Source organism: Megalobrama amblycephala, linkage group LG14 (genome assembly GCF_018812025.1).
Source record: "Megalobrama amblycephala isolate DHTTF-2021 linkage group LG14, ASM1881202v1, whole genome shotgun sequence".
Taxonomy (NCBI): Eukaryota; Metazoa; Chordata; class Actinopteri; order Cypriniformes; family Xenocyprididae; genus Megalobrama; species Megalobrama amblycephala.
In genome coordinates, this window is record NC_063057.1 from 22,531,101 (window position 1) to 22,819,458 (window position 288,358).

The 288,358-nt window shown below is 39.7% G+C and overlaps 6 protein-coding genes and 2 long non-coding RNA genes across 13 annotated transcripts; 5 read left to right on the plus strand and 3 right to left on the minus strand.

The window, feature by feature from the left end:
* The first annotated feature begins 14,927 nt into the window (after window positions 1-14,927).
* LOC125244361 (stonustoxin subunit beta-like) lies at window positions 14,928-57,697 on the plus strand. The gene is made up of 8 exons (XM_048154450.1): window positions 14,928-15,019; window positions 17,126-17,195; window positions 17,502-17,544; window positions 42,089-42,181; window positions 42,341-44,044; window positions 53,501-53,536; window positions 53,761-54,295; window positions 57,628-57,697. The coding sequence occupies exons 4-8, from the start codon at window positions 42,091-42,093 to the stop codon at window positions 57,695-57,697; spliced, it is 2,436 nt and encodes an 811-aa protein (XP_048010407.1). The 5' UTR covers window positions 14,928-15,019; window positions 17,126-17,195; window positions 17,502-17,544; window positions 42,089-42,090.
* Window positions 57,698-81,450: 23,753 nt separating this feature from the next.
* LOC125244362 (NACHT, LRR and PYD domains-containing protein 12-like) lies at window positions 81,451-142,839 on the plus strand. Its single transcript, XM_048154451.1, has 10 exons — window positions 81,451-81,511; window positions 81,586-81,720; window positions 81,923-81,964; window positions 98,982-100,791; window positions 100,971-101,144; window positions 120,396-120,569; window positions 122,041-122,214; window positions 137,947-138,120; window positions 142,017-142,063; window positions 142,156-142,839. Exons 1-10 carry the CDS (start codon window positions 81,451-81,453, stop codon window positions 142,668-142,670), a joined length of 3,306 nt encoding a protein of 1,101 aa, XP_048010408.1. The 3' UTR covers window positions 142,671-142,839.
* A 29,957-nt stretch (window positions 142,840-172,796) lies between these two features.
* Window positions 172,797-175,051, plus strand: LOC125244363. The gene is made up of 4 exons (XM_048154452.1): window positions 172,797-172,857; window positions 173,013-173,413; window positions 173,503-173,622; window positions 174,642-175,051. The coding sequence occupies exons 1-4, from the start codon at window positions 172,797-172,799 to the stop codon at window positions 174,900-174,902; spliced, it is 843 nt and encodes a 280-aa protein (XP_048010409.1). The 3' UTR covers window positions 174,903-175,051.
* A 7,197-nt stretch (window positions 175,052-182,248) lies between these two features.
* On the plus strand, window positions 182,249-229,040 carry LOC125246016 (neoverrucotoxin subunit beta-like). The gene is made up of 5 exons (XM_048156860.1): window positions 182,249-182,385; window positions 210,476-210,568; window positions 211,555-213,261; window positions 228,433-228,468; window positions 228,694-229,040. Exons 2-5 carry the CDS (start codon window positions 210,478-210,480, stop codon window positions 228,996-228,998), a joined length of 2,139 nt encoding a protein of 712 aa, XP_048012817.1. The 5' UTR covers window positions 182,249-182,385; window positions 210,476-210,477; the 3' UTR covers window positions 228,999-229,040.
* A 1,457-nt stretch (window positions 229,041-230,497) lies between these two features.
* On the minus strand, window positions 230,498-232,782 carry LOC125246051. Its single transcript, XR_007179691.1, has 3 exons — window positions 232,695-232,782; window positions 231,532-231,569; window positions 230,498-230,706 (listed from the first exon to the last, which is right to left on the minus strand). It is a non-coding gene; the product is annotated as an uncharacterized LOC125246051 (long non-coding RNA).
* A 4,069-nt stretch (window positions 232,783-236,851) lies between these two features.
* LOC125246052 lies at window positions 236,852-245,019 on the minus strand. Of its 3 annotated transcripts, XR_007179695.1 has the most exons (4): window positions 244,687-245,004; window positions 244,242-244,366; window positions 238,725-241,035; window positions 236,852-236,911 (listed from the first exon to the last, which is right to left on the minus strand). It is a non-coding gene; the product is annotated as an uncharacterized LOC125246052 (long non-coding RNA). The 3 variants fall into 3 exon arrangements; XR_007179694.1 differs by lacking the exon at window positions 236,852-236,911 and having other exon boundaries at window positions 237,838-241,035; window positions 244,477-245,019; XR_007179692.1 differs by lacking the exon at window positions 236,852-236,911 and having other exon boundaries at window positions 237,838-241,035; window positions 244,679-245,015.
* A 12,465-nt stretch (window positions 245,020-257,484) lies between these two features.
* LOC125246047 (complement C1q-like protein 4) lies at window positions 257,485-260,071 on the minus strand. Its single transcript, XM_048156898.1, has 3 exons — window positions 259,837-260,071; window positions 259,175-259,306; window positions 257,485-258,041 (listed from the first exon to the last, which is right to left on the minus strand). The coding sequence occupies exons 1-3, from the start codon at window positions 260,018-260,020 to the stop codon at window positions 257,758-257,760; spliced, it is 600 nt and encodes a 199-aa protein (XP_048012855.1). The 5' UTR covers window positions 260,021-260,071; the 3' UTR covers window positions 257,485-257,757.
* A 16,403-nt stretch (window positions 260,072-276,474) lies between these two features.
* On the plus strand, window positions 276,475-279,505 carry LOC125246031. Of its 4 annotated transcripts, XM_048156879.1 has the most exons (6): window positions 276,492-276,532; window positions 276,617-276,656; window positions 276,781-277,012; window positions 277,145-277,280; window positions 278,592-278,649; window positions 278,744-279,505. In XM_048156879.1, exons 2-6 carry the CDS (start codon window positions 276,633-276,635, stop codon window positions 279,362-279,364), a joined length of 1,071 nt encoding a protein of 356 aa, XP_048012836.1. In that variant the 5' UTR covers window positions 276,492-276,532; window positions 276,617-276,632; the 3' UTR covers window positions 279,365-279,505. The 4 variants fall into 4 exon arrangements, 3 of the variants coding, with proteins under 3 accessions (XP_048012836.1, XP_048012835.1, XP_048012837.1); XR_007179680.1 differs by having other exon boundaries at window positions 276,475-276,532; window positions 276,734-277,012; window positions 277,387-279,505; XM_048156878.1 differs by having other exon boundaries at window positions 276,509-276,656.
* Window positions 279,506-288,358: the final 8,853 nt, after the last annotated feature.

The window sequence follows — 288,358 nt, forward strand, 5'->3', positions numbered from 1 at the left end:
GAATACGAGAACCCATACCACCATCGGCCACGCCCTACCTCTGTTGAGTAGGCCTTAAGCAGGCTTCTCGTGGAGTATGGCGGCGTAATGTGCATTCCTTCTCTAAGTGGTGTGAAGGGAAAGGTTAGTTCCACTTAATTCATGACCAGTTGGTTGATATGTTCCTGGACTGGCTGATGCCATATGTTTACTAGGGTAGGCCCTAATAAGGCCTCCTTTTAGTTTACATGTTGGCACAGTGTGTGTTATATGGAACAAACGGGCTAAATGCCACTTGTTGCTATAGACTGTAGGCCTTATAGGCCTCCTTTTTAGCTGACATGCTAGCAGGATGCTTGTAAGTACATTACCACCATCGGCCACGCCCCACCTCTGAGTAGGCCTTAAGCAGGCCTCTCATGGAGTATGTGGCGTAATATGCATTCCTTTTAGAAATAATCTTTGAATGCAGGGCCTCTTGAGTGGTATGGTTATGGCAACAACTTTCTGATGCCACGTGTTTACTAAGGTAGGCCTACCTCGGCCTCTGGTGTGACATGTGGAGTTCAGTTATGTACTCCTCTCGCTGTGAGAGTAACAGGGTGTTTTTTACCGAGTACTCTTGAGTGGTTGGCCCCTCATATGGTAGTGAAACCTTACTGAGGTTCAGTTTAACCTACCTTATTTCTACTCTAGTTGAGCTAAGAGCCACCTAGAGCCTAGGGTGGATCTTTTGTGCTCCTAAAAACGGCCACGAAACTTACGCCGTGTGTCCTAGAGGTTGCCTTTTTTGAACACACTGGAGTATGTTTGGGTATATTTCTCTTTGAAAATTATCTGTATACATTTTCGTTGGCCAGAGGCCCAAGTGATAAATCCAACCTCCTCTGTCAGGTTCTTTATCGTCCTTAAGGTCTAAACACTGCCACGAGCTGATGCCACGTGTCCGTTAAGGTTATAGGCCCTTCCAGACCTTCCTTAATACATGTTGGCGTAAGTTGTACTCATCGAGCGCAGCGTTAGTTCAGTCAGGCCACATAGGCATAGTGCTGCGACCAGCTGACGCGGTCAGCTGTCAAATCGCTCCAATCACTACCATTCTCCTATTAGACACAGGACATATATACGTGGCATTACTGCTCGGTAAGTATGCTCAAACTGCTCACAAGCTTTGCGGTACAGTGACAAACAGCATGAAAATTATGTTCACGTTATTTCTTGCACATCTTACCTGCTGCTTTCTGGTTATGGATACTTCGGACATCCTAGGACAAATCTTATCTGAAGAGTCTCCGGGTGAGATCCTGGATCATTACACCGAAGACAGCGATCCAACCCAGCTAGTGAGACAAAGCTCTTGGATAGCAGCAAGGAATCCTTTTTCCATCAACGAATGGCCCAAAGAAAGGATCTTGGCCACCTTGTACCTTCTCAGTGTACAAGTGCCACTGAATCTGAATCACAATCATGACCCGCAGCCCGCATCCACCAATGTAGTATCTTCTCTTCCCCGATTTACCAGCCGTAAAGCCACGGAGAAAAGAAAAAATACATCCTCTGATCAAGTGTCTCCAACTCCAAAGAAGGTAAAGCCATCCAATCCTTCTCAAGCTCCAGCACAACACGGAGACAACAGGGTTCTCACAGCGCTGCTGTCAATCCAACGAATCCTCTCCGTCATGGACAACAGGATCCAGGAGCTGGAATTGCAGCACTCGGCTTCTGCACCTCAGACGTTGATTGACGGGCAGACTTCCAGCTCGACATCAAACTGCGCCCTTACTCCCGACTTGGCTCTTCCCAGAAGATCTCTCGGATCAACGCTACCTGCCGTTTCCACCGGGGTGCCCTTTATCTCCCCAGCAGCTGCTATTTCTCCCCAACTGCGAGCTCAAATCCTATCAGGTAATGACATTAACTTGGTTAAAATATTGCTATGCTCAGAAACTAACGAAAGAAGGTTTGTGGATTGTGGGGACATTTCTGTTATTCTTAATAACACAGACATTATCTGTGAAGTGTATCCAGACAGGAGAAAGGAATTAGATACCTATCTAGCCATCATTTCGGATCTCGCAATGTCTTACGGAGGTACTCTTTTCTACAAATACCACAAATCATTTTCATCTAAAGCAGCAATGTACATTCAACGATTTAATCAGCGACTGGACTGGTCCGTGGTCGAGGCCACCGAGCACTGTTGTGCTCACTCTGTGGTTCGTTTTCCCACACCGCATCTCTCTGCCTAAAGCAGCTTCAACTCAGAACACTAGCGCTTCGGTGCCAGAACAGGTGAAGCCTGAAAGACAAACCCCTCTTTGCTATAATTTTAATGAGAATTTTTGTACTCATAATAATTGTAAATATTTTCATGCTTGCAGCTATTGCGGGAACAGTCGCCCAAAGTTTTCTCCACACCAATCAAAATTCCAAAAAAAGAAATAAACACTCTGGTGAACACCCAGGAGCTATCTAAATCCCTGGAAAAGCATCCAAATCGCTGTTTTGTGTCTTACCTCATTCTAGGGCTCATGCATGGGTTCCTAGCTGGTCTTTCCTATCTGCCCACCTTCTCTTTCACTTGTCAAAACCTCCAGTCGGCTATCAAAGATCCACAGGCCGTAGATGATCTGATGGGGAAAGAAATTGAGAAGGGCTACATGATCGGACCTTTTGATCAACCTCCTTTCAATCTTTTCCGTATTAACCCTTTAGGAGTCGCAGTTAGGAAATACTCAGGGAAAAAACGTCTAATTATTGATTTATCAACTCCCCACTCTATAGTAGGGGTTCCAAGTATTTAAAGTTTAATTCCTTCAGAACCATTTTCCCTGGCTTATTCCACAGTGGACAACATAATTAAACTCATCAAATTAGCCGGCAGAGGAGCGTGGCTCAGTGAAGCGGATATTACCGATGCCTTCAAAATCATGCCTTTGCACCCCTCTCAGTGGCATCTTTTCGGGGTCATTTGGCGAGAGAAATTTTATTTTTCAGTCAGACTCACTTTCGGGTGTGAAAGCAGCCCAAAGATTTTTGATACACTGTCCGAAGCACTCTGCTGGATCTTAAAAACGGTCGAGAAAATGCATGACACGGTTACGTTAGATGAAGGCTGCAGGTCTGATTTAACATTCTGGTCTAAATTATGCGACAGCTGAAATGGCATTTAGTTTTTCTACGAAGAAGATATAGAAACCTCAGTCAAACTACAATTCTTCACCAATGCAGCTCCTTCCGTCGGGTTCGGGAGTATTTTTAACAATCAGTGGTTCGCAGAAAGATGGCCAAAAGAACTTAAGGATCTGGCTCCCTCTATCCAATCGACAGCACTTATGGAATTATATCCTCTAGTTATCGCTTGCTTATTATGGGCAGATCAATGGACTAGGAAAAACATCCTCATTTTCTGTGACAACGAAGCCACAGCGAACTTTATTAACAAGGGTCGCTCCTCTGTGCCTTTCATTAACCGTTTTATTAGGCGCCTAACCTGGATCTCAGTCATAAACAATTTTACAATTAAAGCTACTCACATACCTGGGCTGGATAATAAAATAACTGACTCTCTGTCTCGGTTTAATTTCCAGGAATTCCAACGCCTGTGTCCGGGAGCTGCTTAATCACGACTGGACTGCCCGGACTTCAGTCAAACAGTCCTAGATTAAATGCAAAATTACCTTAAATCAGCCGCACACTACAGGTCCTTCTCAAAAAATTAGCATATTGTGATAAAAGTTCATTATTTTCCATAATGTAACGATAAAAATTAAACTTTCATATATTTTAGATTCATTGCACACCAACTGAAATATTTCAGGTCTTTTATTGTTTTAATACTGATGATTTTGGCATACAGCTCATGAAAACCCAAAAAAATTAGCATATTTCATCCGACCAATAAAAGAAAAGTGTTTTTAATACAAAAAAAGTCAACCTTCAAATAATTATGTTCAGTTATGCACTCAATACTTGGTCGGGAATCCTTTTGCAGAAATGACTGCTTCAATGCGGCGTGGCATGGAGGCAATCAGCCTGTGGCACTGCTGAGGTGTTATGGAGGCCCAGGATGCTTTGATAGCAGCCTTAAGCTCATCCAGAGTGTTGGGTCTTGCGTCTCTCAACTTTCTCTTCACAATATCCCACAGATTCTCTATGGGGTTCAGGTCAGGAGAGTTGGCAGGCCAATTGAGCACAGTAATACCATGGTCAGTAAACCATTTACCAGTGGTTTTGGCACTGTGAGCAGGTGCCAGGTCGTGCTGAAAAATGAAATCTTCATCTTCATAAAGCTTTTCAGCAGATGGAAGCATGAAGTGCTCCAAAATCTCCTGATAGCTAGCTGCATTGACCCTGCCCTTGATAAAACACAGTGGACCAACACCAGCAGCTGACATGGCACCCCAGACCATCACTGACTGTGGGTACTTGACACTGGACTTCAGGCATTTTGGCATTTCCTTCTCCCCAGTCTTCCTCCAGACTCTGGCACCTTGATTTCCGAATGACATGCAAAACTGAGCAACAGTCCAGTGCTGCTTCTCTGTAGCCCAGGTCAGGCGCTTCTGCCGCTGTTTCTGGTTCAAAAGTGGCTTGACCTGGGGAATGCGGCACCTGTAGCCCATTTCCTGCACACGCCTGTGCACGGTGGCTCTGGATGTTTCTACTCCAGACTCAGTCCACTGCTTCCGCAGGTTCCCCAAGGTCTGGAATCGGTCCTTCTCCACAATCTTCCTCAGGGTCCGGTCACCTCTTCTCGTTGTGCAGCGTTTTTTGCCACACTTTTTCCTTCCCACAGACTTCCCACTGAGGTGCCTTGATACAGCACTCTGGGAACAGCCTATTCGTTCAGAAATTTCTTTCTGTGTCTTACCCTCTCGCTTGAGGGTGTCAATGATGGCCTTCTGGTCGGCAGTCTTACCCATGATTGCGGTTTTGAGTAATGAACCAGGCTGGGAGTTTTTAAAAGCCTCAGGAATCTTTTGCAGGTTTTTAGAGTTAATTAGTTGATTCAGATGATTATGTTAATAGCTCGTTTAGAGAACCTTTTCATGATATGCTAATTTTTTGAGATTGAGAATTTTGGGTTTTCATGAGCTGTATGCCAAAATCATCAGTATTAAAACAATAAAAGACCTGAAATATTTCAGTTGGTGTGCAATGAATCTAAAATATATGAAAGTTTAATTTTTATCATTACATTATGGAAAATAATGAACTTTTATCACAATATGCTAATTTTTTGAGAAGGACCTGTACATGAGATATTGTCCCCTCACAGCCATGAACAGGCTGGTTAGCTCATGCAATAATTAAAACCCACAGATCCACTTTTCATTACAGAGAAAGGAGAAGCTATGTCCAAGCATTGGTTTGCCTCACGTCTCCAAACCGCATGCCTTCATTGTGGCATGGACCCCACGCTTTATACCAACCATTCATTCCATATAGGCGCGGCAACCACCGCAGCTTCAACAGTCTCCATACCCATGCTCAAAGCCATGGGCAGGTGGTCATCATCAGGGTATCAATTTTGATTTTTCAACTTTATATATATATATATATATATATATATAAAAAGATAAAAAAAAAAGGGACTGCTGTTTTCTCCCGCTGGAGAGAACACCCTTTGCTGCTATATTTGCAGGGGTCTGCTGTTCATCCCTCAGCAGGGGATGAACACCCCTCGCTACTTAAATAAAAAGAGGGGCCTGCTATTCTCTCCCTCCGTCTAGAGGGGAGAATACCCCTCTGATAGTCAGTAAGCTACATTAAGAATATCTTAATAACATTGACTTTTCTCTTTTGCAGGGATGGAACAAGTATGGTTTTGGGGGGTTCTATTTCGGGCAGGTAATACCATTATGTTTAGGGGGTTAATGTTAAAGCTCTTGTATGTTCAATTAATATTGGAGCAAGAACCCCCATAAGGAACCATACCGCCAAAGATAATTGTGTTTAATAAACTCAAGTAACTTGCCAAAGTGGTCCTGTCTGAAATCGAGCGCAACGTTAGTTCAGTCAGGCCACGTAGGCATAGTGCTGCGACCAGCTGATGCGGTCAGCTGTCAAATCACTCCAATCATTACCATTCTCCTATTAGACATGGGACCTATATATGTGGCATTGCTGCTCGGTAAGTATGCTCAAACTGCTCGCAAAACTCCCTCCCTCCCCATTATAAGCATGATGAGCATATTACTGTGCACCTTCTGGTTGTCGTCTTCTTTTGTTTCAGATCACTAAAGCTTTCAAGTCCCGGCCGGCATGGACCTCAATGTTGAGACACTCATCCTCATAACCAAGCTACAGTATAGACGTCCAACTGCCATATCTATATGATACCATGTTCGCTCTTAAAGACATTACTAGTATCTTAATTGTCTATGTATTTCCAAGCTGATGGTTCCGGGGGTTAATGTTAAAGCTCTTGTATGTTCAATTAATACTGGAGCAAGAACCCCCATAAGGAACCATACCGCCAAAGATAATTGTGTTCAATAAACTCAAGTAACTTGCCAAAGTGGTCCTGTCTGAACTCTTGTTTAAAGAGTAAAAGGTGCTTTTACTGAGTACACTGCTCGTTGGATTGTGTTAGGTAAGGTAAACCACCTCAAAAGGCCATGCCCCACCCCGACGGATAGGCCCTAATCAGGCCTGTTCACGTTGGGTGGCAGCGCTCTATATATTTCTTCTGAGGAAGTTTTTAATACATGGCTTTTTGGTGGTCTGGTTATGGCAGCCACTTGCTGATGCCATATGTTTATTAGGTAGGCCTACTTCGGCCTCCAAGGTAACATGTGGAGTTCAGTCATGTACTCCTCTTGCTATGAGAGTAACAAGGTGCTTTTACTGAGTATTCTGAGTGGCTATAGCCTCTCAGGTGGAGTATGGTAGAAAAACCTTACTAAAAGTTCGGATTAACCTACATTTGCCTCCCTGAGTCTTACTTCTGCTCTAGTTGAGCTAAGAGCCACCTAGAGCCTAGGGTGTATATTTTGTGCTCCTAGAAATGGCCACAACACTTACGCCATGTGTCTTAGAGATTGCTAGGCCTACGGGCCACCTTTTTGAAACACACTGGAGTATGTTTAGTATATTTCTCTTTGAGAAGTATCTGTATACACTTTCGTTGGCCAGAGGCCTAAGTGATAAATTCAACCTCCTCTGTCGAGTTGTTTATCATCCTTAGGGCCTAAACACTGCCACAAGATGATGCCTTGTGTCTGTTGAGGTTATAGGCCTTTCCAGGCCTTTCTTAATACGTGTTGGCGTAGTTGTACTCCTCTTGCTTACAGAGTAAAAGGTGCTTTTACTGAATACACTGATCATTGGATTGTGTTAGGTGGATTGTTGTGAGGGCACTTTCAGCCTTTATGAAATGGCTGTGGAAGTTTTCTGTCTAACCAGAAAGATATATGACAGCAGGTGGTCTTTAAATTAGGCCACTTTTCTGTTTAGACTTCTGTTTCTTACATAACTATTTCATGTTGCAGGCCCCTTCTCGGCCTCCATGAATATGTGCCCATTGCATGTTCTAGCTATTAGGTGAGCTTTGTACTTCCCTTTTCAGGGTTGTGGTTGTAATAGTGCTTAGCTCCCTAAGCTGATCATGGTGGTAGGCCTCCTCCTAGTTTCAGCCCTAGGCTGGTTTGTGCTGGTTTGTGTGGGTTTGAGTTGTTCCTGCCTCTTTGCAGTCACTCTTACTTACTTCTATGAAGAATGTGTTTTAGAGACTCTGTATTCAGACAGGTTTAGTCTGTACTAAGTCTGCTTCATGGCAAGACCAGGATGGCCTCCCTGGTGGCATTGAGGGTGACTTTGTTCCCTTCTAAGTGACTGGCCGAGGTTCCCTTTGATTTCTTGGCTACATTCCCTTAAAGGGACCTCTTTCTCTTCTGAAAAGATGGTCCCAGACACCTTAGCAGCTAAAAGTAGGCCTTCTAAAGAAGGCCTTCTTGAGGCTCAGCTTGGGCTGTTGGCCAAAGGGAATGCTATAACTGACAGCCTGGTTTGACCCGAGGGGGAGTTGCAAAGCAGTTTGAGGACTGCTTTGGGGCTTATTTGACACTCCTCAAGCATGGTGGAGTGGGTATATCGTTCCCCAATGCATATTATAAATGCAGAGTGGAGTTCCCTTTTGAAATGGAACGTCTCAGTTTACGTATGTAACCATAGTTCCCTGAGAAGCAGGGAACAAGACTCTGTGTTTCCTTTCCATGCTTCGGGCTGCCTGCCTACAGAACAGTCCCTGAAGATGATAGATGTTTTCTGTTTCTACAGGCGCTCCTTTTATACTTCCGGGTTGCACCATATTACGTCATAGGCGGCCAATAGGGATTGGAGTTATTGGATAGTTGCTTTCAGACACCTGGGTCACGTGACGTTTCCCCATTGCATAATCAAACGCAGAGTCTCGTTCCCTGCTTCTCAGGAACTATGGTTACATACGTAACCTGAGACGTTTCTAATACAGTTGTTAAAACAATTCACCTCAATCAATAATTTTAACGCTGTATTTCACCCAACATATTTCACTCAATATATGATATACACATTCCTTGGCATTGAGTTCAATTTTTAACCACAAAACAACTAGTACTCACCAGCAACGAATATCCAATAGCAGAGAAACAGCCGAGACGGTCCTTCCATAGATCGGACCTTCCACAATCATGAGAAAATGACGCCAACGGCCACACGAGTGTGTTGTCTGAGAAGAAAAGAAAAAAAAGAAAAAGAAAAGTGAAAGAAAGATATATAATATTATATAATGTATGTAATATTAAGATAGAAGTTACATGGGCCAGATACACAATTACAATTTAAGGCTTACTCTGTCTCTCTTTTATATACATTTTCTACTCTAGGAATGTCTATACCATGAGTTTCACTTGCACTGAGAGCAAGATTGTTTCTTTTATTTGTCCTCTTTCATGGACAAGTATTCTCTTTAGTGTAATGCTATGTCTCCTCAAGATCTTTCACATAAAGGCTCTAACGCAGAACCCATATTCACCCACACACATAATGCAACATACGCTATCTTTACAGGATGTGGTATACACACAGCGCACAGTATGCGGTTTTGTCAACTTTGGCCCGTAGAGAATCTCCAAAATCCTTAATTATAGTTACAATATTAACTCTATTATATGTGTCAATGTGCCAACACTTTCAAAAGTGTTATAATAACTCCAATTGTGTGCCCATATTTTGCTGTGTACAATCTACTTCTGATTCTCTGTAGATGGCATAAATGAATAATCAAAGATTATTTATTAATTAATTATTTATTTTTATTTTTCTATGACTCGCACATCCATCGTTTGTCTGGTAATTTATTCAATTAATTTAGCATTTGAATTGTGACGCTTTATAATATAATAATCGTGTCTGTCAGATCTTTCTATTAGACGTCACATCAGAGCCTACTAACCAATAGCCAGTACAAATTAGGCTATAGCCTATAATTTGTTAGCCACAAGACGATTCTTGATGAATCACAATGCATTTTCCTCCAAACCTTTAATAATAATTAGCCTATAAATATAGACACATATTTACACAAAATATAGTTCTTTTTGTTATAAAAAAGAACAAAGATGCGAATAACAAACAGTAGCTAAAGTAACTATAAGAAAGAAGCTAAGATTTTTTTGTCCTTTTTCCTAAATATTGAAATTGAAGCATGTCTTTAGTGCTCAGCGGTGTTGTTCTTCAGGCAGAGTGGTGATAATCTCAATATTTTAAATTTTTTGCCTACTATCTTTGCTAACAAACCTCTTCAGGCACTTTCCATCTTCACAGGTGCTACTGTGAACTCCTTTGCAGATGATACACAGGGTGGTGTTAATCTTGGTCATTTAAATTTTTCTCCTAATCCCAGCTTCACAGATGCTACTGATGCAGCCCCACAAAAAGGTTTTCGCAGGGAGCTGACTGTGGACATGAACAACTTCCTAGACCCAGGGTTTGATTATGATTTCACAGATTTAACAGATGACTCAACTTGCATGCATGGAAATGAGCCATACAAATGCCCTTGTGAGTGGAAACGTATTGCCATCAAGGTCCTGGATAAGTATCCTGATGGAAATGCCTGGTTGGGGTCAGCTGGATGGAGGAGTAATTATTTCTCTTATCATGGAACCAGCATAAATAATGCTAAAGACATCATTAAGTCTCATTTCGTACCAGGTCCTAAACGAATGCACGGCAGAGGAATCTATTCAACGAATGACATTAATAACAATAAGGGAATTTCCTGCCTATATATATATATGTGTGTGTGTAACGAAGGCGGGACTTTATTAGAAGTGAACGTGGTAGTACAAGCAGGGTCAAACAGGAACAAACAGGAGCAATAAAGAGCAGGCAGAGTCGTAGTCAGGGTACAGGCAAAGGATCGAGGCAGGCAGCAATGGGTCGTAAAACAGGAATCAGGCAGAAACAGTAACAAACAGGCAGACAGGGAAATAACGCTTGGAATTGTACACAGAGGCAACAAGACTTCGCGATCAGGTGATGAGTGTGTGAGTCTTTTATAGTCCAGGTAAAGCGTGGCAGCTGGGTGTGGTGATTAGTGTAGTGATTGGTGGAGTGAGTGCAGGTGATTGGCAGAGAGGATTATGGGGAATGAAGTCCAGGAAGTGACAGGAACAGACGGTGATCATGACATAACGCCCCCCCCTCCTGGAAGGCGCGTCCTCGCGGCGTAAAAGGAACAGCTAGGGAGGGGGAGTGGGTGCATTGGAGACTAGCATGTAGACAGGAATGGGGTCCCCAATGCAGATCCAGGAACTCAGATGCCACGGGCAGCCACGGCGGGTCAGGAGCCTTGGGTAGCCATGGCGGGTCAGGTGCCACGGGCATCCAGTGCAGGTCAGGAGTGCCATGAATCCACATCCGCTGTTTTGCGGCGACAAGCAGCTTTAGCTCGTGTCCGTGTTATTGTGTTTTAAACGTCTTTTAGGGTTTTAATTCCCCTCTGTGGTGTGCTGTTTTAATGTTGTCTGTTTTATGAACATTTGCTGAGTATCTGAGGGATGGAAGTCATTTTTTACGCCCTATTTTTAGTGTTTGTTTTAAACTTGGTTTGGAGCGACCAGCAGCACACATTACGATACACCCGTGAATTCCTATTGGGATTACAATGGAGCCATCCTGCCGTGACAGACTTCAACATCAATTTACTGACTGGGAATCTGCCTTTGGAATTACTTATTGATAGAAACATTAACTTTACAAAACAAGGCCAAACCAGGAAGCGGGGGAAAAGGGGTGGTGTGAAACAGCGAACCAGGAAGCTACTGAGCAGGAATCGCATCCCTTTGCCTTCAGTCATACTGGCTAATGTGCGGTCCCTCAGGAACAAGACTGAGGAACTACGGGCAAATGTTTTGCATCTGCGGGACTACAGGGACATGTGTCTTATGGCTTTTACAGAGACTTGGCTCACTGAGTCGGATTCGGACTCGGCACTGGAGATCAGCGGCTTTGGAGCCCCTCTGCGCCTGGACCGGGACAGTGAGGTGACACATAAAATGCTGGGTGGAGGGGTCTGTTTGTATATAAATCGCAGATGGTGCAACAATATTACTGTGCGAGAGCGGATTTGTCACCCTGACATTGAACTGTTGTCTGTCTCACGACGGCCGTACTATCTCCCCAGAGAGTTCCCCCAGATTTTTGTGACTGTGGCTTATATCCACCCCAAAGCTGATGCCAAATCCGCCGCGGACATTGTTTTTAAAGCCGTAAACAAACTTCAGTCTATTTCCCCTGCTGCTCCTAATTTTATTCTTGGCGATTTTAACCATTGTAACTTAAAGAAAACACTGAACAGCTTTTATCAGTATGTAACATGCCCCACACGACGTAATAAAACTCTTGATCTGTGCTACGGCTCCATTAAAGGCGCATATACGTCCAAGGCGGGGCCAGCGCTAGGCGCCTCTGACCACAACTCTGTCCACCTCTTACCCGCCTACACCTCGGTGCTGAGGAGGGAGAAGCCTGTCAGAAAACAGGTGAAGGTTTGGACTGAGTATAGCTCTTCAGCGCTACAAGCCTGCTTCGAGTGCACAGACTGGACAGTGTTTCAGGACTCCTGTTCTGATATTGATGATCTTACTGACGTTGTCTGCAGTTATATCTCTTTTTGCAAAGACTCTGTTCTTCCGAATAGGGAAGTTAAGGTGTATCCAAACAACAAACAGTGGATCTCCAAGGACATTAAAGAATTGCTAATCAAACGAAAAACTGTTTTTAATGAAGGTGATGTGAATGCAGAGAGGGCTGTGAGAAAAGAGATCAGGGCTGAAATTAAAAAAGCTAAATTAAGGTACAAGGAAAAAATTGAGGCAGATTTGAGAAGTAATAATTTAAAGAAAACCTGGAGAGGAATGAAAACATTGATTGGGTCTAATGATAAAGCCAATAGAGTTGTCCTTGATGGCTTTTCATCTGATAAACATTTGGCTGATGAATTTAATGTATTTTATTCTCGATTTAACAATTCAGAATTTAATGATGAAATGAAAGGTATCAGGGCTATCACAAAGGCAGCTCCATCCATTACTGTTGACAGTAGTTCTGTGGCTAACATTTTCAGGCACATCAGATCAAAAAGTCCAGGGGCCAGATGATATTTGTGGGCAATTATTAAGAACATGTGCTGATCAACTCTGTTATATCTTTCAGTTCATTTTTAATTTGTCATTGTCACAACAAAGAGTCCCCAGAAGTTGGAAGCATTCCATTATTGTGCCTATAGCCAAGTGCAGCTCCCCAAAATTCTTGAATGATTATAGACCTGTAGCCTTGACCTCATTGGTTATGAAAAGCTTTGAGAAAATTATCAAAGAGGCTGTCCTACTGCAGGTTGGAGATCAGTTAGATCCACTGCAGTTTGCATACAGGTCTGGCAGGGGCGTGGAGGATGCTGTGATCACACTACTGCACTTTATTTTTAGCCACCTGGATAGAGCAAAGACTCATGTTAGACTTTTATTTGTTGATTTTACTTCTGCTTTTAACACCATTCAGCCCTTCCTGCTCGCTGAGAGATTGATTGCGGATTTTAACCTTGATTTGAATTTGGTGGGCTGGTTATTGGATTTTTTAACAGACAGATCCCAGAGTGTAAGGGCCAACAGCACCCTGTCTGAAGTCACTTTTACATCCACTGGTTCCCCCCAAGGTTGCTGTCTGTCTCCTCTTCTGTACATCCTGTACACAAACCAGTGTCGCAGTTTGTACCAGGACAGATACATACTTAAGTTCGCTGATGATTCTGTCATTGTCAGCCTGCTATCAGGGGATGAGCGGGACCATGGCCCAGTCCTCAGTGAGTTTGTAGAGTGGTGCGATAGCTCTTTTTTACAGTTGAATGTATCTAAAACTAAGGACATGATCATTGATTTTCGTAGGACACCACCTCCTCCTACAGTCACGGTCATTAAAGGCACGGACATTGAGCTTGTGGAGACATACAAATATCTTGGAGTCATTTTAGACAACAAACTGTGTTTTGAACCTTTGGTTGACGCTGTCTCAAAGAAAATCCAACAAAGATTGTACTTCCTTAGGAAAATGAACACTTTTAATGTTTCTTCAGAAATGATGTCTCTGTTTTATCGTGCTTTTATTGAATCGGTTTTATCTTTTTGTATAGCTGCTTGGTTTGGTAGCCTCTCCCTGACAAATAAAAACAGACTTGGTAATCTGGTCAAAGTGGCGAGCAAGATTTCCAGGAGAAGTCAGGCTCAACCTGGGGAGTTATACATAAAACAGGTCCAGAGGAAAGCTAGAGTTATAGCTCAATCACAGGATCATCCCCTTAGAATAAAGTTTGAGCTTTTGCCCTCTGAGCGGCGCTATCGAGTTCCTAGCTGCAAAACAAAGAGGATGCAAATATCTTTTATTCCGTCAGCTGTGAGGCACCTTAATGGCACTTAGCACTTTGTAATAACTAGCACAAGTTGCATTTTTGTACTTGATCGTGTCTTGTATTTATTTATTTATTCATTTGCACATTAAGTACATTGGGCGTTTACTGTGAATTCCTTCTCTGCTGGTTGGTTTTTGTTGGTGAGTGTTGTTGTATGTTATGTGTTTTATGTGGAGCATTGCTGCAAATCCAATTTCCCCTTGTGGGACAATAAAGGTACTTTGACTTTGACGGCAGGTCAGGAGCCTCGGGCAGCCATGGTGGGTCAGGTGCCACGGGCATCCAGTGCAGGTCAGGAGTGCCATGAATCCACGGCGGGTCAGGTGGCTCGGGCAGCCACGACAGGTCAGGTGGCTCGGGCAACCACGACAGGTTAGAGTCCATAGATGACCACGGTGGGTCAGAGTCCATAAACGGCCATAGTGGGTTACAGTCCATGGGCGGCCATAACAGTTCCAAGGCCGATGACGGCAGTGGCCAGGCAGGGTCCCCACCCACAAGCTCCCCACCCTCAGGTATACTGCCCCCCCCCCCCCCCCAACGGGGGTCCGTAGCGGGTTCGTGGGCAAGGAGTTTGGGTGGCGCCGGCAGGGCAAGACGCTTGAGTGGCGCTGGCAGAGCAAGGAACCTGGGCGGTGCTGGCAGAGCAGGGAGCTTGGGCGGCGCTGGCAGAGCAAGGAGCTTGAGTGGCGCTGGCAGAGCGAGGAACCTGGGCGGCGCTGGCAGAGCAGGGAGCTTGGGCAGCGCTGGCAGAGCAAGGAGCTTGGGCGGCGCTGGCAGGGCTAGAAGCTTGGGCGGTGCTGGCAGAGCAAGTAGCTTAGGCGACACTGGCAGGGCTAAGAGCTTGGGCGGTGCTGGCAGAGCACGACGCTTGGGAGGAGCAGGAGAGACCTCTGGAGTGGTCTCCGGACCCACAGCGGGCTCGGTGAAGGCCTCCGAGCTCTGAAGAGTGGAAGAAGCCTCCTTCTTCCTCCTCCTCCTCCTCCAGTGAGCTTGAGTGCGTAGCGACCGGTAGGCTTGAGAGTGAAGAGTCCGGCTGGCTTGAGAGCGAAGTGGCCCGCGGAGGCAACAAGACTTCACGATCAGGTAATGAGTGTGTGAGTCTTTTATAGTCCAGGTAATGCGTGGCAGCTGGGTGTGGTGATTAGTGTAGTGATTGGTGGAGTGAGTGCAGGTGATTGGCAGAGAGGATTATGGGGAATGAAGTCCAGGAAGTGACAGGAACAGATGGTGATCATGACAATATATATATATTGTTGACGAATAAGGAGATTATGCAATTAATCTGTTTATTATGCAATTGTTCTATTTAGTTAAAATTTATTTATTTTTTTTGTAATCTTTATGTAATCCAAGTAGTGATGATGCATAAAAATGTATTGATTTTATGGAATATTGAAAAGAAACTATGTACAAAAATCATGCAACTGCTCTTATGTATGCATGTTATAGACGTCTCTCCAGCCTTTTTACTTTTATGTGTATGTAAAGAAAAACTATTTAACCGTGGTGAGTTATTTAGAATTTGTATTAAGTAGAAAGCATTTATGTAAATACCCTGCAATTGTACTTTTATTATACTAAATTGGTATATTTAAAGTCTGTTAAACTGGAGCAAGTATTTTTGTGTTGAGGTCCAACTAAAGACATACTTAAGTATATTTGATTGTGCTAAAGTGGAACTATTGCAAGTATACTTTAGTACAAGTATATACAGTGGGTATGGAAAGTATTCAGACCCCCTTAAATTTTTCACTTTTTTCACATTTGCTAAAATCATTTAAGTTCATTTTTTTTCCTCATTAATGTACACTCAGCACCCCATATTGACAGAAAAAACACAGAATTGTTGACATTTTTGCAGATTTATTAAAAAAGAAAAACTGAAATATCACATGGTCCTAAGTTTTCAGACCCTTTGCTCAGTATTTAGTAGAAGCACCCTTTTGATCTAATACAGCCATGAGTCTTTTTGGGAAAGATGCAACAAGTTTTTCACTGGTTTTCTCCACACCTACCGCTTAGAATTAAGGCCAAAAAGTTCTATCTTGGTCTCATCAGACCAGAGAATCTTATTTCTCACCATCTTGGAGTCCTTCAGGTGTTTTTTAGCAAACTCCATGCGAGCTTTCATGTGTCTTGCACTGAGGAGAGGCTTCCGTCGGGCCACTCTACCATAAAGCCCCGACTGGTGGAGGGCTGCAGTGATGGTTGACTTTCTACAGCTTTCTCCCATCTCCCGACTGCATATCTGGAGCTCAGCCACAGTGATCTTTGGTTTTATGTGATATTTCAGTTTTTCTTTTTTAATAAATCTGCAAAAATGTCAACCATTCTGTGTTTTTCTGTCAATATGGGGTGCTGTGTGTACATTAATGAGAAAAAAAAAATGAACTTAAATGATTTTAGCAAATGGCTGCAATAAAACAAAGAGTGAAAGATTTAAGGGGGTCTGAATAGTTTCCGTACCCACTGTATATCTTGCATTCAAATTATACAGTGATCATACTATCCTTACTAATAGTGATATTAAACTCATTTTAGGCTTAATATTAAGAAATATACATTATGCAATTAAGAAGAACTCCAAATAAGGTTTAATTAAAATAATTATGTCAGTAAATATAGTAGTCAGCATTTGAAGCGGATCAAAACCATCAAAGTTGTCCTAAAACCTTCTTCTAAGGACAATTTAGTTCTTAGGACAACTTTGATGAACTTTTTTGATCCACTTCAAATGCTGACTACTGTATATTGATGGGTGTAATTAGTCTGAAATGGATCTGGGCAGTGACTGTTATAGGACCTGTGAAAACATTCTTCTGAGGCAAAATACCTTTAAAATGTGAAGATCTGGGAACCTATTCAGAACTGGTTCCATTATTAAAAAAAGTTAATCTGTTAATGAATGCAATCACACAAGCAGATTCATTCCTTCTATAATATACTTTTATATAATTTTGTACATTCTCTCTAGATTTCTTAAATTAATCATCATCTTTTGCACAGTGATATATTCAATTAATTGATCATATGAATTGTCCATTTAGAATGTTCTAATAGATGTGACATTGATGTTCTTTAGTGGTCTGTGAATGCCTGGCAACTTCTTATAAAGCCTTACAGTTACTGGAATAAAAAACTGAAAGTAAAGGTTTTTTTTTTTTTTTTTTTTTTTGTGGGGAGGGGCAGCAGTTGGGCACTATAAAGACAAACGCAGAAGCTTTCTGCAGGTGCAGATGAAAAGGAGACCAAATTAACAGTAAGTCTATTTCCTAGTATAACAGATATTGATTTACAAAGACTCAATTTATAATATTTGACTGAAAAAAAAATAGATCCTGCTGATTCTTCATGTGTCCAGAATGACATCTTGTATAGTAAAGTTGAAAAAATCTGACTGACATTAATAAAAGTAAATTTAATTATTTTTCAGTATAGTGGTAGTTGCAGGTGATAGATTCAAAGGCCAAAGTGTAAAAACAATAAATTTTTTATGTTTATTTTTAATAATTTGACTAATATTCAATAATAATCACACTTTTCTTTTTCAATCATAATTTTTCAGGACAAACAGGCTTCTATCACAGAAAAAACAGGACATTATCCAGGTGAGTACATTACCAGGGTGATTAGACTTGACTTAAATATATTCAAAAAGCAAATATATTTGAAATATATTTTTTTACAATTGTGTTTTTAGAATTTAAGTGTGATGAATGTCATTAAAGCTAGAGGAATAAATATATACACTCTATAACAAAATGACATTTTATGACTTGCTTTCCAGTAAACATATCTAAAAACTGTTGATACATTTACAAAAATAACAATACTATGTAGAATAGTAAGACTACCCTAGTGGAAAATAAATATACCAAAATCTATTTGAAATACATTTATTTTATGCTAAGTGTACTACAATTGCATTTACATTTGCATGTACTTAATATAAATACCCTGCAATTGTACTTTTAGTATACTAAATTGGTATACTTAAAGGTCCCGTTCTTCGTGATTTCATGTTTCAAACTTTAGTTAGTGTGTAATGTTGTTGTTAGAGTATAAATAAAATCTGTAAAATTTTAAAGCTCAAAGTTCAATGCCAAGCGAGATATTTTATTTAACAGAAGTCGCCTACATCGAACGGCCAGTTTGGACTACATCCCTCTACTTCCTTCTTTAATGACGTCACTAAAACAGTTTTTTGACTAACCTCCGCCCACAGGAATACACAAAAAAGGGGGCGTGGTCTTGTTGCGCTCCCACGGAGAAGAGCAAGAGTTGCGTTTGTAGAGTGTTTGTCGCCATGTCGTCGAAACGCTGTTATTTTCATCCTGCAGTCCAATCACCTTTGTTTGGCCTTTCCAGGGACGCTGTACTTAGAGATCAATGGTTACAATTTATGTTTAACTCGGTTCCCGAAAATTATAATCCACATGTAAAATTATGTGCAGCACATTTTGCTGAGGACAGCTTCCTCAATCTCAGTCAGTTTAATGCCGGATTCGCACAAAGATTATACTTGAAAGCAGGAGCAGTTCCCTCTTTGTCTGGAGAAGGTGTTGTTTATGGACCACAACCGGTAAGTGTATTTTATTATTTAAGTTGGTGCGTTTAACAGTTTCTGTAACTTATCACACAAAGGGCAACGCTGTTTAGCTTTGTTAACTAGATGGTAATTGAAACTAATCCGACCAAAATTTTTTAAAAGTGTAGTAATTCAACCGGACACCATCGATTGTTGGTAATTGTAACCAATTCAAGGTAACAGCCAAACGTAAAAGTATGACAACTACTAAATAAACAGCTTACCATTGTGAAACATCCTGCAAAAGACGTGTTTGCACAGGTTCTACTCGATCCTCTTCATCTATGTTCTCCGGGTCTGATTCCGGCTCAAATTGATAGGGTAAAATTAAAGACATGTTTACAATAACACTGAGCGCGTGCATCTCCACGTTATGGTAAGAGGCGTGACCTTTCCGGGCAAGGTTCGCTAAGCTGCTGTCGAATCACAACACAGGAACCGCTGGCACAATCAGAACTCGTTACGTATTTCTGAAGGAGGGACTTCATAGAACAAGGAAGTCATCAGCCCGTTTTTATGACAGTGGAAACAGCGGCATACAGATAAGTAAATTATGTGAAAAATACTGTGTTTTTTTACACGCGAAACATGAACACATGTTATATTGCACACTATAAACACAATCAAAGCTTCAAAAAAACACGAAATACGGGACCTTTAAAGTCTGTTAAACTGGAGCAAGTATTTTTGTGTTGAAGTCCAACTAAAGATATACTTAAGTATATTTGATTGTGCTAAAGTGGACCTATTGCAAGTATACTTTAGTACAAGTATATACATCTTGCGTTCAAATTATACATTGATCATGCTATCCTTACTAATAGTGATATTAAACACATTTTATGCTTAATATTTAGAAATAAATGAATAAATGTAAATGCATATGTAATTGTGCATTGTGCAATAAAGAAGAACTGCAAATAAAGTTGAATTAAAATATTTATGTCAGTATGTCTCTAAATAGTCAACATTTGAAGCGGATCAAAAACCTTCATCAAAGTTGTCCTAAAATCTTCTTCTAAGGACAACTTTGATGAACTTGTTTGATCCACTTACAATACTGACTACTGTATATTAATGGGTTTTCATGATGAATGTAGGCCTATTGTACAGTTTGGTAGGGTTTTTTCATTAGGGCAGACTCTGCATCCATTGCCTCTGACATGTTTTCTCACCATCAGGTACTTAACTTGGAAACTCTTAGGAAATTACCAGAGTTACATAAACTTATAAATATGAGTTGTGCTGATGTTCATGTGCATTTTAAATACACTCTTTCTGACATGACTTGACATGACATGAAGCTAACATTTTGCTGTACTTTTGCTAAAAAACCGAGCTCTCTGGAGTGCATCTGTGTTGCAGAGATTTTGGCACATTTGTCAGAAGGATTTTTTAGATGAGACTTTCTTTTTGTGCAAACCACAGAAAATTTGAGGTATGAACTGAAACATCTAGTTTGTTTCTGCTAATTGGCTGTAAGGGCAGAATTTTCAAACCCAACTTTTGCCTACAGCTCAGACGTAACCATGAGAAAATTGCAAATAAAATGATTTCATTTGTTACATTTTTACTTCAGTAATTTATTTTTGTTGAATACTATGTTGCCCTGTTATGATTAAATACAATTCAGTGAACAGTATTTGAGTTCTACTTGTTTAGTATAAAAATAGTATTGGCCTATAGATAAAAGTTTACAGGAAATGCGTTTTGAGTTGCAAAAAATAATCATAAGTAAGTTTTATAACTATGACCTTTACCTTTTTTAATAATTTGCTCACACTTTAAATATCAGGTTGGCTATTGTTTAATTTAATTCAATAGCACTTTTCACAGTTTTGCATAGTTGCAAACAGATATAGCCTACATACATATAGAAAGTAGTTATAGTAAATATTTGTAATTATGACAAATAAAGAAAACAACATATAGTCAGTTTGAAATGGTGAAAGAATTTCACGTACCTGATCAGAAGTTTTATTACATTTGTGTATTCCTAATGCACTTCAATGCACCTACTGTAATACACTTCTCCCATTAATGCTACTTTAATAGCCTTTATTTGCACTTCGAAATATGGACTGTAGCACTTTGGGCTGTCAAAATATTACGAATTATGAAATTAATTAATTAAATTTATTAAACTGATCCTGAGCAACAACAACAAAAACGCAGAAAGTTCATATGAGTTCAGAAATGTCAAATAAATCCAGAAATGTTTACTGCATGAAAAGTAAATCATTTTAATTTATGCGTCACATCTAAATCCGCAGCTTAATACAAGACTGCCAAATCATTTAATTGTGTTTTTGTCAGGAGCAGTTGTGGTGCATTGAGAGTTGAAGCGCACAGAGACAATCGGCAGAGGAATGTTACGGATGATTATATTTCATCCGCACACACGGAAACACAAGCAGTTCTGCACATTCACATTTTCCATCAATTACAGAACTGTCTGTGTTTTAGTGCGTGCACAAGATTAAAACTAATGTGCTGGTTTATGCATTTGCTTCATGTTGCGATAATGACAGATCATGTCAGGTAAAAGGGAAGCAAAACATTCTTAATATTTAATGTTGCGTCTAATGGTTTTATTTCTTCAACAGCTTAAAGTTTAATGCACGTTCATGTTGTATAGCAACAGGCCGTTTAACGTTTATTTTCACACTCCACTTACTGTGTCTCTATTAATAATTTTGTCGGCAATTCACAGTCTTTTAATCCATATAATTTGTGCAGTCATTAATATGTTACCAATATGTCCTGTATTGTCTGCACCTGTTCTCGTTAGTCCCTGATTAGTTAAAGGTGATAAAGAGGATCTTTTCGTCGACTGAGAAACCAAAGACTGTTACTGAGTTTTTGAAATGAGCGCATGCGTAAGAATTTCGAGGGTATTGGATATTTCGAGGGTATTGTATATTTCGTGCGCGTGTATTGGAACACGAGTGTTTACCACCGGCATTCGCTGTGTCGTGTTAGTGGATTCATTATGTCGAACTCACCGCAGGTAACTCATAATCTGCAGTTGTTACTCCTGTCTCCTGACAAAAACATCGCATGTGGCGCCTGTGGAGTGTGGAAAGTTACTGGAGCGCGCAGCCGCGCACGTCTCGCACAAGGAACGTCATGGCAGTAATTGACAAGCCAGAGGGCCAATCGTTTACGCGACGATTGGCTGATGTTTTTAAGGCCCTACCTCGTGCACAGATGATGTATATTAATATTATTCCTTTCAGTGCACCTAATAAATAGTCTTTTATCAGTTAGTAAAGACAGTTTCAAGTAATATTGCAAAAATGTATAAAACAAAACATCCTCTTTAGCACCTTTAACTTCCTCCTCCTGTGCCTGTTTAGCTCCCTGATTACTCTGTGTATTTGTACTCCCCGTTCTGTTCTTCCTGTGTCGGTTATTGTATGTGTTACGCTGTATGCTAGCTGTTATTCTTCCAGTAAACTCGTATATGCTTCGTATCTTGCATCCCTCTCCTTCTTTACACAGGGGATCCGTAACAGAATAACTGACCCTCTAAAAGAGTATATATATATATTTAAAAGATGATGGACTCACCTGTACTGCACCTCCTTCTTCGCCCGGAAAATCAACGGTGGCTGGAGTATCTAGCTTTGTCGCTCCAGAGTGGTGGGCTCTCTTTCGTCACTCGAGAGCCAGAGGCATACGCCGTTCCAGTACCAGAGCCAGAGAAGATCAAAGCGCCGGAGCTTCGGCAGGCAGGTCAGTCCATCGCAGAGCCAGGAGCAGACATTGACTTTATAGATCTGTGGTCGGCGGATCCTATTCCCACCCTAGTTCCCACCCTTGTATCTTCAGTCTCTTCACCGGTTCCATCCGGAGACCTTCTTCTGCCCTCTTCCAGTCCTAACATCCTGACCCCACCTCCTTCGCAGGTTCCGGCCAGTCTCATGGATCCGTCGGCTGCCCTGGTGTCATCAAGCTCCTTGGCTCTGCCACCACCGCTAGCTCCGTGTGGCTTACTTGCCTCGCCTTGGTCCCCTCCAACACCAGCACGGCGTGAAAGAGAGTCTCCGGCCACGCATTGGGCCTCCGGGCCCACGCCTTCCCTTCAGCCTGTCAACCCGTCACCTGCACCTTGCCTCACCACTCCCTCGTCACTGCCACGGCTCGTCTGCCAGGAGACTCCGCTGGGCTCCATCGGGACTCTAGGTCGGCCTTCGGCGGTCGATGCCCAGCTGCTGACACGGACTTCCGGTGTTCCAGCAAAGCCTACAACCTGCACCCCTACGTCATCATCAGACTCCTCCTTTCCTCTGGCTTCCCCATCGCCCTCTCTCACCACATCGTCGCCCCTGTCAGCCAGATCCCCGTCAGTGCCTCAGTCCCGGGAGTCAGCGGCTGGTCTCCAGGCTTCCAGCGCTTCGGGTTCATCCTGGCCCGTCAGCCGGTTACTACCTACACCACGGTTCCGCCTCCATTGTCCGGACCCTGGATTCCGTTCAACCCGTCACTCAGGTTTCCACTTTGGCTCCTCCCACCTTCTGCTCCACCGCTTCATCACTTCGCCGACGCCTCCACGCTATTGAATCACAATTATGTCACCAAAATAAATTTAAAGTTTATGCTGAGTGAATCCTGCATTTCAAAACTTAAATACAAGAGTATATTTAAAGTGTACTTAAGTATACTTGGAATAGTTCCACTTTAGCACAAACAAGTATATTTAATACAACTTTAGTTGAACTTCAGCACTGCTTTTGGACAACTAAAATGCATTTAGTACAAAATTAGTTGTTCCAATTTAGCAGACTTTAAGTATACCAATTTATAGCGTGCCACATGTACATTTAGTTATACTAAAGTACATACAAATAAATTGTGCTTAAGTATACTATTTTTTCACTAGGGTATACAGGTTATTTAAACATATCTTCTATATATAAAATGTTTTTCCTTTATGTTCTTTAAACTTTCTGTTCACCACAGCATTCTGAACAAACTTTTAGTTTTACAAATGGGGACAATGTATTTAGGATGAACAAATAAAGTTTTGGACATCACATTAAAAAAACATTCAAATTGGGCAATATTTAAAGCTTTGAAGTGCTGGGAAAAGTTGTGTGAAGCACTTAAAAGCACTTGAAAACATTAAACCATTTCTGCCAAAAGTTATTTCCATTAGTGTAATTACACTTAGCATTCATGGCACAATGTTTCTCATGGTTTCCAGATTACACAACGCTGTGAAGAAAGTGCTGGAATTCACTGCAGAATTAATAACACCGCTGTGAAATCTTGTGAAAAGCGTTCACATTCGTCGCAGAATCCGTCTCTGTTTAATCACAGACACCAAACAGTTTCCATGTATGTCAGCACTGTTTGATCTGATTTCTGTGCTTTAAAGCGGAACTAAGTAACTTTTTTTACCTTCATAAATAGTTTTCTAAGTCCTTACGATGGTTAATTGACTTGTAGTGGTGTGTTTGAGGTGAGCACTAACCCCCTCTGGCATGTCTGTCTACGCCAGAAAGCAGCACTTGCAAGTTGAGCTGCGCCGACCCGACACAATCTCGCCTCATGTTCACGTTCACGCGAGAGTGACAAAATGCTTTACGGTAATTCAATATACACATAGAGACCTCAGTTTATAAGACAATTTCGAAAATTACCCACCTCCATCGAGATTTCTTGTACTGTATTTGCAAAACTACTGCGCTGGTGAGCGTTGTACTCGTTGTAGTCCAGAGCTGCGCTTGGAGTATTTACGACAGTGTGATTCACTAAAGGAACCTGTAGGGGGAGCTTCGCAAATCTTACTGAATTCCGCTTTAATGCAAACTGAAAAGAAGGTTATTCGGAGTGTCTATTACTATATGCACATTTACAGTAGACCCTCCCATCAGTGTCACACATGGTGAAAAACATTGCTCTAATATAGCTCAGTGGTGTAAGCAGTAGAGTGTTGAGTGTGGAGAATTAACTTGTGATGCGATTGACCGGGTTCGAGTCCGCCTTCTGCCGAGTTCGCTAATCTTCCTTTTCCCATCACATCAGAAAGGCATTTATTTTCAAAAAAAATTAAGAAAATGTTGTAAAAGTGAAAGTAAATTGCCTAACGAGTGTGTAATAATGATTATTGCTTATTAAACTTGCATTTGTATGCAGATGTCCTTTTGTCACGTGCTGTTGCCATGGTGAATCATAATATGATGATGGCTTTTCATAGTCCTGGTGTATGCGCTTAACTCAGAGACAACCTACTCAATTGAGTTGATTGAACTAACTCAATTCAGCTGTTCTGAAACAGAAAACTCAAGAGTTTCCCATCTCAGGGTAAGTCAACTCAGAGTTCAAGTTTTAACTCAGATTTGGTTGAACCTCTTTATTGAAACGGGCCCCAGATGATTCAGCTGTGCACAGATCCAGACGTTAATACGGGCTTGTCTAATGCCTTGAACATGGGCTGGCATATGCAAACATTGGGGGCGTACGTATTAATGATCCCGACTGTTGCGTCACAGTCAGTGTTATGTTGAGATTCACCTGTTCTTCAGAGGTCTTTTAAACAAATGAGATTTATATAAGAAGGAGGAAACAATGGTGTTTGAGACTCACTGTATGTCATTTCCATGTACTGAACCCTTGTTATTCAACTATGCCACTTTTGGTCACTTGCTGCCATCTAATGTTGGTTTAATTTCATGTTTAAAAGTGTAAATTTCCCACCCGCATTTCTTATTTTTATATTAGAAAATATTTAAAGAATCTCATAACATTATTGAATGCAGTTCCAGTGTAAATTATTTAATTTGGTAACGGCCCTATTGTCTTACTATTTAAGTTTTATCAAATGTAAGAATTTGAAATAAAAGATGAAACATAAATATGATTAGATTGGGGGGAGGGGGTGGGATGCTCTAGCAAATTAGGCAAGGCAATTTTATTTGTATAGCACATTTCATACACAATGGTAATTCAAAGTGCTTTACTTAAATAAGAATAATACAAATAGAACATAAGAAATAGAAATACCAGTAAAAACAGAGAATTTTGTTATCTGGATGGAAGGGCTAGGAAGTTTCAGGGAGTTTTTTGTTGTTGTTGTTGTTGTTGTTGTCCATCAGAGAGGATCTAAACGGATCTTCTTTCTTCCTAATTCTCCCAGCTCTTTCAACCAGACAGCAATATTTAAGATGCATTATAAGTCAGGAATAACAAGATGATACATAAAAGAAATAAAATACATTAAAAATGAAATAAAAACAGGAAAGGAATTAAAAGAATAAAAAGATAATACGTATAAAATAAAATGCAAACAGTTCGGACATAGCACAGTGCTCAATCAGCAAATGCATAGATAAAAAGATGTGTTTTGAGTCTGGATTTGAATGTGGCTACTGTTGGAGCACATCTGATCTCTTCCAGCTGCGGCTGGCGTAACAGCTAAAAGCAGACTCTCCTTGCTTTGAGTGAACCCTGGGTATTTCTAAGTGACTTGATCCTGATGATCTGAGTGATCTGTTAGGTTTATATTCTATGAGCATATCTGCAATGTATTGAGGTCCTAGGCCATTGAGTGATTTATAAACAAGTAACAGTACTTTAAAATCAATTCTAAATGCAACTGGAAGCCAGTGCAAGGACCTGAGGACTGGTGTGATGTGTTCATGTTTTCTGGTTCTGCTCAGAATCCTGGCAGCAGCGTTCTGTACGAGCTGCAGCTGTCTTATGGTCTTTTTGGGAAGACCAGTGAGGAGTCCATTACAATAATCCACCCTGCTGGTGATGAAAGCATGAACAAGTTTCTCTAAGTCTTGACTGGAGACAAAGCATCTAATTCTTGCAATATTTTTGAGATGATAATATGCTGATTTAGTTATTGTCTTTACATGGCTACTGAAACTCAGGTCTGATTCCAAAATCACACCAAGATTCCTGACTTGATTTTTAGTTGCTTGACCCCTAGAGTGAAGGTATGTGTTCACTTTGAGAACTTCATCTTTGTTTCCAACCACAATGACTTCAGTTCCCTTTTAAGGGAACTCGCGCTGCGTTGCCACTATGGGAACGCCTCTGCGTGATGTCGTTGTGAAGCACGTATGCAATCTGTCCAATCAGGAGACGGAACGTCATAGGTGGGTGACGTCACCGACCAGGAGGGAGCTGCCTGTGAGCACTGTGAGCAGTTTCCTATGAGGACGCTGCGCTCCCGCTGAGCCCTCTTTGAGGAGGGTGGCTCGGTTTGCGCGCCTCAGGGCTCGGGCCCCATTTCTGCCGAGGCAGGGCGGCGTCTCATGTCCTGGGGCTCGCAGATGGATGTAGCAGCGGGGTTAGAGACGGGCCCAGCCTTATCTCTGCCCTCACCTGCTGCATCCATTGTATCAATTCGGAGGCAGGAAGCACGCGTTGCGGTTTCTTCCGCTCCGGTTGATACTGTCACATTAATGGCGTCTTGTTCTGAGTAGGCATGTGACGGCATCAAATTTTCATGTTGCGATTAATTGCTGAAGCTTTTATCACGGTATTGAAATAAGTTGCAAAAAAAAGTGTTGTCATAGTATAACAGGTTTAAGAACTCTTTTTGTAATAAAAATAACTCTGAATGTTTAAATACAATAGTACAATACACAAAAAATATATAAAGTCATATTTTCAAACAGATTAAAGTGCAAAAGAATTAGGCTATAAAGAACAACATATAACACTTTACAATAAGGTCTCATTATTTAATGCATTAACTAAAGATTGAGCAACAGCTACATTTGTTACAGAAAGTAGGCTTATTATCTTTTGTTAATGTTAGTTAAGAAATACAACTGATCATTGTTAGTTTTATCTCAGGTCCATTAAATAAGTTCTTTTGATTTTAGTAATGTTATTAAACAGTAACTAAGAAATTAACATTAACTAAGAATAATTAATGTAATGAACATTAATATATTTTAAAGTATTTTTCATTGTCAGTTTGGTAATAATGAATTAACATGTTAACTAATGAAACCATATCTCAAAGTTTTACTGAACAATAACAAATAATCAGAACATTTCTAATCATTAGGGCATGTTGTAGTCCAGATTAAAATACATGTTTGAGGCATTTTAAAAACGTCACCAGCGCAGTTGCTTTGTTTATGGGGTTTCCAGGGTAACAGTTGCACTCTGCTGTTCCATCAGCACCCTCTGCTGTCAGAGAGTGAAATACAACTGATTCAGCGCGTTTCCTTCACTCGTTCCGTCATGTGCTTCTCATGCACTTTGGGCTTGTTTACATCTGAGTGCGTGTCCCTTTGAGGCAGAATACAGCGGTGTTGTGCATTTTATACGGTTGATGGGGAAAGTATTCTTAAATGCATTAGAAAAAATTTAATAATTGGTAATAAATTATTATTTACGGTATTTTGAAATGCCCACGATAACAATATTGTGCATATTCATTATCGCGATATATCGCATTACCGAATATCGGCATAAGTCTAGTTCTGAGGAATTAGATGTTGTTAGTGTGGCAACGGGAGAGAGCGAAGATTCGCCACTTCCCTCTCCCGCAAGCGAGGAGCTTATGGAGGTGCTTACTCATGCTGTCGCTAAACTGAATATCGAGTGGCCAGCCGAGAAGCAAGAGCAGCAGACCCACAGTAAACTTGATGAATGATTCTTACCATCAAGGTCTGCTCAGCCTCCACGTCGGGCACTACCGTTCTCTCACTGAGGTGTCGAGATCGTGGAAAAGACCAGTTTCGTCCCGTGTTTTCACACCCCAGACATCTACTTACAGTAATGTTGTGGGGATGAGGAAACACGGGTATGGGGCGATGCCAAGAGCGGAAGAGACGCTTGCGAGCCATCTCTCTCCGCAGGTGGCATCGTCCCTGGAAGCCCCGACATTGCCCACTAAACCGCTGAAGACTACCTCAGCATTAGTGGGCAAAGCGTACTCGGCAGCAGGTCAAGCTGCAGCATGCTTGCATACAATGGCGATACTCCAAGCGTATCAAGCAGACCTGCTGAGAGACTTGGGTAACAGTGATGAAGTGGGGGCGGAGTTCATCCATGAGCTCCGGCAGTCGGCAGATTTAGCTCTCCGTGCCACTAAGGAGACGGCCAAATCCATCGGCCATTTTATGGCAGCCCTACTGGCCACGAAGCGCCATCTCTGGCTTAATCTGTCCGACATTAAGGATAAGGACAAGTCCTTTCTTTTGGATGCCCCACTGAATCCTTCTGGCCTTTTCGGTGACGCTGTAAACACGGTCACTGAGAGGTTTCAGGAGGCGAGGAAGCAAGTTGCTGCTCTGCCGGGCGGGGGCAGCCGAAGCTGAGTACAAGCTCCTCGCAGCAACAGCAAAAGCAGAGCGTTGCTACCCGTGCTCCCCCTCCGAAGAGTTGGGAGGCAGAGCGACGCTCTCAGCCGAAGTCCTCAAGGGGCAAGACAGATCTGAGGGCTGTCATTGCGGCTAAGAGGGCTTCGGCGAAGAAGCCCTGATGCCAGGAGAGTCAGGGTCCTGAGGGTGGTCCCCTCTGGAGACAAACAGTGTTCATCGGTGCCCATGAGTCTTCAGTGCCCTCAGGGAGGCGCTCTGCTAACCCCGCTATCACACCGGGCGCAGTAGTTCCTCGCATGTCACCTGAGGGTGGCGCGCTTTCTCTGCAGCCAGTCCAGTTGTTCCCTGCCGGGGTGCCGCTTCAGGGCACTGCACTGGCTGCCCATATTTCACCAGAGGCCAGTCTCGAGAGACTTGTTCCCTTAGTAGATTTTTTGTCAGAGTGGAAAATCTGTCAAAAGTATCTCAAAGGGTCCTGCACACAATACAAAGAGGGTATGCGATTCAATTTCGCACACGCCCACCTCAATTCAATGGGGTTCTACCCACAGTGGTAGATTCAGAGCAGGCTATGGTGATGGCACAGGAAGTAGAGACTCTCCTGCGAAAGGAGGCTATAGAAAGGGTTCCTTCTCCCAGCAGGGAGTCAGGGTTTTACAGCCGCTATTTCATTGTGCCAAAGAAAGACGGAGGATTGCGTCCAATTTTAGATCTGCGTCAGCTGAACAAGTCAGTAGCAAAGCTCAAGATGCTGACAATAAAACACATCGTGTCACAAATCAGGTCCGAGGACTGGTTTGTCATGATAGATCTAAAGGACGCGTACTTTTATGTATCAATCCTTCCGCAACACAGGAAGTTCCTAAGGTTTGCTTTCGGGGGCGAAGCTTACCAATACAGGGTTCTTCCCTTCGGCCTAGTGTTGTCACCTCGAACCTTCACGAAATGTGTAGATGCGGCTCTGGCGCCCTTGCATATGCAGGGCATCTGCATACTCAATTATATCGACGATTGGTTGATTCTGGCTCAATCAGAGCAGATGGCGGTTCAACATCGAGATGTTGTTCTGGCCCACATGAGAAGGTTGGGGTTGAGACTAAACGCGAAGAAAAGTGTGCTTTCTCCAGCTCAGAGAACCACTTATCTAGGCATGGTATGGGATTCGGTGATTATGCGGGCCCGTCTATCTCCGGTGCGCATAACATCAATCCTATTGAATGTCTCACACATAAAGCCAGGCCAGTCACTCACTGTAAAACAGTTCCAGAAATTGTTGGGTCTTATGGCAGCAACGTCCAACGTGATACCCTTCGGCCTGCTGAACATGAGACCGTTACAGTGGTGGCTCAAAACCAAGGGGTTCTCACCGAGGGGGAACTTATTTTGTATGATCAGAGTGCTCTAGACATATGGAAGAAACCTTGGTTTCTGTCCCAGGGACCTGTGTTGGGAGCTATCTTTCGTCGGGTCACCCTGATGACAGATGCATCCCTCACAGGCTGGGGGGCGATCATGAGTGGGCTGTGGCAGGACCATCATCTCTCATGGCACATAAATTGCCTGGAAATGATGGCTGTATTTCTAGCATTGAAATACTTCCTCCCAGACCTCAGAAATCAACATGTGTTGGTCAGATCAGACAACACAACAGTGATTTCATACTTAAATCATCAAGGGGGTCTGAGATCACGCCCACTTTACAAGTTGGTGAATCAGACCCTCTTGTGGTCCTAAGGGAAACTGCTCTCCCTCAGAGCAGTTTACATCCCAGGGTACCTGAATGTGGGAGCAGACTTCCTGTCGAGGCAGGGGCCAAGGCCCGGGGAATGGAGACTTCACCCCAAGGTGGTGAAGCTCTTATGGGAGAACTACGGCGAAGCCCAAGTGGATCTGTTTGCATCTCGAGAGACGACTCACTGTCCACTGTGGTTCTCGATGTCAAGCCCAGCACCTCTTGGGCTGGATGCTATGGTACAGCCGTGGCCAAGGCTACCGCTGTACGCATTTCCCCTGATTGTATTGCTCCCGGGAGTTCTGGAGAGAGTGCGCAGAGACGGGGCCCGTCTATTATTAATAGCCCCGTTCTGGCAGGCCCGAGTGTGGTTCTCGGACCTGATGTCCCTTCTCGACGGGTCTCCAATGGAGATTCCAATCAGGAGGGACCTTCTCTCTCAAGCGGGCGGTCTAATACTGCACCCCCACCCGGAGTTATGGATGCTGTGGGCGTGGCCTCTGAGGGGGCACAGCTCATAGATTCAGGTCTCTCAACTGAGGTTGTTGAGACCATACTCTAGTCCAGAGCTCCCTCCACGAGGAAACTTTATGCACTGAAGTGGAGATTATTCACTTCCTGGTACAAAGATCGCCGGTGGGATCCTGTCAACTGCCCAGTTAGCGCAGTTCTGGATTTCCTGCAAGACAGGTTTTCTTCAGGGTTATCCCCCTCCACACTAAAGGTGTACATGGCGGCCTTAGCTGCTTACCATGCTCCTTTCAGTGGAGTATCTCTGGGGAGACACCCGCATATAACTTGTTTCCTCCGTGGAACTTTAAGACTCAGACCTGCAATACGTACGAGAGTACCGGCTTGGGATTTTGCCGCTGTGTTACAGGGCCTATCTATGGCACCCTCCGACCTTATCGAAGAGGTATCAGAAAAGTTTTTAACACTAAAGACAGTGTTTCTTCTTACTATCTCGTCTCTCAAAAGAATTGGGGACATTCAAGCCTTATCGGTCTCTCCATCATGTCTGGAATTTGCGCCTGGGAATGTGAAGGCATTTTTACATCCCAGGATAGGGTATATCCCTAAGGTCTTCACTAATCCTGTGAGACCCATTGTGCTGCAGGCTCTCTGTCCGCCTCCATTTCAGTCACCGGACCAGGAGAAGTTAAATCTGCTGTGCCCAGTTAGGGCACTAGATGCATATGTCCACAGAGCTGCCCTGTGGAGAAAATCTGATCAATTGTTTATGTGTTTCAGAGCGCCGAGAAAAGGGCTCCCGGCATCTAAGCAGAGAATGAGCAAGTGGGTAGTTGAGGCTATCTCACTTGCTTATGAGTCGGTTGGACAGCCTTCACCATTGGCTGTTAGGGCTCACTCAACAAGGAGTATTTCTGTCTCTAAGGCTTTTATTTCTGGGGTTTTCTATCTGACATCTGTGATGCAGCAGGTTGGTCATCGCCACATACGTTAATGCGGTTCTATGAACTAGACCTCGGCTCCACTCTAGGGGCGCAGGTGCTTCTGTAGCGTGTGCACCTCGGCTTCACATGTACGGCCACTTGCTCATATGGCGGAAGTTGGCATTCTCGTTCCCATAGCGGCAACGGAGCGCGAGTTCCCTTGAAAGGGAACGTCTCGGTTATGTATATAACCTTAGCTCCCTGAATAGGGAACGAGACGCTGCGTTACTATGCCAAACACCCTGCATGCCCATAAGCGACTTGCTTCAGACCTTTTCAGAAGCTGAATGTGAGTGTGTTTGGGGCAGCTTTATGGTTCCTGGTCGTGACGTCACCCGCCTATGATGTTCTGTCTCCTGATTGGACAGATTGCATACGTGCTTCACGATGACATCACGCAGAGGCGTTCCCATAGCGGCAACGAAGCGCGAGTTCCCTTAAAAGGGAACTAAGGTTATATACATAACCGAGACGTTTTGTCTTTGTTTAACTGAAGGAAGTTTAGGCACATCCAGTTTTTAATTTCATCAATGCATTGGCACAAGGAGTCAATGGGGCTGTAGTCGTTAGGTGATAGGGCAAGGTAAATCTGGGTGTCATCTGCATAGCTGTGATATGCAATTTGGTTCTTATTATTTGGCTCAGTGGCAGCATATATAGGTTGAACAGGAGGGGTGCAAGTATTGAACCTTGAGGGACTCCGCATGTCATGGATGTCCACTCAGACTTATGGTCACCGATACATAACCTCTCCCTTCTAAGTATGACCTGAACCATTTAAGGACCATCCCAGAAAGCCCAACCCAGTTTTCCAGCCTGTCAAGAAAAATGTTGTGATCGACAGTGTCAAACGCAGCACTGAGGTCGAGAAGAACCAGCACTGATAATTTACCTGAATCTGTGTTTAGGCAAATTTCATTTATTATCTTTATGAGCACTGTCTCTGTGCTGTGATGTGGTCGGAAACCAGATTGAAAGTTGTCAAAGTATCCATTCAAGCCATATGAAAGGAAGATTTTAGATTGGCCTGTAGTTGCTCAATATGGTGTTATCCAGACTGCTCTTTTTCAGGAGGGGCTTAACAACTGCAGTTTTCAGGGATTTTGGAAAAGTCCCAGAGAGAAGTGAGGCGTTTACCACTTCTAGGAGATCTGCTTCTAAACAGTTAAACACACTTTTGAAAAAAGATGTGGGAAGTGTGTCAAGGGCGCAGGTTGATGTTTTAAGGTGCTGTACAAATTTTTCCAAAATTTACCATCAATTTCTTCGTAAATAGACATAATAGTGATCTGTTTTACCCCAGTGCAGCTCAAGGATGTGCTGATCGCCTTTCTGATATTATTAATTTTCTCAGAGAAGAAGGAAGCAAACTCACAGCATTTGCTGTCTGAGAGCATTTCACTGGGTATCTGACTTGGGGGGTTTGTTAGTCTCTCTACAGTATCAAAAAGAGTGCGGGTGTTGTTTAAGTTTCTGTTTATAATATTTGAGAAGAAGGTCTGTCTAGCTTTGCCTAGTTCCACATTGAAAGCATGAAGGTTATCTTTATAGATGTTATAGTGGATTTCAAGTTTTGTCTTTCGCCACATGTGCTCAGCTTTTCTGCATTGTCTTTTCATATTTTGCACTGCTGCTGAGTTTCTCCACGGTGCTTTTTGTCTGCCACTCTTCTTCCTGACTTTCACAGGAGCAATGTTATCAATAACATTCTGTACTTTTGAGTTAAAAGAATCAAGGAGAAAATCAACAGAGTCTGCAGATATGCTTGGTGTTAAAGATATAGCCTTCATAAACAGTACACTAGTATTCTTATTTAAGCATCACTTTTTGACCGAGACAGATCTAGCTTCAACAGTCAGAGAGATCAATATATCAAAGAAAATACAGAAATGATCTGATAGTGCTACATCCTTTAGACCCTTACTGATAATTAAATTTAGGGTATGTCCACGATTGTGTGTGGGTCCATGTACATGCTGAGTCAGATCAAAAGTATTCAAAACTGTTAGAATTTCTTTTGCCATACTGGATTCTGCATTTTCTATGTGGATGTTAAAGTCCCCAGTAATAGCAAAACAGTCAAACTCTGAGGAAATTGCTGATAACAGTTCTGTAAAGTCCTCCACAAAGGCTGGAGAATATTTTGGAGGCCTGTAAATAACTATAAGTAGAATGCGAGGAACACCTTTTAACACAATACCCAAGTATTCGAAAGACAAGTAATCACCAAATGACACTTGCTTGCATTGATAGACATCTTTAAATAGAGTAGCTGCACCTCCACTTCTCCTAACAGCTCTGCAGACACTCATAAAAGTAAAGTTAGGAGGGGCTGTTTCATTCAGGATTGTTGAACTGCAACTGTCTTCTAGCCATGTTTCAATTAGAAGCATAAAATCTAGGTTGTTTGGTTGTTTGTGGTTATTAAGTCATTGACTAGAAATGATTTATTTTTAAGTGAACGGATGTTTAAAAGTGCTAACTTAACAGTCTTACTTTCTGTCTCTACAGTAATCTTAGTTTGACTTGTAATAGGCAGCAGATTAACTGGGTTTGCCAAATGGTTTGAGAAGGCCTTAGGCTTTCTATAACGTAATAAAACAGAAATAGAGAAAGCAACAGGCACACTGGGTTCCCGCTTGTTCTGTAAACATTTGATAAAGTCACTGTTATCATAGCGGGGACCCGACACACATCACTGAGAGCTGTTATCGGTTGTTTTTGGTTCACCTAGAACAGACGGAGGAGATTGAGGGCCCTGCCGTTGTGGCAGGGGCCGAAGAGCTCTCGCAGGAGGAGGGGGAGGTCGAACTGGGTTATTAGTATCATAACTAGTTATAATTAATTATAAATATTTGGATCAGTTTATAAAATGAACTTAATGTAATAAAAATAATGAGTGTTTATTAATTCTAAGAAATGTTCATTTCCAGGTTATGGGAATAACAATCTTATTGTACAGCACTACTCAGAGCCTGTAGTCAGGATCTGCATGAATAGAGACTCCAGTATATGAGCGTGAAACACTGACAACTTTATGTGTGACATGAACAAGACTTTATTAACTAGACTAAACACTTAATTTGTATAGTTGGCTGGCCCAAATAAAATTTAAATTAGCAGTCTTTACGTAGTTCAGGCACCAGACAAGCTCAGTCTTGTAAAATAATAGTAAATAAAAGTACAGTTTTCTTTTTCCTTTTCCCCAAATAGCTTGATAAACCACCGATTACAAACACAAAGAGTCCCACACAAAGAAAGTTCAGTTTCACAGTTGTATTTTCACCAAATTAACAAGGAAGCAACAAAAAAAATTAAAGCAAGTTCAGTTTCATGATTATATTCTCACCAGCCATCAAGTAGGAATTAAACAAAAACAAGCAAACAAAAAATACTTAAAGCACATTCAGAGTATTTTTTTCACTAATTTGTTATTCAACATGAAGGATAAGCAAAAAAATAAAGAAAACAGAAATAAAAAACAAAAATTGGTGCTAATGAGGTAGAAGTATCTCTGATGTTTGAAAAAACTTGGCTGATTTAACACTTCATTTCTCAACAAGAGCGAGAGAAATAACAGGAAGCCAAAGAAAAACACATAAAACAGTTCAAAAGTTCTTCTATATCCTTCTTCTACATTTGCATTAAATCAAATGAAACATCATAATCAGAAAATGTCTTGTGAATTTGCGTGTGTGAGGTAAATCATATTCACTATGACCATTGTCTCGTCACATGCTTGCTACTGCTATGGATTACAGAAATTCAAAAATTTCCCCCATTTTTCAGAATAAATTTTGAATCTCCCGTGTAGACTATAGGAGAGTTATTCAAGGGCTGCCACCCGTCCTAAATCCGAAAGCCACACTAAAATCTGAGGCCTTCCAGAAGATTTCCAGTTTTTTACAATCACACATCTGCCCAGCATGATGCAGATCTGTATTCATTCTGATTCATTTTTTTAACATGACTTAAAGACTGAGGGCCACCAAGAATATATAAACTAGGACAGAGATCATACTGGGTCTGTGATATCTTTAAAATATAATCGTGCACCTCCCTCCAAAAATACTGGACTTCTGGACATTGCCATAAAACATGAAATAGGTTGCCCTCCTCTCTTCATTCAGGATTATCCTTAAAACCCGCTCTAAACAGCCTTCTGGGTGTCCAATAGAATCTGTATAATTTTAAATTGTATGAGACGTGTTCTAATATCTCTGGACATCAATTTTAAATTCCTCATCCCCAAATGTCCATCCCAAATCTTTTTCACAAATTATCTTAACCGCAGAACACATATTTTGGCCCATCTGGCTAATAAGTAAGGAATAATATTTAGACGCCTCATGGCCAGTACCCACAATCTTCTGATCATCTTGAGAGTGTTTTTACCCCTGGGAGCATATGAGGGGGAGGTAAAGATACTTGTGAGCAAATGTCTCATCTGTACATATTTGCTTAAGTCTCTCAAAAGATATTAAAGCATCATCCTCATAAAGATCTTCCATAACATGGGTGTTCCACCTATTAGCAATTTTGGATTGGCCCAAATAGCAGACGAAGGGCTTAAGAAAGGGTCAACCCCTAGAATACGACAAGTCTTCTTCCAAACTGTTTGGAGATGGGAAATTATTAGATGATTACACACTGTTAGTGGTAGTTTTGTTATCAATATGGACTCAAAAGGTACGGACAAGTGGATTTTCCCATAACTAACCATGGGGAGCTTGTTCTGGAGGTAACATCCGTTGTCCCAGGTGTCTCAATCCAAATGCATAATGATACAGAGATAACTTGGGAAGACCTAGTTCGCCCCTCTCAACTGGAAGCTGTAATTTCTCTAGCCAGTTTCTTCCCATTCCACAAAACTGCTTACATATCCTGTCAAATAAACTGAAATATTTTGAATGGACAGAGACTAGCTGGGAGCTTAAGACATAATTAATTTTAGGTATGGAGTTCATTTTTAATACATTGACTTTGCCCCAAAGGGAAAGAAAAAGGGGTGCCCATCTAGATGTGTCAGCTGAAATTTTCTCCAATAAGGGTTCGAGACTGACTTTAACAATATCCTTAAAGGGTCATGAAAGCCCAAAACACTTTTTTTGAGATGTAAACAGATATGTATAGGCTGCACATCATTGAAAACACTAAAGGTACTCATTAATGTTATTCATAAGTGAAAAATAGTTATTTTTTTCATTTTTGAGAGCGATTTCTGTCTTCCTGTTTGAAAAGCTGAGTCGGAGCAACGTCACAAAATCTGACGTCATCGTGTACTTTCGTATGCTGACGTAGACCGTTTCGAGCGAATCACGACATATATTCATGACATAAAGCTCATTTAATCCAATCACTGCGCTGTAGTATGCATACGATATGAGGAAGTATCACTTCTCTCGCCTTGGTCTCTTGTCATTCAGAGACATATCGTTGGTGTTCGTTTCCTCAGTGCTACAACACAATGTGTTTTCCTGAGACTCGACCAGAGCAGAGGTTTGTGTGCATGTGGATTGTTTTGCTGTAATCTACCAGCACAAATGGAAAATATGTTTGCGTGCGATTGCATTACAGCGGAGAATTCAAATGTCACAAAAGTGCGGCTCATTCACCTCTGTCTGCTCTAGTTGCATTCCCTCAGCACAGCAGCACGAGTCGTGTTTGTATTTTGCTCGCCATGCGGTCAGAACTGGAGTTTGAATACGAACACATGAAAAATACGACTGTTTTTATGATATAGACACGGAGCGCGCATATGCTCGGTTTCAGAGCGGAGCTCCGCGATGAGTTTAATAACACTAGCCACGTGACACATAGCTCATACAGAATAAAGTATCCATGTTTAAAGTTTTTATTTCACACATTCTCCTGCACCAAACATTTACCAGCACGGTGTAGTTATGCACACATATTTCATCAAGTCTTCTTCAAATGAATTATATGTGCAAACTGGACACTGATACAGTGGTGTAGCCTATCTGAACACGACGACACGATTATTATAAAAGACTGATTTTGAGACTGCAGTGCTCGTAAATGTAATCAAAGTAGCCTATTATTAAATATTCTTTCACATTTCTCCCTTGTGCTTGGGAGTTTGTTGTCATTTTCTCCGTGCTCATATATTAATATTTATTATATTGTATAATGAGTGTGTTGTATGTCTGTGCTTCATTGGTTGTTCTCTCCCCTCTTCTCCCCCTCTACACTCCCACTTTTCCAGAGCTTTACATGCCCATTTTCTAAGAGTTTTTTCAGCTCAGAGGTGTGAACGACCAGGGTAAAACAGGGGGGTTTCATGACCCTTTAAACTGACGGGGAAAGGTAATTTCTAAATATACAATGCCCTTGACAGGCCATTTAAATGTACAGGTCTGAAACAATGATTTTGGACAGTAAGCAGTCAGGGGTAGAGCCTCTGATTTGGACCAACTGACTTTGTACCCAGACAGTTTTGATAAATTATTTATCATACTAAGCAGTGCTGGAAGTGAATTAATTGGATCTGTGACAAAAAGCAAAATATCATCTGCATAAAGCATAATTTTCTGAGTTGAGCCCCCCACAACTACCCCAGGGAAGTTGGTATTTCATCTAATTGCCACAGCTAAGAGTTCCAACGGCAAACAAAAAAGTCAGGACCTATAGCGGTACTGACTGCTTGTAACTGCAGTATGGGGGTTACAGATGTAACTGTGTCAACCCCTTTTGCCCTACTCTGAGCCTTTTGTCTCGCTCCACACACTTCAACTGCATTTACATCTTTATCCATGAATCCAGTATTGCTATTGCCCTCTAGTCTACAGAAAGACTGTAAGTCAGGATAGCTTTTGTTACGTCCCAGGCATAAAGTTTGTCTAGGGAAAAGGGGAGTAACAGTGAAAAAATAAAATAACATGGAATGTTGGGGTGAGTGAGTGTGCCCGTCCCCTGCCCTGCACGACAGACAAGTTGAAGCTCAACAAAAGGGTTTATTAACAAAAGATATTTTTAGACAAAGTAAAAAGTAAATCAAAAGGAAGCAAAAGAGACTTCAGGAGGGGGGTATTGCCAAAATAACAAACAAAAGTACCCTCTGACTAGTTAAGGAGTAAAACTACTTAGACTACCAAAAGAAAACAAATAAACAACAGAAAAGTACACTAACTCCCTAACTAGCCAAAAACAGGAGAAAACTTATTACAAAAATCAAATAGGCACCCACCTCCCTACAGCTTCCAACACGTTTGAGCATGTAGATGACAGCAACAATGACTAGATGACCAAAACTCAGGCTACAATAAGCCTATTAGCTTTGTGGAAAAGCTTCACCGTCTCACAAAACGGAGGAACACAACACTCTGAAAGGCAGGCTTCAGTTTGAGTAGCTCTGGGAGCTTCTTTTCAGCATGCAGCCACAACGAGCCCCAGGTGTGACCAATCAACTAGATCTCTCTCTCCCCAGCACCTAGTAGAGTAGCAGAGAGACACACAGAGAAAAGGAAAAAAAAACAGCACACAGGACAGAATATATACACCAATAACACAATCATGGAACGTAACACTTTCATCTGACTGTCGGTCTTTTGAGTCACATTTAGTTAAGGCTTTGTTAACCCCCTGATTTGGGGCTTGGAGAAGTTTTGGCATGCCCTGACATTTGTGCTTTTTTCAGTTGTTCATAAACATATAAATGACAAAAGTGTCATTACACTGTATTCAGCACAAACTAGGCTACAATAATATGTGAGGAACATGTATGTACATGTTTGTATTTTTGAAGGAATAATGTTTATGCGTGGTTACTGAAAAAACAAAAAACTTAAGTCACTGAAATAAGGCCAAAAAAAGTATGTTAAATCTGTGTTCACAAGACTTCTGGTTATTGGAGGTTGTAGACTAGAGTTTTTGCTTCAGAATTATGTAAAAATTATGCTGACTACTCTTTCATATAAAACAGTAGAGAGATTTAAATTTTGTAAGACACTTTTTGTCAAGAAACACAGTATGCGTGGAGGCGTGAATCTGCATGAATAATGGGCCATTTACACCTGAGAAGACAAAAGAATTGCATAATAATGACCTGAAATGACTTGCATATTAATGAGGCCTTTCAGTCAGGTAGGCTGTGAAAAAAACCCCTCTGTAATAATGTCTCAGCTCATCATAAACAGCAATACTGTGAAATATTATTACAATTTAAAATAATTGTATTCTATTATATTCTTTAAAATATAATTTATTTCTGTGATGCAAAGTGTCTGAACAATTATGTTACCTCTATGGCATTTCATATAGGCTTTTAGCTTAAAAGCATGCACATTTGGAGAAATATTGATGGATTCTTATATATTTATGTCAATTTTCTATACTGAGAAGTAATATTTATTGTCATCACTATGAGTGCTGGATACTGTGTTTTTAATTCATACTTGCAGCCGGAGGGCGCTCTCTGCACATTTAGTCCACAAATTATTCTAAAGAAGAAGAGGACATTTCAGGAATGGTGTTTTTAATTCATACTTGCAGCTGGAGGGCGCTCTCTGTACTTCTTTAGGCCACAAATTCATATAAAGAAGAAAAGGAACTAGGAACTAACGGCATGTCTTCTAGAGATCGCTAACCATGGCTTTACCATCCAAATAAACACTTTTCAAGACAATAACTATATGATTGAGACGATGTATGCATGTATTGCCTCTGAATTTGCGTCTGAATAGCGCTCCCTCCGTGGGCGTGGCCGCATTAGCGGATAATGAGCTGAATCACAGACTTCTGACATGGCTCTTATTTTCATACAGATTACATAAACAGAGAATATTTGTTTTTGATTTGACTTACACGATTTAAAACCTGACATGTCAACGTTTCTTTAGACATAAGTGTCATTTTTTTTTTGTCATTAGTATTCATAAGTTACAGTTCATTTTCTGAGAACTATCAGATTGGAGTTCGTTCAGAGGGAGACGAGAGATCACGCATCATGTTAGTTTTCTTTATTTTACAAAAAGCACAACATTGTGTTTTTACTCTGAGTGTACACAAATAAAAGAAGACATTCTATAGTTTCAACTGATATGTTACTTATGTCTCTATGACAAGAAATGACGGAGTATTTTAAGTCTGTTTTGCTGCAATGTGAAAAAAAATCCTGCAAAACGCACCGGCATGTTTTCAGACCTCAGGGAGTTAAGGCCCAACTTCTGAGTGAGACGAGACACTCGAGTGTGCAACTGTTTGTTCTGCTCTTCTAACATAGCAATATGTTGGATTTGTTCTTTTGCAATGGATAGAGTAAATTCTCTGTGGCTGCAGATAATGCCCTTCATATTTTTCTTCCGAATACAAGCACCAAGTACATTTTGCATTCTTCAATGGACCAAACTTTTTCTGGATGAATCCCAAATTTCTTTGTCAAATCCAATCTGATTGACTCAGTCACTATTGAGTCCATGTGCTTTCCTAACAATGATTTGAACTCACTATCTGTCCATAAAGGGATAGCTAGTCCACCTTTCTCAGTTGTTGGAATTAGTCTAGCATTCTTTCTCAACATTTTGTAATGTCTTTCTGGCACAACAATACACTTCTACAATACACTATTAACCTAGTTAATACACATCATAATGTATTCAACCTTCTCTGGTGAGCAGAGTAGAACCAACTTGCTAACACACTGTAACAGTTGTAACCTTCCCTGAATTAACAGAAGACAACACAAATTATTAGCACTTTACACTAATTCTTCCCTGCCTGAACAGAGGATACCAATATTAGCATGTAATGCTAATCTTCCCTGCCTGAACAGAGGTTAACCATCTCTAAAAGAACATTTTTAGAGGATAACTTAGTTAACCAAACCCTACAGCTGTCTGTTAACTCTTCTCTGACAGCACAGAGGATAACAACTTTGTACTGGTCTTAAAGGTTCTTATGATTGGCTCCCATCTGAATTAGATTACATTTAAATGTTTTTTAAAACAATGTGAGAACTTAATGAAATCAGTAACAAGTAAAACGAATTTTAGAATGATAAAATGGTTGTTATTAAAATTCAAATATATAAATATCCCCATTTTTCATTATTTACTGCAGTCATGGCATCAAAACCCATTAAAGTGGCAGCTCTGGGAAGACCTCTGTATCCTGGTATGCTGTATGACTGCCGCAGTGATACCTTCATTCCAGGTGCTGTAAAATGATGTTTATTCCCTTTTTCATCCAAATGTGAATCAACAAAACAGTACATGTGTGGTCATTTTGAGACATAAGATGAAGCACAAAATATTACCTTCAACAGTACATTGTGTCCTCATGCGTAACTGTTAAAGCCATTTCTAATTTCAGCTGTTACTCTGTGGGATAAGAAGTCACTGAGTGAAGATTTGGACAGTCGTCCACAGCCCATGACAGATGTGAAGTTCAGTAGCTCCGACTCTCTCTCTAGTAAGTCCAGTCTCCTGGATGTAAGTGCTTCCCTGAAAGCCAGCTTCTTGGGAGGGATGGTGGAGGTGGGAGGATCTGGCAAGTTTCTGAGTGACACCAAATCCTCAAACCAACAGTCCAGAGTTACAATGTATTACAAAGAAACTACCAGATTTGACCAACTCACCATGTCCCATCTGGGCCCAGATCAGATCACCTACCCTGAGGTGTTTGACCAGAAAACTGCGACTCATGTGGTCACGGCTGTACTGTACGGAGCTCAGGCTGTCATGGTGTTTGATCGGACATTTTCAGAAGAGGAAGACAAGCAGAAGATTGAAGGAGAACTGAATGTCATGGTCAAGAAGATCCCTAAATTTCATATTGAGGGAAAAGGAGCTGTAGATATGGCAGATGAGGATGATAAAGTGGCTGAGAGCATCTCCTGCAGATTTCATGGTGACTTCCGCCTTGATCAGAACCCAACCACTTACAAAGAGGCCCTAGATGTGTACAAGAATCTCCCCGTTCACCTGAAGGAGAATCCAGATAATGCAGTTCCAGTAAAAGTCTGGCTCTATCCTCTTTCTCGTCTGGATACAAAAGCAGCTCAGTTGGTGAGAGGAATCACCACACATCTGGTTTCCAACACTGAAGATATAATAGAGGGGCTGTTAGAGGCAGAGAGGAGATGCAACGATCTCTCCAGAAAACCACTGGTAAATGTTTTCAGAGACGTCAAAAAGAGGCTCAGTTTATTTCAGGGCTCTCTTAACATTTACAAAACAGTGCTCATGAAAGCAGTGGCCAGAGTCTTGCCTGCTATACGAGGAGGAGAGATGGAGGAGAAGTCATTGGAAGACATCCTGAATATCCACTACAACTCTCCTTTTAAAGCTGACATGCTTAACCAGTGGTTAGATGAAGCCAAGTTTGAACTTGACCTCTTGAGTTCTCAAACCAAGAAGCTGGAGGGAATCAAAACTGAAGACTCAAACCATCTCAAGATCCTCCTCTCTGATCCTGATATTGATGTTGTGGTGTGCTTGACCTTCACATCTCTGAAGTATGAGGACCAGGATCTTTCAAACCTGAAGGAGTTTGTGGATTCTGAAGAGTTCAAGAAGCTAGAAGTGGTAGTGCAAAAGTGCTCTAGCATGTTCATAACAGAAGAGTGGTTCAACGATCCTGGTGTTGTCTCAAAGATGAGAGAGAACTTGCGTCTTTTCAAAAGTTTTTCTGAGTCTAACAAAGATGAAAAGAAATATTGTTTCATTATTTCTGCCATCTCCGATTCATCCAGTCCAGGCTCCTCCATCTATCTGTATGAAAAAGGGAAGCTGACAGACACACAGTTCCAGCCCGTGTCGAAGCCTCCCCCACCAGAAGTGAAGGAGGTCCTGGAGCACAGTGTGTCCCTGAAACTGCAGAAGTCCCCGACTGGAGAAACTGTGCAGTACAGAGTGGAGTACCAGCAGGTGAAAGAGGAAGAGTGGCTTGTCAAAAACACATCTGATGAAGACTTTACTCTGACTGGATTGGAGTTTGGACAGCAGTACATGATCCACTACAGGATTGTGGGTAAAGTGGGAGTGAGTGAAGCCAGTGACACTATCGGCCCCATAGGTAAGTGCCATATGCACTTTTTTGCATTAATCTTTATCTTCTTTTTTTTCCAGTTCTCTGCATGTGTTTTTGACCTACCTGAGCTACCGTTTGTACCAATCTTATGCACCAAAAGCATGCTTTCATTTAATTTCAATATGGGTGGTGTCCCATATTTCATATCCCATATGAAAAAAATAATTACAAAATTAATAAATGGAGCCAATTCACAGAACCAGCTAAGATGCGTTGTTGTGAACCCACGTGCAGTTTTATTATAGATCCAAAACATGAATAAGAACAAGAACAAAAACAAAAACAAAAACAAAGACAAAGACAAAGACAAAGACTTGACTACTGACACTCACCAACAATGGGTTAAATAAAAAAAAGGTAGACAAGAGAACAATGAAACATGAGGGCTATTTATACAAAGGGACTAATGACAAACAAGGAACACCTGTGAACAATCAAGACAGAGGACCAATGGCAAGACAGAACTGAAATCACATGACAGTGACAACCAATCAGAACATGACACATGAGACAGGGGAAGCACATGACATGAACACATGAGGGCAATGGAATCACATGATACAAAACACATGGCAAAACAAACAAAGCATAACTATGAAAACAAACCAAAAACCATGAACATGAAACAAAACCAAGACATGACATGACATTACAAAATCACAGATGTTGGGTGATAAGAATTGTTACTCAATTCTAACTTGACATTTATAAAACTAATCTTGTCCAAATAGAGATATAGTGTCATAGTTCAATTTCAAATGAGTGTGAAGTTATCATTTGGAGTTCAAATTTTTGTACATCAGTATTTATCTTGAGAGAGGGAGAGACAGACTGAGATTGAGAAGATTTAACAACATTTTAAACAAAAAATAACATCTAAATTGTGACAGAAAGTTGTCTTTGATAATGTTTACATATACATGCAAATACAGTGTGAAATAAAAAGAAACTAGTACAATCATTTTAAATTCATTTAGTCTCAATTATCAATCGTACAATCTTAACTTAATTTAAACCAAACAATGATTTTACAAGATATGAGACCATTCCCGTTTCCCTTTTTTGTCCTTACTTTAAAGGATGAGTTCACTTTTAAATAAACTTTTGCTGATAATTTACTCACCCCCACGTTATCCAAGATGTTCATGTCTTTCTTTCTTCAGCGGAAAAGAAATTAAGATTTTTGATGAAAACATTCCAGGATTTTTCTTTATATAATGGACTTCAATGGTTCAAGGTCCAAATGACAGTTTCAGTGCAGCTTCAGAGGGCTTTAAACAATGCCAGACGATACCAGACGATGAATAAGGGTCTTATCTAGCGAAACAATTGGTCATTTAAAAAAAAAAAAAAGAGTTTGAGTTTTATAAGCACAAATGCTCGCTTGCTCTGTTCTGCGATGCGTGTTCATGACGTCACGTAACACACAATTTTGTTAAAAAGGTCGCACTTGACGTAGGCAGAAATGAGTTGGTATTTACACGTTAAAAGTACACAGAGGAAGAAATTAGGCAGATGGAAGAGACTGCTGCGGCGACACACACCTCTCAAGCATCGGGCAGACGAAGATCTAACGAGACGTGGTGGTGCACATGTGGCAAATGCCAACCATTGCCAACAGAGGAAGAATCTCAATGCTGCCTCGACTGGACCATTTCAATCCCACCATTAGAATCAGTCGATGAGTCCCTGTTTCCATCTCGCTGCATTAGCGGACAAAATACTGAGCAACAGCGTTTTAAGGGGGTCGCACACCGGACACGAAGCTCAGCGCCGCACCACGCCACGCCACGCCACGTCTTTAAAATTTGAACGCATTGTTTTCTCTGAGTGTACATACACCGGCGGCGACATTCGGCACCTGTCTGCAGCGCCCAGCTATGACTCAAAATCCTGCCGCGCCACAGAGTGCAATGTACATTGTTTTACATTAAATGTATATTATATTTCTCTCAAATAGTTGTTAATGTATATACTGACATACTGATACATCAGTTTTATATTCTTAGTTTAACAGCTTGAATAAAGTCTACAAATGTATAATAAACATAGCCTTTTCTTTCCTTTTGCTTTGTTGTGCCATTTTCCATGTACACTAACCTTAGTGCGAAATATTAAAGCATATGTAATGTTTCCCTGTTGACATAAAACACTCCCATTGTGCAGCTCTTCTATCAGGAGTCGATTCAAAATTGAGCTCGCACGTCTATAATGTGCGCGGACGGTGTGCGACCCCCTTTAGAGGTGTTTTTGTTCTGATGGAGAAGGGTATGACAGTCTGATGGTACTGACAACACAGGATGGAAGAACCATTAGTTGTTTTACCTTTTTTTTTTTGTAAATGGCGTTTGACTTTGTATTTGCACTTTTAACTTGTAAACAGTACCAACTCGGTACTTCCGCCAACGTCAAGCATGACCTTTTCAATGTGATGTAACAAATGTGCATCGCAGAACAGAGCAAGGTGAGCATTTGTGCTTATAAAACTTAAACTTTTAATTAATTTATTTTTTTAAATGCTGATCGTTTTGCTAGATAAGACACTTATTCCTCATCTGGTATTGTTTAAAACTCTTTGAAGTTCCACTGAAACTGTCTTTTTGACCTTCAACCCGTTGAACCCCAGTGAAGTCCACTATATGGAGAAAAATCCTGGAATGTTTTCCTCAAAAACCTTCATTTCTTTTCCACTGGAGAAAGAAAGACATGGACATCTTGGATGACATGGAGGAGAGTAAATTATCAGGAAAAGTTTATTTGAAAGTGGACTATTCCTTTACTCCTTCACCATGGCAATGCCGTTTGAGATATCCTATAATCGTTAACAATTTATCATCTTCAAATTCTTTGTTTCATGTTGACAGTGTTTGGTGGCGATTACATGACTCTACAAGGAGTACATAAAATCTTTGGATCTTTTGAATAATCAAGCGAATAATCACATTCAAACCAAAATATCTGTCTGTAAATTAGAAAGTTGTCTGGCTTAATGAGATCAATGTGTGTGCCAAGTTTGGTGGCTATGAGTAAAAATAACCCACTGCACACTAAAGGTGGTGCACAATTATCAGACGGTTATTTGATTATCACGACAAGCCTAATTTCTGTTTCATTTTGAGACTGTGGCGGGACAAATTAGAATGTGGCGGGCCGTCACAGTCTAGTCAATGTATGGGAAACACTGATGCTCTATCAAAGGTTGTAAATAACCGTGGTAAAGTATTGGGAGTGAAATTGCCCGGGTTGTCAGATTTGTTTGATATTCAGGTGATAAAGAAAGCGCAGCACATTATATCTGACACATCTCACCCTCTTTATGAATCATTTCAGACACTCAGGATCTTTGTATAGGGTTCCTCTAGCTAAGACAAACAGATTCAAACTATCGTTTGTTCCATATGCGGTCAATCTGCTTAATTCTAATAGGAAGAGTTAGTTTTAATGTGCTATTAATGTGGTGTATTGAACTTGTGCTATCATGCTCCAGAACAAATTGCCCCTAAAGTTTTACAATAACAACAACAATATTTGCACTACTCATTAAAGGTGCACCGATACTAAATTTCTCCGCCGATAGCTGATTATTCTGAATGATATCGGGCGATGCCGATGGTTCGGTTTTCCTTAGGGAAAAAAATCTCTCCCAAATAGTGTTGCAAACTATACAGGAACACTCTCATTTGGTACACTACAATATTAGAGGTTATAATTAACAACAGAAGTTTTATATTCAACCGCTGTTTATTTTCAGATATAATAATTACACTCAAATAAAATCTGAAATGTTTGTAAAACTTAGAATCACATAAGGTAGTTTTCATAAGCACTTGCTGTCTTCATGGCAAGTTTACACAAACATATTAAACAGTAAATAAGCTCCTCTCTCTCTCTCTCTCGATATATATATATATGGGTCATTCTACAGAAACGTCCACTTTTGCTGTGACAAAATGTCGTAAAATGCATTTCTTTTTTTAAACATTTAACATTTGACTGCATGTACCCATGTTTTTTGTCACTGGTGTTACCTTACTTCTCTGGCATTTTTACATTTACATTTACATTTAGTCATTTAGCAGATGCTTTTATCCAAAGCGACTTACAAATGAGAACAGTAGAATCAATCAAATCAACATGAGAACAACAGTATGCAAGTGCTGTGTGAAGTCACAGTTATGACAGTCAAGTGCTCATAGCAAGGATTATTTTTTTATTTTTTTAAATTAATACACAAATAGATGGAATGAAAATAGAAATCAAGGTAAGTGCTACTATTACTGGGTCAAGTGCTGACGAAAAAGATACGTCTTTAGCATTTTTTTGAAAGTGGCTAAAGATTCAGCTGCTCTGATAGAGCGTGGCAGGTCATTCCACCAGCCAGGAACAGACCCGGAGAAGGTCCGTGAGAGCGATTTTGTGCCCCTTTGTGATGGCACCACAAGGCGCCGTTCACTTGCAGAATGCAAGTTTCTGGAGGGCGCATAAGTCTGAAGTAGTGAGTTTAGGTATAGCGGTGCAGAGCCAGTGGTTGTTCTGTAGGCAAACATCAGAGCCTTGAATTGGATGCGAGCAGCTACTGGCAGCCAATGCAGACTGATGAAGAGAGGAGTGACATGCGCTCTCTTCGGCTCGTTGAAGACCAGTCTTGCTGCAGCATTCTGGATCAGTTGTAGAGGCTTGACAGTGCATGCTGGAAGGCCAGCCAAGAGAGCATTACAATAGTCCAGTCTGGATAGAACAAGAGCTTGGACAAGAATTTGTGTGGAATGCTCCGATAGGAAGGGTCTACCTGATGTTGTACAAGGCAAATCTGCAGGACCGGGCTGTTGTCGCAACATGATCTGTGAAGCTTAAAGAATCATCCATCACCGCTCCAAGGTTCCTGGCTGTCCTGGAAGGAGTAATGGTTGACGATCCAAGTTGAATTGAAAGGTTATGACAAAGTGTTGGGTTTCACCGACCACAAGCAGTTCCGTTTTTGCAAGCTTGAGTTGAAGGTGGTGGTCCTTCATCCAGGCAGAAATGGCTGTCAGGCAGGCTGCAATACGACCAGCAACCGTCGGATCATCTGGTTGGAATGAGAGGTAGAGTTGTGTGTCATCAGCATAACAGTGATAGGAGAAACCATGATCCTGAATGACAGATCCTAGTGATGACATGTAGATGGAGAAGAGAAGTGGTCCAAGCACAGAGCCCTGAGGTACCCCAGTAGCAAGATGATGTGACTTGGACACCTCACTTCTCCAAGATACCCCTGAAGGACCTACCTGAAAGGTAAGACTTGAACCACTGGAGTGCGGTTCCCGAGATGCCCTTCAACATGAGTGTTGACAGGAGGATCTGGTGGTTAACGGTGTCAAAAGCAGCAGACAGATCCAGCAAGATGAGTACCGATAATTTTGAAGTCGCTCGTGCCAGTCTCAGGGGTTCAGTGACTGAGAGCAGGGCAGTCTCAGTTGAGTGGCCACTCTTGAAACCAGACTGGTGGTTGTCAAGGAGGTTGTTCTGTGTGAGATAAGTAGACAGTTGGTTGAATACAACTCTCTCCAGTGTCTTAGCAATGAAAGGAAGAAGGGATACTGGTCTGTAGTTTTCTAAAAGTGCTGGATTCAGAGTGGGTTTTTTAAGCAGTGGGGTAATCCTAGCCTGCTTAAAAGCTGTGGGAAATGTTCCAGTGTGAAGGGAAGAATTGACAATGTGAGTGAGTGCAGGTACAATTGAGGAGGAGATGGCCTGAAGAAGAGGAGTGGGGATAGGGTCTAGCACAGTGAATCTCAACCTTTTTTGAATAATGGACCCCCGTCATATTTATAACCGTCATCAAGGACCCCAGAATAATATTGGCTCATTGTATCATTAATGTCTTTGTGACGACCAAATGCAATCAAGTATAATTTACTACTACGTTAGTTGATTTGTTCCCATAAAAGAAGATAATAGATGTATAATATAACTGACAATATGACTGAATATTGAAAATGTCAAATGTCAAAATATATCCTACAAATATTCATATTCAGATATTTTATAAGGATAATAACACCCTGCATTACGTCAAGGACCACTAGGGGTCCACGGACCCCTGGTTGAGAAACACTGGTCTAGCGGACAGGTAGTAGGGTGATTGGAGAGGATGAGTTTTGAAACATCTGCCTCGGAGAGCATGGAGAAGGAGGAGAGAGTCTGTGTGTTTTCCGTTAAGATGTTATTGTCAGTGTGTGGTGTGGAGAATTGGCCACTGATGGTTGTTATTTTATGTGTGAAGAAAGTGGCAAAGTCATCAGCTGTAAGAGCTAATGAGGGAGGGAGGGGAGGAGGGCAAAGAAGAGAAGAGAAGGTTTTGAAAAGTGTGCGGGAATCAGTCGAATTGTTAATTTTAGTGTGATAGTATGTGATTTTAGCATTGGAGACATCAGTAGAGAAAGAAGAAAGGAGTGACTGATATGAGCTAAGGTCAGTAGGATCTTTAGATTTGCGCCACTTCCTCTCTGCAGCCCTGAGTCTCGACCGATGCTCACGGAGAACATTAGAGAGCCAGGGGGCAGAGGGGGTGGTGCGGGCTGGTCTGGTTAAAAGGGGGCAGAAGTCATCTAAGCAAGATGTTAGAGAGGAGCAAAGAGTGTCAGTAGCATTGTTAGTGTCCAATGATGAGAACTGATTAGGGTGAAGAAGTGTGGATGAGACCAAAGAGGATAGGTGGGATGGTGAGAGGGAGCGTAGGTTTCGGCGAAAAGTAACATGTGGTGGAGTGTGTGTTGAGTTAGGGGTCAGGTTGAGATTAAAAGTGATGAGAAAGTGGTCTGAGGTGTGTAGTGGAGTAACCAGTGCATTGTCGGTGGAGCCACAGCGTGTGTAGATGAGGTCCAATTGGTTACCTGATTTGTGGGTAGCTGAGGTAGCCACTCGCTTGAGATCAAATGAGGCAAGCAGAGTGTGGAAGTCAGCAGCCTGAGGTTTGTCTAGGTGGATGTTGAAATCTCCAAGTACTAGCAGAGGAGTGCCATCCTCAGGGAAGGATGAGAGTAACACATCTAACTCCTCCAAGAAGTTACCTAGCTGACCTGGGGGACGATAAACAACTACAACATGGATTTTAGTAGGGTAGGTGATGGTAATTGCATGCGATTCAAATGAGCCATTGTCACAGAGAGATGGTAAGGGATTGAACTTCCATTCACTGGACATAAGCAAACCAGTACCACCACCCCTCCCAATCTGGCATGGGGTGTGAGAGAAAGTGAAATTAGAGGAGAGGGCTGCTGGTGTGGCAGTGTCCTCTGGTTTGATCCATGTCTCAGTCAGCACCATGGATCCATATATAACAATAACTGCTCACTACATCATTGAACTATGGGAGCTGAAATCAAGGGTGTTAGGCACCACTATCATGCCCGGGAGACACACTGCTGTCAACATTGCGCAGAAGCTCACAGAAACCATTAATGAGTGGGAGTTACGCATATTCTGCACAGTTCATGACAACGCAAACAATATGAACTTGGCAATGGGAATCTGTGAGGCCTTGCCCCACCACATTGGTTGCAGCGGACACACGTTACAGATTGCAGTTAAGGCAGGTTTGGATTTACCTGTGGTCTTGAAGACCATTGACGCTGTGAGGTGTGTCGTCAGTCACTTCCATCACTCTTCAGTGGCGACCTGCTCCTTGAAAGCATGTCAGGAGCAGCTATCCATCAGAGGGAGAAAACTCCAAAATGTTTGTGCTACTAGATGGAATTCCACATTCGAGATGTTGGATCGGCTTTACGAGCAGAGAATCCCAGAGCAAGCTGTACTCGCTGACGAAACGGTAACTAATGTCCAGTATCGGAAAACTCTGGCAATAAAGTCATCTTGCTGGGATCTGATTGAACAGCTGCTTCCCATACTGAGGCCGCTGGCTAAGGCGACAACAATCATGTGTGGAGAGCTGCATCTCGGCCTGTCCTTTCTATATCCAGTGCTTATCAATCTGACAGAAAACACTCTGCAGCCCAGCTCAGGTGATCTCACAGCCACTCAGGCATTCAAAGAGACGGTTCGGAAACAGCTGGTGATGAAACAGTAGCCAAATCGCTACCTATTAGCTTGTGCATGTTAGATCCACAGTTTAAGCATTTGCTGTTTCTACCAGAGAAATCAAGAGAGGATGCCAAAGCCCATCTCACCGATCTTATTAAATTTCATTAAAATTAAAATATGTAATGTAATAGATATAAATTGTAATATATATATATATTACAATTTATGTATGTTAATTGTTGTATTGGGTTGTATGACGCTTGTTGACAAGAAGTATTTTATGTCTTTTCCGAAGATGAAGATTCATTTTGTTCTTGTTATTACTGCCTAAAACTTGTTAAATATTTAAGTTATTATAAGTTATTAAATTGTTACTGTATGCATGCAGCCATGCACATAGTTTTTATATATGTGACACGAATGCTTAAAATGATTAAAGGATTAAAATGTCGGTGCAGCTATTTATTTGGCTTTACTTCGCTACATGAAAATTAAAATATGAAACATCATAATTGTCATGTTTCCATAGTTTACTTATGTAATTGTTGCATTAGGCTATGAATTAATAAACATTTATTGATTGATAAGAACTATTTCATGTCTTTTCATTTACAGTAGCATGAACCACGAGTAGTCGAGTAACTCGAGTATTGTTTTGATAACAAATCGACTAGCAGAAATCAGTGATCGTGAAACCCCCACCGTATACACCTTCTGTTGTTAAATGTCTCATAAATGCATGTTTCACTTGTTCAAGGATCTGCAATGATTAAATTTTGAGGCTTATCAAGGCTTATATTTTGACATTAATGCCGATACCTCCTTGTCTTTATACTGTTGTCACAAGATCACAACATGAACATCGGTAAATAATATCACATAGTCAAGGGAGACATTTTACTACAGCTATGGTTACACATTTATTAGTATATCTTCAAAATTATATGGTTAAAAGTTTTTGTTCACAGTTTATACAAATTAGTTCATGCCTTAACAAATCATAGTTTGTATTATTCATTAACATGGTAATTAAAACTCCTCATTGTGGATCATGATATCTTATGCATATTATATGAACAGAAAAATGACTTTATTTAAAAGTATTGTTGTTAAATATTGTAGACATCGATCTGATCACAATCCATGTGAAAACAACTTATATTTAACAAAAGAAAATTACATGAATGGGTGGTGAAACGTGACAGTTAAGCCCCGCCCCTCACTTCCTGTTCTGCGGTTCTGAAACTGCTGGATCTGCGGATCTGCAGCTGGACACTATTGTGTCAGGATTGGGCTCTGTAAACAGCATTTCTCTAAATATCTTCTGTGTTGGAGGATTTCTGCATGTGTTAGTAATGGATGCAGGGATGATTTTCTCCTGATTATAATCACACTCTTCATGTCTGTTGATTTCCTCAGAACCTGTTCCCAAGACCAGGAACGACTTCCTACAATGTAAGTCACTGAGAAAACAAGCGTTAAATTCACTGAGTGTGTTCATGTTCTTCCTGGAGAAGGAGAAAGAAAACATGACAGAAGAGTGTTAGAGTTGATCATGATAATGATGATTTAAACAGGATTAAACTGAGACACTGATGATATACTGAACATGAAGAGTTCAGATACATTAATAGATCAGATTGATCATTCCTGATTGTGATGTGTTTTATCTCCATCAGATTCCCATCAGTTCACTCTGGATCTGAACACAGTGAATAAACGCCTCCGTCTGTCTGAGAGGAACACAGTGATTACTAACACTCACCCAGATCTCCAGTCGTATCCTGATCATCCAGACAGATTTGATCATTATTATCAGGTGTTGTGTAGAGAGAGTGTGTGTGATCGACGCTGTTACTGGGAGATTGAGTGGAGTGGATATAATGTGGATATATCAGTGTCATATAAGAGCATCAGCAGGAAGGGACGGGGTGATGAGTGTGTGTTTGGACATAATGATCAGTCCTGGAGTTTGGGCTGCACTCCTGACATTTACTCATTCATACACAATAACAGAAAGTCTAATATCCCTGTAGAGCCCATCATCAGTAGATCAGTGAATGAGGAGAATCACTATAGAGTAGGAGTGTATGATGATGATGATGATGATGATGATGAGGAGGAGGAGGAGAATCTCTATAGAGTAGGAGTGAATGATGATGATGAGGAGGAGGAGGAGAATCACTATAGAGTAGGAGTGTATGTGGATCACAGTGCAGGAACTCTGTCCTTCTACAGCGTCTCTGGAGACACAATGATCCTCATCCACACAGTCCAGACCACATTCACTCAACCGCTCTATCCTGGGTTTTGGGTTGGTTTAAATGGATCATCAGTGAAACTGTGTTGATGAATCAGAACAGAGATTCTGCCCATAAAGTAAAAAAATCAAAAGTATTACTTTCTATAAAGAAATGAATAAAACATTTAAATGTGCATCTATGAAATAGTGTAAGTGAATCACAATGCTGACACGCCATGTTCAGTAACAAGTTTTGGATTTGAAATAAAAATAAGTGAATGTGTTTGTGATAAACAGTCATGGATCAGTAGCGCTCTGCAAATGCCACACATGTGAAAACACAATAGCGCGTGCTGCATATGAACTGATGTAATACTTCTCCGCTCTCCTCCGCTGTCTTTGGTCGATATTAAGTATTAATCTGTATTGTCTGTATTGTCACATGCAATCCGATCAATCAGTGTTTCAACCGCGGAAAGTCGTCAATAAAACAGCTTGTAAAAATGTCATATTTAGCTTACCTCAGAAAAGCCGTTCAATGTCCAAAAACTCATTATTCAGCTACAAAAATGAACTGCGAGAGGATCATTCTGCTAAATATATGCACTATAGGCTATTGCATATTCATTATTTGCTCTTAACATGTGCTTCGATATTGAATATATAAATCTGTTTCATGACAGCCACCATTTAAATGTTTAAGTCTACATAAAAAAAGAGTAGAAAAATAAATGTCATTAAAAATGTTTTATAACGTTATTATAAAAACTACCTTGTGTAATTTAGCCTATATGTAAGTAGCTTTCAAATCAATTTTAACCTAATATTATAATGATGTACCAGCTGTGGTTCCCTGTAGTTTACAGCATTAGTTGAGAGAGATTTATTTCTTTGAGGAAATTTGTCATGTACTGAACCTGATAGAGCCCAAATTAATCAATACTGAATCAAAGCGAATCAAAGCTAATCAAATCGCAATCTTCTGAATCAAAATCACTTCAATTGTGAAATTAGTCAATGCCCAGCCCTAGTGCCAATTTATTTTTGTTTTTTACTTGAAGCAAAAGTTGTTTTTTCCATTTACAGTATCTCACAGCAGTGAGTACAGCCCTCACATGTTTGTGAATATTTTACTGTATCTTGTCATGTGACAACACTGAAGAAATGACACTTTACCACAATGTAAAGTAGTGAGTGTACTGCTTGTGTAAATCCCCTATAAATAACTCAACACACAGCCATTGATGTGGAAGTAAATTAATGTCAAATGTTTTAGAAATAAAAAGCTTGTTGAATTGCACTAATTGAGAAAAATATGCATTACATTAGCTGTGCTTTCATTTAGATGCATTGAATTTTTAAGGCTTGCACTTTTATAGGCTGAAATTCATCATGTTCGTTCATTTAAGCTGTGAATATTTAAATTAAAAATATTTCACACACATTTTCATTATTAAAAATTCAATAATTGACCCTTCGCTAAGCCACGCCCGAAAAACCGGCACAGGCCAATCGTGGTTTAGCAACCGTAACTAGGCGCAGGAGGTCTGTCAAGCTTTCGAGCGAGGGAACATACCGAAGCGTTGTGCTTATGGATTGTGTAAATCTGATTCCCGGTATCCTAAAAGTTTGGACAGGGTGGTGGAATTTTTCTCTTCCCGAAACCTAGCGGAGATAGAGTGATGCACTGTCACGTGTAATGTCGTGGAGACGGCTCTAAATATGAACTGTACTAATAAATTTCTGCCAAAAGAACCAATTCATCAGAGAGAACCTAGGGTTGATATGGTCGATTTGATCACTCAAGGTTTGCAAAAAGAACAAGACAAAATCACGAAGAAACAGGACGAGAAAGAGAAGAACCACGAATGTGGAAGGAATGAAGATGAGATGATTACTGTGTATTCACACCGCCGGCGGCGAGAGTGTCAAAGTGAATTATTTTTATTTTTTATATCTAGAAGTGTTAAGTATTAAACTAACCAAGATCTATGTTTTATTTGCTAAACAGGAAGTATTAAGGGGAACTGAAACTAACCAAGATGTATGTTTTTATCCTAACTAGAAGTGTTAAAGGGAACTAACGTGATTAAAATGTGTCAAAATTCACAGAATGTCGCGTAGCCTGCAAAAGGTGTTGGCCACAGACTGCAGTTGATCTTTGTATCTTATACTTTACACACAACATGAGACTGAAGTATTAGGAACTGTATTCATGCTTACAAATAAAGAAATGTTTATGTTGGGAAAAGGATGTGATCAGACTATATATATTGGAAGTTGTACAACAGAAGATTGCCACACCTCGGGTGAAGACTGTACTCGCTTTTATGTTTTTGTATTTTTATTCTGTATCTTGTTATTAAACCGAAGCCATTGTATTTGGCGATTCGTAAACCTCTCTAAACAAGTCTCAGAGTGAAATTACTTATACATAAACTATTATCTGAACCTGTAATTAATTTACTTCCATCGAGCCTCATCAAGCCTCTAGACCTGACGGAGCTGGTGTGGACTCCACCTTGAAACCTCTGATCGTCACACAACGCTCTCAATCCAACGTAAGACCAAATCTTTTGATGCAGTTCAGGATTGTAGAGATGTGTGTTTGAATAACTGGAGGTGGAGGGGGATAACAAATACAACAGCTTTTGTGTAGAGATCGTCTACAAGCTATCATTGGTCAGCTAAACAACTGTATTTAAACACACAATACACCATCGCATTATCCCTGGATAACTTTTGAATCACTGTAATGAATATAGTGTATGAATGATGAATAATGAATTTATTAATTCACTATGTTCATGTTGTTTACATTACATGCACTCAGGTGCCTATAGCCAACAGACATTTGCTTTATTAATGTCTACACCAACACTAAACCTCCCCTTATAATAATGCAAGTACAGTAATTTTGTGTTATTTATCATGACAACAATGATGTAATGCAGTAAGCGCGGGTAGGACAATCTGACGGGTAACGTTAGCTAGCTATAATGACGGTTCTTTGTTCATAGTGAATATATTTGAATGTAAAATAAGCTGATTAAAGGCAAGATGGAGTAACATTAGCCTGGCTTAGGTTATTTTCACAAATTTCACTTAACCTGCTGTGGATGAACAAAGCTGTTCCTCAATTTGTGTGTTTCTCATTTGAATGGTCAGCGTATGCGGCGGCTGCTGCTCGCTCTGGGAGCTTTAACTTCACTTTTGATCAAATTATTTTCTAATCGGTTGCATATTATGTTGTGGATATATCCCTCGAATGCATACTGCAGTCCCTTTTGTCTTGCTCTCTCAGATATTTCACCTGTTCGCCAGAAATGAGCGGTGTGGTCAAGGTGGTCAGCTTCACTTTGCTTGTCCTCTAACGCACCGCCGTTTTATTGTGTTGTTGGACGAACTGGACAGTGCCTACAGAGACCTCATTCAGCACAGTGAAGTGAGATGAGTCGAGGAAACTTCTTGGGTAACACTTTCTGGCTGTACTCCTGAGATGTCCACAGCAGTATCATGCATTATGTGTATTATTCACATTTACCTTCTGTTCTCCTGTCTGATCAAATATACTTGTCTGATAAATTGTAGTTTGAATAGAGATCCTCCACCAGCCAATCAGAACTGATGTACAGCCATGCAGATATATCTGGTGTTAGTGACACTGTCACATCTGTCAGCTGCAGTACCCTTACTTACCAGCAGATGGCAGCCTCATCCCTCACTGTTTCCATAGACTCTGTTATTCCTGGACTTCATTTCCCAGAATCCCCTGCTCATTATTACAGCTGTGTCTTGTTTCTCATTTATTACCCTGTCCATTTAAATGCCCTGTATTCATGATGAAGTCTTGTTTGTTTTTGGTTGATATTTTCTGCAGTTCTGGAGTTTCTTATGTTTGTCATATCTGAGTCGTGGATTATTCCTGTCTGCCCTTCATTAAGCGCATGTATGTACGGACTGATCATATGCTTGTATGGACTAAGACCTTGGATTATAACTATTATTGTATTCTCACTCCTTCTGCTGCTTCATTCCACATGACAGACAGCGGTCAGAAACACCGAAGATCTCTGTGTCGAGTAGTTAAGCTGGACAGTAGAGACGGTAGCAAAAGAGCAGAGGAGACGAAACACAGACTGAGTAAAGGAAAATCACAGTAACACTTTCTATGAAGGCTTATAATCAATTACAGCTCCATTTATACTTATTTACAAGTATTACTATTTTATAAACATATTTATTAAGACCTGTACCTCATTATAAGAACAGTCATAGTTACATTTATATTATTTTTATAAACTGATCACATGTGCTCTCATTTTCACACTGAGACAAAATATAACTCAAAAAATAACAAAAATAATCACGTTAAGTAAAATAACATTATACACATGAATTGAGGTGACGATATGTAGATAAAAGCGATTAAGTTCCTGAATTCACACATCTCACGTCTGTGGATTGATCTGTGCTGAAGCAGAGGCTAGTTTAGTTAGCAGTTGATCTGTCAAATCCTCAGATATTTCAGAAATGTGACGTGTAACTGTGTCATTGCTGAGATCATCTCGCTCTTGTTGCTCAGGTCATCAAACAGACATTGTGAATCCAGAAAACAGTTCTTCTCCAGCTCCTCGTCACTGAACGCCATGTTTGGGAAGGAGTCAGGAAACGTTGATCATGTCTGGGACACTTTTAAGATCGCTCTCATTGTGTTCTGCTCAGCGACGGCTTTTTTTCAAGACTAGTTATCTTGAGACTCTTTCCTGAGATCCAGGGGGATATTTCTAATGTTGCATGGGAAGTGTGGAGATGTCTTTTGACATTGTAAGTTTCTCCCGGTGTTTTACTGCGGAGCAAGAGAAAGGCTGGACACCTTTAAAGGGTTAGTTCATGAATCTCTCTCCCTCATGTCGTTCCTCACCGTAAGACCTTCCTTCATCTTCAGAACTGGAGGAAAGTTCTTCGTCCTTGTGTGATAGTCATTATACTTTCATGTCCTTTACAAAAGAAAGTTGTAGGGAAATGATCTGAGTTTTCCAGGAGTCAGCGGTCAGGCCGTGATCCCTGTGTGTAATGTAATGGGATTGATGTGTGCATTATGTTCAAGCATCAATCAGAGTTCATCTTTGCGCACAAACATGATCTTATATTCCCACAAGAGGAACCGTACAGCTTTATCTTCAGGCTCTGAACAGGTGAAAGTGAACACATGATGCTTTGTGTCTCTGAATGAGAGTCAAGCTCTGATGGCACAAAGCAGTCTTTACACAGTCTTATTCTCTCTTAACATGTTAATCAACACCGTCGGTCCACGCTTCCCGCTTGTCTTAACTCTTCAACAAGAACTTCTTCAGTGCGTGAAACATCATGACGCTATTACTGCGTCATTAGAGGGTTTATATATGAATTTTGAAGAAAAAAAGTTCATTGCTGGTCACTAAAAGCTCAAAGCCTGAGCTACGACACAGGATTAGGTTTTTAACAACAGGTTATATTCTGGATATCAGGTCATGAACTGGAATTGTTTGGTTGGTCAGTGCTCAGGCCTGTTTATTGATGGGTTTTCATTTGAAACTGGACATATTTATATCATTTCTAGAAAATGTTGCTCTTGGAGCCAGCGCTGTCCAATCTTCCACATGGCAAATGGAGCTGTAGATGGAAACAGAGATGCAGATGAAATGTTGTGCACTCGTACTTCACTTCACAATGACCCTTGATGGAGAGAGGACCTGAAGAAGGTCTACCAGATCAGCAGGATCATCATCACTAATGCTGGATTGGAGACGAGTGGCGCTGAGATCCGCATCGGCAACGGATTGACAAACAACGGCAACAACAATCAGTTGTAAGGATCGTTCTCTCTCTCTTGAATTCTCACACTATTCACTCAATTGACAAGGCTTACAAAATGTGTTTTTACTCAGTCAAAAACCTGGTTAGAAAGAGCACAAACAGACGCTGTGTGTTTTCTTCATGTCTCCGTGTCCACAGGGCTGCAGTGGTCTGGAGGCACGAGAACATGTGACTTTAGGCCTGCGGAGGGGCGATACGTCAACATGTTCCTCCATGGGATGAACAGAGCTCTCAGTTTGTGTGAGGTTGAGGCTTTTGCAGGTAAAAGACGGAGAGAGAAGAAACATCTGTGATTTAGTTTGTTTCTGTATATATTAATGAGTGAATAACACTTATTACTGTCATTTTAATTAACAGAAAATGATCCCACTTGTGTTCCAGGTGAGTGTATATCTAACTTTGAAACTGCTTTTAGTAACACACACACACACACATATATATATATATATATATATATATTCTTAAAAATATTTCAGAGATATCAAAGCAGTCCAAAAGCCAATACTCCAGAGGTTTGCTCATGGATTTAAGAACAACAAAAGGAAATATGTTCTTTATGGTTTAAATGTTCTTTGTTTTACTTTTTTTCATGGGAAACAGGCAATCTTGCTCTTGGTGCCAATGCCGTCCAATCATCCATAAGAGTTGGATGTATTGCCCAAAAAGCTGTAGATGGAAGTAGAGAAACCAGACACGAGTCATGTACTTTCACCAGTGTCGGCAGACCCTCCTGGTGGAGAGTGGACTTGAAGAAAGCCTACAACATAAGAAAGGTTACCATCACTGTTAATACGATTACTAGATATATGTTAGGGTGGGGTCTGATCCGTATCGGCAACAGCCTGGAAAACAACGGCAACAACAATCAGCTGTAAGTTAGTTCATTCTCTCTCTCTCTCTCTATAGTGGTGGGAGGGTTACTTTTAAAATATATTCTGTTACAGATTACTTCATAAAAAAATATTCAGTAATGCACCACAATATAAAAGTAATGTAATCCAATTCCTTTAAGGTCACTTATGTACATAAAGTCAGGTAAGAAGCAATATCAAAGTACTATTATTTAACTATGAATTTAAAATGAAAACTAATAAAAACTATTAAAACTAAGCAATTGTCATGTTTCACCAAATTGAGATTACACACCCCATATATATATATTTCTATAAAAGGCTATAAAGACATCTAGTGGCTACAGTATGGTATTACAAATGTTTTTATTATTATTTATTTAACATGTACAAGGAAAAATACTTTATACACATAGTTTACCAATATAGTTTACACACAATATTAAAAAAGTCTACACCATCTACATATTAGTCTATTTTAAAATGCATGTTGATCAAGGCCGTCGTGATCTTTCTTAATATCACCGACTGACCCTGTGCGTTAGTTGTGGGAGTTCCCCTTTGTGGAGGCTCATGGTAATTTCTACATTTTCCAGCTCATTTTCCACTAGAAACTTACATACAACTGTGATCATACAAACAAATACGGTAACACTTTACTTGAAGGGGTGTGCATAAGACTGACATGACACGTGTCATGAATATGAAGGAGGTTTTATGAATGTTTATGACAACTGTCATTAAGTGTCATTCGCTCAGTTATGTCATTTTTAATGCAAAGATGACATTGTTTGAGATGTCCGAGTTATGACAACTTGACATAAACCAATACATCATAACCTGTCAGTGTCTTTGTCATGACAACATGACATTATTTAGCTTTATGGGTTAACATTACATTAAACTGTCATGTGGTTGGTTTTGACATTGGCTGTCATGAGGCCATTATAATAGTGTCATGAATATGTATCTTGAGCTCAAGTACAGTGGTACAAATTGAACCTGTAATTAAAATGTCATTAAGTGACAATACTCTGACAAATAATTTTATAACAGCGTCATGACTATTTTTCATTTCATGTTTTTTTTTTGTTTTTGGTTTTTGTTTTTTTAAGTTTCCTCCAACAGAAGGTCAGATTATAGACAATTTCAAATTTCTTAAAAAAGATGACACTGTTATAAAATAATGGTAACACTTTATTTTAGGGTCTTTTAACTAGTTGCTTATTACTATTAGCATTCATATGGCTAAAATATTGGCTGTTTATTAGTACTTATAAAGCACATATTAATGCCTTATTCTGCATGATCTTATTCTACATTCTTAATCCTACCCAATACCTAAACCTAACAACTAAATAACTAACTCTGCCGACAACACTGGTTTTATTTAGGCAATCAGACGCTAAACAGCACGTCATATTATGTTGGGCGCTGCTAATAATTTCAAATAGTTTTTATATTTTAAATAGTTTTAGTTAATGCACTGTGAACTAACATGAACAAAGATTAACAAATACTGTAACAGATGTATTGCTCATGTTAGTTAATACATTAACTAATGTTTAACTAATGAACCTTATCGTAAAGTGTTGCCACAAATTCAACACATATAAGATGCTTGAACGCGCATGTAAAATTCAGACTGGTGAAACAATATTTTTGTAAGTTGGATTCATAAAGACTTCACTTGTTTCTAAAAGAATGATTCAGTGATAGATATATTTTTAACAGTAATTTGTGGCGTAACAATGCAGTCAAAACAGTGGTTATTAGAAGCACTTTCAAAAGGTGATTTATTCTATTTTGATTGGTAAAGTAGACATCAGCGTATCTGAATAATACACTTTTTGTATACTTACTTATCATTGGAATATTTGTAACAGAAATGACAAGATTGTTTGTGAAGCTGTTTATATCTACACATGACAACTCTCTCTAGATCAACAGCAGCGCGAACGCAGATTTGAACGTTACAATTTTATTTTTGTCAAAGGTTTAATCAATATACAAGGGCGAATCATTGTCATTTAGGAATTAAAACATGTGGGTGATGAAATCAAGAATCAAGCATGCATTTGTGCACCCCTCTCTCTCTCTCTCTCTCTCTCTGCATTGAAATCTGACGTATATATGAGTAGCACGAGGGCTTTTCAGTGCATTCATTGCTATAATATTCATGAGGTGAGACGTCTCTATTAAAGGATACGCTCCTCGCAATTAGTCTACCCATCACACCAGAACCGTTTTCAGAACCTGGCTGAAAAAAAACCTGCACTTTTTGCCCAGAAGACGTTTCGTTTCATACAGTCATGTGACCACTATAATTTAGAGACAATTTTGCTATCGCGATACTACGATATTTATAATATCAAGTGTAGAAATGGATTTCCCACCGAAACCGTGACCCCGCCTGCGGTGACAAATCTGGTTGAGATCTGTATAAGTAAAGTAAGACACAGAAAGAGGTTGTTTACTGGAAAACAAGAATTATTGAAGATAATTCTCACAGATCAGACTGTGACTAAAGGGAGTGAGCTGAGAAACCACTGGGTGTGTGTTTCCTATTCTCTGTTGAAGAAACTGCAGACGTGGTCTGCCAAAAAACCTCTTGTTGGTGTTTCATTTGAGATGTGCTACATGCTCTTTTACTGCAGATGTGACTGTCAACATAAAGATAGATAAACAAAACACTTAAATTGTGTCATGTGTGCAACATGCCCTGTTCTTCTACTGGAACAAACTCAAAGTCTGTTTCCATCTGAACTGCTGTGGTGATATTACCAATGATTCAGTGACACACCAAAGAGATTCAAGGCTTTCAATGTAAAACTGCAGTTAAATAAGGAAAAAGTATATAATTGATTTTGAGAAAGAAAATATTTCATTTTTTGTCAAAGAAGTGTTTCAGTTTCAGTCACTGTTTTGAATAATTTGATTTCATATATTTTCTTGCATATATGAAGTTTACCTGAACTTTTGTCAGTTGGTAAAGGTTTGCTTTTGGTGTTATTTTTACAGTTTTATCTGTTTCACTTTACAATTGAGACATGTTTGAGGATACTAGCAAAGACTATTTCAGCCCTGTGAAACAATCTAATGTCACTTTTCCATTGCCAGGGGTGGTGGACTTGAAAAGTATTGCATGAAATGTATAATTTCACACATTGCCCAGACCCGAGTCTTGCTATGTCTTTCCAGTTTAAGCCAGTTGAGAAGTGGAGCGCCGCTGAGGTCCAGGAGGGTTTGGATAGTCATCAGGGAGATCAAAGGAGAGTCTCTTCAAGGACGCAGCACACAATGTCTCTGTCAGCTTGCAACCAGTGCACTGCCATGACAGGCCCCAATTCTGTGCCCAGTTCACCCATGCTAGCCCAGCCACAGCCACCTGTGAGTCATCAAGGAAGCCCACCCTCTACCCCATCCAGTGCCCTTTTCAGCACCATGGACTTAACGGTAACACTTTACAATAACAGTACATGAATAACCATAACCATTACAACACATAAAGTATTAAAAAATTAAAAAATAAACCTGCAATTTCACAGAAAATAAAAATCCCTGCACTCCTCCAGAAAACATAACTGCAGGAAAATGAAACTAAGCTTTTGCAATCTGATATAAAAAAATAAATTTCTGTAAAGTTTAAACATTGCTGAATAAAAATTTACCAGTGCCAACACTGGATTACAGGAGTGCCAAAATACAACAAATAATGTTTTTATAAAACAATAATAATGTAAAATAAAATATTTCACAGTGTCAAAACTACCTCGGTACTAACTTTAAAACATTAGAGAACAGCAGAAGATCACTGAACCTGTAAATCTCATTTATAAAAGCTTTAGAAAGCATAAACAGTCCTCACTTTAGATGAGCTCACAAAAATAGTTAAATAAACACTTCTAAATGTTTTATAATTATCTGAATTAATCATGACTTACACTAGGAATGTGTGTTAATAAAGCATTTACTAACACACTAAGTAACTATTACTATATGTCTAAATAATATGTATAAATGTATGTTTAAATAGTTTATTAATCATTTACTTACACTTCCTAAATGATCTTATGAACCACTGACAACTCCTAAATAACTGATTTGTGAATAATGTAATAATTAATTTAGAAATGATAAATTGATCATTAATAAAGTATGAAAATACAATTATTAAACACTTTATAGATATGCTTATAAATCAAGAACAAAGCATTTATAGCTGTATTTATAAACTGCTTACTAATGTCTATTAATGTTTTATAAGTGATGAATTGACTATTTACTAATGCTTCATAGCGAGTAGTTATTATAAAGTGTTACACAATTTTCAGCTAAAGGTTCACTTTCAGACACCGGTGAGTGTTTGAAATAAGTTCCTTGTGATCCGACGAGATTTTGATCGCCGTATGAGGCAGAAATATACTTATATGTGATGCTAAAGTCTACTTATACCAATCATTGCGATAATAAATACACGTTTATGGAAAATACCAGAAACTGCTTGAGGAACGTAGACAACTCATATATGATTCTAATCGTGTATTTATTTGGTTTATTGTTTTATCTGTCTCTTCCCTGTGCCTTTGTTGATACCAGACTAATGCATACGCATATCTGTCGCAGATTCACACACTCCGGTTAACTCGTATAACCCATAACTCCTTTTTTCCTCTGGCTGAAAGGATAACAGTATAGAGAGACGGAGAGATTGCTCGAACCTCCTCGGATTGCAGTCATTGCATAATTTCGGGGAAAATTAATAGAAATGGTCAGAAATGTGATGTAAACATATGATATTTTATCAATATAAATGTGAAAGCCTTTGGATTTAAAAGCCTTAACGGAGTTGTTTTGTGCATTCTTGCGTTACTGTTACTGTAATGTTTTTTTTATTGTAAAACATTGGTCAAATATTGATGTTGGAATCTTAAGCTTAAAAATTAAACAGTCAATTAAACTTAAGGTATATCAATCAATAATTGGGAATCAGTTTCACCTGGTTAATGGATAATGGTTCACCTGGATAATGCCCGGCCTCATTTGGCTAGAGTGTGTTGGCAGTTTTCAATGATGAAGGCATTGATGCCATTGAATGGCCCTCACGTTTCGCAGACCTGAATCCAATTGAGATCCTCTTGGACATTATGTATTGGAGCATCCAAAGATCTGATCCAGGTCTAGGAGGAGATCCCCCAGGACACCATCCGTCATTTAATCAGGAGCCATACTCACTACTAGGGCTGCACGGCTATGACAAAAATAATTGTTGATTATTCCCTTGAAATTATAATTGTAATTATTAATTACGATTATCAGAGTTTACACTGAATTTAGCTTTATACAATTGTTTGAAGCAACTGCATGCCATATTTTTATATGAAAATAAGCAAGCTGAAAAAACTCCTTTTGAAAAACTTTTACTTTTCTATAGCATTAAGCCTCAAATGTCATTGGTTTGGTTTGTTTTTTGAATAAGTAAATATATATGTGACGGAGCTGGACTCAGGCAGGGATCCATTTGCAAGCTTTATTAAAAGCGAGCGTGGTCGTACAGGCAGGGTCAAACGGGAACAAACAGGAACAGCAAGGGACAGGCAGAATCGTGGTCAGGATACAGGCAATGGTCAGGACAGGCAGATATCACTCACAGGACGGTATACCAGGCAAGGGTCAAAGGCAGGCAGCAACGGGTCGATAACAGGTAACAGACAGGAACGGGAACGGACAGGCAGACAGGAGAATAAACACTCAGAAATGCAACAATAGCTAACAAGACTTCGCAATGAGGTGGTGTGTGAGTGAGTCTTAAATAGTCCAGATAATAGGCTACAGGTGTATGTGGCAAATGATGATTGGTGTGGAGTGTGCATGTGACAGGCAGGGAGGATTATGGGAAGTGTAGTCCAGGAACTGACAGGAATCGTGACAATATATGGTATAATAACCTGTAGAATTTTAAGCACACAAAATAATGTTGTGTAAGTGGACTTTTGTTGTGTTTTTTTTTTTTTTTTTTTTTGTAATTGCACTTTTGAACGATTACATAATTGTGGCATCCGTAATTGTAATAACGATTAGAAATTTGATTCACTGTGCAGCCCTACACACTAGTGACTCACATTATGAGCTGCTGTGATGAACTTCATGCAAGTTGGATCAGCCTGCAGCTTCAGTTTTACATTGATTTTTGATGTGATTTTTGAACCCAGCCCTCTGTGTGTTTATTGTGTATATTATAAAGTCAGATACTGTGATTTCCTCCTCACGTCACTGAATTCACCATCACCTTTTCTGTGTTATCATGTTTGATTCAGAAGATATGATACAAAATGCATATTTTGGTTACGGCGGAAAATAAAATGGTTGTCATGGCGACCACGAGGCGTTTTTGTGATTGCTCCATTTCTGAAAATGTTCAGGGCCCCAATCTGTACAAGTGTAACAAATTTCATGTTTTTATGAAAAGTGAACATTTTTTTCACACATCATCTGGACTATTATTTACACTGTTAAAGAGTTGGATTCTCATGCTAAACATGGCCAAAGTTTCAAAACATGAGTTGGACGTATTTCTGTGCCAAATACACTACTTCCGGATCCGTTTGTAAAGTTACTTTTGATTATGGCCCTTTATCACGTAACAGAGGGTGGAATTCCTTGTATAGGCGTGCACACACACATCACCCAGAGCAAGAGTAAGAGCACGGCCATCAACGCGTTTCGTTCGGGATACAGAAGCCGAGAGATTTTTTTTTTTAACAATGTCACCAAGGGAGTGTGTTTTTGGTTATGAGGGAAAGATTACCTTTTTCAGCTTCCCAAAGAACCCAGCGTCAAGGGAACAGCTAGAGGATGAAGTTTGTTTTTCCAGGGCAGCAATGGAGTTGTGCATGTCTGTTTGTTTGTTCCCGGGATTTTGGTGATGAATGTTTTGTAAACAAGTCCCAGTCCGGTGCTGGATTTGCAGATCACGGGCGGTGAGTAAAGCTGCATCAGATGTCTGTGTTTTGATGGCAATTGTTGTGCAAGTGCATATAATGTAAACAGCACAAACACTTTTGTTCCCTTTGCGTTTATAATGATGTCGCAGCTAGCAGACGATCTTAACACAAAAGCTGCGCACACTCGTGACTCTTTAGCTCCGCCCACAGCACTGACGGCAGACACGCCTCCAGGAGCGTTTCTTTTTTCGGAAAGACTCGGAACAGTGTATCTATCTTTTATAAATATGATAAAACTAAAGACTTTTTGGAGATAAGAAGGGTGCAGTAGTATTCTATAGGCACTCAAGATTAACATGAGATTGACAGAAACTGTGTGTGTTATGTACCCTTTAAGATATTTTTGATGAAATCCGAGGGTATCTGATACACACATAGGCAGTACACTGCAGGCCAATACTGAGCCGTAAACACTGGATGTAAACACAGAAGCTCTGCAACGAAAATAGCGTAGCAGTATGAGAGGGGACAGACAAATTTGTGGAATAAAGTCGTTATTTTTGTTGTTTTTGCGCACAAAAAGTGTTCTCGTTGCTTCATAACATTAAGGTTGATCCACTGCAGTCACATGACTGTTTTAATGATGTCTTTAGTACCTTTGTCGACCTCAAAAGGTACAATGACTTTGCTGCCTTTTTGTGAATCAGATACCCTCAGATTTCATCAAAAATATCTTGATGAATGAAGATGAACGAAGGTCTTACGGGTGTGGAACGACATGAGGGTGAGTAATTAATGACAGAAATTTCATTTTTGGGTGAACTAACCCTTTAAACCTGTCACTCATATCCTTTAAGTTGTTGCGCTTGTGATAACGTCGTAGGTCACATGATAACATCAACATGGCGGATGATGTCCGGATCACATTCATACTTAATGTGATCAGGCTATAAAGTATCTACTGTTTTAGCGCTCGTTAAGTAAGTACTTATTGAAATGAAGTACCTACTCAGTAAGTATGCGGTTTTGGACGCAGCCATTGTTCCTCTTCCCTTTGGTGATTGTGCTTGGTAACAGCAGGTGTTCATCACTAATGCTAAATCAGCACCTAATTATGTCATTACCATTTTTACACTCTGAGTATGGATTCATATAAGCACCAAGCAGCGTTAATTTAACACTGTAAATTTTGCTGTGTATGACCTTTCTTCATCAGTTGCTGACATGTCAGTTTCACACATCATGTTTGACCACAGCCAAATTTGCAACATCTACATACAGTAATTTTCATTTTAGTGCAGCAGGAAGAGTGAACATAGAATAATATTGTTGTTGCGCTGTATTAATAACATTATTGTGTGTGTTCCTGTACCTCAGACAATAGCACATAACAGTAAACGTTTCTCAATGCACATGTAAGAGGTATCAAAATATACTGTTAAATATATGTATTGTGAAATAGATTTCACACATCACCTGATGTAGCTGCTTGATCGAAATGAGTGCTTTCCCCTTTAGTTGTTGAGATGCCATGAGCCAACATAATTTCCTGTTCTGTCTCTTCCCTTTTGCATTGTAACTGAATGGCAGAGAGAAAGAGCAATTCACTCAAAGAGGATGCTTACTTTTGCATTCGTATCAGGATGAAGATACAGTGACACTGCTGCCCCATGTCTGTATCCAACAACTCAAAACTACACAACATAGATTAAGTGTTTCACATATGTGGTACCGTGACCCTTCGGATTTCGCATGATCGGCTGTTCACCGATCGCTGGAGTTGCTGCTTCAACAGACGACGGTGTGCTACAGATTGCTGCAGGTCTGCTCTTATCCTTTAGGATGGTATAGATCGAACTTTTGTGAGGTATGGTGGAAAACTTTTTTTGTTTTTTTGTTTGCCATCTATGCACTTTCATATGTGTCAAACTGTTCTTCGTACTGCTGCATGCTCTTTAATGACAGAGTTTTTGTGATCGTAACATATGGAACTTTTTCTCAGTGCAGTATCATACTGAACTGTCTTGTTACATGTGTATTTCTGTGAAGTGCATGTGTTTATTTACATATTAGTTAGTGATTTTATTTCATTTATCTGCAGCTGTTGTCAGATTTCTCTTTGTGTTTTATTTTAAGCTGAGTCGTGTTCGAGGACATTGTTAGTATAATTTTAGCGTGTGCAACAGCCCAGTGAGATGCTCCCAGCAGGCTGGGGTAGTGGGGCTATACTTAATCGTTCTGACAAAAGGTCTGAAGTTTCACCTCAATGTTTTGGGAGGGGGTGCCCATATGAAAAAAAAAAAAAAGGTTCATATACAGCAACCATATCACATACAGTCCAATACATGTCATACACATAATCAGACCATGTATGGCCACTTTTATACTGAAAAACACACATACAACTTGTAGGGGATTTTTAGGTCATATATGAATACTGTAAAGGTATTATACTGTATGAGTTTTATATGACAACAGTATGCAATGGTGTATGGTTTTAGTAGGAAATAACTCATATTCCTATACAAATCATTTAAAGATCTTAGATTGAATCATATGCTAGTTATATAGGATTTATTTAAATTTTGCATTATTTGTTTATATGAATTTAATACAGATTTTGTGTTTTTAATATGGAAATGGTGTGCCTGTTCTTCAAGCTTTATATGTTTCCACCTAATTCCTCATATTACAGCAATGATACTATTGATATTGATATGATTGATATTATTATATCTCTACATATAATTATCATACATGATTTTAGTCAACCCCCAAGTCAGAGCTGACTGATGCTGACGAACAGAGACTTCAGGGCCATCTTCACTTCATTTATCAGATTTGGTAGCTCTAGCAACAAAAATATAGCAAAATAAAATATGATAAAGCAATCTCTTACACCTATTTACTATGTGTACATATGGTCATCTAAGCTGATGAATTTAATGTTAATGATGCGTTTTACAAAGCCATCATGCCAGATGTTAGAGGTTGGATAACTTTCAGGTTTCTTGTCATATACTTGATAATAATGCAATTAATTACCAATAATTATTAAATTATTTGTCTTAACTTTCCATAGCAAGTTGAATAATAATATTGAAACAATAGCAGTTCTACAATAATGTTGAAAGTTTGAAGTGCAAAGACAGTAAAAACTACTAAAGTAAACCACCAAACAGTTTGATAGCTGGCTGCTGATTCACCACAACAGTAAAATAACTAGTACGTGCATTTTTCTTACTTTTTTGTCATCATTTCTCAATTTTTCGTTTTCCTCCATTTTTTCAGCCTCTTCTGAGTCTCTGTCGAGGTTGTGCTTGATACTCATCAACAGTCATTCATTTCTCTGTGGTTTGGGAATCACTGAGATGGAAATGATACGCATTCATTTTCTTAGATATTTGTCTTCTTACCTCTATAAATGTAAACAGATGAATATAAATGACTGTACCTGAAGGGGAGGGAGGCAGATCTCAAAGGAGATATGTTAAAACTTTTTTTGCATGTTTTTTTTGCACAATTATGCATGTGTTATGCACATACACACTAGTAATTAATAATTAACTTAACATATAGGCTAGTAAGGGCATATTAGCCATTATTTAAAATTTATTAAACATTTGAAGGATCCACAATGCAATAAATAAGCAAAAATAAGCTAGTAATTAATGATTAACTAAATGTACAGTAAAAACCCATTTAGCCATTATTTACAACTTAGCAAACCATATTTTTGTGTAGTAATGAGATTTGTGTGTACTTATCTGAATAGCATACTCGGAGAGCCGCGTCACAGCGCGGGGAGGGACAAGATAAGAGCGAGGGCATGAGTGAAGTACAGCCTTATACTGATGCACTATGTTTAATACACATCTTAAGAGATATGGTGGACATTCATAGGCCTATTAAATTTGCATTATTTTCCTGTTTTTACATCATGAAAATTTATAAGACTTTAGTTATATGTGGGACATATATGACACGTAGGATTGAAAATACATAAATATTAAGCAATTTGTATATAGTTTTTTTGCAGCATATACATCCCTTATAATATTCTGTTGGAACATATAATGGTGCATTCAAGTCACGTCAGAAGGATCGTATTTACGAGCTAAATGCACAGTAACGCCACCACAATGTCGTTAATACGAGTGGGAAGTTCGGGATTTTCTTTAAGCCCCGATCTCTATGAGTTGGGGCGTGTCAGTGCGAAACATGGCAGAATACCACGATATTATAGGTATTTAGCAGCGACATTGTCCAGCTTTTATATTTACAACGAAGTAAGCTAATTGCCTGCACAAAATATGGTAGCATTATAATATAACAATATAATATGTAATGATAAAGTTTACACTAAAGTTTTCACTAAAAACATAAAAAAGCAAAACACAACTGATGCACATTCTTTGGTCTTCATTTTCAATAAGTAGAAGTGTTGTATTTATGTGTAATTAATTAAGAGAACGTATGCCGCCCATCTTATTCTGACGAAAGTGACTTGAACGCACATGTAAACACGACTTCCCACCTCGTAAATATGAATTTCCCAGAGTTGAACGCACCATAAGAATCACAGATGTTTTTAACAAAACTTTTCCATATGGGTGGGGGAGGCCATTCTTTAATGCAGAAATTGACCATGCACATGCATGAATTGGTACCTCTGTGAGCCCAGCTGCTTGTTCTACTCCTTTTACATGCACTGTCTTTAGGGGGATTATTTCTGACCTGTCACAGAAAATTGGTGAGAGCATTTCAGCCAGTCTCAGTTTATATATATATATATATATATATATATATATATATATATATATATATTTTTTTTTTTTTTTTTTTTTTTTGTCTACTCAAAACAAAACAAAAACACATAATAAATAAACAAATTGGAAAAAAACTAAATGGAAAAAACAGAATCTCAAATTTCTGATATTACAAGCATCGAGGAAATTGACATCGTTGTAAGCCCATTGTCTGATAGATTTATTTGGTCAAATGTGCACAGGCGTTCATCATTTAGTTTGGGGGAAGAGTTACACCATTTTCAAAATATGTGCTCATTGGAGTCCATACAGAATAAAAATGTTAGGTGGATCCTCTAAGAGAATATTTAATTTTCTCTAATTTCAAGAACAGCATTACATCACTAAGCCAGAGTGAAACTAAAGGTGGTTTCTTTGATTTCCAAGTTTGACATGCAAAAGCACAAGCATCTTGACAATTTTTGATTTTTGACATGACCACACCTTGCTCAGATACAAAAACAGCCATTTTAAAGCTAAGTATGATATTCTTACTATATTCCTCAGTCAAAATGTTTAAATATAGTTTAGTCCAGTAGTCCAGTAATGAAGCAGTCTGGAGCAAGCCCAAAACATATGAGCCAAGTCTGCTTTAGCAGAGCAACATTGTTCACACGTGTCTACTACATCAGCGTAGATCTTGGACAGTCTAACCTTACTGTAATAAAGTCAGTGGAGGACCTTGAACTGAATTAAACCCAAGCAAGTACAGGATGTTTTTCCATTCACTCTAGATATTGCATTATTCCAGGATTCATCTGATATATCCACTGCCAGATTGTTTGTCCAGTCTGCACAAACTTTGTCTAGATTAATACTTTTTATTGACATTAAAGTATTATATACATTGGAAATTACTCCCTTCATATGTAATGGAATGTTTAAAATTGCATCCAATCCTGTACTGGGAGGAATGGAGGGATAAGTGGGACAATGATTTTGGATTAGATGACGAACTTGAAAATATCTAAACGTGTGATCTTGGCAAATTGTAAAATCTAAAATTGTAAAATTGTAAAAAATCATCAATAAAAAGATCACTAAATTTGACAAGACCTGAATGTTGCCACTGGCTGAGTCCAGCTGAGCTGGAAGGAATAGGTGATTCTTGCATATAGGGCTAGCTATGGAGAAGTCTTTAAAACCAAAACATTGTCTGAACTGAAACCAAATCTGAAGAGTGTTTGCTACGACTGGGCATTGAGTATACAATGAAATACCAAGGGGCAATTTAGATAAAGCTAAAGCAGGAAGAGATGATGAAGTACATGATTTTGCCTCTGAAATACACCAGACATCATTGGAGTTCTGAAGCCAGTAAAGTATTTTTGAGATATTTGCAGCCCAGTAATAATACCTAAAGTTAGGATGCGCTAATCCACCTTGAGTTTTCTGTTTTTGGAGAAATTCCTTCCGAATTCTAGGTGTTTTTCAATCCCATATGAATGATGAAATCAATCTGTCTAAATTCTGAAAAAAAGGACTTTGTTAAAAAGATTGGGATACATTGAAACAAGTACATGAACCTTGGTAAAATGTTCATTTTTACACAATTGATTCTACCTGCAAGAGAAAGAAACAACAAATCCCATTTTCTGAGGTCTAGTTTTAACTTGTCGATTAAAAGAGCAAAGTTCTCTTTGTAAAGGTTAGGGAATCCCTATGTGATGTTTATGCCTAAATATCTAAAACCTGATACAGACAACTGAAAAGGTATATCGGTGTTCGAAATATGGAGGCCCTTACCGTTAATGGGAAAGCAAACACAATTTATAGCCTGAGAACGTTCCAAATTGTTTCAATATCTATATATTGGATAGCCATCAGGGCCGGAAGTTTTTTTACTCTGCATTAATGTGATCGAGATTAAAATTTCTTCTATTTGTATGGGCTGATCTAAATTACTTTTCTGCACAGAATTAAGGGTGGGTATATCTATATTGTTTAAAAATTGTTCCAACATTTCAGAGTTAGATTCAGGGCTTTCAGAAGTCTATAAATCTAAGTAATAGTTCTTAAAACTGTTATTTATTTTAACTGGATTAACTATTAAATCATTATTACTGTTACAAATTTGAGGTATAAATTGAGAGGCAGCTTTAGATTTTAACTGGTGTGCTAAAAGTCGTCCTGCTTTTTCTCCATGTTCGTATATACAGTATATCCTCTAGAATGTAATAAATACCATTCAGTTCTATTTGTTGATAACAGATGATGCTGCTGCTGCAATGCCCCACTTTAAAGGGTTAGACCTTGGTTCATCTTCGGAACACAAATTAAGACATTTTTGATGAAATCTGAGAGTTTCTGAACCACACATATGCAGCAACATCACTGCACTTTTTCAGGTCCAGCAAGGTAGTAAAGACATTGTTAAAACAGTCGACGTGGCTACAGTGGTTCACCTTAATGTTATGAAGAGACAAGAATACTTTTTGTGTGCAAAATAAAAATAACGACTTTATATAACAGCTTGAACTGTTGTCATATGCAGTTGACATAGTGAACGCAGTGCAGGCTTCCGTGTTCTACATCCGAACGGCAACTCATTATTATTATAATTATTGCTGCTACAGTGCCCCACTATAGCTCCCACAGGAGCCATACAGTCTTCCTTTCATTTTATCTATTCTCCAAGTGTTTGGGCGGTCTTCAAGATACCCGGGACCGACCCGGGCCCGTCTATTATTTGAAAGCTGGACCCGAACCCGGCTGGGAAGACACAGACCCGACTGGACCTGATCGGCACATAGGTCTATTCCACAGCAAATTGCTATTAATAAGTCAATAAACAAGTTGCGAAAATAAAATGTTTTGTCTTACCTATGTTAGTAGCCTTCTCCCTTATACCTGACTGTGATGCACAATCCTCCTTGCCAAGAAAGTTCATCCATGTTATTCCTCTCTTGCCGACTGAAATGCTTAATCCACTCATTATTCCAGCTTTAAAAGTCCACTTGCTGTCACAATGACAAATGTGACTTTGCAGTTTTGCATTTTGTTGTAACTCGAGTCAACTCATATAATAAAATAACTTTGACTGTTTGCCCTTTTGAACTATAATAACGATTGCTTGTTCAGTGACATGGCCGCTGACGTTAGCATTATTTATTTGTGATCATTTCTGTGCTTTCTGAGCCGAGTCTGACCAAAACTTTAGATATAACACGGTTCATTCATAATATTATTATAAAAAATAAAGTGCGCTCGCAAGAGACTGTGAGTGTGCAAGGCTGCAAGCAGATTTTGAAATTTGAAGTTTGTTTGCATTACTGTTGCAAACAATAGGAATAGTAAAACTCGATGATCACCTTTCGTTTGCATTAACTCTGCCCGCTCTGCTTCTGATGGCTGGGGTCACTCGTGTTTTTCTTTCACCTTCCTGGTCATACTTTGCAAGTTACAAAACACACACAGTGCTGACTGACTCCCAACACGGCCGGGTGATCTCCGAATCAGATCGGCTCGGGTATACACACAATGTTAATCAGACCCGGGAACCGAAGTAATAGATTGGGACCCGACCCGGACCCGTCTGACCATTTAAAATATAGACCTGGGTCCTTGGGTCCTCTTTGTAGACCTCTAGCATGTACACAAAGATTATATGGGCACACAAATTCGTGAAACAAAATTATGAAGCTGTAAATGAGCATAATAGGGGCCCTTTAACAAAAATCACTATATCACATAACTAAGACATATTTTCGTATATTCAATTTTATGTGTAATATTCATGTGAATGAAAAGGTGTGAATGAAATGTGTTGTTGAATTGATTTTATTTGTATATTCAATTTAATTCCTGTGAATAATTGTGGGATATATGTGTAAAGTAAGACACAGAAAGAGGTTGTTTACTGGAAAAGAAGAATTATTGAAGAGAATTCTCACAGAACAGACTGTGACTAAAGGGAGTGAGCTGAGAAACCACTGAGTGTGTGTTTCCTATTCTCTGTTGAAGAAACTGCAGACGTGGTCTGCCAAAAAACCTCTTGTTGGTGTTTCATTTGAGATGTGCTACATGCTCTTTTACTGCAGATCCTTTTTTCATCCTCTTTATGTGACTGTCAACATAAAGATAGATTACACAATTTAAGTGTTTTGTTTATGTGTGCAACATGCCCTGTTCTTCTATCAGAATCAGAATCAGAAAGAGCTTTATTGCCAGGTATGTTGTTTACACATACTAGGAATTTGTTTTAGTGACAGAAGTGCTCCACAGTGCAACAGAGTGACAGCGACAAGACAAGACACATAATAAAAATAATAAAATAATAATATACAAATTTACAAGTGCAAAAAAAGCAAAAAGACAATATATATTATAGACAATTGTATGTACAGTTATGTGTGCAAATTGAGATATAAATAAGCGTTTTAAGTCAATAATGTGTAATAGTGTTGTGTGTTCTGTGTTTGTCAAGTGACCAGTCACCAGATGTACAGCACAACAATCAGAGCAGCTGAAGCTCCAACTGCTGAAAAACAGAAACAAATCAAATGCAGTAATTTATCAGTAAATATGCTAATAATTAAGTATATGCCTCATTAACTCACACATGACATCACTGTAATTATCTTCATGCTAAATTCTGGAGCCACACTTATATTGTCCACTGTCATAAGAGAGCAATCTGGAGATGCTGCATGTCAGAGTAACTGAATCACACTCCTATATTCCATTATATGGACTTTTGACTGCAAGAGCCTGTTGTGGAGGATCTACTGTAAAATTGTTTATTGTTTAACAAATGCTATTCAAAAATATGGACCCACTTTATATTAAGTGGCCTTAAGTACTTACATTTTAATTAATCATTTGATACAATGCACTTATTGTGTACATACATGTTTTTATATTGTACTTATATTTTAAAAACACCTGCATGTAATTACATCTGTAATTAAATTCTGTAATTAAATTCATAATTACACTGTTGACCCATCCCTTACACCTTACCCCTACCCTTAAACCTACCCATACCACCAAAGCTTTCCCTAACCTTACCCGTATCCACCTCAATATCAGCAAAAGTGTTTTGCAATTCAAAATGAACCCACTAAGTACATTGTACTTATTTTTTGATGTAAGTACATAGTAGTTAAGGCCACTTAATGTAAAGTGGGACCAAAAATATGACTAAATACATGCTCACATGAGACAGCAGGAGAGAGAGACTGTGTCCCTCTTCTGACTGACTGCAGCAGGAGTTTAACATTGACTAGAGCTTAATCTCTGAAATTCTCTAGAAGTATGGAAGAAAGTCAAACTGGTTTATAATAATGAGTTCATGTGTCTTTGTGTGCATGGGTGTGTGTGTGTGTGAGAGAGTACATGGCCGCATCATTGTTTGGACTATTCTCTGTTTTTGTGGCAGGCACTGAAATCTCCCCTCTCTCTCTCTGAGTGGATGTGGCATGCAAGTGTGCTGCGAAATGAACAAGTCTCTATTATTTCATTTTAAAGTTTCTCTTTTCAATTTTTATATTAAGCCTGTCACCAGCCGTGAGTTGGGGCAGGTGATCAAAATATTCATCCACTAGAAAACATAGGACCCCGGTTACAATATATTATTGTTTATATAGAGCTCTATGTTCCGACAGTAATGTAATATTGTAGAGATGCAGACATTGAATCATAGAGATGACACAGGTCATGATTTGCAAAAAATACTAATATTAGTGTAGATGGCATTCAATTTTCGGTTCTAGCAGATCTGAATAACAGCATAACCATGAGATGTAAGGTATTAATAAATGAATTAAGTCTATGCTTGACTGAAAAAAATAGGTCTTAAGACTAGTCTTAAAATGAGAGAGTATGTCTGAGTCAGTGCTAGGAAGGCAATTTTGCCTTTGTTCGCAAACATCATTTGATCAAAAATAGTCAACTCCAGATGATTGAACTGTTTAATTTATATATTTCTCTGTCAATCATTGCAATTTCATCAGTGTCTCACACATGGAATTCAACAGATTAGCAGTTGTCACTCCTTAAATATGCAGCATGTAAGTGGACATTGGTCCTTTTAGCACGATGAAAAACAAAACTTTTATCCAAATTGTGAATGGGTTATATACAGAAAGTGAGCTGAGAGTGTTCCCTTTATAATTACTGGAGCTGTTAATCAACCACACTGCACAATGAATCTCTTATTTACATCATGTCTGGACTTAGTCTATGAACTCACGTTAAGAAAACTGCAGTTTTGAGGTGAATTCTTCTGTGCAGTGACTATAGCATTCATGCGCTCGACTGCCCCGCTTATTTTCACATTACCTTATATCCAGACCAAGCATTTAGATGTATTTACAGAGACCATATACAGTGTTTAGCAAATTTATTAGACCCTAATTCTCTATTTTTCCTGCATAGAGAATTACAAAGCGGCCGCCTCCATCAAATTTCATGCCGCCTCCGGCTGTCGAGTGTCGACAAAACTCAGGCAGGCAGTCACATGCTTAGATACCCCTTTACCACGGTTCATTAATGTGTTGATTTTTAAATTCTCCCTCATGTCAGCCAGGGTCAGCCATAGGTGGCGCTGCTGGACTACTAGTGTAGCCATCACCTGACCAACGGTGGCGGCGCGCAGCTCCCCCAGCAGCTGTTGGTCAAGACCACCCTGGGGCCTGTCCATGAGCGCTTTGGCCTGGTAGACCTGTAGCAGGGCCATGGCATGCAGGGCGGTGGCGGCCTGTCCGCAGGCTCTGTAAGCTTTCTCTGTCAAGCTCGATGAGAATTTACAGGCCCGGGACGGGAGCAGCGGTTCACCGCGAGTGCATCCGCTTCCCTATTTATACCAACCTAGCGGGGGCGGTGCACATTATGCAAATATCGCACGCCAGTTCCATTGGCTTGTTTAGTTTCACTTGAAGCTGATAGGGCTCTCTGGTGATATCCCAATTCGTCGGTCACTACTGAGGTATGTCGAACGTGACCGACTGAAAGGGAACAAATGTTAGTTTAAAACCCCCCTTTTTCATGAACAGTATCAGCAACATATTCAGTGTAATCAAATACAAAGATTCAGTTGAATTTACAAGTGAAATGGACAAAATACAAATAAGTTTCAGAAATTTTTCAAAAGCATTAATGATAATACAATTTTTTGCACTTGGGTAAGAATGAGAAATACTAACATACATTTTGATATTGAACTTGGTGAGACAAATTATAGCTAATCGATTTATAAAGTCCAAAGAAAAAACAAAACAAACAATAACTGGATGAAGTTCACAGTTATAGTGAAGTCTAGATGTATGCATACATTTTGTAGATTTGACTTTGTGTGTGGCTATATTTAGCTGTGGCTATGTGTAAATTCAATCATGCTCCAAACAAAGGTGAGGAGGTTTTACAACTGTGATGCAAATTTGGTCCTGTTTTTGTAAAAGGGAGCCAGCATGAACATGTGAGTATGAGGTGTGATCTGGCTCAAAATCTTTCCACACCAATGTTTTTGTTAAAGAGCATGATAAAGTGCAAAGTTCAGAGTTACTGAATCCTGTTGTGAGGAAAGCATTTTCATGGTTAATGCAACCGTGAATCACATTGTAGCCACATGGCAATTCTGTGCTCCTGTACATGTTTTTACTCCAGCTATGTTTTATTTCCCTTTATTTAACCAGATAAAACTTTCTGAGATTAAGAATCTCTTTTACAGAAGTGACATGGCCAAGATGAGCAAAAAACCCACAAAGACACATCATCAATACAAATCAAAAACATTTACAAATTATTTCTTCCTTTAACAGTTCACTAACAAAAAAATTGAAAGTGTTCATCGACACCGGAATATGCAATTTCAGGTAATTTTGTAAAAAGATTCAGTCATTGTGTGCAGCATACCGAAGTCATATTTTCCAAATTCAGTTTGTGTGAGTGGAACTGAGACGATGTACAAATCCTGTGAGTGCAAAGAATAAGCTCCAAAAGGTTTGTGTTGGGTAAGGGAGCAAAGATATGGAGGCAACTGACCCAAAATGGATTTTTAAATAAACAGGTACCAGTGCTTACGTCTGTGAGTTTATAGTGACGACCAACCGACTCTATTGTACAGCTCACAATGGTGAGTGCTGTAATTACAATTTGATATAAACCTGAGTGCACCATGATATAAAGTATCCAAAGAGCTTAAACGTTTGGTAGTTGCCGATTTGTACAAAATATCTCCTTAATCAAGGACAGGCATAAATGTAGCAGAGACTTATTTTCTTTTTGCCTCGAATGAGAAGCAGAGTTTATTTCTATAATAAAACCCCAGCTTTATTTTTGATTTAGTCCTTAACTGATCGACATGAGATTTAAAAGATAAGGACTCATTCAGGTAACTGGGAACAAGTAGGTGGAGCTGGTGCTGAGGGTGTGTTTATAAAACAATAGAAGCATGATATAAAATGTGACCAAGAGATGTTGGAAAGCTATTGACGGTAATATAAATCTATAAGTGTGTTATGACATTAATACATTTAAATGTTGCATTACCAGTAGCAGTCTTGCAGAAACCAGATATTCAGAAAAAAAAATCTGGAACATAATTATTATTTTTTATTTATCTATTTATTTATTGATTTATTCATGCTTTGAAAGTGCCCGGTAACAGTTAATTTCTTATAAACCTTTTTCTTCATGTCCAACAGCAGTGAGTCAGTGAAGAACAATGGCATCTGTTGAACAGCATTGTGACACACTAGAAGAGGAAAAGCTGAAACACAAGGAAGGTAATAAGTGAAAGAATATCAGTAATGTTAAAGTTGTCATTGATAAAATGCAATAAATCTTGTCTCTATTCCAGTTCAGATGAGCAGCAGCGCTCACACTGGAGTCAGTGTTGATCTGAATGCTCAGACGGGAGCAACTGTAAATGCTCCTGTACTCGCTGGAAACACCATCACATCAGTGATCTTCAACTACAACACTGCAGGAAACGGTACTATCACCATACCTGTGATTACTGATACACACTGCTCATTAGCATTCAGTTAATAGCTCATTAATGCTGAACCCTAATGAAGTCCATTGTAATGCTATTGTTCACAGACATGCTTTAGCTACATGACAGACTTTTCTTCTGTATATCTGTATATTTTGTCTCTCATTTTTTATTTATTTCCTTTTCTTTCTTCTTACAGAATCACAAAATTCCTCAGAAACAGAGAAAGCAGAGAAACAAGGTGCAGCAGTTGTATTATCTTAAAGGGATAATTTACCCCAAAATGAAAATTTGCTGATGAATTGCTGCTGCTGTTGATTATTGCTGTTTTTGTGTTTAAATATTTTTATTAGAAATGTTAACAGCAAGTCAATTATAATTACATTTTTTTAAATGCAAACAAACCTTAAGTTTTAACAAATAGGCATAATAAAAAAAATAAGTTAAGAAAAGGAAAAAAACAATAGAGTATGGAGCACATTCCTCCTGTTCCAGCACCAACCAACTCTCCCACACCGGAGTAAAATCTATCCATGAAGTCAAGAACCTCAGATTCGCAGCCCAATAGTAAAAAAAGAAAATTAGGTAGGGTGAGCCCTCACTGTATTTTGGATTTACATAGGTGGTGGGTCGAAATCCTGTGGGCTTTGTAGTTCCAGACAAATGGGACCAGGATAGAGTCCAATTGTTTGAAAAAGGATTTGGGCAGAAATACAGGAATGTTCGCACCGTATACAAAAATTGCGGGAGAAATATTATCTTGGTTGCATTTACCCTTCCCACAAGAGAAATAGGAAGTGTTCTCCAGAACATGATCGTGGATTTAAGTTTTGACAACAAGGGTTGAAAATTAGCCTTGACTAAGTTGGAAAACTTTTTTGTCACCTCAATTCCTAGGTATGTGAATTGTTCTGAAGTCAAAGTTTATTTATAAAGCACTTTTTTAAAACAACAAGTGTTAATCAAAGTGCTGTACATACAAAAAAAGAAAAAGAAAACATATTCAATAATACAAACAGTCAGCACCATAAAAGAAAAACACTTAAGACACAAAAAAAACTGTAAAAGGAAGCAGCTCTCACACAGCATCGAACGCCAGAATGTAAAAATAAGTTTTTAGGCCAGATTTAAAGACCTCAAGTGTTTGAGCCTGTCTGATGTAGAGAGGCAGACTGTTCCAGAGCTTCGGGGCCGCCCCTGCAAAGGCTCGGTCCCCCCTGCTCTTCAGTTTTACCCTTGGAACAACTAAAAGCAAATGGTCAGCAGACCTTAATGCTCTTAACGGAGTATACAGATTAATCAAATCAGAAAGATAACTTGGTGCTGAACCATTAAGAGATTTAAAAACAAGCACCAAAATTTTAAAATGAATTCTATAATGGACAGGTAGCCAGTGAAGAGACACGAGAACAGGAGTGATATGTTCCCGCTTTCGTGTGCCCGTCAATAGGCGAGCTGCCGCATTCTGGACCATTTGCAGTCTGGAGAGAGAGGCCTGACTAATGCCTAAATAAAGGCTGTTACAATATTCAAGGCGACTTGAAATGAATATATGCACAACTCTTTGAAAGTCTTTAGAAGACAAGAAAGGTTTCACCTTGGTGAGTTGTCTCAATTGGAAAAAACAAGATTTAACTACTAAATTAATCTGTTTATCCAATTTAAAATCACAATCCATAACAACACCCAAATTTTTTACACAGGGTTTCACATATAGATTCAGCTCACCAAGGTTTAGGTTTACTGACTCACGTGTTCCCCCTGGCGTAAACAACACCACTTCTGTTTTCGGTAACACTTTAGAATAATGGTCCGTCATTAATAAGTAACTATGCAGGAAGTAATGCAGGACTAATGAGTAGTACTACATTAACACTTCAGCTACTACCATTAACTAATATAGAAACAAGCTTAACTAATCAGCAAGTAATATCGAATTTAGGACTAAGATAGTTCCTTATTAGCTAATCAATAATTAGAGAATGAGATTGGCATCAATAATAACTAATAGGTAACTATGAGAAATTATAAAGAATTACTAATTAATTACTAATCACAACATTAAAGTGTCTGAGATGTGAGCAATTGTCTTTTTTTTTTACTCTCAACGTGGTCATGAAATGCATAATTAATTACTCAAGTGTTACCTAGTCACTATGCAGTAACTAGTAGTGATCTGGACCATTATTTTAATGTGAAAAACATCTTTTTCACTTTAAAATAATGGTCCAGATCACTAGTAGTTCTTGAAGATTGTCCTTTTTTACTCTCAACGTGGTCATAAAATGCATCATTAATTACTCAATTACCTAGTCATTCTTCAAGAACTACTAGTGATCAGGACCATTATTTTAATGTGAAAAAGATGTTTTTCACTTTAAAATAATGGTCCAGATCACTACTAGTTACTGCATAGTGACTATGGTAACACTTGAGTGATTAATGATGCATTTTATGACTATATTCAGAGTAAAAATTATGACTGATTACGTCTCAGACACGATAATGTTCTTTACAATTTGTCCGTTAGTTAATAGTTATTAATGATGGTAATTTCATTAGGTATTTATTGATTAGCTAATAAGGAACTATCTTCTTAATTTGATATTACTTACTGATTAGTTAAGCTTGTTTCTATATTAGTTAATAGTAGTAGCTGAAGTGTTAATGTAGATCTACTCATTAGTCCTGCATTACTTCCTGTATAGTTACTTATCAATGACGGACCATTATTCTAAAGTGTTACCCTGTTTTCTTTTCATTAAAGTTAACAAAATTTAGTGCCATCCAGGTCTTCATTTCTTCAAAACACTGCAAAAGAGACGCTAAGAGCAGGTATCTTTATGTTTCAAGGGCAGATAAATTTGTAGGTCATCTCATCTGCATAACAATGAAAAGAAATACCAAATTTCCTAAAAATATGTCCCAAAGGGAGAACAGAATAGGCCCTAAAATGGAGCCCTGGGGGACCCCACATGTGAGTGCAGCAGTTGAGGAGACATAGGGCCCCTATTTTAATGATCTAAATGCAAAGTGTAAAGCGCACGGCGCAGGTGCACTCAGGGCGTGTCAAAATCCACTTTTGCTATTTTAACGACGGAAAAATGGTCCGTGCGCCGGGGCGCATTTTTGAAATGGGTTGTCCCTATTCTCTTAATGAGTAATGGGCGTAACGTTCAATAAACCAATCAGAGTGTCATCTCCCATTCCCTTTAAGAGCGAGATGCACTCGCGCCATTGCGGATTGCTATTTACATGGTGTACACGCGATGAGTCAGTTAATATATATGTGTGTGTATTGGCAGGATTGTTCAATTAATTAGCCAATTTCGTTCATCATTATAAGTAGTAATAGGCTGAATTGAAAATAGGTAGCCTAATTCTAATACACGCAATGACTATTCATCATTACATTTTTATATTTATGTAGCCTACACAATAATATTCTTTTACACTGTAATCCTTTTGTATTTAATATTTGGCATGTTTGTGTGATGCGCATCCCTGTGTGTAATAAGCAAAGTCAACGCGCACTGTGGACGCGCCCAGAGGTGCAGTTTCTACCAACGCGCTCTAACAAAAAAATATTGCGCCATTGACTTTAGACTTTAGACCAGGTTTGAGTTGGTCTATGGCGCAGTCTATTTTCAGCTCCTTAAAATAGCAATGCGTCGGCAATGCACCTGAACACACCTCTTTTTTAGACCAGCACGCCCATGGGCGCACTAACTGGCGCAAATGCATTTACTAATTTAAGGACGTGGCGCTGAACGGGAAAACGTGAACGGTGCCGGACACAAACTAGCAAACACACTTGCGCTGTGCCTTGCGTCGCATTGCGCCGGGTGTATTATAGGGCCCATAGTCTCCAAGATGAACCGAAAAAGTTCTTTCAACCAAATAGGATTTAAACCATTCCAATGCAGTACCCTTAATACCAACACATTGTTCTAGCCATGAAATCAAGACTGAAACACTTCATGAATACCATGTAAATCTAAAAATGAATTCAATTGTCCAAATACAACCTTCTCCAATAGTTTGGATAGAATGAATCTTTAAGAAGACGGAGAGGAACAACATCCATACCACATGAGGATGGTTTCATTTTAACAAAGGTCTCATTCAGTGAGTCAAGAGACACCAACTCAAACTGATCAAACACAGCAGAGCACTCAGTGGAAATGGATGAAGTCAAAGGGAGCAAAATATTCGCTCTAACAGCCTCAATCTTGTCAATGAAAAAGTCAAAAAATTTCTCACACATCTCAGCTGAAGGCTCTAAACAGGTTGCCTGGAGAGTGTTTAAAACTGCATTATAGTACTAAATAGCACAGCTGGCTTATGGTAGTTATTACAGATGATGCTAGAAAGATACTTTGATTTCTCAGATCTAACAGTTTTTTGATATTTAAGCAGATTCTCCTTCAAAATATCAAAGGAAATCTGCAATTTATCCTTCTTCCAGCGGCGTTCCGCCCTTCTACACTCGAGCCTTACAGTTCGAGTAGTAGCGTTCAGCCATGGTTGAGTTCTAGGTTTTACTCGAACCATCTTAAAAGGAGCCACAGTATCCAAGATATTAAGACAAGTTGAAGAGAACAATGAAGTCAGATCATCAGTGTTAAGTCTGTATGAAGACCTTGAATAGTCATCGTCAATAGCATTAAATGCCTCTGAAAATGATTGAATGGTTGAAGAATTAATCGTTCTATGATGGCGACGGGTTGGAGCAGTCACTTTAGGATCACAGGTAATACATATCTCAAATAAAACAGTAATGATCAGAGAAAACAGCATCACAGACTCCAATAGTACCAATTGACAAGCCATATGATAAAACCAAGTCTAAGATATGACCACAAACATGTGTGGGACTAGCCACAAGCTGAGTTAAATTAAAAGACTCCACCAGATTAAGAAAGGCTTTAGCCAAGGGTTTGACAGGACAACACACATGGATGTTAAAATCCCCAACAATTAAGACCCGATCATATTTTGGCATAATTTCAGCCAAAAAATCAGAAGTCTTATATATAGTCTTTGTTAAAGTCTTTGTTATATTTAGGTGGGTGATAGACAACAGCGCACAACACCGGACAACTCAAGCTTAGTTCAAAAATACTGAGTTCGAAGCTGGAATAGGAGTAAACTGATAGATGACAGTTTAAGTGTTCTTTAAAAATAGCTGCTACTCCACCTCCTCGACCCGTAAGCCGTGGAGAATTAAAATAAGTACATTTCAGAGGTACGACTTCTGAAAACACTTGACTCATCAACACTGATCCACGTCTCCGTCACACACAACATGTCCAGATCTTTGGAAGTGAAAAACAACAACAATCCATGCCAAGTTCAGATATAATCCAGCCTTTGGAAACAAGGCCATTAAGCTCCTAGCTCTCACTAGTAGACCACCACGTTTACCGCGGTGTCTAATTTGCTTCTTCCTCCCGGGACAGCATAGGGTCTGACAAAGATAGTCAGGTAATCCACACAGGAACGGAGGATGGGGCGAGTTGTTTTTTTCCACCCTGATTAACATTATAGATCGCTGTATTTTCAACAGCCGATCTAATGTTAAGTAGTGTTTGGCGATCATACACCAATAGAGAGTCTGCAGTATTTAAAACAGTCAAAAAAAACCTGATAAACATCCATACAACCAGGAGCAGGAGACGGCCAGGCACATACACTGGCGTCATCTTCCAAGTCTCATGACTTAAAGGACAAATGATGAAGCCAAGAAGAATCCTTGATAGTAACTGGCATCAACACACTCTTGTCCCAATTAATTTTATATCCTGCAAATGTGCCATAGAAATTAATCAAATTAAGGATATTTGGAATGCTGATTATTGCTGTTTTTGTAGATTATTTCTGCTGCTGCAGAGCAAGTACAGGAACTTGCTACTGCCAATACATACACTAAAACGCTGCTGTGATTATGTAAGACATACTGCTGCTGCACAAATAGCATATATATAAATTACCCCCAAAAAAACTGGAAAGAAAACAATACGGCCAAAATAAGTATGCTGCTGTGTGCATAAAAACATACTGCTGCTATACAATATTATGCTTGAAATGATCCCCCATCAAAGCAGAAGAACAAATGAAATTTGGTCCGGCCTGTAGATACAGTATGTTGTATATATTCATACTGTATATATTGTATATATTCTGTGAAGCACAACACATTTATTCAAATTTTATACTACAGGGCTGTTGAATGCTCAAATCTGATTGGTTGACCTCATTAAACCGAGGTTCTAACTCTCTGTGGTCATTTTAAAATCCTAGGATGTCCTTCGAAAAGAGTAGGGGTGTAACCCCGACATCCTGGTCAAATTTGCCCATTGGTCTCTGTCCATCATGGCCTTCTAATCATCCCCATACACTGATTGGCTTCATCACTGATTGTCTCCTCTCCACCAGTAAGCTGGTGTGTGGTGGTTGCCGTCGCATCATCCAGGTGGATGCTGCACATTGGTGGTGGTTGAGGAGATTCCCCCTTCCATATTTAAAGCGCTTTGAGTTCCCAGAAAAGCGCTATATAAATGTAACAAATTATTTTTAATTATTATTATACTCTCTCACGCTCTCTCTCTCTTACAAACGTACACATGTACTGTATAGTACGGTCACACACTCGCACAGAAACGTTTTGTCAGTGCTGGTCTGACGAATTAATTCGTAAAATAGTTTAGCAACTTAAAAGATACATAACTCACCAGCGAGGTAATAGCTGTGCAGTTCTTGAGGTAGATAAACTTATAGTTTCGCTATTAGTAGAGACAGTGCTGCTGTAGACGCACAGCCTCAGATAGGCTAATTCACATACGCTGCTTATTCTCTGACTCAACTGCGTTAATAACTGTATCAATGGTATTATTCTGCTATCAAGGCTCAAGCCTTCGTTTCTAGTTCGGAAATGACGTTTTGGAATAAGCAACGGAGGCTTGGGATGAGATGTGTAAGAAATTAGTCCTACACCCAACAGTGTTTTAAGGACAAAAATTTGACAATTCTTGAGGCGAGTCTTGAGGTGTGGAAACCGTGGTATAAGCGGAATAACACGACAACACCAGCGAGCAATAGTTCTCTGTTTGACTCAATTACTTTTAAAGTGCCATGATATTTAAAAGTACTAAATGTCATCTTTAGAGTGCAAAGGGAGTTAATTCTGTAGTATGCAGGAGCTGGGAGATATTTAAGTTTAAAAATGTTCTCTAGAGAGGACAAATTTGAACTGCTGGTAGTCAGGAGGATAGTAGGAAAAACTTGTATGCGCAATGGGCATTCCCTTTACCATAGCATGTCTATGGGGCAACTTTTGGCAGCTCTTGCGCCCCAGGGGTACTGTAACAGTTTTACTGTCACATTGTTACGGTAGCTGGTGCAGAGATGAGGCAGATACGGATTTCCACAATAACAGATAATACTTTAATGAACACAAAGGCAGAGTACACCCAACATACACTAAACAAAACAGAGAACGGACAAGGAGTGCAGGGAGTGAGTGCCATATAAAGGGAGTGATGATAATAGAGTCCAGGTGCAGGTGATGAGTGATGATGAGGAGCTGACGAGGGAAGTGAGTGCAGGTGAAGAAACAGGAGGATCATGGGAATTAGAGTCCAGGGGAACAAGGGATCTGTAACACACATTAGTTCCCAACAGTTTTTGGTATATTATAGTTAACCCTATCATTAGGCTCTGTAGTCTGAGTAGTGTGCTAAGCACATGGGATGTCTTCTTTACCTCCATGTGGCACAATTCGAAAGGGTAGTGCTGTTTCAATTGGGCGCTTTTAAGGTTTGTTTTTATATGAAACAGAAATTACAGCATTTATCAAGTATCAAATTGTTGTCACAGTTTACTGCTACGCCTAGCCAGAAATCTAGCTGTGTCACCTTGTGTTGAACAGCATGAATTGAACATTTTGCGGGGCAGGCCAAATATAATTTGTTTTAACCCTCTGGGGCCTGAGGATTTTTGGGGTAGCTGTACGTCTAAAACACATACTAAATCTGTTCAAAATGAGATTGAAGATTTTCTCTCAAATGTTGAAGTGCCGAGCTTACAGCCAGATCATGTGGTGGAGATGGAATCCCCTATTTCAGTAAATGAGATAAAAGAAGTAATTTCATCAATGACAAATGGAAAATCAATGGGCGCCGATGGCTTGCCCATGGAGTACTATAAGGAATTTGTAGAAGTTATAGCTCCAATACTTAATGAGGTATACCAAGAAATGTTCAGGAAACGGCGAGCACCCCCAACATTTAATGAGGCCTTTATTTCTGTAATCCCCAAAAAAGGTAAAGATGTTACAGACCCCTCAAATTTTAGACCTATTAGTTTATTAAATGTTGATCTGAAAATTTGGAGTGGCAATTTTTATTCTCTACCTTTTTATTTTATTTCATGGGTTCAAATATTATACAAAGAACCCAAGGCCGCAGTGATAAGAAATGGAGTAGTATCCCCCTTTTTTAACCTATCAAGAGGGACACGTCAGGGGTGTTCTTTAAGCCCACTTTTGTTTATTACACTCTGGAATTAGGGGAGTGAAAGCAGGAGACAAAGAACCTAAATTGCTACTATTTGCAGATGACATTTTAGCAGTTATAACTGACCCCCTGACCCCTCAACCACATATATTAGATATTATTCAATAGGCCTAACTGCAGAAAGGCCACACTGCAGATAGATATATGTCAGCAAATCAAATTAAATCAGCTAAATTGCCTGTGCGGGCAAGCTTTAACTAATCTACAGCACAACATCGATGCACCAAAAAAACAAAAAATAAAATGAATTTAATAAAAAAAAATTAATTTTTTAATCAAACATACATTTTCAGAATTGAATTAGGACAGAATATACCATTCTAATAAATAAAAATAGCCTAATAAAAAAATGAAATAGTCATAATCATGATGCCTGAAGTGCAGGGGAACATATATTCAAAACACAAGCCACAAATAGTTAAATTAGATAACCCAGAGTGAAATGATTAAAATAAGTAATAGCCAGAATTGTTAACTTTGTCAGAATTGTTAGTTGCAGAGACAATAAACGATAAACTGGAATGGCAGTCTTTTTAGCTAAACATTCACAGCATCCAAAAATCGAATTAGAACCGGCTGAAATGTTTTGAAATCACTTGTACCCTACCTGATCGAAAAAAATCTACCTGTGTCCATTTGAGTCTTTTCAAATACCGTGCTAGTCAGCTCGTTAATATTGGCCAGCAGAAGCGCGCCGCAGTGTTTGTCGTTGTTGAGTATAGGACATGAGCTGTTGGCACAACCTGCATTATACGTTTTTGGATCATCTTTTACCATTTCAAAGTGCATCTAATTCTTCACTTTAGATTTTCTTATCCCAGACATTGTTAAAGATTTAATCCGTGCCGCCAAGATGCTCCTCTGTCGGTCACGGATCATGGAAGTGAAACTTAAATCTGTCATGGGGTGGTTGTATTTATTCACGCACATTAAAAATATTTATTTAAAGCTTCTTTTCACATTTTTATTTACAGCATTATCATAATAGGCTGTATATTAACCTATTGGGAGAGAACCGGTACATCTGTGTAAAATCAGATATTGAGCACCCCCATATCTCTTCTTATTACACCTCTGCGAAGATTCGACTGTGAGATTGGAAGTCGAATTAGGCTCCTCCTAGCGAAGCATCGAATCGTCGACTATTCAAGGTCACCCCTAATGTACATGTTTGTATTTTTGAGAGAATAACCTTTATGCATGGTTATTGAAAAAAAAAAATCTTAAGTCAAGTCAAATCACCTTTATATATATATAGCGCTTTTTACAATGCAGATTGTGTCAAAGCAGCTTTACAGTGATAACTGGTATATAATTTTGGCTGCACAGCAGCTCTTAAAGAATAGTGTCAATGCAGGCAGATCAAAGCACTGTTGAATATCAAATATCAAGACTTCTGTGTTTGGTCCCACTTTATATTAAGTGGCCTTAACTACTATGTACTTACATCAAAAAATAAGTACAATGTATTTGTAACGAAGGCGGGACTCAGGTAGGGATCCAAATGCAAAGCTTTATTTACAGTGAGCGTTGTCATACAGGCAGGGTCAAACGGGAGCAGACGGGAACAACAAGGAACAGGCAGAATCGTAGTCAGGGTGCAGGCGATGGTCAGGACAGGCAGCAACGGGTCAACAAACAGGAAACAGGCAGGAACAGTAACACAGGACAGGCAGACAGGATATAACGCTTGGTAATGCAACACAGGGAAAACAAGACCTAGCAGTGAGGTGATGTGTGTAAGAGTCTTTTATAGTCCTGGTAATGAGCTGCAGCTGGGTGTGGTGATTAGTGATTAGTGTTAAGTGTGTGCAGGTGAGTGGCAGAGTGGATGATGGGGGATGTAGTCCGGGAACTGACAGGAACAGACGGTGATCATGACATAACGCCCCCCTCCCGGAAGGCGCGTCCTCGCGACGTAAAAGGAACAGCTAGGGAGGGAGGGTGGGTGCATTGGAGACCTGCATGCAGACAGGAACGGGGTCCCCAATGCAGGTCCAGGAGCCTCGGGCGGCCACGGCGGGTCAGGAGGCTCGGGCGGCCACGGCAGGTCAGGTGGCTCGAGCGGCCACGGCAGGTCAGGTGGCTCGGGCGGCCACGGCGGGTCAGGTGGCTCGGGCGGCCACGGCGGGTCAGGTGGTAGTGACCACAACCAGTTGCAAACCAAAGGTGGCCGGGCATGGTCCCCACCCACAAGCTCCCCACCCTTGGGTATACTGCCCCCCCAAAAAAGTTCTTGGGGATTTCCACGGGGTCCATAGCAGGTTCGTGGACAGAAGGCCTGGATGGCGACAGCAGGGCAAAATGCTTGGGCAGCGGCAGGGCAGGCAGCCTGGGCGGCGGCGGTAGGCCTGGCCAAGGGAACTCAGTGGCCATATCGGGGAGAGCGGACAGCTCAGTGACGGCAGCAGGTTCAGGCTGGGGCTGCTCTGGGACGATAGCGAGCTGCTCGGGCTGCTCCGGGACGGCAGCGGGCTCGGGCTGCTCCGGGATGGCGGCGGGCTCGGGCTGCTCCGGGACGGCGGCGGGCTCGGGCTGCTCCGGGACGGCGGCGGGCTCGGGCTGCTCCGGGACGGCGGCGGGCTCGGGCTGCTCCGGGACGGCGGCGGGCTCGGGCTGCTCCGGGACTGCAGCGGGCTCAGGCTGGCAAACTGGTCCATGGTCAAAGAAGCCTGAGTGCATCCTCCAGGCCCGCAAAACAGCCAGAACATAGAATGTGAGCACAGCCCTTCTGGCCATGACGGGACTGACAGGAAGCGCATGCGGGGCTGGAGCAGACTCACTGGCTGGAGCGGATTCTGGAGCGGACTCACTGGCTGGAGCGGATTCTGGAACGGACTCACTGGCTGGAACGCCCCTTGCATCCTTGAGCAACGCAGGGGCGGCCATCTTGCCCGTGGGCACTGGCAAAGCAGCCATCTTGTCCATAGCGTCCAGGGCGCTTGAGTGCGTTGAAACAGGCGAGCTTGAGTGCGTTGAAACAGACGAGCTTGAGTGCGTTGAAACAGACGAGCTTGAGTGCGTTGAAACGGACGCGCTTGAGAGCGTTGAAACGGACGCACTTGAGAGCGTTGAAACAGACGCACTTGAGAGCGTTGAAACAGACGCACTTGAGAGCGTTGAAACAGACGCACTTGAGAGCGTTGAAACAGACGAGCTTGAGTGCGTTGAAACAGACGGGCTTGAGAGCGCTGAAACAGACGGGCTTGAGAGCGACGCGGCCGGCTGATGGTTAGGAATGCCCGCCGCTCGGGCAGAAGTCAGCGGTTGATCAGCCACACTGGAACGCAGCCCTCTCGGCTCCCTGACTGATCTGGAGGTAACGTGACATTGCGCTGGGTGATCAACGAAGGCGTGACGTTGCTCTGGGAAATCAGCGGCGACGTGACATTGCTCTGGGTGATCAACGAAGGCGTGACATTGCTCTGGGCGATCAGCGGCGACATGACTCGTTGTAGTGACCGTCATTTTGTGTGTGTTCTCGGGCTTGGCAGCCATTACGGGATTCTCCGTGGTGTCGGAATCCTCTGCGACATCCACAGTGAAAGTCGAACCAACTGCAAGCAAGGCAAAGTCCAGGAATTCTAGGAACGATCCGCGGGGACCATTGGTGAGTACGTAGTCCTTTAGTGGTTCGTTTAATCCGTAAGCGAAAAAGTCAATGAGGGCACAGTCCGGCAGATCAGATAGATATGCAATATCAAAAAGTTCTGAATGTGCACCTCGAGGGTACGGGTACCTTGGCGTAGGCTGACCAGTTGCATTGCTGGGTCCATGTTGCGACAGGAAAGACGCTCACCGAAGCTGCTGGATCTGGTTGTGGCTAGGTCTTCTGTAACGAAGGCGGGACTCAGGTAGGGATCCAAATGCAAAGCTTTATTTACAGTGAGCGTTGTCATACAGGCAGGGTCAAACGGGAGCAGACGGGAACAACAAGGAACAGGCAGAATCGTAGTCAGGGTGCAGGCGATGGTCAGGACAGGCAGCAACGGGTCAACAAACAGGAAACAGGCAGGAACAGTAACACAGGACAGGCAGACAGGATATAACGCTTGGTAATGCAACACAGGGAAAACAAGACCTAGCAGTGAGGTGATGTGTGTAAGAGTCTTTTATAGTCCTGGTAATGAGCTGCAGCTGGGTGTGGTGATTAGTGATTAGTGTTAAGTGTGTGCAGGTGAGTGGCAGAGTGGATGATGGGGGATGTAGTCCGGGAACTGACAGGAACAGACGGTGATCATGACAGTATTTACTGGGTTCATATTGAATTGCAAAACACTTTTTCTGCTATTGAATTGGGATACGGGTAAGGTTAGGGAAAGCTTTGGTGGTATGGGTAGGTTTAAGGGTAGGGGTAAGGGTTAAGGGATGGGTCAACAGTGTAATTATAAAAGTAATTACAGAAATTAATTACAGATGTAATTACATGCTGGTATTTTTAAAATATAAGTACAATGTAAAAACATGTATGTACACAATAAGTGCATTGTATCAAATGATTAATTTAAATGTAAGTACATAGTAGTTAAGGCCACTTAATATAAAGTGGGACCCTGTGGGTTTTTTTTTTTTTTTTTTTTTTTGGTAGTTTAGAGATAGAGTTTTACCTGGAAATAAATTGTGTTCAAAGATATAAGTGAACATTAATTAACTGGCATTCCAAGGTATTTGGTGTTTCTGCACTGGAGAAAAAAAAAAAACTTTCCTGCTTCCTGCTTCAAATAAAAGAAAAAACCCTCTGTGAGCATGCTGATAACAGATATTTATAATGTTTTTGAAAGAAGTCTAATGATCATCAAGCCTGCATTTATTTAATCAAAAATACAGAAAAAAACGGCAATACTATGAAATAGTATTACAATTTAAAATAATGTTTTTCTGTGATGCAAAGTGTCTAAACATTCATATTACCTCTATGGTATTTTACATATTATATATAGAGCCTAAATGTTAATATGCAGTTTAATACATTCCTAACACATTTTACTTCAGTATTTATTACATATTTTAGTTGATTTCACTCATCTCCATATAGCAATATAGTTTGGGAATAGCTATGGCAATTTACTAATGTAAGTTGTGTAGTAAACAAAACCACACATCGATCTGCCCCATTAATTCACACTGAGACACATAAAACTTGCAGGATTTATATTAAAACCTTTTTTTTTTTTTTTGCAGTTTTATTATTCACAGACACTATATTGCAATTAGAATAAAGAATTTAAGAATAAAAAACAACTTACCTTTCACAATCATCGCCTCAGAATTTGCGTCTGAATAGCGCGCCCACTTCGTGGGAGTGGCTGCATTAGTGGATAATGAGCTGAGCCGCGAACTACTAGAATGGTATATAACTTTTAATTGATATGGCCAAAATTGACAGAGCATTTTTAGTCTCTTTCACACTGATAAGAAAAAAACCGAGGTGGTATCACCGGCGATACTGCCGGCTCCAGGGTATTAACTGACTCAATGGCAAACCAGACGGTAGCTATTCCCATGTAAAAGTGTATTTCTATCTGTAGGCTTGGTGCATAATGAAGATATCAACCTTGTCTCTTTTATCACTTATATAAAGAAAGTGAATTTTGTCCTTGTTATAATCCAACGTAAATTTTAACCTGGAAGATTATTATTTAAAGATTGAACAAAGTCTAAAAGAACAAGAGCTAGGCCTTCCCAAAAAAAAAAAAAAAAAAAAAAAAAACCATTATCAATATAATGATGTGCTGTGTCACCAGCACTAACCAAACAGGACCTCTGACCTCTTCATAAGCCAAATACTCTGGCTAACCACTGGATGTGATCTGCAATGACCATGCCAGTAATCACTGTATTCACTACCAGTTGTTCTAGAAACTGTTTCTATAACCTTTATACTAAGGTTACAGATTAAGGTACTAAAATAACGTAAATATGTCTGGATGAAAATTAAATCTGATTTGACTGCTTAATTGCATGAGGCTAATTATGAAAAATGTAGTAAATCAATTGGGAAATGTATTCAAATTCAAAATTCAAATTCAAAGGCTTTATTGTCTAGCCCCACAGGGGGTAGAAAATTGTCTTCAGACAAGGCTCAACAAAGACAGAACACACAAACATTAATTAAAACCGTGTCGGAACGAAGGTCTTCCTATACCTAGCCTTTTTAATGAAGGGTACTTTGTACTGTCTACCTGATGGAAGTACTGGAAATTAACTATAAAGAGGATGAGAAGTATCTGCCAAAATAGTAGAAATCTTTATTTTTACTGCAACAGTATAAAAATCCGACAGAGATGCTTGTTTCTCTCCAATAATTTTACCAGCCATGTTTATAATCCTTAAAAGTTTGTTCTTACATTTAACAGAGAGAGAGTTAAACCAGGAAACCATGTTAAAAGTGAACACATACTCAATGAGAGATTTATACACAACTATCAAAATGTCTTTTTCAATGTTAAAACTTCTCAATTTATTCAGTAGGCCTAGACGTTGGTAAGCCTTCTTAAAAAGAGAATCTGAATGCTTACCAAAAGTAAACTGAGAGTCAATCTCTGTACCCAAATATTTAAAAGATCCCACCTGTTCAACTACCTCACGGTTAAGTAGCAAGGGCTTAAAAAGTGTGTGTGCATTACTAGCCCCACAGCACATTTCTTTAGTTTTGTTAATATTAAGCTGCAAGGAACTCTCCTCTGTCCAGGTTGTGAAAACATTAACAAAGTTAAAATAACTGTCCAGTGATTGGGTATCCTTCACACATCCCACCAGTGCCATGTCATCTGCATATTTTATAAGCATCAAATTTTCTTAGTTACAGGTTATCTCATTTGTATAAATAGAGAAAAGAATTGGGGATAAAACACATTCCTGTGGGAGACCAGTTTTTAAAATCACATTTTCAGACTTTCTATCATTCACCAACACATGTTGTGGGTGATCTCGTAAGAAATGATTAATCCATAAAATCAGGGTTTGATGCACCTGTTATTGCCTTAAAAGTGTGTTTATGTTCACAGTGCTAAAAGCAGAAGAAAAGTCCATGAATAAAATCCTAACATATAAATTTGCTGAGTCCAAATGCTTTACAGCCCTGTCCAACAGAGTAAGAGTGGCATCTTCAACTTCAGCCCAGTTCTATAAGCAAATTGCAACGGATCAAGTTTATCAGACACTGTTTGGGAGAGTTGCTGACAAACCACTCTCTCCATGCATTTACAGAGCACAGATGTTAAAGCCACTGGCCTGTAGTCCGCAAGCTGCTTAGCATGTGCCTTTTTTTGGTAAAGGGATGATGGTTCTTTCCTTCCAGGCCTGCGGAACAACGCTCAAATCAAGAGACAGCTGAAAGAGTTTTGTCAACACACTCTTCAGCTGAACTGCACATTCTCTCAATACCTTGCCCTTTATTCCATCTGGCCCCGATGTCTTTTTTGGTTTAACCTGCATTAAAACCTTCTCCACATTCTGTTCCTCAATTGTCATATGTGGAAAATCTAGATACTCTGTAGGAGTCCAGTGCTCATCTAAAAAACTAAATAAAATTGGTTCAATTCATTAGCAAAACAGACTGGATCAGGGCACTGGATATTGTGCTTCTTCTGGTTTCTCCCCATCATGATATTTAGGCCACGCCAGGCCATCTGTGCATTACCCATTGTAAACCTTTCTTCGACCTTGCGTTTATAATTCTGTTTGGCTTCCCTAATTTTTTGCTTTGATTCTTTACGTAAAAGTTTAAAACCAAATTCATCGCCATTTAAAAAAGCAATTTTTTTAAAAGATTTAAACTATGTTTAAGATCTTTTGTAACCCAGGGTTTATTGTTAGGGTAACACCTCACACATTTCACAGGAATTACAGTGTCTACACAAAAATCAACATACCCAGATATTGAGGCATTGAGCATATCTACATCATTTTCACAGTCATTAAAAAATACATCCCAATTTGTAGCTTCTAAACAACCTTTTAGTGTTTCAGTAGATTCAAAGTCCCATACCTGGATAGTCCTAGTTTGCACTTTTTCAGTTTTTAATTTTTGTCTATAACGAGGTAAATGCAGAACAGCATTGTGGTCAGATCGACCGAGAGGTGGACGTGCCTTGGAGATGAAGGCGCCTGGTATGTTTCCAAAGCACAAGTCCAGTGTTTTGTACAACGTAGTGACAGACGTGACATACTGCTCCAAGTTCGGCAGAAGTGTAGTAACGTCACAACGATTAAAATCACCGAGCAGAAACACCAGCTGATCTCCAACTCAACAATATTATTGAAAGTGTCAGCAATACTTTCAGCAGCCAATGTATAATTAGGACCCGGGACATACACCATTATCACTGTTATTTGGGTAAATTCGCGGGGGAGATAATGAGGGCGAAAGGAAACCACCACAATTTTTATAATGCTTTGAAAAATCGGTTTCCCTCAATGTAAAATTCGTTGCCCATCTGTTATTCACAGCCATACAAAGACCTCCACCAATTGTTTTCTGAGTTTTAGTAATGTCACGGTCAAACCAAATAAGAGTAAATCCATCTAAATTAAAATCCGTTGTTTCCTGGGACAGCCATGTCTCCGTAAAACAAAACATATTACTTTCAACAGTCATTGATTTAGATCATGTTGAATGAATTTTGATGAGATAAAATGAAATCTGTTTTTCTAACCCCCTTCCAACCCCCACCCCTTTAGATTTGATACTGAAAAAATTCTTGGAAACTCACAAAAACAACATGAAAAAGAAAGCTGAACACATTTTTGAAGGCAAAAAAGAAAATGATGCACATCTCAAAGATTTTTACACAGAATTGTTCATCACAGAGGGAGATATGAAAGATGTCAATCAGGAACATGAGAGTCTGAAGATTGATGATGCTTTCAAGAACAAAATAACACAGGATAAACCAATCAAATGCAATGATATATTTACTGAATTGAAGAAAAAAAATGAGGAAAAGATTGTGCTGACTAAGGGAATTGCTGGCGTTGGAAAATCTGTCGCAGTGCAAAAGTTCATCCTGGACTGGGCAGAAGGAAAAGCCAACCAGGATATAGAATCTGTGTTCCTGCTTCCGTTCCGAGAGATTAACTTAATGACAAATGAAGATTTCAGTCTCCATGAGTTTCTGCTGGAATTTTATCCTGAACTGGAGGACCTGGAGAAATCAAAGTTATACAAGAAATGTAAGCTAGCATTTATATTTGATGGACTTGACGAGAGTCGTCTGCCTTTGGATTTTAAAACCAGATCATTGAACACTGTTGAGAAAAGATCATCTGTAGATGTGCTGTTCACAAGTCTGGTCAAAGGGAAGCTGCTTCCATCAGCTCTTGTTTGGGTGACCTCACGACCAGCAGCAGCCAATCAGATCCCTCCTGAGTATGTGGGTTTGTTCACAGAGGTGCGAGGATTCACTGACCAACAGAAGGATGAGTACTTCAGAAAGAGAATCACAGATGAGACTCTGGCCTCCAAAATCATCTCACACATTAAGACGTCTCGTAGTCTCTACATCATGTGTCATATTCCTGTGTTCTGCTGGATCACAGCCACTGTACTTCAGGATATTCTCAAGAACAACACAGAGAATATCAGCACAACACTCACTGAAATGTACATTCACTTCCTGCTGATACAGATGGACATGAAGAACCAGAAGTACGATGAACAAAAAGAAAGAGAACATAAAAAACTCTTAGATTCAAACAGAGAAATGATTAGGAAATTAGCCAAGCTAGCGTTTCAACAGCTGAAGAAGGAAAACATTGTGTTCTATGAGGAAGATCTGAAAGAATGTGGTATTGATGTGAATGTAGACACTGAGTTCACAGGAATGATCGCTGAGATGTTTAAAAAGGAAGATGGACTTCATGAAGCAAAGGTCTTCTGCTTTGTGCATCTGAGTGTTCAAGAGTTTCTTGCTGCAGTGCATGTGTTCCTCTGTTACCTGAACAAGAACATGCGAGAGCTTAGTTTTTTCTTTGAAGATTCACAAAATAGAGCCAGACAAATGATTCAGTTCATCTTTAGAAAAGTCAAATTTCATGACTTAATTAAGAGGGCCACTGATAAAGCAATGCAGAGTAGGAGAGGACATCTGGACCTGTTCCTACGGTTTCTGCTAGGAATTTCACTGCAATCCAGTCAAAACCTGCTCAAAGGCCTGTTCACAAAAACTGAAGACACTACAAAGAGCATCAGAAAAATAAGTGCACACATTAAACAATTACAGAAAGAAAACATCTCAGATGAAACTTCAGTTAACCTATTCTACTGCTTACTTGAGCTCAGGGATCACTCATTATATGAGGAAATCCAGAAATACCTCAGTTCAGATGAACATCCAGGAAGAAATCTCTCATCTTCAATATGCTCAGTGCTGACCTACATACTGCTGATGTCAGAGAAGGTGCTGGATGAGTTCAACCCAAAGAGATTCACATCATCACGAGCAAACTACAAGAGACTTGTTCCAGCTGTGAGATGCTGCAAAAAAGCCCTGTGAGTAATTTCACTGCTGTTTAGTCAAATGTTTTGTTCTACATCACTAAACAATTGAAAGTCAAAGTCAAAATACAGTGTGATATATCTTGCTGTCCTGATTATGAAGGGTACAATGTGTTATTGAAGAAACATTAGAACATTAGAAAATAATCAGGGTAAACATTCTGTTTTGGTAGGTTTGACGGCTGTGGTCTTGATGAAACATGCTGTGACACTGTGTCTTCAGCTCTCCAATTATCACACTCTTGTCTGACAGAACTGGACCTGAGTAACAATAACCTGCAGGATTCAGGAGTGAAGTTGCTTTCTGCTGGACTGGAGAGTTCACACTGTCAACTGAAAATACTCAGGTTTGACTTTGATATTCACCAAATCACTATGTTTAAATATTTAAATGAAAAGGTGTTTCATAACTGTTGCTAGAATATATTTTCCCATGTCATAGTATGAATGTATCAGTAATGTTTTCTTCAAAGACACAAAGTAGGTAATGCCTATTCAAAAAAAAAAAAAAAAAAAAATGAAAAGCATCCTGGAAAACCTGGAATTTTGTAATGCAGTTTTTCATTTATGTGAAAGAAATAATACCTACATCTCTTGTATTCCTTAAGTGATTCTTTTGAACAGCTCGTTTCAATTAGGGATGCACAGATACCACTTTTTCCAGAACAAGTCTGATACCAATATATTTTTAGTACTTGCCAATACCCAGTACTAATACCTGTATTTTCATTGCATTTGTAATTTTTAAAAATATTGGTTAGAGAAACCAAAAGAACATGATTTAAATTAGTTGGCTTAATTCGTTTAACAAATAGATATTTCCTTCAGTTATTTTCACCCCAAAATATGCCTGTTAAAATGTATTGAAAGCATTTGCTTCTTTCACTGTTCTATTCTATTGCTCTATAATATTTTATCTTTTAACAGCACAGAGTATATTTTGAGCTGCTCCAGCAGAGCTCAACTCTGAGGATTCTGAGGAACTGTCTCAGAAAATATCACGGTTTCATGGTATTAAACAATAAATAATTATTATCATCATCCAGAGATGGGCACTCGAGTCGCATTTTAATAGACTTCAGACTTGACTTGGACTTGACCTAAAATGACTTCAGACTTGACTCAACTTGACACAAAAGACTCGTGAATATTTTAAAAACAAATCAAGTATTTTACCCTTAACTACTGTTATAATAAATAAAGAATTTGTGTTGTATTTGAATGGTTTTATAATATCTGCGTCACATATAATCTGTCGTGGTAGATTGGACTCTTGTCATAGAATTTGATTACCTATGTCCATGTATTGCGCATAAATTCCTCATGAAGTCTCATGAAGCATGACCGGAGCCACCGTGCCATATGTTCTTTTGTTCGTTTGGGTTTATTAACATGTTAGATTGGCTAGATGCACAGTATGCGGGAAAACAATTAAAGATACCAGAACGACATGTGGAATTACAAATTTAAGAATCTGTTTAAAATCTGCGGATCCTACATCCTGACCATGTGGCATGACCAGTTCAAGATACAGCTGTGCTTTTGTCTCTATGATAATGTAAAGGTATAGGTGATACTGCCAGACTGATTGGATTAACCCCTATGCATTTGAATGACACAGTTATGCTGATTAGATCATGGCTGGGAAATGTAGGCAATGATCTGATTCCTGTACTGCATTTGCATCTTTTGTTTAGATTGTCCACACCTCTACTCTATGTATCCCTCCCCCTTGAATGTATATGAACTACCAAGTCACTGCCTTAATTAGATTTTGGATGACCACAGCGACGCACAGCGTGTTTCTCAATAAAGAGTAACTTCTGCTTCAAGAGATCCCAAAGTCTCCTGGTCTATGCTTCTGAGATTTCCAACAGTTTTGGTGCCGTGACCCGGATAGAGCTTCTCACCTCAAATCAGATTGGAACTTCAAGCACAACAAAGATCTGATCCAAAAGAAGATCCAGGCTGAATTTTCCTGTACACCCAAGGGTTGGTGAGTGATACTCTATCCAAAAGAACCATTAAGACCAGTACAAAGTTGTTATCCTCTGCGCCGTCAGAGAGGAGTTAACAGACAGCTGTAGGGTTTGGTTAACTAAGTTATCCTCTAAAAATGTTCTTTTAGAGATGAAGTTTATCCTCTGTTTAGGCAGGGAAGTTTAGCATCACATGCTAATAATTAGGTATCCTCTGTTCAGGCAGGGAAGAATTAGTGTAAAGTGCTAATAATTTGTGTTGTCCTCTGTTTTATCAGGGAAGGTGGTGTGTTAACAGAATAGCCACCCTCTACTTTGCTAGAGAAGAAGGTTCATCCTCTGTTAACTCAGGGAAGGTTATAACTGTTACAGTGTCTTAGCAAGTTGGTTCTACTCTGCTCACCAGAGAAGGTTGAATACATTACGATGTGTATTAACTAGATTAACCTCTGCTCTGTCAGGGAAGTGTTGAAGTGTATTGTTGTGCCAGAAAGACATTACACAATGTTGAGAAAGAATGCTAGAAAAATTCCAACAACTGAGAAAGGTGGACTAGCTACCCCTTTATGGACAGATAGTGAGTTCAAATCATTGTTAGGAAAGCACATGGACTCAATAGTGACTGAGTCAGTCAGATTGGATTTGACAAAGAAATTTGGGATTCATCCAGAAAAAGTTTGGTCCATTGAAGAATGCAAAAAGGTACTTGGTGCTTGTATTCGGAAGAAAAATATGAAGGGCATTGTCTGCTGCCACAGAGAATTTACTCTATCCATTGCACAAGAACAAATCCAACGTATTGCTAAGTTAGAAGAGCAGAACAAACAGTTGCACACTCAAATGTCTCGTCTTACTCAGAAGTTGGGCCTTAACAAGGCATCAACCAAATGTGACTCAAAAGACCAACAGTCAGATGAAAGCTATCCTGAGATACAGTCTTTCTGTAGACTAGAGGGCAATAGCAATACTGGATTCATGGATAAAGATGTAAATGCAGTTGAAGTGTGTGGAGCGAGACAAAAGGCTCAGAGTAGGGCAAAAGGGGTTGACACAGTTCCATCTGTAACCCCCATACTGCAGTTACAAGCGGTCAGTACCACTATAGGTCCTGAAGACATAGAAAGAATTGCTGAGAATTTGCCATCAGTGCATAGAAACTTTTCTGAGTTTAGAACAGAGTTGTCCAGAAAAATGAAGCTCTATGATATGTCCCTAGCTGACGTCACCCAGCTAATGTCACAAATCCTGAAAGAGTCAGAATTCAATGATTTTGAAAGTGCTGTAAATAATTCTGAGTTTCAGCATTCCAGCAAAGGTGAATTGAGAGAAGGAGTTCTGAGAGTGTTACAGAACCTTGTTGGACCAAAGGTAGACTGGTCAAAGATCACTAGTTGTGTACAGACGAAGGATGAAACTGTAAGTGAGTACACTGAAAGATTTTGTCAGTTAGCTGCAGCATACAGTGGAATAGCTGACACTCCAGAGAAGGTGTTAGAGGATAATGGACCACTGGTCCGCATGTGGTTTGATGGGCTTTCATCAGAATACAGAAATGCATTGCCTTTCTTAGACCTCACATGGTCCAATGGAACCCTGCAAAACAGCTTGGATAGGTTAGCTATTTGGGAAAGAGACTCAGATGTCAAGACAAGAGTAAAGATTGCAGCAGCATCCTTTAAGGTCAACACAGAGAATCGACAGAAACGTAAACGTCCTAAGAGAGAAGGCAGTTGTCATTACTGTGGTAAACCTGGACATTGGATGAAAGAGTGTAGGAAAAACAAAAAGACATTAAAAGAAATGAACAGCTTTACTCAGCTCCTACTCAGTCTACTTGCTACACTGAAACTGCCCCTCCCTCTTCTCCAAACTCTTGGAGCAACAGCTTGCTGACATGCTAACCATTTGGGCTGTGAGTGCTTAATTTCCCCAGTAATCTACTAGAAAGCTGAAAGACTCATTCTGAACAAAAGAAAGTTGACTATTACTTCCACCATTTGGGGACACAGGTTAAGTACACTCACAGCCTTAAATGTTATGCTACAGCACACTCCATTCACTTATCCATCCTCAATGGGTTATGATGTCTACTATGACTGATGTTTCAATGGAAGATGGAGATGTAGCACCTTAAATTTGGAAATTAACTACAGGGAGAGAATAGGACACACAGACCAGTGAGGAGCCCAGGGAAGAACCGAAGTGCAAAAGGCCTCGGGGGTTAACCCTGTGGTGAAGACTTCCTCATAGGTTTCCCCCTCTCTCAGTTTATCCCCACCTTACTGGTCTATAGGTGTCAAATTGATTAAGAATAGGTTAAGAAAAAGAAGAACAAAACCACTATACGATCACTAGAAGTTTATGATGATCAGAGTTAGACAGAAAAACTATACGATCATCAGAGGTCTAACGTACTAAAGTCTATGCATGAATACTGCTGGTCTGCTGTCTCTTTGTTTTCTTGTGTGCAGGTATATGTATATGCCATGACGTCTCACAAGCAGCACCTGGTGTAAAGCATCACCTCAGATATCCATGAACAACCTTCATGATGACGGACTCATCAGAGCAACTCGGAGTTGCACGACGACAAATAATCATCTTGGGACAAACATGGAAATGGACTCTCCCGGGAACAGACTCCACAGCTATTCAGGCGCCATGGACTTTTAGGACTTCCACGCTTATGCTACATGGTTTTTCTGTGTCATCATGTAGTTAATACAACATGTTACCACCCTGCGTTGTATATGTGTGTCAACAGTATACTCAAGTTAAAGAACAACACTTATGTAAATGTTGGACACGACACAGAATAAGATGTATGTGCCTGTAACTGTTACAAGTTGCATGACTGGAAGATGGAACTTATGTTAACAAACATATGTTATAGAAGGGATTTAAGAAGGTTTAAATTTGTATTATGTGAGAGTTATTAGAACTCTCAAAGGGGGAACTGTGGAATTACAAATTTAAGAATCTGTTTAAAATCTGCGGATCCTACATCCTGACCATGTGGCATGACCAGTTCAAGATACAGCTGTGCTTTTGTCTCTATGATAATGTAAAGGTATAGGTGATACTGCCAGACTGATTGGATTAACCCCTATGCATTTGAATGACACAGTTATGCTGATTAGATCATGGCTGGGAAATGTAGGCAATGATCTGATTCCTGTACTGCATTTGCATCTTTTGTTTAGATTGTCCACACCTCTACTCTATGTATCCCTCCCCCTTGAATGTATATGAACTACCAAGTCACTGCCTTAGTTAGATTTTGGATGACCACAGCGACGCACAGCGTGTTTCTCAATAAAGAGTAACTTCTGCTTCAAGAGATCCCAAAGTCTCCTGGTCTATGCTTCTGAGATTTCCAACAGACAACAGCAAATTTTATGAGACATCGCATCCACAAAGGTTAGTCGCATTAACTCACACAGCTAGCTATTAAGGCTGATTTATACTTCTGCATCGAGTGTATACTGTAGCAATGGCGTAGACTGTGCATAGCACACGTAGCCTATGACGTAGCCTGACGTGCACCTCTTCAAAATATAACAACGCGTCAATTCTACGCAGACAGCAAGCGCTGTGATTGGTCTGCTAGAACCCCTCCCTCGGGTCAAAAAACCGGCGCGGAGCACTGGTAGAAGAGCGAGCACTTTCAACTTCACTAAGAATGAAAAAACACTCTGTTTCAGAGGACACATACAGTCAAACTGCAACAAAAGCCATTACCTATTTGCCACTTCTCTGCCGTTTCTGTTTGTAAGCTTCTCTGACAATGTACATGACAAGCTGCTTCTTCTTCGGCTTTTGTTTTGATACTCAACATGACCGTGGACACCGCCTCCTAGTGGTCTGCATGCACGTCGACGTGGACAACGACGCAGAAGTATAAATGAAAACAGACGCATAGCCTACGGTGCAGAGGCTCCGGCGTAGGTCCAACGCTGAAGTATAAATCAGCCTTTATACTGTGGTGTAGCTGCATGGCCGATTTGGATTGCCAGTCTGTTAAAATATGAACCAACCAAACAAACAAAAAATCTAGACTTTAAACCTAGCACTACGTTTTATCAATCTTTTCATAGTATATGCAGCTTTTCTTTTTCTTAATGTGTGTCCATAAGAGAGAGAGATAGAAAGAGATGTCAGTCCATTTATTATTAGATGTTAAGCTCATATTATTATAATGTATCGCAATCAGCATGCATACAGTTTTCTATTGACTTAAACATTCCAAGTTTTGATGTTTTCTGATAATGACTGTCATCAATAACAACAAAGCTGTAAAGCAAACTGCTGTATAACAAACCGTGATTCACTGGCGCCATCTTGTGTTCACTTAGCGACTGTATTGAAAATGACTACTAGTGTTGCCAGGATGATTGTTTTATGGATTATAAAGTAACAAGCTGGATGTACATTATCTTTTATTACAAACAAAACAGATGATAGACAGATCATATTATTCTGCTATATAATACAAATAGGATAGAAAATAGGATTTGAGTATGAGAATTTTTTTTTTTTTAAACGACTCAAGACTCAACTCGAACTCATGACAAAAGACTTGACTCAGACTCCAGTGATAAAGTCTTTAGACTTGACTCGGACTCCAGATAAAAGACTTGTGAACAGCTCTGCATCAGTTAAAATGACTAAATTAAGTGAATGAAAACAGTTTTGTTTTTGTTTTTTTGGGTTGAATAAATGCTTTGTAACGAATGTAGCGGTTCGTACAGTTATTAATCAATTTATGGATGAAATATGAATATAATAATTCATAAGGTTATGAATAAATTATGATTCATATATCGACCCAACGGGGAATTAAACATATATTGTGCATTAATTACAATGAATTATAATCAATTACATATATGCTTAGTTCTGGTTTAATAATTACTTAGAGAAACTACCAGCTTGTCCAGCAAACCGTTAATTCTCATAGAATATTATGAACGGAGTTATTCTCTGGCCAATGAGAATAAATTCCTATTATAGCATCAAAGCCTAAAACGATCGAAAAACGTTAAAGTGACTTGGTCTTCAGTTGAAAGAACAACAGAACAATCGAGCATGAATTAAGTGTTTAATATATGCAGCTACGACTACAGAGATTATACGTCTAAAATATATACAGAAGTATACACATATATATACACAAGAGTGAAAATGAAGAAAAGACATGGAAAGAAAGATGATCAAAGGATGGCAAATTACACAGTTAAACCTTTTTGGGAGAGAGCCAGCACAGAAATCAGTTTAGACTAATTCAGATAAATGATAATACTTGCTTATTGGTTCAAGTCCGTGTGTAGCAGTTTCAATGCGCCTGGCTGGGTTGGTCCTTTCAGAGAGGGTTTATCCGGCGGGGTTTTCAAAAGAGGTTTAAGCTGAAGTAATTTAGCCGAAGAGAGAGAGAGTCTAAGGAAGTGGTCCTCCCGAGCTGCGCGCGTGGTTGGGAAGCGCGGTCACCTGAGGCGTCCGTGCACGAGGTGCTCGTGAGTCAGTCGGGAGACAAAGGAGAAGAAAAGAGGCCAGGAGAAGGTGTGTGTCATTGTTTTTAAGGAAACCCAAGCTAACACACCTCCTGAATTGTAGCGACCAATAGATGCGCAGCACTATTTGGCGGGCAAAGTTCCTTTGTTTGGTCTCCTAGCTGAATTTGCATACTTAATGGCTATCAGCCCGGATTTCGAGATCGAGTGCTTTCTTCACAGTATCATTAAACACATAGAAAAATGCATATGTCAGCCATGTGACCCACCTCAGTGAATAGCTTGAGTCCGGAGCTTTACGGAGAGATCAAACTCGACAGATCAGAAAGGCATAGACAAGAAGTTATGGTTTACAGACAGGATTCCCCTATTAAAATGCACACTAGCACAAATACACTAATTTAAACACTAGGAAACATGCATAGGCTCTAAAATATATCATGTATATATTCTAGCATAGTGGTAGTTCACATATACAGTTAAAAATGTATGATTGTGTGTTTCTGTATGTGTCTGTGTGTGTGTTTTTGTGTGTCCCTGTGTGTGTGGGGTGCTGGAATGTGGATCTGGTCAGTCTCTGGGGGGGGTGCTCCTTTTGAAGTCACCAAAGTGAGGAAGTTGCACTTTCTGTTTACCCTCGCAGGTCCACAAAAGTGTCAAGTGGGCTCATCTTTGGCAGATCTGTTCAGAGCCGGGATGGTTTTACAACCCAGTCCAGCATGCTAAAAGCGTTCTGAACATTCCAAAGTTTATTGATTATCCTGATACGTGTGCATACGCTACAGCTTTATAAACTTAAAAAAAATTGTTTTATTCACAATTGTTTTATTTCAATTTCTAAAAACATGTCTAATCAATTAAATTGAATAATTGATTATAAATCAGATTAACAACTTATTTTTACAATTAAAAATTTATTATAATTGTTAAGAATAAGAGTCCTATGAAGTGTATTTTATTCAGAAAATTAATTTTTCTTTTATTTATTTAAAGCATATTATCAAAAATTGTGGTAATCAAATGGACACAAAACTCACAATTTAATTAATGTTTTAAAATGTAATAAAGTGAAAATTTAACAAATTTTATCCTTTTATTTTTTAGCAAAGTGCTGCACAGCATTTACTTAAGCTGCAAAAAATATATTCCTTAACTAATTTTTAAATAAACTATTGTTGTTATAATAATAATTATATTATTATTATTATTATTATTATTATTATTATTATTATTATGAGAAGTACATTCTATTGTACAATAGTAATACATTTCTATCAAAATTTCTAGAAGGTACACACAGAAAGGATATGGCACCAATTACCTTCCACCTGGGGCCAAATGCTGGGAGCAAATCAAACACTGGACCTAAAAAAGAAATGATAATTAAGGATAGGCCTACTTGTCTCAAATGTGTGAAGTCATAGGTTAGTGCATGGACCATTCTTGTAAAAAAATAAAATATAATAATAAAAATCACGGTAGGCTGTCAAGCGGCGGACTGTAGGCCTTTTCCCAGCATTTTTCCAATTTATGTCATATTTCATATTGTTTTGGATAGTAGTGTAGTCTGTCACTACACAACAAAAGCCAAATATATTATTAAAATTGTTAGATGATTTCAAATGAAAGTGTTCCCACATTTCAGAACGCCCTATCTTTGCAACAGGTTCCATGATGAAGTCATGCAACTCACAACAATTAACTGTCTCAAAATCGCGCAATACAACAAACATTTTAATGCAATGCAATACACCCTAACAACCCACAAGAGTGCCCCCTGTGTCATGCATTTTAAAGGTGCCATAGAATGCTTTTTCACAAGATGTTATATAAGTCTAAGGTGTCCCCTGAATGTGTCTGTGAAGTTTCAGCTCAAAATACCCCATAGATTTTTTTATTATTCAATTAACTGCCTATTTTGGGGCATAATTAAATATGCGCCAATTCAGCCACTGCATCATCAGCATAGGCAGACAAAGAAATACTGTTTTCACAAATATCACAAAGATTCAAAACACAAATATTTTCTCTTAATTTTTGCAACAAAGGTTCTATAGCAAGGGCATATAACATTCCAGACGAAGAACAGCCCTGTCTAATACCCCTACAGACTTTAAAAGGAGTGCATAAGCCACCATTTATCTTAAGCACACTCTCAACGTCACCATAGAGCACTTTCACTTTATCAATAAAATCCTGACAAAATCCAAAGGCTTCTAAAGTTCTCCACAAATAAGAGTGTTCAACCCTATCAAAGGCCTTTTCTTGATCTAGTGAGATAAGTCCAGTATCAATGTTGAGCACCTTGGAGACATCAAAAATATCCTGTATAAGGGCAACATTGTCGAAAATTGACCTACCCGGGACACAATAACCCTGATCTGGATGCACCACTTGATCTATTATGCTAGCTAACCTATTGGCTAAAACTTTTGAGAGCAATTTATAATCAGAGCAAAGGAGCGAAACAGGACGGCAATTCTTAATTTCTAAAAGATCTCCTTTTTTGGGGAGAAGAGTGATGACTGCTCTACAGCTACTCAATGGCAACTGGCCTAAGCTCAAACTGTCATTAAGCACCCGAAAAAGGTCCTCCCCAACCTCTGTCCAAAAAAACTTGTAAAATTCAACTGGAAGGCCGTCAATTCCTGGCACTTTACCGGAATCCATGCCTTGAAGGGCCTTGTGCAACGCCCCCAGGCTTAAAGCACCCTAGAGCTCTGCATTGGCCCCCTCTGACACTTGAGTCAAACTTTCAAAAAAAAAAAAAAAAAAAAAAAACCCTCTCAGAATCCCATTCTGACCCCAACTCATTCTTGTATACGTTTTCATAAAAACCACAAGCTCTTTTTTGTATTTCCACATGACTAGATAAAATCACTCCTGCCTCAGAACGCAAAGCATGCAAAAAACGTTTTTGCCCATTCTTCTTTTTAAGGCTAAAAAAATATTTAGATGGTGCATCTGTTACAACAGAGACACCGGAGGCAGAGATAAAAGCAGTCAAGTTGGTTTATTGAGGTAATCAGCAGAGAAACAGGTAAGTGAATGAGTTAGCTGGTCTTGGAGAAGAATGAGAGGTAATACTGTCCTTTTTGTTGTGTTGCAGATGAAGATGGAAAGAGGCGCTGGAGACGGATGACTGGGACACTCACACACACAGGCAGGTAGGCACACGAGGAGCACTGGAGACGATGGAGACGAAGGAGATGATGTGATGGAGGCAGGTAAGTATAGCGTTTGGAGTCCTTGAGGAAAGCATACAACTGGCTGTAGTGCAAACGAGACCGGACAGTGAGTGTGTGTGAGTGTGGAGCTTAAGTGCTGGTGGTAATGACGGTGCTGATGATCTTCAGGTGGTGGTGATTAGTATGCTGGTGATTGAGTGCATGGGTAAGGGAGTGAGGTGGAACCTCACCCCACGGCCCGCTCCTGAGGGCCGAGGACCCCGACGTCATGGTGGTCGTCCTCTAGGGCGTGGGGCAGGTCTGTCCGGGTGGTTGGTGTGGAAAGTCTGTAACAGATTAGGATCAAGGATATCATTCTTGGAGACCCATGAGCGTTCCTCGGGGCCATAACTTTCCCAGTCTACCAGATATTCCAGTAGACCACCACGGCACCGGGAATCCAGAATTTCACGAACCTCGTAGGCAGTACCATCGTCCAGGATGAGTGGAAGGGGGGCTCGACGGCTGCCACGTCAGGTTCTGTGGAGGGAAGAACAGAAGGGTGGTGAGGCTTTAATAGTGAGACATGAAAGGTGGGATGAATTCTCTTGTATTGTGCAGGGAGTTGAAGGCAATAAGTGACGGGGTTGATCTGTCGAAGGATAGTGAATGGGCCAATGAAGCGGGGACTCAGCTTCTTGCAGGGCAGACGCATCCTGATGTCTCTGGTGGACAGCCAGACCTTCTGCCCCGGTTGGTAGGTAGGGGCGTTGGAGCGCCGAAGGTCGGCTGTCATTTTGCGTCTGTGCAGGTCCCTCTGCAGTTGGTGGTGTGCTGAGTCCCAAACCCTCTCGCTCTCCCGGAACCAGTAGTTGACTGCCGGAACGTTGGAGGGTTCCCCGTCCCAGGGGAACAGTGGGGGTTGGTAGCCGAGTACGCACTAAAAAGGTGTTAATCCAGTTGTGGCTTGTCGGAGGGAGTTTTGTGCGTACTCGGCCCAACCCAGGTACTGGTTCCAGGAGTCCTGGTGGCCGTGACAGAAGGTACGCAGGAAGCGGCCTATCTCCTGGATCTTCCGTTCCGTCTGCCCGTTCGACTGAGGATGGTATCCGGACGACAGGCTGACGGTCACACCCAGGAGGGAGAAGAAAGCCTTCCAGACACGGGAGATAAATTGGGGCCCTCTGTCAGAGACTATGTCTTCGAGGATTCCATAATGACGAAAGACATGGTTGAACATCAGTTCTGCAGTAGTCATGGCGGTAGGTAGACCTTCCAGGGGAATCAGACAGCAGGCTTTGGAGAAGCGGTCTACAACTACTTGTGACCATCAGACTCGGGGAGATCGGTGACGAAGTCCACTCCCAGGTGTGACCAGGGTCTCTCAGGAACAGGCAGAGGACTGAGCTTGCCGGTGGGAAGATGGCGTGGGCTCTTGGAGATGGCACACTCCCTGCAGCCCTGCACGTACCTCCTGATGTCGTTGGCCATGTTGGGCCACCAGAAGCGTTGTTTGAGCAGCAAGAGGGTCTCATTTGCCCCTCGGGTGACCAGTGCCAAGTGAAGAGTGAACGGTGTGCAGGAGTGGAGTGCGTCATGTCCGTGTGATGTACTGCAAGCCTTGGGGGCAACCTGGCGGAGTGCGTGAGGAGGCATTGGAGGAGGGTAAGGTCTCTTCCGACCATTGGATAGGGCTCACGAAGATAGATTCAGGCAGGATAGTTTCAGGAGTTTCATTCCTTTCCTCTGGAGCATGAAGACAGGACAGAGCGTCAGCCTTTATATTCTTGGAACCTGGACGATAGGATATGGAGAAATTGAACCGTGAAAAGAACATGGCCCAACGAGCTTGGTGAGGGTTGAGTCTTTTAGCAGCCTTCAGATACTCAAGGTTTTTATGATCAGTGAGAACTTGGAAGGGATGGTTAGCCCCCTCCAACCAATGCCTCCATTCTTCCAGGGCAAGCTTGACTGCCAGGAGCTCACGGTCACCGATGTCATAGTTGACCTCCGCCGGGTTGAGCTTGCGGGAGAAGAAGGCACATGGATGGAGTCTACTTGGTGTCCCCTGCTGCTGCGACAGGACCGCTCCCACTCCGGTTGTGGAGGCGTCCACCTCCACGACGAAAGGAAAGTCCGGGTTAGGGTGGACGAGGAGGGGAGCGGTGGTGAAGGCTTTCTTGAGGGTCTCAAAGGCGTTGGTGGCAGGCTGGGACCAGGACAGAGACTTGGGCTGCTTGCGTAACAGGTTGGTGAGTGGGCTGACTATGGTACTGTAGTTCTTGATGAAGCGGTGGTAGAAATTGGAGAATCCGAGGAAGCGTTGAAGTTCTTTTATGGTGGTTGGAGTTGGCCAGGTCTGGATAGCAGAGACTTTCCCCTCGTCCATCTGGATGCCACTGTGATCAATTACGTAACCCAGGAAGTGGACAGAGGGCTGGTGGAATGAGCACTTCTCTGCTTTAAGGAACAGATGGAATTGCCTTAAGCGTTGGAGGACCTCCGCAACGTGGTGGCGATGTTCGGCCAAGCTCCGGGAGTAGATGAGGATGTCATCAATATACACCAGCACGAACTTGTGGAGAAACTCCCGGAGCACCTCGTGGATGAAATCCTGGAATACGGAGGGGGCGTTGACCAGGCCATACGGCATGACAAGATATTCATAATGGCCGGTGGGCGTGACGAAGGCGGTCTTCCACTCGTCCCCTTTGCGTATCCGGATGAGGTTGTACGCGCTGCGGAGGTCCAGCTTGGTGAACACAGTGGCACCACGGAGATGTTCCAGGGCCGCTGGGACGAGGGGAAGTGGATACCGGAATTTGACGGTTATCTTGTTGAGTGCGCGGTAGTCTATGCAGGGCCGCAAGCCTCCGTCCTTCTTTGCCACGAAGAAAAAGGTTGAAGCAGCAGGGGAAGTAGACGGGCGGATGTATCCTTGGTTAAGGGCCTCTTTGATGTATTCCTCCATGGCCTTCTCCTCCGTTACTGACGGGGGGTAAATGCGTCCCCTGGGCACTGGCTCACCCGGTAACAGATCGATGACACAGTCCCATGGCCGGTGAGGAGGTAGCTTGGAGGCGCGAGCAGATGGATGTTCTCCGTGTGAAGTATACCCACTTGTAGTTGAAGAGGTCCCACACAGCGACGGATCATCTTACGGCTTAGGGGTTTTCCCGTGATGGAGTGGACCTGGTAATTAATCGGAGACGGCGAGGTCTTGAGTTTGAGGTGTCGACAGAGGGCGCCGGAGATGAAATTTCCTGCTGACCCTGAATCGAGGAGCGCCACCACTGGAACAGAGGCATTAGCAGCAGTAAGGTTTACAATAGTAGTGAGTGGTTTCATCTTTTGAATGGAGGGAATGATAGCACTCACCACGGGCCGAGGAGGACGAGTTGGGCATGTGGAGATTACATGCCCCAGTGATCCACAGTATAAGCACAGATTCAGGGTCAGCCTTCTCTGTCTTTCAGCAGCAGTTAGACGGGAATTGTCCACTTGCATGGGTTCACTTGCTGGTTCTGGAGAGCTGACGGGTTCGGACCGACGGAGGAGGATGTTGGAGAGTGGCTGGCCCTGGTGTTCAAGGAGACACGACTGCATATGAGAACCCACGCGGATGGCGAGTTGGATGAAGCGTTCGAGTCCTATGGAGTCCTCATATGCAGCGAGATGCAACCGCACGTTAGGCTCCAATCCTTGACGAAAGGTGGTGATGAGGGCTTGTTCATTCCATCCTCTGGTGGCGGCTAGCGTTCTGAACTGCAAGGCATAATCATTAACAGTGTTATTTCCCTGTTTTAGATTGTAAAGCTTCTCACCAGTCGAAGAATCTGCCAAAGGTTTTCCGAAGACCTCACGGAAGTGAGAAACGAACGCCGAGTAAGACTTTACAACTGAGCCTTTCTGAGTCCAGAGTGAATCCGCCCATTGAAGGGCCTTACCTTGCAGTTGGGAGATTATGAACGCGATTTTAGCTGTGTCGGTGAGGTGCGGTTGCATCTCCAGGACCAACTCACATTGAAGGAGGAATCCGCTGCAATCCTCCGCCGATCCTGAGTAGGGCGCCGGTTTGGCCATGGGACTGGCAGTAAACACAGGAGAAGAAGTGGTGTCGGTGGATGCGGAAGCAGCAGCGGCGGTGGGTGACGGTGGTTGTGGGGTGAGTGCTCGGCGCAGTGCGTCCACGAGCTCCTGGAATGGATCGGTGAGGCTCATACTGATTAATGCTGTTACGGTCCGGTCTTCTGTTCCAACAGAGACACCGGAGGCAGAGATAAAAGCAGTCAAGTTGGTTTATTGTGGTAATCAGCAGAGAAACAGGTAAGTGAATGATGAGTTAGCTGGTCTTGGAGAAGAATGAGAGGTAATACTGTCCTTTTTGTTGTGTTGCAGATGAAGATGGAAGGAGGCGCTGGAGACGGATGACTGGGACACTCACACACACAGGCAGGTTGGCACACGAGGAGCACTGGAGACGATGGAGACGAAGGAGATGATGGAGGCAGGTAAGTATAGCGTTTGGAGTCCTTGAGAAAAAAGCATACAACTGGCTGTAGTGCAAACGCGACCGGACAGTGAGTGTGTGTGAGTGTGGAGCTTAAGTGCTGGTGGTAATGACGGTGCTGATGATCTTCAGGTGGCGGTGATTAGTATGCTGGTGATTGAGTGCGTGGGTAAGGGAGTGAGGTGGAACCTGACATGTCTGTGACAGCATCCATCTGTTCAATACTTAAAAAACGTGAACAAACCAGAGCTCCTTGTGTTTTTACCCCGAGTAGATCTGCTAGCTGGGTTTTCTTGTATGAGATCATCTCTGTGTTACTTTGATTACTTGTTGAATCAGCTAAACACTGTAATTTCATTATCTCTGCCTCCAAAGCCTTCATAGAACTATTTAACTCCTTGGTGACATTGCGGGTGTACTGTTGACAAAATTGTTTTATTTGGACCTTTCCAAAATCCCACCATTGCTGTAAGTCTTGGAATGAATATTTTGTTTTTTTAAACTCATAAAGACATTTGGAAACTGTATATTTTAGTCTAGAGTTTTTGCTTCAAAGTGATATTAAATCATTCTGCCTACTTGGACACATAAAACAATGTATTGATTTTAAATTTCTAAGACACTTTTTGTTTAGAAGGGCCATATGCAGGGAGGCATGAATCTTCATGAATAATGCTGTGATTCACACCTGAGGAGATTAAGACCCTGCCCCTAATGAGCCACATAATGAGCCATTCAGTGAGGAATGTGACTGAGTGAACTAAGAAAGAATGCAATGACAAAAGAAATATATATTTTTTTGTTTGTAGTTTATTTAGAATATAGATAACTATATAAATGAGAGTCAAAGACACATTTTGAGTGCACAGTTATACCTGGAAATAATCCTGTTCAAAGATATAAGTGAACATCACATACCTGGCATTTGGTGTTTGGTGCACTGGAGAAAAAAAAAAAAAAAAAAAAAATGTTTTTTTGTCCTGTTTCCAGTCAGTGATCTCAGTATCATATGCATGAAGTTGTAATGAATTACAACAAATTAATTAATTAGCTCAAATTATGGGTGGAATATATATAATATTAAATCTTAACAGGTTATAATCAATTATAATATAAATCGACCAAAAAGGGAATTATACATATATATTGTGAATTAATTATAATGGATTATAATTGATTACATATATGGTTCAGGATTAGTTCTAGTTTAACAGTTAATTTAGAAAGACTGGTCTAGTTTGTTTAGCAAACTAGAGTTTTCCTTATCAACTATTATGAAAGGAGATTATTCCTCTGGCCATGAGAAATAACTTCCTATTCTAGCATTAAACTGTAATGCAGTTTGCAAAATTGGAACGTAAAAGTGACTTGATTTGCTGAATGAGCAACAGAAACAATTGAGCATGAATATAATGCATTTAACATATGAAACTATGAATATATAGGCTATACGGTTAAATATACTCAAAGAATACACATATATACAGAAGCGAAAGTAATAACAGGAAAAGAGAGAAGACAAAGAGTAGCAAAACTTAGACAGTTCCTTAAGAGCCAGCAAAGAATCAGTATCCCTTTGTTAGGTCATGTAACTTAACGCATCTAAGATAGATAGAAGCGGTACTTGCATGAGATAGAATACAGGTACTGCATACAGGTGACGATTCAGTGCGTCCGTGGCTGCAGTTCATTGGCTTCTTCCATCTCCGTGGGAAGTTTGAACTGAGAACATGAAAGTTTGTTTTCGCCAAAGGTGGTCGCCCCGAAGAGGAGAGCAGCGCGTGATGGGAGCACAGTCGCCGAGAGACGTCCGGGAGAGATGTGCGTGAGATGGCGGGAGACAAAGGAACATGCGTGTGGTTGTCTTTTAAGAAAAAACAAGCCAAACCGCCTCCTTGGGTGAAAAGCCAATGTCCAGCGGGGATTTTGAGGAGGGAAAAGTTCTCTTTGTCTTGTCTTGCGGCTCAATTTGCATAATTTATGATGGTTTCAGAATTGGTAACTTTTACTCCAAAAGACCTTAGAAATAGACTTATGCATGGTATCATAACAGAACATGCATAGTTAATTAAAGCATCCTGAGAGGGTTCATTCAAGCCTAAACATGGCCGGGTGAAAAGATATAAAGTCATAGATACAGTCTTACACTCGCATATAAAGGTCTGGGGTACAATTCACACAACTATAGTAATAACTTAATAATAAATACATTATTAAAACTGAATAAAGGCTTACAGGATTACATTTTAATCATATTTTAATGAATGTGATTTAAAGAGAGTCCTGGTATGTTCCTCTGTGTGTGCGCGTATGTGTATTGGAGTTTGACGACATCTGGAATGTGGCCGCATGGCTTGGCGTAATTCGATCTGAGTTGACCACGATTGTTTGAAGTCAAAAGGGAGAGATTCATGGGTCCATCGACACGGCCATAAAATGTGTCAAGTGAGCTGTTAATTTCAGCCAGGCCGGAGCCAATGTGAGATTTACAAACAAAAGTTCAAGAAGGTAAAACTTTAAAGAAGTTTATAGTTGACTTTAGGGCTGGGCGATATATCGCATGCGATTGTCACGCACATTTCGTCAGTAAAGCCGGTTCCCTGATTGCCGCTAAATCACCATCACCTGCTTTCAGATGGAGCGGCATTTAATAGACAGAGCTGTAGATCACTGATAAGCCACGCAGTATCGCGTTCATTATCGAAGGCGATTCATCTGCGATATGAATGCGATATTGCGTGGCTTATCAGTGAACTACGGCTCTGTCTATTAAATGGCACTCCATCTGAAAGCAGGTGATGGTGATTTAGCGGCAATCAGGGAACCGGCTTTACTGACGAAATGCGCGTGACAATCGCATGCGATATACAGCCCAGCCCTAGTTGACTTGCAAGTCTGATCCTGTGCAGACACTACACAGTCCAATGTGGGCCAACATCTGGTCACTATAATTCTCAAATCTGTGAGATAAAAGAAAAAAACCCTCTGTGAGCTTGCTGATAACAGAATCATATCAGCTATTAACGTTAATATAATGTCCACTCTTAACAGAAAACATTTTTGTGATCTCATGCATGCGCGTATTATTGCACATCATGTGAAGAAAACTTTGTATAGGCCTATTGTTATATTTTAAATTGCAGTACTGGTCAAAAGATTTGACATATATTACTATTTTTAATGTTTTTGAAAGAAGTCTCATGCTCATCAAGCCTGCATTTATTTGATAAAAATACAGAAAAAAACAGCAATATTGTGAAATATTATTACAATTTAAAATAATGGTTTTCTATTTGAATATACTTTAAAATATAATTTATTTCTGTGATGCAAAGCTTTTATCATTCCTTGCGAACAAAAGCTTCACTGATGTGGCACTATATAGGCTATTTTAGAAATATAAAGAAATATTGTCTAAACATTCATATTGCTATGACATTTTATGTATCTTTGTTATATTATAGAGCCAATAAACGTTAATAAGTAGTTAAATATATTGCTAACACATTTTTTTTCAGTATTTATTACATATTTCAGTAGATTTCACTCATCTCAGTATAGCAATATTTTCTGGGAAAAGCCAGTAAGTCATGTTTACTAAGGTAAGTTATGTGTAGTAGCTAAATGAAACCACGCGTCTGCCCGAATCATTCACACAGAGACACAGAACATGCAGGATTCATATTTAAACTTTCAGCTTAATATTGACAGATACTAGTCTATATCGCAATTAGAATAAAGAATTTAGGAAAAAAAAAATTACCATTCACAATCCTCGGCTTGATCAAGTTGATCCTCGAAATGGAATTGAAACCAGTCATGCTTTTCCTCTGAGGTAAATTCTTCCAGAATTATTCATCACTGCGTCTCAAAACGATGTACATGAATCTGACTAAGCTTGATGCATTTTTCCGAGCTGATGCGTGCGTTCAATTTGTTGAATTTGCGTTTGAATAGTGTGTGTGGTCCAGTATTTTGAGTCTCTTTCGCACTGGTAAGAAAAAAACTGAGCTGTAGATGAAGATGAAACACGATAGAGCAATAGAATAAACTGTGAATAGAACAGTAACAGTAGCTTGTACAACACATTTTAACAGGCATAATTAAGCATGGAAATAATTGTAGGAAACATTATTTATATTTATTATAAAGAAAATTTTGCTAAACGAATTAGGCCTACTAATATGATTCATATTCTTTTGCTTTCCGTACCCAATATTTTTTCAAATTATTGTATTTAAATTATTTAAATAATACAATAATTATTAATAAATAAGATTAAAAAAATACAAATGCAATGAAAATACAGGTATTGGTACTCTGTATCAGCACGTACCAAAAATGAAAGTATCTGTATCAGACTCATTCTGGATAAAGTGGTATCAGTGCATCCCTAATATTAATATTACTAATAGTTTTGTTGTCTACACAGGTTATGTGGGTGTAATCTCACTGCCCAGTCCTGTGAAAGTTTGTCTTCAGCTCTTCAGTCATCAAACTCTCATCTGACAGAGCTGGACCTGAGTAATAATGACCTGCAGGATTCAGGAGTGAAGCTATTTTCTGATGGACTGAAGAGCCCAAACTGTCAGCTGGAGATAATGAGGTTTGAGTACTTTTTTGTCATTTTTTATTACCTTAATTACTAAAACGAACACTGCTAAGATTTATTCTGTATGCAATTACTTTGTGTTTTTCTTGTTCAGATTTTCCATGTGTAATCTCACTTCTCATTGTTGTGAGAGTTTGTCATCAGCTATACAATCCTCAAACTGTGTTCTGAGACAGCTGGACCTGAGTAAAAATAACCTGAAGGATTCTGGAATGATGTTTCTTTCTGATGGACTGAAGAGTCCAACCTGTCAGCTGGAGATTCTGAGGTTTGAGTTTCAGGAACTTTTGTCATTATTATTTAATTAATTACCAAAATAAATCACAGTGCTAATATTTATTGTGTATGCAATTATTTTTTGTTTTTCTTGTTCAGATCTCCCTTATGTAATCTCACTTCTCAGTGTTGTAAGAGTTTATCCTCAGCTCTACAATCTTCTGTCCTGAGAGAGCTTGACTTGAGTAACAATGATCTGATGGATTCTGGAATAAAGATGCTTTCTGATGGACTAAAGAGTCCAAATAGTCAGCTAAAGATACTGAGGTCTGAGGTTTGAGTTTCAAGTAGGGCTGCACGATATATCGTTTTAGCATCGAAATCGCGATGCGCACATCATCAATAGTTACATCACAGGATGTGCAATGTCTAGTATATAGGGATCGTTAATCCAGATGAACCAGACACCACAGTTCAAAACGTACACGATTCTCTGATTAATTGTAAAGTTTGATCATCATATAATGAAAGTGTATCATTTGAATGTGTCTTAGGTCCTGTCAGTTTAAACATTCAAGAGATTTTAAACCATTTCAGCTCACAAAGATGCAAAAGAGAACTTCTGAACATGTGGCTGTTTTACGTGCGTACACGTACACACACAGAGCCACGCAGATGCACAAGAACAATGAATTATGCTCTCTTCCACATCTATTTGTCCATTAACGGACACATAAATGCAAAAAATTACAGTATTTTGGATCCGCGCTGTGCATTCAGTCTTAAAGTGACAGCAGCCCCTGCTGCTTTCTGTGTCATGAATGTTAATCAATCAACAAAAGACAAAGAGAAAAATAACTTTTGTAATTTTAACACAGATTAATTTTAATTTATACAGTAAGACTATGCAGTGTTATTTTAAACTTAATTATTCAATTTCTGTACCTGAATACTGTTAGACTTAGCTGAAAAATATAAAGCACTATTTATTTAATTTGTATCTTTGTTCTATTAAATAATTTTTCTATGCTTGTAATTTGTTCATTGTTTTCTATGCATATTCACTCACCTACAAAATCACCCCAATCATCCTAGAATTATTAATTCTTTCCAAATAGAGCTATTTAAGTCAGTTTTTTCCAATATCGTGCAACCCTAGTTTTAAGTACTATCTTTTCGTTACTAATTACTAAAAATAACACTGCTAGGATTATTCTGTATGTAATTACTTTGTGTTTTTCTTTTTCAGATTTTCAATATGTAAGCTCACTTCTCAGTGTTGCGAGAGTCTATCTTCAGCTCTACAATCCTCAAACTCCATCCTAAGAGAGCTGGATTTGAGTAACAATGACCTGCAGGATTATGGAGTGAAGCTTCTTTCTGATGGTCTGAAGAGTGCAAACTGTAAGCTGGAGATACTAAGGTAAATGGTTTTCCATAAAATAATTAAAACATTTTGTTAAATTTTGTCCCTAAATGTGGCATCTGCCCTCAATGGAATGGCAGACAACATTTGGAGGCATGATTAGTTGAGTATATACAATGGTGTTACTTGCCAGTTGGTCAGTAACTTTTTTATGAATTCTAACAATGTGTGGTTGTGAGAATGTGATATGGCTTACTGTGTTTATCAAATTGTGAAGGCCTTGGCACTGTATTTATTAAAGGGTTAGGTCACCTAAAAATGAAAATTCTGTCATTTATTAATCACCCTCATGCCGTTTCACACCAGTAAGACCTTTATTAATCTTCAGAACACAAATTAAGATATTTTAGTTGAAATCTGATGACTCCGTGAGTCCTTCATAGGGAGCAATGACATTTCCTCTATCAAGATCCATAAAGGTACTTAAAACACATTTAAATCAGTTCATGTGAGTACAGTGGTTCAATATTAATATTATAAAGCGCCGAGAATATTTTTGGTGCGCCAAAAAAACAAAATAATGACTTATTTAGTGATGGCCGATTTCAAAACACTGCTTCAGGAAGCATCGGATCATAAATGAATCAGTGTAAGTCTATGAAGGCTTTGTTGGTACCATGATGCTGATCATCAACTTTCTCTATCAACTTTGATAGATTGATTCTCTATCAACTTTGATCCTGAGTTTGTGGTGCGGGTGCACATGAATCCATGACATCAGTGGCAAACAGCCAGTCACATGCCTTGCAACAGAGAGAAACTATGATTCACTTCTCACAAGAGAGCCAGCATGATTCAAAACTCTTTTGCTAAAGATTAAGAGACTGAAGAAAATGAAGCTCATTAACTCATTTACACTGACGAACATAAAAGAAATGATCTTGCTCTATCAGTGCAAGTGATACTTGTGAAGTTAGTTTATTTAGTTGATAATATATAGTGATAGCCCACACTCTACGCCGTTGTGGCTTAAAGGCCCATCCTCAGTGGATTCAATATTATTCAATATTCAGTATTCTGTATAAATTAAGATATGAGCCATTCATCGCTGCAAAGCTACAAGAAATCAGGGACAAGCTTCTGGATAAGGCCTGCAAGAAAGTTGTCTTTGACGCCATGGTCTCTGGCAAAGGCTATGCATATGCGGATGGACAGTAACCAAGACTCTGGCAGCATGGGGACCATATGTATCCAGAAGAACTTAATAAAATTCATGTTTAAAGGCCATTATAGAGTACGGATGATCGGATTAATGCATAAGATCATCGATGTCGCATGCAATCCAAATAATGATTGTACAGGGAAAAACAAATGTGTGTTATAAGAGGACTGGCATATTCATGATCTGATTTGACGAGCATGTGTGTTAAAGGTTCTGAACCTCCTTGTGTAATGATAAGACAAGTTTTAGACGCAATGTCTGAATGTAGTGTGGTAGATTTTCCAAGACGCACCTGACTTAAGTTACCTGTTCCTGGGGCGTCTCCTAATCAACACCCTCATGCGTGTACTGCATGAGGAACATACACAGTTAATTGATGGAAAGCCACCAAATCTGAACATGCTAATACAGCTTCGACCGTGGCGGATACAGAACATAGGCACTGTGGCATTCCTCTTGCAACAGTGTCTAATCATTTTGAATAATATGAGATCGGACATTGACGGTCACCATAAGGCTGGGTTAAAACAGCAGACATGAATCTTTTTTCTCAGAGACAAATAATTCAGAAAATCTTTGTATAATCAGCTAGCCCTAAGATGGGTGCAGTGGTCAATGATAACTTCAACTTCTCAAATGCAATTTGGCGTTCGTCTGTCCAAGTGATTAGATCTGACATTTTTTTTCCCCCTCATGAGCTGCCATGAGAAGGGGATTTGAGATCTCAGCATAATCTTGGATCCATGGTCTACAGTATCCCGTCACCCTTAGAAATGTCATCATCTGTGATTTTGTAATTGGTTTCAGAATTTTTCGGATAATTTCAATTCGATCTAGGCCTAAAGCTCGGCCATTTGCTGAGATAAGATGGCCAAGATACCTTACTCCCTGTTTTACTAACTGCAACTTATTTTTGGACACCTTATGTCCATTTTCTGCCAAGAAATTCAACAATGCACGTGTGTCAGCTTCACAGGAGGCTTTGTCTGGAGAGCAAATCAACAAATCATCCACATACTGAATTAATATACTACCTTTTGGTGGGATGAATCTTTCTAAATTCCTGGAAAGTTCTTCTGTAAAAACAGTGGGAGATTCTGTATATCCCTGCGGCATTACAGTCCAAGTCCAGTGCTTATTCTGGAATTGGAATGAGAACCAGAATCTACTCTCTGGGTGGACTGGGATCGAGAAAAATACATTTGCCAAATCAACCACTGAGAAGTAAGTGGCATTATTTGGAATTTCAGATAGAATTATGGAAGGATTGGGTACGATTGGGGAACGAGGCTGAACAGCTGCATTCACAAATCATGAATCCTGCACAAAATGCCATTCACCTAATGCCTTCCTCAGGAAGTATCAGTGAGTATCAGTGAATTGATGGGTGAATCTGGACAAGGCACAATAGCCCCTTTTTCAACGAGTGCTGCATGAACTTTAGAAACAAGAGGGGTTGCATTCTTTATCCGACCAATATCAAATTTATTTTTTGCCCAAAGAGTCTCTGGAATCCCTGATAAATCAAAATCATTTTCAATTGGAGTACTAGAAATATTCTCTCCTCACAGCACAACCTGTGAACCGTCACTGTCTGCACTGTTGGATATGCTCTTACCCCTGCTTCATGTGTGTAATACCCATCATCATGCAAAGTCCAGCCCCCCTTCTCCACTTGCTCCATGAGCCACACTTCTACTTCCGCCCAGGAGCTTCCTCTCTTCCCCACAGAGACGTGAGGCTGGACTTGCATCTGTTGGAAAAGAGTAGATTGAGATGGTGTTAGTTTTACAGTGAATGCTGAGAAATGTTATGATATTAACAGATACTCAAGATTTAATGTCTCACCCAGAGATCAATTGAACCAATTTTCTTCATACTCACTGTTTCTCTCATGACCCACAAACCATGAAGTGCAATGGAAATTAGATGGTTTTTTATAATCAGCAGGTATAAAACTATATTCTGAATATGGCTCAAATGAAGGAGTTATAGCCCAATTATAATACCAATTTGGTAATATCTGAGCAAAATTAGCACTCATAGTTGTCACTTCAACTCCTTTCAAGGAAACATTGATTGTTAATCCTAATTTAGACATTAAATCTCTACCCAACAAATTCAAAGGGCATGTTTGAGAAATCAGACAGGAATGTGTACATATATTCCCCATTAACTACTGCTAATGGCATTGACACTTTATCAATTTGTGCTAACCCTGATATACCATAAGTAGTACAAGTTTGGTCAGAAAGTGGCAATTCATCAAATTTAGATTCAGTCTCTACTGTAAGTGTTGATCTTGTGACCCCAGTGTCCAATAACATGGAGACTGGAAGTCCTTGTACTAATAAGTATTGTGATAATTGGATTTAAGCTCGGGTCTTTAGTCAGTTCAATAAGCTGAGTTGTTCGGGTTTGAGTGTCTCCCTCCTCATCCTATGCTTTAGAGCTTGGTGGTGGTGGAGGGGGAGGAAAAGAAGTAGTGTATTGTTGCTCTCTGTAGTTCTGCCTCTGTGGCGGATAGCTTTGCTGTGGCTGCTGTCGGAAGTTATTTTGGTGCTGCTGTTGGGGGAAGTTGTTCAGACACTCCTTAGCCTAATGTCCTCTCTGGCCACAGATTCTACACCTGTCCCCAACCCTGCCATTCTGTACATTCCACCTGCCACGGCCTCGGCCTCTTCCTCTTCTTGTCCCTTGATAGTTGTCATCTCTTGGCTGTTGGTTCCTGGACTGGGACTAGTAAAACATATACTGAGCATTTTACAACTTCTGCTGTTTCTTTGTGTTCCCTTTTTTCGTTATTCTGCTCAGTATGTTTAGTATGTTGCATCACCACTTTCAGATTTTGAGCTTCCCATCCAATGCAGGTCAATTTGACAGCTTTCTGTATGTTTGGAAGCAGGCCATTTACCAAATGGTGTTTCAGAACCCCTGTGTTGTCGGTTCCTACTGGAAGACCTGCACATTCATCAACAACAGTCTTTAGTCTCGCAAGATAAGCAGTGACAGTCTCACCTTTCACCTGCTTTGTGGTGGCAATTGCTGCCCAATCTGGCCATAGTGGGTAAGCCAGTCTCAGTATCTCAAGCATTGCTGTCCACTGGACTCTCCACTCCTGAGTTTCAGTTCCCCCCTTCATCCAGACGCTGCAGGGTGTGGTTGAAAGCACCTTCGCCTGCTCCACGCACTTCTGTACACTTCAATCCCAGTCTCGCACTTAATATTGCTGACCAGTCTCGACCTGTGGGTTAGTAAGTCACATCAACATTTGTAATTGCACTTATAAACCGTTCTACCCCTTTTTCTGGATCTGGGAGTGCAACTGTCATTTCGAAGTTCCTCCAAATCCCAAGGTCTCTCCACCCACACTGGCCCTTCAGCACCTGGAAACAAAAAAACCCATAAAAAAAGCATAGGCAAATTACAAGCTTTCTCAGTCTTTTTCCCAATCACAGAGACCGACCGGGTTTTCATTGGGGGTGAGAGGTGGTTTTCCAGCTTTTCTTTTCACCCCCTTAAACACACGACTGAGGGGCTCACGCAACTCGGGTGTCATCACCTCGTTCAGGAGTCTTCGAACTTCCTGATAAACCCCTGCATCCCTCTCATCATCTGAGCTCTCACCCTCTGTCTTTACTTCCCCTTTTCTGGAGCACGGTTCTGCAGAGCTCCCAGCCACTGGCACTTGTCCAACTTCCTCTTCTCCCACAGCGTTGTATGGCGGGGGCTGCCTGCATCCACTCACCACCTGCATATTACCGAGCTCTTGCTTCTGCTTCTTGCTCTGTAAGGCAATAAGAGCAACCTTTTCCTCCTCACCTTTTCTTTGCCTTTCATATCGAGCCTCTGCTTCCCACTCCCATCTGTTGAACAGCGTCCAGTCATAGGCGTAATTTGCGGGTGGGACGGATGGGACATGTCCCCACCACTTTTTGAAAGGGTCGATATTGTCCCCATCACTTTTTGAAACATCTCGCGGATATCTAATACAAAATAAACACCTCTAATTGATTATTAATTTGTGTTAATAATAGGCGATTTGGCGCTGGGATGTGTTGTTTTTGAAATCATGTTGAGTGCTCGTTGTCACTGTTATTAGAGGCGCGTGCAACAGGGTTCTCGGCGCTCGTGCACACTGCGCAGTCTTCACACGGATGTGAATCGCTGTTGCGGAGACTCTCTATTCTATATTGAAATCACAAAACAAAATATACATAAACGTGTCCCTGCTCTTGATATACAATCACTGATGAACATCTTTGGTTTTAATGAGAAAAAAAAAATCATTCATGGTTGGATTAGAACCGAGAACCTCTTGCACCTCTTGCACACGGATTTACTGCCACCAGTCCATCAGGACATTCGATTATCAAAGGCGGATCGTCATATTTATTAACTAATGTACATACTCTCGAGACTAACGACATTTTGTATTATAGCAGATGTAGGGAAACTATCATATTTTAACACATTTATAATTTTAATATCATATTATTATTATTATTGTAATAATACAATTACAATACACCCCCCCCCCACACACACACACACACACACACATACACATTCTTGTCCCACCCACTTTTTAAAACAAAGTTACGCCACTGCGTCCAGTCAATCAATCTCTGCTTCTTTGGGGATAGGTTCTCCAAGATACGTCTTGATTCTCCTAATACTGACACACTCAAAGTACCACAGTTCTTCTCAAATTGTCCTTTTGTGAACTTTGACCACAACTGAATTTGAGCAATTTGGTCTTTTTGCAAATTCCACTTTCTAACCAATTCCCGAAAAGGACCCTGGATCTCATTTTTTTCAGTTTTTATTTTACCGCAGCAATTCCCCATTGTTAATTAAGCAAGCAAGTACTTCTTTTCAGAAACAATAGCAAAAGCAAGATATATTTCTTATATTTTCTTTTCTTATTTCAATGAAAGCAGTAGCAATAGGAAAAAAAGGCAGACAGAATAAGCAAATTCTTCGTTATAAGAAGGAGAGAAAGAGGAAAGAACAATCTTATGAATTCAATTTACTGGATAAATATCTGAAGGATGTCATTAAATATGGGTCTGGATTGTAATCATAATACCATGCTTTAGTACAACCAATCCCCAAAACTGAAAAATCTTGCTCAAATATTTGTTCAATTTGGCCACTCAATCTCACTCCTACACGACGTCTTACATAAGTATATCTTGTTAAATTGAAAGGAAATCGCTGTGGCGAATTCAGTCGAATTTCATCATCCCTATAGGCTAACGGGATACACCTTTTAAAACTGGGCCTAGCCAGTGTCTCTCTTACTTACTCACAGCTCAACACAACATTCAAACAAAGAACATAAACAAAACAAACAACATCCAACATCAGACAGAATTTCAAGTTCAAAACTTTAGAAATTGCAAAATTCCATCTTGTTTGTCCCAATAAGCAAATCAAAGGAAAAGAACTGGAGTCTGTATATCCTACCGCAAAGTCCTTTCAGCCCGCCTCAGATGGGTCCCTCTGTCAGTCGGGGTCTCGGGGTCTTCTCCCTGAATTGCAAGTTGGCAGAAATAGGAAAAATAATAATCAAGTTCCTCTCACTCAAATTTAAAACTATCTGGGCCCCCACCGACGGAGGGAGGATCCCTTGGGCTCCTGGAAGCTCGCCAAAACTGTGGTAGATTTTCCAAGACGCACCTGACTTAAGTTACCTGTTCCTGGGGCGTCTCCTAATCGACAACCGAGCGTCTCCTAATCAACACTCAATAAATATCCTGATCTTTCGGAGCGTCTCCTAATCGACACTCAATAATACTCTTGGGAGCGTCTCCAAATCGACACTCAATAATATATGATCTTTCAGAGCGTCTCCTAATCGACACTCAATAATATCACTGTCAATGTCTTGACCCTCTTAAACATAGTTCCCTAACCTGACTTGCTGTGCAGCAGTAACCAGAGACTCCAGTTGTTGTCCTTCAAAGCTTTAATCATGGCCGGGAGAGTTCTCATCAATCCCAGAGAATCTCTCTCCGAACAAAGGAATACAGCAGGTTTTATAGGATTTCAGATAAATTTCACAGTCAGTATGGCATGATCTATTACGCATTATCATCAGTTTTAATATGACTGGTTTAGATTTAAGAAAAAAATCTCAGTTCCTCTGTCCCGCTTACTGGCGGAGTAAATTTAGATTAGAACTACTGAATCACAAGATCATCAAAAAATATCACTGGGTTAATAGTGCAGATTACTCAATAGGTTAAAACAATTTCTCAAAGACTATTTTTCATCCTTAGAAGGATGCTGTCTAGCCAGCACAGCAGAATTTTTCCACTTGTTACAACACTCAGTCCTAGTGACTATTTCTCCAATTCAAAGAAGAAAAGAAATGTTAGTTCATTATTAATTAGTTCAAAAATTCCATCAAAGTAGCAACGAGCTAGAATTTACTCTCATTATTACTCTGTATGTGCATGTATGTATCAGATGTACACTGTGTGCAGAATTATTAGGCAATTTCATTTTCTGATCATATTTTTTTTCCAAGCGCATTTTACCAATTCCAATCCACATCAATCTTAATAACTACTATTAATATTGTTTTTAATCATTTATAAGTGATATATAATTGTTCATGAAGGCTGGAAATGAAAAATGCCTTATATTCAGGTGTGCAGAATTATTAGGCAGGTTTTTTTACAGGCAAAATGAGCCAAAAAAAGACAGACTGAAAAGTCAAAAATTATTAAATACTCATGAGAAGGACGCAATACTAATGCAATACTAGAAATTGCAGTTAAAGTTAAAGCATGACCAAGGGACAGCAAAATGCTCATTGGGTCCGCGGGGTCATACAAAAACAGGTGGAAAAGAAAAGGCACATGTTAACTGCAAAATAATTAAAAATTAAGGTGAAGAATTAAGTGTGAAACCATCAGGAACCCTTTAGTCTCCAGCGCCACCATTTTCCAGAACTGCAACCTACCTGGAGTCTCCAGAAGTGCAAGGTGTCAGGATCTCAGAGACTTAGGTTAGCTAAAGAATCCTAAAAAATGACCCGCTCTTAATAAGAATCACAAGCTGAAGTGTTATAAAATACATGAAGACTGGGTTTTTATAGTCCTTATAGACAGACAGCTTGAGAGTGACCCCTGAAGGACCAGCACCACATCCTCTTGTACCACTGTTTGAAGAATTTATCTTCCAGAATCTGACAGTTTACATACATTTACATAAACCCTGCCCCCGAGAACATGCAACAAAGGGGGTGAGGCCATGTTACTGTATTACAGTACGTAACAAATGCAATAGCATGTCATAAAGGCAAGATGACAAAATGACAAGTTATAACCATAATTAAACCGTAGGAACATCGGAATCATAGCGGGTTAACACTCTGGGGTCGGCGGTCACGCCGGCGTGACCACCGCATTTTTTTTCTAACCAGTGTGAAAGAGACTCAAAATTCTCCGTCAATGTTGCACATACAATTAAGAGCTATACACCATTTTAATCTGTGGAATATCTTCTTTTATTTGTGTACATTCAGAGTAAAAACAAAATGTTGTGCTTTTTGCAAAAGTCGGTTGCGCTCTGCTTACTCGTAACAAAAAGCATAGTTTTTATATATTTACGAAAACTGCAACTTATTTAAGGCAGTGATAGTCAGAAATCGAAATGGACTTAATATATGTGCCCCATGCTCCATCTATTAAACCTTCCGTATGAACAATCCTGAACACAGATTTGAGGTAATACCTTCGCTTTGATCTACTAGAAATAATGAATTAAGAATAATACAGAATCAACCAAATATAACATTTTATTTGTCAAGTAAAAATATATCATGCCAATTACATTACAGTTAGACAATTAGAAGCCAATTCAGAAATAATAAATGCATAACATCAGTTGAAATGCATATACACACAGTGGTGGACTAGTGTTTGAAGACACTTGTCCATCACTGCGTGGGGGGTCTCTGATTACAGAAAATCCCCCCTTACTGCTTTGCAATTTACCTTATATACAGACCAAAACAGAAAGGGTCATAAATATTTACTACACCAACACCTGTTTTGGGGGAGAGGAGTGGGTTTTCACAAAAGGCACCACCCAAAAGAGGACAGAATTTTCCTTAGTTTTCAATCTTCTTCATAATACCAGTGACTGCTGTGAAATTGAGACCATTTTACCAATCACACTGAGACATTTAAAATGATACCAAACATGAAAAGGGAAAAACAATAGATACACAAGTTACATTATACGTGTTGAATAACTTTCAGTCGGGGGGAAGGAGAGTTTGTGTGTGTGTGTGTGGTGGGGGGAGGCGTTGTCCTTTTGGAGTTAGGGCAAGGCGTTGCCCCTTGCTATTTCTCTGAGATCTTCTTCTCTAGGCGAGTTTTATTGCTTTATTGCAGGATGCTTGATCTCAGTTTTCGTTTAGCAGGAAAATCAAGCCTTACACTATAGACCGTTGTCTGATTGATTTCAAAATTGACATGCAGTGTCTTTGTCTTAGTTGCTATCATTATGACACTGGTGTACCTCGAAAAACATGGCCTTCATTTTAATTACTATTTGACAAAGAAGATACAAAGCATTAACTGCAGTGGTTTTGCATATTGCTATATTTTATGAACACATTGGCATATCATTACAAAACTCAGGATGTGCCTTTGGCATCATGCTCTGAAGGTACTCAAAAAGTTTTAGGGCATCGCCCCCTTGTGGTCAACAATTTTAATGAAATTATATTATAAGCAATTAAATCTCATTACAACTCAATGTATTTATGGGTTTTCAAACTTTTGTTTAGAATTGTCTCCAAAATTTTATTTATTCTTTTTTTTGCAGTTGGTCTGCTGCTACCTTCTTTGTTTGCTTCTGTTGTGCTTAGCCCTGATAATTGCTGCTTGCAGCCATATTTATTATTACTACTGCTCTGGGTCTTTGCCTACATCTTTTCTTTTTCTGCAAATAATCTGACACTTCAAAAATAGCGTTCATCATTTCTCAACTCCAAGGCAAAGCTCTGCAATGGGCAGACTCCCTCTGGTCACAGAAAGGTCCTGTAGTTCAATCCTATAACTCCTTCGTCACCCACTTCCGAGAGGTTTTCGACAAACCAGTCTCTGACTCTTCCATTGGTGAGAAACTCTACAATTTAAAGCAAGGTTCTCTGTCTGTCAATGAATATGCTTTGCAATTTAGAATGCTAGCGGCATCTAGTGGATGGAATGAGCAGGCGCTCATCACCACCTATCGGCAAGGTCTGGAGCCCAGGGTGCGGTTGCATCTTGTTGCATACGAGGATTCCATCGGCCTCGAGCGCTTCATTCAGCTGTCCATCCGCGTCGGCTCTCGTATGCAGTAGTGTATTGAAGAACACCAGGGCCAGCCACTGTTCAACACCCTCCTCCGTCGATCCGAACCCGTCAGCCCTCCAGAACCAGCCAGCGAACCCATGCAAGTCGAAAACTCAAGACTCTCATCTACTGAACGTCAAAGAAGGCTGACCCTGAATCTCTGTCTCTATTGTGGTGCTCCTGGGCATGTCATATCTGCATGCCCCATCCGTCCTCCTCGTCCCATGGTGAGTGCCATCATTTCCTCCATTAAAAAGATGAAACCACTCACTACTGTTGTAAACCTTACTGCTGCTGATGTATCTATTCTAGTGGTGGCACTCCTCGATTCAGGGTCAACAGGAAACTTCATCTCCGGCGCCCTCTGCCGACAACTCAAGCTCAAGACCTCGCCCTCTCCGACCATCTACCAGATCCACTCAATCACGGGCAAACCCCTGAGCCATAAGACTGTCAGTCGCTGTGCCCAGGGGAAGGATCTACCCCCTGTCAATACCGGAGGAGAAGGCCATGGAGGAATACATCAAAGAGGCCCTAAACCAAGGTTACATCTGCCCGTCTACTTCCCCTGCTGCTTTCGAGTTTCTTCTTTGTGGCAAAAAAGGACGGAGGCTTGCGGCCCTGTATTGATTACCGTGCTCTAAATAAAATCACAGTCAAGTTCCGTTATCCCCTTCATCTCGTCCCAGCAGCTCTGGAACATCTCCGTGGTGCCACTGTGTTCACCAAGCCGGACCTCCACAGCGCGTATAACCTCATCCGGATACGCGAGGGGGACGAGTGGAAGACCGCCTTTGTCACGCCCACCGGCCACTATGAATACCTGGTAATGCCGTATGGCCTGGTCAACGCCCTCTCCGTATTCCAGGATTTAATCCATGAGGTGCTCCGGGAGTTTCTCCACAAATTCGTCCTTGTCTACATAGATGACATCTTGATCTACTCCCGGAGCTTGGCCAAACATCGCCACCACGTTGCGGAGGTCCTTCAACGCCTGAGACAGTTCCATCTCTTCCTGAAAGCAGAAAAATGTTCATTCCTCCAACCCTCTGTACACCTCCTGGGATACATCATACATCACAGTGGCATCCGGATGGACGAGGGGAAGCTGGAAGCTATCAAGTCCTGGCCCACTCCATCTTCCATTAAAGAACTCCAACGCTTCCTTGGCTTCACAAACTTCTACCGTCGTTTCATCAAGAATTACAGCTCCATTGTTCATCCACTCACCAACCAGCTCCGGAACCAGCCCAAGTCTCTGTCCTGGACTCCAACTGCCACCAACACCTTCGAAGCCCTCAAAGAAGCCTTCACCACCACTCCCCTCCTCGTCCACCCCAATCCAGACCTGCCCTTCGTAGTAGACGTGGACGCCTCCACCACAGGAGTGGGAGCGGTTTTATCTCAGCAGCAGGGGACACCAAGTAGGCTCCATCCATGCGCCTTCTTCTCCCGCAAGCTCAAACCGGCGGAGGTCAACTATTATATCAGTGACCGCGAGCTCCTAGTGGTCAAGTTGGCTCTGGAAGAATGGAGGCATTGATTGGAGGGAGCCAAACATCCCTTCCTGGTCCTCACTGACCATAAGAACTTGGAATACCTGCGAGCTGCTAAAAGACTGAATCCCAGACAAGCACGCTGGGCTATGTTCTTCTCCCGCTTTGATTTCTCCATCTCCTATCGTCCTGGCTCCAAAAATTTATCTCGTCTCCACGCCCCAGAAGAAAAGAATGAAGAACCAGAAACTATTCTCCCCAAGTCTATCTTCGTGAGCCCCATCTCCTGGTCAGAAGAGACATTACCCTCCTCCAATGCCTCCACAAACGCTCCGCCGGGTTGTCCACCGGGCTTGCAATACATCACCAGGACACGACGCACTCCACTTATCCAATCTGCCCACACGTCACTTGGCACTGGCCACCCAGGGGGCCAATGAGACCCTCTCGCTGCTGAAGGAGCGCTTCTGGTGGCCGAACATGGCAACGGACGTCAGAAGGTACGTGCAGGGCTGCAGGGAGTGCGCCATCTCCAAGAGCCCTCGCCATCTTCCAGCTGGCAAGCTCAATCCTCTGCCCATTCCTGATCGACCCTGGTCACACCTGGGAGTGGACTTCATCACAGACCTACCAGCATCCGATGGCCACACCTGCATCCTAGTTTTTCCAAGGCATGTCGTCTGATTCCCCTGAGAGGTCTACCTACCGCCATGGTAACTGCTGAACTCATGTTTAATCACGTATTCTGATACTATGGTATTCCCGAAGACATCGTCTCAGACAGAGGACGTGTGACCACCAGTCTCTCCTCCGGCTACCATCCTCAGTCGAATGGGCAGACGGAGAGGAAGATCCAGGAGATCAGTCGCTTCCTCCGTACCTTCTGTCACGGCCACCAGGACTCTTGGAACCAGTACCTGGGTTGGGCCGAGTATGCACAGAACTCCCTACGTCAACCATCTACTGGACTCACCCCATTCCAGTGCGTACTTGGTTACAAACCCCCACTGTTCCCCTGGAACGGGGAACCATCGAACGTTCCAGCAGTTGACTACTGGTTCAGAGAGAGCGAGAGGGTCTGGGACTCAGCACACCACCAGCTGCAGCGAACCCTGCGCAGACGCAAGATGACAGCAGACCTTTGTCGCTCCAACGCTCCCTCCTACCAACCGGGACAGAAGGTCTGGCTGTCAACACGGAACATCAGACTGTGTCTGCCCTGCAAGAAGCTGAGTCCCAGGTTCATTGGCCCATTCACCATCACCAAGCAGATCAACCCGGTCACGTATCAACTCCAACTCCCTCCACAATATCGGATTCACCCCACTTTTCATGTCTCACTGTTAAAGCCTCACCACCCTTCTGTTTCTGTCTCCACAGAGCCTGACATGGCAGCCGCCGAACCCCCCCCTTCCACTCATCCTGGACGACGGTGCAGCCTATGAGGTGGTCTACTAGAATGGTGGTGGTCTACTAGAATATCTGGTGGACTGGGAAGGCTACGGTCCTGAGGAGCGCTCTTGGGTACCCAGAAATGACATCCTCGATCCCAATCTTCTTCAAACATTCCACGGCAACCATCCCAACAGACCTGCCCCACATGGAAGAGGACGACCACCACGACGCCGGGGTACTCAGCCCTCAGGAGCGGGCCGTGGGAGGGGGGTACTGTCACAGACACGTCAGGCTCCACCATCCACCACACTCAATCACGCACTCAATCACCCGAGTACTGATCACCAACACCTGCACCTCATCATCACAGCAATCACCCACAGTACTAAAGACTCACACTCACACATACTCTTTGTCCGGTCTCATTTGCATCTAGACTTACCTGTATGCTTACCTTAAGGACTCCAAGTGATCTACTTACCTGTCTCAAGCGTCTCCTGTTCTCCTCGTGTGAATTCCCGTCTGTGTGTGTGTTCTCCGTCTCCAACGTCAAGTTCCTCCAGCGTCATTCAAGTTCTCCACTTCTGCAACCACAAAAGGACAGTATCCCTATTCCACACTCTATTCATCATCACTGCTTTAAGTTTGACTCACCTGCACAGCTGTTTTACTCTACTGGTGTCAATAAACAACCCTGCTTGTGAACTCTTGTCTCCGACCCTTCTGTATTGTAACAACTGTCTAAAAATATTAGAATGTTAACAAATTCTACATCTTTTGAAAGTTTTAAGGGATAGTGTCAATCTACAGTATCTGTTTCATGATATGGATGCTCCAGCAACAGTAATACTGTAATTTGTGTTGGGATTGCAAATCATACTTGGATAAAATGTCCTATATATGCATCCATTGAAAAATATCCAACAGCACTTTTTATCCACAAAAGCGTTAAATCCATGCAATATTGATATACTGTCCATTGTTTATGATCCGATTTTGCCTGAACGATCTGCTGTCCATCATTGTTCTTAAAGAAATTATGCAATCTGAGCACTGTTCATGTTGTAAACTGTATGTGGTCGTATACATTAGATTCTTATAAACAAATGAGCCCACCTCCAAAGTTTATTTTTCAAAATAGAGCAGTTTTACTTACAATATCCAAACAGTGACGTCAGATTTTTGGACGTCTTGAGAGACATATTCTCCAGCCATTGTCATTGTAGTAAATCTGACAGACAAAACTTTTAGCCAATGCCAAGACAATTCCAACAGTATGTGTGCTGTTTACCTGTGCTGTTTACTTAATGATTGACAGCTATTTGATCTTGAAATAAAGATTTCAGTATTGTGTTTACAAGTGTGACCATGAGAAGCTGCTATTTCATTTTAGTCAATATATAAAGATAACATTTCAAACAAAAAATGTCTTTCGTGCACTACTTTGTTGACAAGATTTCATGAGCAGTATTGTGCAGCCCTGAAGTATCAGCAGAGATCGAGTCAACTGGATCATCCATTGTGAAGGCCTCATCGACACGACAGCCAGTAGCACAGTTCCTCAACAGACCGTACATACCGGCGTGATGAATACGATCCTCAACTGGATGGAACTGAAATAAATACTTTGATTGTTGCGATCCTATCAGACTTATGATAGCAACCTGATTGTAACAAAGCACTGTTCGCCAGAGGAGAACTGGCCCCCCGACTAAGCCTGGTTTCTCTCAAGGTTTTTTTTTCTCCATTTTAACACCTATTTGCCACTTGTTTGCCACCTGATGTCACCTGATGGAGTTTGGGTTCCTTGCCGCTGTCGCCTTTGGCTTGCTTAGTTGGGGACACTTGACATTTGATATTCAATAGTATTCTTGACATTTATTCAACAGTGCTTCTGATCTGCCTGCATTGACACTATTATTTAAGAGCTGCTGTGCAGCCAAATTATGTACCAGTTATCAATGTAAAGCTGCTTTGACATAATCTGCATTGTAAAAAGCGCTATATAAATAAAGGTGACTTGACTTGACTTGACTTGACTTGTGCCACTGTTGTCTGCATGAGATATCAAATGCCTTATTTATGTATAATGTCCAATAATTTGGGGGAATATTTGTTTCTTCCTGATAATGCTAAATGAGCACAAAATGAACAGATATATTATGAAATGACAGTGGAATAAATAAAAAATTGCTTATTCCTGTTACTTTTGTAATTGAAACCCCAGAAAATAACAGCTACTGCACAAATGACCATGTGTTAGTGATGTATGATTGCAAAACTAATATGATGTGGACTATTGCTGTGTTTGTAGATTGTCTGGCTGTATGGTGACAGAGGAAGGCTGTTGTCATGTGTCTTCAGCTCTGAATTTAAACCCCTCACACCTGAGAGAGCTGGATTTGAGCTACAACCACCCAGGAAATTCAGGGGTGAAGCTGCTCTCTAAAAAACTGGAGGATTCAAACTGCACTCTGGACAAACTCAAGTATGTCAAGCAGGAAGAATATTTAGGCTTTGCTATTTGAACTCTTCAGTGTGTGTGTGTGTGTGTGTGTGTGTGTGTGTGTATGTGTATGTGTGTGTGTGTGTGTGTGTAAAAATACATATAATATACAGTATATATTGTAAGGGTGGACCTCCTACAGGGGTTCAGGCTGTAGGGTTGCCGAGCGACTAAAGAAATGTTATTAGCAAGATGGTAGAAAACTGTACATTTCTTGTCTATTACCACCCACTGCAACTTACACCAATGACGGAAATAAGCGCAGTTACAATAGCAAATATGTGGGAGAGCGTTGCTATAGTGTGACAATATTGTATTGCAATATGGAGCACATTAATGTTAATACTAAATCCAAACTAGTTAGCACATCATTTGTAAGGAAAGAGTTTAATGACACTATCTGGTTATGGTTACACTTAACATAGTTACAAAATAGATGAGATGATAAAGTCATATACCATTAATCATACCCAGCATATATGTAAAAAATTACCTGAGAGATAGAGTGAAAGAAAAAGAGAGAGAGGGGAAAGAGGAGACAGAGGGCAAGAGAGTGCCCAAGAAAAGCCAAGAATCAAAAAAGAGACAGAGCAATAGTTACAATCTTCTTTTATCCCTTCCTTGACCATGTGACTGAAACCCAAATGTGAGACATTCAAACTGACCAATCAGAAGATTAAACTTCCCCTACTGTACTAAAGCTGTGACGATTTGTAGACCCCCAATGTACATACATTTTGACTTACAGGGCTTGATCACTATCAACACCTTTGAGCCTTCCAAATGGCCCTTGTAGCAAGAGAGAGGGGGTTGAAACAGTAAAGCAAATGTCTTTGTTTATTTTAAAATATCTTTAGATATTTTCAGTTCTTACAATATATTATACAGTCTTGGGCAAGTAACTTTCAAAATGTAATACATTATACAGTATATTACTAGTTACTAGTTACTGTCATTTGAAAGTAATTATTTACAGTACAATATTATTGTCTCTGAATTGTAATGCGTTACATTACTTTTGCGTTACTTTTGAGTTATTTTCACCAAAATAACCACAGAAGTATGACTAGGCATTTTAAAATGCTAAAATGTAGTTTATTGCTGCTCATTATACATCCAGTGGAGAGTAATGTGGTGTACCATAATGACTGTGTAGGCCAAACCTACTAACAGCATAATGTGTGAGGCTCAGTGAAGGCTAATAGCACAATACAATAAGTAACAATCACTGTCACAATCACAAAAGTAGACAAACGATCAAAGTCTGTTAAATTATGGTAGAGATACCAAACACAATAGAGCCAAAGCCCACTATAATATAACTTATAGCCTAATGACATGGCAAGACACACAATTTCTTTTTGTTTAATTTATTTTATTTTAGTATAATTCTAGTTCACAGCACACACCTCATATGTATTGGGTGGACAAAGTTTATGCTTTATCAATAAACAAAAAGTGCTCTTGGAGGATTAGGCCTCAAGGAATATGGTGCAGTCATTTCTGTCTAACTTAAAATTGGGCTAATTTATATTTAGATACCGGTATATAGGTCTACATTAATGTGTTGTAGTTTAGGTTGCTGGTAGATAGCATGGGCATGGCCGAGTAATCTATGCTGTATATGAGCCATAGCAACGTTAGCTTGCCTTGTCATTGCTGGTGTTGATGGGGATTTTACTGACAAGCTTTTTAAAAAACGGCGATTCTACTGTTGACAGAGGCTGCAGATCTTCCACAACAATCTCAGCCACCAGTCTCTTCACTTCTCTTGGGTTATTCTTTAGACAACGATGAAACTTTATTTTATTTACAATTATAATATTAAATTATATTAATAAAATGTAGGCCTATCTTAGAAAAGGCTCAGAAAGGGACACTTGAATGATTTGTACATTTAAATACCCTAGTCTAACTGCATCACATTATGGGTCAAACCCCTCTTAACAATTTATCTAAACAAACAAACAAACAAACAAAAGAAAATGGTTCTTAAAGTTTAAGTGGTCATACATTTTGTGTACTTGAGTTTAAAGATAATAGGTAACATTTTACAATAAGGTTTCATTTGTTAACATTATTTATTTTAATAAGTAACATGAACTAACTATGAGCAATATATTTGTTACCAGTGGTATAATGTAACAAAGTAATAATACTTTGTTACAGTACATGAGTTTTTTTGGGAGAATCTTTACTTTACTTGAGTTTTCATATTTCTGTCAACTTTCATTTTTACTCCACTACATTTTCTAAATAAAATGTATACTTGAGTAACGCCACGCCAGCAGAGGGAGCCCTCTCCCGAGTACTGACTGCTTCACTGTTCACATCCTGTTTGTCAGACATTTAAGCATGGCTAGGCCATCACTTCACTGCGAAGTATTGCCAGTTTACCTGCCTTACCGAGCGTTTCTTTCATTGATTGTTTGCCATTCTGTTATGACCATTGCCTGTTTGTTCTATTTCTGCCTTTTGGATTGCCCTGCTGTTTTGTTGTTTGGATTACTGCCTTATTGTGTTTGAACCTCTGCCTGCCTCACGTTTATGTCTCTGCCTGTCGATTCGGCTTTGTTTGCTGTGGATTGCAATAAAACACTGCACATGGATTCTAACGCCGCCTCAGCATCCTTACAACTTGATATTGTCACCATGATGTCCTGTATTGTCTGCACCTGTTCTCGTTAGTCCCTGATTAGTTTACCTTCCTCCTCCTGTGCCTGTTTAGCTCCCTCATCACTCTGTGTATTTGTACTCCCTGTTCTGTTCATGCTGTTTTTTTGAATGTGGTTACGCTGTTTGCTACCTGTTATTCTCCAGTAAACTTTAATGTTATTTGTATCCTGCATCCCTCATTTACTTTACACAGTGTAATCCATGACAGATATTTTTCCCCAAAGTATTTTTGTTACTTACTACAAAATAAAGTCAGAAGAACACAGACTGCAAGCAAGCATGCGCATGCAAACAAGTGCTCTTGCAATCACGGTTGATTTCATTTTCTGGGTTGCATCGGTAGTATAGGGAACACATATACACTATTAACTACGACTTTTCCCCCAATAAACTCCTAATTTACTGCTTATTAATAGTTAGTAAGGTAGTTGTTAAGTTTAGGTATTGGGTAGGATTAAGAATTTAGAATAAGGCCATGCAGAATAAGGCATTAAAATGTGCTTAATAAGTACTAATACATAGCCAATATTCTAGTAATATGCATGTTAATAAGCAACTAGTTAAACCTAAAATAAAGTGTTACCATTGTATTCCGTGGCTGGAGCCGCTGCGAAGTGTACGCTGTCATTATACAGTACGAGAAACTATCACTGATGCCTAAGCATGACTGTTTATATGAAATGGTAACACTTTACAATAAGAGTCCATTTGTAACATTAAATAAGGTTAAGGAAAGTATTGCTCATTGTTAATTTCAACATTTACATTTTAACATTTTAAAGTTGTCTCTTACATTAGTTATAATGCACTATGAATTAACATGAATGATCAAGGTATAATTAATATATTAGTCTTTTGTATATTTAAAACTTACAATAAACATTTTGCCATTTTTTATTCAAAGAAAACAAAATATAAGAAAGAGAGGTCAAACTTATCAAAATCTTGCTGCTCAAACTATGTATATAACAATGTTTAATAATTTTTTTGCTCCTTTTGTATTTTGCATTTACTTAAGTACAATAAGTTTAATATAAAAAAATAGCACATACTTAACATGTATTTAATAACTCATTGTAGCAATTGGTCTAATGCACACTGCCTTATTTGCCTCTATTGTGCTTGGCCCATTAATTGCTGCAGCTTTTATTTGATTTTGTGTTTATTTACTGATTGAATGTGATGCTGTGTGTGTTTTATAGTGTGGATCATGGAGGAAACTTCAGGATTGTAGCAGGACTACGAAAATGTATGTCTACACACACACACACACACACACACACACACACACACACACACCTTAGTTATTGTTGTTATAAATTGATCTGTTCTTGTGTTCAGATGCCTGTTGTCTCTCACTGGATCCAAAAACAGCAAACAAGCATCTCATTCTGTCTGAGGAGAACAGAAATGTGACACGTGTAAGACATTATCAGCCATATCCTGATCATCCAGACAGATTTGATTATTGGGATCAGGTGTTGTGTGGAGAGAGTGTGTGTGGACTCTGTTACTGGGAGGTTGAGTGGAGTGGGATTGTGGCTATATCAGTGTCATATAAGAGCATCAGCAGGAAGGGAGGGGGTGATGAGTGTATGTTTGGATCTAATGATCAGTCCTGGAGTTTGTTTTGCTCTCCCTCCAGTTACTCATTCATACACAATTGCAAAGAGACTGAACTCCCTGTAGAGTCCATCATCAGTAGAATAGGAGTGTATGTGGATCAGAGAGCAGGAACTCTGTCCTTCTACAGCGTCTCTGGAGACACAATGATCCTCATCCACACAGTCCAGACCACATTCACTCAACCGCTCTATCCTGGGTTTAGGGTTAATGGATCAGTGAAACTGTGTTGATGAATCAGAGTAGATTGTAGAGATGGCCATACCTGAGGTATCTGGGGCCCCAGTGCAGGATGCTGGGGGTTTGGGGGGTGTGTTAGTGTCCCTAGAATTGTCACCACCTTTTGCTCTACCAGCGACGGCCTTGCCCATTATACTTTGAGCAGCATGAAAAAATCAGTAAGGCCGGGTTCACACCGCAAGCGGCAGCAGAGCGGAAGCAGCGCGTTAGCGTGAACTGCAGCTGCAGAGACGCGCGAGTATTCACACTGGAAGCGTTTGTACAGCATCACAGCAGCGGCTCGAGGCTACATATAAAGTGAGCATTTCTTTACAAAGACAGCTATAAATTTGTTTTTATAATTGGTCATTGTTAAACTTGATAGTCTTGAAAGTTTGTTAACATGCAAGGTGTACAACACTCACATATAAACATAAAATAGCCTAAATAAAAATAAAAGCCTTGTGTCATCCATTGCTGCACGCGAATGAGGTAAGCTTTGTGTTTTACATCATCTGATGCATGAACATGTTTACAAGACTGCAAACTCGGCGAAAAAAGCCAGCAAACTCGGCGAAAAATACAGCAAACTCGGGTTTGATTTGGGTATGCAAGAGCCTATATTGCTATCTGTGTAATAACTAAAATAATGTTTATATATCATATTTTCTGGCTAGTTTAGTTTAGTTTTCTATAATATACCATACTTTAGCCCAAACTGAATAATTAAAAAGTTTAAATGAGTAAATCTTCTATAAATATTTTTTAATATTGATTTTCTTTCCTGACATACTTCAATTCTTGTTAAAACACAATAGATATGCTTATTCTGTGCATTTTGAGCACTTTTTGTGTGAAATCATATTTATTTTGTCCATCAAAGGTGTACTTTCACTTTAATTGAGCGTTAGCAGCGCAGCAAAAATAGACCCAGCGGCGAAACGATCGCGGCGCTGCTTCTGCTCTGCTCCTGCTCCGTGCTGCCGCGCAGCCTCTGCGTGTGGTGTGAACGCTCTCATCTGTTAACATGGGCGCCGAAAAAAATACGCACTGCTTCCGCTCTGCTGCCGCTTGCGGTGTGAACCTGGCCTAACAGTGAGACTGTTACATGTATGCTTTGTCTTGTGTTTCCTAGTTTCTCAGTGTTGTTAATTAGTAATTTCATTCACCTGTGCTTTGTTAGTTATCTCATCAGTTCCCATTGTTTGCTCTATGCATTTATACCATGTTCTCCCTCATTCCTCATCCGTTCTTGTCTATGTTTAGATGTGTTAGTCTGAGTATCCTGTCTGATTATCTGAGTTTTGTCATTAAATCCTGTTATCATTGTTCTCCTTCGTCTGCATGCTGTTTATAGTACATGTCACGTGACAGAAGAACGAACCCAACCAAAAAATGGATTTACCGGCTGTCCTGTTGCTATGCTTTGTAGTGATGGGAAGTTCGGTTCTTTTCCGCGAACCGGTTCTTTCGGACAGTTCGATTCAATAAACCAGTTGAAAAAACTGGTTCACCGATTCTTTTACACTCCGACGTAATGACGTCATCCGCGATGACATCGTCTATCGCGGGCTGGGATGAAAAAAGTTAACACATTCAAATATATAAAGTCAGTAATCATAACATCAGTCAACTAAAACATTATAATCTGAAGCGTTTCTTACAATTTAGTTTTGCATCTAAAGCATCCAAACACATGACATATACAGGCAGTGATGTGCAAACAAAGTTAAATTAGTCTTCATCAGAGCAGAAACCATGATCCGCTTACATTACGATTTATTTGTAATTAAATAAACTTACGTTTCACCAGAGTCCTCTCATAGCATCAGTTGTCCTAGTTAAACGGTGCTGTGATGTTACTGTTCGGTAGCTTCAGATCACACGCTGAATCACGCATGCGCAGTATCATCAGCTCACCGGTTCTCAAATCGGACACGTCCGAAAGAAGCGGTTCTCGGTTGTGTACTGGTGATCCGAAAACCGTTGCAACCGATTCTACTCGAGAACGAGATTGAGATTCAAGAACCACGAGAGCGATTCAAAAGGAGTCACTTTGTTTAGAAATTAAACTGTCCATGGATTATTTATGAAATAAATAAATGTTTCCAATCTTTAAAAAAAAAAAAAATAACTTGAAAGCACAACTGCACAACTTTCACTATATTACTTTTTAAATAACGTTAATATAGAAAATTAAATTTGTAGAACCGTTTCTGAACATTAGTTTGATCTGTGTACAAAATATTATGTTCATGTTGGCATGTAGTTTATTATGTACAGTATTATGTACAGTATTATATGCTATCAATCTGCTATGGTGTATTTGGAAAAGCACAAAAAACATTTGTATTTTTAATTAAGTCATAAACATATTTCCAGTATGTTTTATATTAACACACTGCCCGATGTTCAACAAAACTTGACTAATGTGCTTTTCGTTCTCTTGAAAAGTTAAACGCATGCGCAGTATCACCAGCTCACCGGTTCTCAAATCGGACATGTCCGAAAGAAGCGGTTCTCGGTTGTGTACTGATGATCCGAAAACCGCTGCAACTGGTTCTTGTCTCGAGAACGAGAACGGTGACAGGCCGTGTATGTTCGTTCGTGTACGCCGCGCATGCGCACTCATATCAGCTGCTCTGCAGCTCGTGCCCATCATTATCAGTTCTCTCTTCACAGCAGTTTAAGTCACTGTACTGCTGGAGTAACTGAATAACTCCGGGATGTTGGTTTATTTCGAGAGGTAGTGTCAGGCACATCAAAAAGTGAGTAACTTTAGTAATTTGTGGATTCGTGTTTGCTTACTGGAGATGCGAACTGTTTGGAACGATTCAGACCGATTTGGTGAACTGGTTCAACCGGTTCACTGAAAAGAACCGGTTAAAAAGAACAATTCGTTCGAGATCACTAATGCTTTGACCAGAAGTAGCAATCCCTCGAGACCCACACCCACAGATTTCTAGATCTGGCATGCCTCACCACCTTTCTGGACCCATTACTCTGCGTATTCTACCATGCAAGTCTGAACACGGAAACAAATGCACGCCTGCCCGGTGTGGGTCCTCGGGGGAGTTTTGCCGAATACGTGGAGTGGGTGCTGGTGAGCTGTGATTCGGCATTTACCATCGACCTCGCCGAGAAGGAACTCACCAGCCCCACTCCTAATCCAGAGTTCAGCCTGCCATCACCCATCTACACGGACAATGAGCCAGAACCCACCGCAGATGGAGGTATTCAGCCTGCCGCGAGGAACGAGCTGGAGCTGACGAAAAGGACCAAGCTTTCCATCGGCAAGACGATCATCTGACCAGGTGTGTGAGCCCCCAACACTGTGCGCCCTCGTGGGAGTCCTTGTAGAGTTTGAGGGGATGGAGTGAAGCCCCGTCCACACTCCCACCACAGAGGGTAAGCAAGCGCTGGACGACTTTTTTTTAAAGAGGACTGTATGGAAGAGGATGATTCCCTGTCACAATTGGTTCCATCCAGCAAAAATGCTTCCAGTGTTCCCTCCCAGCCTCCCTCTACCACCTCCTCTTCTGCCTTCATCCAGTTTTTGCACAGTCACCACTGTCTCCTGTTCCTCCTCCACCAGCCCTCTGTGGTGTGGATCCACCTCGGGCCAGCCGTTTCACAGCATCGTCTGGATGTTTAATTCCCCTTGCTGCGTCTCCTGTCTCTGATCCAGTCGCTGGAACCTCTGTCTCCACCTTGGTCGGATGTCACCACACCTTCACCACGGACTTGCACGCCGTCTCTCAACCCCTATGCCTCTGCCCTCCCTCCGACTCCGCCTCGGCCCTCAGTCCACTTCAGACCTCTGGTACCCCAGCTCCACCTCGGGGGATCGTTGGCACGCCTCCGTCCTCGCCACCGAAGCTTGCAGTATCATGTCTGACCATCAGCCCTCCGTCTGCTCTCTGGGCTCCTTCTCCACCGGCTCCATCTCCATCCATCATCCCCATGGCCTCGTCGAGGAATTCTACACCATGTCTCCTCCCTCCCTCAACTCCACCATGGGGCATCATCCTGGCTGGACTCTGGATTTCCACCAGGCTCATCCTGCTCCTGTTATCTGTACTCTGGACTCCTCTGATTGTTTATTCTCTCCATGCCCTTCTCCAGAGCACCCTCCCTCCCTCTCTCCCTCCTTCCTCAGATGGACCGTTTTCAGGAGCGGCCGTAATCTTATGTATGTATGCTTTGTATGCTTTGTCTTGTGTTTCTCAGTTTCTCAGTTTTGTTAATTAGTAATTTCATTCACCTGTGCTTTGTTAGTTATCTCATCAGTTCCCATTGTTTGCTCTATGCATTTATACCCTGCGTTCTCCCTCATTCCTTGTTCGTTCTCGTCTATGTTTAGATGTGTTAGTTTGAGTATCCTGTCGGATCTCCTGAGTTTTGTCATTAAATCCTGTTATCATTGTTCTTCTTCATCTGCGTGCTGTTTATACTACACGTCATGTGACAGAGACGTTGTAGTCTATAACATCTATATTATAGATGGTATAGATGTTCTATTAATACAACAGTTGAACTTCTGTCACTGAAATAACATGTTAGAATAAATGTGTGTAATAAATTCTTATATAGACAGGCAGATCAGTGTGTGTGTGTGAGTCATGCTGTGACGGCGTTTATCTGTGCTTTTCCCAACTTCTATTTGAGTTGATGAAAATCAGTTTTTATCATTGTTGTTATTATTGTAGTGTCACATCAATCAATTGTATTATTACTATCATAATTACCTTTCAGTTGAAAAGTATACTTTACAAACATGATTCATTAAGAACATGCAAATGTTATATTTTATAATTAATTAGATTTTTCTCTATTGTTTTTGTGCATAAATAATAAAACAAATTAACGACCATTTAACTTGAGATCAGATTTTAATTCATGATGAATATTTGAAATGTCTAAATGCTGTATCATCACTGTGAAATATAATCGATAGCTGACAATACTGAAATGACCTTCATTAGAATTTCTGGACATTATAAGAACAAAAAACATCACTAAATTTTCAAAGTAAGGAGAAAGGGCTGACAAATTTTATGGAAAAATTAAATGCATAACGTTTGTTACTTTTGTTCATGTCTTGAATTTCAGCAGGTTTTTATGTTGTTTTTAGATGAATACATATAGGGTACAATGGGGATAAAGGCACATTTGATTTTATTCTCCTCTAAACAACTAAATGTATGAACATTCAAAGCTGTTTTGGTTTCATTTTCAAGGACTTTTAGTATGTTTCTCTGTCTCATTTTCCCTTTGTTCATTGTTCCTGCTTGTTCCTTTGTTGTCATGGCAATTCATTATATTATTAATTAATGCACAACTGTTTGTATTTGAGTTTGTTATCTTGTGTATATACTCTCAGTCCATTAATTTCATTGTTTGGTGGTGTTTGTGTTTAGATCACACTGCTACTTTGCTTTCTCTTTGGAGTGTTTACTTTTGATAAGTTTAATAAAGTTAAACAGCTGTTTGAACTGCTATGCATTGCATCATCATTTTTGTTGACCTTATTCATGGCAATCGCAGCAATTCCAGAAGTGGATCTGTGGAGAGTTGAGAGATTTTCTTTTGCAGGGATGAATTCTTTCTCCCATTTCCCAGACTCATAAGTTGATTTATATTGAGCTGTTTCTGAGTAAGCTCAGCATCTTGTGATCAAGTGTTTTTTTAACAGAAAGAGTATAAATGGTGTTTAGACTCCTTTCATATATTATGTTAAGTAGCTTGTTTTTATTTATTTATTTATTTTTTTTTTTGTCTGGGAATGTAGGGGGTACCATTTTTGTTTGTACTCCTCATTTCTCCTGTTTATGGGTAGACACTTTTGTTGCTTGTAGCTAAGTAACAATGCTACCAATTTATGCAGCATATTTTTTTAAAGGTTTATTTTTGCCTTTCTTTGCCTTTTTAAGCACTACAAAGCACTACAACATGTACAAAATTAGCAAAAAAAATTAATACAAAAAAATTTATACAAATGAGCAAAAATACATATCAAATAAATACACAGTAATAAAATATAAATTAACCGCTTTACTAAAAAGAGGTGTCTTAAAAAGTTTCTTAAAACAACCCCAAGATGTAGCAATCCTAATAAATGCAGGTAATGAGTTCCATAACATCTGCATATAATGCAGATATTACTTCAGCTAAAGTATTTGTATTACTATTTTTGCAGTGTTGAGTTAAAAGACCCCATCACCACATCATACACTTTATATCACTCTCTGAAGATTTTTTATCATGGTGATTATGGAAGAATATGGGCAGCAATATTCATTTTGAAATGTAATATGCAAAATGGCAGTGCATTATGTAAAATGGCAATGTATTTCTGTATTTTAATTTATATTTTCCATACCATATGTGCAAAGTTTGGAGCAAAATAGTAATTCAAATTCAACAGCAAATGTAAATGATATTATTTCTTATTGCCACAATCCCTGTACTGTGTCTTGTGTTTTCTAAAGACTTTTATGTTGAAGTGTATTCTCAGTCCCCATTGTTTCTGTGTTCACTTCCTGTGTTTGGTTCCTGAGTTGCATCTGAAAATCTAGGTAGCTGACTTTTTGCCTCGCTGCCCTATCAGGCAATGACTTGTGTTATGGTCCCAGGTTTAAATGCCTAGGAGTGGAAAGGATAACAGATGGACAACGGCTAGAGTTTTCCAAATAAATTATTTATTTTAACACAAATTACTCACAAAAGTATCCAAAAATAAGAGATGGGGAGCCCAGCAACAAAAGGGAGAAAAATAACTCTAATAAACTAATAAAGTCAAGCTGGGACTCCCCGCTCCAACAAAAGGTACAAACTAAGTAAAAATAAAATAAAGACGAGACGAGACGATATGGCTGCGAAGAAGGCTGTGGCTGGCAGAGAGACCCGAAAGTATTTCAGTTTATAGCCTCTCTTCCCCAGCTCAGCCAATAGGAAACTAGAAGAAAAACAATATAGCAACATTAATTAAAATCATTGAGGACTCTGGGCCGGGGCGTTTGCAAAACGTAACAACTTGTATGGCAGCATTTGTGCATGAAGGCACCTCTTGAAACGTATTTCGGACAGACTTCTGAGGGAGCATAAGAGTTTAATGATCTACAGCAATATAGCGCAAGCTTTGGTGAGAACTAAACAAATATTTAATTAGTAGTAATTTCTCGCTAGAAATGACATGTTGCTCAAAAACATACATTTACACACAAACTGACCAGCAAACTCAACTTTCATTCAACTTTAATTTTCTAGCTCAACAGCCACAGAATGTATGCACAGGATTGTGGGATATCAAAGGCAGTGAAGGATACATCTATGCTGCCTTCATAAATCGATCAGATGAAGGTATCTCAGGAAACAGGAATAGAAGCTAACATTGGATTCCAATGTGCCTTGATGCCTTCAAATGTGTCCTCCGAAGGCAGCATTTTCCAGTTTTCGGACGCAGCCCCTGTTTGCCTTGTACCTTGTTTGTCTAAAGTTACCCTCTTTAGTTCTCATGACATCTAATCACCAACCCGGTAATAGGTGGATTGCGTAATGACAGGGGAGGAGCTTAGGCTTGGGTATAGAGAGGTGATTAAGGTGACCAGATTTTTTAAATGGAATCCGGGGACATTTTCTATATGAGTGGTCAAAATGTCACTGAAATCTAATTTGTTATTATCTATTAATTAAAAAAAAACAGGGACAATACATTTAGAATGATTTTTTTATTAACTTAATTATTAACATTTAATTATTATTATTAAGTTTGATTATTAGGATTTTGTGGTCTGGTTTTAATACAATTCACCAAAAACCTATTACACTATTAACAGTAACAATTGTAAAAGCAGTTTAAAACAATATGCCTATTATGCTATAACGAAAGTAGGCTATGACTTTACAAAAGCTTATTACAAAAATAAAACACAAATATAAAAGATAAATAAAACAGCATTTAGCATGTTTTTATTTTCACAAGCTGTTTATACTGTAGGTGTAACCCAGAGTGATTACAAATAGACATAAGAATTAGAAAGAATAAATAAACCAGAGGGGTTACTAAAAAAAAGAGACAAGTAAATTAATAACTAAATGCATAAATGCAAAGTTAAAACTTTTCATAAATGAAAAAAAGTGTTTTCTTTTTCTTGTTATTTTTCTTATGTTGAGAATGTAAGAAATGTACATAGTTGAATGTTACGTTGCCTTTAAGAGAATGTGAGGTGGAGTTCACTGCCGACCTATCAGGAGAGACACAACGTGAAGCAAGCGGATGACGTTCTTGTCGACAGTTGTCACGATTACTATGGACCTGAAGAGAAAGTGGAATTTTCGGTGATGTCTATAGAAGATTTCCCCTCACTCCCTTGTACTCCTTTGAAGCCTCCTTCAAAGAAAGGCCGTGGTGAGTCCGCTGACGACATTATTTCAAAACTCTCTGAGCTCATTAACATGAGGTCTGATAAACTCGAGTCAATGGTTGCTGCCAACACTTCTCACATTGCCGGTGAATGAGGTGAAAACCAAAGTTTCCCAAGTTGAGTTATCGCTGATGAAAGAGAGTAATCGAATCACCGCACTGGAGTCACGCATCACTGAATTGGAGCGGTACTCCAGGCGTTGGAATCTGAAATTACATGGCGTGCCAGAAAATGTAGATGAGAAAAATGTAAGGAAAGAAGTGGTTCGCATTTGTCAGAAACTACTGCCAGAACACGCTGATCGTCTCCCGGATGTGATCGACATGTGATTGATGTGCATCGTGTTGGTGCGAAAAAAATGAACTCAGCCCGCGGTATAATCATCCAGTTCTCTTCGCGTCTACACAGGGCAGCAGTGTGGGCAGCGGCCAAAAACTCAGTTTATCTACGGCAGTGGTTCCCAACCACATTCCTGGAGGCCCACCAACACTGCACATTTTGCATGTCTCCTCAATCAAACACACCTGATTAAGGTTATCAGCTCATTAGTAGTGACTCAAAGATCTAAAATGGGTGTGTCAGACAAAGGAGACATGCAAAATGTGCAGTGTTGGTGGGCCTCCAGGAATGTGGTTGGGAACCACTCATCTACGGGAAAACGGCCTGCGCTTCAGAGAGGATCATTGCAAGGCCGGCAGAGAAAGTAGAATGAAGTTGTGGCCATTAGCAGATGAAGCACAGAAAGCAGGAAAGATTGCCTACTTTGTAGCTGGTTGTGCCTTTGTGGTTTATAAAAACAAACTTTTCTGTTCTTCATCACCTTTTTTGTGTTAAATTCAATTTAAAAATGGTGCTTTTGTGCATATGGTCCTTTTTGTTCAAGACCATATCTTCAGGTGACCATATTTTCATCTCAAGATCCGATAGCTAATGTCCTTATTCCGTCCGTTTATACCGACGAAGCTACAGTTGATGTGGTGCTTTCTGTTCTCATCACGTTTAGTAGTCATCTTTGAGCTTCTGTTTTGAGAAATTTGTTCAAGTGACTTCTATTTTTGTTGTTCTATTCGAATCTTATTTTTTGATGTCCTTGTCTTTAATTTCTCTCAATGCCAGGGGACTTAGGAACAATTTAAAACGGAAAGCCATTTTTTTATTTGCCAAACAACATAAAACAGATTTTTGTTTTTTTCAAGAGACTCACAGCATCTCTGAGGATGTGGCTTTTTGGAAATCCCAGTGGGGAAATGACATTTTTTGCTCTCATGCTTCTCAACGCTCTGCAGGTGTTTGTACACTCAAAAACTTATTTGCTGGAAAACTTCTGTCATGAGCCAGGTTTGATCACTCGTGTTTTTTGGGTGTTTTTCCTCTCTATCGTTCTTCTTTCATTAATTTCAGCTGTTCCTTTTTACCTCTGACGTTCACGCTTTCGTGTGCGCACCTGTTCTGTGTCTTTGCGCTGATTGCGCTGCCTATTTCTCTCTATTCTTTGTTCTTGTCTGTGTCCGGGAATTGCTTTACGTGAGTGTGACTTTATCCTAGCATTGTGCTTGACGAGTCTTATGAGTGTGTTATCAGCTTTTGTTCTGAATCTGAGTTCCAGCCCCAAGTTCCAGTCCAGAGCTCGACTTTGTCTTCTGCTGTCCTGTTCAGCTGTACTCTGCTACAATTCTACTGCGAGGTTGCTTCTATCTACCCGCCTGAACAGTTTCCATCGATCAACAACAGCAGGACTCTGCAGAGGATCTGCGGCTCGGAAAGCTTCTGTGGGATCTTTTGTTCTCCAGCTGCAGCGTGTTTGCTATTATACGTCTGGCAGTCTGTTTCTGTTTGCATACTGGAACTTAATAAACTTTGTGAACTATTTTCGCCTCTATGTCATCTAGAGTCACCTGACAACTTCCCTATACAGACTTTGATACTAACGGACATTATCTGTGTCATGTTGTTCAAATTCATAATTATCATTTCATTGTCATAAATATTTATGGGTACAATACTAAGGCAGAAAATGATATTCTTTTAGATAAGGTAGAAGAGAGAATTGTTCATTGGTTAGCCAAATTTCCTAATGCACATATAATTTTGGGTGGTGATTTTAATATGACATTAGATAACGTGATTGATAGATGGCCTCCAGGATCTTGCTCTAACACAAATGTAAAGCTAAAAATGTTAATGCAACGATTTGATTTGATTGACGCTTGTAGAGTTAAGCATCCTAATAACACTACTTTTACCTGGTGTAATAATTCAAGGTCTAAACAATCGAGAATTGATCTGTGGTTAGTTTCCCATGTGCTTGAAGACAACCTAAGCACTAATATTTTGTCTACCCCATTAACTGATCATAAGGCGGTACAAATCAAAATTGATCTACTGCCGATATCCTCCACTACATTTTATAATTCTTATTGGAAACTTAAATGGTTAGTTCACCCAAAAATGAAAATTCTGTCATTAATTACTCACCCTCATGTCGTTCCACACCCGTAAGACCTTCGTTAATCTTCAGAACACAAATTAAGATATTTTTGATGAAATCCGATGGCTCTGTGAGGCCTGCATAAGGAGCAATGTCACTTCCTCTGTCAAGATCCATAAAGGTACTAAAAACATATTTAAATCAGTTCATGTGAGTACAGTGGTTCAATATTAATATTATGAAGTGACAAGAATACTTTTGGTTCAGCAAAAAAACAAAATAACGACTTATTTAGTGATGACCGATTTCAAAACACTGCTTCAGGAAGATTCGGAGCATAAATGAATCAGTGTGTCAAATCATGAATCGGATCGCGAGTCAAACCGCCAAACTGCTGAAATCACGTGACTTTGGCGCTGCAGATTCGAAACACAGATTCATAATGCTCTGTCTCTTTCTGAAGCAGTGTTGAGACGATGACGAGTCTGCTTACAGACTGGAGGTTGAACAGCTGGCTGTCTGGTGCAGTCTTAACAACCTGGAGCTCAACACGCTCAAGACAGTGGAGATGATCGTGGACTTCAGGAGAAACCCCCCTGCTCTCCCCCCACTCACCATCATGAACAGCACTGTGACTGCAGTGGAGTCATTCAGGTTCCTGGGCACCACCATCTCCCAGGACCTGAAGTGGGACAACCACATCGAGTCCATTGTGAAAAAGACCCAGCAGAGGTTGTACTTCCTTCGCCAGCTGAGGAAGTTCAACCTACCACAGGAGCTGCTGAAACAGTTCTACTCTGCCATCATTGAATCCATCCTCTGCACTTCAATTACCGTCTGGTTCAGCTCAGCTACCAAATCTGACCTCAGAAGACTACAGAGGGTAGTCCGGTCTGCTGAGCGAATCATTGGCACAACCCCCCCACTCTCCAAGAACTGTACTTATCCAGAGTGAGAAAAAGGGCTAAGAAGATCACTCTGGACCCCTCACATCCAGCACACTCCCTCTTTGAACTGTTGCCATCTGGTCGACGCTACAGAGCCCTGAGCACCAGAACGACCAGACACAGGAACAGTTTCTTCCCTCAAGCAATCCATCTCATGAACACTTTACAAACACAGAACACACAACACTATTACACTTTATTTACTTAAACACTTATTTATATCTCAATTTGCACACATAACTGTACATACAATTGTCTATATTATATATTGTTTTTTGCTTTTTTTGCACTTTGTCTATCTTGTAAATTTGTATATTATTATTTTATTCTCTTTATCATGTGTCTTGTCTTGTCACTGTCACTCTGTTGCACTGTGGAGCTTCTGTCACTAAAACAAATTCCTAGTATGTGTAAACAACAGGGGTGTGACAAGACAGGTATCTCACGAGACGAGAGGAGACAATATTTCTACACACTATTTTTAAGAAATCCTCAATGGCGAAATACATGACTAGAAAAAATATTCTGCAGGTGTATTTAATTTTTTTTAACTAATCATCTCGTAATGAATGTCATTTCAGTTCTACTTTCTGAGTATGAATTATCATATGCGGTAAAAGACAACAATACTCAAGCACTGTAAAAGGTTTTGCCACTAACTCAACTGACTGACTTCTCTTCTGTATGATTTCAGTCTCTTCAGGCCTTACTGTACATGATTTATGAGCTTCTACAACTTTTGACCTCCTAACTGAACTACTTTCTATGGTGACCGGTTCGGATGTTCGGTTCACTTAGTTTTGTCGTGGCCACGACATATAAACTCGTGGGAACGTGATAATATGTCGTGGCCACAAGATATTAATTCGTGGGAATGTGATAATAAGTCGTGGCCACGAGATCGTTTTGTCGAGGTAACGACATCCTTATGTCGTGGCGACGCGATGTTAAGTCGTGGCCACAACTTCATTATGTTGAGGGAACGACATCTATTTCTCGTGGCCACGAGTTACATGTGTAAACAATGCGCGCTACCATAGCAACCTGGAATTAAAAATGATAAAATAAATGCAGAATTAAGAAATTATATTATATAGTCAACATTGTGCGCAATGTAATAAGCTATAAATAGCCTATTGCGCGCGATGTTGCCACTATAGCATTCAAATGAAGTTTGTTATTATCAATTTGATGACAAACTTCATTTAATGATAATGAACATTTATCCATCCCATCTCACAGCCTTTTAATCTGATCGTGTCTTTATTATAATAATAATAATAATAATTATAATTATTATTATTAATATGCCTATTAAACCTAAATAAAATGAATAAAATGATGAACAAAATTAAGATTTTGTCTAGGATATATCAGTGAATGGATTTTTTTTTTTTTTTTTTTTTTAGCTTATATATTCTTTTAACAACCAATTAATAATAATAAATTATTCGAACTTAATTTGAATGCTGTCATGGGCACGAGGGTCTACAAATGATAACAGACGCTCATTTATCCTATCTTCACGGCTACAATACAATCATAAAGTCACATTTTATTGGCATGATCTGGCATTTAATATATTTACAAAATATAGCTAACAACATAATATAGGCCTACAGAAAGGATACACGAAATGAAGGGGAAAATAAAGCAAATAGGGCTACATAACAATAAATAAAAAACATTTAACCAATAATGATAGCCTAATAATAATAATAAATAATGTAAAAATATGAAATAAAAAAAATTAACAATAAGTGAATGGATTTAAAAGACTGTTGGATGTGATAAAATATACACGGCATATTCTAATATTTATTGATAAACTTCATTCGAGTGCTGCTGTAGGCATCGCACACAACACAATAGGCAACATCCCAGCCAGCAATGACACGTGGGGCCCAGATGGGTTAACTGCGGGTTCCATGGGTACTGTGTGGGCATGGGCTTTGGCTGGGTGAAATCAGCGGGTCCCGTGTAGGTTTTGTAGTATGAGTCCCACATAGGAAGCCCATATGAGCTGATTACATGGGCCCATAAGGGACAGGCATGGGCCAAGTGGGCATGGGTTTGATCTGGGAACACATATATGGGTCTTGCATGGCATATTTATGGGCCAAGTGGGCATGGGTTTGAACTGGGAATGCACATATGGGTCCTGCATAGAATTTTTATGGGCCAAGTGGGCATGGGTTTGAACTGGGAACACATATATGGGTCTTGCATGACATATTTATGGGCCAAGTGGGCATGAGTTTGATCTGAGAACACATATATGGGTCTTGAATGGCATATTTATGGGCCAAGTGGACATGGGTTTGAACTGGGAATGCACATATGGGTCCTGCATAGAATTTTTATGGGCCAAGTGGGCATGGGTTTGAACTGGGAACACATATATGGGTCTTGCATGACATATTTATGGGCCAAGTGGGCATGGGTTTGATCTGGGAACACATATATGGGTCTTGAATGGCATATTTATGGGCCAAGTGGACATGGGTTTGAACTGGGAATGCACATATGGGTCCTGCATAGAAATTTTATGGGCCAAGTGGGCATGGGTTTGAACTGGGAACACATATATGGGTCTTGCATGACATATTTATGGGCCAAGTGGGCATGGGTTTGATCTGGGAACACATATATGGGTCTTGAATGGCATATTTATGGGCCAAGTGGACATGGGTTTGAACTGAGAATGCACATATGGGTCCTGCATAGAAATTTTATGGGCCAAGTGGGCATGGGTTTGAATATACGCATTTGAATAATACGCATATTGCTGAGTGACACATGAGCCTTGCTTATTGTGGACGCTTGCACACACTAATGTCCCTGTGTGCTCTGCACGCATACACATGCACACAGACACACACACACACACACACTTAGTGTCATGTAAGCTGGTTATTTGATGTTAAATGGTTACTTATCTTTTTATTGAAAGCTCCTGTTGAACACTGATTTGCTCAATTTTGTCTAATTTCATTAAGGTCTTGCCAGCCAGAAGACAGGAGCCAACCAGACAGCAGCCAGCCAGACAGGAGGAGGTGTACCCTGTTGTTCATAAATATGGCGTAAGTTTCCATACATCGACCTTAAAGTTTCCTTTAAATGCTCCTGATATGTTACAAGACGTTGACAAATTATGTTAATTTCAAATGCTTATGACTTATATCACAGTAGTTTAACCAGGATATTCTCATTTCAAAAGCAGAGGTGCAGCCCACAACTGATATTACATTTGATATTTGATGAAAGTTCCCAATCAGGGAGAGGAGGGCTCTAAAGTATTCAGAATTTGGGTGGATATTTTATTTAACCCATTTTGCCCATTTTTATCAATTTCTTACACGAAGGGTTTTTCCTCCATAGAGATTTCGGTGGCGGCCGCCACCACGTTATTTCTTGCCGCCACCGCCTCACGATGAGGAAATCCAAAAATAAATACTTCAAGCGCTGTCTGTCGGGTGCGCTGGTTTTTCTTATTCTGCGCGACCCATGCTATTTCTGGATCTTACAGTTACGCTAGCACCCCCCCCACCGTCGTAGCTATGATCGCACCATGCCGCGTGCTCCGCGAGGGTTACCGCCACTCTCCTTTTTTGGCCAAGGAAAAACCCTGATATTGCTCAATTAAACATGATTGTAGTATCAGTTCTGGCCACAATCTTACATATGACTCCTTTAAACAGACCATCACAGATTAGGGATGTGTCACGATCTTTGGATATTGGAATATATTATTATTAATTATTATTAAAGATAATTTTTGTAGCGTATGCACACGTATCAGGATAATCAATAAACTTTGGAATGTTCAGAACGCTTTTAGCATGCTGGACTTGACACTTTTGTGGACCTGCGAGGGTAAACAGAAAAGTGCAACTTCCTCACTTTGGTGACTTCAAAAGGAGCACCCCCCCAGAGACTGACCAGATCCACATTCCAACACCCCACACACACAGGGACACACAAAAACACACACACAGACACATATAGAAACACACAATCATACATTCTTGACTGTATATGTAAAATACAACTATGCTGACGTATACCCATCCTGTATTTTGAAGCGTATGCATGTTTCCTAGTGTTAAATGAGTGTATTTGTGCTAGTGTGCATTTTAATGAGAGAATTTTGTCTGTAAACCGTAACTTCTTTTCTATGCCTTTCTGACCTATCGAGTTTGATCTCGTTTTAAAGCTCCGGACTCGAGCTATTCATTGAGATGTGTCACATAGCGGACAAATGCATTTTTCTATGTGTTTAATGATCCTGTGAAGAAAGCACTCCATCTCGAAATCCGATCTGATAATCATAAAGTATGCAAATTCAGCTAGGAGACCAAACAAAGGAACTTTGCCGCCAAATAGTGCTGCGCATCTATTGGTCGCTACAATTCAGGAGGTGTGTTAGCTTGGGTTTCCATAAAAACAACGACACATACCTTCATCAGCTCTCTCTTCTCCTGGTGTGTTCCCGATGGCCCTGAATCATTCGTGGGGTTCTCCCGATTGTCTCACTCGTCTCTCCCGGTACGCCTCCAGTGACCACGCGCTGCCATCGCGCTCAGCTTCGGGACCGCCATCTTCCAGCGAAACTCACTCTCAAGTCCTCAGTTCAAACCTTCCCGCGGAACGGAAGAAGCCAACGAACTGCACCAGCGCTAAACTGAAATTCGACCCGCCCAACCAATGCAAGTATACTGCCGTTTCTCAATCTTAGATGATGAAACTGATTTCCGCGCTGGCCTCAAGGACTGTTTTGTAAGTTTGCTACTTGCCTTCTCTCTTTTCTTCTCTACTTCCACTCTTGTACATATGTGTGTATATTCTTGTATATATATTTAGACGTATAACCTCAGTATTCGTAGTTTGCATATATTAAACACTTAATTCATGCTCGATTGTTCTGTTTGTTCTTTCAACTGAAGACCAAGTCACTTTAACGTTTTCCGATCGTTTTATGCTTTGATGCTATAATAGGAATATTCTCTTGGCCAGAGAATAACTCCGTTTATAATATTCTGTGAGGGGCTTAGTTTGCGGGACAAACGAACAGTTTCTCTAAATAATTATTAAACCAGAACTAATCATATATGTAATTGATTATAATTCGTTGTAATTGATTCACAATATATGTTTAATTCCCCGTTGGGTCGATATATGAATCATAATTTATTCATAAAGCTTTATGAATTATTATATTCATATTTCATCCATAAATTGATTAATAACTGTACGAACCGATACATTCGTTACATTTTTGTTGTTCAATTTAATATATTTCTTGCAGTTCAAAGCATCAAGTGTCTTGTATTTATCTTGTACTTACATGCATTCTTCGTTTTTAATTTTTCTTAGATTGTTTCCTTAAATGAATGGTTGGGCTTACCAATTATGAATTTAATTATGAATTACCATTAATTATGAATTGCCCAGTTAGGACCAACATAAGATCCTTACAGAGCCCACTTTAAGCCCATATGGGCATTCATGGTTGAATCCTGGTGCAAGCCCACTTTAAACCCCTTTAGGCAGGTGGGGCCCAAATGGGTCTGACACAAATTGCCCGGTTAAGACCCACATAAGACCCTTACAGATCCCACTTAAAACCCACCTGGGCATCCATGGCTGGCCCCCATGTGGATCCCGGGTGCAAACCCACTTTAAACCTCTTTGGGCAGGTGGGGCCCAAATGGGTTTGGCATGAATTGCCCAGTTAGGACCCACATAAGACTCTTACAGATCCTATTTAAAGCCCATCTGTGTAGCCATGTTGCAAAGCCCACTTTGGACCCCTTTGGGCAGGTGGGGCCCAAATGGGTCTGACATGAATTGCCCAATTAAGACCCATGCAGTACCCTTACAGGTCCCACTTTTAGTACGTCTGGGCTTCCACGGCTTGCCCCAATGTGGATCCCGGGTGCAAGCCCATAATGGGGCCCACATTTGCCGCCCATGAAGCCCTCATCTGGGCCCCACATGTCATTGCTGGCTGGGATGTTAATAATCACTTCTTAATTCCGCGCTTTTTCTTAATTAAAAAGAAATATTATTATAATCTTATCCATTTCTGATAGTTCCAGGTTGCTATGGTAGCGCAGGTTGTTTACACATGTAACTCGTGGCCATGAGAAAAATATCTCGTTCCCTCACCATATGATCTCGAGGCCAAGACTTTACATCGCATGGCCGCGAGATCGTTTTGTCGAGGTAACAACATCCTTATATCGTGGCCACGCGATGTAAAGTCGTGGCCTCGAGATCATATGGTGAGGGAACTACTTATTATCACGTTCCCACGAGTTTATATGTCGTGGCCACGACAAAACTAAGTGAACCGAACATGTCCCCTCCTGGTCACCGTACCTTTCCACAAACTGATCATAGAAATAAAAACAGTATAAATAAAAATGGTAACACTTTACAATAAGGTCTCATTTATTAACATTAATGTATTAACCAACATCAACTAACAATGAGCAATATATTTGCTACAGTATTTATTAATCTTTGTTTATGTTAGTTAATAGTCATTCATTGTTAGTTCATGATAGTTCACAGTGCATTAACTAATGTTAACAAATGAACCCTTACTGTTTGTGCTTAATAAGATTAAGAGAAAACTGTTATTCATTTTTATGGTAACACTTTATAATAAGTGCAACCATAATCGCACTCTCTCAATATTCAAAGAGCAAATAAGACCAAATTTTTCTTTGATACAGAGCTAAGAGATGGTTACTACTACTGCCCAGCCTAAAATAGCTTTCATATTGAGAGATATTGTTGTGGCCAGTCTGCAGTGTCCTAAGATGATTCTGTTTCCTTCTCAAAAAAGCTCTCAGAGTCAGAAGTTCCAGGTCTCCAAAAGATATTCTTTATTGCCAGGCAACAAAGTGAGATGTCAGCTTCTCATCAGGCATCACATCTGATCTAAACAGAGTTAATCAGCTCGTTTTATATGTTTTTCTTATCGTTTCAGATCCAATGAGGATTCCTCTAGCTATCTTTTTCTTTTAGCTCCACCCTGGCGTTTTGCCACTATTATCTATGAATACCCCTCAGCTTTGGTTTTAATGGTGGCGGATCGCCAGCCGCTATATTTTAAAAAAAACATGTTTTAATGGTTTCTTTGGTACTTTCCACAACTTGCTATTATAATTTGCATTGAATACACTTAGTAATTTGCATTGAATACACTTATATTTCATTTACGCTTGATGCTCTCTGTGCAGAAAACCCGGTGCTTTCCAGTGCTTTTCATACAAGCTATTCTCTACTGGTAATACGCTAATAATCAATGAATTTTCCCAACAATATCTTTATTCATCAGGGAGCCGCTTTCAAAATGCAGGGTATTGAAATCACGTTTGAATGCGCGCTCGTGTTTACTTTCACTTTCACGATCGCGCGTACTCTGTAAATATGGAGCGGCGGCGACCGGTACTGAATTAAATGTTTTTTAGTTAAATACAAAGCAAAACGACAATGGAGGCGTAATATAAACGTAGTGGTGCCATATTCTTTCCTAATCATCCTAACACTCTGTCATGGCAAGTTGCCATTGGCAACATCATGAGACTACTTTTCGCCTCGATGAGAAATCTCGTCACATATTAGTCTCACGAGATCTCGTGATACGAGATCTCGTCACACCCCTAGTAAACAACATACCTGGCAATAAAGCTCTTTCTGATTCTAATAAAGGTTCAATAGAAATTGCATACAAAAGACCAGAAAGAGGGCACACTTGCCTTATTCCCCTGGTTACAGGGAAGTGCCTAGTTAAGGAACCATTAATTTTCAACATACTATAAATTTCATTATATAACATTTCAATGAGGGATCTAAAATAAGGACCAAAACCAAAAGCTTCCAGAGTTTTAAATAAGTACTGGTGATCAACCCTGTCAAACGCTTTTTCTTGGTCCAATGAAAGAAACCCAATGTCTAAATTATGCATTTTTGCCACAGTAATCATATCCCTCATCAAGAACAGATTATCAAATATTGTCCTTTTGGGAACACAATATGTTTGGTCCATATGAATGACTAATGCCATATATTTCTTGAGTCTATTAGTCAGAGATTTAGATAAAATCTTAAAATCAACACATATCAACGATACCGGACGCCAATTCTTTAAGCATCCAAGATCCCCTTTTTTTGGGATTAATGTTAGAATTGCCCTCCGACAACTCAAAGGAAGGGTCCCTTGATCGTACTTCATACATGTCCTGTCCAAGCACATTCCAAAAGGATTTGAAGAATTCTGCTGTAAGCCCATCCAATCCAGGTGACTTCCCAGAACTCAAATCTTGGACAGCTTTTGAAATCTCTCCTAAGGTCAAAGGTCTGTCCAACTCGCTACGTTCTTCTTCTGTTAATTTGGATAAGTCACATAAAACTTCATCAGTTGCTGTATCATAAAATAATTCAGAGCGGTATAAATCCTCATAAAAAGAAAGAGTATGAGATCGAATTTCCTGTTGATCTGTAGTCACACTGCCACCTGGTATTTTCAACTGATAAAAAACTCTGTTCTTTTGGCTTTTTTTCCAGACCAAAGAAGAATGGTGTTGGAGCATCCATGTCATTCAGCTGTGCAAATCTGGTCCTTAGAAGGGCTGTTTTTCCTCGTTCTTCCAATAAATTCTTTAGAAGAAGTTTATCATTTGCAACAGAGTCAATAAAAGTTGAATTATTAGTGTGGGTACAGTCACTGCTTTGCCCAAGGATAGCTTGTTCAAGGGACTCCATTCTTGCTTTTAGCGTTCCAGCACTATGTGCAGTGTACTGCTGTCAAAAAGACTTGATTTGTGATTTACCAACATCCCACCATTGACTCAGTGACTGAAAATTACACCTCTCCTCTCTCCAAGCTTTCCAGAAAAGATTAAAGGAGTGAAAAAAAGTGCAGTCCTGCAATAGTCTATTATTAAAGCGCCAATGTGATTTATAGGATTTAGAAAGACAAACAGAAACTACTATGGATACATAGTGATGGTCAGACAAAAAAGATGGTGAAATTGTACTACTAAAAAACCTATTGTCCTTTTTGACATAAAAGCGATCAAGTCTAGCCCCTGACACATTATTAGAGTTATCTTTTAACCATGTATACTGTCTAGCTCCAGGAAAGGCCTCCCTCCACACATCAACTAAATTATGTTCTTTAATTAATTTCTTTAAACTCTCAGCAGAAGAATGGTGAGGTTCATCATGATTCCTATCTAAACATGAATTAACCGTACAATTAAAATCACCACCAAGTACAACAATATTTCCCTGAGGACACTGTAGTAAATAGGGGTGTGACGAGATCTTGCGAGACTAATATGTGATGAGAGTGTTAGGATGATTAGGAAAGAATATGCCACCACTACGTTTATATTACGCCTCCACTGTCGTTTTGCTTTGTATTTAACTAAAAAACATTTAATTCAGTACCGGTCGCCGCCGCTCCATATTTACAGAGTACGCGCGATCGTGAAAGTGAAAGTAAACGCGAGTGCGCATTCAAACGTGATTTCAATACCCGCATTTTGAAAGCGGCTCCCTGATGAATGCAAATATCTCTCAATATGAAAGCTATTTTAGGCTGGGCAGTGTAGTTGTAACCATCTCTTAGTCTGAATCAAAGAAAAATTGGTCTTATTTGCACTTTGAATATTGAGAGAGTGTGATTATGGTTGCACTTAATGTAAAGTGTTACCATAAAAATGAATAAGAGTTTTCTCTTAATCTTATTAATCACAAACAGTAAGGTTTCATTTGTTAACATTAGTTAATGCACTGTGAACTATCATGAACTAACAATGAATGACTATTTTTATTAACTAACATAAACAAAGATTAATAAATACTGTAGCAAATATATTGCTCTCATTGTTAGTTGATGTTGGTTAATACATTAATGTTAATAAATGAGACCTTATTGTAAAGTGTTAACATTTTCATTTATACTGTTTTTATGATCAGTTTGTGGAAAGTAGTTCAGTTAGGAGGTCAAAAGTTGTAGAAGCTCATAAATCATGTACAGTAAGACATTGTGATTCCAGAAAACAGCTCTTCTCCAGCTCCTCGTCACTGAACGCCGTGTTTGGGAAGGAGTCAGGAAACATTAATTACAGTAGAAGGTATGTGACCGGAAATGCTTATTATTCACATGTTTTTGCTTGTAACTTTCTCATTTTATCAGATATTGGCATGAAATTTGAACAGAAGGTAGAATTTTGTTAGTTCTTTCAAATGAAATCATGAACATTTACTGTTTTAGTTGGAATGGGCATCAGACCCGAAAACAATTATAATTAATAAATTAATAAGCGTTCTTTCATATTCATAAACGTTTATTTTCACAATACAAGCGAAGACAACTTTACACACCACTGTTAATTATGAATTCATATTTATACACCCTGAAAATGCAAATATATATTCATATTCATAGTCATTCATTTCATTTTTTCATAACAATGAATGATCGGTATGGCAAATATACAGGCTATCTGTGCGACTGTGCTGACTGAGTTGATAACAGGCTGTTGTACAACCAAGTCATCCAAGATGACGTCTGCTGCCATCGCATAGATGGACACATCAGTGTCATGTGCCTCAAATTCACACTCATGGCCCAATAGCCAACAGTGTATTTCTTTTTTTAGCATGGAAAGTTTCCATTTTCCCATTGAAAATTACCCTGCTGCCACCCAAATCCCACGCATGACATATAAACGCCCCCAACAAGTCCTCGATCAAGCTCATTTTTTCTTCTGGGAGTTCTGGAAACGCTTCCTTGATCGTGTCTGCACCTAATCCTTCAAACTTTTTCTCTAATGCTTTCCATTCTTGTTCACTTCTCTTCCTTTCTTTTGTGGCTTGACGTTTGTGCAATTCCTCCTGTAGCTCTCCTTGCTTCTTCGTCCTCTTTCTTCTTTGCATGACCCCAGCCTCACTGCTTTCCTGATGACCAGCTCTTGTTTTTCCTTGCCTAAACTGTCCAAATAGTCCACAGTGTTGTTTTTCCGTGCTCGTGTTTTACAGGACAAGAAGCAGATGGTGGCATTTGGAGCTTTCTTCCTCAGCACACTAAACATCCCCATCAGCTCTGATTCAGCAATGATCAGGAGGAGCTGAACTGAGCAATACTAGTGCTTCACAACAAAAATCTTCTGTAATCTGTGTTCTTTATGATGGAAACGGATCAACTCTGAGAGCAGGAGCATATAGCCATCGTTCAGGAGGAGGACCTACAGTTCACCTTTATTTCTATAGTTCTTTATAAAACACAGATTTTCAAAGCATCTTTACAGTGATCACAGAAAAAAGAGAATGCTACCTGGCCCTTGAGAAAACAAGGGTAAATATCACAAGAGCTTTTGAAGGTGGTGTGAACTGAAGAGGTTTTGAAGGTGGTGTGAACTGAAGGGGTTTTGAAGGTGGTGTGAACTGAAGGGGTTTTGAAGGTGGTGTGAACTGAAGGGGTTTTGAAGGTGGTGTGAACTGAAGGGGTTTTGAAGGTGGTGTGAACTGAAGGGGTTTTGAAGAGGTTCAAAATGGACACAGAGACGGCTGGTCAGGTCAGACATTTCATTGGTTCATTGGGTAATTAGGTAACAGCAGCACACTTGTTCAATCCAATCCGTACATTTATAGAGTTTTTTTCTTGTTTTGCTAAATATCAATTATTTTGTGCTAGCTATGAGAGGGAGCCAAGGAAACCAAACCCTCTCCTCCGTTCTCAAGTATTGGAGCTGAGTCTGATCGGTGAAGTGAATTTTTTCCAAAGGTTCATTATATTATATATTATGTAAAACATGATTTCAGCAGTTTGGCGGTTTGACACGCGATCTGAATCATGATTCGACATATAAGTCGTTATTTTGTTTTTTTTGGCGCACCAAAAATATTCTCGTGGCTTTATAATATTAACATTGAACCACTGTACTCACATGAACTGATTTAAATATGTTTTTTGTACATTAATGGATCTTGAGAGAGGAAATGTCATTGCTGGCTATGCAGGCCTCACGGAGACATCGGATTTCATCAAAAATATCTTAATTTGTGTTCTGAAGATGAATGAAGATCTTACGGGTGTGGAACGACATGAGGGTGAGTAATTAATGACAGAATTTTCATTTTCAAGTTATCCCAAAAATCAGAGGGAAATGATAGATGAATAACACTGATGTAGAAGCACCAATTCATGATTTTAAGCCTAAACTTGACATAATCTGTAAACTTTTCCCTCAAATCTGATTGGTTGATTTGAAGGTTGTCCCAGGATCAACAAAAATTTTGACCCAGAAACATGTTGAACTCAGCAAATTTTGTGTTTTTTAGGATCTTTGGACTGGTGTTCTTCATCATGTAGTTAACTCTCTGGAGTCTGAGGCTGATTTGGGGCCTGGAGAAGTTTTGACATGCCCTGACATTTGTGCTTTTTTCAGTTGTTCATAAACACATTAATGACACAAGTGTCATTACACTGTATTCAACACAAACTAGGCTACAATAATATGTGAGGAACATGTATGTACATGTTTGGATTTTTGAAGGAATAACATTTATGCATGGTTATTGAAAAAACAAAAAACTTAAGTCACTGAAATAAGGCCAAAAAAAGTATATTAAATCTGTGTTCACAAGACTTCTGGGTATTGGAGGTTGTAGACTAGAGTTTTTGCTTCAGAATTATGTAAAAAATATGCTGCCTACTCCTTCATATAAAACAAAATATTGATTTAGTTTTTGTAAGACACTTTTTGTCAAGAAACACAGTATGCGTGGAGGCGTGAATCTGCATGAATAATGGGCCATTTACACCTAAGAAGACAAAAGAATTGCATAATAATGACCTGAAATGACTTGCATATTAATGAGGCCTTTCAGTCAAGTAGGCTGTGAAAAAACCCTCTGTAATCATGTCTCAGCTCATCATAAACAGCAATACTGTGAAATATTATTACAATTTAAAATAATGGTATTCTATTATATTCTTTAAAATATAATGTATTTCTGTGATGCAAAGTGTCTGAACAATTATGTTACCTCTATGGCATTTCATATAGGCTTTTAGCTTAAATTTGGAGAAATATTGATGGATTGTTATATATTTATGTCAATTTTCTATACTGAGAAGTAATATTTATTGTCATCACTATGAGTGCTGGATACTGTGTTTTCAATTCATACTTGCAGCCGGAGGGCGCTCTGTGCACCTTTAGTCCACAAATTCATCTATAGAAGAAAAGAAAACGGGAACTAACTGCATGTCTTCTAGAGATCGCTAACCATGGCTTTAACATCCAGATAAACACTTTTCAAGACAATAAATACACGATTGAGACGATGAATGCATGTATTGACTGAATTTGCGTCTGAATAGCGCTGGCTCCGTGGGCGTGGCCGCATTAGCGGAAAATGAGCTGAATCACGGACTTCTGACATGGCTCACTTTTCATACAGATTACATAAACACAGAATGTTTGTTTTCGATATGACTTGCACGATTTAAAACCTGACATTTCAACGTTTTTTTAGACGTGTCATTTTTTTTTGTCATTAGTATTCATAAGTTACAGTTCATTTTCTGAGAACTATCAGATTGGACTTCGTTCAGAGGGAGACGAGAGATCACGCATCATGTTAGTTTTATTTATCTTACAAAAAGCACAACATTGTGTTTTTACTCTGAGTGTACACAAATAAAAGAAGATATTCTATAGTTTCAATTGATATATTACTTATGTCTCTATGACAAGAAATGACGGAGTATTTTAATTCTGTTTTGCTGCAATCAGGCAAAACGCGTCGGCGCGTTTACAGACCTCAGGGAGTTAACAAACACACAGGGGCCTCTGTTAAAGGTCATTAGATAATGTATGTGTGTGAATGTAACTCCAGGACAACTGCTGAACTCAAGTCATTTCAAAATCACATTTTGATGAACACCAGCAAGAGATTTTCTTTTTCTACACCTATTTATGAGGCATGAACCTTACTTACCTGTAACAGAAAGAGAATACTAAATACAAAAAAGAAAAGAATACTTTCACTGCAGACTAAAAAGAAAATAATATGATGTCAGACATATGGGGAAATAATATTTTAAAGTGTACAATAAAAAATCAAACAAACCTGTATCTCTGTAAACCTCTGCTGTGACGGGTCTGCATCATCTTCTGAAACCAGGCCTCTGCCTCTTCCTCTTCCTCTGCCCACATCATCATCATCATCAGATATCTCTGGGTCAAAGCTTGTGTCCTGCAAAAGAACGGTGCATGATGGTGAAGAAACACATGAATCTGACTATATTCCAGTTTTAAATATGCATCTGATTTCGCTACACAAGATTTGTGTTTCAAAGAGAACCAGTTCTAAGGAACATTCATTTGTTATGGGTTCAAGCGCTATCTAAATATATTTTTAATACAGAGATAGTATATTAAAGACATTTTAGTTCATATTTCATGCTGTCTCAAATAGCACAGTTGAGTACACTTACATGTTCTTAAGATGATCTTAAAATGATCTTAAGAAGTACTAAAGAAGTGTTTTTAGTATATTAAGAACAAAATTAGAAAATATAGCACTTTAAGTAAATGTACTTTTTTTCACCTGGGATGTTACTTGTTCTGATGACATTTTCCGGTGAAAATTCTTATGTTGGTCATTCTTCCAAAGAGTGGAATCTGTGAATCCGAGGGAGAGTTTCCACTGACAGACACACATTCTCCTCAAAACATTAGATTCATCCGTGCCGAGGCACATCCCACGTAAAGATGATCAGAACTGCAATTACAGGTTTAGAACAGAGATGGCGACAAAGAGGAAAAACTACAGACTGCTGCTTTAGAAAACTTTATTATCAATAAATATTATCATGTGTGGGTAATTAATTCAATAATTAACATCAGTGAATGTTGTGTGTTTTTTATGTGGAATATTTTAAGTAATTAAAATTGGTTTTAATGTCAGAACCGTCTCAGTCCTCTCAGAGAAGAACAAACCTGTTAATCTGAGTTATCATGTACTGTTGGATGAAGCCTCTAGGTGGCGTACTTGCTGCATTTATTAGAGATTTTTTGTCAATGTGAACTTTTTTGCTGCTTATCTTCATCATTTTTCTCTCCACCTTTCCATCGCACCACATATGCTGTCATATTTTTGCCAATTACAGAAATTGAACTTGTAAGGCTTTAATCATTGAACTATATTTCTCTTTTATTATTAACAAAATTGCTCATATTAAAGAGCATTACTGCTGAAATCAATAAGATCAAAGACAGACCGTATGTTCCTTACAGAAGACAGACTGGTTATTTTTCACTCTGTATCTGTTACTCCACAGAGGGATATTATGAGGAATAACATTATGTTTATTGATGAATTTCCAATAAACGAGTACCTGTTTGTGAATCTGAGAGCTTAAGAGATGTTTAGTCACATTTCAGCACCATTTAAGTGATGATTTTAACTCATTTAAGTTTTCCACTCAGTCAAAATCTATTGTTTTAAACCCATCATCATGTAATCCTTTACAGTCACGGCCATTTTAATATACAGTAACACACAAAACATTTAACTTTATTTATTGATCTGATATTGTGTCATAGAAACTGAGATGGAATAAGATGGATATATTCATCATGACAAGGATTCAGATTTAGTCAATAGTAATAGTAGATCTTTCTCTGCAGCTTAATTTTTAACTACAAATTCTTAATGAGTTTGAAATATTCAAAAGTTCTTTGTAATCCTCTGTAATATGAAGATCAAGATACTTGACTTTATTCATTATTAAGAATATCACAAACACCCAGTATAGTTTGTATAATTATATTTAGATATGAAGCAGAAGCTCTTGAATGAAATCTCAGTGTTATTGAAGCTTTGGGAATCTGTGACTTATCCTTTGAATCAATCCTTTATCTTATTTGAATGTGTTTTCTGTGTGTGAATTTATATTTCATCTAATTTATGGGACACACCTCTACTGGACAGCACTGACAGATGCATAAACGTATGAAAACCATCAACAGTGGTTCTCATCTTTAAGAAACACAAGTGGATCTTTTATGGCATCACTGACTGAAAATATCACACAAATGCAGTTTAAACTAGTCGATACTCTACAAGATAACTCAGGTAATGATTGTTGGAGATTTCTTCTTCTAAATCTTAATTAGTGGCAGAGGATATCGAAGGGTTAATGGACAATATCTGGTTCTGATCCACACTTCATGTCAGTCTGTGGCTGTAATGCACTGATAATGACAATAAAACACCAGAAGAAGAAGATGTGCGGGAGGATCTGAACACAAACATCACAATAGAGTCCAAATGTTGTACAATATTCATGCTCCAGATTTAATTGTGCAGATGTCATTACAGCATTAATCAATATAAATGAGTTCTTGAGTTCACAGATGAGTCGTGTGGTGATACAGCAACGTGTCGTCTTCAAAAACAGAATATAATATACAGCATATATATATATAGCATATATATATATATATATATATATATATATATATATATATTATACCTTTTTACTACTTTGATCTGATAATTCGGACCTTTAGTTCTCAGAATGATGATATATGAGATGAGTTATGCAGAAGTGTGAGATATAAACTCAGTTCAGTTGGTTCACTCCGTCAATAAACAAGAGAGGAAGAAGAAATCGAAACAGAAAGTGTCCCTTCATCTTCAGAGAGGACGCCATTTTCAGACCACCGAAAACAGACCCTAAAAACAGTTTCCATCCTAACTATTGGTGAGTTCAGTGATGTCCTTCTCATAATAACTTGATGTGTGTCTGTATTAGATAATCTCTGTTTTTCCTGACGAGCCCGACTGTGTGTTTGATTATGGGAGGCACTTCCGGTTTGGGGAATTTCCACTCAAAAAGACTGAAACAAATGATAAATTTGCTCAACAAATAATCCTCATCCGTCCGTTTAACTGAATGAGCTGTAAGATTTCCTTCATGATTAGACTTTAGGAGAATGATATATAGCGCTGGAAAATCAGATTTATTTCACTGAATCGGTTGTATTCATGTAGCTTCTGATTGATTCTAGTGAATCGGTTCATCTCAACGGTCCTATTTAAAATATGTGTAGCTTTGGAATATCTGATTTGTTCTAGTGAATCGGTTCGTTCAGAAGATTCTTAATGAACAGATTCGAGTTCCTTTTTTCAGATCTTCGGATCTTTTTTTTTTGTAGCAAAATATTTAGTTCATCATGTCTTATTAAATATTCCAGTTAAATATTCTAGCAGTATAATATATATATATATATATATATATATATATATATATATATAACCAAACCTATAATTAATTCAGAATAATTAAATATTTTTAATTAGTAATCAGAATCGATAGTATCTTATATTATTTTGTTTGGTTGTCTATGAAAGATTCAGAATCGTGCAGCTCTAAAATATATGTATGTATTTTTAATCATGTTAAAATGGTGTAAGATTTATGAATTTAATCCATTCCGTTGCGAATGTAAGCTTTTAGTTTTGTTTTTGCACACATAAAGTGTTCTGGTGGTCTTTTGATGACAGTCGTGTGGCGTCCCTCTTCTCAATGCTGCTCCCTCAGGAATCCACAGCGTAGAAGAGGACGCTAGAGATCACATCACATCTGCAGTAGCTTCTGACCTTCTCATATCCATAAACAATATCATATCGAAACACAGTAAACTTGATGAGCTCTGGAAACTTTTACTCAATATGGATTAAGGACACACCCATTCTGCACATTATACGCTATTGGCAAAGAAAACTCGACACGAGGAGGAAAAAATGTTTCTGTCTCAAATTTCTGGGCCTCATTTATAAAATGTTGTGCAGAAACCATCCTAAATTTGATCTTACGATCATTTCTCAGATGTGTACACGTGTGATTCATAGAATGAACGTTAGGAAACGAGTGTACGCCTCTCTTTCAGATGTGAAGTCTATAAATCACAAATGATCTTGAACTCACAGTCAGGGGTTAAACTGGGGCTGAGGCACATGGGCTTACCAGGGCTCGACATGCGCTTGTCCAGGACTGAGGGACAACTGGATTTTTTGATGTGAAAGAGAGTTTTACTCGCCTGACCAGATAAGTAGCTTGATTAAAATGTCAATAACAACCAAAACGCGAGAATGATTCATTTAGCTTAAAGAGATCCCTTGGTGATAAGACTTGAATGGCTTAATATAACATAAATGATGTCTCTTACTGAAATATGTAGTAGAAAACACATGAAAGATCTACATTATTTAAAAAATCCATAACATATTTGGACCATGGGCAGCGCCATTTTGTTTGCGTTCTACGTCGATGACGTCAAATGGTTGCACTCGGCAAGCAACTGGCGCTACCCGTAGCTGTTTTTAGCACAACACGACTCGAAAAAATACAGTGCTTGTAAGATGCCACATTGTGCGGCTTTTGGCTGTAATTTTCAGTCGAAGGGCAACAGGAAAAGCGATGTAAGTCTTCACGGCTTTCCTAACGATAAGAAAAACACCACGAATTTGACCCCTGGCATGTGGCAAAAGGAGTGTCCAAAAAACTGGCCATTGTAGCAAAGAGGAAAGACTGTGAAGGCCTGGGAGAGTGGATACCATCCATTGTTAACCATTTACGGTGGAGAGCCCAAACCTGTGAGGGTGATGCCGAGGTGCTGAAGGAGAAGAGGGTGTCAGTAACACACCATGTTACCAGCCGGCATGACTGGCCAGGTAACAGACATTACCACAGGTGTGCTCATGAGCCCCTTGATGAACAGAGCGAGAGAAGGAAGCTTTGGTCGAGTCCAGAATCTGAAGCCCACAAAGCACTGGTGAGGACAGTTAAAGACAAGCGACTTCTGAAAGACCTGGACCACCTGACCAAGAGCATCCACACTACAACACTAGAGGTATGTTTAGTTATAAACAGTGTTACATCTAAAAATTATTTGGTAGTATTTTTCACACTCAATTTAATATTTTTAAATATTTGTTTCAGGTGTTCCACTCAATGTACCTCAAATACCTTCCAAAGAGGATTCATTTTGGATATGATGTGATGGTCCATGCCTCCATGATTGCTGCTCTGGATCATAACAACAACACAAACAGGGAACAGGTGAGTGTAATATTGACACAGCTCTCCTTTTTAAGCACTATAGCCCAGCTAGTGATGTTAGTTCACCCAAAAAATAACATTTCTGTCATTAATTACTCTCCCTCATGTCGTTCCACGTGTTTTTGTGCACAAAAAGTATTTTCATCGCTCATAACATTACAGGAAACCCTGGGTATTAAGACCTGTATGGCTTAAAATAACGTAAATTATGTCTCTTCCTGAAATTTGTAGTACAATATGGATACCATGAATAAGAACTATCTCTGTATTAAAAAATAATTGTATTTAGTTACGACTTGTAGTACTACAAGTGGTAGTTAAATATTTTTTTAAATTCAGAGATAGTATGTTAAAAGCACATTTTCATATTCATGGTGTCTCATTAGCACAGTTGAGTACACTTAGATGTCCTTAAGTATATTAAGTGTGTGAAAATATAGCACTTTAAGTGCATTATGGAAGTGTCCTTTTTTCACCTGGGTTAATCTGGACTTGGTTGTGAAACATTTTGCGACACAGTGCTTTAAAGGGTTAGTTCACCCAAAAATTAAAATAATGTCATTAATTACTCACCCTCATGTCGTTCCACACCCGTAAGACCTTCGTTCATCTTCAGAACACAAATTGAGATATTTTTGATGAAATCCGATGGCTCAGTGAGGCCTGAGCAATGACATTTCCTCTCTCAAGATCCATTAATGTACTAAAAACATATTTAAATCAGTTCATGTGAGTACAGTGGTTCAATATTAATATTATAAAGCCACGAGAATATTTTTGGAGTGCCAAAAAAAACAAAATAACGGCTTTTTTCAAAACAATGCTTCAGGAAGCTTCAGAGCGTAAATTACAGGTGTGGAACAACATAAGGGTGAGTAATAAATGACATTATTTTAATGACATATATATATATATATATATATATATATATATATAAAGGTAGAGGAGCATATATATATACTATAACTGCTCCTCTACCTTTTCAATTAATGTATATTTATATGTTTCATTTTAAACAGGCAGTGTTTCAAGATGGGGAGACTGTTGGTGAACCTAAGTTCAGAATCTCCTGGAGCAAGGTTCACGAGACGTTCAGAGCAAGACCGGCAGTGGTTAAGAAGGACTATGGCTACATGACGGCAATGGTGGCAGATGTTCTCTCCTCTGTGACAGATTTGATGGACATGAGACTGGACAGAACACACATCATGGCTCCACAACAAACACCATCCCGATCACAGATCATATTTCAGACACAGCAATTTTCACGTTTGAAGTAGCTGCATCTATACACATTGCATACACACACACCAGCATTCTTCTCTGTAGGGCTGTTTAACAATTAATCGTGATTAATCATATCCAAAATAAAAGTTTGTTTACACATAATATGTGTGTACTGCATATATATATATATTTTTATATATTTATAAACGCATACACATACATGTGCATATTTAAGAAATATTAATAATAATAATATTAAACATTTATATATTAATAATTCAAAATATACATAAATGTTTATTGACATTTTTTTCTTAAATATATACATGTATATGTATGTGTTTATAAAAACAAAATAAATATATGCAGTACACACATATATTATGTGTAAACAAACTTTTTCTGGATGCGATTAATCATTAAACAGCCCTACTTCTTTGGTAGTTGAGTCAAGTCAAAATTCAAAGTTCTGTCTAACCCTGACAATCTGACAGGGAAGAAGTCCAGTTGACATGACTCAACTACCAGATTACTGTACCTGGATGATTGAGAGTCTTCACAAACCAGCATTCTTCAAATCCACTTTAATCAACTTTTATTTTGAATTGTAAATTGCAAACTTTCAAAGGTGAAAAATCTGACAAAGAAACATTTTCTACATATGTTTTTTGATCTAATGCCTGTACATAATTCATTCTGTTGATGAAATGCTCTGTTAACCTGAACAATACAAGAGCTTGAAAATCACCAGTCTCTCCAAGCCTGGTCTACTTCTGTATAATCATCATCTATATCTTCGAACCCTGCGTAGAGTCCGTCAGGTTCAGAGTAGGTGTTTCTTATTTTGTTAACGGCACATGATGGAGTGACTCTGCGGATTCCAGCCATGCATCCACCACGTGAACTGACCATATGAAGCATATCTGTAAGATCTGAAACCAGAAGTTTTGGAACATTTATTCTAAGTTATTAAGGAGTTACATTTCCTTAACCTGTAAAATTACTGAAGCCTCCAGACAAAGTGCTAATGTCCAATTTAAATATTTGAATAGACTTCAGAGTCAGTTTCATTGTGTACAAAGGTAAGCTCAATCCCCAGCTGAAAAAAATTCTAATGTACTTCAAGTGCTCTATTTTTGTGCACTAATTTTGTACTTAATATACTAAAATTCATCTTTAGTACTACTTAAGATCATCTTAAGAACATCTAAGTGTACTCAACTGTGCTATTTTGAGAATAAATATATTTTTAAATACAGAGATAGTATATTAAAAGCACATTTTAGTTCATATTTCTTAGTTCTTAAGATTATCTTGAGAAGTACTAAAAATTTTTTAGTATATTAAGTACAAAATTAGTGAACGAAAATCTGAACTCAGTAGGGAAAGTAAAACTTAAAATCACACAAGGACTTACACCAGACTACAAAGGTTTTCATCTAAGGGCATCAGGTATGGACATATGTGCACAAAATAATACAATCCAGACAATTAGGTGACATTTCGTTCATTTTAATGTTGGTCAGAAAAATACAAGTTACCAGTAATGTAACAAAACTTATTCCATGACACATTTAATACAGTTACCCTTAGCTGTAATGAAATAAGCTTTTCATGCAAAATAACAAAACAGTTTAAATTTACAACCAGAGTTACATTATTTTAAATGTAATGTTAAACGTGAGGGTTGACTTGCCTATTTGTCACCTGGTTCTGATTCGGCAGGCCAGCACTCTCCCTGTCGTGGAGACTGACGAGGGTTAGGCCCATAACACATCTGCATTGAGATTGAGACAGACTGCCTCAAAGCTCGCATGTGCTGTGATGCACGGGTTATCTGTGACTGCATAAACAGGAGCATCTTCTCAGCACGTTTCACTGTGTTTATTGCATTCAGTTGACGTATCAGACGATTTTTACACATCAATCGTACAACATTAGTTCAATCCCTAAACTTACCTTGAACAGATCCAGCGAGAAATTGCATCTCCTCACAGCAAACGCTCTCCCTCTCGGTTAGCATCGGCAAGCAATTGCCACAGATACACCATCTATTTTGCCCCACTCTGGCCTCCTCAACCCCCCGATTGTCCTCGATTTGATGTAGTTCATATTCCATGTCTTCGATGTTTTCATTCTCACAAATTTCGTGCTCTGGCTCAAATTGAAAAGGCTGAACAGATGTCATTGTTGCGACGTAGTGGGAAGAAGTTAAGGTAGCCGCGATCGGTGCAACCATTTGACGTCACTACCCAAAATGCATTGCAATATCGACAACAATGGCGGCTTACTACCTCCGAATGTTTTTTTACAAATTTTATAACAAATAAGACATTTTTTGTGAATTGTGTATGATATTTGTATACTTTGGGGCAACTGCAATCTAGCAAGGCATACAAGTCTTATCACCAAGGGATCCCTTTAAGTGGCGATTGATAGTGGATAGTAATGTACTGCCGGAGGGTCACCGTGATTTTGCCAAGTAAGACATGTTCCTGGATCAACATATTGTGTTGATCCTGAATCAGCATTCCAGTCTGAAAATTGAGTCTTAACCCTATTCCTACCCCTAAACCTAATCCTACCCATAACTTATCCCTAAAATCAGAGGGGAAAGATAACACTGTTGTGGAAGCACCTAACCCTGGTTGCAAGCCTAAACTTGACATAAACGGTAAACTTGTCCCTCAAATCTGATTGGTTGATTGGAATTGTATAAAAGGCTCCTGGAGAAATTAAGTCTTTTATTGATGGACTCTTATTTTGATAGTTTGTAGAGCGTATTTCCCGATTCATCCAGTAGGAGGCATTATTGTTGAAGTTTGCCGCCTGCTGCGTCATTATATTATTATTGAGAGAACTGCAACTGCGCACTTAGTTTCTCCTGCCTGTTATTTGGATGTTTGTTGCCGTTTAGTGTTTCAAAGTGTTAGTTCATGACCATAAAGTAAGTTTTCTTCGATTTATATTTTAAATGCGTTTGAAGCGTATTATTTAACTTTTTACATTTGCACGGGCATGTAACGATTCACGTGTGCTCGTTCAACAGATAAACAAGATATGCTATGTAATTTCTGCTAAATACAGATGTAAATGTTACGGTTTACATAGTAATCATTCTATAATCGGTCATGTTTGATACTTTGTAAAGATTTAACCAGTATTACTGCCTTTTTGATGGTTATTTGGGAAATTGCATTGTTTGTTAATGTAACTGGATTTATTAATATATAATAATACCGAAGTCATTTCATGGGACCAGACCATTAGTTATATTGTCTTCCATTGCACATCCTTTACATATTTAAAACTGCAGCTGTTATTTAAAGATTATACTGGAAATGTTAGTATTATTGATTAAGGAATGTCTGATTTATTTGTAATGATGTACCTATTTCCACTTACACTGTTATATTTTGTTATTTGTAGAATAATATTCAATACACTTTGGAAAGAAGCTCCAGTCTCCTCATTCTTTGTGTCCTGACCGACACCCCAGGATAGTTAGAACTAGAGCCTAGTAGTCTCCTTTCCTCTCCAACAGGAATGTTGTTCCAGGATCAACAAAGATGTTGATCCAGGAACATGTCTATCACCAGACCAAGCTCAATTTAAAATTGAACATTGGTCTGGAGAGTCTGCTATGTATTTTCTACTGCAAAAGAGGCATGATCAACGAGCATTATTCAGGCAATTGGATAGTCCTTCAACCAATCAGATCAACGATCCGGGTGACGTACTTTGCAGCGGGGCTAGCTGGTAAATTAGGCTTTTACAAAAGCCGGTCGGGAATAAGTCAAACACATCCTTCTTTTTTATGAATTGTTCCAGGCCAAGTCTCTGTTCCATTTTCAAAGAAAACTTGCCTTTGAAATCTTTTAAAACAGCATCGACAGTGGCATCAACTGGTTGCTGCGCTTCAGTGGCCGCCATGTTCAATGTAAACAAAAAGCTGCTTGCCGTCGCGTCGTCATCGTGTTATACCCGCCAATAGCGAGCAAGGTGGATAAACCAGATTCATTTGTTTTCCTGAAATGGTCCTGGTTCAACTGGTTTCTTCATTTTTCTGCACTCGTGACACGGTTACAGTATTTCATACACAAGTCTGAGCCGAAAGGTGTGTGTGTGAGATGATTATACTGCCCTGAACTGCAGCTTCTGAACTCAGATGTACTGAAGTTTAAAAGCAGTAAACTGTCTTACAGTTTTTCAGTGTATTGGAAACATGATGAAAATGGAAAGAACTATTGCATGAATACATTCTCGTTTATCTTTCGAGCACATCACAGAAGACGGCATGCAAGACTTATATAACAGCCTATAAAGTTTTTCTTACAAACCCAAACTTGACCCAAGCCTGAAGCTATTCATGAAACCTTAACCCAAACCTGACCCAAACCCCGGGAGTTCTTCAGGGCCCGTCGGGCTTGGGTCGGGTTGCAGACCTCTGAAGGACAACCGGTGAACCAGCGCCAAAGACCCGTGGCGTAAAAGTGAATGTACCACACAAATGTATTATTTCTTAAATCAAGATACATTGTATCTTTATGTAAGTAGTATTTTATTGGATAACTTTTACTTAAGGGGGTGGGGGTCTAATGCTATTTCATGCATTCTGACTTATTCACATTGTTAAAGAGTTGGATTCTCATGCTAAACATGGCCAGAGTTGGACGAATGATGGAGTATTTCTGTGCCAAAAATTCTCTTCCAATTCCTTAAAGGATTCAGGTTTTCTTTCATGCATCGGTCTGAGTGACGTAAACGGGGGCAGAATTCCTTGTACGGGCACTTCTCCCGGAAGAGTGTGTGCACATGTCGACCAGAGCTGCGTTCCAGTTCGGTTTTTAAATGCCCTTCCCTCGCTAACTTCCCTCAGTCTCGTTGACTCGGATGTACGTCATTACTTACGTTGCACGAGCACCCACTACTGGCGAAACCTTTGCAATGGGCTGAACTGGAACGTCCTAAGCCCTTCATCACTTGGAATCCGCAATGGAGCTGATTTATTATTTATTTTGTCCCCTTAAAAAATGTTTAATACAGCATTCTATATCTATATATGTGTGTTTTAAATGTTTAAAAAATAATTAATATATCATAGAGTTGTTTGTTGTGGGGTAAATTAAACGTGATATGCGGTGATGTCATGATCGTGTTGCATTGTGGGTTATGGAGCTGCCTGAAGTGTACATGTGAAGTAGACCGAGGGAGCGAGGGTCTGTCCATATAAACTTCCCTCGTCCACTTCACAAAGTGGAACGCACTTCAAAATGGCGGCAGGGATTCCCCCGAGGGGAAGTGTTTAGGGAAGTTTGCGAGTGCGTGTCTAAAACTGGAGTGGAACGCAGCCCAGAGCCAGAGAGCAAGAGCACGCCCATCAACGCACGTTCAGCTTTATGGAAGTCGTCGGCAGCGCTGCACAGGTCACAGGACTGCACCAAATCAACAATGTCACCAAAGAAGTGTGTTTTTGGTGTGAAGGAATGATAACCTTGCTTCCCAAAGAACCCAGTGGAGCTGAGAGATTTGTGCTCACACATTACATTGATGCACTCTCGACATTTGTTATTAAAATAACCATAGAAACTGGTCGCTACAATCACTTTTGTATTGGTTAAAATGAATGGAGAATATCTTACGGTTGCTCGAGCCCTCAGGATCGGCGCTTATGGTTTCATAAACAAGGCCCAGTTCAGCGCTGGATTTACAGATCGTTTGAAACACCAACCATGATTTTGCATACCCCTCAGCAAATGTGGAGTTGCGCCCCTGCCAGGGATAATAAGAAAATAAGGAAAATTATATATTTATATTCTTTATATACACACACACACACACACACACTCTCTGTATATGTGTGTGTGTGTTACATTCTGTCTATAAAGTACATTTACTGTATTATGTAAAATGTGGAGTACGTATACAGTATTACAGTACTGAAAATAATGTCTGATTACACACCTGTTCTGTCTACAAACATTTGAATGATTGAAGACACTGTTGTTCTCCCAACATTCGGCTTTACCTTTTGACCCCCCTCAGTCATTGTAAGGTCATGATTGATAACATTGTCTGCAACAGTGTCCTTATTTCTTTAGAAACATGTCCACAATCTTAACTCTTCCACTCTTTTGCCTCCGTACATCATTACTCCTCTTCTTCACGGCTGTTGACACTGTTTGTTTCTGTGTTGTTCTTCCATTATCTAAATGTGTGACACTGAGTTGTGCTCTGTCAATATATGCTTGTCAATGAAGCTTCATGAGATGCACCTCTGAGCTATTTCAGAGACCTGGTGGATTCAATGCTTTACATTCTCCTTCATTAGTGAAATGAAAAATTAAAACGTTAAAATAGCATGTCATAGGAACCAACAACAGCACATACATTTAGGCTATACCCATTTCTATTTGTATCGCAGCCACTTTAAATTCACATAATGTTTCACTTCTGAGTAACAGAAATATGTATATATATATATTTAAATATAATGAAAATGAATTGCCAACTGAGACAAGTTGAGGAAAAATACCAAGTAAAACACAAATTTATACATATGTGTTTGAATGTTTCTGTAATGAACAGTTTTTAGAAAACCAGAATGCCTGTAAATAAACAATATATTAATGACTGGCATTTCACACAGTAGTCAATGAAAATACAGTTGTCCACAGCAGAACAACTGCAATTGTCTGAAAGAAGTAGTTGTGTGGGTGTTAAATATATATTTGTGTTTTTGAAAGAACAGGTTGAACATCAAACAGTAATCTCAATAGAACAGGGCCTTGGCGCCATCTACTGGCAATTTTATATTGATATTTAGTAGTATAATATTTATTTAGCCTCCTTTCATTTCGGCATTTACAACTCGGTTTAAATGAGCTTGCTAGAAGTTCATAGAACGATTTTTTTAAACATAGAAATTCAGAATATAATTAAGTAATGCATCCACTCTACTAGCTTTTTTAAAATTATTATTGGAGCCTATATAGCCTATTTCCTATTCCCATGTTCGTGCATAATTGATATTTCAAAATACATTCAAAGCTTTTTACTGTTGAGATTAGTTTTTTTTTAATGTATCCAAACCTAAATAGTATTTTCTTAATATCCATTCAATTCAATTAAATTCAAATTTAGTTGTAGGCTATAGCGCTTTTCACTATACATATTGTTTCAAAGCAGCTTTACAGAAAATGCATTTCAGAAATGTAGCCTACATATAAAAATACAGTTAGTTAGTTAGTCATTTATTAATCCATCATACAAGTAGCTGCATAAAAGTACGAGCGCTATTTTTAAATTAGCCCAGGCACATTAAGTATTGCGTTCAGACGTGCAGAAGTTCTCCACACGCACGTTAACACGTCTTTTAGCTTGGTTAGGAAAGAAATGACACAAAGCGAGCGCCATGTCAATAAACAAGAGAGGAAGAAGAAATCGAAACAGAAAGTGTGCCTTTATCTTCAGAGAAGACGCCATTTTCAGACCACCGAAAACAGACCCTAAAAACAGTTTCCATCCTAACTGCTGGTGAGTTCAGTGATGTCCTTCTCACAGTAACTTCCATGATGTTGTGATGTGTGTCTGTATTAGATAATCTCTGTTTTTCCTGACGAGCCCGACTGTGTGTTTGATTATGGGAGGCATTTCCGGTTTGGGGAATTTCCACTCAAAAAGACTGAAACAAATCATAAATTTGCTCTACAAATAATCCTCATCTGTCAGTTTAACTGAATGAGCTGTAAGATTTCCTTCATGTTTAGACTTTAGGAGAATGATATATAGCGCTGGAAAATCAGATTTATTTCTCTGAATCGGTTGTATGCATGTAGCTTCTGATTCATTCTAGCGAATCGGTTCATCTCAACGGTCCAGGGCTGCGTTCCAGTTCGGTTTTAGACACGCACTCGCGAACTTCCCTAAACACTTCCCCTCGGGGGAATCCCTGCCGCCATTTTGAAGTGCGTTCCACTTCGTGAAGTGGACGAGGGAAGTTTATATGGACAGACCCTCGCTCCCTCGATTTTGACCGAGGGAGCGAGTCTACTTCACATGTACACTTCAGGCAGCTCCATAACCCACAATGCAACACGATTGTGACGTCACCGCATATCGCGTTTAATTTACCCCACCACAAACAACTCTATGATATATTAATTATTTTTTAAACATTTAAAACACACATATATACACATAGAATGCTGTATTAAACAATTTTGTAAGGGGAAAAAATAAATAATAAATCAGCTCCATTGCGGATTCCAAGTGATGAAGGGCTTAGGACGTTCCAGTTCAGCCCATACAAAGGTTCCGCCAGAAGTGGACACTCGTGCAACGTAAGCAATGACGTACATCCGAGTCAATGAGACCGAGTGAAGTTAGCGAGGGAAGGGCATTTAAAAACCGAACTGGAACGCAGCCCAATTTAAAATATGTGTAGCTTTGGAATATCTGATTCGTTCTAGTGAATCGGTTCGTTCAGAAGATTCTTAATGAACAGATTCGACTCCCTTATGGCATTTCAGATCTTTTTTTTTTGTAGCAAAATATTTAGTTCATCATGTCTTATTAAATATTCTAGTAGTATTATAGATGTAGGCTATATATATATATATATAAATTCAAACCTATAATTAATTCAGAATAATTAAATATTTTTATATTTATTTTTAGACTCTATAGTATCTTATATTATTTTGTTTGGTTGTCTATGAAAGATTCAGAATCAGCTCTAAAATATATGTATTTATTTTTAATCATGTTAAAATGGTGTAAGATTTATGAATTTGATCCATTTCATTGTGAATGTAAGCTCTGGAAATTTTTACTCAATATGGATTAAGGACACACCCATTCTGCACATTATAAGCTATTGGCAAAGAAAATGACACAAGGAGGAAAAAATGTTTCTGTCTCAAATTTCTGGGCCTCATTTATAAAATGTTGTGCAGAAACCGTCCTAAATTTGATCTTGCGATCATTTCTCAGATGTGTACACGTGTGATTCATAGAATGAACGTTAGGAAACGAGTGTACGCCTCTCTTTCAGATGTGAAGTCTATAAATCACAAATGATCTTGAACTCACAGTCAGGGGTTAAACTGGGGCTGAGGCACATGGGCTTACCAGGGCTCGACATGCGCTTGTCCAGGACTGAGGGACAACTGGATTTTCTGATGTGAAAGAGAATTTTACTTGCCTGACCAGATAAGTAGCTTGATTAAAATGTCAATAACAACCAAAACGCGAGAATGATTAATTTAGCTCAAGTGGCGATTGATAGTGGATAGTAATGTTGACCAGGTGAGTCACTGTGATTTTGCCAAGCAAGACATGTTCCTGGATCAAGATATTTTGTTGATCTTGGATCAGCATTCCAGTCTGAAAATTGAGTCTTAACCCTATTCCTACCCCTAAACCTAATCCTACCCATAACTTATCCCTAAAATCAGAGGGGAAAGATAGGTGAATAACACTGTTGTGGAAGCACCTAACCCTGGTTGCAAGCCTAAAGTTGACATAAGCGGTAAACTTGTCCCTCAAATCTGATTGGTTGATTGGAATGTTGTTCCAGGATAATGTTGTTCTTGGCAAAATCACGGTGACCAGTGGAGTGGGGGTGATATTGCACTAGAGATCGACCGATGTGGGTTTTTCTATAACCAGTTCCGATGTTTAGAGGTCAGGGTCAGCCGATGGCCGATATGTGCTGCCGATTTTTTTGGCAGATATCTTGAAGTTTTCCCCTTCATTTGCATGCCAAAATGTCACACTAATAATAAGTGGATGCACAACATTTCTAAACTTAACATCATTTATTAAACACTGACTCGAACCTCTCTCGAATCTTAATTTTGTGCACCGCAGGGCATTAAAATAAAATATTTATCCAAAGTTAACCAAACAAATCAATAAACTGACCAAGTATTAAATATATAAAACATGTAATATAAAAAAAACAACTGTCAATCATTTACATAAAAGTATTAGAGCATTCATTAAGAAGAATTTTTCAAGTTTGTTGGAACATAAATGTAAACTTAAATATACATTTAAATAAAATAAATACAACTTTATAAATAAAAATCAATCAAACTGAAATATATAAAAAAGAAAATATATAAAAAATAAATAATAGTAATGCTGAAAACACACTAGCAACAAGCAACGTTTGTGATTGGTATAAATGACACAGAACATCTGAAGTGCGTTCTAACTTTCTGCAACTTTCTGCATTTTTATATAAAACAAAGTCCTCAAGTAACCAACTGTGAATAAACACTTAAAGTTCCCTTTCGAAAGGGAACTTCTACTTTGCGATTGCAAACGCAATGGGGAACGTCACATGACCCAGGTGTCTGAAAGCAACTATCCAAAAACTCCAATCCTATTGGCCAGCGACAGCCTATGATGTAATATGGCGCGACCCGGACGTTTAAAAGGAGCGCCTGGAGAAACAGAAGACATCTCATCGTCTTTCGGTCCTGTTCTGTCTGATCGCGACTATATCAACTCCGGTAGGGTTTTTTATATATGCCTTAGGGTTTGACACTTGATGTACACATTCTTTCTGTCTGGAGAGGAGCACGCATAGACAGTGCTTGAGGGCGCTGTAAGTATGTTTGTCTGTTGTTTACTGTGAGTGTCTCCCTATTGGGATGCTCCGTTTTCGTTTGGCACTCTTCCAGAGGGAAGAGCTGTCTGCATCTGTGCCTGGTGATTCTGGCCCTGTTTGTGCTGAGGCATAACGGTGGCTGCACTCATAGGGCTCGCAGATGTGCTCGTTGGGAGGTTTGAGAGAATTGTATTCTCTCTCTCTCTAACTTCCCCGGGGCTGACGAGAACGAGTGGATGACGATGATGTTCGTGTTTGACGTCATCGCATCCAGCGGCGAGCGCTCCTCTGGCTGTTGTGTGTGTGCGGAGCTGCTGTGTGTTTGGGGCACGCCTCTTGGCGGGCTGCAGCTGCCGTGAGAACGCGCTAAGAAAGGGGCCACGCCCCCTTATATATATCAATATATACAGGGGTGCACATTAGAGGTACGCAGGTACGCATGCGCGGTAAAAATAAACTATGCGTAGCAGAAAACATGGAGGGAAGCGCTTTTGAGTACCGGTTCACAGGGATACGTTTACTTACTGGAGTAGGATTTTTCTCCATCTCTGGTAAGATAGCAATCATGATAATATGTGTGTTCTTTAATTATTAGGTGTGCAACGGATCGCAGTTAATCCGTGATCCATACGGATAAGGTCCAACGGTTCGGCACGCATGTGATTCGCGGATTAACTGCTATATTTAACCATCATAGAGTGCAAGTTTGTAATTTGGACGTGTTTTGTCTCGCCAATTAATACATTCAAACGACTTTAAAAGCGGAAGAAGAGGCGAAAATCGGGACTCGCGAACTGTAATCTGTGCGCACAGCCCCCCGAAACGCGCGCATGATGAGAGTCAGACAGCGCTCGAACACCAAATTAATTCCGCTTTCGCGTTTACTTGCGCTTGAAAGGAAACATACACACAAAATTATGTCAAAATACCTGTCTCGGCAAGTATTCTCTCGGTTATGTCATAAGTGAAGTGTTGAGAAAGAAACCGGATGTGTGTCAGTTATTCGGTCCGTGCTTTCCTTCTTAAAGTGACAGCAGCCTTTGGTCATTAATGTTAGTAAAAAAAAAAAAAAAAAAAAAAAAAAATCATTATCATCATCTACCATGTTCGAGAGAAAAGAAGATAGTGAGGAGAGCAGTCAGGAGGAAAGTGATTAGGACAGCTTTTAGGATGTGTCGTGTAAAGTGTGAGTACCAAGCAACATCTCCAGGTACTCCCTTGAGAACCAGACCAAAAAAGTTATGTGCACCCCTGAATATATATATATATATATATATATATATATATATATATATATATATATATATATATATATATATATATATATCAATATATATCATGCTCAGATGCTTCTTATGGTCAGACTGATGGCTGGGCCCATAGTGATTATGTCAGCCTGCTGTTTTTGTTTGATATTAACCCTCTGGAGTCTGAGGCTGATTTGGGGCTTGGAGAAGTTTTGACATGCCCTGACATTTGTGCTTTTTTCAGTTGTTCATAAACATATAAATGACAAAAGTGTCATTACACTGTATTCAGCACAAACTAGGCTACAATAATATGTGAGGAACATGTATGTACATGTTTGTATTTTTGAAGGAATAATGTTTATGCGTGGTTATTGAAAAAACAAAAAACTTAAGTCACTGAAATAAGGCCAAAAAAAGTATATTAAATCTGTGTTCACAAGACTTTTGGGTATTGGAGGTTGTAGACTAGAGTTTTTGCTTCAAAATTATGTAAAAATTATGCTGCCTACTCCTTCATATAAAACAATATATTGATTTAGTTTTTATAAGACACTTCTTGTCAAAAAACACAGTATACGTGGAGTTCATTAATCTACATGAATAATGGGTCATTTACACCTGAGAAGACAAAAGAATCACATAATAATGACCTGAAATGAATTGCATATTAATGAGGCCTTTCAGTCAGGTAGGCTGTGAAAAAAACCCTCTGTAATAATGTCTCAGCTCATCATAAACAGCAATAATGTGAAATATTATTACAATTTAAAATAATGGTATTCTATTATATTCTTTAAAATATAATGTATTTCTGTGATGCAAAGTGTCTGAACAATTATGTTACCTCTATGGCATTTCATATAGGCTTTTAGCTTAAAATTTGGAGAAATATTGATGGATTCTTATATATTTATGTCAATTTTCTATACTGAGAAGTAATATTTATTGTCATCACTATGAGTGCTGGATACTGTGTTTTTAATTCATACTTGCAGCCGGTGGGCGCTCTCTGTGCACATTTAATCCACAAATTATTCTAAAGAAGAAGAGGACATTTCAGGAATGGTGTTTTTAATTCATACTTGCAGCCGGAGGGCGCTCTCTGTACACCTGTAGGCCACAAATTCATATAAAGAAGAAATGGAACTAGGAACTAACTGCATGTCTACAGATCGCTAACCATGGCTTTAACATCCAAATAAACACTTTTCAAGACAATAAATACACGATTGAGACGATGAATGCATATATTGCCTCTGAATTTGCGTCTGAATAGCGCTGGCTCCGTGGGCGTGGCCACATTAGCGGATAATGAGCTGAATCACGGACTTCTGACATGGCTCTCTTTTCATACAGATTACATAAACACAGAATGTTTGTTTTCGATTTGACTTACATGATTTAAAACCTGACATTTCAACGTTTCTTTAGACATAAGTTTAATTTTTCTGTGATTAGTATTCACTAAGTTACAGTTCATTTTCTGAGAACTATCAGATTGGACTTCGTTCAGAGGGAGAGGAGAGATCACGCATCATGTTAGTTTTCTTTATTTTACAAAAAGCACAACATTGTGTTTTTACTCTGAGTGTACACAAATAAAAGAAGACATTCTATAGTTTCAATTGATATATTACTTATGTCTCTATGACAAGAAATGACGGAGTATTTTAAGTCTGTTTTGCTGCAATGTGAAAAAAATCCTGCAAAACACGCCGACGCGTTTTCAGACCTCAGGGAGTTAAGAGGATCTTTTAGGCTTAAAAGAATCTTATATTCCATCCTTTCATGTAAAAAAAGGAGCTTTAGGAGTCTTCGGTCTTTGAGCCGCAGGAGGGTCTATATTTTATGTGTTTAAAATAAGACCTTATTTTCCTGTATAGTTTTCTGAGCATTTAGTCAAAAAATTATGTATGTTTTACAGGTATTAGGCCCTCTGGGCCACCTTTTGAACGTGCTGGTGTATATAATAGTGTACTCCTCTCGCGGTGAGAGTTACAAGTTTTTTACGGAGTACTTTCTGGTTGGCCAGGGCCCCGGGTGATAATTTAACCTCCTTATGGTACGGTTAGTTGTCCTTCCTGGTGCTGGAAACACTGCCACGAGCTGATGCCACATGTCTGCTGAGGTCATAGGCCTGTCTTTGGGGCCTTCCTTAGTGCGTGATGGCGTATGTTGTACTCCTCTTGCTTTAAAGAGTAAAAAGGGTTCCTTTTACTGAGTACACTGCTTGTTGGATTGTGTTAGGTGGACTGTTATGTGGGCACTTCACAGTCTCATTTGCTGTATACTTAGGTCATGTTTCTTGTTTCCAGCGAGATAAGTGTTCAAGGTGGCCTTCGCAGGCCACCATTGAATGTCTTACTGTTTTGACAAAGTACTCTGGCTTATGTGAGTCTTACTCCACGTAGAATTACTATCATGATGTAGGCCTTTCTGGCCTCCATGGTTATGTGCCCACAGTATGGTCTACCTGTTAGGTCGAGCTTTGTACTTCCCTGCTAGGGTTGTCTCTGTAATAGTGCTTAGCTCCCTAAGCTGATCATTAGGTGAAGGCTTCCATGAGGCCTCCCATTGAGGTTCAGCCCCAGGCTGGTTTGTGCTCCCCTCTGTCAGGGTTCTCTAGCACACAGCCTCCTCAGTGCAAATTATCAAGCGCTAAGTAGATCCTAGGATGAGCGGATTATACTCCCCTCAATACGAGGGTTCATAGCACTCAGCTGAGTTCTGCTCTCCAGGATGCCCGTCTCTACGCGTGGGTTTGAGTTGCTCCTGCCCTTTTTGCAGTCACTTTTACCCACTCCCTTCTGTGAAGGGTGCGTTTTGAGATTCTGTGTTCAGACAGGGATTGGCAAGACTAAGCTTGTCTTACGATAGACCAGGTCGGCCTCCCTGGTGGCATTGGGGGTGACTTCGTTCCCCTCTAGTGATTGGTTGGGGTTCCCTTCAGTTCCCTGGCCTCATTCCCTAGAAGAGACCACTTTGTCTGTGAAAAAGTTGGTCTCAGATGCTCTAGTGGCCTTATTAGGCCTTCTCTCTCTTTAGAGGAAGGCCTTCTGTAGGCTCTGCTTGGGCTGTTGGCCATAGGGAATGCTGTCACTGACAGCCTGGTGTGACCCGAGGGTGAGTTGCTAAGCGTTTCCTTTGAAACTGCTCAACGTTTGTCAGCCATATTTTTTGGCATGCACTCTCCTCAAGCATGGCGGCGTGGGTATATCGTTCCCCATTGCGTTTGCAAACGCAGAGTAGAAGTTCCCTTTCGAAAGGGAACGTCTCAGGTTATGTATGTAACCATGGTTCCCTGAGAACAGGGAACGAGACTCTGCGTTTCCTTGCCATGCTTCGGGCTGCCTGCCTGCAGAACAGTCCCTCAAGACAATAGATGTCTTCTGTTTCTCCAGGCACTCCTTTTATACGTCCAGGTTGCGCCATATTACGTCATAGGCTGTCGCCGGCCAATAGGATTGGAGTTTTTGGATAGTTGCTTTCAGACACCTGGGTCACGTGACGTTCCCCATTGCGTTTGCAAACGCAGAGTCTCGTTCCCTGTTCTCAGGGAACCATGGTTACATACGTAACCTGAGACGGTTTTTGTGCACTTAACTTAGCAGCATCAAAAATTTATTTTAGTGCAAATAACAGCAGCAAACCCCTCATTTTTGAGTGAAGGACATTATGTAAACATCACAGAACAATATAAAAAGGAATGTACTTTAATTTGAACTCAGTTCCAGTCCCTGAGTCTTCCTCACTCTACCCATCTTTCACTGAAAGTTTTCAGTAATCCCAGTTTAAGAACGGCAGGAAACACAACTGTTCTGCATGTTCTCCTGTGAGGCGGCTCCTCTTGTTGTCAAAAATATTCCCAATCTCACTAAATACCCTCTGGACAGAGGAATTTCCTTGTCAGTGGTGCAAGAAGGTGTAGGCGGGATGTAATCTGTTTCCAGTCTGTCTGTCAATCAATGGCTCACGGAGATACTGATCCAGCTGCTCAGAGATGTGATGCTCATCATCACTCTCCTGAGTAGGAGTTTCATGAGGCCCCAAGATGTTTGAATACATTTGTTTAAGAACACTGGAGGGACCAGGTAATTCTTCATCTTCCACCCTTCTCTGTTTCGGATCTGATCCTTGGTCTTCAGTGGTGGCTGTTTTCATTTGCTCAGACACAATGGCATGCTCTTTTTTTATCCATCGTTCTGCCTTCGTCAGTGTGTCCACTGCAAAAAGACATGACCCTTATAACGAGGGTCTAAACATTTTGTCTCCTCCATCCTTGCAAACCTTTTCTGCAAGCTGTGCAGCATGGTTTCTCTTAGTGTTTTAATCCCCCTCGTGTTTGGACCCTCTGCCTGAAGCATCGTCAGCACTGCAATGCTTGGTATGACACTGGAGTTGGAAGCCTCTGACCTGCTGATCTCGAGGGTGACTAGCTGTATCAGGGACCTGAGATCAGGTATTTCTGCCAATCTGAGGTCTTTAACCATGTTAGCGCCACTGTCACGGAGCACAAGTACAACCCTGTCGTGGCTGATGTCCCAGTACTTCAACAGGCTGACGAACATGTTGCTGATGTACTCCCCAGTGTGGGAGCCAGACATGGCCTTGGCATTTAGGACAACTTGTTTCCTTTCCCAGTTGTTGTCAATGAAATGACATGTTAGACTCGTCAGTGCTTCAGAGTCCCCAGACCAACAGTCTGTCGTGAAAGATAAAAAAGGGCCAGCATCCTCCTCAATCAGTGCTTTTATTTTCTTCTCAACTTTTGCAATGATACCATCTAGGATGTCTGTGCGGTAGTGCTTCTCAGTTTTTAGGTTGTATCTGTAATCATTTCCATAACTAAAGTGTCAAGTTTTTTGACCTGGGATCCAAATTCTGCATCAAACGACAAAAGTTGGGCATCAAACATTTCTGTTAGAGTTGGCTGAGATACATTGGCTGTAGAGGCAGCAGCTGCTTCTTCTTTTTCTTTCTGTGCATCTTTGTAAGCCTGGAGGTGGTGATGCCTCAGGTGACTCCACAAATCTGTGGTGTTTTTCTTTTTACCTTTTTCAGCTGCCAAGCTCACCAGTCCATTGCATATATTGCACCTGGCTTTCCCTGGAGTTGGCTTGGTGAAATGTTGTCATACTGGATTCGAGTTTTGTTCAGCCATCAGACAGCAATTACTAAACAGAAGAAACATTCATGGTTAGCATTTTAGTAGTGCCTTCATCTTCGATTCAGTCTATAATTCCAATATTCGATACACATTAAAACAATTACACTCTAATTGAAAAAAGTGTAAAAGAACCAAACCCTTTCACTAAGATTGCTTAAAAGTTACAAACCAAATCACCTAGTAATCACAATAAATAAATAAAAAACTGCTAAACCCTTAGTGATTTATGACATTCTTGACAGTTATTAGTTTTTTCTTTCACTAAGTGAAGCAACACTTCATAGTTTACTAGTAATATATAGTAAATATATGGCCATAGGACTTTGAAATATCAGAATTTAAGCCTTACCTTTATCTTCCAGGACTTCCAAAAGTTTTGGCTTGGGGTCCTTCACATGTGGCAGCAGCACGTTCCACCGCACGGGGATGCCTGCGGACGTGCCTGACTTTAAAATCGGCGCTACTAAACACGGATATCGGCTGATGCCGATATATTAAAAAATGACAAATATTGGCCCGATATATTGGTCGACCTCTATATTGTGCTATTGAGGCTCACGTGACCTATTGAGGAGAATTCACAACAAATGAGCTCTGCTCACACAAAGAAACTCAATTCAATATGTGGGGGTTTTATAGCTAGCTATTTATGACATATGATAAAGTATCACACGACCGAGAGTGGTGAATTCCTGAATATCGCCTCGATTGAAATTGACACTAATTTCATACAACAGTTCAATAAACAAGTAGTTAACATTAATTACTCACGTTTTAGGTGCAATATTGCCTGTTTTTTTTTCTATTGTAGCAGCGAAAATAGTTCCAAAAGCAGAACCAGCACATCTCGTAGCTATGCTCATCCGTTTCCATTGATTCAGCATTTTGAACTAATCGTTTGAATAAATGACTCAGTGGCTCACTCATTAAGACGGTCACTTGCGAAAAATATTCCACAGTTTATAAATAAACCTGAAAACCATATTATTCTTGAACTTTTATCTTCTAATCCTGAAACTCGACATTTGGTATCTGGTTTTGTTCATGCTTTTACAGCACCTATATGCACCAAACACCTTAAAATAGCCTGGTCTACTGACGTGAACGACGACGTGTCTGATGAGATCTGGGAAGAAGGCCTGTCGAGAATAAAGAGCTGTTCTGTAAATTCGAGATATAAATTAATCCAGTTTAAAGTTATGCATCACATTCATTACTCCAAAACTAAATTGAACAAAATATTTCCCTCCTTTTCTTCTCAGTGTGATAGGTGCAAGATGGCGGAGGTGACACTGGCTCATTTATTTTGGTTTTGCCCTATTCTGTATTATTTTTGGTCTAACATTTTTGAATTGTTTTCAAGCGTATACAGAATTAAGTCAAGTCAAGTCACCTTTATTTATATAGCGCTTTTTACAATGCAGATTGTGTCAAAGCAGCTTTACATTGATAACTGGTGTTAACAGAGTACGCGCCATATACTCAGCCTCACAAGTGGACAGTGCAACAGTAGGCTGCCTTTTGGTCTTCCATGAGACCAATGAACCATTTTTGTTTGAGCTAATGCAGTAACCCGTAGTGCTTCGTCCATCACTTACGTCAGCTGCCCAATTCGCGTCACTTAATTCTGCATGTATCAAGTTCTCATTTGCACCTTTTCTGTAGCACAGTTCTTTGTCTTGGGTGCCTTTCAAATATCTTAAAACATGCTTGACAGTATTCCACTGTTCTATGGTTGGCTTCGTAAAGTATTGTGACAGTTTAATTACTCCAGAACTTGGGTCTGGTCTTGTACATGTTGCCAGGTAGATTAAGCTACCTACTGCCTCCCTGTATTTTCTGACATCATTCATTATCTCAGCATCATCGTCTAGTTTTTGTTCACATGGGGTAGCTCTGAACTTACAATTTTTCATGTCAAATCTCTCTGTACATCTGTACATAATCTGTAATCTGTACATAATCAATGCCAAGAAAATGTGTTAACTTCCCCAAGTCCTTCATTTTAAACTTTGACATGAGCATAGCTTTCACATTTTTAAGCACATTCATATCACTGGCAGCAATAATCAAGTCATCAACCCATATGATTATGAAAACTTTCTCAGTTTCTGTAACCTGTGTGTAAACACAATGATCAGCTGGGTTTTGAACAAGCTTGATTTCACATAAATACTCATGCAACATTCTGTTCCAATTCCTGCCTGACTGTTTAAGTCCATACAGTGATTTCTCCAGTTTATACACCAGTTTTTCATTGCCTTGAGATTTTACTTCGTAACCCTCTGGCTGTTCAATATATATTTCACATTCTATTGGTGCATGTAAATATGCTGTCTTCACGTCCATCTGATGAACAATCAAATTTTCCTGCACTGCTTTTTGTATCAACACTCTGATGCTAGTCATACTGGCAGTTGGAGAAAAAGTCTCATCATAGTTCACACCTTTCTCTTGACTGTACCCTTTGGCAACATATCATGCTTTGTATTTGTCTGATCCATCACTATTCTTCTTAATTGCATAAACCCATTTACCCCCCACTAATTCTTTACCTTCAGGTAGATTGGTCAGGGTAAAGGTCACATTCTTTTTTAATGATTGCATCTCCTCATCCATAGCTTTAACCCAGTCATTGACGTTCACTGATGCAACAGCTTTTCTGTATGTTTGGGGTACATTACATACAAGTCTGTAACAATAATCAATGTCAGTTACATCACCTTCAAAACCACAAACATAATCATCTAAATAACCTGGCCTTTTCCTCTCTCTGGCAGGATTTCTCCTTTGTTCAGGTTCATCTTCATCTTTTTGTGTTTGGTTATTGCACACTTCTGGTTCTTTTACTGTGACCTGTTCCTGTACTTTGCAAATTTACTTCAGGGCTTTTTCTGGATTCTCTAGGATTATACATAACCCCAAAATCATCATCATCAATTGATATGTCTGTGTGACGAGGGGGGCGTGGTTTAGCGGGGTCTGCAGCAGGAGGGAGCGTCTGGGGAAGCGCGGTGATTGAACGGGTTGAATGCAAATCACGAACACCTGTTTCTCGTTCCAGTAATTGGCGTGGAGACAGGATAAAACGCCAGGAGAAGCAGGAGCGTGAGAGAGAGAGAGAGTCTGCTGACAGTCGATGTGTGAGCCGTGCTCATTGCTTGGAGTGAAGCCCGTCCTCGGATGTGGAATTATTGAGTGTGCGTTGCACCGTCCTTTTGTTTGTTTTGTTTGATATTTCCTTTGGTGAGAATAAAAAGACTGTCAGCAGCCAAAGCCGATCCCTGTCCTCTTCCTTCCCACTACACAAGAACCTTACCACACTGGTGCCGAAACCCGGGAGGGAAGACGGAAGCCGCCGCCATGCAGGCATCCCCCGCCGCTGGAAAGCCGTTTGCGGACATCATCGCATCCCTCGCGGTCCTTTATCAAGAACAACATCGGGCCCTGCTGGATCTCCGAAATGACCAGGAGCGCCGCTTCGAGGCGATCATCCAGGGCCAGCAGGAGGACCGCGAGAGGTTCCGGAGCTGGATAGACCGGGAGGTTCCCGCAGAGACCAGCGCGGCAGCTGCTGGCCCCTTCCAGCTGCCACTGCAGAAGATGGGCCCGCAAGATGACCCAGAGGCCTTCCTGGACCTGTTTGAGAAGTCTGCGGAGGTGTCAGGTTGGACCCGGGACCAGTGGCCCATGCGGCTCGTCCCGCTGCTTTCGGGCGAGTCGCAGGTGGCAGCACAGCAGCTGCCCATCCAGAACCTCCTGGTCTTTAACGACCTCAATAGGGCCATCCTACAGCGGGTCGGCCGCTCCCCCGAGCAGCATCGTCAGCGGTTCCGGTCTTTGGAGCTGGGGGAGGCGGGCCGGCCCTTCGTGTTGGCCCAACAGCTCCGGGACTCGTGCCGCAAATGGCTGATGGCCGACGGAGGCGACGTGGAGCAGATGATCGATCGCGTGGTGCTGGAACAGTTCACCACTCGGCTCCTGAAGAAGACCGCCGAGTGGGTCCAGTGCCACCGGCCCACGTCGCTGGATTCGGCCATCCAATTGGCGGAGGACCACTTGGTGGCGTGCCCAGGGGTCGGCGAACCCCTGCCATCTGTCTCTCTCTCTCCCTCTCTTCCCCCTCTCTCTCTCTCCAGACCTATCCCTTTACCTAGGTCCCGTCCGCCCGGCCCGCCTCGTGTTCCGCCCCGGGGGCGGGGTGGAACGGATTATCGGCCGTTCGTGGCGCCGAGAGCCCCGCCCAGGGGGGCGGGACTGGCCACCGCCGGGCTGGACCCCGCGCCTGCTTCTCCCCTCTCTCCACGCCAATCATCCGGCCCGTTCTCCGCCACTGGAGCGGCGGGCAGGTCTGGGCCGGCCTGTTGGCGTTGCGGGGACCCGGATCACTTCATAGACCGGTGTCCACTGATGGAGGTGGGGACATTGATCCGGGTCCCGGACGACCTGCAGGTTGCCCCCGGTCAAGCTGGTCAGTACCAGATACCAGTGAGTATCAAGGGGGGTACATATCAGGCTTTGGTGGACTCAGGTTGTAACCAAACCTCCGTGCATCAAAGCCTGATTTCATCCGGGGCATTGGATACAGGCCGCGTGGTTAAGGTACGGTGTGTGCACGGGGATATCGCGAGTTATCCGTTGGTGTCAGTCAGGATTCTATTTAGGGGACAAAAGCATAGTGTGGAGGTGGCAGTTAATCCGCACCTCCGGCACCCGATAATTTTGGGGACGAATTGGCCCGCATTTAATAAATTATTGGGACATTTATGCTCGGGTGCCTCTTGGAGTAGATGTTCGCGAGGAAAGGAAGTGCGAGTGCAGGCGGGCGAGACTGATCGGGGACCAGTGGTGACTGCCTCAGGGGAACAGAGCGGAATCGGGAGACTGATTCTCTCGGACCGTAATGATTTTCCCCTGGAGCAGTCTCACGATGACACGCTGAAAAATGCGTTTGAGAGGGTCAGCACGATCGACGGTCAGCCTCTCCAGCCTGGACGACCACTGACTTATCCTTATTTTGCGATTATTAAAGATAGGTTGTATCGAGTGACCCAAGACACTCAATCAAAAGAAGATACAACCCAGTTGTTAGTACCAAAGAGCCGCAGGGAAATGCTTTTCCATGCGGCTCACTCTAACCCAATGGCTGGACACTTAGGACAAACAGCGACACTAAATCGCCTCATGACCCGATTCTTTTGGCCGGGCATTCACGAGAACGTGCGCAGGTGGTGCGCGTCTTGTCGTGAATGTCAGCTGGTAAATCCTCCGGCCACTCCAAAAGCGCCTTTGCGCCCCCTTCCATTAATGCAGGTCCCCTTCGAACGAATTGGCATGGACCTCATCGGGCCATTAGAGCGATCAGCGAGAGGGCATCGTTTTGCATTAGTCATTGTGGATTATGCAACGCGATATCCAGAAGCAGTGGCTCTCCGCAACATTTCCGCTAAGAGTGTTGCGGACACCCTCTTCAGTTTAATCTCCCGAGTGGGGATTCCGAAAGAAATCCTCACTGATCAAGGCACGGCGTTTATGTCACGTACGCTACGCGAACTGTACGAATTGTTGGGCATTAAATCGATTCGAACCAGCGTCTTTCACCCACAAACGGACGGGTTGGTCGAACGTTTTAATCGCACGCTTAAATCCATGATTCGTAAGTTCGTTCAAGAAGACGCCAAAAATTGGGATAAATGGTTGGAACCCCTGTTGTTCGCTGTGCGAGAGGTCCCGCAAGCCTCCACAGGGTTTTCCCCCTTTGAGCTTCTCTTTGGGCGCCACCCCCGCGGGGTGTTGGATGTCCTAAGAGAGTCTTGGGAGGACGGACCGTCTCAATCGAAAAATGAAATTCAGTATGTGCTGGACTTGAGAACAAAACTCCACACTTTGGGGCGGCTATCTATGGAGAATTTGTTACAAGCCCAGGACAGACAGTGCCGGTTGTATGACAGGGGAACTTATCTGCGTAAATTTGCACCGGGAGAGAAAGTACTCGTATTACTCCCCACGTCAAGCTCAAAATTACTGGCGAAGTGGCAAGGACCATTTGAGGTCACACGGCGAGTTGGTGATCTCGATTATGAAGTAATACGGTCCGATAGGAGAGTGGCACGTCAAATTTATCACCTCAACCTCCTGAAAAAGTGGAGTGAGGCGGAGTCAGTGATGCTGGCGACGGTGATTAGCGGAGAGGATGATCTTGGGCCAGAGGCGAATGTAAAAAAACAATCCCTCGCTCTGGCCCCAGGGGGAGAGCACCTTTCGCCCTCACAGCTCACTGATGTTTCCAAATTACAGGCTGAGTTTGCCGACGTGTTCTCTCCCCTACCGGGCCGTACTGACCTCATTCAGCACCATATCGAGACAGAGCCGGGCGTGGTGATTCGCAGCCGGCCGTATAGGTTACCTGAACACAAAAAAAAAGTGGTTCAGGCAGAATTAGAGGCAATGCTTGAAATGGGGGTAATAGAGGAATCCAGCAGTAACTGGGCGAGCCCGATAGTTTTGGTTCCCAAAACGGACAGCTCAGTGCGGTTCTGTGTGGATTATCGCAAGGTGAATGCAGTGTCGAAATTCGACGCGTATCCAATGCCGCGGGTGGACGAATTGCTTGACCGGCTTGGTACAGCTCGCTTTTATTCGACACTGGACTTAACGAAAGGGTATTGGCAGATCCCCTTGTCTCCATTATCCAAAGAAAAGACCGCTTTCACGACGCCGTTTGGATTACACCAATTCGTGACCCTTCCGTTCGGGCTGTTCGGGGCACCGGCTACCTTTCAGCGACTCATGGACAAGATCTTACGGCCCCATGCTGCGTATGCGGCTGCCTATCTGGATGACATTATTATTTTTAATCCAATAATTCATCCAATAATTTTTAATTATTTTTATTTTTAATTGGCAGCGGCATATGCAGCATTTGAGGGCTGTCCTGAGATCGCTGAGAGGGGCTGGGCTCACGGCCAACCCGAAGAAGTGCGCAATTGGGCGCGTGGAAGTAAGGTATCTGGGCTTCCACTTGGGATATGGACAGGTGCGTCCCCAAATTGATAAGACAGCAGCGGTTGCAACCTGTCCGCGTCCCAAGACCAAAAAGGAGGTAAGACAGTTCCTCGGGCTGGCGGGATATTACAGAAGGTTTGTTCCTAATTATTCGGACCTCACCAGCCCGTTGACTGATCTGACTAAAAAGGATGCACCAGATACGGTCCAGTGGACGGAGCTGTGCCAGCAGGCCTTTACCCAGGTGAAGGCTGCTTTATGTGGCGGGCCGTTACTTCATTCCCCTGATTTCTCTCTCCCCTTTTTGTTGCAGACAGACGCCTCGGACAGGGGGCTGGGTGCAGTCCTGTCCCAGGAGATAGAGGGTGAGGAGCGGCCGGTGCTGTACATTAGCCGCAAGCTCTCCAAGAGAGAGGCTAAGTACAGCACCGTGGAGAAAGAGTGTTTAGCCATCAGGTGGGCCGTCCTCACCCTCCGCTATTATCTCCTGGGGCGGGAATTCACCCTCTGTTCGGACCATGCCCCTCTGCAGTGGCTCCACCGCATGAAGGACACCAACGCGCGGATAACTCGTTGGTATCTGGCTTTACAGCCTTTTAAATTCAAGGTGATCCACAGGCCGGGTGTTCAGATGGCTGTGGCCGACTTCCTCTCCAGAAATGGGGGGGGGCTGCAGGCCGGACGGCTCCCCGGCCTGAGTCGGGCGGTGGGGGTATGTGGCGAGGGGGGCGTGGTTTAGCGGGGTCTGCAGCAGGAGGGAGCGTCTGGGGAAGCGCGGTGATTGAACGGGTTGAATGCAAATCACGAACACCTGTTTCTCGTTCCAGTAATTGCCGTGGAGACAGGATAAAACGCCAGGAGAAGCAGGAGCGTTGGAGAGAGAGAGAGTCTGCTGACAGTCGATGTGTGAGCCGTGCTCATTGCTTGGAGTGAAGCCCGTCCTCGGATGTGGAATTATTGAGTGTGCGTTGCACCGTCCTTTTGTTTGTTTTGTTTGATATTTTCTTTGGTGAGAATAAAAAGACTGTCAGCAGCCAAAGCCGATCCCTGTCCTCTTCCTTCCCACTACACAAGAACCTTACCACAGTCTGCCTCAATGCTCTTTTTGGGTACAAACTCAACTAGTCTGTTTATCTGTATTTTCTTGCTAGTAGGGTAGTAGTATCATGTATGCGCGACTATTCTTGTCGTAACCAACAAAAATACCTTTCTCACACCTTGAGTCCAAATTTCCTTTGTCATGTCTGTAAGCGTAACATGCTAATCCGAATTTCTGCATTCTAGAAATGTTAGGTTGTTTGCCTGTTAACATGAAGTAAGCTGTTTGTTTAGTTCGATTGTTGAAACATCTGTTTCTCACTACAGCAGCTGTCTGGACTGCATAGGTCCACAACATTTTTGGTAATCCACTTTCTATTAGCATGCACCTAGCCATGTCAAATAAAGTTCTCCAATTTCGTTCAGCTGTGCCGTTTTGGTGTGGAGAGTATGGTGCTGAGGTCTCATGTCTGATACCACTTCTACTTAATAATGCTTGGTACTCTCTTCCTGTGAACTCTGTACCATTGTCAGACCTGATGCACTTAACATTTCCATATGGAGCCATGTCAGCAAAGAATTTTTCTGTGGCTGTCACTGTATCACTCTTATTTTTCAAGTAATATACAATAACAGCACTAGAATAATCATCTTTGAAAGATAATGCATACCTATGACCATCTCTGGACACTGGGTCTATAGGCCCGGCTAAATCTGTATGTATCATTTCTAGAGGTGCTTTGGCTCTGGCATCTGGCCCTCTGTTCCTAGTTTGAACAAACTTTCCTTGTGTGCAAATTTCACAAAGTGGGATAGTTTTATCACCTCTACTCTTAATTTCCATACCATCAACAACCTTCTCTAGTTTAATTATATCTTCATAATTGCAGTGACCTAATATCTCATGCCACGTCTGCAAGTCATAACACTTCTTACATTGGTCACCACATTCATTGTCTATTGTGTGCAAATAGTACAGTTTGTTGTGCACGTGTATGGGGAATTTGGTACTGTCTCTATGTAGCAGAAAGTTCTTCCCTTCTCTGAAGATCACCGTTGCTCCGTTCGAGGCGGCTGCCTTCACAGAGAAGATGTCTTGAGGATATGTTGGGATGTATAGCGCGTTTCGTAGCATTGCTTTGAAGCGTCGTCCTCTGCTGTCAATCAAACATACTTCCGCGTCCCCTCTGTGTTTGGCGACCCCGTTGCACCAAGTGCCATCAGCCAATTCCACGCAGTGTGTGCTGGCCTGGAAACTGCTGTCGAACCTCTGGAACTTCGCGATGTCCGTGATGATATGTGAAGTTGCACCCGCATCCACCATTAGGCCTCTCCTTCTGACATCATGACCCCACATCTCAGCGTTGCTTGCCTGAAAAGCATACTCTTTGTCACCAGTCTCCTTGGAAACTTTTCTCACGTTGTCTCTCTGCTTTCTCCGTCTGCAGGTTGCATCGCGGTGAGTGGTACTTTTACACTGACTGCACCACTGTTTACGTTGGCATGCCCTTGCTTTGTGGCCTTTTGTCCCACACCTGTAGCAGACAATGTCAATACTTGCAGCCCCACAATCATTTGAAGCGGATTTCGTTCCAGGCTGCGCTCTTGCTTTCATCACGTTGTCCCCGGATGCAGTTGTTCACATATTTTCAATGTCCTCATAACTTCAGAGTCTTGCAGAGTCGTCTGCTGCTTCTCTCATGACCAACAATAAACTTTTACCTTCTACTCATGTTGGTGAGGTAGGTCTTGTCTCGGGTTAACACTCTGAGGTCTGAAAACGCGCCGGCGCGTTTTGCAGTTTTTTTTTTCACATTGCAGCAAAACAGACTTAAAATACTCCGTCATTTTTTGTCATAGAGACATAAGTAATATATCAATTAAAACTATAGAATATCTTCTTTTATTTGTATACACTCAGAGTAAAAACACAATGTTGTGCTTTTTGTAAAATAAAGAAAACTAACATGATGCGTGATTTCTCCTCTCCCTCTGAACGAAGTCCAATCTGATAGTTCTCAGAAAATGAACTGTAACTGTAACTTATGTCTAAAAAAACGTTAAGATGTCAGGTTTTAAATCATGTAAGTCAAATCGAAAACAAACCTTCTGTGTTTATGTAATCTGTATGAAAAGAGAGCCATGTCAGAAGTCCGTGATTCAGCTCATTATCTGCTAATGCGGCCACGCCCACGGAGCGAGCGCTATTCAGACGCAAATTCAGAGGCAATACATGCATTCATCGTCTCAATCGTGTATTTATTGTCTTGAAAAGTGTTTATCTGGATGTAAAAGTCATGGTTAGGGAGCTCTAGAAGACATGCAGTTAGTTCCTGTTTTCTTTTCTTCTATAGATTAATTTTAGATGAGTTTTTGTTTCTTTAGCGCCCTCCGGCTGCAGTATGAATTGGAAACTCCATTCATGGAATAGCCTCTTCTTCTTTTAGATGAATTTGTGGACTAAAAATGCACAGAGAGCGCCCTCCGACTTCAAGGATGAATTGAAAACACCAGTGCTCATAGTAATGACAATGAATATTAAATAAATATAACTACTCTGTATAGAAATTGACATAAGCATATGAGAATCCAATATTTCTCCAAATATGCATGCTTTTAAACTAAAAGCCTATATTCAGACTCTTTGCATCACAGAAATACATTATATTTTAAAGTATAATATAAAACCATTACTTTATATTGTAATAATATTTTTCTGTATGTTTCATATATCATGATGAGCTTGAGACATCACAGAAGGTTTTTTTCACAGCCTACCTGACTGAAATGCCTCATTAATATGCAAGTCATTTCAGCTCATTACTATCCAATTCTTTTGTCTTCTCAGGTGAGAATGGCCCATTTTCAGTGGTGATTCACGCCTCCACGCATACTGTGTTTCTTGGCAAAAAGTGTCTTACAAAAACTAAATCAATATATTGTTTTATATGAAGGAGTAGGCAGCATAATGTTTACATAATTTTGAAGCAAAAACTCTAGTTTACAACCTCCAATACCCAAAAGTCTTGTAAACACAGATTTACTATACTTTTTTTGGCCTTATTTCAGTGACTTAAGTTTTTTGTTTTTTCAATAACCACGCATAAACATTATTCCTTCAAAAACACAAACATGTACATACATGTTCCTCACATATTATTGTAGCCTAGTTTGTGCTGAATGCAGTGTAATGACACTTTTGTCATTTATATGTTTATGAACAACTGAAAAAAGCACAAATGTCAGGGCATGTCAAAACTTCTCCAGGCCCCAAATCAGCCTCAGACTCCAGAGGGTTAAACTCAGGTGTACACAATAACTATTGCGACCTTCACGCCATATCACCATATTACGTTATCTGGGCCCATAACCTGTTAACAGAGTACTAACCCTAACCCATGATTGGGATGCCTGTTACAGAGAAAAAAACAAAGCTGGGAAAATAAGTTACAAATAAAATACAAATGAATACAAATGAGAGCATAATACTTATAAATCTTAACAACTGGTATATAATTTTGGCTGCACAGCAGCTCTTAAAGAATAGTGTCAATGCAGGCAGATCAAAGCACTGTTGAATAAATGTGACCAGTCACGGAAAGTAGGGACACAAGTCGGTTCTGGGGCATTTTGAGTTATTCACAGATTCTGACAGTGCAGTCTCCAAGCTTTCCAACGATGTGTGACACATGGAAATCTGATAATATTTGGAGAAGTTGTGGCCATTTGAAGGTGCCTACTCAAGACAGCTCTATAGGGAGAAAAACGCCTCTAAAGTTGCAGTTCTCTCCTGTTCTCACCTGCTGGGAGTGACAATAGGGCTCATTTACATCTCATTTAGATAAGCCATACCCCCTGTAAAGCTGCATGGACCGCATACTATTAATAATAAAGGTTAATGTGCATTGTAAATGTCAGTAATTTATCTTTTTTGACTTTTATAAAAATGATTTAGAGACTGAAATATGTGACGTTTTTGTCAAAACTCTATTTGAACTTGTGCATTGTAGATAACATGTTGCAAGACACTCCTTTAAAATCTGCCCATAATTTTTAATGTTATTATTTTAATGTTTATGTAAAGAAAAAGTACATATTGATGCTAATTTTATTTTTTATTTGCTGGTTTTCCACATAAAACTTGGTTAATTGACTTTTTGAACAGGATTCTGTGATAACCGTGATCATTTTGGTCACTATAATCATGAAATGAAATGTTCTCACCTGAGAAGCCTGTTAAAGAAGAATAGGCAATCCAGGAAATAACTGGACTAACAGAGACCAGAGATCGCTAACTATGGCTATTCAAAACACTTTTCAAGACAATAAAATCATTATTGAGACGATGAATGCATGTATTGACTGAATTTGCGTCTGAATAGCGCTGGCTCTGTGGGTGTGGCCACATTAGCGGATAATGAGCTGAATCACGGACTTCTGACATGGCTCTCTTTTCATACAGATTACATAAACACAGAAGGTTTGTTTTCGATTTGACTTACACGTTTTAAAACTTGACATTTCAACGTTTTTTCAGACATAAGTATAATTTTTTTATGATTAGTATTCACTAAGTTACAGTTCATTTTCTGAGAACTATCAGATTGGACTTCGTTCAGAGGGAGAGGAGAAATCACGCATCATGTTAGTTTTCTTTATTTTTCAAAAAGCACAACATTTTGTTTTTACTCTGAGTGTACACAAATAAAAGAAGACATTCTATAGTTTCAATATATTACTTATGTCTCTATGACAAAAAATGACGGAGTATTTTAAGTCTGTTTTGCTGCAATGTGAAAAAAAACCTGCAAAACGCGTCGGCGCGTTACCCGACTACAGAGAGGTAATGTCTTATTATGCCGCTTTCATCGTCGCTCAGATCGTCTTCAGAATCAGTGAGCGCTTGTTCATAAGCATCCGGCTTGTCGAAGAAGTACTTCAAAACATTTTCGGTGTAACGGCCACGGTTCTTCATTGAATTTTGATATCAGCTAGAGCTGGCCAGAGTGCTGCATAGTAAGTAGCCACGCTTCCCAGTATGGAAATACACACAGACAATGACACGCCCCTACTGCGTGCTAGAATCTCTGAAAAACAAGCCGATTTCAACCTCAAAATGTACGCTTTTAAATATACCAATACTGCTATCTCAAACACGGAAAGGCTTCTTCATGATCTCAACTAACAGATTCTGCAAAAAAACGAAAATCACCAATTTTGAAAAAAAATGCTTCTTTCTCATTTTGCTCAAGAGTTGTGCTGCCGACTTGTGTCCCTGGTTTTCGTGACGGGTCACAAATGTCAAGAATACTGTTGAATAGTGTTGTCAAAAGTACCGGTACTTCGGTACCAAGTCGGTACTGAAATTTTGAAAATGGGACGATACCCGCATTTCTGTAGTACCGGTAGTACCGAGATTCCGGGTATATTCGGTACCCACTGATAAGGCTGTTGGCAGTATTTACTTGAATATGACACGAGTGAAGCACAAAGCTTTGTTTAGCTACAAAAGAAATAATAGGTTAGCAATTAAATGTGACATCGCAGCCATGGAAACATATTGGTTCATGCCGAATGACAGAGGTACGTGAGTCCATAAATTTAAGCTTTGTATTCTGTTTTGCGAATCGCGATCTGGTCTCCTGCTTAGCAGAGAATTTCATTAGTTATTCCACAATATTACAATATTAACAATATTCCATTAGTTATTCCACATGGAATCTCTGTTTCGTTTCCCAAATCTTCACTCACGCAGGGGATTATAAACGTTCCTTTCGTTCACATTTAGGCCTATTATAGGCTATTCGCATTATTTACTGTGGTAAAGTAGAAAAACACCGTAGGACAGAAACCTTTTTGCTTGCACGTCAGTTTCTATTTAACACAGTTTGTGCTTGTTATTAGACTTATAAGGCGCGTCAAGTTTATTTGTATATAGCGCGTTTCACACACGCCGGTGATTTTTTACTTTTGCTTTCTGGCAGCGCTAAATCCAACATAGCCAGAATAATTGCCCCTGCGGAGGATAAAACTCGCTCTTCAGACCTATTACAAGTGTCAGTTGCTTGTAACATCAGGAGATAACATGAAGATATTATTAAAGAGAAATTGTCTCTTTCCTGCTCGTGTCCCACATCACTCTCAAAGCGCAGAGCGGTAGGCTATATCAAAGACTATAATAACGGGACATTGGCTATATGACGCATCTTTGTGTGGAAATAAAAAACGAATGTTTTTTAAAATAATATTTAACTTTCTTATTATTTAGGTTACCATTATTTACCTATATTTATTTCATAGATTTACAGGCTAGTATATTGTTTCACTGACGGAATAGCTAAAATAAACACGCACGTTTGTTACCCCTGTTGAAAAAATGAGCATATGTTGGTAAGGTAGGTTTTGAAGCTGGTATGCTGGTTTGAGCTGGATTATGCTGGTCCTATGCTGGACCATGCTGGTCCAGGACCATCTTAGGACCAGCATGGACCAGCACTTGACCAGCATACACCAGCTCAAACCAGCATACGAGCTTCATAACACACCAGCATGTCGTTTTTTCAACAGTACAAAATGGATGTTTGAGCATTTATTTATTTATTTTATATTTCAAAATTTATTTCATTGAGGCAGCCTATACACACAAACATACACACATGCTCCAAATCATATTTAATGTTTTTAAAATTGGCTATATAAAATAGTAAAATAGTTCCAACAGATTTTGCTGTGGTACCGAAATTGGTACCGAGAACCGTAAAATTTTCATGGTATCGGTACCGACTACTGGAATTTTGGTACCGTGACAACACTACTGTTGAATATCAAATGTCAAGTCAAATGTCAAGTGTCCCCAACTAAGCAAGCCAAAAGCGACAGCGGCAAGGAACCCAAACTCCATCAAGTGGCAAATAGGTGTTAAAATGGAGAAAAAAACCTTGGGAGAAACCAGGCTTGGTCGGGGGCCAGTTCTCCTCTGGCGAACAGTGCTTTGTTACGAATCAGGTTGCTATCATAAGTCTGATAGGATTGCAACATTCAAAGTATTTATTTCAGTTCCATCCAGTTGAGGATCGTATTCATCACGCCGGTATGGACGGTTTGTTGAGGAACTGTGCTACTGGCTGTCGTGTCGATGATGTCTTCACAATGGATGATCTAGTTGACTCGATCTCTGCTGATACTTCAGGGCTGCGTTGTGGTCGTGTCCAGTTGAGGATTGTATTCATCACGCCGGTATGGACGGTTTGTTGAGGAACTGTGGCACTGGCTGTCGTGTTGATGAGGCCTTCACAATGGATGATCTAGTCTACTCGATCTCTGCTGATACTTCAGGGCTGCGTTGTGGTCGTGTCCAGTTGAGGATTGTATTCATCACGCCGGTATGGACGGTTTGTTGAGGAACTGTGGCACTGGCTGTCGTGTTGATGAGGCCTTCACAATGGATGATCTAGTTGACTCGATCTCTGCTGATACTTCAGGGCTGCGTTGTGGTCGTGTCCAGTTGAGGATTGTATTCATCACGCCGGTATGGACGGTCTGTTGAGGAACTGTGGCACTGGCTGTCGTGTCGATGAGGCCTTCACAATGGATGATCTAGTTGACTCGATCTCTGCTGATACTTCAGGGCTGCGTTGTGGTCGTGTCCAGTTGAGGATCGTATTCATCACGCCGGTATGGACGGTCTGTTGAGGAACTGTGCTACTGGCTGTCGTGTCGATGAGGCCTTCACAATGGATGATCTAGTTGACTCGATCTCTGCTGATACTTCAGGGCTGCGTTGTGGTCGTGTCCAGTTGAGGATCGTATTCATCACGCCGGTATGGACGGTCTGTTGAGGAACTGTGGCACTGGCTGTCGTGTTGATGATGTCTTCACAATGGATGATCTAGTTGACTCGATCTCTGCTGATACTTCAGGGTTGCGTTGTGGTCCAGTTGAGGATCGTATTCATCACGCCGGTATGGATGGTCTGTTGAGGAACTGTGGCACTGGTTGTTGTATTGATGAGGCCCGTGAGCCAGCTCCAGAGCCCGCTCCAGCCCGTGAGTCCGCTCCAGAGTCGCACGCTTTTCCTGTCAGCCCAGCCGTAGCCAAGAAGGCCGCCTTCACCTTCTATGTTTTGGTTGTCCTGCGTGTCTGGAGGATGCATTCAGGCTCCTTTGACCAGGGACCAGTCTGCCAGCCTGAGCCCGCTGCCGTCCCGGAGCAGCCCGCTTTCTTAATCAGTCCTGTCATGGCCAAGAGGGCTATCTTCACTTTTTATGTTCTGGCTGTCCTGCATGTGTGGAGGATGCACTCGAACTCTATTGACTTTGGAACAGTTTGCCAGCCCAATCCCGCTGTCATCCCAGAGCAGCCTGCTTTCGTTCCAGAGCAGCTTGCTGTCATTCCAGAACGGCCTGTTGTCGTCAACAAGCAGCCAGCTCTCCCTGATTTGGTCGCTGAGCACCCTTGGTCAGTTCCTCCAGCACCGTCCTGGTATCAGTCGGGACCCCGGACTTGGCCCGCCATCCCTCCCCCTGATCCTCCTCCAGTCCACCTCCCTCCTGAGATTTTGTGGTTTTGTTTTTTTTGTCTGGTGAAGCGTCTGGTAGCTGCTCCTTTGAGGGGAGGTACTGTCATGATCACTAGTGGGAGTGCCCTAATCAGCCACTAAAGGGCACTCCAACCCACACTATTGTCTTCACCCCTTGGACTTCATTTCCCATACTCACTCCTGGACTCATTATCCTGTCATTGTATCCAGCTGTGTTGAGTTCTGTAATCAGTGTTTGTCTATTTTTGTTCTGGTCTTGTCATGGTGGTTTAATTTACTGTCACAGCGTTCTGTTTGTTTCTACCTGTTTTTGTTATGGACTGTTTGATGGATTATGACCTTTGCCTGTTGGATTACGATTTTGGATTTGCCTATTAAAAAGCTGCACTTGGATCTACTTGCCTGTTTCCGTGCTTTCCCGTGACACTGTGGCACTGGCTGTCGTGTCGATGAGGCCTTCACAATGGATGATCTAGTTGACTCAATATCTGCTGATACTTCAGGGCTGCGTTGTTATTAACATTCAACCTGTCCACAATCTGGCTATTTTTGGCTATTCTGATGAAGTACAACTGCTATTCTAATGCAGTTGTACTTTTTCAGTGTAAATGATTTCATTTGGTAACAGCCCTATAGTGTCTTACTATTTACATTTATCAAATGTAAGAATTTGAAATAAAAGATGAAACATAAATTTAATTAGATTGGGGGGGATTGCCCTTTATAAATGTTAATAAAATGCCCCCAGGGTAAATAACATAAATATGCAGATTTAAATGTCACAGCTGATAATTTTTTTCCAGGTAAGCTACTTTTTTACCATTTTAGTTGTCCAAAGAACGAGCACAAAACAAAGCTTAATGTCGAACTCTGTATTTTGTATTCATGTTCTCTCCTTTAATTGTAGCATCACTCTTATATTTGATACTGACACGCACAGGCCTTCAGAAAGATGTTATTGTCATCAGATGTAGCTTTGCAACCTAACAGCATCTATGATTTTGATCAGCATTTTAGTGTTCATAGCAGAGGGCTCTGTCAACTTGTTATAAACTTTAAAACTGGCCTCACTGTTCATAAAGGTATATATGCAGATCACATGCTCTCCTACAAGAATGCTCTTTTGACCACTAAATCTGATTACTATTCTACTATAATCAGGTCAGATGAAGGGAACACTAGATCTTTGTTTACCACAGTAAATAACATATTATGGCCTCCTGTTACCTTTCCTTCCCACCTATACTCTAGTGATTTGTGTAACAAATTTATGACCTTTTTTATTACTAAAACTGACAATATCCATCAACAATTTCCATCAACAACCTGCTTATCCACCTTATCTGGTATAGTAACCGATATTATACATTCTTCTCTAACTTCTGGGGTTGTTCCTTAATCTTTTAAAGTTGCTGTTATAACTCCAAGACTCAAGAAACCGGACGCCAACCCTAATAATTTTTCCAACTTTCGCCCAATTTCCAAGAATTGGCTCTGGTCAAACAAAACCTGTAGTCATTCTTCGTAGCAATTTATATTTCTATTTAAACCTTTTTATTGAGACATAACTGCATGTATGTGGTGATTGTGTGTGTGTGTGTGTGTGTGTGTATGTGTAGAAACTGTACATTATTTGCATTGTGGTTGATCTGACGATTTGTACAATTAGCGGAGTGTGTAATGAGTGGATTGTGTAATAATGTGAATCGTGTAATGTGAGTAGTGTGCAATGTGAGGTGTGTACAATAATTGTGGATCATGCAATATGAGGATGTGTTGATTGTGTAATGTATTTTTTTCTTTTTTTATATATGAAATTTATTTGTCTATGTATTGGCCCTTTGTGACCCCAGTCCTGGGCACAACGGATGGAAATTAGCCTTTGGCTATACAATCTGGTGTGTTTACATTCATGTATTATAATGTCTGTTCATTAACACACACTGTCCCTATCAAATAAATAAATAAATAAATAAATAAAATATCCCCATTGTTATTTACTGCAGTCATGGCATCAAAACCCATTGAAATGGCAGCTCTGGGAAGACCTCTGTATCCTGGTATGCTGTATGACTGCCGCAGTGATACCTTCATTTCAGGTGCTGTAAAATGCTTTTTATTCCCTTTTTCACCCAAATGTGAATCAACAATGCAGTACACATGTGGTCATTTTGAGACATAAGATGAAGCACACAAATATTAAATTATTAGTCTGATGCTTGACTATCTGGACCAAGAAAGGGCTACCCTTTGAGAAAACAAAGGCAATTACCATTTGGACTCTCTCTTGCGAAATTAACATCCCCATCCAAGACACAATCACACCGAGTCAATCACACCTCAGTATTGCCTTAATCTACATTTCCCTTCCTTCACCCCCTCTTCCTCCATCTCTTCAGGACACTCGGCAATGTGTCTTTTTCTAATGTCAGGTATGCATCTTACTCTATTTCTGAGCATTTGATGTTTTGTATTGATTATCTTTTAATTGATTATGTAATTGGCATGATACATTTACCTGACTAATAAATTGTCACATTTGATTTTATTCAGACTTACTCTGAAATTATTGACTTCAGTAGATTACAATGTATCCATTGTTACCGCAAATCTGCATCAGGTTAGTAACGGACTAAAGTCCAGTTTTGAGTGGAGATCTATGGGGACTAAACAAATACTTATAGATAGAGCAAGCATGAAAGCGGCCTTCTAAACAGTATAGTCAATTATCTATGTCTAGTGACCAAGACTGGCGAGTTTGTGACCATGGGCCCGCATAATTAATGAACAGCCAGTGCGAGGACCCTGTACGACTCTGAGAACCGAATGAACGAGTACAATAAGAGTAAAGAGTTAAATAGAATATTCAAATGTAGAGCTAAATTATTATACAAATGACCAATGATCAATTGACAATCTAAACTAAATTTGAGGTCATAATAACATGGAGTCAGATAAAAGTTTAGTTGGAATTAAACTTCACTTTACTTTATACTTTGCCACACTGAAAAGTCAGAACAGGCAAGAAACCTTCCATTGGGCCAATTGGGTGGACCTTAACTGTTAAAGCCATTTCTCATTTCAGGTGTTACTCTGTGGGATAAGAAGTCACTGAGTGAAAATTTAGATATTCATCCACAGCCCATGACAGAAACGAATTTCAGTAGCTCTGACTCTCTCTCTAGTAAGTCCAGTCTCTTGAATGTAAGCGCTTCCCTGAAGGCCAGCTTCTTGGGAGGGATGGTGGAGGTGGGAGGATCTGGCAAGTTTCTGAGTAACACCAAATCCTCAAACCAACAGTCCAGAGTTACAATGTATTACAAAGAAACCACCAGATCTGACCAGCTCGCCATGTCCAAGCTGGGCCAGGTCACCTACCCTCAGGTGTTTGACCAGAAAACTGCGACTCATGTGGTCACGGGTGTCCTGTATGGAGCTCAGGCCGTTATGGTGTTTGATCGGACATTTTCAGAAGAAGAAAACAAGCAGGAGATTGAGGGAGAACTGAATATCATGGTCAAGAAGATCCCTACATTTTCTATTGAGGGAAAAGGAGCTGGGGAAAAGAAAGATTGTGATAAGAAAATGGCTGAGAGCATCTCCTGCACATTTCATGGTGATGTCCGTCTTGATCAGAACCCCACCACTTACATGGAGGCCCTGGAGGTGTACAAGACACTCCCGTCTATCCTCAAGGAGAATCCACAGAATGCAGTTCCAATAAAAGTCTCTCTCTATCCTCTTTCTCTTCTGGATTCAAAAGCAGCTCAGTTGGTGAGAGGAATCACCACACATCTGGTTTCCAACACTGAAGATATAATAGAGGGGCTGTTAGAGGCAGAGAGGACATGCAACGATCTCTCCAGAAAACCACTGGTAAATGTTTTCAGAGACGTCAAAAAGAGGCTCAGTTCATTTCAGGGCTCTCTTAAAAATTACAAAATGATGTTCCTGGAAGAAGTGGCCAAGGTCTTGCCTGCTATACGAGGAGGAGAGACGGAGGAGAAGTCACTGGAAGACATCCTGAAGATCCACTACAACTCTCCTTTTATAGCTGACATGCTTAACCAGTGGTTAGCTCAGACAAAATCTGAACTTAACCTCTTGAGTTCACAAATCAAGAAGCTGGAGGGAATCAAAACTGAAGACTCAAACCGTCTCAAGATCCTCCTCTCTGATCCAGATATTGATGCTGTGGTGTGCTTGACCTTCACATCTCTGAAGTATGAAGACCAGTATCTTTCAACCCTGAAGAAGTTTGTGGATTCTGAAGAGTTCAAGAAGCTAGAAGTGGGAAGGAAAATGTGTTCTAGCACGTTAGCATCAGAAAAGTGGTTTAACGATCCTGATGTCATCTTAAAGATAAGAGAGAACTTATCTCTTTTCAGAAGTTTTTCTGAGGCTAACAAAGATGAAAAGAGATACAGATTCATTATTTCTGCCATCTCTGATCCATCCAGTCCAGGCTCCTCCATCTATCTGTATGAAAAAGGGAAACTGACAGACACACAGTTCCAGCCCGTGTCGAAGCCTCCCCCACCAGAAGTGAAGGAGGTTCTGGAGCGCAGTGTGTCCCTGAAACTGCAGAAGTCCCCGACTGGAGAAACTGTGCAGTACAGAGTGGAGTACCAGCAGGTGAAAGAGGAACAGTGGCTTGTCAAAAACACATCTGATGAAGACTTTACTCTGACTGGATTGAAGTTTGGACAGAAGTACCTGATCCGCTACAGGATTGTGGGTAAAGTGGGAGTGAGTGAAGCCAGTGACACTATCGGCCCCATACCGCCTTCAGGTAAGTGTCATATGCACTTTTTTGCATTAATCTTTATCTTCTTTTTTTTTCAGTTCTGTGCATGTGTTTTTGACCTACCTGAGCTACCGCTTGTACCAATCTTATGCACCAAAAGCATGCTTTCATTTAATTTCAATATGGGTGGTATCCGATGAAAAACATAATTACAAAAATAATAAATGGAGCCAATTCACAGAAACTGCAAAGATGATTTTAATATTGTTGTCAGGTAAGAGTAAAATATATGTCTAGATTTTTCTACTCATTTATGGAAGTTTATTTTTATAAAATCATGTGAAATTCACTCTTTTTAATTAATTTGAATTTGATCAATAATTCATTTAAAGACATGCATCATACGTGATGCTCTCAAACACAGCACATGACCTTGTGTAAAGGCCATGTCTAGAAAACACACACTATCTTCTGTAAAAAAAACATTCCAGGATTTTTCTCCATATAATGGACTTTAATGGGCACCAAATGGTTGAAGGTCCAAATGACAGTTTCAGTGCAGCTTCAAAGGGCTTTAAATGATACCAGACGATGAATAAGTGTTTTATCTAGCGAAACGATCAGTCATTTTAAAAAAATAAAAGAGTTTAAGTTTTATAAGCACAAATACTCACCTTGCTCTGTTCTGTGATGCGTGTTCATGACGTCACGTTACATACACGTTACACACGTTACAATTACATTGAAAAGGTCACTCTTGACGTAGGCAGAAGTACCGAGTTGGTGTTTAAAAGTTAAAAGTACACAGAGGAAGAAATTAGGCAGATGGAAGAGACTGCTGGGGCGACATACACCTCTCATGCATCGGGTAGACGAAGACGTGGTGGTGCACATGTGGAAAATGCCAACCATTGCCAACAGAGGAAGAATCTCAATGCTGCCATGACCAGGGTTGGGAAGGTTACTTTTAGAATGTATTTCACTACAGATTACAAAATACATGCTTTAAAAAGTAATCTGTAACGTATTTCGTTACATTGCTGAAGTTTAGTAACTTAATCTAAATACTTTGAAATACTTTGAAATACTTAACAACACAAAGGACCATATTAACTTGATGTTCTGTTTTAAGTTTACGACCTGTAATTAAAAATGACCTCTAACCACCAGGATTTGGTTTTCCACTAAATTGTTTTTTTTTTTTTTTTGTATGTTTGTTTCTTTTTTTGTAAAGAATTTCAATATCTTGATAAACAAATTAAGAAAATATTTGTTTCTTTTAACATCACATCCATATATAATTACTATTGATATATCATTCCTAAATTATATTTTTATATTTGTAAAGATGTGCATCAGAGGGATAATAAAATATTAATTCTGATTCTGATACTGGTTGCAGATTTTTTTAAAGCAAATTTATTTGTTGTTTATTTGTTCAAAAAATATATGTAGCTCTTTGATATTAGAGGCAAACTCTGCATTTTTTTCACAATCCCAACAAAGATGTTATGAACATGAGCATGATCAGTTGTTTTTCATTTAAATTATTATATAATATCAAGATTAACAGCAGCAAAAACAGCATGGTCTGACTATAGCTTTGTGAAATTATGCTACATAAGACACCTGCATGAAATGTAAATTCACTCTCTGACAGTAGGTGGCGCTTATGGAACAGCAGTGATATAGTGTTTCCATGGTTACCACTGTACACAAAGCAGCACTGGAGATAAGAGGAAAAGCCATCAAAATTTTTCTGAAGACAGTTCCCTTCAGAGATGCATTCATATCAACCCCACTTTAATATTTATATTATTCTTCCTATATTTCGGAGCAGTGAGCTTGTGCATGGTGCAGTATTTTCTCTGTGGTCCTCTTTGTGTCCTTATTCAGCGTGTGCCTGTGTTAACTTCCTGTTGACAGGCTTAGTAAATATTTCCTGAAATTTTGGGAAAGTATTACAAAGCAGTTTGTTTGCAAGCCCAAAATAAAAATGCATGACCAGTGGACTACTGCATCTCTATTTTTGATCATGAACTCGCGCGCGCCATATACCTAAACATTTGGAATGAATTATTAAGATTTAAAGTTTGTCTGTAAAGTACACCAAGAAATTGGCTTTATAAAACATTATTTAACGCATGATTAAGTGGATGTTAATTCTATGAGGATTTTGTGTTTTTTTTCAAAGACCTAATAAATTCTTATAAATATTAAACGTAGGCTAATGATAACCATACAAAGCTCAATGTACGAGTAAATAGGAAAATAAGGAGTAAATAAGGAAAATCACATTTTCAAAGACCAAGAACAGCTTAGTCCTACCTCAGGATGCTTTTTCAGATTAGATGCTGAATCCTGAAGCCGATAGAAGTTTTGTTGCAGGTAGACGTAGCTTGCATTGCACTATGATGCTACTGTACGTCCTCTTTCATGTTAATATAAGTAAAACTGTCTTTGCATTTCCACTAGAGAAATGCATTATGCCCTGTTTTCCCGTCCATTTTTTGTGTGTGATCTCATGTCTGCACACTCAGGTTGCTAATATCTGAACAGGCAGCGCGCGTTTTTTTTAAACGGACAGAGTCTGAGAATCATCAACAATTGGCTCGTTGGTTAAAAATCCTCAAATCAGCTTACGTTAATAGCCTATTAAATGAAATAAATGACATTAAAAATCAAAGTAATCACTTTGGTAATCTAAAATACTTTTTGAATGTAACTGTAATTTGATTACCATCTATTTAAAATGTAACTGTAACGAAATACAGTTACTCAAATTTTGTATTTTAAATACGTAACGTTGTTACATGTATTTCGTTACTCCCCAGCCCTGGCCACGACTGGACCATTTCAATCCCGCCATTAGAATCAGTCGGTGAGTCCCTGTTTCCATCTCACTGCATTACCGGACAAAATGGATTTCCACCGTTACTGAGCAACAGCGTTTTAAGGGGGTCGCACACCGGACGCGAAGCTCAACGCCGAGCCACGTGTTTAAAATTTGAACGCATTGTTTTCTATGAGTGTCCGCACACCGGCGGCGACATTCGGCGCCTGTCCGCGGCGCACAGGAAGTTGTTCAAAATCCTGCTGCACTACAGAGCGCCATGTACATTGTTTTACATTAAATGTATATTATATTTCTCTCAAATCGTCATTAATGTACATACTGACTTCACCCTGTGCTGCAAGATACATTAGTTTTACACTTTTAGTTTAACAGCTTAAATAAAGTCTAAAAATGTATAATAAACGTAGCCTTTTCTTTCCTTTTGCTTTGTTTTGCCATTTTTCCATGTACACTACCCTCAGTGCGAAATATTAAAGCATATGTAACGTTTCCCTGTTGATGTAAAACACTCCCATTGTGCAGCTCTTCTATCAGGAGTCGATTCAAAATTGAGCTCGCGCGTCTATAATGTGCGTGGCCGGTGTGCGACCCCCTTTAGAGGTGTTTTTGTTCTGATGGAGAAGGGTATGACAGTCTGATGGCACTGACAACACATGATGGAAGAACCATTAGTTGTTTTAGCTTTTTTGTAAATGGTGTTTGACTTAAAATTTGCACTTTCAACTTGTAAACAGTCACGAACGTCACGAACATCACAAACGCGCATCACAGAACAAAGCAAGGCGAGCATTTGTGCTTATAAAACGTAAACTTTTTTATTTTTTTAAAATGACCGATCGTTTCGCTAGATAAGACCCTTATTCATCGTCTGGTATTGTCTGGTATCGTTTAAAGCCCTTTGAAGCTGCACTGAAACTGACATTTGGACCTTGAACCGTTTGGTGCCCATTAAAGTCCATTATATGGAGAAAAATCCTGGAATGTTTTCATCAAAAACCTTCATTTCTTTTCTACTGAAGAAAGAAAGACATGAACATCTTGGATGACATGGGGGTGAGTAAATTATCAGCAAAAGTTTATTTAAAGAGTTAGTTCACCCAAAAATTAAAATTCTGTCATTAATGACTCACCCTCATGTCGTTCCACACCCGTAAGACCTTTGTTCATCTTCAGAACACAAATTAAGATATTTCTGTTGAAATCCGATGGCTCAGAAAGGCCTCCATAGCCAACAATGTCATTTCCTCTCTCAAGATCCATAAAAGGTACTAAAGACATCGTTACAAAGTCCATCTCACTACAGTGGTTCTACAATCATTTTATGAAGCGACGAGAATAGTTTTTGTGAAAAACTAAACAAAAAAAAACTAAATAACGACTTATATAGTGATGGCCGATTTCAAAACACTGCTTCCTGAAGCTTCGAAGCGTTATGAATCAGTGTATCGATTCATGAGTCGGATCGCGTGTCAAACCGACAAACAACTTTTTTTGTTTAGTTTTTCACAAATGAAAGTAATAAATACATGTTAACAATAATTAGGATATATAGCAATATTTGGAATGTGCATGTTGATCCAGAGTTTGTCATCTGAAGTCCTCACAGGGATTGGGTTAATCTCTTCATGGGTGGTGATCATCTTCATCAGAGGCTGGATCCAAACTGAAGCTGATGTACTTGGGACGGGCTTCCCGAGATATAACATTTACATTTACATTTATTTACATTTATGCATTTGGCAGACGCTTTCATCCAAAGCGACTTACATTGCATTATACTATACATTAGTATCGGAGTATGTGCAATCCCTGGGATCGAACCCATGACCTTGGCATTGCTAGTGCCACGCTCTAACCACTGAGCTACAGGAAAGCAAATGATGAAGTAGCGTAGCTGCTGTTCATAACATTAAGCAAAGATAGTCATGTGCATTTGATCTGATATAAGATGCACTATGTGAATGCTTGGCTAAAGAGATGCGTCTTTAATCTAGATTTAAACTGGGTGAGCGAGTCTGAGCCCTGAACATTATCAGGAAGGCTATTCCAGAGTTTAGGAGCCAAATGTGAAAACGCTCTCCCTCCTTTAGTGGACTTAGATATCCTAGGTACAACCAGAAGTCCAGAGTTTTGTGATCTTAAAGGGTCATGAAACCCAGGTCGTTCACACCTCAAAGTTAAAAAAAAAGTCTATTAAAATGGGCGTGTAAAGCTCTGGAAAAGTGGGAGTGTAGAGGGGGAGAAGAGGGGAGAGAACAACCAATGAAGCACAGACATACAACACACTCATTATACAGAATAATGAATATCAATATATGAACACGGAGAGAATGACAGCAAACTCCCAAGCACAAGGGAGAAATGTGAAAGAATATTTAATAGGGCTAATAATAGGCTACTTTCATTAGGTTTACGAGCACTGCAGTCTCAAAATCAGTCTTTTATAATAATCGTGTCGTCGCGGTCAGATAGGCTACACCACTGTATCAGTGTCCAGTTTGCACATATAATTCATTTGAAGAAGACTTGATGAAATATGTGTGCATAACTACACCGTGCTGGTTAATGTTAGGTGCAGGAGAATGTGTGAAATAAAAACTTTAAACACGGATACTTTATTCTGTATGAGCTATGTGTCACGTGGCTAGTGTTGTTAAACTCATCGCGGAGCTCCGCGCTGAAACCGAGCATATGCGCGCTCCGCCTGTATGTCGTAAAAACAATCGTATTTTTCATGTGTTCGTATTCAAACTCCAGTTCTGACCGCATCGCGAGCAAAATACAAACAACACACGTGCTGCTGTGCTGAGGGAAACAGCCTACGGCTCGCGTGTTTGAACGCAGCTAGAGCAGGCAAATGTGAATGAGCCGCACTTTTGTGACATTTGAATTCTCCGCTGTAATGCGATCTCACGCGAACATATTTTCCATTTGTGCTGGTAGATTACAGCAAAACAATCCACATGCACACAAACCTCTGCTCTGGTCGCGTCGCAGGTGATGGATCCGAAATGGTCAATATTCATATTCATGCATTTTTATTAATATTTATGTTAATCATTTATGGCTTATGATTTATCATATATTTATGTACTCATACTTTATAGATTAATTCTTATCATATTTTCAAGTATTTACTTGTTATTGTACCCTTATGGTTATTTTTATTTTATATTTACGAGTATGCTTGCTATGTTCAATTGTTCTTCAAGTGCTCTAGTGTGACAGCCAGGTCATGCTGACACGTTTGTGGTTAGACATTGGACGGCTGCCAATTACTGTATAAGTGGTGTTTTTCAGAATTAACCCTTTGAATTTGAATCTGATCAGAATATGTCTGTTATTATTCCTGATGACATTTAAAAGGGTAAGATTTGCAAAATTCCCAAAGGGGGTCAAAACAACTCTTAGAACTATTTTTGACACTGGACCAGTGGACGACGTAATGGGTGAAATTAACCTTTTTCATTATAACAAAAACATCAGTTTGTGTGGGATGGGAATTTCCCTGTGTGCTTATGGTATAATATGGACTGAGTTGTTGATAATTCAGCTTTTTCCTCCTTTGCTCTCCTTGGCTTCTAGGCCCTACTTCTTGTCTCTTATCTGCAAATGTCTTAATTATTGCTCTTTTTGATCTTCATCTATTAGATACAATACTCTGGATTTTACAATACTCTAAATTTTATTAACTATTGACTGCTTCGTTATGGTTGTTATTATTTTACCTTTTGGTTTTATTAAGTATTTTCATTATCGATTAAAGTTTGCGTGTGAGGCTAAATTTAATTGTAATGAATAAATAATTTTTCATCAACTTTATCATCTGCCTGGATCTCATTTTTCCCAAGTTTCTGCATCACAGGAAAACACATTGTGTTGTGGCACTGAGGAAACGAACACCAACGATATGTCTCTGAATGACAAGAGACCGAGGCGAGAGAAGTGATGCTTCCTCATGCATAATGCATACTACAGCGCAGTGATTGGACTGAATGAGCTTTATGTCATGAATATATATGTCGAGAATCGCTCGAAACGGTCTACGTCAGCATGTTCGACCATGCCCATACTTGGGCCGAAAGTACACGATGACGTCAGATTTTGTGACGTTGCTCCGACTCAGCTTTTCAAACAGGAAGACAGAAATCGCTCTGAAAAATGCAAGAATAACTATTTTTCACTTATGAGTAACATTAATGAGTATCTTTAGTTTTCAATGATGTGCAGCCTATACATATCTGTTTACATCTCAAAAAAAGTGTTTTAGGAGTTCATGACCCTTTAAAGAGCGTGAAGGATTGTAGGGCGATAGAAGATCAGTTAAGTACACAGGAGCTAAACCATTTAGAGCCTTATAGGTCATTAGCAATACTTTATAATCGATACGGAACTTAATGGGTAACCAGTGTAGAGATGATAAGATTGGTGTTATATGATAATATTTTCTTGACCTGGTAAGAACTCTAGCAGCTGCATTTTGTACTAATTGTAGCTTGTTTATTGAGGAAGCAGGTCAACCAGCTAATAATGCATTACAGTAATCTAGTCGAGACGTCATGAAAGCATGAACTAACTTTTCTGCATCAGAAATAGATAACATATTCCATATCTTAGCAATGTTTCTGAGGTGGAAGAAGATAGATAGATAGATAGATAGATAGATAGATAGATAGATAAGATGAGATGTGATAGATAGATGAATTTGATAGATAGTTTTTATAGAGTTATTAGCATGTTCTCAGCCCACTTCAGCACTTAGCTAATCACCATTAGCATGTAGCTATTCACTGCTATCATGTGTAGCATGTTGGAAGTCCAGATTGCTAGCATGAGTCAAAAGAGCCAACCGCCATGCCTGTACGATGATCTGATGCAGAGATATAAGTTGCGTCCCAAATGACACACTATACACTATGTACTTGTGCACTGTGCACTAATCCATGTGAGTGAGTGAGTGACATGTGGCCAAGTATGGTGACCCATACTCAGAATTTGTGCTCTGCATTTAACCCATCCAAGTGCACACACACACCGTGAACACACACCCGGAGCAGTGGGCAGCCATTGCTGCGGCGCCCGGGGAGCAGTTGGGGGTACGGTGCCTTGCTCAAGGGTCTCACCTCAGGCGTGGTCAGTGGCGCAAAAATGGGGTATGCAATATATGCAGTGCATGGGGCGGCGCACGGAGGGGGGCGCCATTGTGCCAAACCTTCTTTGAAAATCTTTTTGAATAAAACGTTTAAAATAAATTTAAAAATGGTGTTTGCTGAAAAATAATGTTTGTTTAGCATTATAAATTAGTAAAAAATATATATTTTGTTATATCAAGTGATATTAACCGCTCACCATTTCGACAAGAGCCGTTGCTCTGTTACGCACAGTCACATGTCCAAAATGGACAGAGGAGGGAAGCGGTCTGGGGCGCAGAACAGAAAACGTAAAAAAAAAGAAGAAAAACAGTGTCTTAAAATGAGGACATCGATGTCCAAGAGTATAACAAGAAATAAACAAGAAAATCATTATCACTGCAAGTCTTTGATGTCATACAGCGGTCGGTCTGTGTGCAGCGCCGCTTCAAGTCTTTTATGAATGGTTCGCTGAATCACCTTTTTACGTTCAAAATGCAGATTCAGAAATGAAACACTGCTGTGTATTATGTGGAGACGAACAGTTCTGCTTTGTCTTTATAGTTTCATTGGCAAAATTAAACAAAAAAGACAATAATTTGTCTAAAATAACACAATATAAACTTACTGAACTGTTGTATAAAATCAGTATTGCATGTGCATTTTGCACTCGACTCGTTATATTTGTGACAAAAACAGCACTCACATTCTTGAGTTTTATGGTCATTCTAACTGCATTAAGCTCTATCAACATAGTGAGTTATTGCCCTGCATTATATTCCTCTTCAGGCAACAGAATGTAATGTCAGATGACATACTGTAGGTTTTTTTTTGTTTTGTTTTTTACCGTGATTAATCTAAGTAACGTTTTAAATCGACAGAAAAATACAGGATGTTTTCTGTAAGATTAGAGATTAGGAGATAGGATAGTATAAAGAGGCAAGAAAATTGGAAAATGTGAGAATAGCCTAATTCACCTATTCTTAACCATAGGGCCGCGGCCCACACTTGGGCCGCGAGCGCCACCTGGAGGGCCGCAAAATTTTTTACATTTTTCACCTGTGGGCCGCGAGGGCCGCGGGACCAGACAAGTTATCAATTGAAGACACCAAAATGACCACTGTTATCCATGAGACAGTTACAATACACCATCCCACCACTAGTGGCAGTAATGCCTCAGTTAGTTGTTTAACAAGCGCTAATAAGCAGAAGAAGACACAGTCAACAGTAGCCTGTAGCAAAAGTTATAGAGAAATATTTAAAGCGGAAAAGGGGAGACCAAAGTTGCGCCAACCCGCCCCAAAAGTCAAGATTTTGCCGCAAATACAATCCTGACTTCATTAAGTAGGGATTTGTGAAAATCGGATGCGTGTCTATATTTAGATCATTTAGATGCGTGCGGTCTTAAAGAAACAGAAGCCTAAAGCCCCGGGTACACTTCACTTTCCGCGCTCGGGCGCATCTCGCGCGCAGTCGCGTCGGCGCGACCTTCAAATGCCTTGTCCAAATACCCACACTTGCGGTCTTGGCCACTTGAGAGCTCGCGCACCCCGGGTAGCGCTTACATGATGCTGTTGGTTAATGAAGTTTTGATGGATGAACTCGCGGTTCAGTTACTCTCTTGTCATGTGAAAGGTGATAATACTTTTCAGTTTTATGGACGTCGCCATCTTTAATATTACGTTGATCACTGTCGTCATGGTTACTAGTAAGAGAATACGGGCTTGACTCTCGCTGCACGTTCATACAGACAGTGTTCCAGACGCTACTGTAAGTTGCTGTGTGAACGAGACATTTCGAGACTCACACCTGTAAGTAAATGCGGTTGTCAATCCCAAAAAATTACTGTGTGAACGTGGCCAGGGAGTTGTAGATTGTTCAAATTGGACTGTTGTGACTGTTATTGACTTGGGTAAAGTTGGTTTTATATTCGCACATTCGGACTTCTGATGAATTCAGACTTTTCAATAAATGTGCAATAAATTAATGTTTGCGAATTTTAAGCAGCGACATGATATTGACAACCAACGATTGTCAACTTACATCATTTTTCACAGTTGATCAAAATAGGCAAGTATTGTTTTAATGCCATATTTACTTGTGAATGTCCACTGAATGTCCAATGTAGTGTGATTAACAAGGCTATTGAATACGGATGTCCGAATGTGCGAATATAAAACCAACTTTACCCTAGTCTGTTATAGTTCATTTATAACAGATATGAAGAGCAACTTCAGGTTCTGCCATGCAAAAATGTAGACTGCTGAAACAGTTATCAAATTATTTTGCAGATTATAAAGCTATATTTTTTCATTTGCAATTTATTTTAATTTTCATTTACAACTTATTTATTTAATTTGAAAAATATTATTTTGAATTTATTTATTTTAGCAACACATTTTATTGTTTTTATTTTATTTTTATTTATATACATTTTCTATTTTTTGTAAGTAAAATTTGTCAAATCTAACTGATTTTGTGTTAATATGCCTGACTTGAGCCTTTAAATTTGTTCTTGATGCAGATTGATTTGTTCCATGAATTGTTGTGTGTCTGGCATCTTGTTGTATGTGCAGGTTTACATACACATGAATAATAAACTGTTAAACTGCAAGTGGATTTCATTTAGTTATTGAATACACATCAAACCAAGGGTGAGATCAATAAACCAATACAGTGCTAATATTTGAATGGGCCCTGGGCCACTTCGTACTGTAAAATTTGGGCCCCGACATCAAAAAGGTTAAGAACCCCTGGCCTAATTGACTCTGCAATAATTGCTCAATGTCATATATTCATCAAAGTCACAAGTAGACAAACACAATGCAGTTAACATAATAACATACAAAAATATAATCATGTGACAGTGCTTTGAAAAAAGTAAGTGAAAAGTTTAAAGTGGGCAGTTTAACTGCTCAAGACAAACAAGGACTCATGCACAACAACTCTAAAAAAACAGGCGTGCTCTTCCTGGTAAAAAAAACAAAACAATGCTCACATACTTTTTTTTCAAAGCATGCTTCTGTTTAATTCTGTTCAATAAAGGCATTAAAGAAAAATATTGTTTGTGTTGTAGGGAGTCACATTGTGTTAAGTCTATACATGTGACTTTGATGAAGATCAAATCAGATGACAATTTTATGACATTAATTTAGAAAACTAACCAAGTCAAAAAGGTTCACACATATGTTGTGCTGCCACTGTACAGAATATTATATGTGTCAGTATGCTAGTGCATAGGCTACGTAATATTGAGTAATATTAAAATGTAATATAGGGCTGCAACTAACGATTATTTCAATAATCGATTAATCTGTCGATTATTTTTACGATTAATCGATGAATCGGAGGGGAAAAAACATTAATTTCCAACCTTTTATTCAAAAACAGAAATGACACTGCAAATTCACAGTGCAAAAAAATCCTCAGAACGTGCAAAAACAGGTTGCTCTTTTAACATCCCTGAGCTGTTAAAGTAATAAAAAACAAATGGACTAAAACAAAAAACATACACATGCTTTACATCTGCCAAATATATAGGGCTTTTTTTTTTTTTAAATAAATTGCACAAAAAGATGCATAATTTTGTTTAGCAAGTGCTATAAAAAACTTTAAAATGAAATTTAAAAAGTACAACACAAATATATTTGTCAACAATAACCGATATAGGACAAAGCACAGAATAAATACATGACAACAGATCAGTGTTAATTTTGACAGCAAATTTTGATTTAGTTTTAGTCATGGTCTTTTGGATTTTCACTTTCGCAATCGAAATGTATGCCACTGATAAGCATTGTAAATGCAGTATTACAGTACACAAACCAATTAAACGCGCAGGTCTCCTCTCGTGCGTCCTCCTCACTGGACGAGGCAATATCACTTTTGTTTCGCTTTCAGATATCTATTTTATAGATGCCATCAATGCTTTTATCTTTCTAGATGTAATTACCAAAATCAAAGCAGTCCATAAACCTTAAATCCTCAAATCCGCGCGTCAACCCTGAGAGATCAGCCTCCTTACCTTGTCAAGTGGTCAAATTCTCGGTTTCTGAATGGACGGTTTGGCTTGATTGACATTCGGGAATGATTTATATACCATCGACCTGTCCTAAAACGTTAACACGCTGTGATCGATTGTTTGGAGATCGCGTGTTTCTCCATTCGAAGCGCATTTCCTGTTCTTTACATTCGCGACAAAACAGTTGATTATTTATGAACGAAAGCGTGAAAAAACGTGAAAATGGTCTCATTTGAAAGAAAATATCCAAAGCTAAAAGATGATATAGTGTGACTGATTGAAGCAGCCCGTATCAAAAGGTCGATTTCTGTCTTTTCAAAACTGCGGGGGTCCTGACAACGGCACGCCTGTTCAGAACAACGTTACGGGTCTCTCCGATGGTCTTCCCTCTACCTCCGCTCTGCTATTTATTCATTTATTTTTGCTCCGCTCTGCTTCTCGCTCAACCACGCGTTTTTATACTCAAACATCTCCGCGTCTCAGTGAGAGGCGTAATAGTCGCGCGACACAACGAATCGATAATGAATTTCGTTGCCAACTCTTTTAATAATCGAATTTTATCGATTTTATCGATTCGACCAACCATTGGCACCAACCATGATTTTGCATACCCCTCAGCAAATGTGGAGTTGCGCCCCTGGTCATGGTATTGAGGGTGGGGAGACGCTGGACATTCACTCCCCTCACCGATAATCCCTGCCGGACCTGAGACTCGAACCCATGACCTTTGGGTTACAAGTCCGACTCTATCCATTAGTCCACGACTGCCCCTGTACCTCTGCACCTCTGATATTGAGTCTGATATTGGGACTTTGGGTTGCTAGGGTATTCTATATATGATAGATAGATAGATAGATTGGATTAGAAATATTAGAATGGAAGTTTGAATGAGTTTCAATGGATTAGAAATAGTACATAGAATGGCAATTGAGTCTAATAGAGTTTTTGAGTCTAATGGGCTTCCGTAGTTTAAATTTGAATTTTGACAGTTGGAGTTTGAAAGTCTTGGCTCATTTGAACATTCCGTCAATGAAAGTCAATGGGATTTTTCCGAGCTTTAACAGTCATTTTTAGGAAAACCGTGAGTCGGATCAGTTAGAAAAGATATAGCACACTAAGTCAGAACAGTCTGAAGGTCTGACCCGAGTTTGGAGTTTGTGAAGTTGAAGCTCTAGGAGGAGTTAGAGTCAGAAATGCATTACAGTATGTTGGCTTTTTCAAGTCAACTTAATAATATCACATATAAAGGGAGACATTTTACTATAATAGTTACACATTTATTAATATATTTTCAAAATGATATGGTTAAAAGTATTTGTTCACAGTTTATACAAATTAGTTCATGCCTTATGGACTAACAAATCATAGTTTGTATCATCCATTAACATGGTAATTAAAAATCCTCTTTGTACATCAGGGGCGATTCTAGGGTCAGAGCTTTAGGGGGTGCTGAGCACCCAATGAGCCCCACTGCCACCACCCACCCTCTTTTCACACAAAAACAAAAAATATGTCTATTGAAAAATAACTTTATCATTTTAACATTGATTCAACTAACTCCAAAATCCAGATTTTTTTTTTCTTTTTTTTTTTTAGCCTAGTTATTAATTGAATAACGAGACACAAATTCAATCGTGTTTGGTCCCATTTATTTTTGATCACAGTGCATATACACAACTTTTAGTCCAAAAGTGCGCACATTTGGAGAAATGCACGTTTACCTCAGATTTCATTAGATAGAATAAGCCGGGTTTTAATTACCGAGGTCAGAAAATGTAGTATGCTAGGGGGGGTTCGGGGGCATGCTCCCCCGAGAAAATTTAGATTTCCCTGGTGTACATATGTGCATTTTAAGACGTTTTAAGGCCAACAAATTGGATAACAATAGATTTAAAACCATGTTTACATGCCTGCACAGTTTTGAGGCAGCTTTAATCGCATGTTTGGTAATTTCATGACTTAACTTACAACAGAACAACGACGGTCTTTGCTTGCAGTTTCTTTTGCGCTTTATTTAAGCTATAATAAAGTCATTATGCAGCGCGCGCCGGCGCATTTGCTCATGCAATTCTTGAGTGCGCGCCACGAGCACAGTATAACGGCTGATTGGACAGTCGTGTTCATTTTTTCTGAGTTTTACCGACATAGCCTGACAACATCTCATCTGACTGCAGTTCACTGTTGTTCAACTGAAGCTCCCTCGTCGTCACCTGCACCTTTTCCGCGCTCGTTTGACTTGCGCCTGGCGCTGAGGCGAGGTCGGAACGCGCGTCTGAAAAGTGTCCCGTTTGTTGTGTCGTAAAGAGACAGTTCTATATAAACGCAGCGTTTTACTTGGCGATGTTTTAAAAAAGATTTATATTTTTGGTATTTTATATGCTCTGTTGGTGGTTTGAGGAGTAGCATCACCCAGGGGGGATATTTTTTTTTATACTGACTCCAGTAGGCTACTCGCCGATATGGTTCGGAACAACTCTAGGTAAAAGGAAAGAAGTGTGAGACACAGCTTTGGAGCAACTTAGTTGATTCACAGCACTACATAACGGGTTCTCACTCTGCGTGTGTTTCGCGCTGGATGACGGTCGTGCCGAGCGGTGCAGGTACAGAGGAGAAGTAGAAGAAGAGAAGAGGATGACATCATTTGCTAAGGGGGATGTTTTCATTTTCATCCTTAACACATACATTTTAAACCACAAACTACAGAGTATGTTTGGACATTATTTAACCTTGTAAAAGACGAACAAAAATTTTAGAATAACATTTCTTACTCCAAGTTTTAGGGGTGCTGAGCTCTTTTTTAGGGGTGCTGAAGCACCCCTAAAAAGGGGCTAGCCTCGCCTATGTTGTACATCATGATATCTTATGCATATTATATGAACAGAAAAGAGACTTTATTTAAAAGTATTGTTGTTAAATACTGTAGACGTCGATCTGATCACAATCCATGTGAAAACAGCTTATATTTAACAAAAGAAAATGACATGTATGAGTAGTGAACGGTATATGACGGTTAAGCCCCGCCCCTCACTTCCTGTTCTGCGGATCTGCAGCTGGACACTATTGTCTCAGTAGAGCTTGTGTCAGGATTAGGGCTCTGTAAACAGCATTTCTCTAAATATCTTCTGGATTTCTGCATGTGTAAGTAATGGATGATGGGATGATTTTCTCCTGATTATAATCACACTCTTCATGTCTCTTCATTTCCACAGAAACTGATCCCAAGACCAGGAATGACTTCCTACAATGTAAGTCACTGAGAAAACAAGCAGAGAAACTCACTGAGTGTGTTCATGTTCTTCCTGGAGAAGGAGAAAGAAAACATGACAGAAGAGTTTTAGAGTTGATCATGATAATGATGATTTAAACAGGATTAAACTGAGACACTGATGATATACTGAACATGAAGAGTTCAGATACATTAATAGATCAGATTGATCATTCCTGATTGTGATGTGTTTTATCTCCATCAGATTCCCTTCGGATCACTCTGGATCTGAACACAGTGAGTGAACGCCTCCGTCTGTCTGAGAGGAACACAGTGATTACTTACACTGACACAGATCAGTCGTATCCTGATCATCCAGACAGATTTGATGTGCATGCTCAGGTGTTGTGTAGAGAGAGTGTGAGTGGACGCTGTTACTGGGAGATTGAGTGGAGTGGAGATGGTGTGGATGTAGCAGTGTCATATAAGAGCATCAGCAGGAAGGGAGGGGGTGATGAGTGTGTGTTTGGATCTAATGATCAGTCCTGGAGTTTGTTCTGCTCTTCCTGACAGATTACTCATTCAGACACAATAACATACGAGACTGTTCTCCCTGTAAAGCCCATCATCAGTACAGTAGACAGTGAATTGGGTATCACTATAGAATAGGAGTGAATGATGATGATGATGATGAGGAGGAGGAGGAGAATCACTATAGAGTAGGAGTGTATGTGGATCACAGTGCAGGAACTCTGTCCTTCTACAGCGTCTCTGGAGACACAATGATCCTCATCCACACAGTCCAGACCACATTCACTCAACCGCTCTATCCTGGGTTTTGGGTTATTAATGGATCAGTGAAACTGTGTTGATGAATCAGAACATAGAGACTCTACCCATAATGCTTTGAGCTCATGATGAATCAGTGGCTGTGTCTGAAACCGCCTACTCAATGAGTGTCAATTTCAATAAGTACTTACTTAACGAGCGCTAAAAGAGTAGGTACTTAACAGCCCAATCTCGTTGAGTATGAATGAGATCCGGATATAATCCGCCATGTTGACGTTATCATGTGTCCTACGATGTTATCACAAGTGCAACAACTTAAAGATATGAGTGACAGGTGTAATTCTTCTATCTGTAAATATCTTTTTCTCTACTATATTGATTAAACTTTGTGTTGAAGAAACAGCTGCCAGTAATTTTGTGATTGTAGTTCGACTAATATATTTTGGGTTCAGTTAAGTTCTCAGCAGGTGACTCCGCGCCGGATCCGTTTTCAAACCGGCAAATCCGCGTTACAGTCACCTCCGTTTCACTGCTCTAATACGGATCCGGCCCGGTCCCGGGTTCAGTGGGCGGGAACAACAGTCGCAAAGCAGATTCGGCCCGTATCTGTGGAAACGAGCGCGTGAATCTTTTTCTGGAGTTTAGAAGAGGAGGCGAGACAGGACTAACTGCAGAACCGCAGATCCGTACGCCATGACAGTCTGAGGACGACAGCACCAGACCAACAGCCTGAGGGCGGAAGTGGGCGGAGCCAATTTATCTTCATAGCCATTGATCCATTTGAGCTTTTTAAAGTTTAAAACCATGTTAATGTCAAATATTGTATTAAAACAATCTAACTGAAATGATAGATAGATACTTGTATTGTGTTAATAGCTTAATCATACACACACAAACACATAAGTTACGAGATATATATATAGCCTATGTGTGTGTATTAAAGCCCCCCTTGTAACCTTTTAATATTTTAAAAGTTCATCAATTTGTTTTATGTCTTAAATAATTAACTGAATATAAATTGAACACAAAGCTTAAAATTATAAACATTTATTAATTTGTCATAAAATGTATATTTTACTCAGGTATTTCAGAATGAACCATTGTTTTTCATGATATATAATACGCATTACACGGTTGTACACTAGATTGCATGAATTAAGCAAATTCAGACCCATCAAACCCAAAAACAAAACACAAAAGTTATTTAATTTTAATAAAATGTACTTTTCCCCCTAAGTAGCAAAAGCATTATATAGCTACTAGCTTACAAGAACTCATTAAGAAAAATGTCCATATCATCCTTAATTTGTAAGCGAAACACTAAAGGCTCTTTGGCCAGTTGTGTGTCATCATCCGTTTCAGCCTGTGAAAGTTGAAGAAGGGCTTTTCCTGGTCTTCCTCTTTCAATATCAGAAAGCACGGCTCTTCCACTAAACCCTTGAAGACTTTTGGTTGTTGTGCAGCGCAGAGATCATGTGATCCACGGCTCCTTCATGAGAGAAGGGAACAAACAAATGGGATGAAATGTTAGAGGTGTATTTAACAACACTTTGTGTTGTAGTCAGGATGCAGCACGGCATGTATAATAAAGTTCTGACATTCCGTTTTTCTCATGTTTATATACTGAAGACATAAATCATACTCTGTCACTAATGAAATCAATCATGTTCAGTATTAATTTATTTTTGTTTAAAAAAGGCAAGCAATTCACTTAACCCCGGGTTATTGTCGCTCTAAACACCACTTTTAACCCTGGGTAAAGTAACGCTCCACATATTACTTGTATATTTACATGCTTTTCACAGTCACAGAAACACTGTGCATTGAATATGAAAAGAAAATTCAGCAATGGAAATAAAACAACAACAAATGCAACAATTTCAGTGCAGAAAATACTGTTTAATTCTTTTATAGTCTGAAATGTCCATTCAGGATAAACTTGATAGTGAAGTTGGCTATATGTAATGAGGATGTGCAATGCCTGAGCATTTATGTAAACATATTGTGTGCTTTGTTCATCCAATCAGTGACACTGACACTGCAAATATGCAAATAAGGATGTTCACCAGGGTTTAGTAATGTACAGTGTGAAACGCTGCGTATGAATACTCAGGATTAATAGTTAACCTCAGGTAAATGATGATCAGTGTCAAACGTGAATCAAGATGACCCAGGATTCTGTTTACCTGGGGTTAACAATCACCCAGGGTTAACTATTTAAAGTATGAAAAGCCCTCATATATGTTTTTCATTCTAATGAAAAGAGAAGTTCATACATTTTTAAAAACTTTTAACTTTCCCTTCTTTTTCTCACCATTAACATGAAGATCCCACACAGCCGGTCAACTGTTTCTAAAACAATACAATATTATTAAGTTATTCCTGAACAGATGTGACAGATAAAACAACACACCATCTGTATAAGCAGCTTATGTGTTTATGATGGATCCGAAATGGTTTATATTCATTTATGCATGTTCATTTATTCATATTCTATGTACTCATTTATCATTAATCATTTTTAAATCTTTTTATCATCATTTATTGGTTATGAATTTTAATGTTACTTATGATCTCAAGTATTCATATCATCTTACTCGGGTTACTCACATATAATCACTTATATTCAAGAAGAACCATATATTTACTCCATATTATGCTCTTTTGTTGTTTTGATCTCCATTGTGTTATTTTACCTGTTGAACTGTATGACTTTGATGTTCCAAGTGAACTTTAAGTTTCTGGGTAAAAGAGGGTTTGGTATCTTTGTGGTTGAGTTGGGTTTCTGCCAAAATTTTACCAAAGCGTAAATGTTCTAGAATGGATCACATGATGTACTTTTTCTGCAATAATATTTTGTATTTTTGTATTCAAATGAAAGGGAATTTTTTTTTTGTTAAATGTTAACTTGTTATTGTAATATTCCGAAGAAGGTGTTACCCCACCCATTTAGATGCTATTTTGGGGTGTTTATGCTCTGTTTGATAATGTCAATTGTCACGAGATCACAAAATTATCCAATGATTGTCAGAATAGCAGGAAACCATCAAATGTCATGAATTTCTTTAAAAACTCCGAGCCATGGAAAGGTTCATTTTGACCTTTCTTATCTATCCAAAACAAGACCTCCGAATGTGATGTAAGTTTTTCCAATCTTTGGGGTATAAAACTTGGCTCATTCTCTCAATTGGTACCTTTTTTCCTGCTATCTTGATTGCATCTTGCTGTCTCGTTGGCGCCATTTCTAATGATTTTCTTGCAAATTACTATACTCAGATTTCGGAATGCTCTTATCGTAAATGTTCGATTTCAGATTTTAATTTTTACCTTTTGGTTTTATTAAACATTTCTATTATTGATTGGAACTTGCGTGTGAGATTAATTTTAATTGGAAATGAATAAATAATTTTTCTTCAACGTCATTACGGCCTGGACCTCAGTTTTTGCATCAGTTTATGAAAGTCTTATGAAACGAACCTTGTTTTTGATCAGCTTCCACTGTCCTGGGGTGATTCTGCTTGTCAGTTTACTGCATTGCAAAATCAAGACAGAAAAACTTAAATATATAATCATAAAAAATTGCATAAAAGAGACAAGTTTTGTTGTTCTAAAGTCAAAATCACTACTTACTGCATTGCAAAAACAACATTTTAAATCCAGAATACAAAAGAAACGTCCATACCTCCATGAACAACAGCCTTTCTGAAGTGAATCTGAAGGTGTTCACTCGACCCGTGCCGTCTGGTCGGTTTAAGAGCACTGGACAGTGGAAACTGTTGCAGCACGTTTTGCATCGCAGTAAATGAAGTAAAGCGGAGCATCTCCCAACACTAATATGCCTCTAAACACTGGTCGGTATTGTTAAATGTGACCAATGAAATAAAATACAGCACCAACAACAAGTAAAATCACAAACCATGAATATGTAAACACCCAGGAGAAAAAATACTATAGTGAATATAGTCTTTCTGAACCATACTATAGTACATTTTTGTATACTGTATATATGACAGTATTTACAACACAATTGTGACACTTCAACTATAGTGAACTGTTATAAATACTGAAGTATACTTTAGTTTTTACTACAGTAAACTGTAGTGTATATTCTAGTATAATATACCCTAATGTGGTAGAAAACTTATATCCCACCATCTGTGTGTCTCAGGATTCATTAGGTTTGATCGTGACATTCAGCAGATACACATCTATTTATTTATTTATTTTGAAAGGGAATAATTGGAAAAACAGTACGTGTGTATAATAATACAAGAACTGCATTTTATGGGTATCTGAGAGCGTCATTTTGTCCAATGAGAGCTGTGAACTTTGACCCCTGGAGTTCAAGGGGTGGAGCTAGAGAAAAAAGAACAGCGAATGCAGTTTCACAGGCAAATATCTGAGAAAACTGTGAAAGTTTTCATAATCATATGGGTTGATGACTTGATTATTGCTGCCAGTGATGTGAATGTGCTTAAAAATGTGAAAGAGATGCTCATGTCAAAGATTAAAATGAAGGACTTGGGGAAGTTAACACATTTTCTTGGCATCGATTATGTACAAGATCGTGTTAAAATGTCACAACACAGAGATTTGACATGAAAAGTTGTAAGTCCAGAGCCCTGCGAACAAAGACTAGACTATAGAGATGATGCTGAGATAATGAGAGATGTCAGAAAATACAGGGAGGCAGCAGCTTGATCCACCTGACGACATGTACAAGACCAGACCTAAGATCTGGAGTAACTGTCACAATACTTTACGAAGCCAACCACAGAGCAGAGGAATATGTCAAGCATGTTTTAAGATATCTGAAAGGCACCCAAGACAAAGAACTGTGCTACAGGAAAGCTGCGAATGAGAACTTGATGCATGCGGACGGTGACGTGAACTGGGCAGCTGACGTAAGTGATGGACGAAGCACTACGGGTTCCTGCATTAGCCTGAACAGGACTTTGTGGACAATAAATCAATCGATGTCTTCTTCAAGAATGAACTATTTTTATGCGACATTTTATACTCTTGTATTTGATTGATTTTTGTAATTTTCTAAGCTTTTTTTTATGGGAATTAATGGGAATAAACAGGGAATTTGTAAAATTGCAGGTTAGCTTATAACAGGGTACTTAAATGTAGTTGAAAAGAAGATCTTGAGGCATAATTTTGGTTAAAACGACCAGATTTAATGCCGTTTTAGGTGAATTTTTACCCTGATTCCTCAATCACAGTCACATGACCTACTGCAGGGATATTGAGGACACACCCCCTGTGCCCCCCCAGACCATAACATGAACATTTGATTAAAAATACAGAAATAACTGTAATATTGTGAAACATAACTACAATTTAAATCTTCTGTTCTCTATGTGAATATATAGTGAAATATCATTCATTCCTGTGATCAATTTCAGCATCATTTCTCCAGTCTTCAGTGTCACATGACCCTTCAGAAATCATTCTGATATGATGATTTGATGCTCAATTATTAATGTTGAATCAGTTGTGCTGCTTAATATTTTTATAACCTGTGATACTCTTTTCAGGATTCTTTGATGAATAAAAATGTAAAGAACAGCATTTATTTAAAATAGAAATCTTTTGTAACAATATACACTACTGTTCAAAATTTTGGGGTCAGTCATATTTTCTTTCTTTTGTGAAAGAAATTAAAACTTTTATTCAGCAAGGATGTGTGAAATTGTTAAAAAAAGTGATAGTAAAGATTTATATTGTTAGAAAAGATTTCTATTTTGAATAAATTCTGTTCTTTTTTAACTTTTTATTAATCAGTGAATCCTGAAAATAGTATTACAGGTTCCAGAAAAATACAAAAAAATTCATTCATCAGCACAACTGTTTCCAACATTGATAATAACTGAGTATCAAATCATCATATTAGAATGATTTCTGAAGGATCATGTGACACTGAAACAAATAAATAAATGCTGCAATAAAAATATATTTATTTTACATATTTACAAAATTAGAATTTATTGAATGCAAAAAATAAATAACTTATTTCATGTTATGACCAAACAAAATGTTTATATTACATTATACCTTTTATATAAATATTATAAATTTATATAAATATCCCAAAATTTCCAATTAATTCTCATAAATACCCATAAATTCTCATAAATGCCCGTAAATTTCCAAAAATCCCCAGGTTAAGTTCCCATGGAAAGTTTCTGGAAATTTACTGGAAACTTTCCGCCCCTTTGAAACCCTAGTGAAGTTAGAGAATTACATTGTTTGTTTGTTTTTTCATTTATTTTTGGTTATGGTTATTATTGTGATTTATTGTTTGTGGCTTTGTGTGTTCCTTTAAATGATCAAATAATTAAATTCACAAAGGAAAAATACACAAGACAAGAGAGTTTGGAGAAGAATAAGTACATTTATTGATATTTAATAATTTTGTGTGATTTCCTGTGGGAAAAATTGTTTTTCCCTGTGAGGGATTTGTAATTTCAAATTTAAAGGTGAAGATTTTTTATTTCTAAATAGAAAGCATAAATCTGACACTATGAAGTGAATATCTGAGATCTGGGTTTGTGATGAACAGAAATTAAGTAACTTTAGAAATGTGTCTCTCACCAGGTCATCGTTCATTTGGAAGTTCCTCTAGACATAATTCTCACATTTGAGCCATATTTATTGGTGAGAGAGCTACATTATAATACACCTGAATGAAGCTGATCTCCATCAACACAAACAGAGCAGATACACACACTGATCTATATGAGGATCAGGATCATTTCAGAACTCCACACTTTTCCATACTCAAATTTCCAGACCTCCTTCAAACGATTTCTGCCATTGGTCACCCTCGGCCTCCTTTTCTATGTTTTCTGTGCTTCATGTTTGTAGTCCGGGTCCTACAGTCTTTCAGTGATTTTAAATTAGTGTTTGATTGTTGTAATAAAGTTTTGTATGTAGTATTCACATACCTGTAAAACCACATACCCGTGTGAAATTATTGTAGACTGAAGAAATGTGAACATGTACAGGTATATTTTTTTCAAGAATAAACACGTTTATAAGCAGTATGCAGATGACATAGCCTTATTACCACACAGAACATAAATAATAATCTTTCTGCCTCTAGCGTTACAAGGGAAGTCACTCGACACATGCATACCCAAGTTAGAAAGCGTGTCGTTCTTTCTGTGTCTCCGCTTTCATGCGGATCATTACGACATGCTATGAATGTAACAATGCGAACGAGCACAGCTCCGTCTCTAACAAATGCGTGCGACTGCACTGTACGGCTCTGCTGATGAATGTGAAGAGCAAAAGAGTATGATTATACACCCAACGACATCAAAATGCATAAAACGATGAAAATAATTCAATTCAATTCACATTTATTTGTATAGCGCTTTTCACAATACTTATCGTTTCAAAGCAGCTTTACAGAGAATGCATGTCAACATTACAATATAAGAAGAATGCAGTTAGCAAATAATGTAATAATTTGTGCAATTAATTTACAAACACTGTTAGCATTTAATTTTAAGGTAGAAGCAATGAGCTCCTGGAAAAATGAAATACATCAACAATAATTAGGATATATAGAAATTTGGGAATGTGCATGTTGCATCTTCTGAAGTCCTCACAGGAGTTGGCACAGTCTCTTCATAGGTGTTGGTCATCTGAGGTCTTCTTAAGAGGCTGGATCCAAACTGAAGCTGATGGACGGGTGTCCCGAGGTAAAACAGAAAAGCAAAAGGAGAATAATTAGCGTAGCTGCTGTTCATAACATTAAGCAAAGATAGTCATGTGCAGTTGATCTGATATGAGATGCATTATGTGAAACGCTTGGCTAAAGAGATGCGTCTTTAATCTAGATTTAAACTGGGTGAGCGAGTCTGAGCCCCGAACATTATCAGGAAGGCTATTTCCAGAGTTTAGGAGCCAAATGTGAAAATGCTCTCCCTCCTTTAGTGGACTTAGCTATCCTAGGTACAACCAGAAGTCCAGAGTTTTGTGATCTTAAAGAGCGTGAAGGATTGTAGGGCGATAGAAGATCGGTTAAGTACACAGGAGCTAAACCATTTAGAGCCTTATAGGTCATTAGCAATACTTTATAATCGATACGGAACTTAATAGGGTAACCAGTGTAGAGATGATAAAATTGGTGTTATATGATCATATTTTCTTGACCTGGTAAGAACTCTAGCAGCTGCATTTTGTACTAATTGTAGCTTATTTATTGAGGAAGCAGGACAACCAGCTAATAATGCATTACAGTAATCTAGTCGAGACGTCATGAACGCATGAACTAACTTTTCTGCATCAGAAATAGATAACATATTCCGAATCTTAGCAATGTTTCTGAGGTGGAAGAAGGCTGTTTTTGTAACATATGAAATATGATTTTCAAAGGACAAGTTGCTGTCTAATATAACACCCAGGTCTTTAACTGTCGAGGATGGAGTAACAGTACATCCTTCTAAATGCAGATTGTAGTCTGAGAGATTCTGTGTACAGGTTTTTGGCCCAATAAGTAATACTTCAGTCTTATCTGAATTTAATAGAAGAAAATTACTAGTCATCCAATGTTTTACTTCTTTAACACACTCTGTCAGTTTGGATAATTTAGAGATTTCATCTGGTTGTGTTGAAATATATAACTGAGTATCATCGGCATAGCAGTGGAAACTAATGCCATGTTTTCTGTCTTTCCACGCGATTCTGAAGACCTCTAAACGAGTTTGTCTCCATTTGCGTTCTAGATTACGAGCTTCTCTTTTGATAGCGTGAGTAATACTGTTGTACCATGGTACAATATTTTTCTCTCTAACCTTTTTAAATCTCATCGGTGCAACAGTATCTAATGTACTAGTGAAAATGGTGCACATGCTGCTAGTCATTTTCTCGAGATCATGTGTGTGTTTAGGTACGATGAGCAGCTGAGACAGATCAGGCAGGTTATTTGTGAATTTATCTATAGTTGTCGGGAGAATTGTTCTGCCTAGTCGATATTGCGGCGCAATTTGACAAATATCATCATGCAGTACGCATGTTACAAGATAGTGATCAGAGACGTCATCACTTTGCGGTAGAATTTCTATATCGGTTGGATTGATTCCATGTGATATAATTAAATCTAGTGTATGATTAAGACGGTGAGTGGGTCCAGTGACGTTTTGTTTGACCCCAAATGAGTTTAGTAAATCTGTAAACGCAGCCCCTAACGCATCATTTGTATTGTCTACATGAATGTTAAAATCTCCAACAATCAGCGCTTTATCAACGTTGACCAATAGGTCTAAGAGAAAGTCTGCAAACTCTTTTAGGAAATCAGCATAAGGCCCTGGAGGTCTATAAACGGTAGCCAAAGCAAGAGATAGTAGCGACTTTTTACTTATATCTATATTTATTTTTATTGTTAGACCTCACTATTCGGGGAATAGACACAGTTTCTATAGACTGTACTACACTCACATTTCTATCAATTAAGTGGGCAGAACACAGACTGTGATTTGAGGTTTGACTTACTAGTCATATGGTGCAAAGCGTCTTGGAGATGTTCTCCGACAGAAGATCAGCTCCGATGCTGCTGGGGTGCAGGCCATCAGCACGGAAGAGCCTAGGACGCTCCCAGAAAAGATTCCAATTATTTACAAAGAGCAGCTTCTGTTCATTACACCAAGACATCAACCATTCATTTAAAGCAAATAATCTACTGAACCTTTCATGTCCTCATCGGTACGTCGGAAGCGGTCCGGACACGATGATCCTCGTCATGGGCGATGAGGCTCGTACCGTCTCGATCAGGCTCCTGAAGTCCTGCTTCAGCACCTCCGTCTGCCGCAGCCTGGTGTCGTTCACCCCCGCGTGCAGCACTACAGCTCCGATGGTCTCAGCACCGTTGAGGATCGCGGGAACCTGCGCAGCGACATCGAGAACACGAGCACCAGGAAAACAGTGACTGCGCACCTTACCTTTGGCTGTGGTAGCGTGGACGTGGCGGACGATGTCGTGTCGAGACCTCGAAGATCGGGGGCGGCGGAGGAGGAGAGGTCCTGGTCCGAGGCCTGGCTCGCGTCTTCCGCTGCTGAAGCACCCAAGGTCCCAGGTGAGACGGCGCCGGAGTGAACGAGGGCTGGGATGAACGCGTTCTGGGAGCTCGGGCCCTGTGCAGAGAAACACACGGCGTAGAGGAAGCAGGAGTGTTAATATCGCGCTGTAAACTTACCGGGGAGCGGTGAGCGTCAGCACGGGAAGTTTCCAGCACTGTCTGCCGCTCGTGTAGCTCGGCCTGCTTCTCGAGAAGGGTCCGAATCTGTCGCTCCACGGCCTCCAGCTCCAAATGCACCGCATGCAGCTCAAACGTGTCCTCACCTGCACACAAAGGTAGAGAAACATCCGATACACTCGCCATTAGAGTAGATGAAACAATAATATAGTGAGAGAGAAGAGTACAAACGCTAGAATGACCACGCCGTTACTGCTAGCGGGCTAAAGCTAATAGCGAATGTTCGGGAAGTCGGATAAAACTAGCGATATCAAGGCAATCCAAGTGTTTTATATATGAAATAATGTAGGCGATGTGTTCCCTCGGCGTAAAAGAGAGAATGATCTGTTATAAATTTGATATTAAGAGAAAAAACAAGCAATTAGGAAATCAGCTCGACGGAGCTCTGGCTCAAACAGCGCGGCAGCAACAAACGGGAAATGACGTCAAAACCAATCTCGATATAGCATACTTATCACTGAGATGAGGTGGCTGTTGTAATGATGACGAGAGAGTATTGAAGATTGCTTTGATGATAGCTAGGCCCTTTGATGATATTGCTGAAACGAAATTCGAAAATAGAATCCGTGGGTGGACCTGCACACTTCTGAAATTTGAGACGGTGAATACGATCACTCTCATAGTGCGACCGCTTCAATGAACGTTCAAAATGATAGGCTAACCTGAACTCAAATGACACTGAAACATTATATCCCATCTAAAATGAACATTTTCACATTGTAGTACATCGGACTACCGCTAACATCGTCTGTGTGAATATTTAGATAATCACAATTATAGGCCTGTTCATGCATCGTGAGGAACGTCAGCATCATCAACTGTGAACTGAACTCTGGCGATGGTATCTGTGAACACGATAGTGGGTGGGAACAGAACTTATATACTCAGGTGACGTGTAATGATTGGCTAGATAATGAGCAATGACGTGCATTAGAGTCTTCCGGCTAGAACTTCCGCTAAAGCTCCCATTTCCATCGTCAATCTGACCAGCGGTGTGAGCCCTCGACATCAGCGGGCGAGGGAGTCATGAAAACGGACAACGAGTGAGGAACTTTCAACTCCCACCCGGTACCTTCATCAACATCATCGCTGGTTTTGAACAGCACTATTGACTGTGTCATAATAACCGCCACTCTGTCGAGTTCCTTACTACCACCATCACCGTGAAGCTCAGCCAGACCTTCAGCCCTCCTGCTGCTGAAAGTCAACAGCCCTGCAGTGCCCGTGCGAGAGGATCCTGTGGCTCCACCTCCCGCCTACAGTCTTTTCGCTCCATCTCAGCCTGTTGACCTGTCGGCTCCTCGGGTATTCTGTCTTCGCCTTCGATGGTCGTCACCGCGGCATCACCGAGATCTCCAGTACCAGTGGTGTCGCTCATGTCTGCTTTCCATCTGCACCTGTGGATCCATTGGCCACGCCTCCATCGGTCGTCCCCCAGACGTTGCCTCCCTCATGTCGCAGGTTTGGGGTCGGTGCTAGCAGACTATCTCTGCCACCAGGAGATCGTCGTCCACTCACCACCATGCTTTCACCTCATTCTCCTCGCCCTCCCTTACGGAACAAAAATATATGGAAATATACTGCAAAATATAATGCGATGTATTACATAATACATTTCCATATATGGGAAACTAGTGCTTATATTTTTCAATATACTGCAATAAATGCATTGACCATGTATGGCTATATATTGATGCATATAAAATATGTATAATTGAAGACAAAAATAGCATTACATTCATAAAGTTTTATCCTTTATTGTGTATATATATTGCACACGCATGTTCCCATATAAATGTGAATGTATCGTACACACATATATATCCACACATTCATGGAATGAGTAACAATCAGTGGTTACAACAGACTTCTAGTTCCCAGCATGCTTTGCTTGTGACTGTTAAAGGAAAGTAAATGTTAAAATTAAGTGCTATTTCATGTGTTTAGCTCAATATTGATATAGGGGGAGATCTGTTAGTGTTTAATTTTATATTATTTTGGAATTTAAAAGGTTTTCTGGTATGTGTGAGTTTTCCGGGTTACCATTGTGCTGAAGAGTAGAGTCTGTGGTGAGGTTTATGATTGGCTGAACACCATTAAAGGCAGGGTAGGTAAAAAATTTTGTTCCAAATTTGTTTAAACTTTCTATATATATCCATGCATAATTAAAATGTAAGAACTCTGATAAAAAGGGTATAAAAATCGAGTGACTCTAGACCGTTTAATCTGTATTAAACACAGCTCATTATTTCCATCCGGGACGAAACATAGGATTGGCTTAGGAGACTGTCACTCTCTCGCAACCATGGCAACCACCCTTTTGCCACACATGACCTGCCCACTTGCGCGCGCACGTTTGATTTGGGGAATTCAAGAGGCATGGATCCTAGAAATACCAAAACAATGGCAGAGAAACAGCAAGCTAAATTCACAGTACCGGCCTATGCAGTTAGTGAAGGCAAACCAGGCAAAAAAGGAAGACAGTAACAGTACAAGAAAAGGCAATGAACAAAAAGTCTTTGGATAAACAAAGAAATAAAACACGAGTTAATATCGGCGTGGCTCTCCAGCGATGGCGAGAACTGAGGGAACTCAAGGGGCTGAAAAGTGACTCCTTGATGGCTTTATTTCTGCTGGACAGGTAAATCTTTCTTTTTGTATTTTGAACATACATATTTTTTTGTTTATTTTTTCATGAAGCATGTGTCATTAGCACACGTAGCTGCGTAATATAGCTAACATAACATTACTTAGCGAGCCGTAGTAGAGACGATAAATAATCTATAGGCCTAGCTCAAGATGATAGCTATAGTGTTGAATTGTGCATAATTTTGCTTTAGATAACTAAATACATGTTTAACAGATAGTAGGCCTAACGTTACTCCGCATCTAGGAACTTTTCTTAGAACTATATTTACCCTCTGTCTAACTCTTTTACCATGTTCACCTGTAAGTTTACCTGCACGTTTTTTTTCGCCTTTGTTTTGTTTTTATATTCTCTACCTATGTTTACTGATGTCTTTATCTTGTATCTGTGTGTGTCGTACACACTTTGTTGTATGTGTGTGTTATTATTTTGTGTCTGCAATGCAGTTGTGAGTTGATATTTGAGTGTATGTTACTCTGTTTATCTGTAGAACAACGTATATGTTATGAATCTTACACGAAATTCATCTTCATCACAGTGTAAATGATGGTAATGGAAAAACGTGTATCATGCAACCTGTTTTTAGCTTTGCCTTATAGATAACTAACTCGTTAGCGAATTAAATTATGCTTATCTTCATAATTATAAAGTTATTTTTATTACATGTGATTCTGACATGATGTCACTACATGCACTGTGCTCCTTCCTCTCCGCTCGTCTCAGGTAAATAATGCGTCTTCCAGCTCAGTGGTCGGAGTCGCACGTTCATGCGTTTTGGGGGCGTGGCTTTGGAAGGAGCCCAGAAGGGAGGGGGTGGAGTGAATGGAAATAATGAGCTGTCTTTAAAACAGTCGTGAGAGGTCTACAGACACTCGATTTTTATACTTTCTTTTTCAGAGTACTTACATTTTAAATATGTATTGATATATAAATAAAGTTTAAACAAATTTTGAAAAAAAGTTTTTTATACATTTTTTACCTACCCTGCCTTTAAGACTATAATAACTTTATTGAAATAGTAACGGCTGTGCACGCTATAGCACAGTGATAGTCTCTCATGTTAGTAGAAATGTTAGTACATGCAGGTGTGCTTTTGTTAACTAACTTGAAAATATAAAACATTTAAAATGCAAATTATTATAAAATATAATAAATGTGTTACATAATATATTTTAACATATGTGTTTATACTGCATGAGTAAATCTATCTGCAATATATTATGCATGCAGTACCATATCTGATCACATATAAATCTATATATTATGAAGTATGTTACTGAATATAAAATTACATACATTATGATATATTAGTAAATATATTATCACATATTTTTCAATATATGAAAAGCAATTCCTTATGTATTATTCAATATATTGCAATATATGCATAGACCATATATGTATATATAATGATACATATAAAAAAAAAATATTGCAATCAAATCCAAAAAAAGGCACTATATTTTTACATATATTACCAAAACATTTTCCCATATAAATATAATATTGCATATATTTTGGGATATATAAACACATATATTATATATTCATGTTCAATATATTATTCAATGTATTCAAATATATAATATATTGGAAAATAAAAAGGGAAAATAATATATCACAATATATACATTGGTAAGTATATTTTCCTTTCGTAAGGGCTCCTCCTAAACCTGCTCCTTCTCCTTTCTACGGTGTGAGGCCACACCTTCTCGGGGTTTAGTTTTTTTAATGCACATTCAGCTTGTTTTCACTAGTCACACACATCTTCCCGCCACTCCTTTGTTTACCATGGTCACGTCATTATGAGTTCATTCTGTGTATCGTTTATCACCTTGTTATCTGCACTACTGAAGTTCCTGCTTCTCTGATGTTCTTTGTCCGGTCACGTTTCATTTATATGTGTGTGTATCCCTACTTATTATTAAAACCTTGTATTTTAACTTTACTCATCCTCGTCTTCGTCTGCCTGCCTACGCACCCATTGTGTGTGTGGATATTAAGCTACAATGCTGAAATAATTAATATTAGATCTTGCATGATTACCAATCTTATTCATATTAATGTTTTTCTGTATTTTTTACTAAGTTATTCTGGCAACTACAGCTACCTGACAGCCTGGTGGATGAAGCTGTTCTTCAGTCTAGTGGTTTGGGCCTGGAGGCTCCTCTTGGTGGCATGTTATCCGATCAGGCTGAATGGTGGCTTCTGGAGCGTTGCCCTTGAGCCACGTCTCTGTAAATATAAAGACAGCATTTTTTTGCACCAGTAAGACACTTGGGAGGAAATAAGGCATCAACAGAGAGGCCTGTAATGTGAGGGAGGTCTTCTTTAACTCTCCTTACTTCTGTTGTTGTTGTAAAAAACTGAAAAGTGATTATGTTCCCAAAGACAAGTACTTTTGTTTGAGAAATTTGGTGAGATTGTAAACTATCAATCCCATAGAAAAGAGGTCATGTCACTCCCAGCAATTCACATTAGCATAAGAAATCAAGGGTCTATCACATCTGCAAAGTAAAAAAGTGCAAAATGTGAAAAGCGTCTTACAAACAGACCAAAGAGCAGATGTTTCAGCTCAGGCTTTCTTCAGTGTTCATGGACCAAACAGCAACAGCACTCTACTATGAATAAAGTTCAACACGACAAAGTTTAATAACAAATCCAAACAGGCAATAGCAAACACACTTAGCACAAACAGTGATCGGAATGAGAATTAATGATTAATGGAGCACAGCTGATACATTTGATCTAATAATAACATGTGACTAATGAAACGCAAACTGAAGGTACATGAACTAAACTCTATAATTCTAGTGTGCAATGCATGTTTTGTTTTTCCAATGGTACAGTAAGGGACACATAATCATGTATATCATATGTGTAGATTTGCATGTGATCAATTGTTTAATTGTTGTAGTTTTTGCCAAAAATTGGCTGTGTAAAAAAATTACTTTTATATAATGAAGGACAAGCAGTACAATCTTTACAAGGAAAATGACCTTTATCCAGCAGATGTTGGACGGTCACGGATTCACAGCATGCCATTTCCCTCAAAGCAGAAGTGCAAGAAATGATTTTTGTGAACAAGAGTAAATAAGGAGCAACACAAGCTTCTGTAGAGGTCAAAGCCAGAACTAATAACAAAACAAAGCTGAATCATTTTACACTGCTAACCTGGAAGTCAGATAACAAACCAAAAGTACAAAACAACAGGAGAAAACGAATAAAAGAAAAAGCTCAGATTCAGCAATGAACAGGAGGAGCTGAACTGAGCAATACTAGTGCTTCACAACTAAAATCTGCTGCAAGATGATTCAGAAGGAATCGACAAGTGTCTTAGATTCAGGTAATTATGTACTAATACGTCTCTTTTGCTATAAGTTTGTCTCTGATAAAGTTTATCTTGTGTGTTCACAGCCGTTTATTGACATTCACTGTTAAAGGTCAATAGATAGTGTATGTGTGTGAATGTAACTCCAGGACAACTGCTGCGCTGGACTACAATCACATCGATGAACACAGTATTGGTCTACACCTGTTTAGAGGGATGAACCTAACAACCTGTGACAGTAAACATCAATGGTAAATTATCTATAATAAATGTATTGTGATCTATACCATGCCAATATGATCTTTTGATATAAATCTACCTTCATGTCTCAGGTACAGGAGACTGTGCAGAAAATCCAAAAGGTGAATGTGTTTAATAGTGCAACATTATTATTTATTAATACTGAGGTCAAAAGTGCTGCAGCCTATTTGGTATGAATCCCAGTGTAGCTGCCTTGAGGAAAAGGACTACATTCTGCTTCAGCTTTGCCAAGAAAAAGGACATTAAAGCCTGATGGCCCACCTAACGCACCATATACTGTGTGTCCCTGACCATCCTCAGAAACTGATGGATTGAGAAGCTCAGAGGTATCTGTCCTGCTTATCCAGCGCTCCGGCTGTGCTTCTGTGGGCATCTCTCTGCAGGGACACCAGTGTCCTGATGAAGCTGAAGGAAAGCTTGTCGCTTGTGTAGATAACATTATAGCTAATACTGAAACCTCTTGAAGGACTGACTGACCCTGTTGACTGAAGTCGAGGTCATTCACTGCAGACTAAAAAGAAAATAATATGATGTCAGACATTATGGGGGAAATAATATTTTATAGTGTACAATAAAAAAGCAAACAAACCTGTATCTCTGTAAACCTCTGCTGTGACGGGTCTGCATCATCTTCTGAAACCAGGCCTCTGCCTCTTCCTCTTCCTCTGCCCACATCATCATCATCATCATCATCATCATCAGATATCTCTGGGTCAAAGCTCGTGTCCTGCAAAAGAACGGTGCATGATGGTGAAGAAACACATGAATCTGACTATATTCCAGTTTTAAATATGCATCTGATATCGCTATACATGATTTGTGTTTCAAAGAGAACCAGTTCTAAGGAACATTCATTTGTTATGGGTTCAAGCGCTATCTAAATATATTTTTAATACAGAGATAGTATATTAAAAACATTTTAGTTCATATTTCATAGTGTCTCAAAATAGCACAGTTGAGATGTTCTTAAGATGATCTTAAGAAGTGCTAAAGAAGTGTTTTTAGTATATTAAGAACAAAATTTGAAAATAGAGCACTTTAAGTAAATGTACTTTTATTTCACCTGGGATGTTACTTGTTCTGATGACATTTTCCGGTGAAAATTCTTATGTTGGTCATTCTTCAAAAGAGTGGAATCTGTGAATCCGAGGAGAGTTTCCACTGACAGACACACATTCTCCTCAAAACATTAGATTCATCCGCGCCGAGGCACATCCCACGTAAAGATGATCAGAACTGCAATTACAGGTTTAGAACAGAGATGGCGACAAAGAGGAAAAACTACAGACTGCTGCTTTAGAAAACTTTATTATCAATAAATATTATCATGTGTGGGTAATTAATAGGTAAATGTCTGTTCATCAGTGAATGTTGTGTGTTTTATGAAGAATATTTTATGTCATTAAAATTGGTTTTAATGTCAGAACCGTCTCAGTCCTCTCAGAGAAGATCAAACCTGTTAATCTGAGTTATCATGTACTGTTGGATGAAGCCTCTAGGTGGCGTACTTGCTGCATTTATTAGAGATTTTTTTGTCAATATGAACTTGTTTGCTGCTTATCTTCATCATTTTTCTCTCCACCTTTCCATCGCACCACATATGCTGTCATATTTTTGCCAATTACAGAAATTGAACTTGTAAGGCTTTAATCATTGAACTATATTTCTCTTTTATTATAAACAAAATTGCTCATATTAAAGAGCATTACTGCTGAAATCAATAAGATCAAAGACGGACCGTATGCTCCTTACAGAAGACAGATTGGTTATTTTTCACTCTGTATCTGTTACTCCACAGAGGGATATTATGAGGAATAACATTATGTTCATTAATCAATTTCCAATAAACGAGTACCTGTTTGTGAATCTGAGATCTTAAGAGATGTTTAGTCACATTTCAGCACCATTTAAGTGATGATTTTTACTCATTTAAGTTTTCCACTCAGTCAAAATCAGTTGTTTTATCATCAGTGTAATCCTTTACAGTCACGGTCATTTTATTATAACACACAAAACATTTAACTTTATTTATTGATCTGATATTGTGTCATAGAAACTGAGATGGAATAAGATGGATATATTCATCATGAAAAGGATTCAGATTTAGTTCAATTAAATTGTAGATCTTTCTGCAAATTAATTTTTAACTACAAATTCTTAATGAGTTTGAAATATTCAAAAGTTCTTTGTAATCCTCTGTAATATGAAAGATCAAGATACTTGACTTTGTTCATTATTAAGAATATCTCAAACACCCAGTATAGTTTATATAATTATATTTAGATATGAAACAGAAGCTCTTGAATGAAATCTCAGTGGTATTGAAGCTTTTGGGAATCTGTGACTTATCCTTTGAATCAATCCTTTATCTGATCATTTGAATGTGTTTTCTGTGTGTGAACTTCTATTTCATGTGAACAGGACTGTAATGAAAAAAGTTCTCTCTCTCACTATCTCTCTACATATGTATGTATATAAACCTTTATGGTTTTTATACATGTTTATGCATTTGTTGTCAGTCCTGTCCAGTAGAGGCGTGTCCCATAAATTCAGTGGTATTGAATATGATGGTTAATATTTGGATAAAGCAGGCCTCTGTCTCTCTTTCTTTCTGTGTTTATCCACAGCGCTGCAGTACTTCAGATCATTCCTGACGGAGGCACAAAATCATTTGAGTTCGCACCTGTTATGGACGATATGTCAATATTGTAGCTAAACGCCCATATCTGTGTCTGTGTGAGGTTGAGGTGTTTTGCCAGTGAGATATACAGAGATGAGAATGTTTTACTGTATATTCAATAGAAAAATGATGTTTACATGACATCTCACTTCATTTTTATTTTCAGTATTTTTGCCTTTATTTAGACAGTAGAGCAAGAGATTCCTTAAGAAGGAATCATGTCTGTATTATTTTCTCTCTGTAAATTCTGTATGTATTCAAATAAAATGCAGTACACCCAGAAATACGTCCTCACCGTTTACTCATCTTTTACCCTCATGCCATCCGAGATGTATACGACTTTCCCTCTTCAGATGAACACAAACAAAAGTTTTTAGAAAAATAAATAATCTCTGAGAAAACACTCATGTGTTCCTAAAAGTCGAAGCTTCAAACGGCACATAAACAGCAATAACTACAGTAATCCACACGACCCCAATAGATGAATCAGTGTCTTCTGAAGTGAAACGATACGTGTTTGTAAGAAAAATGCCAAATATCTGAAACATTTTAAACTGTAGACAATCTCTTCTGACCGACTGTGAGCGGGTTGAGTTCAGGCTTGACGTGAAAATAATGTGAAGTGTGATGTGAGCGTGCCGAGAAACTCCATCAGTTTTTATTTCTATAGAATAGCAAGAAACATGTGATTCCTTCTTAAAATTCATCAGTGGAAAGATTGAAAAAGGAGAAAAACATGCTACTTTCTGTATTTGAAATAAAAAGTTTATTTTTAAAAATGTTTTAGATGAATAAGAAGTGTTGTAAATCTGTTTTGAATTAAGTTGTTTTTCAAATAAAGGTTTCCGAGTCAGTGATATCAGATTGTGTTTTATTGTACTTACCCTGTAACTACACGAAACAAGAGTATATTTCCCCAGTACTTAAAAAAAATTGCAATAGTTTAACTTGTCTTGAAACATGCGAGGCCAAACTAAAACATTTATACAGTAATAAATGACTGTATAAATGCACAGATATGTACCCTGTAATTTTTAAAACGCTTATATGTGTTGGTGCACTTATTTAAAAACGTTACGCAGTGTATGTTCTCGCTAAATTGCTGCTAAATGTAAGATTGTTGTATTGATGGATTGATTGTTGATTGGTCTGCTGCGTTCTCATGTTATTGTATGTTTTTTTCCAATAAATAATATATTTTGCATAATAGAAGTATTAATTTCATGAATTAATCAAAATTGTAAGTACAGTGTTACAAAAGGTAACTTTTTCAAAGAATCATTTGGCAATACTCTAATTTCTGTGCGAGTCACCAGTGTTTAATTATGACAAATCAACACTTCCTTAATATCTCAAATAAACCAATAATATCAATAGAAAATATTCGTCTCAAAGTGGCCACTCTCTCACATACACACTTGTCACCAGTCCCAACCCCTCCCCGTTGCAGGCCTGGACACTGCTAGAGATCGTTGGAGCCGTGAAACAACAACTGGCCTCTTCACTCTATTGAGCAAATGAAATGAAATAATATCACCTGAATTCCTCTTGAATAGCGGCGTTCTCCTCAGACTCCTCCGAAACTCGAACACGCGCTCTCTCTCTCTCTCACGTGAAGATGTTGTAATTGAGGTTAATGATTGCAGGTGTAATAATAATCTGTCATTTGTGTGTGTTGTGTTTCTGTGCTCAGGATGTTGTTGGTCTCTCCTCTGCCTGGACCGTGTCACGCTGCATTGACGAGTACGTTTAGGGTCGTACAAGTGTATTTGTTACTGACGCCATGTAGTATGTCTTGAAGTACATGTTTATCATAATGAATTTTGAAGAGAAATAGTTCATTGCTGGTCACTAAAAGCTCAAAGCCTGAGCTACGACACAGGATTAGGTGTTTAACTGGATTATAACGGCAGGTTATATTCTGGATATCAGGTCATGAACTGGAATTGTTTGGTTGTTCAGTGCTCAGGCCTGTTTATTGATGGGTTTTCATTTGAAACTGGACATATTTATATCATTTCTAGAAAATGTGGCTCTTGGAGCCAGCGCTGTCCAATCTCCCACATGGCAAATGGAGCTGTAGATGGAAACAGAGATGCAGATCAAATGTTGTGCACTCGTACTTCACTTCACAATGAGCCTTGATGGAGAGAGGACCTGAAGAAGGTCTACCAGATCAGAAGGATCATCATCACTAATGCTGGATTGGAGACGAGTGGCGCTGAGATCCGCATCGGCAACGGATTGACAAACAACGGCAACAACAATCAGCTGTAAGGATCGTTCTCTCTCTCTTGAATTGAAAAAGGAAAAACAAGCTGTAAAAACAAAACATCATTTCAATCTGTGTCAACTTAAATTCCAGAGCTGTCGTCACAGATATGTTTTGTCGGTTCTGTTCTGAGACTTTGATTAAGAAGGTTTTTTCCATGGTTTCTAATTCATTCGTTTCCATAAAAACTGATTCGGTGTCTCATTTAGTTTTATCAGATGACTTTCGGTTATTCTCTTTGCTACTAGTTGTGTGTAAAACTGCTGTTTTCTTCCTGTTGTAGTTTATGTAATAAAGTAAGCTGAAGTGATGGTGAAACGAAGCTTTGTGAAACAGGTTTTCCCTCGAGAGTATCGTGAAGCGATTCATTGTTTAAGGATTTCAGCACACACTAATGACATCTGCTGGTCAAAATGTGGGAAAGCTGCCTTTGCGTTCCAGAGGACCCATTCGTTTTTGATAGTTTCATATAATAAAGCACGTTGTGCTCTGAAAACTATAAAAGTAATAAACTAATCAGTTTTTCTATGTGTGTCAGTGTTGATGTATTTACACAATGAATAAATTCAAGTTCTGATATCAGAGATCTCTACAGCCTTCAGAAGCTCCTCCAGTGTACCAGAGTATGGTGATTTACCCTAATTAGCTGATCATTCTTATTATGTTCAAGATGGACACATGTCTACCACAGCTCTCCTCTGAGAAACCTAGTGATCAGGTGTTCAATCTTATCTGAAATGAGCAGTGTTGGGGGTTTACAAGTGTTTACAAGTAACATGCATAACATAATCAGATTACTTTCTGATCTAACAAGTAATGAACATTATGTTATCAGATTACTTTTGATGTAATAAGTAATGCATTACGTCACATTCATTATGTCATCCCATTACTTTTTTGACGTTAATGCAAATTACATTCTAAAAACACAGGGTACGTTTCTGTAGTGAAGACAGCCTCAAATCGATTTATATGCACAGTCTGTGTCTATATTTGTTCTTCATGCTAGTAAGAGCTAAACCCCACTTTAAAGGTACAGTAATTACACGTTGATTACTGAATACTTTTTATCATGTTATTAGCTTCTTTGGTTATTGTATGTCACTTTCCAAGTGTACTGCGTGGTATATTAAATTAAATATGAACTTTTCTGTCATTTTGGGGTGAACCAGCCCTTTACAGTAACATTAGTGCCATGGAATGACTACTTATAATTAGGGCTGTGTATCGGCAAGGACCTCACAATACGATGCATGGGTCACGATACGATCACCTATCGATACATGGGTCACAATACGATACATGACGATACATGGGTCACAATACGATCGCGATACATGGGTCACAATGATACGATACATGGGTCTACGATCCTATCGCGATACATGGGTCACGATACGATACATGCGATCACGATACATGGGTCACGATACGATACCTATCATGGGTCGATACATGATACATGGTCACGATACGATACCTATCGCGATACATGGGTCACAATACGATACATGTCACGATACATGGGTCACGATACGATACCTATCACGATACATGGGTCACGATACGATACCTATCGCGATACATGGGTCACAATACGATACCTATCACGATACATGGGTCACAATACGATACGTCACGATACATGGGTCACAATACGATACCTATCGCGATACATGGGCCACGATACGATACCTATCGCGATACATGGGCCACGATACGATACCTATCGCGATACATGGGTCACGATACGATACCTATCACGATACATGGGTCACGATACGATACATGTCACGATACATGGGTCACGATACGATACCTATCACGATACATGGGTCACAATACGATACGTCACGATACATGGGTCACGATACGATACCTATCACGATACATGGGTCACAATACGATACGTCACGATACATGGGTCACGATACGATACCTATCACGATACATGGGTCACGATACGATACGTCACGATACATGGGTCACGATACGATACCTATCACGATACATGGGTCACGATACGATACCTATCGCGATACATGGGTCACAATACGATACATGTCACGATACATGGGTCACGATACGATACCTATCATGATACATGGGTCATGATGCGATACGTCACGATACATGGGTCACGATACGATACCTATCACGATACATGGGTCACGATACGATACCTATCGCGATACATGGGTCACGATACGATACCTATCGCGATACATGGGTCACGATACGATACCTATCGCGATACATGGGTCACGATACGATACCTATCACGATACATGGGTCACGATACGATACCTATCACGATACATGGGTCACAATACGATACGTCACGATACATGGGTCACGATACGATACCTATCACGATACATGGGTCACGATACGATACCTATCGCGATACATGGGTCACGATACGATACCTATCGCGATACATGGGTCACGATACGATACCTATCACGATACATGGGTCACGATACGATACCTATCACGATACATGGGTCACGATACGATACCTATCACGATACATGGGTCACGATACGATACCTATCGCGATACATAGGTCACGATACGATACCTATCACGATACATGGGTCACGATACGATACCTATCACGATACATGGGTCACGATACGATACCTATCACACTACATGGGTCACGATTAGATAGGAGCCGATCCCGTGGGCTCGAGCACCCACGGAAAAATACGAGATATTATCCATTGATTTATACCAATGAAAAATCAATTGCAGCTTTCCGACACGATTACCTTCACCTTTTTATAGTTTATTTGAGGCCGTTTCTATTGTGTTATTTTAATGAAAATGCCAAGTAATGCGCTAGCACAAATTTTTCAGCTCACAGACGGATCTTCTTCACTCTCGCACCAACTGGACGCGTGCTCAAACTCAAACTCTCTTCTTGCTCTTTCTCTAGAATGGTCTTATTATTGTAAGTGCTTATTGACACAGAGGGATTTGATGAAATTTCAACATAATTTTAAATCCGTTTAAAACATGTTTTTAAAAAACTGTATCAATACTAGAGGTTGGAATATCGATACACTATAGTGAAAACTAACTATCGCGATAGCTGTTTTTTCTGCACAGCCCTACTTGTAATGTGGATGTTGCAATCCTATAATTGTGAATAGCTTTTCAAAACATGCTGTATAACCTGAAAAACTGGTCAGTATTTTGTACTTTGGTCAATAGCTCCTTTGGTATTTATATCATTTACAACCCAAATTCCGGAAAAGTTGGGACGTTTTTTTTTTTTTATTTGAATTAAATGAAAACTAAAAGACTTTCAAATCACATAAGCCAATATTTTATTCACAATAGAACATAGATAACATAACAAGGTCTCAAAATATTTGACACGGGAGCAACAAATGGCTGAAAAAGCAAACATTTTGAAAAGATTCAGCTGGGAGAACATCCCATTAAGTTAATTGATATCAGGTCTGTAACATGATTAGCTTTAAAAGGGATGTCTTAGAGAGGCAGAGTCTCTCAGAAGTAAAGATGGGCAGAGCTGTGAAAGAGTGCGTAAAAAGATTGTGGAATACTTTAAAAACAATGTTCCTCAAATTACAAAGGCTTTGTGAATCTCTTCATCTACAGCGCATAACATCATCAAAAGATTCAGAGAAACTGGAGAAATCTCTGCGTAAGGGACAAGGCCGAAGACCTTTATTGGATGTCCGTGGTCTTCGGGCCCTCAGACAACATTGATTGTGTCAATGACATTACTAAATGGGCCCAGGAATACTTCCAGAAACCACTGTCGGTAAACACAATCCGCCGCGCCATCTGCAGATGCCAACTAAAGCTCTATCATGCAAAAAGGAAGGCATATGTGAACATGGTCCAGAAGCCCCGTCGTGTCCTGTGGGCTAAGGCTCATTTAAAATGGACTGGTTCAAGCACTATGAATGCTGAAAGGTATATAAAGCGTTTAGAGCAACATATGCTCCCCTCCAGACGACGTCTATTTCAGGGAAGGCCTTGTGTATTTCAGCAGGACAATGCAAAACCACATACTGCAGCTGTTACAACAGCATGGCTTCATCGTAGAAGAGTCCGGGTGCTGAATTGGCCTGCCTGCAGTCCAGATCTTTCACCTATAGAGAAAAATACGTCAAAGACAACCACAAACTCTTCAGCAGCTGGAAACCTATATCAGGCAAGAATGGGACCAAATTCCAACACCAAAACTCCAGAAACTCATAACCTCGATGCCCAGACATCTTCACACTGTTTTGAAAAGAAGAGGAGATGCTAAACTATGGTAAACATGCCCCCGTGCCAACTATTCTGAGACCTGTAGCAGGCATCAAATTTGAACTGAGCTCATTTAGTGGATAAAATTGTAAAATTTCTCACTTTTAAACATTTATGTTATCTATGTTCTATTGTAAATAAAATATTTTAACATGATCCAACATTTTAAAACCTATTACAACGTGGGAAAATGTCAAACATGTTATAATCTACAGTTTTCTCCATTATATTGTAACATATGGAAAACGTGTGATGTGGTGTGAAATGCTGAAAAAGAAGGGCTGAAACTCCTGTGGACTGACATCAGTCTAGAACAAAGATTAAATACAAGAGACATGCAAAGTTATAAATTATATATAGAAAGCGATCAAAGAACGCTCCCTTTACAGTCGCTGGAGCTGTCAATCAAACAGTTTATCAGTGACTCGTGCCAAAACTCTCATTTTATTCAAAAAAATATCGTAGTTACAATGCATTTGGCAAGGCAAGAAATTGAGTTTCAATGACGAGATCACTGCTTTCATGCGCTCAACAACATGTCTGTGATCGACTACAGTGTTCATCACTGCAACCTTTCATGACACGATCTACATATAATGCCACAGATCTAAATGTAATGCTATAATCAACACTTTTCATGATTAGTAAACCTTGAGAGCTGTAATAGTAAAAATGTGCTAAAAGAGAGAAATACTTAGCTATTTCAAATGCAAAGATGTCAGCCAATCACAGCAGTGGGTGTTTACACTGAAGTCTCACAGACACGCCACTTAAAACAGAGCGATCAAAACAGAGTATAAAATAATGGCAGCAAAAATGCCTTTTATTTCTAAATTATGACTATTTTTGATGTAAAAAGCATACTAACCTCAGGAAACAACACAGTTCATGACCCCTTTAAAGAACTGTTTTGGATGGTGACCTCTCAGTTTAGTGCTTTGAAAATCAACTAATATTAAACACATTTAAAGAGGAATCCAGTTTTAAGGGAAAGGGTAGCTAATACGCATTCTAAAAATCATAATTCGGAAATGAATGCATCTAGAATATATAGTATTGATCCCTTTTCTTAATCAATGGTTAAAAGAGATGAAATGTGATGTTTACATCGTGGAAAGCAGGGCGGGGCGAGAGTTGTGTGTCGGCGGTGCGACTGATAACGAGAGTCACCTGTGTGCCACACCGGCCTCGTATCTCTCACGCTTTACTTTCCTTTTGTGTTTATTTATTAAAGTTGTTAAACGTTTGCCGGTTCCCGCCTCCTCCTTCCCATAGCAACAAACCTTGCTACAAACATTTCATAAATCTTTTTGTTTTGAGATCAGCTGAATTTATTTCATAAGAGGATTAATGAGTTGATCTCCTCCTCCTTCTCACAACCTGCTCCATCACACATGAGTTTATGATGCTGTTTTTACTCAGTCAGCTGCACAATTCTGGAAATTGATCATCACAATTTTGAGTGTTCAAAACAGAGGTCACAATTCTGAATGGACAGCTAAACAAAATATGTAGGCCTAATTTACTAAAGGTTCTGGCAAAATGTTGGTTGCTGCAGTCTATTTAACAAGACTTAATTAATTTGAATGAAATAGGTTTGAATACATGATTCACTGGCTCTTGTCACTTGTTTCAATAAGCCTTTTTGAATGAATCCCTTGAATGAATGATTCTCAGTTATCACATCTATTAAAGGAATGGTCTCTGTTCAGATAATTAACCTGAAGTTGTCCATTGGCTGTAACCTGCAGATAAGATGGCCATTCACCAAAGTCGATTGCTCAACCAACTATAGAATACTGCACTGCACTTTTTGAATTATAGCCTTTTTATTGCACAGTTTTTGTTGTGTTAAATTTGTGCTATATAAATAAGACCTGACTTGACTTCACTGCGATTCATTAATCCTCTCTCCTGTGGCCTCATGGGATAGTAAAGTGTCCATCATATGCACACTTGCAGGAAAAAGTAGGTCATCTGGGTACTTTTCTGCCTAATCTTTTATGAATACTGTGAATTAGGACATACTGCTCTTGTCACACACAGTTTTTCACTTGCTCTAGAGTAGTATGTGATTTCAGGTTCAGCCACAGTCCCTGGATCTGTTCCAGAGCGCCATCTACAGGCTTCCAGGGGTACACCTGCATGTTCCAGACGTTTTTATCTATGCATTTGCTGAATGAGCACTGTGCTGCATCCAAACTGAATGCACTTTATTTTATATGTACTCTTTTAATTTTTTTTTTTTTTTTTAACTGCTTTTAATGCATTTTATATTTCATATCAATCTTTTACGCATCATCTTTTTATTATTTCTGATGCATTCCATTTTTCCTGTTCATTCCATTCTTATTCTTATATATTTGTTTCCTTTTCATGTAAAGCACTTTGAATTACCATTGTGTATGAAATGTGCTATACAAATAAACTTGCATTGCCTTGAAGCAGAGGAAGACTACTTTAGTCTACTTTACTATTACTTTACTGCTGGTTTGTTTGGAAAATATTCCAGAAAATGAGGAAAAGAAAATGTCTCTTTATTCTCTTTATGTAGGATGAAGAGATACAGAACAAGGATTAATAACAAGCTGCACTTAAAAGGTATTATTAATATTCAAGACTTTCTACTTTAACAAACACTATTATACTGACTTTAATACAGTAATCTACTGCAGATTTCAAACACATACTTTCTCATCAATACATGCATGGTTATGTTAATGATTCTTCATGATTTTCATCTTAAATCATACTCTAAAGGTTCTGAATGACTGGAATCACAGCTCCTGTTATTTTAAGGGAAACAGCATGTAACCACTGAAAGTGTTGTGATGATTCTGATTATCGAAAATCCTGCTGTTAGACCAAAGATTCACATAGATGCGATCTCCAACCTCCAGGATCAACACAACTCCTTTTGAGGAGTTTAACGCACCCTGATCCTGCTTAGCATATGCCATAGCCACATGCTGTCCATTCTTCATAAGGTAGCCACCTGCTGGAATTAATTGACCAAAATGATAGACGGAGAATTCGAACACGTACGCTCCTTTCACTGGGGCTGTGAAAACACCTGAAGAAAATAACAAGAGATAAAGGAAAGAATCAGCTGTTTCCTGCATGACAGCTCAATTACCCAACACAGTGTAACACCGTGTCCTATCTACACGCGACACGATGTGCGATAAAAGGTATCAGAGTTTTTGTCCTAAACAACTGTATTTTAGAAACGGTTTCTGTTTCTCTGCGACATCACGGCTGGAACAGCAACACAAAGTATGGCGTTGATAATATTGTTGAACATAGATTTGTTATGTAGTTCCTGCATATAGGCACTAGAGGGCAGCGGGTGAATAGGATGTGATGAAGTGTATGCAAAGATATGATAGAATAAAAAGGAGAACAGCATGTGTTGAAGTTGATCAAAGATTGTAGTTATTTTTTCACAAATAATACATGTGCTTATTTAATGTTGAAAGTGTCTAATGTGAGTTTGAATAGCATTCTGTGCTCACAGCTTTTTGGGATGGTGCTGCTCTTCTCTCTAGTAATATGGCACATAGTCTTAGAGCTGAAACATGACAAACTGGGGCCCAGGTCAGGAAGCAGACAGACTGGCTAAACCGACCGTCTGCTAGCTGCCTCACGTTACAGAAGTCAGATAAATCCCGACACATAGAAACTCTTACACCTAGATATTATCACATAGAGACTGTGTCTGTACCCCGAATTAATAAATACAAAAAACTTCCAAACCCATTTAATGGTAAAAATTTAATTGATGTTCAACAAATAAAAAATAGAGATAATAATGATAAACAAATGATAAAGCTTGGGTTGTTAAATATTAGATCACTTTCTTCAAAAGCACTTATTGTAAATGATATTATCACAGACAATAATCTAGATGTGCTGTGTTTGACAGAAACCTGGCTAAAACCGGACGATTACATCACTTTAAATGAGTCTAACCCTCGAGGATCTCCCTTGATTGTCTCACTTCTCATGGTCGCGTCACGTCTAGTGTGAAAAGCCACATTGCTTATCGCATTGCGTCTGTTTAGGACACGGTGTAATGGTTTTGAAAGATGGCAGATCATTTAATTCTCTTATTCACATTACACAACTGCAGAGAGGTCTGAATGGAGCAGAAGTGTTTACATTACTATAAACTGAGTTTTATGACTCCATTTCATTGATAATTACCTGTAATTGGGTTGTAGGCGTTCCCTGTGTTTGTGAAGACCTTCTTGTAGATTAGTGTGATGTTAGTGTCAGAAGGACCGACGTCTCCAGTGCCAGATTCCATCAGTCCAGCTGAAAAGGCTATTTCTCTGTCTGTTATTGAAAAACATCAGCAATATTGAGATATATTATGCTGCGAATGTTCATACACTGAATTTAACTTCATTCAAACACACTCTTTCATCTCTGTTTTCCTTCCTCAACTCTTCCACTTGACTCTGAGTAAGATTTGAAATTTCTGTTTTCAACTCTTGCTGTAGCCTAATAATCGACACTCAAATTAAAAAAAAAATATATGCAAACATTTTAATTGCACACAAGACCATTTTTACCTTTACAACTGCTAAATCTAATTATAAAATTATTTTTCTACTCCAATTTGTTATTGAAATATAATAATTTACACAGTGGCGGACATAACTTGTTTTCATGACAGATTGTTTTAAACATACTTTAAATAATCAAGACATTAACAGCTTAAGTAAAATATAGGCTAATATAGTGCATATATTTAGCGAAAGAGTTGATTTCTCTAGCGAACTAACAAGCTGTTGACACTGAATGACTTTCCTGAGGTAAACGTAAAGTTATTGTTTACGAGAGTGAATGTTTTGGTGGGGTACCATCATTTTTCTTTTTCAGCTCATCTGCAGCTTTCTCAGTAGCCCTCAGTCGCGTCTCTAAAGCTGTAACGGTGCTGGTCAGTTCTTTCAGTTCTGCATAGATGTCAGGGCTTTGTCCATCTACCTTCTGGACCACAAACACAAAGGTTTCCAGCAGCAGCAGGATACATACTAAAGTCTTCATTCTTCACTGAGGTTTGTTTCCAGCTCTTGCTCGGTCTTCCCCACAGCCTCTCATGCTCTTTTTATAGTGTGCTGATTTACTGTCTGTTGCACTTTTGTTTGTACTTGAAGTACTTTTGTCCTTTTGTCAGATAACCTATGTTAATTATTACTTGTTCAAGGTTCTGCAGGAGCGTCGTGAGTGGGGGAAAAAGGGTGACGGAGCACTGAGGGCCCTGGCATGTGAGGGACACTCAACGATCCTGAAATTATTACAATTATTATTCTACAATTGTGCGCATATACACTGCGTCTGTGCTATTTCTCTGTTCGCAAGCGTTGGCACACATGTGTAGGTGACTCCTATAAGCACAGCATGCACGCTATATTCACATGATTTGACTGATTGTCTAGGAACGTTGCAAAGCGCTAAATGGCCGTGAGGGAGAGCGGAGTGTGTTGATCTCTGAATCGCGCCGCCGCCGCTCAAGCTAAGATCAGGCAAAAAGTAAACAGTAAGGGAAAACAATTCCTCATACATTTCTTTCTCTAGATAAGACTCGTATTCCTCGTCTGGGATCGTTTAAAGCCCTTTGAAGCTGCACTGAAACTGACATTTGGACCTTCAACCATTTGGGCTCCATTGAAGTCCACTATATGGAGAAAAATCCTGGAATGATTTCCTCAAAAACCTTCATTTCTTTTCGACTGAAGAAAGAAGGACATGAACATCTTGGATGACATGAGGGTGAGTAAATTATCAGGAAAAGTTTATTTGAAAGTGAACTAATCCTTTATGATGAGCAAACTTGGTCATATAATTTTAAGATAGGGTGATGATAATAAACTAAAAAAAAAAAATGTGTATCAAAAACAAATAAATACATTAAACACTCACAAAATTCATCACAAGATCCAGGCAGCTATTGTTATAGATATGACAAAAATTATTTAAAATATATATAAATCCATCTGGCCATCTCAGTAACAGTCATGAAAGATTAAAGTGTCATTATTTCAACCATGTGCACTATTCAGCAACTATTCTTAAACTATACTCATTTTATGATAGCATAATATCAGACATGTAGCCTGATATATGGCTCAGGATAATATCAGTCCTGTGTTCATCATGCTTGTAGAAGTACCTACAATGTTAAATAGTCTAGAAACATTGTCATGTTGCTTCCTGATAGCATGTGTGCAAACACATATAATCTAAATATATAACCTGTATATAACAGCACGGTCCGGTCAAACAATTTAACTAAATTCAGATTGGATTGTGATGGTAATAGGCACTTAGCTAAAGATAAAATTAGTTTTGTGCCTCTGACAAGTGCCTTCAATCTTCTTTTTGCTCTGAATGGTATGTGGAAAATACTTGAGGATTGTCACAGACTTGTCCCACCACCTACAACACAAATGAATGTTTCTTCAAGTGCTTCCATGATTGAAAAACGAGCAGAAAACTAGTTTTAAACAAGAAATGACAGAATTTTACCGTACATATTTACAGCGAATCTATTCGAACTGGATTAGTATTACCTGAAGTAATTTTTCCGGACCTTTTTACAGAAGGTAAAAGTCACCGTAATCTTTACTGACATTGTCCATAATGATTACTCAGATGGTGCATTCGGACGGGACTAAAATCACTGAGAAGCTCTGGTAATGATTACTTCACCCCACCTCCCCATGTACAGCACTTCAGTTCAAACAGAGGCAGAGCGCACATGAACCAATCATCTCTTTCGCTTTATAACACGAAATAAACATAAATTAATGTAGGATGAATGAATACTGAAGGTATGTTGAAAGATGCAGTACAACTTACTGAAATCCGGATCATGTCATATGTAACGTTAATCGATCAATCATTGTTTCCACCACGGAAAATAGCTTGTAAAAATGTCACATTTACCGTGACATTCACCTCAGAAAAGCTGTTGAGCATCAGCTACAAAAATGAACTTTGAGAGAGAAGCATTTTGATAAATATATCCAGTGTGACTATAGGCCATTGCATATTCATGTACTTAACATGTGCTTCCATACTGAATGTTTTATGACGACCACCATTTAAATGTTTAGGCCGATATTAAAAACAAGTAGAAACATAATTATGTCATTAAAAATGTATTATAACTTTATTATAAAAACTTCTAAGTGCAAATCAATTCATTTTAACCTTTAATATTATAATGATGTCACGTTGCAAACACGGAGACAAGAGACAGATCCAAGTGCAAGGGGTTGTTTTTAATGGGTAATCCAAAAATCGTGAGTCCAAAAACAGGCAAGGGTCAAAATCCAGTAAAGCAGTCCATACAAAACAAGCACAAGAAAAACAAGAAAACACACAATGAAACGGTGATCTGAACTGAAAACTCCATTACTAAAGCAAAAACAATAGACAGACACTGATGAGGAAACACAAAACAGCTGGGTGTAATGACATGGGATAATTGTCCGGGAAGTGTGTTATGGGTAATGAAGTCCAAGGGGTGAAAACGAGAGTCCGGGATGGAGTGCCCTCTAGTGGCTGATAGGGCACTCTCACTAGTGATCATGACAAATGATGCACCGGCTGTGGTTCCCTGTATAGTTTACAGCATTAGTTGAGAGAGATTTTTTCTTTGAGGAAATCTGCCATGTACTTTACCTGATAGGCCCTAAATTAATCATTATTGAATTGTAGGTGAACAAACTGAAATCAAATCGCAAGCTTCTGAATCAAAAATTGAATCCATTTGTTAAAATTGTGTCAATGCCCAGCCCTAGTGTCAATAAATGTTTTTTATATATATATATTTTTTTTTTTTTACTTGAGGCAAATGTTGTTGTTTTTTCCATTTATTTTCTTGTCAGAGTGCACCAGAATGCTTAGTTTACATGTTAAAATCACAAAGATTTTCTCCTTTGGCACAATCTGCATTGTAAAAAGCATTATATGAATAAAGGTGACTTGACTTGAGCACCTCTTTTTATTTTGAGATTGTTCTGAGGTTAGTAATTATTCATTCTTTCCGTTTATTTGAGAACTACACCTTCACACCTGTATACACATAATGCATAGAAAAAGGTGTTGATTTAGTTATACTAAGTGAAGTGAGTTGATGTACCTTCGTACAGAAGTTAAAGTGTTGAACTCCTGCAACATTAGTATTCGTGTATGTGCGGATAATGCAGACTGTGACTCACTTATTATAGGTCAAATTTTCAAACACCCCTAAGCTCAAAACTGATCACATGACTAGACAGAGCAGAAAATTCCCTTTACAAAGACACCTGGATTGTGAAAATCAGTTGAGGACTGAGAAAGTTGTGATATTTATAATATTAGAGATTATACTAAAATGTTACACATTCATTACAATAGAAGGTATGTGACCGGAAATGCTTATTATTCACATGTTTTTGCTTGTAACTTTCTCATTTTATCAGATATTGGCATGAAATTTCAACAGAAGGTACAATTTTGTTAGTTCTTTCAAATGAAATCATGAACATTTACTGTTTTAGTTGGAATGGGCATCAGACTCGAAAACAATTGTAATTAATAAATTAATAAGCGTTCTTTCATATTCATAAACATTTATTTTCACAATACAAGCGAAGACAACTTTACACACCACTGTTAATTATGAATTCATATTTATACACCCTGAAAATGCAAATATATATTCATATTCATAGTCATTCATTTCATTTTTTCATAACAATGAATGATCGGTATGGCAAATATACAGGCTATCTGTGCGACTGTGCTGACTGAGTTGATAACAGGCTGTTGTACAACCAAGTCATCCAAGATGACGTCTGCTGCCATCGCATAGATGGACACATCAGTGTCATGTGCCTCAAATTCACACTCATGGCCCAATAGCCAACAGTGTATTTCTTTTTTTAGCATGGAAAGTTTCAATTTTCTCATTGAAAATTACCCTGCTGCCACCCAAATCCCACGCATGACATATAAACGCCCCCAACAACTCCTCGATCAAGCTCATTTTTTCTTCTGGGAGTTCTGGAAACGCTTCCTTGATCGTGTCTGCACCTAATCCTTCAAAGTTTTTCTCTAACGCTTTCCGTAAAGCATCTTTACAGTGATTACAGAAAAAAGAGGATGCAACCTGGCCCTTGCGAAAACAAGGGTAAATATCGCAAGAGCTTTTGAAAGGTGGTGTGAACTGAAGGGGTTTTGAAGAGGCTGAGTCTGATCGGTAAAGTGAATTTTTTCCAAAGGTCAGGGGAGTTATATTATGTAAAACATGATTTCAGCAGTTTGGCAGTTTGACACGCGATCTGAATCATGATTCGACACAAAAGATTCATAACGCTCCGAAGCTTCCTGAAGCAGTGTTTTGAAATCAGCCATCACTATATAAGTCGTTATTTTGTTTTTTTGGCGCACCAAAAATATTCTCGTGGCTAATATTATAATATTAATATTGAACCACTGTACTCACATGAACTGATTTAAATATGTTTTTAGTACATTAATGGATCTTGAGAGAGGAAGTGACATTGCTGGCTATGCAGGCCTCACTGAGCCATCGGATTTCATCAAAAATATCTTAATTTGTGTTCTGAAGATGAATGAAGGTCTTACGAGTGTGGAACGACATGAGGGTGAGTAATTAATGACAGAGTTTTAATTTTCAAGTTATCCCAAAAATCAGAGGGAAATGATAGATAAATAACACTGATGTAGAAGCACCAATTCATGATTTTAAGCCTAAACTTGACATCATCTGTAAACTTGTCCCTCAAATCTGATTGGTTGATTTGAAGGTTGTCCCAGGATCAATAAAAATGTTGACCCAGAAACATGTTGAACTCAAATTTCAAAATTTTGTGTTTTTTAGGATCTTTGGACTGGTGTTCTTCATCATGTGGTTAACCCTCTGGAGTCTGAGGCTGATTTGGGGCCTGGAGAAGTTTTGACATGCCCTGACATTTGTGCTTTTTTCAGTTGTTCATAAACATTTAAATGACAAAAGTGTCATTACACTGTATTCAGCACAAACTAGGCTACCATAATATGTGAGGAACATGTATGTACACTTTGTATTTTTGAAGGAATAATGTTTATGCGTGGTTATTGAAAAAACAAAACAACTTAAGTCACTGAAATAAGGCCAAAAAAAGTATATTAAATCTGTGTTCACAAGAGTTCTGGGTATTGGAGGTTGTAGACTAGAGTTTTTGCTTCAGAATTATGTAAAAATTATGCTGTCTACTCCTTCATATAAAACAATATATTGATTTAGTTTTTGTAAGACACTTTTTGTCAAGAAACACTGTATGCATGGAGGCGTGAATCTGCATGAATAATGGGTCATTTACACCCGAGAAGACAAAAGAATCACATAATAATGACCTGAAATGACTTGCATATTAATGAGGCCTTTCAGTCAAGTAGGCTGTGAAAAAAACCCTCTGTAATCATGTCTCAGCTCATCATAAACAGCAATACTGTGAAATATTATTACAATTTAAAATAATGGTATTCTATTATATTCTTTAAAATATAATGTATTTCTGTGATGCAAAGTATCTGAACAATTATGTTACCTCTATGGCATTTCATATAGGCTTTTAGCTTAAAAGCATGCACATTTGGAGAAATACTGATGGATTCTTATATATTTACGTCAATTTTCTATACTGAGGAGTAATATTTATTCAATATTTATTGTCATCACTATGAGTGCTGGATACTGTGTTTTCAATTCATACTTGCAGCCGGAGGGCGCTCTTTACACCTTTAGTCCACAAATTCATCTAAAGAAGAACAGGAACCAGGAACTAATGGCATGTCTTCTAGAGATCGCTAACCATGGCTTTAACATCCAGATCAGGACAATAGATACATGATTGAGACGATGTATACATGTATTGACTCAGAATTTGCCTCTGAATAGCGCTGGCTCCGTGGACGTGGCCGCATTAGTTCTTGTTTTTCCTTGCCGCATTAGCGGATAATGAGCTGAATCACGGACTTCTGACATGGCTCACTTTTCATATAGATTACATAAACACAGAATGTTTGTTTTCGATTTGACTTGCACAATTTAAAACCTGACATTTCAACGTTTCTTTAGACATAAGTGTCATTTTTTTGTCATTACTATTCATAAGTTACAGTTCATTTTCTGAGAACTATCAGATTGGAGTTCGTTCAGAGGGAGACGAGAGATCACGCATCATGTTAGTTTTCTTTATTTTACAAAAAGCACAACATTGTGTTTTTACTCTGAGTGTACACAAATAAAAGAAGATATTCTGTAGTTTCAATTGATATATTACTTATGTCTCTATGACAAGAAATGACAGGGTATTTTAAGTCTGTTTTGCTGCAATGTGAAAAAAATCCTGCAAAACGCGCCGGCGCGTTTACAGACCTCAGGGAGTTAACAAACACACAGGGGCCTCTGTTAAAGGTCATTAGATAATGTATGTGTGTGAATGTAACTCCAGGACAACTGCTGAACTCAAGTCATTTCAAAATCACATTTTGATGAACACCAGCAAGAGATTTTCTTTTTCGTCACCTATTTATGAGGCATGAACCTTACTTACCTGTAACAGAAAGAGAATACTAAATACAAAAACGAAAAGAATACTTTCACTGCAGACTAAAAAGAAAATAATAAAATGGGGAAATAATATTTTAAAGTGTAAATAAAAAAGCAAACAAACCTGTATCTTTGTCTGCATCATCTTCTGAAACCAGGCCTCTGCCTCTTCCTCTTCCTCTGCCCACATCATCATCATCATCAGATATCTCTGGGTCAAAGCTTGTGTCCTGCAAAAGAACAGTGCATGATGGTGAAGAAACACATGAATCTGACTATATTCCAGTTTTAAATATGCATCTGATATCGCTACACAAGATTTGTATTTCAAAGAGAACCAGTTCTAAGGAACATTCATTTGTTATGGGTTCAAAATATATATCTAAATATATTTTTTAATACAGAGATAGTATATTAAAAACACATTTTAGTTCATATTTCATGCTGTCTCAAAATAGCACAATTGAGTACACTTGCATGTTCTTAAGATGATCTTAAGTAGTACTAAAGAAGTGTTTTTAGTATATTAAGAACAAAATTTGAAATATAGCACTTTAAGTAAATGTACTTTTTTTTTTTTAACCTGGGATGTTACTTGTTCTGATGACATTTTCCGGTGAAAATTCTTATGTTAGTCATACTTCCAAAAAGTGGAATCTGTGAATCCGCAGGAGAGTTTCCACTGACAGACACACATTCTCCTCAAAACATTAGGTTCCCTTTTGAAAGGGAACTCAACTCTGCGCTGATTGCGCTACGGGGAACCGTCACTCGTGACAGGTGTTCGAAATGCCATGAATCACAACACTCCAGTCCTATTGGCCGGCAACAGCCTATGACGTCGAATGGCACGAACCGTGACGTATAAAGGGAGCACCTGAGGAAGGAGTCAACATCTTCTCGTTTTTTAGGGACTGTTTTGTTCGTGCCATTGTTTCACAAACTCCGGTAGGAAATTACTCCTTTTATATCTGCAAACGTCCAGGAGGATGTGTTCATCCATGTCCCAGGGGTTTGACACTTGATGTACACGTTTCTGGTGTTTTTCTGTCTGGAGAGGAGCGAACGCATAGACGATGCTTGAGGGCGGCGTCTATGTGTGTTTGTCTATTGTTCACTGTGAGCATCTCTCCTGTTGCGACACTCCGTTCTCGTTTGACACTCTTCCTGAGGGAGGAGGTGTCTGCATCTGCATCTGTGCCTGGTGCTGTAGCCCCGTGTGTGCTGAGGCAATACGGCGACTGCAAGCATAGGGCTCGCAGGTGAGTTCGTTGGGAAGCCTGAGAAGAATTATATTTCTCTCGGCTTCCCCGGGGCTGACGAGGTTGTGAGTTGGATGACGGTGACATTTGTGTTTGATGTCACCGCGTCCGATAGCGAGCGCTCCTCTGGCCACTGGGTATGTGAGCCGCTGTGTTTTTGGGACGCACCTTTCTGGCAGGCTGCAGCTGCCGTGTGAGCGCGTTAAGAAAGGGGCCGCGCACGACAGCTCAACGAACGGTTCCTTTCTGTCCATGAATGTTGCGGCTCCCATAGACTTTCCATTCTCTCCTGATCTCCGCTTTTGAGATTGGGAGGGCATGGAAAACCCCCTGGCCGTTCAGATTTGGATATGAGCCAGACAGACGGGAGGAGGAAGAAGCAAGAGTGAGATGGGTGATCGATTGTAAACACCGTTGCGTTTATAATCGATCCCCCAGCTGTTTAAAGGGCGATTTATATCTACCCTCTCCTCTTCTTCTTCTTTCACCTCCCATATATGCTCAGGCGCTTCTTTTACAGTTAGGCTGTCGGCTGGCCTTTTGATAATATTTTTTCTAAAGGCAGCCTTCTGGCTTGATAGTGAAAGTGCTTTTAGGCTTAAAAGAATTTTTGATTTCATCCTTCTTCATGCATTAATAAAGGAGGGAAAATCTTCACTCTGCGAGCCGCAGGAAGGTAAGCTGGGTCTATATTATGTTTATAAAAAGTGTAGACCTTGTTTTTCCTGTATAGCTTTCCTGAGCATGTAGTCAGTAAAGTTAGAAGGGGTTCTTTTGGGCAAAATAACTGTAGCATTAGGTTGGCTAATTTTCAAAATGCAGGCCACTTTATGGCCGCTATTTTGTAGCCTCCTATGTTAGAGTAGCTTCTCAGCTAATACTTTAGTTTGGTTTGAGTTAACACTCGTCGCTTCAGTTATTTGTGTACAGGACGGCTTATCGGCCGCCTGACACTGTTTGCTTACAGTGCTTCATTTTCTCCTCATATTTGAAGGTTTCAAAATGAAGCCCAAGCTTTGCTTGGCCCAGTAGGCCTTAGCTAGCGGCTAGGCTAGAGCTAGGTTTAGGTGTTTGTTTGTTATATCATCTTTATTATTACTATCCCTGTGAGGTTGTATAGTTCCTAGTTCTGGCCTCCTCCTGAGGGAGTTGTGGGCCGTATGCCCGTTTCCCCTTCGATGTGAAAATGTAGGTGCTATGGCTGAGGTTAAAGGTGGTACAGAGGATGTTTTGTTTTATACATTTTTGCAATATTACTTGAAACTGTCTTTACTAACTGATGAAATACTATTTATTAGGTGCACTGAAAGGAATAATATTAATATACATCATCTGTGCACGAGGTAGGGACTTAAAAACATCAGCCAATCGTTTACGTGATCATCGCGTAAACAATTGGCCCTCTGGCTTGTCAATCACTGCCATGACGTTCCTTGTGAGAGACGCGCGGCTGCGCGCTCTAGTAACTTTCCACACTCCACATGCAATGTTTTTGTCAGGAGACAGGAGTAACAACTGCAGATTATGAGTCACCTGCGGTGAGTCCGAACATAATGAATCCACGGCTTTAGGTCGCGCACACACTTAACGATTGTAAGGCCAATTATGAATGTAAATTGATACTTATGACTGATCGCGCTCAAACACGTCCAGTCAGAGCCAGTTGCGTTCAGTCTGCGATTACAGTCGGTGTTCAAATTCCTTGTGAAAGTATATAAATCTGCTTCAGGAGCAGGAAACAATCGCTGTATGTTGAGCACAGTCTTAGAATGTTTTAGCTAGTCGTTAAATGTGTGCCCGGCTTAATAACACAGCAAATGCCGGTGGTAAACAAACACTGAAGGAGGGGGGTTGTTCTTCCGCATGCGCTCATTTCAAAAACTCAGTCGACGAAAACATCCTCTGTACCACCTTTAACAGCTAAGGTTATAGGCTGTTATTAGCCTTCCTGGTGCTGTTTTTCCCAGGTGGTAGGCCCTTATCTTCGAGAAGATGAGTTATGCAGTGCTGCTAGGTCCCACTTTTTAGAACTTTTATCATGCTTATAATGTCTTCACATGAGCCCCTTTAATTATATTCAAGTTTCAGATTACGATGCTAAATATTCTAGCTTTTGTTCTCTAGGGTTCATTACAGATTCCAGTTCTGTTCTGTGAAACATTTATCCTGACTGGATGGCATGTATTACCAGTGTTGTGGGTAGAGTACTCTAATTACTTTTTTCCTGAAATTTGTAACTTAACGCGTTAGTTTCGTGCGTAAGTAATCAGTAACTTCGTTATTTTTTTAAAAAAAGTAATCCGTTATTTTAAGGAAAGGAAAATCCCGACTGCAGCCTGCTTTTTGTCAGACAGTAGGCCTAGGTCTACTGTGCCACCTGCGGATGTATCAGCGGAGCCGAAGCTCTGTGATCGTAAAGTCAATGGTTGTGATACGTCTGTCTGTGCCCTGCGCCTGACCCTGTGTGTGTGTGTGGGTTTTTTTTTTCGAACTCCCGGCAAGATGGCAGAGAGGACAGCGTTTGGTTTATGGAAGTACGCACATTATTTTCAATTTGTCAACGAAAAAGAAAAGAACATAACGGTAAAATGCACACTCTGTGTTGGTGAAAAGCTTCTGTCGACCGCCAAAAATTCTACCTCAAATTTAAAAAAACATCTCGCATCCAAACACCAATCTAGCACTCTGGTAGCAAAGCCTGCTGAGGAGGACGACGGTGGTGCACCAGCTCCAAAGCAACAGCGTTTGAGTTTTAACTCCGTTAAAACAGTCCCCATCAGTGAGGTAAATGGATTTAAATCTGCAAGCCTGTTTAAGGTTTTGTTTACAAGTGAGCATACTTGTACTTTGATAACTGTATTATTTAAAGTTAAAGAAAAATCAGGAGTTATCTTGTGGTGCTCATAATATACAGTAGCCTAGGCTACCCGGGCTGGGTAGGTGCGAATTTTGATTAATAATATGTTCTGTGATAATAAATAAATAAAACGGCATGTGGAATAGCCTATTGCTGACTGTCTTTCCTGTTATTGTTATCCTGCAGTGTTAATTTAGTCGGATGACTGACGTTATTCATTGTCGGGAGTCACGACTTCTAGGTGCATTTAAAGGGGCCGGGGGCTGTGTCTGTCATGTGTGAGCCGCTGCAAACGGCTTTTAATTTTTGGTAACGCATGAGTACTCTAACGCGTTACTTTTATGAATAGGTAACGCTGTATCATAACTGATTACTTTTAATTGATGGTAACGTTGTAACCTAACTAACTACTTTCCAAAGTAACTATACCCAACACTGTGTATTACAAAGCATTCATGATTGCTTTGGGTTCTAAGCTTTAGCCCTACATACATTTGTGAGCTTACTCATGTGCTGCCACAGGTTAACGCCTGTTTCTGTGATAGCAGGCTGTGATTAGCCTCTATCTATGAACGTGGTGTTTTGTTGTACTCCCCCGGTTAGGGTTTGTGTTTCACTGAGTGCATCACCTGTTGGATTGCACACTCAGGTTGAGTGTAGAGAGTCTTATTCTGGTTAGAATAGTATGCTCCCAGTCGATCGTGACCACAGCAGCTGTCTTGCATTTGCTGTTAGATTGTTGGCTCTTTATTGTAGCCTCTCTCTTATCACAGCTTGTTTTTGGGCGCTGTTGGTTATGATCATGAGTATCATGTATTTTTAGCACCGCCTCAGGCTTTTGCTCACGTTGTCTGGGGTAATAGGCCTGTTCGGCCTTCCTTAGTCTGTGATAGCATTTATATGTGTAATGAGGTACATTGCCTGTTGGAATGTTATGTCCGCTGGCTGGTGCCACATGGTGGTAAAAGTAGTAGGCCTGGCCAGGCCTCCTTTTGTACCCTCTGTGTTGCCCCAGCTGGGCTGGTTATGTCTAGACTCATTCCATGGTTAAGTCATGTTTTGACTCTTGCCGCCTTCTGCCGCGCCCACCTCTGTACGAATAGGCCCTAGGCGTAGTGTGTACTTCTCATACCTGATGGTTTCTCAAGTACTTGGCCTGCGGGCTGGCCCTAGTCATGAAGCTACCACTGGTTGATGCCATGTGTTCATAGAGGTTGTAGGCCCCCGTCAGGGCCTCCTTTCTGTCTGCATGTTGGCACAGCTTTGTGTGGGTTTCTATGTGACTCATCACCATGGATGGGTCATGATGCCACTAGCTGACGCCACGTGTATACAGGTTGTAGGCCTTTGCAGGCCTCCTATGTGTCATGTTGGAATTTGGCTTTGTACTCCTCTCACTTAGAGAGTAAATGGTGCTTATACTGAGTACATCCCTGAAGTGGCTTGCCTCTTGAGGTGAGCTCTTGTACTAAAACCAACTTTTGGCCTGGTTTTATGCATTTGCTGCCTTGAGCTTGGTTTCCTTTAGCTCTAGTCAAGCTAAATAGCTACCCTGTCTGTTACTTGGTTCTATTTTGCTCCTAGAACTTTAGTGGCCGCTAACTGATGCCGCATGTGACAGGTAGGCTTTAAGGGCCTCCTTTTTAAGCATGCTGGCTTTTTCCTTGTCAGTTTTTATGTACTTTACAGTAAAGGGTCTTATGTCGCTGGCTGGCTGGGGCTTTGGCTGGCTAATGACCTTCCTTTGTAGTCGGTCTGTCTAGCCTGAACCTTGATAAACACTGCCACGAGCTGATGCCACGTGTCTGCTGAGGTTATAGGCCCACGGGGCCTTCTTTAGCGCGTGTTGGTGTACGTTGTACTCCTCGTGCTTAAAGAGTGAAAGGGTGCTTTTACCGAGTACACTGCTCGTCGGATTGTGTTGGATGGGCTATCTTGTGGGCACTCACAGCTACCTAATTACTTGGTTGGTCATGCGCTCAGCATGCTTTGTTTTTAGTTCTTTGGCCTTATGGGCCATCCTGAATACCACCCTGTGTTTTGGGTTCATGTTGTGATATTAGTTCATTGTAAGAACTCTTAGCTATGTTGTAGGCCCCTTCTGGTCAGCCTCCATGGCTATGTGCCTACAGTATGGTCTGTCCGTTAGGTTGAGCTTTGTACTTCCCTTTGGGTTGACTGCGTAATTGTGCTTAGCTCCCTGAGCTGGTCATTGGTTGTAGACTTCTGTGAAGTCTCCCGTTCAGACTGGCCCCAGGCTGGTTTGTGCTCCCCTGTACCAGGGTTTTTCTAGCACACAGCCTCCTCAGCGCTTTAATCAGAAGCTGAGTAGATCCTAGGATGAGTGGTCTTACTCCCCTCAATGCGAGGGTTTATAGCGCTCAGCTGAGTTCCGCTCTCCAGGATGCCCATCTTTGCGTGTGGGTTTGAGTTGCTTATTGCGTTTTTGCAGTCGCTCTTACCTGCTCTCCTCTTTTGGAGTTCGCGCATTGGAGATTCTGTATGTCAGAAAAGGTTGGCCCAGACTATGTTTGGCTTTTGCTAAATTAGTACGGCCTCCTTGGTAGGCGTCAGGGGTGAATTTATCCCCCTAGTGACTGGCCAGGATTCCTTCTGGTCTCCTGGCCACATTCCTTTTAAGTGACCACTTCCTACTGGTTGTTGGTCCCAGATGCCTTGAGCAGCCTTGGCAGGCCTTTTACGAAAGGCCTCTTTTAGGCTCAGCTTGGGCAGTTGGCCGTAGGGAAAGCTGTCACTGACAGCCTTGGAGAGGTGCTCCCGGTTTTTCCCTGGAACTTTGTCAAAGCATAAGGTTTTTTTTTTAGGTTTTTGTTGAGACTTTCCATTGACATGACTATTTTTCTATCATTTATCCCTAAAAAACTCAAATATCATAGTAATTCAAACAGTTGATTGCTAAACGGTGTTTAGTATATTTCAAAAAGTTAATTGAAAACCATTCACTTCTTTTAAAAGTTTATAAATAAACTGTATAAAATTAAACATGCTTCTAAAGCAGTATTGGACATTTATTTACAAAACAACATTTTTCAGAGAGTACGGGAAAAAAGCAGTCCTTACTTTTTTGATATCCTTAAGATGAATAAAGTTGAAGTCTAAAAATCTCTCCCTCTGTGTGTCTTCGAAGCGAACGTGATGTGTGAAACCTGAGAAAATGCTGTTTTCTCAAAGCAGCGGGTGATGGGACAGAGGACTGTTTACAGAGTCATTCCCCCAGGAAAAGTCTGGATGCATTTGCACTTTTGCAAATGGATAAATATTGCCTCAACATATGTTTTTAAATACTTTATTTATTCTAAGGGTACCCGATGCCCTTTTGGGTTCGTAAAACCCGCCATTTGAGCTAAGCACACACACACATGTGACATTTTATTCGCTCTGCCCCGCTATAAGATTGCTATGGTCCCTCTCAGGTCGTAGTAGATCATTCAGTTGGCGATTTATTCTATTTAAAACTACAAGCTAAATAAATCCAATAGCCTAATGTTGCCCCTTCATGCTCTTATAGTTTTTAGTAAAATTAAAATGACCGTTAGCATTCTGAGACAACAATTCTCCTGAAAACGCTGGAATGTTTACGTCTGGCGTCTTATACAAACTCATTTGTGTCGCCCACAGTCACGCACATTTTAAAAGTTTGTTTAAATAACATCTTGTCTGGGGGAATGCCACCTTCACATATGGGAAATCCTTTCCAAAAGCATCTTCTGTTGTCTTTCGGGTGCACTCTGACATTTGGAGAGATAATCGGGCTCATACGGCCTTTTCACCCCTACGGCTGTGAAAAAAATCTATCTTCATATATATATACATACATACATATACAAACGCGCACACAATTCTCTAATATTTAGTTTTAACCACATATCTTGTTATACATTTACGTAATATCATGGTATATGGTTCTATCATTGCAGATCAAATGTAATTTAAACAAAAAATCGCCATGTAAGTCATTTTCTGGTGAGTTAATTTCTTTAACACATGCTCACCCCCAACACGGACAAATAATAACAAGGCTCCATCCCCTGCTGGGGCTGTCTGTATATAATCGGCCTGTGTCCCCGTCATAGCTGTACTTTTCTGTGAGTTGAACTAAATCTGCTGCTGCTTTTCTCCAGTCTCCGAAAAAGATGCCAGCAAACGGTGAGTTTCTTTTTACTATTTAAGCTGTGGCTTTTAAAATGCACGTTTTAGTAAGGATGGATGTATTTCATTGAAAAGAGGAAAAGTTTCTACCGATTTATCATTCAAATGTTTTTCTACGATCTACATTTGCTTAACGTTATTGTTCGCTCAACATATTGTTTTCATAATTGGCGAAAGCTTTATTCATCTTTTTGTTGGCTGTATGACTTTTCTGTATTTATGCATTGATATTATGCTTCGGGCTGTTATGTTCGGTTGTTATTGGCTCACCAAGACAGCGTCATAACGCAGCAATCATGCTGACGTAATCTGTATGAGACAAAATGTAGTTTTTTTCATACCGATTTCGCTTTGCAGTTTTGTAGTTTCTCATACGCGATTGCACTGGTTGATTTTACACTCATTTTTCACATGTGGAAAAAGTTTTTAATGCAGCGTTTAAAACGCCTTTCACTGCTGATATAGTTAAGATTGCAATGTTATATTGTATGAATGCTTTTGCTCCTGTTTATATGCTTCGGGCTGTTATGTTCGGTTGTTATTGGCTCACCAAGACAGCGTCATAACGCTGACGTAATCTGTCTGAGACAAAATGTAGTTTTTTGATACAATGTTTTATTGGAAATAAATTCTGGTTTAATTAATGTTTTAATTGAGGAAAAATTCTGGTTTAATCTGATTTAAATATTACATATTTCACATACTAATTTTATACATTTTTCACTTTGTAAAAAAGTTAAACATAATACTCGTCATTTAATAAAATTCTTTGCTTCTGTTAAAAGTATGCTTGATTACTCTCTTAGCGATGTTTCTACATTGAACCACAAGATGGCAACAAAGTGTCATCTTGTTTTTTTTTTTACACTTAATTGACTAGTTTATACACTAAATTCAGGTTTATTGTTAATTGTAATGTCTGAATATGAAACTTATTATTTGTGTAAATTCATAACAGGCTTTTTATATATTTCACATGCTATTTTTGTAAACGTTAAACATAATACTCGCCATTTAATTACACTATTTGCTTTGTTAAAAGTATGCTTGATTACTCTGTAGTGATGTTCCTACATTGAGCCACAAGATGGCGCCAAAGCGTTGCTTTTTAAACACTTAATTGAGTGGTTTATACACTAAATTCAGGTTTATTGTTATTTGTAATGTTTGAATATGATTCTTATTATTTGTGTAAATTCATAACAGGCTTTTTTATATATTTCACATGCAATTTTTGTAAACGTTAAACATAATACTCTCCATTTAATTACATTATTTGCTTTGTTAAAAGTATGCTTTATTACTCTGTAGTGATGTTCCTACATTGAGCCACAAGATGGAGACAAACATACAATGTTTTATTACGTTTTGATACAATGTTTTATTGGAAATAAATTCTGGTTTAATTAATGTTTTAATTGAGGAACGTGCTGCTTTTTTTTTTTTTCTTTTTTTTTACACTTAATTTAGTGGTTTATTTACTAAATTCAGATTTATTGTTATTTGTAATGTCTCAATATGAATCTTATTATTTGTGTAAATTCCTAACAGGTTTATATATATATATATATATATATATATATATATATATATATATATATATATATATATATATATAGGATCAAATGTTGAACAGGCAGCATTCACTGCCATAAATCTCTGTAAGTGCATATCTTATTTATTTTATTTATTTATTGTTATTTATTTATACAAATGAAATTTACCAATTTGTTATTTGTTTAAAGTGACGGGAAACCCCGGATGACGTACACGTCTCAGACACAGGTAATTATTTTTTGTTCTTGTAATAATAGTATTATACAATGTTAATGTAAAATATTAATCATATTTATCTTTTATAGAAATTGCACTTGTAGTGACACAACCAGGGTTTATTGATCTGACGCAGGATTTTGAAGAACATGGTCCTAGCACCGGCGATGCTGATAGGATAACAGACGCCCTGCCTACTTACGCAGCAGCGAGATCTCCAGCTGAACAAATCAATACTGCTGAACTGGTAGACCTCACGTCAGATTCAGATGATGAGTCTGAGGTGTGTGTCAATGTAGCTCCCAGGAAACGGAAAAACATAGATGACTCTACACCACACCAAACTCCTCAGGTTAAGCTAATTAATGGTAAGACTATTTTTTTATAATTTAATAGAAATTTTTATAATTTTATAGAATTTTTTACAATATTCAAAGTATTACCTTTGATATAGAAAGTAGTTTTTATTTATTTATTTATTTATTTATTATTTTATACAGATAGAGGCATCTGCTGTGCTGAACAAATAATCGACGTCACATCGGATTCTGACATAGAGTCTGACGTTTCCGTCGTTGAACCTCAGAGGAAGCGGAAAAACATAAGCGGATCTAATCTCACACCAAACTCCACAAGGTAAGACTATCTTATTTTCAGATTTACAGTTATCAATGTATTCCACAGCATAACGACCATTAATGTGGAAAATCTGTTTTAATGTTTTTAAAAATATTCTATACAGATAGACACATCAGGAGCGCTGATGATATTTTAACATGGACGGAATCACAGGTCGTTGAATGGGATCGTTCGTCATGGACCAGTGATCGATACGACGAGGCTACAGTGAGAGCCAGACAGACACCGTATCCTTTTTACATTGCTACGAAGAAAGAAGACGAAGAGGAAGAAGAAGTGCGGGAGACGGAGTGCAGAAACGATGAGCAGTATGATGTTTGGACTCTGTTTCGTGAAATCAATAAAAGATTAAATGATGAGGCCATAGCGAGACGTAACAGCACAACTACCATTAATAGGCGTTTTGATTAACTTAATAGCAGATTGGATGACATTAATATCAGATTGGACGGTCACTTCAAAGAGAATCAAAACAGAATCGCCTCTGAATTTTTAGCGATTCATAACAAATTGGATTACCATTTTCAAATAAATTGTGACAGAATAGCGGCAGAGTTTTTTGAAGTTCATAACAGATTGAAGCCGGTTAATGCATTGGTTCCTGAAATATTAGACCACTTATATCAGCTGAATCAGTCATTAGAGGAATCTCTCCATAGAATGCAGACACGTATCGAAGAGAATCATGAGCGTATCCTTAGAGAATTAAATGATCAGTTGAGAGAGAGACAATTAACCGTTAGTCTTCTCAGCGCCATGGTTACCTGTGTGCATCCAAGTTAGAAATGTATAATGGATTATGTATTCAATTCTATGGTATTAGTTACATCTGATTGTAGTTATTTTTCAGAACAGAAATGTCATATTTTTTCTGATTGTCTATTATTTGTTTTTTTCTTTAATTTTGTTTTATTGCATATTATGTTTTCGCTTTTGACCTAAAAATAAAGATTAAAATGGATGCAGAGAAATCTTTTTCCACAGCTGAAGCACCCAACTGTCAACCAGACCAAACTCTCTCAGACTTGTTACAGAGTTTGCTTGAAATAAACTTACAGATTTAGCACTTGATCAGGTCATCAAACGCAAAAAGATGTCGTTATTCTGTCCCGCGAATATATCAAATAAATTGTGCTTCTCTATCTGTCTTGCGCATTTCCTCAATCCGCAATCGCCCGAGAATGAGTTAGAAAGACTGGATGCGTCCATCCAAAATGACGCAGGCTTCTCAATTCAAGACAAAATTGGTTTGGGTGATTTCAATTCATTTGAAAGTCTCTTAGACATTAAAATCGTCGTTTTTTACAGAACGAATGCCGGTGGGTTAGAAACGTACAAAAATCACAATGAACCTCATCCTAAAATGGTATGTCTCTATTTGTACGACGATCATTACTATAGGATTCTGAATTTGACCGCATTCATCTGCGTTGACTATGTATGCAAATTTTGTTTCAAAGGCTACTCAACCCCTAGAGATCATCAATGCAAGCACGTCTGCAACATATGTTTTGATGCTGATTGTTACAAACATCCAGAAAGAACCATGCATTGCCCCAATTGTTTGTGATTACTGTCAAGTTATTGTTACAACGCCCATAAAAAAAACACATCCTGTATGGGAAAAAGCACCGTGCGACGCTATAAAATATTGCAGACTGTGTAACAAACGATACAGCGTCATAGGTCATGGTAAGAGTGATCAACACAAATGTAGTCCCAACCGTTGCTGCCATTGTGGCGAAGATCTGCACGATCATGGACTACACCAATGCTTCATACAGCCCATAGTACCCAAAGAACCTAACAAGAATGACATTTTTTACGATTTTGAAACACGTTATCAAAATGGAAAACATATAGCCAATTTTGTTTGTGCGATCACTTTTGAAGGAGAAAAATTTGTGGCAGAAGGCCCCGGCTGTATAGCACAGTTAATCACGCACTTCAGACAGCCGCGATACAAAGGATACTGCTTCATAGCTCATTGTGCGGCCAGATTTGATTCATTTCTAATTCTGGAGTATTTTTGCAATGCCGGGATTACCGGGATTGCGTTAGATGTCATAATCAGGGCTTGACATTAACTTTTTTGCTCACCAGCCACTGTGGCTAGTGGCTTTCCAAAGTTACTAGCCACTCAGCATTTTCACTGGCCACAATTTTGCTGTTGGGAAATTACATTTTATATGATTAAAGCTGACTTTGGCATGCTTAAATTAGATTTAGACTAGATTTTGAGTCATTTTACTTGATTTACAAGACTTAAAATCCTTTCAAACTTACAAATGCAGATTGACCATCCAAATCAAGACTATACATTGTATATATCAGCTGGAATGTACAGTTATTTTTGTTAGGCTATATAAAAAGAACAAAGAAGCAAAATTACAAATAGTAATTTTTAAAAAAAATCTCTTTTCAGATATGTTTATTTAGCATGTATACATTTATTTAACATTTTTTGATGTTTGATTAACATTAATGACATACAGGTATTTATTTGGGTGCTGCTGAATGCATGGACGTCATACACATCCAGTTTTTACCCACCTGTTTACGTCCACTTAAGTCATAGCCGACTGTATTCACGCGAGATAGGCTACTTCACACGATGCATTTTGACATCTGTGTGTGCGTGTATTCAGGCGCAAGCAGAACTGATCGCGCGTGCGAGCGCTTCTGTTGTGTGTCATTCAGCGCGATTCCGCCTATCCCGCCTTCACTAACCGCAAGTTAATCCATAAAGAACTGTGACTGTATCGTAATTTTGTGATACGACGAGCTTGGCTTTCATTTGGCTGTAGGCTGAAATTATATTCAACCCGCCAAAGTGGCTAGTGGGAGTGGCTGTCTTACCCGCCACAGCGGAAATCTACCCGCATTTGGCGGGTTGGCGGGTGTTAATGTCAAGCCCTGGTCATAATGCAAGGTTGTAAATTAATCTTCATGTACGACGATGCTTTCGCACAGCGGTACATCGACAGCTACGCATTCATACCAATGGCTCTGTCTAAGATGCCTGAGGCGCTAAACTTAACGACTACGGAAAAAAGATATTTTCCCCATCTTTTCAATAAGGCGGAAAATGAAAATTATATAGGCCATTACCCCGATAAAAAGTTTTACAATTACGAAAACATAAAGACCGTGTAAAGTTTGATGCGTGGTACACCACCGTTTCGGGTCAATTGTTTAACTTCAGGAAAGAGCTGTGTAAATATGACGTGAACGACGTTGTCTTGCTACGCGAAGCATGCATGAAATACAGAGAGGCGTTCATAGAATGCACCGAAATTGATCCATTCAGCTTTACTACTCTAGCATCGTGCTGTATGGGCGTCTTCAAAACGCATTATCTCGAAAGAAGCACGCTGACTCTAACACACAATAATGCATACGTCCGACAGAGTAAGACCTACTCGAACGCTTCAATCGAATGGCTCCAGTATGTAAAAAAGACTCGAAATGTGGATATTCATCATGCTGCAAACCACGGTGAAGTGTCGATCTGTCATTTCTTTTTAGACGGTTTCTACGAAAAGTCAGGGATAAGGTATGGTCTAGAGTACAACGGATGTTTACATCATGGTCACGAATGCCGCTTTGACCCCTATCGGACGCATCCCATGTCAGGAGTGCCCTATGGGGTTCTTAGGAGGCAGTTTGACGACAAGGTTGATATTCTGCGGAATGCGTATGGTTTGCAAATTGAGGTTCTTTGGGAGTGTGAATGGGAAAAGGTGAAGCGGTCTGACCCTTCTGTGATGAAATTTATGAGTACTTATTCAGCCCCTGAGAGACTGAAACCGAGAGACGCATTGTTTGGGGGACGTACTACTGCTTATAAACTCTATCACAAAACGGCCGATGATGAGAAAATAAGTTACGTAGATTTTACAAGCTTATATCCTTTCTGTCAGGCTAGGAAAACCTATCTGATCGGTCACCCCCAAATCATTTTCAAAGATTTTGAACCGATCGAAAATTATTACGGTCTTATCAAAGTTACCGTTTATCCGCCCCGCAAATTACTGCACCCCGTTCTCCCTTACCGATGTGGCGGGAAACTTATGTTCCCTTTATGTCATACATGTGCTCACATTCAAAACCAGACATCAAACTGTAGCCATACGAATGAAGAGAGGGCCCTCACAGGCTCTCGAACTTTTAAAAGCCACAGAGAAGGGTTACGTGGTAGCCAAGATTTTGAAGTTTGGCATTTCCCTCAAAGGTCAGATACATTGTTTCGCGATTACGTAAAGACTTTTTTACGTTTGAAACAGCAGGCATCCGGTTACCCATCAAACGTCGTCACCGATGCTGAAAAACGGGCTTACATACGCAAGTATTATGAGAAAGAGGGTATTCACCTCGACCCCGAAAAGATCTCCCACAACCCCGCGCAGAGGTCTATCAACAAGTTATTGCAGTCTTTGGGGACAGTTCTCTATGAGGGAGAATATTCCTCAGACTACTCTTGTGAAAGACCCTGAGCATTTCACCAGAATTGTTTTTGGTAAAACCGACAGTCTGTCATATTTCACATTCGTCTCGGAAGACGTGGCTCGTGACATTAATGTGTTTGTCAGTGCATTTACTACAACTCACGCCCGCTTGGAGTTGTACAAACTCATGGACAAACTCGGTGACCGTTTATACTCAGTTATACTCAGACACAGATGTTATTTTCGTATCAAGGGAGGGAGACTGGGACCCACCTATGGAGGATGATGTGGGGGAGCTGACGAATGAGTTAGACGACGGAGATTATATTACGGAATTTTGCTCTAGCGGGCCAAAATCTTATGGGTATCGCACCAAAAGGTAAAGTATGCATGAAGGCAAATGGTATAACGCTCAATGCTAAAAATTCCCAAGCTATTCAGTTGGAGAGTCTTATTGATCTGGTTGACAGCTATGTGACTGCACGTGACAGCACGCAATGCATCCTGGCCCCAACCGAAAACATTGTGAGGAATAAAAAGACTCTCACTTTGCACAACAAATCAGTCGTTAAGGTTTAAGATGGTGTATAATAAACATCGACTTTTGTCCGATTTCACCACTCTTCCTTATGGCTACTGATTCGACAGTGCATAGGGGCCTTCGGGATGCTTCTGATTTTGATTTCAGACTTCGGCATCCATTTTCCACTGTAATCAGCGGACCTTCAAATTCGGGGAAGAGTTATTTTGTAAAAAGTCTGCTGAAAAATGGAATGAAAATGATTTCTAAAAAAATTGAAAACATTGTATATATTTACAGTTGTTGGCAACCCTTGTATGATGAATGACTAAAATTGTATCCCATTAAATTTGTGGAAGGAATACCAGAGAGTTTCAATGATGATGATTTATTACCTGTGACCAAAACAAATCTTTTGACTCTGGACGATCTAATGAACGAAGCGGGTGAGAACAAACAGGTCGAAAAGGTTTTCACTCAATTTGTACATCATCGTAATCTCAGCGCTATTTATATTGTACAAAATTTATTTGCTCAAGGCAAAACCAGTAGAACCATTAGCTTAAACACAAATTATATGATTTTGTTTAAAAACCCTTGGGATGCCAATCAAGTAGCGGTGCTAGTACGTCAAATGTATCCTGGAAATGCAAAATACTTTATGGAGTGTTATCAAGACGCTACCAGCAGGCCTTTTGGATATTTAATGATAGACTATAAAGCAAAAACTCCTGAGCAATACCGTCTCAGAACAGTCTTGCTTTCAGACCGCCAAGTGGTTTATCTCCCGAAAAAAAGAAGAACGTGATCAGCCGCCATGTCAGCCAGACTTTGTAAACATCTACCGCTGTTAAAACTGATACATAAAGCTACACCTAAACAACGCCGGCTTATTTTACAATCGGCTTCCGACGAACTCATTTTAACATTGTGCGAAGTGGCTCTCAACATTCTCAGTGGTACGATTCCTATAAACCGGCGACAATACCAAAAACTTAAAAGTAGAAAAAAGGAAATTACATTTGTTGCCAATAAAAAAAATCGGCCTATCTGCCAAGAAGCGAATCTTCAATCAGACTGGAGGATTTCTTTTACCGCTCCTTAGCGTAGCAGTACCCTTTATATCCAGCTTGATATCATCTAGACGCGGTTGAGGATGGAGTATGCTGAGAAAATGTATTTAGTGCCGCAACATCAACTGGAAAAGCTGAAAAATGAGAATGTTCGCGAAAATATTCAGCAGGTTGTAGAGAACGATCTGGATACTTCCATAAGGAAAACCTTACTCAGGTCTGATTTGAATCAGTACGAAAAAGCCAAATTCTATGCGAACATCCTGACCCGTTTTTTGACGATCGTTAAACAAGGCGAACGGGAGAGTAACGTTTTAACGTTGTCACTACCCAATTCTGAACCACCCCATGAAGATGAACGACCGCCAACTATACCTGAAGATGACAGAGGAGTGGATGACATCGTGAGTGAAGTTCTGAAGAATGTACCATCAAGAAGTGTGTAACGTGACTTAAGAACAGAGAATATCTGTTCTGAGGCCTTCCTGATCACATTAAATTTATAGACGCTCACAAAACCCTTTTGTATCAAACAAACAGAACAGGAAACACTAATTAAACGGACCTGAAAAGAACAACGGATCCACACAGACATCCTCCTGATTAGGAGTCAGTTTTGACCCGGTCACTTGTGACTCTGGTCGCTGTTCAATGACTCTATGCTTACAGGCTCAATCTTGAATCTCAAAAGGACAATTGTTGATCATTTAAAGTATTAATTATATCCAGAATAACACATGCCATGATGTGATTACTAACATGTTGGATTCGATGCATTATATGTTTGTATTCCTGTATGCATTTTCTTTCTCTTGTAATCATTGTTTTAATTAGGTCAGTCTAGTAATATGTGTGTAAAAAGTGTGTCATGATTGAGTTCTACATACAGGATTTATAATTCTCTTTAATTATGTGTGCATAAAACATTGAAATTTGGTATCAGGAAGACATTAGGAAACTTTATAAAGTTACCAATATCACAGGATTATGTTCCGCGGATATCACGCGATGTGATTGTAGTACAAATAATGTTCTTAAGTCTAGGAAGGAAGGGGACAGGGTCGGCGGTCAACTGCTGACTGAGCTTTATTTCAAGATTTAGAAATGTCCAACAAAAACTGTGCAAGGCACAACAGCAAAACAAAATAATCCACAAAGGGCTTCACTCCAGTCACGGCATATACAATCCACAAAGGGCTTCACTCCTGGTCACGGCATGTACAATCCACAAAGGGCTTCACTCCAGTTTGTCGTGCACCAGCGGCTCAGTCAGCAGTTCCCCTCTCTCTCACCGACTCCTGCTTCTCGCGGCGTTTTAACCTGTCTCCGCGCCAATTACTGAAATGAGAAACAGGTGTTCGTGATTTACATTTAACTCGCTCACTCACCAAAGATCTCCCGATGCTCTCTCCCGCCGCAGACCTCGCTGAACCACGCCCCCCTCGCCACAGTGATCAACAGACAATAGACAGGGCGTGTCTAATCTCCGTAGCAACGTCTCATTGGAGGATCGCATCTGAAGGATGGAGCCAACTTGCTCCTTTAAAACTATGCTGTCCGAACAAGCTAGTCGTCGAAGTCGAAGGTGAGGTTGAAGTTGAAGTTGAAGCACCGCTACTTTGACCACGGCTGAAAAGTTGCTTGGGTCATGCTGAAAAGAAGAAGTTGAGAACTGATCCTTTACCGGGGCTGATTTTCCATCTAACAGTCGCCGACTTCAACCACGAGCCGTGTAGCTGACCATTCAACAGCCGTCACATCCAGACTCCAAAACACTCTGACCAAAAAATGAAAAAAATATCTGACCAAAGTCTCCAAAGAAAAAAACTACTCAGAACAGCGCGTTTCACCAGCCGGCAACAACTTCAAAGCTTCCGCGCAACCCACGAAGGGCTTTCCCAAGAAGACGTCACCTCAAAGATAGCCAATCAAAAACGGGACTCCGCTGCACACGAGTCACAGAACAACCCGATTACCTCAGCTGTCAGAGCAAACGCAGGTACACGCAAACTTCTCTGTCTCTCTTGCTGGAAACTGGTGAAACTCCTTTAAACCTAAAGAATCAAGCCAAAGCTCTGCTTTTGTGATTTTCCTCAGGTTGTGATGTTTAGTTAGTATTTGGGACTTTCTTCATAACTCATATCAACTCCGCGAATGTGTGTGTGTGTGTGCATATGTATGTGTGTGTGTTTAGCCTTAGTTTCTTGTAATCATTAGAAGTAGTCAATAAAGCTTGTTTTGATTTTCACATATAAGAGTTTCTTGTGCTGTGTATCAAATTACTGTCTTAAACTCAAAAGATCATAAAAGTTACCTCTTGCTTATAATAATCATAATAAAATATTGTTACTGTTGGCCACAGAATAATATTTTATCCAGAATTGGTAAAATACTTTAACCTCAATTTTTCGCTGGACGAATAATTGATGAAGTGTTAAATATTAATTCTGAATAATTTACAGTGAATCAATTAAGGTTGATTTGATTCTTATTCCCTGTAACTTAATTACCCCTTGTGTATATGTACTGTCTGCTTAAATAAAAACACAATAAAAAGATTTCAGTTTTAACAGTCTTTATTTATAATCGAAGCAAATTGAAAACTCAAAGATGATTCATATGAACATTACACAAGTATCCGATGCGAAATCCTGCACACTTCTGGATGAATACTACTTCAGACGCATTGGTTAGTAGAAATTTTTGATGGCTCCTGGAAAACAGTCGCTGTCGGGGGGGATTTCCAAAACTGCCGAAAAAATAGCCGGTGCCGTCGCTATGTAAATAAACAGCCAACCAATATTCGCCTGGTAGTAGCGCGGGGTGAGTGTTAATTATTATTTATGCGGATGGCGAGTTCCTTAATGGTGTTTCAGGTAGTTGATCGCTCGGCAGTACCCCAAGAAAATAAACGCAGCATGCAATTTTGTCCATGACACCTGTGAGCTGTACTGTGTTCATTTCAATAGTAATCGACCAACACCTGTCTGCGGTTAGAAAGTTCAATAATACTATGAAACACTGCGTAGACTAATAAATTAATAGTCTGCGGCAGCGGTTGTCAGAAGCGAACCTCGAGTCTGATGTTGCCAGACTTGATGAGCGATATGTGCTGACCGCACTCTTCATCAGGTGTGAGGTTGAATGCGTAAAGGGTGTATCCATTCAGAAAGTCATCCCTGTTGATAGAGAGCGCTTGGTTTTTAAGATGTCTTCCAGAGGCCATAGCCAGTTGATAAAATTCTCGTACAGTGGCCCTAGATTCAAAATTCGAAAAAACAAGAATTCGAGAACAAGAAAAGAAGAATAAAAAACAAATTTACTTGATTTGAAACACAGGACCCTGCTGGTATGGAGAATGTTTTTAGACAAACACGATCTATGGGATACTTTGCGGTAGTCGATAGCAAGGCTTGGGCATGATCCAGTCTCACAGGGGGTGATACAGAGACTTTCTTGACAAATAGGCTCGCTGACATAATATTTAATTTGTATGCCACATCATCGTCCCTCATCAGACAGAATTCGTCTTTGGCTCTGATCATTCTCAGTTTAATGTCGACATTATTCAGCATCAATTTTTCTTGAAAGAAAATATCGCTGTGAATAGGTGCCAACAGTTCCACAACACTGCTGTTCGCTGTGTAGGCGTCCCTCTTTGCCAGCCCCTGGTTGCGTCCGCCGGGGTCAGTCGCATCCATATGGCCGGCTGTGTCTTTGTAAAACAAGCCGGTGGAGAAAAGCGATTCCAGTGCATCTTTACTGTAGTTGATCAGACTCTCGATGATACATCTGTAAGGATACGTGCTCGAACTCTGAGATATCAAACGATCGCCCAGGCTCACGTTGACTTGTGAAAATATAGTAGCCCCGGGGTAATTTATCAGGCCAACCTTGGCATCAGCTGGTAAATCTTCGCCGTTAGGCTTCGTGATTTTAAGACGCAAATACAACAGCGTGTTATTTAGGTCGACATAATCGTCGCCATTCCCCGCTATAAAGAACTCCAAAGGTGAAGAGTCCGATATAGCCGATAAAGGAGGCACTTCTAAACAACTGCTTTTCTCAATAACTGTGTCAGAGGAACCGTAAATAAGTCCAACTCAGACTTGATGCACTCTCCTGACATGCGGTGGAGTAATGCCATGTTAGTATATGGTTCTTTTAACCAATACCTTTCGCCTTCTTACGCTTTCTGCGTACGGCTGAATGTTTCTTGGGACCACGCTTTGTTTTCTTCTTTATCGAATGACCACGCCTCCTTATACCCAGTGGTTTAGACATTCTCTTACGAGCCATGACCATCAGACCCGAACCGTCTTGAGATTTAGTGTTATCGTTATACGTCCTCGACAATGCATTTGAGATTATATTTTATATTATATTTACGGTTTAAAGTGTAGTTTTACTACGTCTTTTCTGTAAGAAAATGGTATTTAGCGGTTTTGGTCGTCCTTGAGTTCGATGGTAATATCTGTGATGAGCTCCTTGTTGACCGATGCGTAATGTGGTTTGTCGTATCTAACACTGACGATATCATTGTTTTCACCCGTTATATGTACGCATCGCAAAAGGGGGACATACGAATCACCGACTGATTGATATTGGATAATGTCGGTGTAAACGTACATAGTATATAACCCCCCATTGATATCGGCTTGATGAGGAGCAAATGTAGTTTGGCTCGTTGTAAAATCAGCATCTTTATGGTAGGCCGAACGGCCAATAGCATCACCCGGATTCACTCTAAAATAGTGGCAAGTTTCCCAAAGAAGGATACTGAAACGTTAGGTCTCGCAACCATATACATTTTGTTTTTTAAAGGATCATGACTCAATACAGCCGTCGGTACGAGACGTTACTTATCGCACGGATCACTTCACAAACGTTTGCGTAGTACCCGCCATCTATTTGTACCTTCCTTGATACATAAAAACCTGATAATTCTTTAAACGGGTATGGGTCTGGGGTAGATTGGGTATGTTTCGGGACTGGCGCGGGTGCGGTGTGTAGGGTGAAAATACCGTCTTCGTC

Excerpts from the sequence above, each read along its gene's own strand:
- LOC125246031 (XM_048156879.1), top strand. The coding sequence starts at position 276,633 with ATGACGTACACGTCTCAGACACAG. Across the intron at positions 276,657-276,780 it reads CGTACACGTCTCAGACACAG|GATTTTGAAGAACATGGTCC; the intron begins GTAATTATTTTT and ends GATCTGACGCAG. Across the intron at positions 277,281-278,591 it reads CTCACACCAAACTCCACAAG|AACGAATGCCGGTGGGTTAG; the intron begins GTAAGACTATCT and ends CGTTTTTTACAG.
- LOC125244361 (XM_048154450.1), top strand. The coding sequence starts at position 42,091 with ATGGCATCAAAACCCATTAAAGTGGCAGCTCTGGGAAGACCTCTGTAT. Across the intron at positions 42,182-42,340 it reads CAGTGATACCTTCATTCCAG|CTGTTACTCTGTGGGATAAG; the intron begins GTGCTGTAAAAT and ends TTCTAATTTCAG. Across the intron at positions 54,296-57,627 it reads GGAGTGTATGTGGATCACAG|ATATTTCACCTGTTCGCCAG; the intron begins TGCAGGAACTCT and ends TTGCTCTCTCAG.
- LOC125246047 (XM_048156898.1), bottom strand. The coding sequence starts at position 260,020 with ATGAAGACTTTAGTATGTATCCTGCTGCTGCTGGAAACCTTTGTGTTT. Across the intron at positions 259,307-259,836 it reads GCTGAAAAAGAAAAATGATG|ACAGAGAAATAGCCTTTTCA; the intron begins GTACCCCACCAA and ends TTTCAATAACAG. Across the intron at positions 258,042-259,174 it reads CGCCTACAACCCAATTACAG|GTGTTTTCACAGCCCCAGTG; the intron begins GTAATTATCAAT and ends TATTTTCTTCAG.
- LOC125244362 (XM_048154451.1), top strand. The coding sequence starts at position 81,451 with ATGGCATCTGTTGAACAGCATTGTGACACACTAGAAGAGGAAAAGCTG. Across the intron at positions 101,145-120,395 it reads TGTCAACTGAAAATACTCAG|GTTATGTGGGTGTAATCTCA; the intron begins GTTTGACTTTGA and ends TTGTCTACACAG. Across the intron at positions 142,064-142,155 it reads TGTAGCAGGACTACGAAAAT|ATGCCTGTTGTCTCTCACTG; the intron begins GTATGTCTACAC and ends TCTTGTGTTCAG.
- LOC125246016 (XM_048156860.1), top strand. The coding sequence starts at position 210,478 with ATGGCATCAAAACCCATTGAAATGGCAGCTCTGGGAAGACCTCTGTAT. Across the intron at positions 213,262-228,432 it reads CGGCCCCATACCGCCTTCAG|AAACTGATCCCAAGACCAGG; the intron begins GTAAGTGTCATA and ends TCATTTCCACAG. Across the intron at positions 228,469-228,693 it reads CAGGAATGACTTCCTACAAT|ATTCCCTTCGGATCACTCTG; the intron begins GTAAGTCACTGA and ends TATCTCCATCAG.
- LOC125244363 (XM_048154452.1), top strand. The coding sequence starts at position 172,797 with ATGGGCAGCGCCATTTTGTTTGCGTTCTACGTCGATGACGTCAAATGG. Across the intron at positions 173,414-173,502 it reads TCCACACTACAACACTAGAG|GTGTTCCACTCAATGTACCT; the intron begins GTATGTTTAGTT and ends TATTTGTTTCAG. Across the intron at positions 173,623-174,641 it reads ACAACACAAACAGGGAACAG|GCAGTGTTTCAAGATGGGGA; the intron begins GTGAGTGTAATA and ends CATTTTAAACAG.